General features: G+C 20.8%; 57 protein-coding genes and 3 pseudogenes across 57 annotated transcripts, besides 3 other annotated features; 50 read left to right on the top strand and 10 right to left on the bottom strand.

Annotated features, from left to right (window-relative positions):
• Positions 1-1,462: 1,462 nt before the first annotated feature.
• Positions 1,463-6,310, top strand: PY17X_1304300 (LCCL domain-containing protein; the record flags this gene model as incomplete). The annotated part of the gene is made up of 1 exon (XM_022956987.1): positions 1,463-6,310. One exon carries the CDS (start codon positions 1,463-1,465, stop codon positions 6,308-6,310), a length of 4,848 nt encoding a protein of 1,615 aa, XP_022813478.1.
• Positions 6,311-7,389: 1,079 nt separating this feature from the next.
• Positions 7,390-9,273, bottom strand: PY17X_1304200 (uncharacterized protein; the record flags this gene model as incomplete). The annotated part of the gene is made up of 1 exon (XM_720932.1): positions 7,390-9,273. The coding sequence occupies one exon, from the start codon at positions 9,271-9,273 to the stop codon at positions 7,390-7,392; it is 1,884 nt and encodes a 627-aa protein (XP_726025.1).
• A 2,944-nt stretch (positions 9,274-12,217) lies between these two features.
• PY17X_1304100 (tubulin subunit beta) lies at positions 12,218-13,720 on the top strand (the record flags this gene model as incomplete). Its single annotated transcript, XM_721194.1, has 1 exon — positions 12,218-13,720. The coding sequence occupies one exon, from the start codon at positions 12,218-12,220 to the stop codon at positions 13,718-13,720; it is 1,503 nt and encodes a 500-aa protein (XP_726287.1).
• A 1,368-nt stretch (positions 13,721-15,088) lies between these two features.
• On the bottom strand, positions 15,089-16,877 carry PY17X_1304000 (fam-a protein; the record flags this gene model as incomplete). Its single annotated transcript, XM_022956986.1, has 6 exons — positions 15,089-15,145; positions 15,332-15,565; positions 15,667-15,776; positions 15,927-15,996; positions 16,091-16,325; positions 16,522-16,877. The coding sequence occupies 6 exons, from the start codon at positions 16,875-16,877 to the stop codon at positions 15,089-15,091; spliced, it is 1,062 nt and encodes a 353-aa protein (XP_022813477.1).
• Positions 16,878-20,566: 3,689 nt separating this feature from the next.
• Positions 20,567-21,622, top strand: PY17X_1303900 (fam-b protein; the record flags this gene model as incomplete). Its single annotated transcript, XM_022956985.1, has 2 exons — positions 20,567-20,635; positions 20,747-21,622. 2 exons carry the CDS (start codon positions 20,567-20,569, stop codon positions 21,620-21,622), a joined length of 945 nt encoding a protein of 314 aa, XP_022813476.1.
• Positions 21,623-24,585: 2,963 nt separating this feature from the next.
• Positions 24,586-26,061, top strand: PY17X_1303800 (annotated as a pseudogene).
• Positions 24,586-26,061: a sequence feature (YIR protein, pseudogene;~PIR protein, pseudogene).
• Positions 26,062-26,866: 805 nt separating this feature from the next.
• Positions 26,867-28,363, bottom strand: PY17X_1303700 (fam-a protein; the record flags this gene model as incomplete). The annotated part of the gene is made up of 6 exons (XM_022956983.1): positions 26,867-26,956; positions 27,112-27,342; positions 27,437-27,540; positions 27,710-27,779; positions 27,873-28,107; positions 28,236-28,363. 6 exons carry the CDS (start codon positions 28,361-28,363, stop codon positions 26,867-26,869), a joined length of 858 nt encoding a protein of 285 aa, XP_022813475.1.
• Positions 28,364-32,205: 3,842 nt separating this feature from the next.
• On the top strand, positions 32,206-33,417 carry PY17X_1303600 (uncharacterized protein; the record flags this gene model as incomplete). Its single annotated transcript, XM_723816.1, has 3 exons — positions 32,206-32,220; positions 32,358-33,251; positions 33,355-33,417. The coding sequence occupies 3 exons, from the start codon at positions 32,206-32,208 to the stop codon at positions 33,415-33,417; spliced, it is 972 nt and encodes a 323-aa protein (XP_728909.1).
• A 2,479-nt stretch (positions 33,418-35,896) lies between these two features.
• Positions 35,897-44,222, bottom strand: PY17X_1303500 (reticulocyte binding protein, putative; the record flags this gene model as incomplete). Its single annotated transcript, XM_022956982.1, has 2 exons — positions 35,897-44,037; positions 44,165-44,222. 2 exons carry the CDS (start codon positions 44,220-44,222, stop codon positions 35,897-35,899), a joined length of 8,199 nt encoding a protein of 2,732 aa, XP_022813474.1.
• A 1,616-nt stretch (positions 44,223-45,838) lies between these two features.
• Positions 45,839-46,370, top strand: PY17X_1303400 (annotated as a pseudogene).
• Positions 45,839-46,370: a sequence feature (PIR protein, pseudogene;~YIR protein, pseudogene).
• Positions 46,371-47,282: 912 nt separating this feature from the next.
• On the bottom strand, positions 47,283-48,872 carry PY17X_1303300 (fam-a protein; the record flags this gene model as incomplete). The annotated part of the gene is made up of 6 exons (XM_723819.2): positions 47,283-47,387; positions 47,586-47,819; positions 47,920-48,029; positions 48,190-48,256; positions 48,356-48,608; positions 48,742-48,872. The coding sequence occupies 6 exons, from the start codon at positions 48,870-48,872 to the stop codon at positions 47,283-47,285; spliced, it is 900 nt and encodes a 299-aa protein (XP_728912.2).
• A 1,730-nt stretch (positions 48,873-50,602) lies between these two features.
• Positions 50,603-52,061, bottom strand: PY17X_1303200 (fam-a protein; the record flags this gene model as incomplete). Its single annotated transcript, XM_022956981.1, has 6 exons — positions 50,603-50,677; positions 50,832-51,062; positions 51,157-51,266; positions 51,386-51,455; positions 51,552-51,789; positions 51,931-52,061. 6 exons carry the CDS (start codon positions 52,059-52,061, stop codon positions 50,603-50,605), a joined length of 855 nt encoding a protein of 284 aa, XP_022813473.1.
• Positions 52,062-55,837: 3,776 nt separating this feature from the next.
• PY17X_1303100 lies at positions 55,838-57,006 on the top strand (annotated as a pseudogene).
• Positions 55,838-57,006: a sequence feature (YIR protein, pseudogene;~PIR protein, pseudogene).
• A 2,228-nt stretch (positions 57,007-59,234) lies between these two features.
• Positions 59,235-60,246, top strand: PY17X_1303000 (fam-b protein; the record flags this gene model as incomplete). Its single annotated transcript, XM_022956980.1, has 2 exons — positions 59,235-59,303; positions 59,476-60,246. The coding sequence occupies 2 exons, from the start codon at positions 59,235-59,237 to the stop codon at positions 60,244-60,246; spliced, it is 840 nt and encodes a 279-aa protein (XP_022813472.1).
• Positions 60,247-63,164: 2,918 nt separating this feature from the next.
• On the top strand, positions 63,165-64,379 carry PY17X_1302900 (PIR protein; the record flags this gene model as incomplete). The annotated part of the gene is made up of 3 exons (XM_022956979.1): positions 63,165-63,179; positions 63,315-64,226; positions 64,314-64,379. The coding sequence occupies 3 exons, from the start codon at positions 63,165-63,167 to the stop codon at positions 64,377-64,379; spliced, it is 993 nt and encodes a 330-aa protein (XP_022813471.1).
• Positions 64,380-66,802: 2,423 nt separating this feature from the next.
• On the top strand, positions 66,803-67,431 carry PY17X_1302800 (fam-c protein; the record flags this gene model as incomplete). Its single annotated transcript, XM_022956978.1, has 2 exons — positions 66,803-66,883; positions 67,012-67,431. The coding sequence occupies 2 exons, from the start codon at positions 66,803-66,805 to the stop codon at positions 67,429-67,431; spliced, it is 501 nt and encodes a 166-aa protein (XP_022813470.1).
• Positions 67,432-70,706: 3,275 nt separating this feature from the next.
• On the bottom strand, positions 70,707-79,156 carry PY17X_1302700 (rhoptry protein; the record flags this gene model as incomplete). Its single annotated transcript, XM_719644.2, has 2 exons — positions 70,707-78,967; positions 79,105-79,156. The coding sequence occupies 2 exons, from the start codon at positions 79,154-79,156 to the stop codon at positions 70,707-70,709; spliced, it is 8,313 nt and encodes a 2,770-aa protein (XP_724737.2).
• A 5,495-nt stretch (positions 79,157-84,651) lies between these two features.
• Positions 84,652-85,759, top strand: PY17X_1302600 (PIR protein; the record flags this gene model as incomplete). Its single annotated transcript, XM_022956976.1, has 3 exons — positions 84,652-84,666; positions 84,775-85,587; positions 85,673-85,759. The coding sequence occupies 3 exons, from the start codon at positions 84,652-84,654 to the stop codon at positions 85,757-85,759; spliced, it is 915 nt and encodes a 304-aa protein (XP_022813469.1).
• A 2,648-nt stretch (positions 85,760-88,407) lies between these two features.
• Positions 88,408-89,506, top strand: PY17X_1302500 (PIR protein; the record flags this gene model as incomplete). The annotated part of the gene is made up of 3 exons (XM_022956975.1): positions 88,408-88,422; positions 88,560-89,330; positions 89,420-89,506. The coding sequence occupies 3 exons, from the start codon at positions 88,408-88,410 to the stop codon at positions 89,504-89,506; spliced, it is 873 nt and encodes a 290-aa protein (XP_022813468.1).
• A 2,127-nt stretch (positions 89,507-91,633) lies between these two features.
• PY17X_1302400 (fam-c protein) lies at positions 91,634-92,374 on the top strand (the record flags this gene model as incomplete). The annotated part of the gene is made up of 2 exons (XM_022956974.1): positions 91,634-91,714; positions 91,766-92,374. 2 exons carry the CDS (start codon positions 91,634-91,636, stop codon positions 92,372-92,374), a joined length of 690 nt encoding a protein of 229 aa, XP_022813467.1.
• Positions 92,375-95,390: 3,016 nt separating this feature from the next.
• On the top strand, positions 95,391-96,568 carry PY17X_1302300 (PIR protein; the record flags this gene model as incomplete). The annotated part of the gene is made up of 3 exons (XM_022956973.1): positions 95,391-95,405; positions 95,534-96,403; positions 96,506-96,568. The coding sequence occupies 3 exons, from the start codon at positions 95,391-95,393 to the stop codon at positions 96,566-96,568; spliced, it is 948 nt and encodes a 315-aa protein (XP_022813466.1).
• Positions 96,569-99,189: 2,621 nt separating this feature from the next.
• On the top strand, positions 99,190-100,321 carry PY17X_1302200 (PIR protein; the record flags this gene model as incomplete). Its single annotated transcript, XM_022956972.1, has 3 exons — positions 99,190-99,204; positions 99,330-100,148; positions 100,235-100,321. The coding sequence occupies 3 exons, from the start codon at positions 99,190-99,192 to the stop codon at positions 100,319-100,321; spliced, it is 921 nt and encodes a 306-aa protein (XP_022813465.1).
• A 2,334-nt stretch (positions 100,322-102,655) lies between these two features.
• PY17X_1302100 (PIR protein) lies at positions 102,656-103,817 on the top strand (the record flags this gene model as incomplete). The annotated part of the gene is made up of 3 exons (XM_022956971.1): positions 102,656-102,673; positions 102,799-103,668; positions 103,755-103,817. 3 exons carry the CDS (start codon positions 102,656-102,658, stop codon positions 103,815-103,817), a joined length of 951 nt encoding a protein of 316 aa, XP_022813464.1.
• Positions 103,818-106,270: 2,453 nt separating this feature from the next.
• On the top strand, positions 106,271-107,459 carry PY17X_1302000 (PIR protein; the record flags this gene model as incomplete). Its single annotated transcript, XM_022956970.1, has 3 exons — positions 106,271-106,285; positions 106,424-107,305; positions 107,394-107,459. The coding sequence occupies 3 exons, from the start codon at positions 106,271-106,273 to the stop codon at positions 107,457-107,459; spliced, it is 963 nt and encodes a 320-aa protein (XP_022813463.1).
• A 2,875-nt stretch (positions 107,460-110,334) lies between these two features.
• PY17X_1301900 (PIR protein) lies at positions 110,335-112,503 on the top strand (the record flags this gene model as incomplete). Its single annotated transcript, XM_022956969.1, has 3 exons — positions 110,335-110,352; positions 110,499-112,301; positions 112,396-112,503. 3 exons carry the CDS (start codon positions 110,335-110,337, stop codon positions 112,501-112,503), a joined length of 1,929 nt encoding a protein of 642 aa, XP_022813462.1.
• A 1,223-nt stretch (positions 112,504-113,726) lies between these two features.
• On the bottom strand, positions 113,727-115,016 carry PY17X_1301800 (fam-a protein; the record flags this gene model as incomplete). The annotated part of the gene is made up of 5 exons (XM_724887.2): positions 113,727-113,990; positions 114,082-114,191; positions 114,313-114,382; positions 114,479-114,725; positions 114,865-115,016. 5 exons carry the CDS (start codon positions 115,014-115,016, stop codon positions 113,727-113,729), a joined length of 843 nt encoding a protein of 280 aa, XP_729980.2.
• Positions 115,017-118,520: 3,504 nt separating this feature from the next.
• On the top strand, positions 118,521-119,610 carry PY17X_1301700 (PIR protein; the record flags this gene model as incomplete). The annotated part of the gene is made up of 3 exons (XM_022956968.1): positions 118,521-118,535; positions 118,667-119,434; positions 119,524-119,610. 3 exons carry the CDS (start codon positions 118,521-118,523, stop codon positions 119,608-119,610), a joined length of 870 nt encoding a protein of 289 aa, XP_022813461.1.
• Positions 119,611-122,364: 2,754 nt separating this feature from the next.
• Positions 122,365-123,450, top strand: PY17X_1301600 (PIR protein; the record flags this gene model as incomplete). The annotated part of the gene is made up of 3 exons (XM_022956965.1): positions 122,365-122,379; positions 122,484-123,260; positions 123,364-123,450. 3 exons carry the CDS (start codon positions 122,365-122,367, stop codon positions 123,448-123,450), a joined length of 879 nt encoding a protein of 292 aa, XP_022813460.1.
• A 2,275-nt stretch (positions 123,451-125,725) lies between these two features.
• Positions 125,726-126,786, top strand: PY17X_1301500 (PIR protein; the record flags this gene model as incomplete). Its single annotated transcript, XM_022956964.1, has 3 exons — positions 125,726-125,740; positions 125,849-126,616; positions 126,706-126,786. The coding sequence occupies 3 exons, from the start codon at positions 125,726-125,728 to the stop codon at positions 126,784-126,786; spliced, it is 864 nt and encodes a 287-aa protein (XP_022813459.1).
• Positions 126,787-129,284: 2,498 nt separating this feature from the next.
• PY17X_1301400 (PIR protein) lies at positions 129,285-130,387 on the top strand (the record flags this gene model as incomplete). Its single annotated transcript, XM_022956963.1, has 3 exons — positions 129,285-129,299; positions 129,436-130,215; positions 130,301-130,387. 3 exons carry the CDS (start codon positions 129,285-129,287, stop codon positions 130,385-130,387), a joined length of 882 nt encoding a protein of 293 aa, XP_022813458.1.
• Positions 130,388-132,477: 2,090 nt separating this feature from the next.
• Positions 132,478-133,525, top strand: PY17X_1301300 (fam-b protein; the record flags this gene model as incomplete). Its single annotated transcript, XM_022956962.1, has 2 exons — positions 132,478-132,546; positions 132,719-133,525. The coding sequence occupies 2 exons, from the start codon at positions 132,478-132,480 to the stop codon at positions 133,523-133,525; spliced, it is 876 nt and encodes a 291-aa protein (XP_022813457.1).
• A 3,148-nt stretch (positions 133,526-136,673) lies between these two features.
• PY17X_1301200 (PIR protein) lies at positions 136,674-137,738 on the top strand (the record flags this gene model as incomplete). The annotated part of the gene is made up of 3 exons (XM_022956961.1): positions 136,674-136,688; positions 136,796-137,569; positions 137,652-137,738. The coding sequence occupies 3 exons, from the start codon at positions 136,674-136,676 to the stop codon at positions 137,736-137,738; spliced, it is 876 nt and encodes a 291-aa protein (XP_022813456.1).
• Positions 137,739-140,247: 2,509 nt separating this feature from the next.
• PY17X_1301100 (PIR protein) lies at positions 140,248-141,365 on the top strand (the record flags this gene model as incomplete). The annotated part of the gene is made up of 3 exons (XM_022956960.1): positions 140,248-140,262; positions 140,406-141,191; positions 141,282-141,365. 3 exons carry the CDS (start codon positions 140,248-140,250, stop codon positions 141,363-141,365), a joined length of 885 nt encoding a protein of 294 aa, XP_022813455.1.
• Positions 141,366-143,494: 2,129 nt separating this feature from the next.
• Positions 143,495-144,215, top strand: PY17X_1301000 (fam-c protein; the record flags this gene model as incomplete). Its single annotated transcript, XM_022956959.1, has 2 exons — positions 143,495-143,575; positions 143,700-144,215. 2 exons carry the CDS (start codon positions 143,495-143,497, stop codon positions 144,213-144,215), a joined length of 597 nt encoding a protein of 198 aa, XP_022813454.1.
• Positions 144,216-148,118: 3,903 nt separating this feature from the next.
• PY17X_1300900 (PIR protein) lies at positions 148,119-149,284 on the top strand (the record flags this gene model as incomplete). The annotated part of the gene is made up of 3 exons (XM_022956958.1): positions 148,119-148,133; positions 148,262-149,131; positions 149,219-149,284. The coding sequence occupies 3 exons, from the start codon at positions 148,119-148,121 to the stop codon at positions 149,282-149,284; spliced, it is 951 nt and encodes a 316-aa protein (XP_022813453.1).
• A 511-nt stretch (positions 149,285-149,795) lies between these two features.
• Positions 149,796-151,311, bottom strand: PY17X_1300800 (fam-a protein; the record flags this gene model as incomplete). The annotated part of the gene is made up of 6 exons (XM_022956957.1): positions 149,796-149,870; positions 150,026-150,259; positions 150,340-150,449; positions 150,619-150,688; positions 150,779-151,016; positions 151,157-151,311. 6 exons carry the CDS (start codon positions 151,309-151,311, stop codon positions 149,796-149,798), a joined length of 882 nt encoding a protein of 293 aa, XP_022813452.1.
• Positions 151,312-155,089: 3,778 nt separating this feature from the next.
• On the top strand, positions 155,090-156,168 carry PY17X_1300700 (PIR protein; the record flags this gene model as incomplete). Its single annotated transcript, XM_022956956.1, has 3 exons — positions 155,090-155,104; positions 155,213-155,995; positions 156,082-156,168. 3 exons carry the CDS (start codon positions 155,090-155,092, stop codon positions 156,166-156,168), a joined length of 885 nt encoding a protein of 294 aa, XP_022813451.1.
• A 1,905-nt stretch (positions 156,169-158,073) lies between these two features.
• Positions 158,074-158,975, top strand: PY17X_1300600 (fam-b protein; the record flags this gene model as incomplete). The annotated part of the gene is made up of 2 exons (XM_022956954.1): positions 158,074-158,139; positions 158,304-158,975. The coding sequence occupies 2 exons, from the start codon at positions 158,074-158,076 to the stop codon at positions 158,973-158,975; spliced, it is 738 nt and encodes a 245-aa protein (XP_022813450.1).
• Positions 158,976-161,454: 2,479 nt separating this feature from the next.
• PY17X_1300500 (PIR protein) lies at positions 161,455-162,550 on the top strand (the record flags this gene model as incomplete). The annotated part of the gene is made up of 3 exons (XM_022956953.1): positions 161,455-161,469; positions 161,601-162,371; positions 162,458-162,550. 3 exons carry the CDS (start codon positions 161,455-161,457, stop codon positions 162,548-162,550), a joined length of 879 nt encoding a protein of 292 aa, XP_022813449.1.
• A 2,884-nt stretch (positions 162,551-165,434) lies between these two features.
• On the top strand, positions 165,435-166,572 carry PY17X_1300491 (PIR protein; the record flags this gene model as incomplete). The annotated part of the gene is made up of 3 exons (XM_022956952.1): positions 165,435-165,449; positions 165,572-166,381; positions 166,486-166,572. 3 exons carry the CDS (start codon positions 165,435-165,437, stop codon positions 166,570-166,572), a joined length of 912 nt encoding a protein of 303 aa, XP_022813448.1.
• A 2,374-nt stretch (positions 166,573-168,946) lies between these two features.
• PY17X_1300481 (PIR protein) lies at positions 168,947-169,970 on the top strand (the record flags this gene model as incomplete). The annotated part of the gene is made up of 3 exons (XM_034637675.1): positions 168,947-168,961; positions 169,082-169,819; positions 169,905-169,970. The coding sequence occupies 3 exons, from the start codon at positions 168,947-168,949 to the stop codon at positions 169,968-169,970; spliced, it is 819 nt and encodes a 272-aa protein (XP_034493613.1).
• A 2,244-nt stretch (positions 169,971-172,214) lies between these two features.
• PY17X_1300471 (PIR protein) lies at positions 172,215-173,249 on the top strand (the record flags this gene model as incomplete). The annotated part of the gene is made up of 3 exons (XM_022956950.1): positions 172,215-172,229; positions 172,347-173,096; positions 173,184-173,249. 3 exons carry the CDS (start codon positions 172,215-172,217, stop codon positions 173,247-173,249), a joined length of 831 nt encoding a protein of 276 aa, XP_022813446.1.
• A 2,385-nt stretch (positions 173,250-175,634) lies between these two features.
• On the top strand, positions 175,635-176,639 carry PY17X_1300461 (PIR protein; the record flags this gene model as incomplete). The annotated part of the gene is made up of 3 exons (XM_034637674.1): positions 175,635-175,649; positions 175,770-176,486; positions 176,574-176,639. 3 exons carry the CDS (start codon positions 175,635-175,637, stop codon positions 176,637-176,639), a joined length of 798 nt encoding a protein of 265 aa, XP_034493612.1.
• A 2,813-nt stretch (positions 176,640-179,452) lies between these two features.
• Positions 179,453-180,546, top strand: PY17X_1300451 (PIR protein; the record flags this gene model as incomplete). Its single annotated transcript, XM_034637673.1, has 3 exons — positions 179,453-179,467; positions 179,576-180,355; positions 180,460-180,546. 3 exons carry the CDS (start codon positions 179,453-179,455, stop codon positions 180,544-180,546), a joined length of 882 nt encoding a protein of 293 aa, XP_034493611.1.
• A 2,412-nt stretch (positions 180,547-182,958) lies between these two features.
• On the top strand, positions 182,959-184,065 carry PY17X_1300441 (PIR protein; the record flags this gene model as incomplete). The annotated part of the gene is made up of 3 exons (XM_022957519.1): positions 182,959-182,973; positions 183,077-183,892; positions 183,979-184,065. 3 exons carry the CDS (start codon positions 182,959-182,961, stop codon positions 184,063-184,065), a joined length of 918 nt encoding a protein of 305 aa, XP_022810793.1.
• A 2,362-nt stretch (positions 184,066-186,427) lies between these two features.
• PY17X_1300431 (PIR protein) lies at positions 186,428-187,499 on the top strand (the record flags this gene model as incomplete). Its single annotated transcript, XM_034637672.1, has 3 exons — positions 186,428-186,442; positions 186,558-187,310; positions 187,401-187,499. 3 exons carry the CDS (start codon positions 186,428-186,430, stop codon positions 187,497-187,499), a joined length of 867 nt encoding a protein of 288 aa, XP_034493610.1.
• A 2,421-nt stretch (positions 187,500-189,920) lies between these two features.
• On the top strand, positions 189,921-191,040 carry PY17X_1300421 (PIR protein; the record flags this gene model as incomplete). Its single annotated transcript, XM_034637671.1, has 3 exons — positions 189,921-189,935; positions 190,057-190,887; positions 190,975-191,040. 3 exons carry the CDS (start codon positions 189,921-189,923, stop codon positions 191,038-191,040), a joined length of 912 nt encoding a protein of 303 aa, XP_034493609.1.
• Positions 191,041-194,120: 3,080 nt separating this feature from the next.
• On the top strand, positions 194,121-195,288 carry PY17X_1300413 (PIR protein; the record flags this gene model as incomplete). The annotated part of the gene is made up of 3 exons (XM_034637670.1): positions 194,121-194,135; positions 194,257-195,138; positions 195,226-195,288. The coding sequence occupies 3 exons, from the start codon at positions 194,121-194,123 to the stop codon at positions 195,286-195,288; spliced, it is 960 nt and encodes a 319-aa protein (XP_034493608.1).
• A 2,870-nt stretch (positions 195,289-198,158) lies between these two features.
• PY17X_1300405 (PIR protein) lies at positions 198,159-199,247 on the top strand (the record flags this gene model as incomplete). Its single annotated transcript, XM_022957246.1, has 3 exons — positions 198,159-198,173; positions 198,282-199,070; positions 199,161-199,247. The coding sequence occupies 3 exons, from the start codon at positions 198,159-198,161 to the stop codon at positions 199,245-199,247; spliced, it is 891 nt and encodes a 296-aa protein (XP_022811079.1).
• Positions 199,248-201,636: 2,389 nt separating this feature from the next.
• On the top strand, positions 201,637-202,782 carry PY17X_1300399 (PIR protein; the record flags this gene model as incomplete). The annotated part of the gene is made up of 3 exons (XM_022957240.2): positions 201,637-201,651; positions 201,788-202,591; positions 202,696-202,782. The coding sequence occupies 3 exons, from the start codon at positions 201,637-201,639 to the stop codon at positions 202,780-202,782; spliced, it is 906 nt and encodes a 301-aa protein (XP_022811078.2).
• Positions 202,783-205,135: 2,353 nt separating this feature from the next.
• PY17X_1300391 (PIR protein) lies at positions 205,136-206,158 on the top strand (the record flags this gene model as incomplete). Its single annotated transcript, XM_034637668.1, has 3 exons — positions 205,136-205,150; positions 205,271-206,008; positions 206,093-206,158. 3 exons carry the CDS (start codon positions 205,136-205,138, stop codon positions 206,156-206,158), a joined length of 819 nt encoding a protein of 272 aa, XP_034493607.1.
• Positions 206,159-208,438: 2,280 nt separating this feature from the next.
• PY17X_1300385 (PIR protein) lies at positions 208,439-209,550 on the top strand (the record flags this gene model as incomplete). Its single annotated transcript, XM_034637667.1, has 3 exons — positions 208,439-208,453; positions 208,591-209,361; positions 209,452-209,550. 3 exons carry the CDS (start codon positions 208,439-208,441, stop codon positions 209,548-209,550), a joined length of 885 nt encoding a protein of 294 aa, XP_034493606.1.
• A 2,289-nt stretch (positions 209,551-211,839) lies between these two features.
• Positions 211,840-212,956, top strand: PY17X_1300377 (PIR protein; the record flags this gene model as incomplete). The annotated part of the gene is made up of 3 exons (XM_034637666.1): positions 211,840-211,854; positions 211,990-212,760; positions 212,849-212,956. 3 exons carry the CDS (start codon positions 211,840-211,842, stop codon positions 212,954-212,956), a joined length of 894 nt encoding a protein of 297 aa, XP_034493605.1.
• A 2,111-nt stretch (positions 212,957-215,067) lies between these two features.
• Positions 215,068-215,913, top strand: PY17X_1300371 (fam-c protein; the record flags this gene model as incomplete). Its single annotated transcript, XM_034637665.1, has 2 exons — positions 215,068-215,148; positions 215,278-215,913. The coding sequence occupies 2 exons, from the start codon at positions 215,068-215,070 to the stop codon at positions 215,911-215,913; spliced, it is 717 nt and encodes a 238-aa protein (XP_034493604.1).
• Positions 215,914-219,249: 3,336 nt separating this feature from the next.
• On the top strand, positions 219,250-220,348 carry PY17X_1300363 (PIR protein; the record flags this gene model as incomplete). The annotated part of the gene is made up of 3 exons (XM_034637664.1): positions 219,250-219,264; positions 219,373-220,173; positions 220,262-220,348. 3 exons carry the CDS (start codon positions 219,250-219,252, stop codon positions 220,346-220,348), a joined length of 903 nt encoding a protein of 300 aa, XP_034493603.1.
• Positions 220,349-222,740: 2,392 nt separating this feature from the next.
• Positions 222,741-223,780, top strand: PY17X_1300357 (PIR protein; the record flags this gene model as incomplete). The annotated part of the gene is made up of 3 exons (XM_022957483.1): positions 222,741-222,755; positions 222,884-223,606; positions 223,694-223,780. 3 exons carry the CDS (start codon positions 222,741-222,743, stop codon positions 223,778-223,780), a joined length of 825 nt encoding a protein of 274 aa, XP_022811107.1.
• A 2,444-nt stretch (positions 223,781-226,224) lies between these two features.
• On the top strand, positions 226,225-227,248 carry PY17X_1300350 (PIR protein; the record flags this gene model as incomplete). Its single annotated transcript, XM_022957488.1, has 3 exons — positions 226,225-226,239; positions 226,360-227,094; positions 227,183-227,248. 3 exons carry the CDS (start codon positions 226,225-226,227, stop codon positions 227,246-227,248), a joined length of 816 nt encoding a protein of 271 aa, XP_022811108.1.
• Positions 227,249-229,794: 2,546 nt separating this feature from the next.
• PY17X_1300343 (PIR protein) lies at positions 229,795-230,860 on the top strand (the record flags this gene model as incomplete). The annotated part of the gene is made up of 3 exons (XM_022957493.1): positions 229,795-229,809; positions 229,918-230,685; positions 230,774-230,860. The coding sequence occupies 3 exons, from the start codon at positions 229,795-229,797 to the stop codon at positions 230,858-230,860; spliced, it is 870 nt and encodes a 289-aa protein (XP_022811109.1).
• Positions 230,861-233,129: 2,269 nt separating this feature from the next.
• PY17X_1300335 (PIR protein) lies at positions 233,130-234,271 on the top strand (the record flags this gene model as incomplete). The annotated part of the gene is made up of 3 exons (XM_022957500.1): positions 233,130-233,144; positions 233,250-234,095; positions 234,185-234,271. The coding sequence occupies 3 exons, from the start codon at positions 233,130-233,132 to the stop codon at positions 234,269-234,271; spliced, it is 948 nt and encodes a 315-aa protein (XP_022811110.1).
• A 955-nt stretch (positions 234,272-235,226) lies between these two features.
• PY17X_1300329 (fam-a protein) lies at positions 235,227-236,622 on the bottom strand (the record flags this gene model as incomplete). The annotated part of the gene is made up of 6 exons (XM_022957509.1): positions 235,227-235,250; positions 235,386-235,619; positions 235,698-235,807; positions 235,929-235,998; positions 236,087-236,333; positions 236,468-236,622. The coding sequence occupies 6 exons, from the start codon at positions 236,620-236,622 to the stop codon at positions 235,227-235,229; spliced, it is 840 nt and encodes a 279-aa protein (XP_022811111.1).
• Between the last annotated feature and the right edge of the window lie 664 nt (positions 236,623-237,286).

Here is a 237,286-nt window from a genome sequence, read left to right as displayed (position 1 = left end):
ATATATACAATAATTGTTAAAAATACATAATTATTTTTAAGCATTTTACAAACACAAATAATTTTTTCAAAATAAAATAAATTGTTACGTATCTCGAAAATAGTATATTTAATATTATACAAATGTAAGGGCAATATACATATATATATTATATATTTATTTAAAAGACAATTTATAAATGCATATTATTCATAAATTTTTATAATATTCTCGATAATTTTGTTCAAAATTTGAAGGGGATCCTTTTTATATTTGAATTTGTTTTAAAAACATTAAAAAGGGAAACATTATTTTTTGTTATATATAGAATAATGCTTGATTATTTTATTTCTGAATTTAATTTATCCTCACGTATTTATTTATAGTAATACGACGTGAAGTTAAAACAACAGTTGCATTGATCAATTTAAAATTTTGATAAAAAATATTTAAAAATAAAAGGTTTTATAAGTAGGGGCTTATTCATTTATATTTCTTTTTATTATATTTTCTTTATATTTTTCAACAAATATTTATAATTTGTAATTTTTTCGTCAATTTAATATACTTGCCTTTCAGTTTTTCGTAAATCACACTTCAATAATAATAATAAAGGTACATTTAAGAGTATGCATTGTTAAGCATATAATCGATAGGAATTTTAATATATATTATTTTGTTTTTACACAAAATAGGAAGAATGACTCTACATTTTTTCCGTTAAAAATGAAATCCCAATAATATTAAATTGTGTGTAATTTTTTTTTTGATGTACACAAATATGACGTGTATATACGCAAAGGTGTTTGTAAAACAAATGGTATTAAGACGTGTGATCACATTTGTAGTTACATAACAATTAAATATATCTCCTTTATAAGTTTAATTCAATTTAATTACTGTATTAACTATGTATATAATATAAACATATTATTATTATTATCTTGCCTATCATAATAGATTTTGTGTCTATATAGAAATATATTATATATTTTTTAGCGAAGTAGTATAAGTATTATTTATATTCAAAGAAATAAATAAAGGTATTAAAATTAATACGAACATAACAATTAAAGGATGGTGGGATTATTAGTTTTTTTTAATTACCATCATTAGTCTTATATGTATATATTTGGGTTAGTGATATTTTTATGAATACGAAAAATATAGAAAATTGCAAAGGAGTTGATTTATTCTCTCTGTTGTATAAGAATGTACATAGTTAAAGTTAGTATATATGTGTATCTTTTTTAGTCAATATAAATATACTTTTGTTTGTTCATTGGTATGTTCAATTTTTTATATTATTGTACGTGTCGATGGATACAATTTAGTATTTTTTTAATTTTGTATTTTTGAATTATATTAATCTAGATTATTCATATATATTTTCATATGCGGATAGAAAAGGGTTTCATAAGTTAGTTTATCGTACAAATTGAATATTCATACATACACATATTTATATTTTTTATTAATAGAAATGAATTATTTATTCTATCTAGTATTATCCGTGATTTTAAATTGTTTTGTAAAGGGACAAGAATCTGCTACAAATTTTTATAAGTTTATTGATTCTTTTGCGTCATCTACATATATTTCAGAGGAATCAGGAAGTTCGCTTTACGATGCTAAAAGAGCGATCCAGAACAACCCAAGTTATTGGTGTAGCGCTGGGAATCACTTAAAGGATGAAGAAATAACATGGACGGGATATTTAAATACAAAGGGATTTGTAAAAGGTGTAAAAATATCATGGGAATATAGCCCAGAATTAGTTAGTATATTCGTGTCTTCTGATGGAGAGCATTATAAAAATGTGATTCCATATAAAAAAATATCGAGTACTGAATCATCTTTTGATGAAATATATTTTTTTAAAAAACTAGAAGAGGTTATATCAATTAAAATAGGGTTAAAAAATGCCATTCACAAATATTTTGGAATAAGAGAAGTGAAGATTATTGGTGGAGGGAATCCTTACTTTTTATTATTATCTGGAATTACAAGTGAACAAGAAATGTGTTTACAAGTAGAAGAAGGGTTAATAAATAATGATAATACATCTGTAATTTTAGACTCATGTATTAATGCTTTAGCAAGTGGAGATGGTAGAGAACTATGGAAAACAAATTCTAACAATCAAATTATTAGCGCATTAAGTGATCCTCCTAAATGTTTAGCTGTTATAAATGTAGATAACTTAGAAAATAACAAATTGGTTTTATATGATTGTTTAAGAGCTTTAGAAGACGGTGATGGTAAATCGAATTGGGTATTTGAATCAAACTCTCAGATTCGATTGCAAAGAAGCGGTGAGCCTTTATGTATTTCTCAAAAAAATGTTCATGGGAATATACCAGGAATTCATGATATTCTTCTTAATATAGATGCATCTGTTGATGCTACTTCCATCTTAGATGATGATCACAATGCTGATAACACAATAGATGGGAACCTGAATAGTTTTTGGGCATCATCTATATTTGGAGATAGCTATGAGCACTTAGTTTATTTTATTATAGACTTAAATAAATTTGTAGAAATATCCAGAATAAAAGTATTTTGGGAGTATCCACCTTTACATTATATTATATCTTTTAGTACAGAAAAGGATAATTATAAAATTGTTGCTGAAAATTTAGCTAACCCAAGTTTTATAACAATAGATTCATTAAAAAACATTGAAACAAGATACATTAAAATATCAATGATTAAGCCTCATCCCAAACATGGAGAAATGGATGGCCAATTTTTATATGGAATAAGATCAATAGAAGTTCAAGCCAACAATTTAGAAAGTGTGTTAAATTTTTGTAGAGATGCAGCAAATTCAGATGATGCTCGAGACAAGTATTTTATTGAATATATTAGTGAATTCGATAAAAATTTAAGCAACAAATTAATAAATCTTGAAGATGATGTTTCAAAAAATGTGAGTTCTATTAGCGATAAATTATCAAAATTAGAAGAAGTATTACCTAATATTGAAACATGTTTAAATGAAAAGAAAGAATATGAAACAAAGTTAAAAGTATCAATGGAACAAGTTATTGAACTAAATGATAAAATTACCACCTTAGAATCAGTAGATTTAATTCATAGCAATGATTTATTACGATTAGGGATATCTCCTGGTGATTCGTCGTCGTATCCTGCGAATGATTGTTCAGTAATTAAAAATTCTCAAGAAGTCCCTATGTCGGGATTTTATTGGATAAAACCTAAATGTTCACCTGAACCTCTAAGAGTATATTGTGATATGGATTCAAGTACATCTTTATATGTTTGGAATGGTCACTCTCCTAAATCTCCAGATCATTTGATAACAAATATTATAAATTCAGTAGATGACATTAGAAAGCACTGTGCTGAAGTAGGCTTAGAACCATTAGTACTAAAATCAACTGATCAATTAAATAGTTTAATTTTTGCATTGAAAAAAATGGGTTTTATATTAAATGGTAAAATTAATATACCATTAGCTTATGATTATTCATGCAATTATGGTAGTTGTAGTGGAAAGTTTCATGATTTATTAAATGGTAACGTCGATTTAACAACATTAATTTATTTTAAAGGAGCAGAATCCCCTAATAGCACTAGTATTAGACAAACAGCGGGTATATCATATGATGATGGATCTTTTAAATTTTTTAACTTAGAAACATCAGATATATCTGCAATAGTTTGTTCAACAAATTCGTCGGAAAATGATTTTTCAATGCAATATTTAAGTATAGAGTGTGATACCACAGCATTAGACGATGATTTTAATGGAATTGTAAATACAAATATAGTAGCTTTATGCCCTTTAGGATGTGATAATGAGAGATTTAAGGAATTTAATGTATATGGTAGCAATGGAGTCTATTCTGATAGTAGCTCTATTTGTAGAGCATCTATACATGCAGGTGTAATAGATAAACAAGGTGGTTTGGTTAATGTAACTATTGAATCTGGATTAGATTATTATAAAGGTTCAATAAGTAATAATATCGAATCCATATCGTTAAATAAGGGAGGAAATGAGTCATTATTAGACATAATTACAAATGAAAAAAAAGAAGATATTAAAGAAGAAACTAGTATTATTAATCATAGAACTATAAGAATAAGTAATTTATCTCAAGATTGTCCAATCGATTTATTTGAATACAAGCAACTATCATTTATTGAAAAGGGTAATTTAAAAAAAAACGAACAAAACGAGGAAAAAATAGCGGAATATAATGAAAGTAACGAAAGTTACAAAACACACGAAATAATTAATGATTTGTTAAAAAATATTGATGCTATTCATGGAGTTGATCCATCAGTAATTTCCATTATTCAAGATGAAACTGTAAGAGTTATAGAAAAAGCAAAAAAGGAATTTGCCCCAGCCGACATTTTATCAAAAAAGCAAATTGATGATACAATAAATTTATACAATTTGACTGAAAATTTAGCATTGTATTTATATGATTTATCAGGAAAATATATAAATGATTTAGAAAAGGTAAAAGAACGTTTGGAAGAATTAAAAAAAATTCAAAGGATTGTGCATAATTTCGGTACATTTAAATTAAACTATGAAAGTATGAATTTTTCTTCCTATTTCTATGTATTTGATTCTAAATTAATTAAGAATAAACCTAGTGTTTGGGGATATGTTGATACAGAAATTTTAGGACATAAAAATAGTATTGGACAAATGAGTAGTATATCAAATAGAGAAATAGGGGAAGGTTATTTTGCAAAATTAAAAGGGTTAAATTTTTACGATTTTGAAATAAGGGTAAGTGTGCTAAGTAAAGGTACTGGATGTGCTGGAATAGCATTTAGAGCTAAAGATGACTTCAATTTTTATTTATTTGATATTTGTGATCAAGATGGAGTAAGAAGATTATCAAAAATAGAAAATGGACATGCAGATATTTTAAAAGAAAAGTATGGTGAATTTTCAATAAATAATAAATGGAGCACATATAAAATAACAACAAGCCATGCTAATATTGATATATATGAAATCGATGATAAATTAAATGAGATGAAAATATTAAGTTCATTAGATGAAAAATTTTTATCGGGTACTGTGGGGTTATATTCTCAAATAAATGGCCAAGGAACATTTTTTGATGGGCTGGAAATTATAGCAAAACCCTGTTCAGAACTATCTAAAAATGGAAAACACGAAAAAAAACAGAATTATAACTGTCCTTATTATAAAGAAAATTATGATAACGATTTATTTCCATATACCATAATTAATGATGTAGAATATAAATGGGGTTTTGCAAATGAAGATGATAGTGATTATTTATTTTGTAAAAAAATAGAAAATATAGATAATGAAAGCAATGAAAATTACAAAAGTGACAAATTATATGATACTATAGCACTTTTAAAACAAAGAAAATGCTCTGATGGAATCTTAAATTTTGATATGAATTATTCTCTATCCAAAGAAAATAAAAATTTAGATAGGAATAAGCCACATATATATATCCTATTCAATTTTGTGAATGAAAATAATTTTAATGCCCTTGAAATTAGACAAGATTCTCTGAAGTTAACATCCTATAAGGATAGCAAAACAGTAACATTATCAGAATTCAACGATCATGATAAAATTACAAAGACATTAGAGCAAGATGAATGGTTCCATGTTAATGTAAAATTTGATAAATTAAAATTCAAAGCTGTAGTAAGCAATAATAATGGTTATGAAATTGAATTAGATGCAAACAATATTGATACAGATTCTATTGATTTAGGAAATGTAGGTTTCAGTGTTAATAATTTTGATGAAGTAAAATTTGATTCTATAACTTTATCATCTAATGTATTAAATTCAAATGAAAGTTTCATTGAATCCAAAACTAAAACATGGGGAACATGCGAAAAAAGCATACACGTATTAAACAGAAGATCTTCATGTGAAACTGATATACATCCAAATCAAAAAAAAGAAAAACATATCAATTGCATTAAAAATTTTTGTGAAGAATGTTGTTTACATCATACCAAAATGCTGGATAGTAACGAAAGGAAACAATGTGAAAAACATTGTAAAAGAAATGATGGTTTAGCTGAAAAAATGCAAAAACTATTTGAAAAGTTTATAAACAAATGTGTTTCTTTAGAAGAAAACAAGGATTATGAAAATTGCGATGATAATGATTTAAATTGTAGAAGCAAAACGTGTATACTTTGCTGTGAACAAAATGATGTGGTAGATTCTGATGATATTGAAGAGATATCTTTTCATAAATCAAAAGATATCCAAAAAGAGGAAACAATTGAATGTCAATTTCAGTGCAAAATAACTCATGGAATTACTGAATAATGAAAATCAAATAAAAATATAAATAAAAAATCATAATAATAGAAGATATTAGTCCAATGTGAAGTAAAATGATTATTTTTGAAGGAAAATTATTTATTTGTTCATTTGAACATATGCTTATGTGATGTTTTTTCTTATTTAGACTGATTGGTTCACCAATCATGATAATTTTTTTTATTGATGAAACGTGAATATACAATAAATTAAATTTAAAGTATATGTAAAGCAATTTATTTATATTACACATATACATGCATTATTATATGCTTTGTTTTCTCCTAAATGAGAAACTGTTTAAAAACAAATATAAGAAAAATCTATATATATACACATATGTTTAGTAAACGGTAGAATTATATAAATATAATAATGTCTGTATATGAATTGGATATTTCATTTTACGTATAAATCAATAGATTGTGGTCGTTTTTTGGGTCATTTTTTATCATGTAAAAAATATGAGTTATAGTTCTCCAAACCAATTTTTCTAAATATAATAAAATCATATTAAGGGAACGCTTTAGTTAATCGTGAGTAACAAACTAAATGCATATATAATATAATGTTGATAAGATTATTTATAATTTTTTTAGAACCATGCTTCATTTTGCTAATTTTATGAAATTTTCTTTGAGGTGTTTATATATGAACTTATTTAAATATTTGTATATAGCAATGAAATATATATTCCATCTATATAAAAAAATAAATAGTTTATTCTATAAAATTGGAAAGTCTTATATATATAATAAATATCATTTTTATTAAATGTTATTATAAAAAAAGTTCAATTTCTTTATGAAAGTTTAAAATTTATAGTAAAAAAGTACAAATAATTTTTATTTTGCAATAAGGAGCTGCATAAAGAAAAAACATAGATATCCAAAATGTGTAATAAAAGATATGTTTAGTGTGTATAATATACATACATTATCTGTACTACAAAAAAATAATAAATTAAAATTTTTTTTAAAAACTTGATAAAACAAACGTATTTTGATGAAAAAACAAAAAATATACGATTTATTTATCTTAAATAAATCTACAACAAAAGATGTTTGTGTTATTAATTAAAATTATTATAATTTATTTTTTGATCTAACGTTTTTAATACATTCCTTGTGGAAATAATTATATGTGCTTAGAAAGTTTCTTAAGTTCAAATTTTCATCATTTGAAGATGAATCGCTAGAAAAACTTTCTATATCAGACTGTGTATTCAAAATATAATTTGCATTTTTACGATCCACATTCAAAGGATCATAATCATCATTCAATTTTTCTGTATTTTCATTACTATCGTGATTATTGCCATGTTTATTAGAAATATATTTTTTACGTTTTTTATTATTTGATAAATATTCATTTAATTTTTCACAAAATTCAGTTTTATTATTTTTGCTTTGTAATACGTGTACTAAATTTTTATCTAAAGTTAAAATGTTATTTATGTGATGTCTACCAATACCTAGCAAGTAATCTTCATTGTATACGATTTTATTGTTAAACTCATCAAAATCTGGTACATCTATTCCAAATAGTCTTAAATCATTAAAAGCATAATAATATAAGTCTTTTGAATCTGTATTATCTAATATATTATCAATATTTGGAAATATATCAATGAATGCAGATAAATTTTCTTTTCCGATGAATTTTTTTACACTTTCTTTATAATTTAAAAAATTCATTGTTAACTCTTGGTTTTCAATATTGCATGTTATAACTTTATTTGAATTCTGATTTGCATAATTATAGTAGCTTTCTTCGGCTTTATTTAAATCAAAATTAAAACATTGTTGATTATTATATTTTTCATTTTGGGTTTTAGTGTTTAAATTACTTTCATAATGGCCGTTAATATTATGTTTTTGGTTTAATAATTTTGATTTTTTATTGTCAATTTGATGATCATCATTCGTATTGCATCGTTCTCTTTTTTTATTATTTTCACCTACATGAATATTAATATTATCATTGCTATTTGTTAATAATCGATCTATATTTTTGTTTCGCAGTTTTGATATAACTGAATCGTCAAAGTATATTTTATGCAATGTTTTAGGTATATTTACATAGTTGCATGAAGCAACACAATTTTCATCCTTATTTTTTAATAATTTGATCAATATATTAAAAATATCTTTTGATTTTTCATTGCTATTTACGATTGTATCAATAATATTGTCAAAATTTTCTTCATCTATCATATTTTCCAAATTATACACCATTTGATCATATCCATGCATATTATTAGCGTTATAATTATTATTGTTATCGTTCATAAAATTGTTATTATATGATCCATTATTGTTATAAAATGAATTATCGCCCATGTATTCGTTTGATTTTATAGAATTTTTAATAGTGTTTTTCTTTCTTTTGCTCATATTAGCATTATTTATATTTGTATCATTAATTTGGCTGTTTCTAAAATCCATATTTGCTTTGCTTGGTCTTCCAACTTTTCCATGTTTTTTTGGCTTAATACCTTTTTTATTATCTTTGATTGTATTTATATTTTCATCTTTTATATTAGTATTGTATAAAAGCTTATTTACTAAGTTTTTATCTTCATTATGATAAAGAAGATGTATGTTCATATATTTTCTATACATTTTAACACTCAGTTTTCTATAATAAGCTTCTAAGCTCTCTGCAATTTTATGATAGATAGTAGTTTTGTCATTATATGTGTAGCAATTATTGATTATTAAAAATATATCTCTTTCAAACTCTTCATAAGTATTATATTTAAAATTTTGAATTTTTTGTTTCATCGTTGTAAAATCCATTGGCTCTTTTATTATATTAAGATAATCTGGAACATATTGCACGTTTACTGGATATAAAAATATTCTCTTCTTATCAAAAACTATCAGCTTATTTACAATATTCGCTAATATCTCATTTTTGCGTCTGAATTCTTCGAGTTGATCGTATTTCATCTTGGTCCCGCTCATTGTAAACAACTATATAATGAATAAAAATTAAACTAAATTATGTATATTATGCGAATGCAAAATTATTTCCTTATATGTCATATGTTGCACAAAAATATGAATAAATATAACACCCTTTACATATTAAAAGATGCATTCTTTTTTCTTTTATTTTTGGTTGGGAACGGAAAAAATATATTCTTTATGAATTTATAAAAAAATACAATAATACTATCATAAATTTTGATATGTAAATTTTTAACATATAGTTATTCTTTTATTGATATTTACAATATAATATGCACATAAAGTAATTCAATAATTTGATGTATATATATATACTTAAAAGTGTTAATGATTTATACCCATAAAAATTTATTATCTTAGAAAATTGTTATTTATGAATCTAAAATTTATGGCAATAACATAAATGGATATGTAAAATACAACTACAACAATGTATGCATAAAATAAATTTTCTCTGTAAAGTATTTAACAAAAATGGAAAAGCATCAAATTCAACTAAATTGTTCTATTATTTTTATATGTATATATTGTAATAATTTTGTTTGGTCTTCTTTTTAAATAAATATGTAATATTTTTTAAAGTAAATATATAATTTATTTAGAGGATTGTTTATAAATATAAATATATATAAAAAAAATGCAGAAACTTTTTTATGAAAATTTCGCTTATCTGGTATAATATATGAAAATTAGGAAGATGTTGCCGCGCATCAAGGGAAAAATAAATTATTAGTGAAGGGAATGAAAAAAAAACGTAAATAATATAAGCAAATATAAATAAAATAACGTGTAATTTTTAATTTAAAAGTGTTAACTTCATTTATTTCAATATATATATAATAATGCAAAAATAAAATAATTAAGAGAAACATTAATTATTATAAAGCAAAAAAAAATTAATTAGCAATGAAAGTTGTTTGCTTGATGGTTTAGTAGCTTAAAATAAATATCATACAACTATATGCAATATAAATAATTTTTCAATACAATTAAAAATGAATTTCTTTTATGGAGATTCGAAATAATATCTGCAATGTATTTTTCATGTAATTTTATACATGTCGCTGATAAAATTAATACAAGGAAAATATTTTATAATATTTAATTGTATTATAAATGTAAAAGTATGCATTTTTTTAGGTTTTTATGAACGATTCGAACAATTTTTATGTGTGCATACATTTTTATTGTATATTATAATTTGATTTTGTTATATATAAAGACGGTACAATGAACTTTTTATGTTATTAAGTGCTTTTAGTAATTTTCGAATAATCCCCAAAAGATGGAATGAGCAAAAACAGCATAACACGCGTAAGACAACTGTTGATAAATTTAATTAATGCATAAAAGAATTTTAATTCATATAGATATAAGAATGCTCTTATTTGGAGAAATATAAATCATTTGGAAATATCATATTTTAAAAATAATAATTATGCTAAATTAGTAGAATGCCTTCTCAAAAATATTTCGCTTAATATGTTATTGAAAGATATTTATGGCTTATGTTATAGAATGTAATTTATTATTACTAATTAGTTCTTTATTATAATTTTTTAATACATTTTTTGTTATTTTTATTATTTTTAATATTGATTTTCTATTTTCATAATTTTTGGAGGCGTGAGGATTCTTTAGAAACTATTGAAAGCTTAAACATTATGAATGTTTCAATCTTAATGAGCGTATAAAATTATGACCATTACCTTTTTTATGAGGATCAGATGAAACTGTAATACACAATATAAGGCTGGAGTTATTATACTCTTGCGTATTTTTAAAAGTGAAATAGAAAATTATAATTATTTACGAAAAACTGATTTTATATAAAAGATGTTTGAAATCATAGAACACATGTATTTTTAATTTCTTATTATTGTATATAATTATTAAATAATAAGGTATATACGTATAAATAATTATTATTAAATAAGGGATGTTTACATATATTTGACATTTCTTCACCATGCAATTAATATGTATCAGGTATTCTGCATATAACATTTTTATTTGCATACACACGTATTTATGAAATGGAATGGACGAATATATACATTAATTAGTTCGCTTTAATGGAATTTGTATGCATATACAATATTTAGGCATCTTTCGTAGGTATATATTTGTTTAAATTGTATAATTTAATGAAAAAAGGTGTTAAGACTTGCAATATATTTTTATGCTAATTATTTTTGGGAATTTTTAAAATTTCTCGTAAGATAATTTTTAATAGTTTGACTGTGGTTTGTGCATCGTTATATGTCTAAAGCGTATATTAATTAATGATAAGCTGGTTTAATTTGTTTAAAATTGGAATTAATTACATGATTATATAAAGAATATTTATAAACTAAAGAATTAATTATAGAAGCAAATATAAAGAATTCATTAAATATATATTTTTTTAGTTATAATTTCCCCCTAAAATGGGAAATGATACATTTATTTAATTATAAATAATATACACTCCTCTTATAGACATAAAAATTGATAAATGCCTTTTTAGAAATTCTATATTATTTTGTTTAAGAAACATAATACATATATATATTGGACGCTACGATTAAAACGATGTTATTTTCTAATGATTGCATTAAGTTAATTTTTTTAAAACAAAATAATATTTAATTTGAAATTCGCATGTGAATTTAGTAAAATTCCTTTTATGCTTATAAACGGAAGCACATTTAGCATAACTAATAAAGACTTATAATATATGATAGAAAATATAATTAATGATTTTTTGTAAAAAATAAACAATGCTTTATAAGGCGCAAAAGGAGGGCATAATAAAAATACCGAAATAAAATAGCAATAAAAATAGCAACAATCGAAATACAATCTCCTTTGAAAATAGCTAAAAGGGAGATGATCATTTTGACAATATTAATGTAAAAAAAAAAAATATAATAAGTTTATTTTTTTCTTCAAACGGATGGTGCGTGAAATTATATTTTTACATGTTGGACAATGCGGAAATCAGCTAGGACACGAATTTTGGTCAGTAGCAATTAAAGAATACTTAAATAATAAAAAGATAAATGAAAAAAAAGAAGTATTAGGTAAATACAGTTCTATGAACGATTCTGAATCATCATTTTTTGAAAACGTATGTGATGATTTGAACTCAAATCATAACGAACATTTAAAAGCTAGAGCTATATTAATAGACACTGAAACTGGAGTTACAAATGAAGTATTTAAAAGCTCTATTTCGGAATATTTTGACAAAAATAATATATTTACTCAGCAATCTGGTGCAGGCAATAATTGGTCTCAAGGATATATGTATTATGGAAGAATGTATGAAAATATGATTGATAATATAATTAGAAAAAATGTAGAAAAATGTGATTCATTGCAATCTTTTTACATTACATCATCGTTAGGAGGTGGGACCGGTTCAGGCTTAGGTTCGTACGTTTTAGAAATGTTGTCTGATAACTATAAGCAAATAAAATTTAGTAATTGTGTATTCCCATCAGCATGTGATGATGTAATTACATCTCCATATAATAGTTTTTTTGCCTTAACAAAAATACATGAGTTTTCAAACTGTGTTTTACCAGTATCAAATGATGCGTTACTAAATATTTTAAATAGTAAAAAGTTGAAAGAAAAGGAACATAATAACAAAAATGATTATTCAAAAATGAATAATATAGTAGCTAACCTTATTGTAAATTTAACAAGTTCAATGCGATTTGAAGGTTCATTAAATGTAGATATAAATGAAATATGCACTAATTTAGTCCCATATCCATTTTTTAATTTTATGTTATCATCATTAAGTCCGTGTTTAGAAACAGAGAATATAAGAAATTTTGATAATTTGTTTAAAAATGTTTTAAATCACAATAACCAAATGTTAATAGCTAGCCCCAAAGATGGCCTATGCTTATCTATGGCATTTTTATGTAGAGGTAACATAAGTATTTCAGACATTACCAAAAACATTTTATTAACAAAAAATAATTTAAATATTTTAAAGTATAATAAAGACGCTACAAAAATAGGGTTATGCAATGTGCCTCCGTTAAATCAGCCTTATAGTTTATTGTGCCTAATTAACTCATGTGAAATAAGAAATAGTTTTTTACAAATATTAGAACGATTTAATAAACTATTCAAAAGAAAAGCTCATTTGCATCATTATTTGGAATATTTAACCATGGATGATATATTTGAGTTTAAAGAGAAAATCCAAAATTTAATTTTTGAGTATAGTTATATACAAAAAAATTCATTTTGTTCATCTAAATTTTTAAATAAAGATACAATTGAGATGTTAGGATATGATATATGTGACGAAAGTTATATAACTGTTAACAATGGAAGTGATGATACTAATACTTGTCCAAATTATTTAAAACAAAAAATAAAAATAAATGACAAAAATACAAATTGGTTTGATTTTAAAAATAAGCCAATTATATAATAAGCCATGTAATTGGCTTTATTTTTTTAAGTGAAAATTTTTATATATCATTATTTAAATTGTAATAGTTGATATGTTTCCTCCTTTATATAATGCTCATCTGCTTATCACTAATTTATTTCATTCTATTATCCTGGGTTATTAATTTTATTATCATTATTATTTTGTTAATTTACTATATATAATTTTTTTAAAACAGTTATCATAATTTTTTAAGCCTATTATTATTTTTTTGTATATTTATATATGTTAATATGTTTAGAGCCCATTGTTTATTCCTCTGAACTTAAAGCCTATATAAAATTAAATATTACTAAATAAGACATTTTTCGTTTATTATTATAAATAATTAGAGTTTTAGCGCATGGGATCCGAGTTGAGGCTCTATTGTTTCACTTTTATAAAAAAACATGAAGTGAATTTTCTACATAAGGGAATATTCAATTCGATATGGTTTACTATATTATGGTTCTTTAATCAATATTATAAAAATGATGATTATATAATGCTTAATTATTAAAAATGGTGTAACATGCCTTTAATGGGTACAGTGAAAATATAAAGTAGCATTATGATATTACGCTTTAATGTTAGTAATAATGGTAAATCGGCCATGTCTTAGAATTCGTTTGAATTTGATGCTATAATGGGATGTTTATTTTGGATGTGTTTGCTGATATTAATATATTATATGGTTTAAACATAAATAATGTATTTCATAATTCATATCCGAGATATATAGATAAAATTGCTTTCAAATATTTTTGAAAAAATAATTTTAATTAAGACAATAGAATAAATCATAAGACTCTCTTAGTAATATTTAAAATGATAAAAAATAATAATAAATAGGGAATAAAATGATAATCCATTTAATTGGAAATATCAACGATGCTTTGTTCCGTTTTCACTATATTTTGGCATTTATTCAATTATTATTTGTACTTCATATTTTATTATTAGTAATTATATATGAATTTGTTTGCGGTGTAAAAAAAAAAATATATCTTATAGAGTATTAAAACAGTTTAATATATTAATATTTAAATTGTTTAAAATATTTATATAAAAATTCGAAAAATATATGTTCGATCGAAATTATTGCATTCAGATATTTTAATAACTCAAATTACACACATTTGGTTTATTACAAAATTAGATGCATTTAATGCATTCTCATATAAAAAAGGTTTGAATATGTTATATGGAAAACAAACTTTACTAAGAAGGAAAACGGTATCAATCACAAGCATACCTTGGTTTTATTAAAATATTTATCACAATATTAAAGTGGTAAAAAGTTACTATTCGGAATATACATTTAATTTTTAGATAATATTTCTATTAAACATATAGAAATTCAATTATTTATGATCGAAGTGTTTTGGTAGGTAAACTTTTGTCATTGGGAACATTACCATCGATCTACAAAAAAAGGATAAATATATAAAATATTTCATTTTTTTGTGAATGGATATATATATTATAAATATGCACATTTGTACATACACAGCACATTCTTGATAAATTATAAAATTGGTATAAGGCAATAATAACATATAAAAAATTAGGAATAAAAATGTTATCTATTAAAATAATTATAATTCTTACCGATCTGATATAGGTAATATCAACATAATTGTGTTCTTTTTTAATGAGATATCCGGATAAGTTGACAAACATTTTTTTTAATTCCCCCCTTCTAATATCCGGTTCAGAATCAACTTCAGTTTCAAATGAATTTGCGCTTTCTAAAATTAGGTTTGTATAGTTTTTCTGTTCGGTATGGTTGTGATCATTTATATTTGCTGAAGACATGACAATTACTGCTGTATCTTCAGATACCTATCAAATGAATATAAAATATATATGTTGTATAAATTATGTTATAATAATATGAAAATTTTTATTTATAAATGGAGGGAGGGGAAAATATATTTCCTTACTTTATATTTTGCGGCTAAAGCATAAAAATATCTTTGGAATGATTCATTATTATTTTTATAACGATATTGTACCATTATTAAATTTGGGGTATATACACGGACAACTTTTCCTAAACAAGTTATAATTTTGCATACATATAAATTAAAATATATGAAGTTCAAAAAAATAGCACCACAAGTATTGGCAATAATGAAGCGCGAAACACAGAATAAAGAATGTTAATCGTGTATTAAATTGATTAATCAATTAATTTTAATACCGTTATTCAGAGTTTTATCGAGTTTATTGGGACAATAGGGATTCCATAGCATAGTTATTAAGTCAGTATACTAATGATAAAAAATATATGCATATATATATAATTATTTTTTATTATTTTAACTTAATTTTATAATTTAAAAATTTATGTTCGTTAATTCATACCATATTGGGATTTGGGAATTTATGATTCATTTTTCCAATGTATGTATCACCTCCATGTTTCGCCATATTTAATTTTCCATTATTTTTTGATTGACAAGATTTATCACAACTGTTTCCATTTGTAGCATGATGTATCAAAAGTGGCATAGCGTCTTTCATAACTTTTTCTGCGTTTTTAATTTCTTCACGATTGGTGCATAATAAGTGTTTGTGATTCTCGTACAATTCATCCGATCTATCATTGACCATAGTGAAGTTGTTTGTAAATTGTAAAAAAAAAATTAATGAATTTATAAAATGGTATTTGAGATATCAAACGTTACACAGGTGTATATTTACGTAATATTATATAATATTCCCGTATATGGGAAGTATATATTCATAGTTACATCATGCATTGATATATATTTCATTTTTTCATATTTTCTTACTCGTAACTGCCTGAACTAGCATTACTTGGACCTGCTACATTTGAACTAACATTACTTGGACCTGTGACATTTGAACTAGCATTACTTGGACCTGCTATATTTGAACTGGCATTACTTGGACCTGCTACATTTGAACGGGCATTACTTGGACCTGCTACATTTGAACTGGCATTACTTGGACCTGCTATATTTGAACTAGGACTACTTGTAACAACTCTCCTCCTAACAATCGTCCTTGAAGTAAATCTGCCTGTAGAAGTTTCTCTTGGAAATCGTTCGCTTGCAAGGGCTTTATTGGTCACATATACGAATAAGCTTAAAAGAAAAAAAACGGTTTTAATGTATCCTTTATTCATTTTCGTATTCTACAAGTAAAATTTTATAACATATACTGCATTTAAAAAAAAATTTAACTAAAATATAAATAATTCGTAAAGTTGTATAAATATAATTAAAATCGTAACAAAAAAAATTTATAAAAAAAATTCAAATCAAATATTTATTAAAAAAAGCACAAATTATTATTTAATTTATATAGTTTCATATTTTATTAATTAAATATGTTTTTTAATTAAATTATTTTCAGTACAAGGATATAACCGAATCTTTCATGAATAATGAATGTACAAAAATAAATAATCTAATTTTAATTAATAATCATATATATTTCTAATACATTATATTATGAATATTCATATTTTTTGAATTTTATGATTTATTAAACTACTAAAATAAAAACTACAATTTATAAAATACACGATTATGCGTGGACTTATATAAATATATATTTTTTATTCACATACATCGAAAAAAACGATATTTTTCACCTAGAAATAAATTAATAATATAAAAAATATATTTTAGACTTAATATAATTTATATAATATATGATTTGAACATAGCTATAATTACAGTACATATATTAATAAATAAACGATTATGGTAAGATACATATTATAATAATTATTATATAAAAATAATAGTTTTACTACGTCTTCCTTTTATTTTGAGATAAAACAAGCTACTTATTTTTATTTATTAAAAAATATGAAATTAAGCTGAAAATCACAATACGTATATATATATATTCCTTTGCTATTACAACAGTTGCATTATAATATTTTCTATATATCATAAAATTTATATTATGGTGAATCGTTCTGTCTTTAATTTTTTTTATTACTTTTAATTGAAATTTTACTAAATATACTTTTCTAATACAATTCGTAAGATGATATAAATTATATATTGTTAGTAATATTGATACACATGTATTCTTGAAAATTAACGCGGGTTCTAAAATATGCTATATATAAAAAATAAACAGTATATATATACAAATTAAAATTTAAAAAAGTACAAATAAAAAAAGATAAAAATAAGTTAAACTGCAAAATAAAACGCTAAATATATATACGTAAAAATATATTATTTTTTATTTATAGCTTTTTCGATGTCAAATGATGCGATGGTCAGGTTTTATGGATTGTGGTTCTGTATTATGAAATACATTTCGATATTATGAGTTGTATTTTATTTTCTAGAGCATGTGGTTTGAGCTGAAAATTCTTGGCTATATTTTGATTTAATCTTCTATAATTTGATAATATTTATTTGTTTGTCATTCTTATTAAATATATATAAGTAATAACTTATAAACAAAAAAATATATGTATTATAACATCCAATTTTTAACCTTTAGATGAATTATAAATATGAAATACAAAAAAGAGGATAAATATTAGTATGAAAGGAATCAATAAAATTTTTTTTTTCATAAAATATGATATTTACATTTTATCTGTTTAAATGAATTAAATATCAAATATAGCTATCCATGTATTATAAATCATAGTATGTTATATTATAAATGCCTGTTATATAAAAAGTGCTAACGAGGGTATATTGAGCTATACATACCATGATATAAAGGATACTTTCTTTATTAATGTCACAAAATTTTTAATTTAATATTATAACCTTTTACCTTAAATTGAGTAATAATTTTATATATGAGGTTATAAAATCGTAATAAGACCTATTTTGAATGATTGTTTACATTACAATATATGTATATCGATGTATCTGTTTTATAAAAATAATTAAATGTATTATAAGTGTTTATAAAACATAAATGCATACGATACCGATCAAAGTTCAACAAAACGTTATCTATATAATGAAATAAAGTTTTATGCTTTAAACATTCTTTATGTTGCTTAAAAAATATATATTAATAAAAATAGCTAACTCTATCATATTATATTAATACTCAAATATACTATTAGTATATATATAGGAATTTATTTAATTTTCCATTAAAATTATACCGATTTTACATTTAATTTATATTTCTGCTAGAATTTTAATCTATATTTTTAGGATTAATTTTAACGACCGTGTTTAGTATTAAGTTATAGTATTCGATTGTTATATGTTAATTTTTAAGCTTCATAATTTTGAGATTATGTAAATAATTAAATATATAAAATATATTATATTTTAAAATGGGTAAAATGAAAAAATATAATTATATTAATAAAACTTCATGATATATTTTTTTCTAATTACTTTTCTATTAATTATAAAAAATTAGGTATATAAAAATACCATTAGTATTCTGTTATATATGAATATAAACGAATTAATTATTGTATCAATGGCTAAAAAATGGAATAATGCTTAACTCTGAAAGCGTCATATAATTATATATTAATTTAAATCCTATAGAAAATGCATGCTCCGATTAATTGTTTGATTTTTCTAATATATTTTGTTATTATACGCATATAAATAAATAAATAAATATTATAAATACACCGTTTTACGGAAAATTATATATATGCTCTAAAATAATTTACTTTATAATAATGAAAAAATGGAAATTATTAATTGGTTTAAAGTATTTTTATTAAGTGCATTAACTACTACGGTGTAGTATGCATTACATAGGGTATCGATAAAAATTGTAGCGACAAAATATTAATATGTTATGGATATTTAATATGCTAATATGAGAATAAGTTCATTATATATATTCTTAAATTTGTGATAAAATTAAAAATATAATTTATAAAAGTCAGAATATTGTATATTTAAATACAAAAAGTGTCTTAACATCTGTTAAATGAATATGATGAAAATAAGTTAATAGGACTAAGTATATTTCATTTTTCAACTTGAGATCGAAATAAATTAGCACCTCTTTCAATATATTGGTTCTATGTGTATTATTTTTTGTGATTTAATATTGTAATTTGATTATTTGTTTGGATTACATTTGAAAATATTAATATTTATATTATTTTAATATAAATAGTATATTTGATGTTGTATATTCTGAGATATATTTATAAATAAAATGGTTACATACTAATATATAAAAAATAATATTTTTACACCAAATTGGTAAATAACGTGGAGAATATCATTAAGAAATATTAAAAATTTGGGAAATATGATAATAAAATTAAAATTAGAAGCGATTTAAATGTAAATATCAAGGTGCTTTGTTAATGTTTTCATTATGTTTGTATTTATTCATATAAAAAAAATATTTCTAATATTTTATTATTTTAATATATATTTATTAATTTATTCATATGTAAGCAATAATAGAAAAATATAAGTTTATAAAATATAAAAACCGTGCCACTAAACACACCAATTTATTATAAATTATATTAAAAAACTATTTATATAACAATTTTCCAAAAAAATAATTTTTAGGGGAAATTATTATATACATATATTATTTTTATAATTAAATATTAAAAATTGTGTATTCTTTAGAGAAGAATTAATATTTATTTGAAAACAAATATAATATTTATATCCATAAATAATTTTAATGAATATAACGAAAATTATTACAACAATACATTTATAAATTCTATAGAAAATACAAAAAAATAATAAATATCGTAGATTCTTTTATAGATATATTAATTTATTCATACATTTTAGAACAAAAAACTAATAAATATAAATTATTAATATTATTTCACACTACGTATATTAGTTCATTTATTTAATAAAGTTAAAAATGAAAAGCAGTATTTTTAAATTTGTTTTTTTTTCAATTATTATTTCTTCTTTTGAATATGCCCAAAATGTAAGTTACACACCATTTTCTTTTATTATTAATAATATTCCATTATAGTTTTCGTATCTATTGTTTTACATTAACCTTATATTTTTGTTTCATGTATTGGCAAACACTTAGGTTAAACCAACAATAAAAAATAGTTATATATGTGTTAATAAATATTTCATTTCTTTGCAGGAATTATACTTTGTAAACGAGAGAAGCATAAACCTTGAAAGGAATATAACAAATTTTAGAAATAATAGGATATTAGCAGATACAGACAACCGATTCGATTTAAATAATTTTTATGAATCAACTTTGAGTCTTATAAATAAAATTAATGACGACAATGATGATGACGAAGAAATAACAAAGCTTAAAAGTATTATGAATTTACAATTAATGAAGAGTAAAGAAAGTAATACATTAAAAGATTTAAATAATGTAGATAAGAAAACTAAAAAGTACGTTTTAAAACTTCAAAAAGAATTAGAAGGATTAAAAAAAGAGCTTGATGATACAAATAATGATGATAAAAAGGTTGATGATAAAAATAATGATAATAAAAATAATGATGATGAAAATAATGATGATAAAAATAATGATGATAAAAATAATGATAATAAAAATAATTATGATGAATTAGCAATAAAGCGGGAACATGGTAAACACTTAATAGAAAAAAATGGACATTTTTATCTATCAGATGTACCAGAATTTAAACCAATGAGCAATGAAGGTATTTTGGTGGCGAAAGAACATCAAGAGATCATTTCATATATTAATAATGAACGAAGTACTACTAGAAAGTTAAGAAAAGAAAGAACCAAATTAATAAAGAAGGTGATCTTGTTGATTGGAGTTTGTGTGACGGGATTGATGACAGGAATGGCCCTACCATTTTTAATTTTTATTTCAATAATTTCATTTGAAACTGCTAAGAAAATGTGGAAAATCTTTAGATTATCCATGAAAACATGGAGAACAAAAAATCACAGCATATCAGAGTAACCACTCTTTATTATTATATTTTATTATACTTGCTTAAATGATTAAGAATAATATATTTAATATTTGATGGCATAAAGGTTACACCTTTTGCATTCTATAGAATAATGGAATTTTACTCAATTGTATGTTTATTTGTTAATGTTATTATTACATATATTTTAATTAATATTTATAATTATATTTTGTAATTCTTTTATAAAATATTCATTTAAATACACTTATTAATAAAATTATAAACAATAATTAAGCTGTTTATATAGGTTTGTGTTTGTGTTTGTGATTGTGAATTTTGTTCTGATTTAAATATTTTATAATTTGATAATATTTGTTTGTGCGTATTAATTTGATAAATACATTATAAAGAAATTTAAAATTCAATAAACATATTAAAATTTGTTATTAAAAAAAACATATATGAATAAAAGGAGGAAATATAAACAAAATTGAACAATGTAGAGTAAATATGGCATATATATACAGTCTTGCATCTTAAAACACACCTTTTTGATATCTCTTCTTCAAAGGAAAACCTCATAGCCCAGTCACACATAATATATTATTACATCATAAAAAATATTTCTTATTAATATATTAAGTAATTAATGTAAAAAGAATGAGTTAAGTGTTATATCTTTATTTATTTTTTATAAATTGAACAATAATTAAATATATATATCATCTCCGTATGTTTTATCTTGATATAAAGTCCAAATGGATACTTCCATTAATAAGAAAGGGGTTGTATAACATTTTTTCATAAGTTATAAAATATACAATTGAGTGTTAGCATAGATATTGACTATATATGAATTCATATTATGAAATATCACAATTGTCTATTATATAAAACTTGTTAATCTGTGATTATATTGTATTATGCATAACTCAATATGTTTCTTTATTTGATTAAAGGTTTTATTTAGTAAAACTTATAATTTGTGTCACAATTGATTTAATTTAAATTGTATTTTGATAACCGAACTATATAATATTATTATATATCAGGGTATAAATTGTAATTAGATTCATTTGGAATATTCATCTACAATACAATATATATTCATATTAATAGAAACTGTTATACGTTTTTATTAGTTTACTTGCCATAAAGGTATAAAATTATATTATCAATATTAATTTTGATAGTTTATATATTACGAAATGACAAAATATATTATAAAATAGTTAAAATGTAGATATATTAATAAAATGACAAATATATTTTGTTCTTAGTATATTTTCTAATAATTCAAAAATTATATATTTAAATTAGAATTCGTATTTTAAAATCTATAGATATAAATGAGCAAAATATTGTATCAATCACTAAGCATTGAAATATGTAAAATTTAGGAAACATATAATTATATATTAATATAGATTATGTAGAAAAAATATATAATAATTAATTTATTTTGAACTAATAATATTTTTTGTTATTACACATATATAAATTAATAAATATGTAATATAAATATTTTGTTTTACAGAGAATCATATATACGTTTTAAAATATTTTATTCTAAAACAATGAAATAAGGAAACTTTTTACATTAATTTATGGTATTTTCATTAAGTGTAATAGTAAGTTTTTTGCAACATACAATGATGTAGAAGTAGTAAGAATAATAATATATCAATCTGTTTATAAAAGTAAACAAATATATTATGTTTATTTAATTCTATAACATGAATATACGGTAGTTATATATATTATTAAAATTGTAATAATATAGACAACTAGATAAAAATATAAATGAATATTATAACCTTTAGGTAATTATGTCTTTAATGTGAAAATATTAGAATTAACATTACCAAGCAAAATAATATTAATAATTCTATAGTTTTCTTAAAGATATAGTTTTAGATTGTAGAACTAAATATAGTTTATTATAAAATATGTAGTATATGATATGTTTAGGTTCTAAGTGAAAATCCGACTAGAATGGTAAATCCACTTATATTGTTTCTAAAAGTTTATTATTACTACTAAATAAAAAGCAAATGTTAGAATTATAAACCTATAAAATTTAATTAAATCATAGGAAAATAATTTGATTGAATTAGTCTTTATATTATTAGAATTATAAAAAGATGTATCTAAAATTATTTAATATAGCACATTTAGATATAAATAAAACTATATATAATTTATTTAGAGAAATAATAGTGTTAACCTATTCTATAAATATTATAATTTAAATAAGTAATTTCCTTTATATTATTAGATATAATATTAAAAAATGTAACATCCAATATAGAATAATAGCATATATAAATATTTGGCGTTTAAATAATAAAATAAAATAAAATAAATTTTTAACAGTTATAGTAATCATATATTTCTAATTCTTTATATATTTATAGTAACATGAGTCTTGAAACTCCTTTATTAAAAAAGTAGTGAATATATATTTAGTTTCATGTGCAAACCTATAACATAAATATATTATATGAAACAAATTTAATATATTTTTGTTATGGTATTCCATGAATTTGTGTAATCTAGTTATTCAAGGTATTATTTTAAAAAGTTGTATCATGTATAAAATGTATCATATAGAGATACGATAAAAATGTTAAACAAATAACCGCCTAAGGTAATTTAGTGGTTCTTGTAAATGAAAATAAAATACCTTTTTAACACCATTATTATGTTGTAATTGCATACTAATTTAGTATTAAGACTAATAGAACCTCTTTAAATATGTATATTAATTATATAGAAACCATTAATCGAATAACATATTTTATTACAATACATTCCTTATGTACAAAATATTGTAATAACAAATTGTTTACAGATTAAAAATAAAATTTAGAATCCCCCTCAATGTGGTATATACATTTTTTAATAAAATAAATTTTATTTTATTGTTTTTGAATTGTTTATAAATTAACCTAAATTTCATAATATTTCATTAATACAGATTTCATTAATTATTATAATATTTTTTTAGTGTAAAGCATTTAAAGACATTGAGCATTATTTGTCTGATAATTTTTCTTTAGAAAACAATAATATCTCTACTGAAATATACGATGATTATTGTCCTATTAGAAATGAAACAGGGGAAATAAGATGTAAACCTATCGGCCAAACAGTTAGCGCTGTTACTGTATTATTATTTAATTATTTATTCATTGGGAATGAAGATTTAGAATATGAAAATAAAAATAACGAATATATCATGTATATTATGCTATGGTTAAGTAATAAAATGTAACTAATTAAAAAAGGGAGCTACCGAGCCGTGTCAGATTTTTATGTCACGTTTATAAAAGATAGTGAACATTATAAAGAATATTTTGATAAAATCAATAATAAAGAAACATAATGGGAATTAAAATTGATGAAATGCGTAAACTTTATGAGCTACTTAATGAGCTGTGTAATGCAATTACTAATTATACCAACGATTCTTCAAATTGTCCAGATTTTTTAAAATTTGCTAATAATTGGGAAGAACAATTCAATCAACTTGTTAATAAAAAACCTAAGGTTTTTGAAGATGATTAGTATTGTGATGTGTTGTTGACTTTAAAAAATACTTATGAGAAATTAAAAAATGATAATAATAACCCAAGTGAACTTCCAAAACTTAAAGAGATAGAAGAAATAAATGATTATAAGAAATTATGTAAAGAAGCAACAAACTCATGTAAAGTTATAAGTGTGGATTTCCAATAAATAGTGAATGGAAAAACATATTTAGAGAAAGGCGAAGATACCTTGGGATATATAGATGTTGTTAAAAATACATTTGAAACGTATAGTTCATTTTTTAGTATTATTTTTACTAATATTGGCAATAACTTATATGAAAAGACGTTGTCAACCATAAAAAACTTTTACTGTAAATTTATAAATTTTGCTGGTATCATAATTAGTTATGTGAATGAGCAACTTAAAAAAGGAATAGGAAATTCTATATTAGATAAAGGTATACCTGAGCAAAAAGGCCCAGGAGGTGAACCATTATCAGGTCAAGAAAATTCATCTGAAAAAGGAAGTTACAATCAAAAAAACGATCAAGGAGAACCTCAAAAAAACGTCCCAAAACACGTAGTTAGACCAAGAAATCCTGAAACCGAAGTAACAGGAAATGGAACAACAGAAATAGGTGATAATGTACTCAAAAAAATACAAAGAAATTGGGATTTCAATTATAGTTTTTCTAATTCCCATTACTTTAGCTATTATGTACAAGGTAAATAAAACGACAAAAACAGTTATAAACTCAACTGATGGAAAAAAACAAATTCAAATAATTATAAATTCATCTGGTCAAATAAAACAAACTAAAAAATCAATAAATTCCGTTTATGGGGAAAAATCTCCATTATTAAATATATACAGACTTGTGCAGGCCAATCCTGTACCATTTATTAATTTATTTTTTTTGTTAATTTTTTTTGTTAATTTTTTTTGTTGATTTTTTTTGTTTATAAAAGAAAAAACGACGCTTTAGAATAATAAATATAATTAATAGTTTTTGTTTGGGGTTCAGATTCTTTGGATATGACTTTAAAATTCAATATAAGTATTAAAAATAATTAGTAAACTTATTAATATAAGCAATTTGGTTTATAAAGACAATTAAAAAATGTATTATGTGTAATATTTAATATAAATATATGGATTTTAATAATCTATATAAAATGGTGTTGTATAATCGATTCATTTGATTTTCAATTATAATTTCCTTTTTTATAATTCTAAAAATATATTAGTATTCATTATTTGGAATTCGAAAACAGTTCCAAAGAGAAAGTTTAAGAGAGAAAGAAAGACAAAATAAACCATTAATAGATGATTTAGAAGATTGTGATTGATGTATTTTAAGACATTCATATATTTGGAAATAACTAATTTTTAATTTAAATTTTGAGTTTTATAAGAAAAATGAAAACAATAAAAACAATAAATAAATGTAAATTATAGATATTTAATAGAAAAAAAGTGACAAACATTAAATGAAAGGAATATCGTAAATGATAACAGTTATATTTACACTATTCACAAAATTAATACATATAGATGGATCCTAATATTAAAAGACATAAAAAAGTAATATACAATACAAAAACATTCTTAAAACGAAAAAACATTCTTAAAACACAAAAAAAATTCTTAAAACACAAAAAAATTCTTAAAACACAAAAACACTCTATGATGGTAATTTAAATCAACCATTACGGGTGGAAATAAATCGTTTTATTAACACAAATCTTCTAATATTACGATGCTGAAAAACATATATGAAGGAAAAAATATTCTAAAGCTTTTTTAATAATGCGTCTTGGGTAACTGAGAACATGTCCATCAATCTAAGAAAAAAAAACAAATGGATGGATATATAAAATGCTTATTTTTTTTGAAAAATATAGTATATATTATAAATATTTACATTTATTTAAAACAATATTTTTTTAACAGTTGTTGAAATAAATTATTATGTTATTGAAATTTTGATATCGCTTACAGATTCGACATAGGTGATATCAATAAATTTGTCGTTATTTTTAATGAGGTATCCAGCTATATTAACATACGTTTTTTTTAATCTTCCATTTCTAATATCATCTTCAGAATCAATGTCAGTTTTGAATAAATTTGCGTTTTCTATTATTGTGTTTTTATATTTTTTATTGGAAGGGTGATGATCATTTATATCTGCCGAAGTTATGACAATTATAGTTTTGTCTTCTGATATCTGCAAAATTAATAAAAGCGTATTTGAATAAATTACGTATCGTAATATGAGGAATACGATTTATAACGAAATAGAAGAGGAAAATTTTCCTTACTTCAGTCTTTGCAGCTAAAGCATAAAAATATTTCTGACGAGTACTAGAATCATTTTCGTAACGTTGTTGTATCATTACTAAATTTGGATTGTACACGCGGGCAACTTTAAAAAAAAATAATAATGTTGCATTATGTAAATTAAAATATTATGAATTTGAAGATATGGGAAACAATAAATAGCATCATATAATGATAGAAATAATAAATCACGAAATGGCGAATAAATAGTAACAATAATATGTTAATTAACTAATTATTTATGTTTTGTATACTTTTAACAGAGCCAGTATTGAAAAAATTGGGATGATCTGGATCCCATAACCTGTTTATTATATCATTATACTAATGGAAACAAAGAGAAATATATATATAAATTATAATCATTTTTTAATTTTAATTTGGTTTATAAATTTAATATTGTTCGTTAATTAATACCATGTCGGAATTATAAATTTTAAAATGGATTTTTTCAACATTTGTATTGTCTTCATATTTTTTTTTATAAAAAAGTGTATTATTATTAGGATATTTTAAACATAATTTATAATCTTTACTTGTAGCATGATATTCTAAATGTGTTACAGCTTCGTTCATAAGTTCGACTGCTTCTGTAATTTCTTCTGGTTTGGTACATAATAAGTGCTTGTTTTTTTCATATATTTCTTTTGAACTATCATTGATAAGAATGAACATATTTTTTATGTGTATAAAAATAAAGTTATTGTATTTATAACATTGATGTACAAGACATATTTAATATTTGCATAATGAAATATATGTATTGTTGTATTTTCTTACGTAGAATAATGTAATGGTTTGGATGGTGTATCTTTTTTTGGAACTGGTTCAGTTGCAAGGGTTTTATTATTCACATATACAGAAATTCTTAAAAGAAAAAAACCAATTTTAATATAAAATTTATTCATTTTTGAAGTTTACAAAAAAAATATAAAATATATATTCATATTTTTAAATAAAAATTAACAACTCGGAAATTTGGGCAAGCATAGTTAAAATTGAAGCTAATAATTTTCTTCAATAAAGTATAAAAACTATTATTTAAACAGTAAAATGTATGCTTTTATCGGATTTATAAGTTTAATGTATTTTTAATTTAAATAATTCAACCACAAAACGATGTCAATAACAGAAGCTTTCATAAATAATGAATATCGAAAATATTATGATTCATATTTTCATTAATATTATAATATCTAAAAATAAATCATTTTAATTATATAAGTGATATTTTTAATATATAGAATTATGAATACACAGATTTTATATTTTTATAATTGATTAAGCTCAGTCTAAAATTTATAAAACATCCTATTACGTATGGAATACATATATGCTTAATTAATAAATAATCGACCATAGTAATATAAATATTATATTAAAATAATTGTTTTCCTATTTTTTTTTATTTTTTTTTATTTTTTTACAAATTTTATTTGATAATGCATAGTGTTTAATATATAACGCGATTATATTTTTAAATACGAAAATAATTTAATCTGAGAAATGCAATTAATTTTATATATTATTAATACTACTATAATAACAATATTTTTTACTTCATAATAATAGTATGCTACGATTTATATTATGAGAATCATAGATTCTGTGATTTGTTTGTCGCTTTAATACAAATTTTACTAAAAATTTTTCTGCAAAATTGTTAATTTTATAAAAATTATTTATTGGTAGAAATATTGACGTCCATGATTTTTTATAAATTAATATAAATTATAAATTCCCTTTTAATAGTAAAATATAGTATATATAAAATTAAAAAAATACAAATAAATAAAATATAAAATAAAATATAAAATAAAATAATGAAACATAATGTTGTAAAATAAAAAAAAAAAATATATATATATATATATATATAATTAATTTTTTTTTAATTATAATATTCTTAATGCCGATGTGTTCATGATTTATGGATCAAGGTTATGTTTATGGGCCAAGCTTATATACTATGAGTCATTGTTTTATTCACTGAATCTTTGTTTTGAGTTAGAATTCGGGATATATTGTAATTTAATTTTTTATAATTTGATAATATTTTGGGCCTGTAAATGTTGATTAAATATATGTACTATCCCAGTATGTTTAATCTCGAAATAATGTCTAAATATGCACTCCCCCCAAGACATAGCCATTAATATGAAAGGGGTCGCATAACATTTTTCTATAAGTTATAATACTTCTGTCTAATTTGCTCATATATATTAAATGTGATAATATTATAACTTCACATTTTATATTTTATTGCTAATTGTTGGCTAACTATATATAAAACTCTTATTATCTACTATATAAGACATGTTAACCCATAGACATATTGAATTATGCATAACAAAATATGTTTCTTTATTTGATAAAACATGTTATTTAGTAAACTTATTTGTATCATATATTTTTTAATTTAAATTGTATTTTGATAACCGAAATGTATAATATTATTATATATCAAGGTATAAATTGTAAGATGACACATTTGAAGCAATTGTCTACATTATAATATACCTTCAGGTTAATGGGTATATTTTTAAGATTAATTAAACATATTATCAATATATAATAGGTATTCATAAAACATAGATTCATAAAACATAGATTCATAAAATACAGATTCATAAAATATAGATTCATAAAATATAGATTCATAAAATATAGATTCATAAAATATAGACTCATAAAATATAGATTCATAAAATATCGATCGAGAATCGACAATATAACGTAGTCTATAAAATATGATTATGCTTCTAACATTTTTTGTAATACATAAAAAATTGAACTATATACAATATTTTTTAAGTTTTAATTGTAGTTACTATTATCTTTTGTATTTCCTTTACATTTTTATTAAAATTAACTAGTATTAATAGAAGATACTTTATATGTTTTAATTTATCATAAAGGTATAATATTAGATCAATCACTATTAATTTTTAAGGTTTATAGTTTTGAGGCATAAATAAATTGGAAATATATTATATTTTAAAATAGTTAATATAATTTCATATAAGAATGTTAATAAAATTTAATATAATATTTTGTCCTAATCATTATAAATAATATGATAGATAGAATATCATTATTATTATATACCTATACATATAAACCAGTAAAATATTATACCAATAACTAATATTGAAATATTGCTATATTGTGAAAACTTCATATAATTATATATTAATATAAATTATATAGAAAAAGTATATAATAATTAATTTATTTGAACTAATAATATTTATATTAGATTATTATAAATATACAATTTAAATATAATGTTATTACGAAAAAATATGTTCTAAAATGTTATACTTTAAAACAATGAAACAAGGAAAATTACTAATTGGATTAAAGCATTTTTATTAAGCGCATTAATTATCTCATTATAGTGTACAGTGGTATATTATTATTAACGGCAATAATAATAATAATATATTATTTTATTTGATTCAGATACATGGATATATAGTAGTCATGTTTATTCTTAAAGTTATGATTAGATTAAAATTGTATGCGAAAAACATAAGATGAAATATTACAATATTGACTTAGTATTTTTTAATGTGTTAATATTATAATTAACGTTACCAATCAAAATAATATTAACAATTCTACAGTTTCCTTAAAATATAGTTTATTATAAAATATATAGTATAATATTATTTATTAAAATATAAAAGCAAACTATATATTTAGAAAATAACTCGAAGTGATTTTTAATATATATACGAATTAAAAGCTTTAATGGTAAAAACATATAAGATATAATTAAACTATGTAGAATATGTATATCTTATATGGCTACAGACTTGTCTTAAAAAACATACTTCCCTTATCTCTCTTATCTAAAATGTAAATATACCAACCTAATTACGCATAGTTTTCTATTATACTTTAAATTTGCAATAATACTTATTAATTTGTTAATATCTACTAAGTATTATTTTAAAACAATCTACGTTTAAAGACTTATTTAAGCTTATAAATAGCATAATAAGTATGGGTTCATTACTAATTGTCGTTTTAAAGAATGGAAAATATAGTATAAAATTACCCAATAAGGTATATTTTTAAATTGAAGTATATTGGAATAAAAATAAAGTTATCAGACTTATTAAATGGACTATGAATTTATCTATATTAAATAAAAATAATATTAAAATTATGTAATTTGGATAGAGAATGTAGCATGCAACTTAATTTGAAATACTATAATTTTAATAAAACAGTGGTATATAATATTAGAAACAAGTATATAAATATTTAATATATTTTAAAAAATTACTATTTATATACTTTTAAGGATTATAGTAATAATGGGTTTCTTAATTGTTTCGAGTTTTGCAGTATATTAAAACAAAAGATATGATGTTGGTTATTTTCTATATTAAAGCATATGTATAAGAAGATATATTATAAACTCGTTACTATGTCACTTTAATTTTTATAATAATGGTCATATGAGTGTTATTAATTATTCCAATTTTATGTATAAATTTATATACATATAACCTATAATGCATCAAATAACCCTAATTTATGGAAATTTAACTAAGTTCCATAAAATTATTATATTGTTCCATATTATCTTTAAATTAATATTAAAAATGATAATAGCATATTTAACCACATACAATTTTATATTAAATTTCAATCATTTTGTCATTTATTAAGCGTAAAATATATAAAATAATATGATGTTACATAATCCACATATTATAAACAAAATAATATTACAATGGATTATAAGCTGGTATATAATATTTTTAAGAAAATTTGCTTTTCCTTATATTTTTTGATTTTATACTACCTATAAATATTATAAAACTTTATTTTATAAGAGTTTCATTAACATATATTTTTACTATACTTTTTTAAATGTTTTCTTAGTGTGGAAGGTTTGATACATTGAAAAAATATTTACCTGATGAATTAAATAAATCTTTAAGTTATGATTTTCATGGTTTAGGGAGTATTCGGAATTATTGCCCTAATGGAGATTCAAAGGAAAAAGAATGTAAGAATGAGGTCGATAAAATAAATGCTGCATGTCTATGGTTGTTCGAGCAAAATATTGTTAATAGGATTAGTGATTTTAATGGTTCTAATGATGAAAAACATAAAGTGTTTATTATATACATTATGATATGGTTAAGTTATATGTTAAAACTAAAGAACGTTAATGACTTCAAAAGCCTAAAAGATTTTTATGAAGACCATATAAAGAATAACAGTCATTATACTAATTGTAAAAAAAGAAATAATAATAATTATGATGATTGTAGTAGTTCATTAAATGCTAAAACGGGATATAATAATTTTATGGAGTTCATAAAAGGAAACGAATGTTTTATGAGTATTAATATTACAGAAATGTCTAAATTTTATGATGCATTTAAATTATTATGTGAAATGTATATTGGAGGTAATATAGACAAGTCAAGTTGCATAAAACATTTGGACGATGGTAAAGAATTTGTTAAAAAATATGAAAAACTTAATGAAGATTCGAGTATTAATGAAAACAGTTCATGTAGTCAAATATTGACTACTTTATCAAATGATTATAATAATTTTAAAACAAAATGTAATGAAGCTGGATGTAACGATTATCCACTCCTTCAAGAGAAAAAAAGAGCACAAGATTCTGGAGAAGTTTCTGAAGTTTCTGAAGCTTCTGAAGCTTCTGAAGCTACATTATCAAGTTCGTCGATAGCAAACAAATTAATCCCAGTTTTATTGATATTTGTTGCAATACCAATTTGTTTAGGAATTGCTTATAAGGTAAATAATAAGGAATTAAAAATATTACATTTAAATATTATTTTCATTAAATATATACAAACATTAACAAAAAAATCGTGCATTTCTTAACATTTTATATTAGTATTCATTATTTGGATTTCGGAAACAATCTAAAAAACATTTAAGAGAAAAACTAAAAAAATAAAGAAGATAATGAATCATTAATATATGATTCGAAGAGTAATGATTATTCCAGGAATCATAATAATGATTGATATATGTTAAGAAATTGTCTATTTGGAAGTAATTTTTGGTTACAATTTTTTCATAATTTTTATGTTGTTTTTCTGTTGTGGGTCAAGATTCAGGGTTTTTTGTTCGAGTATGTACCCTGATTTTGTTTTGGCCAATTGTTTAGTATTAATAATTTGATTGTATATGTAATATTATTATATGCATATATAATAAAATAATGGTTGTGATCTATTCTTATAAAAATATGTTTTTTTTTTTACAAATTAATTTAGTATCAATGAATATTTATCACTTACACCAAAAATACAAAAGATGCTGGTAATATAATTATTATTTTCATTACGTACACATCATTTTTTTTTATTTTTATAAATATGGAATTATATAAGTGTTCACATTAAATAATGAATATTTGAAAATAGCGAATAATTGCTTGCAATTTATTAGACAACACAAATATTTTTAACGATATATTGTTTTACATACACCTTATTTAGTTTAAAAAAACTATAATGTTGATTGGTGTGGAACGTAAAAACAATGAGAATGTATACTTATTTGAATTTTTTATATTTTTTATGAAAATATAACACAAATAGATATGCTTTATGTTATCGTTGTTGGTTATTCCGAGAATAGTTTTAAAATAAAATAGAAAGTTTGGACAATATATATGTATATATTGTTGTATTTTTTGTTTACTTTTATATTATGTTGTTTTCCGCGTATTTGTATGAATTCCTATATTTTTATCTTTTTTATTTTTTTAAGGAAACAATTATGGAATTATTAAAATTTTAAATAGTCCTAAAGTGTCTTGAATTTTTTTAATAATCGAATTTAATAACAAATTTAATGTTTTGATAGGAAGGTTTTTTAAGTTTTAGAAAATAAACTTTTAAAACTATTAAAAATAAGAAACGAAATGATTATTTTTTATTATGGGATTTATTTTATAGGAAATGCTTCGTCGTTTCATGCTTTTTTTACGTGTCTTTCCGATTTAAACATAATATAAAAAACAATATGTATGGAAAAGGAAATATAAACTTAAAATTGAAAAAGTATATATATTTGTTATGACAGTTACACATTTTTAAATGTGTTATATACTAATATGATTGATGCATAAACAAGTTTATATATTTTATGGGTGGATAACTGCGACATTGTTTTTTTTTTAATTATTATTTTGTATTGTGTTATATGCATTATTTATACGATAATAAAAAGAGGAATAACTTGAAATGGACGAAAATTCTAAAATATAACATTAGTATGCGAACTTATAGACTTATTAAAATATAAGGAATATTTTTGTATATGTATTTTGTATAATAACCAGGATTAAATACCCCATTAAAAACATAAAAAATGTTACTACTGAGGATATGATCAAATTTTGTTATACATGATTTTTTTCTTAATTTAATTTTGGGGTGTTTATTCGAAGAGGATGTTCAAAGGTATATTATAGTGTCTATTTATGATGAAATTGTTGCATTTGGTTAAATTATTCAAAGCAAATGCAAAGGATACAATTATAATAACGATGGATGTTATGTGATATACGATTCCTTTTACAAATGACAAATGTGCTATTGTACACCCCCGTTAATATTGGAATTACCATTTTAACGAGCAAAACAATAGTTGAGATTGGTTTATTAAATAAGCTTCCCATCTTTTATGATTTATATATGTTTAGGGAACTTGTTATAATAGTTTTATCATAAAAATTGTCTATTATTTTAAATAAAAAGGATATACTAAAAATTTGTTTTTTTTTGTATGAAATTTTTTTTATTTTTCTCAGGGATTAAAAGACATCCGTTATTTTCATTTTTACACAGGTTGTTGTAATAGTGTAATACACTAAGTATTTTCTATAAATTATTGGAAGTAAATAATTCTTTAACTCTGAATCCTCAGAATATTTTAATATACCAATTAAATCTTAGAATCATTAAAACCATAAATTGTTAATAGTATTGATAAACATATTTTTGCATATTAATGCAAGATATAAAATTGTTTTTTATATATAAGAATAAAATTTATATATACAAATAATAATAATCAAACACGAAAAAAAAATAAAAATTAAAAAAAAAAAAATTAAAATAAAAATTAAAAAAATAAAAATTTGCAAATATTTTAATAAACATGAGACAATTTTGTTTAATGATTTTATTTTGTATGTATATAATGGCCATTTAAGTGTTAATTTATCATTATAAAATTACAATTTATAAATGCGTGTCCACATGTAAAATTCGGCAACTAGCATTTATATATGTAAATAAAAAAATTATTTTTAATATAAAAACTGTTGCATTAATATGATAAATATCCATATAGAATATTCTTTGTTATTTATCGTTGTAAATTCCCTATAATATTAACTTTTATAAACAAATGGTTTTTAATTAAAATAAATCTTCATTTATATTTATTTCTATAATTTCGTCTTCTCTTTGAAAAAATATATTTTCCGATTCACCATAATTTTTTTCATCATTATCTAAATCCATTTCATTTTTTTCATCTTGTTTTTTGAAAATTGAAATTGCATAGCATACTACTAAACCCAATGCAATTGCTCCTGCATATCTAATAGAATCTCCTGCATTTGTTGTTTTGGAGTAACCTTTTCTACCTGAATTTGAGTGATGCTGATTTTTATATTGTTCATTATTAATATTATTATAGTGTGTATTACTAGGATATTTTATTTCTGATATTTCTTGTTGATTATTAATATTATGCAAACTATTGTAATTGTGATTTCCCTGTTTTTTATATCCTAAATATTCTATATTCTTTTTATTTTGATTTATTGATTGGTTAAGGATATTTTGACTTTTATTTAAATCATTAAGTATTTTTTGGGCATCCTCTTCATGTTTGATGGCAGCCTTATATGTGATATTATTATTATTATTATCATACTTGGGTTTAATTAAAGCAATGAGGTTAGTAATATCTGTGATTATCGATGCAACTTGGTTTTTGTAATTTGAAATTTGTTGTAATTTTACTTCGGATTCTTTATTATAATTTTGTATATTTTCCATTGTATTGTCTATTTCATTTTTATTTGGATTATTCTCAATTTTGTTAAATTGCTGTTCAACATAATTGTGCATAGTATTAATGTATGCGTCTATTTGTTCGCTTCTGCTTTCACGAGTAGCATTTTTAATATCTTTTAAACGATTTTGTATTTGGATGAGTTCGTTTTCTATAGTTAAATCCATAGAAAACAGTGATTTTACATCATTTACATGTTGTGATATGGTAGATATAATATTATTTATATTGTTATTATCATAAAATTGGGTTTTAATTTCATATATTTTATTTTTAATTTGTTGAAATGATTGTATTGTGCTTTTTAAAATTTCTATAATTTTTGATACATGTTTTTCATCAATGTCTTGAATATGCTGTTTGATTGTATTATTATCATTTTCATTAGTTGTAACAAAATTTAAGATATTTTGTATTTTTTCGGTTAATTGGGTAATTGTGTCTATATATAAGGTTATATTTTGGTTTTCTTTATTACTAATATTTTCTATTTCATGTACCTGACTTTCACGATTAACAATATCATGATATATCTCTTTAACCGTATTCAAATCGGGAGTTGTTTCACTTATTGCATGAAGGAATTTATTTTTTTTATCAGAAATATATTGATCAATTTGATTTAAATTATTTAAACTTTCTGTTAATTTATTTTTCTGTAGCTGTAAAATATTATCAAATTGTTTGGATATATCTAAATATTTTTCATTAATAAGATATATATTTGATAATTTAAAGGCACGTATTTTTCTATATAATTGTTTTATGGATTCAATTGACTTTTGAAGTTGGGAATAGAAATAAGTCATTTGTAGTTTATTGTTGTGTAATGTATTGACATCGATATTGTTTGAATCTATTGTAAATAGTTTGGTCAAATTGTTGATTATCTGAGTTGCTTCCTCTTCTTTTTCTATTAAGTTATTATTATCGTTCGTAATATGGGTAATATTACTTGTCATATGTTTGTTTGTTTTATTCAAATTATATTTTGTTTGTAATGTATCGATGTCATCATTTAAAGAATCGGTACTATTTTTAATATATTCTAAATATGCTTTTGAAACTTTAGTTACAGACGTTATGAATTCCGAGTAATTAATTGTTTTACTTTTAAGAGTCTCGACTAATGTTGTATATGTAAAAAGTAGGCAATCCTTTCTCATTTCTATTAATTTATCAATTAATTTATTTTTTTCTATTATTTTATCCTCAATGGTTTTTATTTCAGCATTAAATACTTTAGTCATGTCGTTTAATTTCTCGTTGGATTGGGTATTAGAACCTTTTCCCTCTGAAGAATCGTGGTTATTTTCGAATTGTTCTAAAGTTTTAATGATATTATTCAGTTTTTCTTCCATAATCGTTACATTAAAATCCATTTCAAGCTTTTTTTTTTCTTGTTCATAATTGTCAACTTTTGATTTTATTTGATTCTGCTTTGATAATTCTAAAATAATATCATCATTTTGAAAATCACATGTTAATTGGTTTAATTCATTAAATTTATGTAAAACTAGTTTAATATCGTTTGATATTTTTTCTTTTTTATATTTTGTATCACTTAATGCGCCTTTTAATTCATTGGATGCATGTATTTTTTCATATAGATGTCGGTTTTCTTCCATTAGATTTAAAGTATATTGTTCCTTTTTATGCGTATCTTGACTTTTTTTAAATATATCGAGAAGAGTATCATAAGAATTGCGTATTTTTTTATATATTTCCGATTCATTTTGTGGAGATGGAATAAATTTTAATGTGTCTTTTGTTTCTGAATCTAAGCTAGATAATATAGCTATATTAATATTGTCAAGTAAATATATTCCTGAATTATTTTGTATTTGAATATTTAAAGAATATGCTAATTTAACCATATTTTTAAATATATTTTCTGCTTCATGTTTATAATTATAATATGATTTACCAATCATGCCCATATACGTATTTTTGGTTTGGTTTAGTGTATCTAATAATGAATTTTCATCGGTTGAGTTTTTAACATTTTCAATATACTTTGAAATATCGTCTAAACCTTTGTTTATATTTGAATATTCGTTTGTAAATTTATCATTAACATTATCTAATTTGGCTTTAAAATGGGTAATTATTCTATCAAATTCTTTTATTTTTACATCATCTAAGTAGGACTTAGATTTCTTTTCGCTTTCTATATTTTTTAAGAGTGCATTTTGTGCGGTGATACGTGTATTTTTAATTTCACCATATGTTATGGATTCTTTTGAAACCGTTTTTAAATAATCTGCTATTAGATTGTATGATTCCATAAACTCATTATATGTTTTATTCATTTCTATGTTATATTTTTCCAAGTTTTCATTAGTGTTAATACCTTCTAAATCATTAGTGTTAAAAGAAGATATTAGATTTTCTATTGTTGGTTTTATTAATTCTTTTGTTGATTCAATTTGGTTTTTATTTGTATCGGCATTTTCTTTTATTTTTTCGATAATTCCCATTTCGTAATTTTTTTTATTCTGGCTTACATCGCTTTCTATATTTTCAATTTCAGAATCAAAATTATCTAATTCTGTTTTTTGGTCTTCAATGTTTTTTTTTTGGTCTTTAAGAGATTCGAAAAATTTTTGAAGGGTATTTAATATGTCTTCGTTATCTTTTAGTTTTATTTCTTGACTATTTATAGATAAATTTGATATTTGTTTCTCTATGTTTTCGGTTTCTTTTAAAAAATTATTTGATTTTGTTCTTATATCATTTATTTTTAAGAATTTTGTTTCGAATTTATCCAACGATGCCTGAATGCCTATAATTGCTTTATTAGATTTATCATTGCTAGTAGTGTCATCTTTGATTTGAATTTGTTCATTTTTTATTGTGTTTATTTTTTGCTCAGATTTGTCTGCTTGCAGGATACTTTCTTTATGCATTTTTTTTATTTCATTTATTATAATTTCTAAATCTTTTTTTGTTTGGATGATTTTATTTTTTAGCATAAACTCAGAAAATTTATTTAAAAGATTAATGGCTTCGTTTTTATACTTTTCAAGCTCTTTCTTATTATTTTCAATTGTTTTTGTATTTTTGTTCACCTCATCTTTATACCCTTTAGATTTATCAATGTATCCCTTCAACTCTTCTGAATTATAAACATTATTATTAGTGTCAGAATCACTTTTGTTTGTCATCATGTATTGCGCTTTCTCATATGCTGCTTCTATATTTTTAAAATTCAATAATAAGTTTTCATTATACTCCTCAGCTTTTTTAAAATAATCGTTGATATTGGATTCGTCGTTTAAAATATAATTTTTGGATTCTGTAATATCCTTTATGCATTCAACAGCGTCTTTATCATTTGTAGTTGATTCGATTTTTGATTTACACTTTTCTAATTGCAATTTACCTTTAAGAGTTTTAATTAATGTTTCTGATTTATCTAATTCCGATTTTACATTTTGATTATATTCTTCAATTTGTTTAGCATAGTTTTTTATATCATCAATCATATTTTTAATATTATTTGATTTTAAGATATTATATAAATTGGTAATTTCGCTTAAATAACGATTAATGTCGCTATTACGCTTTTGGGCGTCTAAAAGATACCCCTGTAACGTTTTTTTAATATCATTTATATTTGATTTCTCAGAATCTTCTTTTATTAGTTTTAAAGATTTTTCACTAATATCGGAAAAGTATTTGTCATTATCCTCAATAGTAATGTTAAATTCTTTGTATTCGGAATATTGCATATTAGCCGTTTGTGTGTCCGCTATGCGTTGTTTATTTTTTATATCATCAAATTCTGTTTTGCATTTTTCTATTGATTTTATCATATTTTCAGAATTTGTCTTTTCTTTATTAATTTGATCCAAAAATAATTTATTTAAACTTTTTTCGTATGATAAATTTATATTCTGTATGTTTTTTAATGAAAGTGTATTATTTTTTATTTCTGTTATTTCACTTACTAATTTGTTCATATTCTCGTATATATTTTTGTGTTTGTCTATTTTTGATACTATAATTTCTTGTTTGTTTTCAATTTTCTTAGAATCATCGTTAGATTTGGTTTTATTTATTACATCTTCTAAATGACCTATTTGTGCTTTTATTTCAGCAACATAGTTTTCTGATTTTTTTTTTATATCCTCTAATTTATCTATGTTTTGACTTATATTTGTGTTTAAGACCGTAATTTCATTTTGAATTTTGGTAACTTCATCGTCATTCTTTATATTTATATCTTTCCCCAAATCATTAAAATTATAATTTTTTAATTTATCCTTTATTTCATTCAAATTAGTTATACTGATTTGTGCTTCCTTAAATATTTCTTTATTTAGGAGTTCTGCATTATTTCCAATCAATTTTTCTATCTCGTCACTAATATTATAAATTGATGTATGAATTACTATTTCGATATTTGAAACATTTTTATTTGCATCAACATTTTTTTGCTCAATATCATTAATAGTCTTTTCTTTTTCAGAGAGTTGTTGATATAAGATGTCTCCTTCAAAATTTCCTAAATTTTTTTTTAAATTATTAAAATATGTTATCAATTCATCGTTATTCGCTTCGTAATTATTTAAAGACAATTCTGTGAATGTTTTTTCTAATTCTTTCTTTTTATCTGTTAATGCATTATTAAATTGATCTGTATATGATTTTTCTATTAAATTACAATTTTTTATAGTTTCAATATTTTTATTTAATATTTCATTTAATTCATTTTGCTTATTACTTAATTTTTTTATTGATTCTTTCGTATTTTTACATATTTTTAAATACCCATTTATCTTCTTAAGAGTATCAATATTTTTATATTCCACTTCAATGGATTTATTTGTTTCAATAATTAAAGACTTAGTAACATTAAATTTACTTTCATAATTATTCAATTGGTCATATGAAATTTCACTTTTTATTTTATTTACCAATTCAATAAATGATTCTTGCTCTGAGTTAACCTTTTCTTTATGATTATTTTCTAAATCAGTAAATACATTTACTTTATTTAAGATGTCATCTTTCATACGTTTCATTTCATTTATGGTCTTGTCTATTTCGTCTTCTTTGATAGATATTGTCTTGGTGTATTCTTTGTATTGGTCATAGTTTTGTTTTGCTTCTTCATCATTTATATTGTCTATATTACTTTGATCATTATAATTATTTTTGATTTCTGAAATTTTAGATTTATATTTATTTAATTCTTCATTGTATTTAGAATATTCATTTATATTACTTGACAACTGGTTTTCTTTATTTTTAAAATCTTCTACTATTTTATTTATCTCATTGTTAAGTTCTTCATATATATATTTTTTTATTTTCACAGTAGTGGTCAAAAGTTCATTTTTGCTATTTTCGATGGTACTTAATTTTAATTCAACTGTTTTAGTTTCCATGTTTTGAATTTTATTATATTCTTTATATATTTTCGATTTTAAATCTTCAAGTTTCGTTTTGTCTTCTGCATTATCAATGTCATTTTCTTTAACTATAGAAGATAATTCATTGTAAAGTTCATCAATGTCACCTTCATAAATTTTAGATAACTCTGATTCTATTGTACTATATATTTTATCTTTGTTATTTACATATTCCGTAACTTTATATGGCGAGGCTTTAGCTAATTCATCAATGTATGCATTGTTATTTTTTATTATTTTCTTTAAGTCAATTGCTTTTTTAACATATTCATTTTTGTCAGATATATTTTTAATTTTTTCTTTTAATTCAATTTTTAACTTGCTTAGATATATCTTTGCATTATTTATTTCCAAATATTCGTCAAATAAATCGTTAATTTCTTTTTCCAATTTAATAGAATCTTCATTGTATCCTTCTAATTCTGTTCTTATTTTGCGTTTTAATCTTTTCCAATCTTTTGCTAATATATAAGACTCCTTCAATCCATTTTCTATTTCTTTATAAGTTTGTTTATTTAATTTTTGATCGATTTCAGAAAGAATTTTATTTTTTGAAACAACGCTCCTTTTGTAAAGTTTCATAGAATCAATTATGTCTTTGAATTCTGTCATGCGTTGTAAAATTAATTTCATATTATCATATTGGTTACCATTTTTGTCAAGAGTTTTTTTAATATCATAAGAATCCCATTTCTCTTTAAATATTTCAAAAAATTTTGTTTCTAATTCTGTTAATTTCGATTTGGGTGTCGAAATATCAAATTCATCAATATCATCTTTAAGGATTTGATTGTTATCTGGATCAGGTTTCTCTATTAATAGTTTTCCTAGCGTTTTAATAAAACGGTTTAATACTTCTTTTTGATAATTATATACTTTTTCCATAGATTGTAGATTATCTGAATTATAAATGAAAAGAGCTTTACTTGCTGCTATTTTTTTAAGTTCTTTCAAGTAGTTATAGTAATATTGCGTATATGTTTCATTTAATACATAGTCTTGCATGTATTGATAAGAATTTACACAATGGGTCCGACACTTATAAGATTTGGATATAATATCTTCAAATTGCTTTTCTAAAAAAAATAGTTTCTTTTTAAGACTTGCTTGTTCATTCTCAGACTCTAAAATTTTAATTAGCGATTTTATATATGGAACAGTTTCGTTATCACTGAACATCGGATATTTTTTTATAATTTCCATTTGAAATACCATATAATCTTTTGTAGTAGTAGAATAATTTTTATAAATGGCATCTACATTCCAATATTCATAATAACATAAATAATCATATTCGGGCATCATCGATGAAAAAGCTTTTTCTACAACAGGTTCTAATTTTTTGAATTGTGGAACCATGCAATTCGCATAGTAAAATTGGGAATATGCATATGGATCATAATAACCATGCACGGGCTCCTTATAAAATTCATAAAGAGGACTTTGAAAGTTGAACATTTCATTTATTACTTTTTTTTTTAGAGGTTCACATTCTTTTATTGCCTTTTGTATATCATTATGTGCGTGATAGTGTTTACTCCGTGGAATATTTATTACACTTGTTGCATTAGAATATATTTTATGGAGGATGTCTCGAATTTCTTGATAAACCCGTAGTCTCACATAAAAAAAACTTAAGCTATTTGTTGGAATTGATACACCATATACAATATCTATTATATTATATAGAGAATGATCGAATGGGGGTGCAACGAAGTTTTGGATAAAAGAACTCTTAACTATAGTTTCTTTTCTATTTGTTTGTTCATTTTCATTATTAAAACTTTTAAAAGTATCGAAGTCGTTTTTATTTGTGTAGTCATTGTATAATGTTATTTTATCATTCGCAGTGTCTTTTTGATTTTCTAAGTAAGTAATTGAATGTGGTTGTATAAATTTATCATTAATGACATTATTTTGATTATTACATTGTTCTTCATTTGAAGAGTTTGAATTATTAAAATCGACTCCTTTTGAATTGTGGTACGAATAAAAATTGTTTAACTGTGCATCATGATTCCTTTTTTCCGCTTCAATTTTTTTCCCATAAATTACTCCTAGATATAAAAGTTGAAAAAGATTAAGCATGTTAATATATAAGTGCATAAATTTATATGAATATATGTTAAATAAATTTGTGTATTATAAAAATTGTAACTATTAGTTAAATATCTCTATTATTACCTAATGAAGTAAAAAGAACAATATATGTAATTGTAATATAAATAAATTTGTTCATCATTAAAATATAATATATATTTTAGTAAATAAAATTATTTGTATTATGCTTGTTTATTTCTCTTTTAATGACAATGTTTTTTATTTTAATTTTTTTATTTATAATTTTTCTTTTAATGTTTCTCCTTATATATAGTTACGTCGTTTTGTTTTGTAAAACTAAAAAAAAATGTCTATAGAGAACAAATAATTATTAAGTAAAAAAAATATAGTCATAGTAAATAATTACTAATGAACAAATAAATAATTGATGATGTGGAGACAAAAAAAATAAAATAATTGTTATATCATACACCTTTAAGAAATTTCTACAAATAAAAAAAATTGGTAACGACCAAATTTTTTTTTTTAAATAAAATTATGCTGCAACTCAAATAATAAAAAAAATTATAAGAATTAATTAACAAAAATGGAAATAACCAATAAGATAATTATCTCTTTAGTGAACACATAATTAATTTACGCAAAATATAATTATAGGTAAATAAAGAAAGTTAGACATTTGTAATAGGGTCTTTTTGTTTTTTTATTCATGAATAAATGTTTTTTCGTTTATAATTTAAAACAAGATCCATATTTTAAATAATAATAACTCATGCATCGTTTTATAATAAATAATTAGTGTTATAGTATATAAAACTTAATTTAAGGTTACAGACATGTCCTGCACGTGAATTTTGTTTTAATTTAATTTTTATAATATTTATCGAATCAATTTTATCAAGAATTACATAAAAATAAAGAACTGCTTAAATATATAAGTAAAAATTATAAAAAAAAAAATGCGCAATAAGCCCAATATGTTAGCCTCTAGATTAAATCTAAGCTTGTAACACAAAAAAATTATAAGCATTAATATTAAAAGAAAACCGTAAATAATTTTTTTTTTATAAATTTAAACTTACATTTAACGGTTTAATATAAACTATACATTATTAATGTACAATATTGACATATTATATATTAATGTTAAGTTTTGATTAACCATATATAATACCCTTATAAATTATATAATAAGTAGTAATCATTATATTTGAAATTACAACCAATCATATATATTAATAAAAAAATTACAATATAAATATATGCATAATAAATAATGTAAATGTTAATTATATTAATGGAATTTTTGAATTTCATTATTTTAAATTTCTGTTAAAATTTAAATTCGTGAAATAGGAATATTTACACGATTTAATTTTTTCCATAATATATAACATTATATTATCAACATTAGTTTGCCTTATTAATCGTTTTTATATGTGTATATTGGGGAATTTTAATATACATAAAATAAATACATTTAAAATAGCTAAAATGAAAAAAAAAAAATTTATAATATATTTTGGTTGCAACTATTTTATAATGATTAATAAAAAATAGGGATATAAAATTTGCGACATTTATTCTTCTATATATTTTTTTTAACAGTTATATTAACGATTAAATACTGAAATATTTTTAATTCAGTCAATGTCATATTTATGTGTGATGTAAATTTTGTAAGGAAATTATATAAAAATTAATTTTTTTTTAATTATAATTTATTGTTATTATAGATATGCAAACTCATATATTTTAAACATGGGATTCATTACCGCCTCAAGAAGGTCCACCTAAAAAAATTCACCTCAAAAAAATCCACTTCAAACATCACCGCCAGCAAGTTCTAATGAACAAATTAAAACACAGCAACCGTCTCAGGATTCATCTGAAAAAGGAAATTTTGATAAAAAAAACAATCACGAACCTCGAAAAGAAGTACCCAAATCAGTGACCAAAATAAAAAGAAATGAAACAAAAGGAATAGATGATAATGTACTCAAAACATACAAACCAATTGGAGTTTCAATTATAATTCTTTTAATTCCCATTACTTTATTAATTATGTACAAGGTAAATAAAAGAAAATTATGAAGTATACAATTTTTAAAATATTTCCCCACTAAAATATTATATATTTTTCATAATTTTCTGTTAGATTTTTCATTGGATGGAGAAAGGAATTGAAGAAAAAAAAATGAAAAAAGTTATAAATTTGTTTGGTGTAAATAAAACGACAAAAACATTTATAAACTCAACTTATGGAAAAAATCGAATGCAAATAATTATAAATTCGTCTAGTCAAAAAAAAAGACTAAAAAATCAATAAATTCCGTTTATGGGGAAAAATCTCCATTATTAAATATATACAGATTTGTGCAGGCCAATCCTGTACCATTTATTAATTTATTTTTTTTGTTGATTTTTTTTGTTGATTTTTTTTGTTGATTTTTTTTGTTGATTTTTTTTGTTGATTTTTTTTGTTTATAAAAGAAAAAACGACGCTTTAGAATAATAAATGTAATTAATAGTTTTTATTTAGGGTTCAGATACTTATGGCTCTGATTTAAAAATTCAATATAAGCATTAAAAATAATAAGTAAACTGCTTATTAATATAAGTAATTTGGTTTATAAAGACAATTGAAAAATGTATTTTGTGTAATATTATGATATAAATATATGGATTTTAATAATCTATATATAAGAATGTTGTTTACCCAGTTCATTAGGTTTCCAATTATAATTCCCTTTTCTATAATTCTAAAAATAAATTAGTATTCATTATTTGGAATTCGAAAAAACTTCCAAATAGAAAAAAAGAAAGACAAAATAAATCACTAATAGATGATTTAGAGGATTGTGATTGATATAGTTAATGATTTCTAAGCTTGATAATAACAATGGGGAGTTGTATAAGAATAATGCAAATAAGAGAAATTGTACCAGAAATATACTAATTTATATATTTTTACATATAAAAAGGTTATAAATATTAATATAAAAAGGAAGAATAAAGAAATTGTTTTCAAAAATTATAATGGTTATATTTATGGCATTCACCAAAATAAATATATCCATCTTAATATTAAAAATGTGTAAAGAAATTATACAGAAACAAACTATTAAAAAATGTGGTTAGGCAATAATTTAAAATAAACATCATATGTAAAAGCATATTTAATTTATTAATAATGTATTACAACATTAAAATGATAAAAAAAATTATGAGGAATGCACATTTATTTCATGGCAATTATGGTGGTTAACCTCAGAATATTTAGTATTTGTGATGAATGAACTATTCCAATTAATAATTCTTCAAACATAGGCTTATTAATATTAATCTGTGAACAAAAAACAAAAATGGATAAATATATAAAAGAAAATATTATATTTATGTGTGGGTGAACATCATATATTATAAATATTTACATTTATATAAATGGTATGTATTTTTTATAAATGTTAAAATAGGATAACGAAATAACAAATTAAATTGTGGAATAAAATGATTAAATTATTAAAATTTATAGATTCCTTACAGAGTCGAGATAGGTAATATCAACGTAATCCTTTTTTTTCTGAATTATATATCCAGATAAGTTAACAAACATTTTTGTCAATTCTCCATTTCTAATATCCTTTTCTGAATAAATTTTTGGTTTGAATAAGTTTGCACTTTCTACAATAGTGTTTGTATATTTTTTTTTATCGACACTGTTATGGTCATCTATATCAGATGATGTATATACAATTATAGTTGTGTCGTCTGAAACCTAAAATGAATCAAAATGTATATGTTTTGCATAAATTGCACTATATAATGTGGAAATGTTCATTTTTAGAGAGATGAGCGAAAAAAAAATGTTTCCTTACTTTAATTTTTTTGGCTAAAGCATAGTAATATCCATGGAGAAATATATAATCATTTTTGTAACGGTGTTGGATCATCATTAAATTTGGAGAATATTCACATACAACTTTTTCTAAAAAAAAAATATATTTTTACATATATGTAAATTAGGATATTACGAAAATTAACGACTAACATATAAAAAACAATATTATAGAATATGTAAATAATAAAACATGAAACATTGGATATTGGAAATCGTATATTAAATTGATCGATTATTTGGTTAATACCTTTAATATTTTTATCATCAGCATATTTGACATTTGGATTCCATAGCATGTCTATTATATCATTATACTAATGAACAGAAAAAAAGTATGTATGTATGTATATATATGTGTGTAATAATTATTTTTTAATTTTATGGCTTAAAAATGTTTCTTCGTTAATTCATACCTTATCGGGATATTTAATTTTATGATTAAATTTATAAATGATTGTATTTCCATGTTTCTTAGAATATTGAATTGAATCCTCATCGTGTTTGTGATGCAATTTGTAATCATTCGTACTTACAGCATGGTGTTGTAACAACTGTTTAGCTTCATCCATAAGCTTTTCTGCTGTTTTAGTTTCTCCAGGATCCATACATAAGTCGAAGGGACCTTGTTCATTTGTTCCTTCTGGATAATCATTGCCCAAATTAGGCCTTTTAATTTGTAAAGAAAAAAGATAAATGCATTTATAGACTGGTATTTTACTATTCAATCTTATATAGGTATACAATTCCATAAATACGTATTATATTCGACGTGAATATGTACACTTTCATATGTTCTTACGTGTTAGGGGATTGAGGAAATCCTCGTAAATCTTTAATATCTGAGTTATCCCCACTTGCAAGAGCTTTATTGCTCATATATGTAGATGAGATTAAAAGAGAAAAAATGATTTTAATATATCCTTTACTCATTTTCGATTTTAATAAACAAAATATTAATAAGTTTATTTATATTTTTTTAAATTAAAAACTATAAATCAGGAATTCGAAAAGTTGTGTAAATAAAATTAAAATCGAAGCAACTATAAAAATAAAATTTATTTAAAAAATAAAAAATATATATTTAAATGTCAATTTTGTATAACTTTATTATATTTATAAATTCAAAACATTTTATATTTAATTAGTTTAGTTGTAAGCAACGGATAGCCAAAGCTTTCATAAATAACGAATATGCATAATATTATGAGTTTGAGGCTATCAAATGTTACAACAGATAAAAATAAATAAATTTAATTATGTAATATCTTAATGTTGCATTATTAATATACAATTTTTTTGAGTTGTATAACTCATTCAACTAAAACACATTTTAAAATAAAATTTATAAAATATACCATTATGTATGGAATTATATATATACCTTATACATGTTACAAATCTTTATAATTTTAGCTACCACAACACCGACAATTTAAAATATAAAGAAAATAACATAAGAAATATATTTAGTTTAATGAATATTTAATATATGTGATTTTAATGTAATTATACATATAACATATTGGTAATTATATAAAAAAAATAGTTATTTCTTTTCATTTATTTTGAACGTAAAACATATTTTTTATGTTTTTATGTATTAACAGAGCTTAATCTAAGGTAATAATTACATTAGTTTGTGTATTGCTGTGTTACTACAACTGCAACAGTAATATTATTTCCTTACTATCATAACAACACATAATAAAATTTATATTAAATCGCATATTTTTATTATACCTAATTGTGATTTCTGTAATTTTTTTATTATTAATTTTAATCAAATTTTTATAATATTTTGCTGATAGATTTTAAAGAGATAAAAATTGTGCATTGCTAGTAGTATTGATACATATTTTTGCAAATTTATGTGAGTTATAAACATTTTTTATTCAGAAAGATATATAACATAAAATAAAAAGCTTAAAATAAAAAAAATATCTTTATTTTTTAGTTACAGTTTTCTCGGTGTTGAGGTGTTTATGGTTCTATTTATGGATTCAAGTTGATTTAATTTGTTCATATTTAATAATATTTGATTTTTTGAAAATTTATTAAATAAATAAATATATATATAAGATAGTGACAATGTGTAATTTTATGAGGTATATTTAAATAACCATAAACACATTGTTTTTTAGAAGGTATGAATAATATATTTATGTTAAGAGTTTCAAAGAGTTATTATGTATGAGTAAAAGAAGAAATGATTGATGGTATTAATAATAGGATTTTGTAGAGGTGTATGTGCTTCGTTTGATTTAATTTTGAAACACTTATTAGTTTAACATGCTTCTTAAATAGTATACATAAATAAAAAAACGTTTAAATATATGCCATATCACCCCAAATTTTAGCCTATAGATGATGTTTATATTTGTAAACAAAAAAAGGGTGATAAGTATTAAATGAAAGGAATGTAATAAATAACAGATCTTCATAAGTTATAACAGTTCTATTTCTAGTATTCAAAAAATTAATACATATAGATGCATTATAATATTAAAAGTCATAATCAAATAATATACAAAAAAAAATATTAAAACAAAAGAACATTTTATGATGATAATTTAAAGCAATCATTATGCATGGAAATAAATCATTTTATTAACATAAATTTTCTAATATTAGGGTGATGAATAATATATATGAATATAGGTTTAAAAATATAAAAAAAGAATACGTAAAGCTTTTATAATAATGCGTGTTAGGGCATTGTGAATATGGGGAACCATCTAAGAAAAAAACCATAAATGGATGAATATATAAAATGTTTAAATTTTTTGAAAATTGAAATATATTATAAATAAGTACATTTATTTAAAATAATATTTTTTTAACAATTGTTGAAATAAATTATTATGTTATTGAAATTTTGATATCGCTTACAGATTTGACATGGGTGATATTAACACGCCATTTGCCTTTTTCAATAATGTATCCAGCTATGTTAATCATTTTTTTTTTTAATTTTCCATTTCTAATATCTTCTTCAGAATCAATGTCAGTTTTGAATAAATTTGCGTTAGGTACAATTTCATTTTTACATTCTTTATTGGAAATGTTGTGATCATTTATATTTGCTGACGCATAGGCAATTATAGTTATGTTTTCTGATATCTACAAAATTGATAAAAGTGTATTTTAATAAATTATTGTGAATAATACGAAAAATATGATTTATAACGAAATATACGAGGAAAATTTTCCTTACTTCAACCTTTGTAGCTAAAGCATAAAAATATCTCCGACGGTATCTATTTTTTTTTTTATAACGTTGTTGTATCAATACTAAATTTGGATTGTACACACGGACAATTTTTCCTAAAAAGCAATATTATAAAATTAAATAGATAGAATTAAAATATCATGAATTTTAAGGTATGGGAAACAATAAATAGTAACAATAATATGTTAATTTGACTAATTTATGTTTTGTATACTTTCAAAAGAGACATTATTGAAAGGATTGATATTATTGGTATCCCATAACTCGTTTATTACTTCATTATACTAATGGAAACAAAGAGAAATATATGTATATAAATTATAATAATTTTTTAATTTCAATTTGGTTTATAAATTTTAATATTGTTCGTTAATTGATACCTTATTCGAATCAAAAACTTTATATTCATTTTTTTCAACCTTGGTTTTCCCTTCATGTTTTTTTAGATATGTATACAAATGATGAGTATGATATACTCCCCATAATTTATAATCATTTATACTTGTAGCATGCTGTTCTAAATGTGTTACAACTTCGTCCATAAGTTTGACTGCTTCTGCAGTTTCTTTTGGATTGGTACATAATAGGTCCTTGTTTTTTTCATATATTTCTTCTGAACTATTATTGATAAAAATGGACATTTTTTATGCGCATAAAAATAAAGGTATTGTATTTATAACATTGTTGCAATTATGTACATTTATTATGTTCATAATGAAATATGTAATATATATTATATATATTGTTGTATTTTCTTACGTAAGATAATGCTCTTTTGATTCAGGTGTTGCATCTTCTACTGGAGCAGGTTCAGTTGCAAGAGTTTTATTATTCACATATAGGGAGATGGTTAAAAGAAATAAAACAATTTGAATATAAAACTTATTCATTTTGTAACATTACAAACAAAATATTAAAATATATATTAGTATTTTTTAATAAAAATTAACAAATCGAGAGTCTGGACATGTATAATTAAAATTGAAGCCAATAATTTTCTCAAATAAAGTATAAAAAATTATTATTTAAACGACAAATTTGGATACTTTTATCAGATTGATAAGTTTAATATATTTTTTATTTAATTAATTCAATCACAAAACAACGTCAATAATAGAATCTTTCATAAATAATGAATATCAAAAATATTATTATTCACAATATCATAATATTTAAAAATAAATAATTTTAATTATATTATATAAATGATATTTTTAAAATATAGCATTATGAATATACAAGTTTTATATTTTTATAATTGATTAAACTAAATTTAAAATTTATAAAACAACCCATTACGTACGGAACTACATATATACTATATATATAATAGGAAAAAACTATGCTGTTTTTATCTAATAGAAAATCAGTAACCATTTAAAATAAAAATATAAAAGTAAGAAAATAATATAAAAATATATATTTGTTTCAATATAATTATATTAAAATAATTGTTTTTCTATTTTTATCATTTGTTTTACAAAATTTCTTTGATAATGCATAGTTTTTAATATAAAACATATCTATTATATTTTTAAATATTAAAATAATTAATTTAATCTGAGAAATGCAATTAATTTTATATAATACTAATACTACTATAATAACAATATTTATTACCTCATCATAATAATAGTATGCTAAAATTTATATTATGAGAATCATAGATTCTGTAATTTGTTTGTCGTTTTTAATACAAATTTTACTAAACAATTTTCTAGAAAAATTGTTAATTTTATAAAAATTATTTATTGGTAGTAATATTGACGCCCATGATTTTTTATAAATGAATACAAATTATAAATTCCCTCTTAATAGTAAAAAAAAGTATATATAAAATTTAAAAGAATATAAATAAATAAAATATAAAATAATGAAACACAAAGTTGTAAAATCATGAAATATATATAATTAATTTTTTTTTAATCATAATATTCTTAATGCCGAGGTGTTTATGTTTTATGGGTTAAGGCTATGTATTAAGGTTATAGTTTGGTTCACTAAATCTGCGTTTTGAGTTAGGTTTCGGGGATATTGTAATTTAATTTTTTATAATTTGATAATATTTTGGATTTTTAAATGGTGATTAAATATATGTACCATTCTGTATGTTTAATCTCGAGATGATGTCTAAATATGCAACCAAAAAAGGGGCATAGTCATTAATATGAAAGGGGTCGCATAGTATTTTTTCATAAATTATAATATATCAAAATGAATGTTAATATAGATGTAATATGATTAAAATAAAATGTTTATATCGCATATATTAATATAGATATTGGGTATATATATATGAAATTGTATTATGCAATATCATAATTGTCTATTTATAAAACCTGTTAATCAGGGACTATATTGAATTATGGATATCAAAATATAAAATATATTTCTTTATTTGATGAAAATTTTATTTAGCAAAACTAATTGTTTGTATCATATTTATTTTAATATAAATCAGGTTATCCAATTGAACTATATAGTAATATTATATATCGGGGTAAAATTATAAATCGATTAATTTTGAATAATTGTCTACATTCTAATATACCTTCAGGTTAATATGTATATTTTTAAGATTAATTAAGCATATTACCAATATATAATAGATAATCATAAAATATAGATGCATGAAATATCGATCAAGATTCGACAATATAACGTTGTCTATAGATATTATTATGCTTCTAACGTTTTTAGTAACACATAAAAAATTGAACTATATATACAATATTTTTTAAGTTTGTAGTTATTGTTCTATTTTTGCATTTCCTTTACATTTGTATTCAAACTAATTAGTATTAATAAAAGTTTATACGCTTTAATTTATTTATCATAAGGTATAAAATTAGATTAATCACTATTAATTTTTAAACTTCATAGTTTTGAGGTATAAATATATTACATTTAAAATAGTTAAAAATCAAATATAAGTATATTAACAAAGTTTAATATTATATTTTGTTCTAATTATTATAAATAATATGGTAGATAAAATGCGTTATTATATGACTATACATATAATCTAATAAAATACAAATAACTAATATTGAAATGTTGTTTTGTTGTGAAAACTTCATATTATTAAATATTAATATTAACTTTGTCGAGAAGGAAAATAATAATTAATTTTCTTTGAATTAATAATATTTTTATAAATTATTATATATACACAAACTTATAAATTTATATTTTAAATATAGTGTTATTACGAAACAATATATATGTTTTAAATGTTATACTTTAAAACAACAAAACAAAAAAATATAATAATTGGTTTAAAGTATTCCTCTTGAATGTATTAATTATCTCATTTTAGTATACAGTGATATAGCAGCAACAATAATATTATTAGGTTAATATATTATTAAATAAGAACAAATATATTATGTTTATTTGATACATTATATGGGTATGAATTCATTATATATATTATTAAACTTGTAATAAGACTAAAATTGTATACATATAAAATCAAATGAAATATTACAATATTTATTTAAGTTTCAATGTGGTAATATTAGAATTAACACTACCAAACAAAATAATATCAATAATTCTATAGTTTCCTTAAAAATGTAGTTTATTATAAATATAAAAACAAACTATATATTTATAAAATTAATAATTCTAAGTTATTTTTAATGTATACATTAATTGAAAGTTATAATGGTAAAAAATATAAGGTATAATTAAACTATGTAGAATAGGTATATCTTATATAACTGCAGCTTTGTCTTAAAAAAGCACAATTCCCTTATCTCTCCTATCTCAAATGTAAATATAGCAACCTAATTCCGCATAATTTGCTATTATACTTTAAAATGTACATCAATACTTATTTATGTATTAATATTTAATGTTTTCTAAGTATGATTTTAAAAACTATTTACATTCAAAGGCTTATTTAAGCTTATAAATAGCATACTAAGTATGGGTTAAGTGCTAATTGTTGTTTTAAAGAATGGAAAAGATGGAAAAATATATTATAAAATTACCAAATAAGTTATAGGACTCATTAAAATGAATTATGAATTTATCTATATTAAATAATAATATAAATTTATGTAATTTTCATAAGGATATAAGAAACACAACTCAATTTCCAAGTATTATAATTTTATAAAAATCAAAGTTATGTAATATTAGAAACAAGTATCTAAATATTTAATATATTTAATAAAATGACTATTTATATACTTTTAGTGGTTATAATAATAATGTATTTCTTAGTTGTTTCGATTTGTTCAGTATATTAGTTTTGGGGTACCATTTATTAAAACACAAGATACGACGTTGTTTATTTTCTATATTAAATCACATGTATACGTAGATATATTCTAAATTCATTACAATGTTACTTTAATTTTTATAATAATGCTCATATGAATGTTATTAAGGATAACAATTTATGCAAAATTATATTATATATACATATGATAAAAAATGTATTAAATACCCCTAAAATATGGCAATTTACCTAACTATAATAAAAGTATATAATGTTCCATATTATCTTTAAATTGATATTAAGAATAATAATAACCTGTTTAATCACAGACAATTTCATATTATGATTCAATTATTTTGTCATTTATTAACCGTAAAATATATAAAGAAATATGATGTTACATAATCTACATATTATAAACAAATTAAAATTACAATGGATCATCTCATGGTATATAATTTTTTTAATAAAATTTGCTTTTTCTTATATTTTTCGATATTATATTACCTATAAATTTCATTAAATTTGATTTTATAAAAGTTTCATTAACATATATTTTTATTATAATTTAAAAATGTTTTCTTAGTGTATAAAATTTGGTACATTAAGGGGATTTTATCCCGATGAATTAGATAATTCTAAAGGACGCGATTTTCATGATAATGGAAGAATTAGGAATTATTGCCCTAATGATGGCTCGGAAAAAAATTAATGTAAGACAGATCTCGATAAAATAAAGGCTGGATTTTTATGGTTATTTGAACAAAATATTGTAAATAGGGTTAGTGATTTAACTAAAGAACATATTGAAATATTTATTATATACATTATTATATGGTTCAATTATATGTTAAGACTCAAAACAGATAATAACAGAAATAACATAACTGATTTTTATACTAAATATACAGAAAATATCACGGATTATAATTATTGTAAAAACTATTATGATGATTGTACTATTACATTAAAAAGTAATCTGGGATATAATAGTTTTAAGGAAATCATAGATGAAAAAAAGGATTTGTTGAATATTAATTTTGAAGATATGCCTAAATTTTATTATGCATTTAAATTGTTATGTAAATTGTATACTGAATCTGATGAGGATAACCCAGATTGCACGAAACATTTGAAAGATGCAAATGAGTTTGCTGTAAAATACGAAGAACTTAACAAAGATTCTAATATTACTAAAGATAGTTCATATAGTAAATTATTGTTCACATTATCAACTGATTATGATCGTTTAAAAAATAAATGTGAAGATTTTCCACTCCTTCAAGAGATAAAAACAGCACAAGATCATATGCAAAGTTCTAAAGATGACTCTGAACAAATTTATGTACACGGCTTTGAAGCTACATCATCAAATTCGTCGATAACAAATAAATTAATTCCAGTCTTATCGATATTAGTTGCAATAGTAATTTGTTTAGGAATTTCTTATAAGGTAAATAATAAGGAATTAAAAAAAAATTATTATATATATGCAAACATTAACAAAAAACCGTACGTTTCTTAACATTTTATATTAGTATTCATTATTTGAATTTCGAAAACGATCTCAAAAACAACATTTAAGAGAAAAACTAAAAAAATAAAGAAGAGAATGGATCATTAATATGATTCGAAGAGTAGTGACTATTTCAGGAATAATAATAATGATTGATATATTTAAGAAATTGTCTATTTGGAAATAAGTAATTTTTGACCACATATTTTGGGTTTATAAGAATAATTAAATAATACAACCAATAAAATATAAAGTTATATTGTATATTTATTGTAGTCTTTTACAGTTTTATGTTGTGGGTCAGGGTTAACTATTGTTTTGTATTTAATTTTGAATAATTTGATAATATTTATTAGTTTAAGAAATTGTTTTATATATTTATAAGGAATATGTTATTTAAAATGTGTATAGGATAAGTTGTAGTTTTTAAGGTTTATATTAAGTCTGAATATGTAAGAGAACATATGAGGGTGAACATTACTATGAAAAGGAACGAATAAAGAAATATATTTTGATAAATTATAAGAATTGAATTTCGTATTAACATAATTTAATGGCAAATGTGTTGAACTATACTATGCATTTTTGTGTTTTATTGGTAATTTGGGGTTAATGGTTTATAGGGAAATTGATCAAATATTGGAATTGACTTGGTCCTAGAAGAGAATGTTTATTTAAATGATTATAATGTTTAATATGAGAAACTAGGGGAGAATGGGAATTGCAAGAAATAATATATTACGATTTCTTCCCTCTACCACCTGAACCGAATGATAAATGGAGTGATGGAGGAATGTATTTGATTGGAATAAATTATAAAGTGCTATTTGGAGGAAATATATATGGGAGAGAAGATAAGTTACGTTAATGGTATATTTATTTTAATACACATTATTTTAGGAATTAGTATAATATTTAAAAAATATTTATCCACTGGGAAATATTATATATTTTGGCGATTTTTACATTAGTGTTTATGTTAATATTTATTATTTGGTGGAAGAAGTGGAAGTAAGGAAAAAACATGAAAAATGTTGTAAATTGAGTTGATGAGAAAATGGGATTATTAAATATATACAAACTTATACAGGTAGATCCTGCACCATTTATTAGTTTATTTTTTTTGTTTATAAAAAAAAAGACGATTCTTTGGAATAATAAATTTAATTAACTTATATTTGAAGTCAAATTTAAAAAATGTATAAATTTGAAGAATATTAAATAAACTGCATTTCAGTTATTAATATAAATAATTATGGGTTTAATATATGTGAGGCATATTAAGGCTCATTTACTCTATTTTTATAAAAAAATATAGAATATATTTTTTATATGAGGAAATGTACTATATTTATGTTATATTTAAATAGTATTTATAAAAATGAAGACATTATAATGTTTAAATATTAAAGGTACTATGATATATGTATAATGAATATGGAAAATATAGCGTTTGATTATTAATTGTATTTGATTTTCTGGTTTCATATAATAATAAATTGGTAATTTGTTACAAATTTTTGTGATTCAATATTATAATTGGCTGTTTTTTGAATTACATTTAAAAATATGAATATTTTATATTATTTTAATAGAAATAATATATTTCATGTTGTGTGAAATTACTATTACAAATAAAACTATTACAGATCAATTTATGAAAAAAATATTTTTACAAAAAAGTTATAAATAAAAGGAGAATATTATTAAATAATATTTAAATTGGAAAAGTATAACAAATAAGAAACCATTTAAATGGAAATGCAACGATGCTTTGTTAATGTTTTCATTATATGGCTATATTTATTCATATAAAAAAAATACATGTATCTAACATTTTATTATTTTAATTTATATTTATTAATTTTTTCGTATTAAACAATAATATAAAAATATAAGTTTATAAAATATTACAAGTGTATCATTAAATATATCAATACATTATATTGAAAACATATTTATATTACAAATTTCCAAAAAATAAATTTTAGAGCAAATTATTATATACATATATTTTTTCATAATTAAAATACTAAAAATGATGTATTTTTGGAGAAAATTTAATATTTATTTGTAAAAAAAAAACATAGTACTATATCCATAAATACTTTTAATGGATATAACGAAGTTTATTACAGCAGTTACATAATAAGTTAATTCTAAGAAAATGGAAAAAATTAATAAATGAAATAAATTTCGTTTTTTTATAGATATATTCATTTATTCATAAATTTTAGAACAAAAAACTAGTAAATATTACTATTTTGTGAATAAATATGAAGTTGCCATCATTTCATTTATTTAATAAAGTTAAAAATGAGAATCGGCATTTTAAAATTTGTTTTTTTTTCAATTGTTATTTGTTTTTTTGAATATGCCAAAAATGTAAGTTACCTATTATTTTCTTTTATTATTAATAATATTCCATTATAATTTTCGTATTTATTGTTTTACATTAACCTTATATTATTGTTTAATGTATTACTAAAACACTTAATTTAAAGAAACAATTAAAATTAATTACACACATGATAATAAATATTTCATTTCTTTGCAGGAATTATACTTTGTAAACGAGAGAGACATATACCTTGAAAGGAATATAAACAATTTTAGAAATAATAGGATATTAGCAGATGTAGACAATCAATTCAACATAAATGATTTTTATCAATCAACTTTGAGTCTTGCAAATCAATTTAATGACTACAATGATGGTGATGATGACGAAGAAATGATATTTCTTCGAAATATTATAGATTCACAAATAAAGAAGCATAAAGAAAATAATACATTACCCGATTTAAATAATGTAGATAAGAAAACTAAAAAGTTAATTAATGGACTTCGAACAGAATTAGAAGAAATAAAAAAAGAATTTGATAATAAAAGGAATGATGAATTAGCAATACAACCAATACAAGATAAAATAATAACAAAAAAAGATGAAAATAATTCTGTATCAGAACATGAAAATTTTAGACAATTGGAAAATTATGAAAATAATTCTGTATCAGAACATGAAAGTTTTAGACAATTGGAAAATTATGAAAATAATTTGGAGAGTGAAAATTATAATTTTGATAGTGAATATATTGATGTTACATTAAGTAGTAATTATAAGAAATTAAAAATTAAAGAAAAAATAAAAAGAGAAAGGAAAAAAATACTTAAGAAGGGGTTGGTGTACAGTGCAATTTCTGTGGTGATATTTATATCAGGATGGAAGTTTATGGCATTAATAATTTTACCATGTATGGTTTCCTTATTTAAGAAATATTGGAAAGGCTTTAATTTGCTCGCTAAATTCCAAAAGAAATCAAAATAACAATTCTTCATTATTATGCTTTATTATACTTGTTTAAATGAATAAAAATAATATATTTAATACTTTATGGCATAAAAGTTACACTTTTTACATTCTATATAATAATGGAATTTTGGTTGATTATTTGTTCCATTATTATATATATTCGATTTAATTTATAATTAATTTATCTTTGTTTACTGTTTTTCAAAAACTCATTTATCCTTATTTTCATGGATATATATTTTGTATTAATGTATTTTGAATTTATTAATTTTTAGTTAGTATTTGTAATCACTTTAAATAAACAAATTTAAGTACACTTATTAATAAAATTATAAGCTATATTGATGGTTCAAATTTAGGTTTAGAGTTGCGTTTTGGAGAACTCGTATTATGGGTTAGGGTTATGTATTATATTGTATTTAATTTTTTATAATTTGACACTAATTAAATATATACACCATCCCGTGTGTTTAATCTCGAGATGATGTCTAAATATACAACCAAAAAAGGGCATAGCCATTAATATGAAAGGGGTTGCATAACAAATTTCCCATACGTTATAATACTTCCATATAATTTGTTGATATATATTAAATGTGACCATATTATCAATTCGCATTTTATATTTTATTGCTAATTTTTGGGTAACTATATATAAGAACCCTTATTATCTATTATATAAGACTTTCTAGTCTAGAACTATATTGAATTATGCATATAATAATATATTTCTTTATTTGATGAAACATTTTATTTAGCAAAACTTATAGCTTGTATCGTATTTATTTTGATTTAAATCATGTTATATAACTGAAATGTAATAATAGATATTCATAAAATATCGATCGAGAATCGGCAATATAACATTGTCTATAAAATATTATTATGCTTCTAACATTTTTAGAACGCATAAAAAATACATTATATATATATATATATATGTATATAATCCTTTTATTTTTCGATTATATATAGCATCATTTTTTGTTAGTGTCTTAATTAATATTGATAAAAATAGTTCTATATACATTAATTTATTTATCATAAGATATAACAATAGATTAATCACTATTAACTTTCAAAATTTAAAGCTATGATGTATATATAAGTTGGAAATATATTATATTATAAGTACTTAATTGAAAAAATATAAGTATATAAATAAAATTTCATGTAATATTGTTCTAATAATTACAAATAATATGATAGGTTGAATATCGTTATTATTCTAATATGTATATAATATTGTATCCATGAATAAGTACCGAAATATGTTAAATTTGGGAAACATATACAATTATATATTAATGCAAATTATATAGAAAAGGAATGTAATAATTAGTTTAATTTGAATTAATAATATTTTTATTAGATTATATATATACAAATTCACAAATATATAATTTAAATATAACGTTTTTACGAGATAGTACATATGTTCTAAAATACTTAATTTAAAAACTATGAAACAAGGAAATATACTAATTGGTTTAAAGCATTCATCTTGAGTGCATTAATTATCTCGTTGTAGTATACAGTGATATAGCAGCAACAATAATAATATTAGATTAATATATTATTAAATACGAACAAATATATTATGTTTATTGATACGCTATGTGGGTATAAATTCATTATATTATTAAAATTGTAATAAGACTAAAATTGTATACATGTAAGATCAAATGAAATATTATAATATTTATTTAAGTTTCAATGTGGTAATATTAGAATTAACACTACCAAACAAAATAATATTAATAATTCTATAGTTTCCTTAAAATATAGTTTTCCATTATAGAACTAAATATAGTTTATTATAAAACAAAAAGCAAACAATATATTTATAAAAGTAATAATTCTAAGTTATTTTTAATGAAGAATTTTAATATATATACATGGATTGAAAGATTTAATGGTAGAAAATATAAAACATAATTAAACTATGTAGAATAAGTAAATCTTATATGGCAACATACTTGTCTTAAAAAATATATTTCCCTTATCTCTCCTATCTAAAATGCAAATATACCAACCTAATTAAACATAGTTTTCTATTATACTTTAAATTTGCATAAATACTTATTTATATGTTAATATTTAATATGCACTAAGTATTATTTTAAAAACAATATACATTTAAAGACTTATTTAAGCTTATAAATACGGGTCCAATGCTAATTCTCGTTTTAAAGAATGGAAAATATGCGTAAAATATATTACAAAATTACGCAATAAAGAGTACTTCTAAATTGGAATATGTAGGAATAAAAATAAAGTTAAATAACGCATTAATATTATTTTTTAATTTATCTACATTCATTAAAAAGAATATACATTTATGTATATGCAATTAAAAAAGGAACATTACAACTTAATTTAAAAATACTATAATTTTAATAAAAAAGTATTATATATTATAAGAAACAAGCATATAAAAATTTAATATATTTAAAAAAAATGATTATTTATATACTTTTAAGGATTAGAGTAATAATATTATTTTTTATATTTATACAGTATTTAAGTTTTAGGACGTTGTTTATGTTCTATACTAAATCATATGCATAAGAAAATATATTTTTAATTCATTACAATTTATTTTAATTTTATTATAGAATTATATGGAATCGTATTCAAAATAACAATTTATGCAAAATTGTATTATATATACATATTATAAAAAATGTATTAAACAACCCTCGATTTAAGGTAATTCAGCTAATTGTTATAAAATAAGTATAATATGATTTTAGTAATAGTACTGTGTTATTATCTTATATTAATTTAATTATTGAAAAACTTATAATATATTTAACTACAAACAGTTGTTATATATAGGGTTAAAGTATTTGCGTCACATGTTGGGGTGAGTCTATATAAAACAGAATGATTTTACTCAATTTACAAATCAAAAATAAAATTCCATTATAATGGATGACAAACTAGTATATGCATTTTTTAATAATAATAATTTCCTTTACATTTTTTGATATTGTATTATATATAAATATCATTAAACTTTATTTTATAATAGTTTCATTAACGTATATTTTTATATACTTTTTTAAATGTTTTCTTAGTGTGGGAGGTTTCGTCTTTTGATAAGATATTTACCTGATGAATTAAACACATCTACAGAACACGATTTTCATGATAATGGGAAAATTAGTAATTATTGCCCTATTGAAGATTCAGGAAACAAAAAAAAATGTAAGACTGATTTTGATAAAATTAAGGCTGGATGTTTATGGTTGTTTGAGCAATTGTTTGTGAAAAATAATAATAGTAATACCAATAATGTCGAATATATTATGGTATGGTTAAGTTATATGTTAACCTTAAATAAAAATCACAAAATCAACAATCTAAAAGAATTTTATGATGCGCATATAAAGAATAATACGTATTATATTAATTGTGATAATAATGGTAAACCTTGTAGTGATTCATTAAAAAAAATAACGGGATATACAAATTATAAGGAAATCATAGATAATAAAATACATTTTATGACTATTGGTATTAATGATTTGTCTAAATTTTATGATGCATTTAAATTATTATGTAATCTGTATAATGAAATTACTAAAAAAAATCCAAATTGCGATAAATATTTGGAATATGCTGATAAATTTGTTAAAAAATATGACGATCTTATCAAAGATCCTAATATTACTAAAGATAATTCCTATAATAAACTATTTTCTACTTTATTAAGTGATTATAATAATTTAAAAAATGAACATAATATTCCTCAAAGTTGCAAATCTGTATCCCTTCCAGAGATAAATACAAAAAATTCTAAACAACTTTCTGAACTTTCTGAAAATTCTGGACATTCTGGACATTCTGGACATTCTGGACATTCTGGACATTCTGAGCATTCTGAACTTTCTGAAGTTACATCATCAAGTTTGTCGATATCAAACAAAATATTTATAGTTTTATCGATATTTGGTGCAATAGCATTTTTTTTAGGAATTTCTTACAAGGTAAGTAATAAGAAATTTAAAAATAATTTTCATTATATATATGCAATTATAAAAAAATATATAATGGGTTTACCATTTTTATATTAGTATTCGTTATTTGGATTTCGGAAACGGGACCAAAAACAATATTTAAGAGAAAAGCTAAAAAAATAAAGAAAGTGAATCATTAATATATGATTCGAAGAAAGTAACTATTTCAGGAATAGTAATAATGATTAATATATTTTAAGAAACTGTCTATTGGGAAGTAATTTTTGCGTAATTTTTATATAGTTTTTATGTTGTGGAACCCATATTGAGGTTAGGGTTAAATATTATATCTTTATTTATTTTTTTATAATTTGATACTATTTATTAGTTTAAGGGATTTTTTTAAATATATATTGGAAATAAGTTATTAAAAATATGTATAATATAAGTTTCAGTATTTAATATTTACATTAAGTCTAAATATGTAACAAAAGATGAGGATGAAGATTACTATGAAAAGGAACGAATAAAGAAATATATTTTGATAAATTATGAGAATTGAATTTCGTATTAACATAACTTAATGGTAAATGTGTTGTACTATGTATTTTTGTATTTTATTATTAATTAGGGGTTAAAGGTTTATATGGAAATTGATCGAATATTGGAATCGATTTGGTCCTAGAGGTGAACATTGATTTAAATAATTACAATACATAATATGAGAAACTGGGGGAGAATGGGAATTGCAAGAAATAATATATTACGATTTTCCCCTATACCACCTGAACTGAATGATAAATGGAGTGATGGAAGAATGGATATGATTGGAATAAATTATAAAGTGCTATTTGGAGGAAATATATATGGGAGAGAAGATAAGTTACGTTAATGGTATATTTATTTTAATACACATTATTTTAAGAATTGGTATAACATTTTAAAAATATTTGTCCACTGGGAAATATTATATATTTTGGTGATTTTTACGTTAGTGTTTATGTTAGTATTTATGAGTTGGGGTAGGTGTGGAAGCAAGGAAAAAAAATGAAAAAAGTTATAAATTTAGTTGATGAGGAAATGGGATTATTAAATATATACAAACTTATGCAGGTCGATCCTGCACCATTTATTAATTTATTTTTTTTGTTTATAAAAAAAAAGACGATTCTTTGGAATAATAAATTTAATTAACTTATATTTGAATTCAAATTAAAAAAATGTATAAATTTAAATAATACTAAATATTAAATTTGTCTATTCATATAAAGTATTGTGTATATATGATAGCTGCCAAGAGTTTGTTTATTTTATAATAAAACATAAAATAAATTTTTTATACGATTGAATTTTATATTATAACTGAATTATAACATTTATTTATCTTTAATTATTATTTATAAAAGTCAAAATATTGTATTGTTTAAATACAAAGGTGCCTTAACATTTGTTAAATAAATATGATAAAGATAAAAATTAATAGCATTAAGATATTTCATTTTTCGACTTGAGATAAAAATATATTGGTTCTATATGTATTATTTTTATGATTTAATATTATAATTTGATTATTTGTTTGAATTACAATTGAAAATATGAATATTTTATATTATTTTAATAGAAATAGCATATTTGATGTTGCATATTTTGAGATATATTTATAAATAAAATTATTACATACTAATATATAAAAAAATATATTTTTACAAAAAAGAGGTAAATAAAATATAGAATATTATTAAATAATATTAAACATTTGAGAAGTATAACAAAAAAATAATGCATTTAGATGAAAACGACAACTGTTGTTAATTGTTTGGGATACATTTGCATATATTGATTTACAATATATATGTATCTAATATTTTATTACCATAATTAATATATATTAATTTGCATGTAGATAAATACCAATAGAAAAATATAAGCTTATAAATTATCAAATATGTTATTGAGCCTTTAAATTATACTAAAGACTTATTTATACAAAAATATGAAGAAATATATTTTAGGTTGAATTTGTTACATAAACGTATTTGTATATAATTAAAATAATGCAATCTTTTCGAAAATTGGTTATTTGAAAAAAAAAATAAATATAAAAATTTTACCAATTACATGTTTATATTTCTGGTGATAACAGTTGTTATGTATTTATATGGTGGTATATTCATATAAATTAGTGCATTCGTCTATTTATATTTTAAGTATTAAAAATAACTATGTTATATTAAATATAATGGTTCAAATAAACAAAAAGTGTTCAGAACAAATTTATATAAATATTTTTATGTATTTAAAATAAATTATATTATTTATTTTTATTATTTATATTAAAGTAAAAATAAAATATTAAAATTTTCTAACTTATAATTACAGGATTATAAATTTGTTGATGCTTTAAACAGCAACATACAATTTTATTATAATATACTTTCATAAATATAAAATAAATTATTTATATAAATTAAAATTAAACAAATTGCAATATTAAATAATAGAATTATTGTTTTACAATAATAGATAAAAAGGAAACTGAAAAGGAATAAAACCTATATATTATTTAAAGCGTACTGCTTCAGTAAACACTTTTTATTAATAAGAAAATGAATAAAAGGATATTTAGTTTAGTTTGTATGGCCTTGTATGCCCTTTTGGCTGTACCAACACATTGCTCCGAACAGAAAGTAAGTTGTCAAAACAAAATATAAACTAATATATAGAAAATTATATAATGTGGTTATTTACATGTTGTGACGTATATATTAACGCATATATATATTGTATGATTATTCACTTGTATTACCAATCTAAGATATATGATGTAAGAAATAAAAGTATTCGTGGCACTAAAGACAGAAGCAAAAATAACGAAACACAATTAAAGAATAACAATCCTAAAGATGATGAAGATGATATAGGATCTAATTGTTTTGGTATATGTAAAAAAAATAAAAAAATAAAGCATATAGCTAGTAATGTACCCGTAACTCTTCCATATAATAAAATAGTTGTAACATATTCAAATAATGAATCTCTTCCTACGGCAACAATGCGGATGGGACAAATTCAGCGTGAGTTTGTTCCAAGAGATCAAAAACATTTAGAGGATATATTAAAATTACAAAAAATGTTCGAAGAACTATATTCAAATAACAATGAATCTCTTCCTAAGGAACCATTGAATATATCAAAGGGTATGAACGACGTTTTTGCAAAAACCTATATATTTTAAAGTTATTTTTACCTTTAAAAAGAAAAATTAGAAAAAAAAACTTCAAAATCAAAAATGAGTAATGTTCATATAATAATTGAATTCAAATGATATTGAATTAAAAAACGAACAAAAGAATTATTTCGAATTATCACTTAAACTACAATGCTTAACACGTGATACCTCTAGACGAATTAATTATGATGTGTTTTTCTGCATTTACGAGCCCGTATTTTAAGTTTATAATTTTATTATGTAATTATTAAAGTAAATGTAATATAATTTGATTATATATTTATATGAATTTTTCCGTTTATACTTATTTATAGTATATAATTTGTGAAAGAATGTTCCGAAAATAATTAATAGTTGAAATAGATTGATCCATTTTCTATAATCATAGTATTTATTATTTGTATATGTATAATTTTTATTATATACATATGTTTATATTTTATATGCATATTTATAAAATATATAATTGTGCATTTTAACGTATTATGTCATATAACTTATTTTTGTGTTTTTTTTATTATTGATCATTGTATAAAATATATTTGTATCAAACACAGTAAATGAAATAATATTTACACAACCAAAATAACCTAAATACATTATAAATGAATCTATATTACATATACAAAATAGTAATATTATTAATTTTAAAAATATTCTATTGTTAATTTAAGAAACCAACTGTCTATTTTCCTTATGGGATAGATACATTCAATAAGCAATATTATTATATAAAAATATATATATACACATCTAAATAATGTTTTTCCACAAATTAACGTAATAATAGTAATCCATTTTTTCTATATATTATTTAATGGTTATGTTACAAATTAAATAAAATCATAGGGCAAATTCACTAAAATATACGATTTTTATACTAAACATGTAAATGGTAGTAATAAATATAAAAAATTTATAAATGATTCCAATAAATATACAAATATTAAGGAAGTCTTAAATAAAAAAGTGATTTTTTGAGTATTAATATTGAAGACATGTCTAAATTTTATAATGCATTTAAACTATTATGTAGTATGTATGACAATGATGTAGTGAATAAAAATGGAAACAAACTGTTAAATAATGCTACTATGATTGTTAACAAATATAAAAAGCTGAACAATGACTATAATACTTAAGATATCGCATATAATCAAATATTATCTACTTTATCAACTGATTATAATAATTTAAAAAATTATTGTAATATCAAAGGTGCTAATTGTAAAGATTTTCCATCCATTCCAGAGATAACACCAAACATTTCTGTACAAATTTCTGAAGTTACATCATCAAGTTCGTCGTTAGGAAACAAATTATTTCTATTTTATCGATATTTGGTGCAATACCAATATTCTTGGGAATTTTTTATAAGGTAAGTAATAAGGAATTAAAAAATAATTTTCATTATATATATGCAAGCATTAACAAATAAAACGTATACTTCTTAACATTTTATATTAGTATTCGTTATTTGGATTTCAGAAACGAGCTCAAAAACAATATTTAAGAGAAAAAATAAAAAACATAAAGAAGAAAATTAATCGTTAATATATGATTCGAAGAGAGTGGCAATTTCAGGAATAGTAATAATTATTTATATATTTTAAGAAACTGTATTGGGAAGTAATTTTTGCATAATTTTTATATAGTTTTTATGTTGTGGGGCCCATATTCGGGTTAGGGCTAAGCATTATATTGTATTTAATTTTTTATAATTTGAACACTAATTAAATATATGTACTATATCCGTATGTTTAATCACGAGATGATTTTCAAAATATGTATCCCCCAAATGGGTACTGTCATTAATATGAAAGGGGTTACATAACATTTTGTTCATAAATTATAATATATATAATTGATTGCTCATGCCGATTTTATATGATTAAAGTAAAATGTCTAGATTGCATATATTAATATAGATATTGATTATATATAAAGTCGTATTATGCTATACCATAATTACCTATAATATAAGTCTTGATAACCCAGGTTATATTGAATTATGCATATTATAATATGTTTCATTATTTTATGAAAAATTTATTTAGTAAAACTTATAACTTGTATCATATTTATTTTGATTTAAATCATGTTATATAACTGAACTGTAATAATATATATTCATAAAATATCGACCGAGAATCGACAATACAACGTTATCTATAAAAGACATTTTATGCATCTAGCATTTTTAGTAATACATAAAAAGTACACTATAAATATATGCATACTATCCTTTTAAATTTCGATTATATATAGTATAATTTTCTTTATATTTCTATTAAAGTTTTAAATTCAAATAATAGAAATAGTTATATATATTTTAATTTATTTACCATAAAGGTATAATATTATATCAATAACTATTAATTTAAAAATTTTATAATTTTGAGGTATAAATAAATTATATTTTAAAATAGTTAAAAGAAAAAATATAAGTATATTAATAAAATTTCATGCCATAATTTGTCTAATATTTTTTCTAACAATTTGTCTAATATTTTTCTAATAAAATACCTAATAAATTGTTTAATAATTTTTTTAAAAATTATAAATAATATTATAGATAGAATAGCATTATTATTATATACCTATGCATCTAATCTAATAAAATATTATACTAATAATTAATATTGTAATATTGTTTTATTGTGTAAATTTCATATAATTAAATAATAATATTACAAATTCATCATAAAACTTATATTATAATAAATCCTGTTTTATGGGATATTTTTTATTTTTTTTAATCTCAAATTTGCTAAATAAAATGTTTGTAATTTAATTCTTAAGTTGATAAAAATGATGTATCCTTAATAGTATTGATACACATTTTGTTATGTAAATTAGTGTGAATTATAAAATATTTTTTATATGAAAAACAAATATTATATATAATAAGAAATTAAATAAAAAAAAACATAAAACAAAAAAAACATAAACAAAAAAAACATAAAACAAAAAAAAACACAAAACAAAAAAAAAGCATTAAATTGCAAATATTTAAAACATAATGGCAATTTTTTTAAGTTATGTGATTTTATTTTGTATGTAATTATAATACTCGACGTATTAATTTGGTATTATAAATTACAATTTTATAGATATGTTTACATATATAACATTCGACAATTAACATTTATATGTGCAACACAAAAAAATTTTTAAACATAAAATTGTTGCATTAATATGGTAAATATCCTTATAAAATAGTTTTTGTTATCTGTAGTTGTAAATTTCCTATAATATTAACTTTTATAAACAAATGGTTTTTAATTAAATGATAAATCCTCGTTCATATCTATTTCTATAACTTCATCTTCTCTTTCAAAAAGCGTACTTTCACCGTCATCATAAAAACCTTTAGATTTATCGAATTCCATTTCATCTTTATCCCTTTTTTCTTTTATTCTTATAATTATATAACATCCTACTAAGGCAAATGCAATTGCTCCGGCATATCTAATCGAATCTCCTGTATTTCTTGTTTTGGAATACTCTTTTTTATCTGAGCTTGAGTATTGGTGATTTTGATTTATATCGTTTGTTTCATTAATATCATTAATGTCATTAATATCATGGTGATATGTATTGTTAACATGTTCTGTTTGCGTTATTTCTTGTTCCCTATTAATAGTATGTAAATTATTACTATTTTCTATCTCCTGTTTTTTATTTTTTAAATCGTCTATAATTTTTAAATTTTGCTGTATTAAATCTTTAAGCATGTTTTGACTCTTGTCTAAATCAAGAATTATGCTATTTGCATCTTCTTCAAGTTTTTTGGCAACATTATATGATACATTATCATTGTTATTATATTCTAATTTGATTAAATTAATCACTTTGTTAATACGAGAGATTATTGATGTAACATTATTTTTATTACCTGTAATGGTGGGTAATTTTGTTTCTGATTCTTTGTTATAATTGACGATTTTTTGTATTAGATCGTCTATTTCGTCTTTATTTGGATTATTTTGAATTTTTTTAGTTTGTTGCTCAACATAATCATGTATAGTATTGACATATTTGGTTATTTGTTCGCTTCTGATCTCATAAGTAGATTTTTTAATATCTTCTAAACTCTTTTGTATTTCGATAAGTTCGTTTTCTATAGTTAAATCTTTAGAAATATGTTTTTTAACATCAATTACATCTTGTGATATGGTAGATATAACATTATTTATATTGTTATTATCATAAAATTGAGCTTTGATTCCATTTATTTTATTTAGAATTTCCTGAAATGATTGAATTGTGGTTTCTAAAGATTCTTTAATTTTTGATACATCACTTTCATTAGTATCTTGAATATGTTGTTTGATTATATTATTATCATTTTCATATGTTGTAACAAAATTTAAAATGCTTTGGACTTTTTCCTTTAATTTGATAATTGTTTCTATATATAAGATTATATTTTCGTTTTCTTCGTTAGTAATATTTTCTATTTCATCTATCTGTCTTTTATACTTAATAATATCATGATATATCTCTTTAAGTGTATTGAAGTTGGGAATTGGAGTTTCACTTAGTGCATTAAGGAATTGCTTTTTTTTATCAGAAATCTTTTGACCAATTTTCTTTAAATCATTTAAATTTGCTGTTAATTCATTTTCCTGCAGCTGTAAAATATTATCAAATTCTTTGGATATATCAAAATATTTTTTATTGATGTGATCTATATTTAACAATTTAAAGACATGTATTTTTTTATAAAGTTGTTTTATGGATTCGATTGATTTATGAAGTTCAGAATCGAAATAAACCATTTTTAGTTTATTATTATGTAATGTATCGGCATCGATATTATTTGAATCTATTGTAAATAGTTTGGTCAAATTGTTGATTATCTGAGTTGCTTCCTTTCCCTTTTCTATTAAATCATTATTATCATTAGTTGCATCTGAAAGTTTACTTGTTACATATTTGTTTATTTGATGTAAATCATATTTTAGTTGCAATGTGGAGATGTCATCATTTAAAGAATTGGAAGTATCACCAATGTATTTTAAAAATTCTTTTGAAAATTTAGTTGCAGACGTTATGAATCCCGAGTAATCAGTTATTTTGATTTTAAGAGTCTCGACTAATGTTGTATGTGTAAAAAGCATGCAGTCCTTTCTAATTTCTATTAATTTATTAATTAAACCATTTTTTTCTATTATTTTATCCTCATTTTTTTTTATTTCAGTATTAAATTTGTTAGTTAGTTCTTTTAGTTTTTTTTTAGATTGTAAAATATTATTATTTTCCTCTGAAAAATTGTAATTATTTTTCTCTGAATGTTTGTAATTATTTTCTAATTCTTCTATAACTTTAATATCATTATTAAATTGTTCTTCCATAGCTTTTACATTAAAATTTATTCCTAGTTGTTCTTTTTCTTGTTTATAATTATTGCTTTTATCTTTGATTTTATCATACTTTGACGATTCTAAAATGGTATCATAATTTTGAGAGTTGCATGATAATTTGTTTAATTCATTAGATTTATGTAATAGTAGTTTAACTTTATTTAATATTTGTTCTTTTTTATTTTTTAAATCACTTAATGTGTCTTTTAATTCGTTGGTTGCTTGGACTTTGTCATGTAAAAGTCGGTTTTCGAATATAAGATTTAATGCTTGTTGTTCTTTTTTCTGCAATTCTTGACTTCTTTTTAATATATCAAGAAGAGTATTGTAAGAATCGCTTATTTTTGTATATGTTTCTGATGTTTTTTGTGGAGATGGAATAAAGGTTAGAGTATCTTCTGTTTGGGAGTCCAAGTAAGATAATATAGCTATTTTAATGTCTTTAAATAAATCTATTCCTGAGCTGTTTTTTATTTGAATATTTAAAGTATTTGCTAATTTCGGAATATTTATAAATATGTTTTCTGCCTCATATTTATAACTATAATATTTTTTACTGACAATATTTGCATATATCTGTTTTGTTTGGTTTAGTATATTTAATAATAAATTTTCATCAGTTGAATTTTTAACAGTATTAATAGAGTTTGAAATATTATCAAACCCTTCTTTAACTTTTGAATGTTCGTTTGTAAATTTAGCATTCACATTATCTAATTTTTTTTTAAAATGTGTGACTATTCTATCAAATTCTTTTATTTTTACATCATTTAAGTAGGACTTAGATTTCTTTTCGCTTTCTATATTTTTTAAGAGTTCACTTTGTGCGGTGATTCGTATACTTTTAATTTGATTATATGTTATGGATTCTTTTGAAACCGTTTTTAAATAATCTGCTATTCGATTGTATGATTTCATAAACTCATTATATATGACACCCATTTCTGTATTATATGTTCCCAGGTTTGCATTAGTGTCAATACCTTCTAAATCACTAGTGTTAAAAGGAGATATTAACTTTTCTATTGTTGGTATTATTAATTCTTTTGTTGATTCAATTTGGTCTTTATTTGCTTTGGCGATTTCATTTATTTTTTCTACAATTCCAATCTCGTAATCTTTTTTATGCTGGTTTACATTGCTTTCTATATTTTCAATTTTGGAATTAACTCCATCTAATTCTTTTTTTTGGTCTTCAATATTTTTTTTTTGTTTTTTGAGAGATTCTAAAAGTTTCTCAAGGGTATTTAATATGTCCCCGTTTTCTTTTAGTCTTGTTTCTTGAGTATCTATAGATAAGGTTGATATTTCTTTCTCCATATTTTCGGTTTCTTTTAAACATTCATCTGATTTTTTTTTTATACCATTTATTTTTAAGAATTTTGTATCGAATGGCTCTACGGATATTTTAATACCTGTTATTGCTTTATTAGATTTATCATTGTTAGCGACTTCATCTTCAATATGAATTTTTTCGTTTTTTATTTCATTCATTTTTTGTTCAGATTTGCCTGATTGGGATATACAATTGGTGTGTGCCTCTTTTATTTCTTTTATGATTTGTTCTGAATCATTTTTTGCTTTATCAAATTTATTTTTTAATTCTACTGCATAATATTTATTTAAAAGTACAGTTACATCTTGTTTATATTTTTCAAATGATTCCTTATTTTGTTTGGTTGCTTTTGTATTTTTATCAGCCTCTTCTTTATAACCATTAGACTTCTTCTTATGTTCTTTCAATTCGTTGATATTATAATCATTGCTATTAGTGCCTTTATTTTTTTTAATGTTTAATATATATTGTGATTTAGTATCACCCATTTCTATATTATTAAAGTTTAATAATACATTTTCATTATACTTTTCGGCATTTTTAAAATAAGTGTTGATGTTATTTTCTTCGTTTAAAATATAAGTTTTTAAATCTGTAATATTCTTTATACATTTACTAACATAATTATCATCTATAGTTGATTTTATTTTTGATTGACATTCTGTTAAACTTGAATTTTCTTTTATTTTTGTAATTATTTTTTCTGAATTACTTAATTCAGTATTTATGTTATTATTATTCTTTTCGATTTCATCAGTATATTCTTTTACTTTATCAATAATCTTTTTAATTTTATTTAATTTTAAGATATTATATATGTTCTCAACTTTGCTTAAATATTGATTAATATCAGTATTATTATTTTTGGATTCTAAAACATTTTCCTGTAACTCCTTTTTAATATCATTTATATCTGATTCCTCAGAAAAATCTTCTATTATTTTTGAAGATTTATCACGAATATCAGAAATAATTTTTTCATGATTCTTACTAATAGTGTGATAATTTTTGTCGTCATCATGTGATATTTTAAGCACTTCCATTTCCTTATTTATGTCCATTTTTATCTTCATGTCCTTTTCTATTTCTTCTGATTTTTTTTTTATATTATCAAGGTCTTCCATATATTCTTCCATTGCTTTTATCGTATGTTTAGCCTTTTCCTTTTCTTCATCAATTTGTTCCAAAAACATATTACCTAAACTTTTTCCATATGACAAATTTATATATTTTAATTTTTCTAACGAAGTTTTATCTTTTTCTATTTCTGATATGTCATTTAATAATTTATTCATTTCCTTATATATATGTTTTTTTTTGTCTATTTTTGTCACAATTTTTTCTATTTTTTTTTCAATTTCCTTGGGATCCTCGTTAAATGTGTTTTTATCTGTTAATTTTTCTAATTTATCTGTTTGTCCTTTTATTTCGTCAATATGGCTTTCTGATTTTTTTTTTATTTCCTCTAATTCATTTATATGTCGATCGATTTGTTGGTTTACATTATTAATGTCATCATTAATTTTTTTAATTTTATCAGCATATTTTATATTTCCTTCTTTCCCAAAATCGAGAAAATTATAACGTTTTAATTTTTCCTTTATTCCATTCAAATTGGTTACGTTTTCATTTACCTTATTAATTACTTGAGTATTTAGTAATTTTATATTTTTTCCGATCTCATCTTCTATTTCTTCACTAATATTATAAATGGACGTATAAATTTCTATTTCGATATTTGAAATATTTTTATTTATGTCTGCGATTGTTTGTATAATATTATTAACGGCTTTTTCTTTTTCATCGAATTCGTGATATAACGTTTTTTCTTGATTTTTTCCTAAATTTGCCTTTAAATTATTGAAATATTCCATTAATCCATTGTTATTTGATTCGTGATCATTTAAAGAGGCATCTTTAAATTTTTTATCTAACTCATTAATTTTATTGATCAACCTATTTTCAAACTGGTCTTTATAAGATTTTTCTATTGAATCAGTTTCTTTTATGGTATTAATATTTTGATTTAATTTCTCTTTCAATGTAGTTTGTTTACTAAGAAAATTTGTTATTGACTCTTTAGTCCTTTTACATACTTTTATATACTCATCTACCTTTTTAAGGGTATTAATGTTTTGGTATTCATCTTCAATGGATTTTTTTGTTTCATTAATTAAAGATTTACTATCATTAAAACTTTTTTCATGTTTGCTTAATTTTTCATCCGAAACTTCTGCTTTTATTTTATCTATTAATTTGGTAAATTGGGTGTGCTCTAAATTAACATTTTCTTTATAAGTATTGTCAAAATTAATATATTTATCTACTTTACTTAAGATTTCGTCTTTCATACGTTTTATCTCATTGATGGCTTTTGATATTTCATCTTCGTTAGTTGATATTGTTTTCATATGTTCTTCGAATTGTCCATAGTTTTGTTTTGCCTCTTCTTCCTTTGTATTGTCTACATTAATTTGATCATTATAATGTTTTCTGATTTCTAACATTTTAGATTTATATACATTTAATTGGTCATTTTCCTTAGTGTAGTCATCTATTTTATTTGATAGTTCTTTTTCTTTATTTTTAAAGTCATCTAACGTTTTATTTAGATCTTTGTCAATCTCTCCATATATATATTTTTTTATATCTAAAATTGTTTCTGATAGTTTATTTTTGTTAGTTTCTACATTCTTTATATGTGGTTCAACTACTTCAATTTTCATGTTTTGGATTTTATTATATACATTATCTATTTTCGTTTTTAAAGTTACAAGTTCTGCTTTATTTTCTATATTATCAATGGTATTTTCTTGAAGTACAGAAGACATTTCATTGTAAAGTTGGTCAATATCATCTACATAAATTTGTTTGATATCTGATTTTATTGTATCATATATTGTATTTTTTTTTTCTATATATTCCGTAATTTGATATGGTGGTTGCTTAGCTAATTCATCAATATATACGATGTCTTTTTCAATTTCTTTCTTTAAGTCAACTGCTTTTTTAACAAATTTAATTTTCTCAGTTATGTCTTTTATTTTGTTATTTAATTCTAATTTTAAGTCTTCTACATATTTCTTTTCAGCCACCTCATCTAAATATTTTTTAAATAAGTCTCTAATTTCTTTTTCCAATTGAACAGTTTCTTCTATTCCTTCGGTTAATTTCTTTATTATTTCCTGCTTTTCTTTTTCCCAACTTTTTGCTAATTCTATGGAAGATAAAAAACCTTCCTCTCTTTCGGGATAAGTTGATACATTTAATTTATTTTTGATTTGAGTACTAATTGTATATTTTTTAAAAATTCCATTATTTTTTAATTGTACCATAGACTTATTTAAATTTGTAAATTTATCCATAAGTGGTAAAATTAATGGTATTGTATTTTTCATTATATCTTTGGATTTATCAAGATTTTGTTTATTTTTATAAAAATCCCATTTTTTTTCAAATATTTGAAGAAATTCATCTTCTAATGATTTGAATGTAGTTTGTGGTTTCGACAAATTAAAATTATAAATTTCATCTTCTTCTATTATAGTTCCATCTGGATCGACTTTGTTTATTAATAATTTCCCTAGTGAATTAAAAAAGTATACTAAGGACTCCTTATATGTAATATTTACTGATTCTAAATTTTCTATAATTGTATAATTATAATCTAAAATACTATATGACTCGGATATTTTTTTAATTTCATTAAAATGTTTATCACAATTATTATTATCAATAATGGTGTTGGTACATTTTTTCACAATATCCTCTTCTTTTTTACATATTTTTATGTGTTTATCGTGTTTATTTTTAATATCCTCGATTTGTTTTTTCATAAATTCTAGTTTTGTTACAAGAGTATTTAAATTATTGTTTTTTTTTAATTCGGTTATTAGAAAATCTATAAATGGAATTATTTCTTTATCTTGGGGAACGTCCCAATTTTTATTACGTGATGAATTGAGATGCATCACATTTTTACAAAATTCAGAATTGTTCTGAGTATTATTCTTGAGTATTTTACTATTTTTACATTTCTCTTTATACATCTTTTCTTCATCTGAAATAATATCATTTGGTTTATTTTGTATTTTTTCAAATCCATTTTTTAAACAATTTACAAATTTTGTTTTTGATGATATATATAAATTATACTCATCCTTCGAAGGGTCATTATAAAAATTATAAAAAGGATTGTGTATATTGCTCAATTTATTTATTAATTCAGTTTTTTCAGAATAACATGACGCGTTTGTTTGTGTGACGTCATTAAGAACAATATCATAACTTTTCTTTATTTTAGCTTGATCATTGGTTTGAACTATATTTAACTTATTTAACATTTTTTTAATATATTCAACAGAATATAGAGGTTTATAAAAAAACAATACGCTTTCATTATCATTTACACCATATATAATATCGACCGTATCTAACGTGTCTTTATTTATTTCAGATATAGCGGTTATTTGTAAAAAGGAATTATTAATTTCAATTAATCTGTTATTTGTTTTTTCATGTTCATGATTAAAATTTCTAAAATTATCAATATTATTTGTCTTATTATATTCATTATACAATGTGAGTTTTGTATTGTTTATATCTTTTTTATTTTGAAGGAAATTGTTATTTATTGAATGTGGCTGTATATATTTTTCATTATTAATGGAATTGTTTTCATTATTAATGGAATTATTTTCATTATCATATTGTTTTTCATTTGAAAGATTTGAATTATCAAAATCACTTTCTTTTAAATTATGGTATGGATTATAATTGTTTAACTTTGGGGCATTTTTATTTTTATTTTCCTCAATTTTGATTGCACAAATTATATCTGCATATTAATGGTGAAAAAAATTAAGTAATATTAGTATAAGAATATACACATTTGCATAATTAATACATACATATATTAAATAAAATGTGTAAATCCACGAATTGAAATAATTTGCTAAAGATCTCTATTATTACCGAAGGAAATAAAAATTGCAGCCAAACTAATAATATAAATATATTTTTTCATGATTAAATATAATATATATTTTTGAGTTTAAAAAATTATATTATATATATGTTTATTTTATATTTATGATGTTTTTATTTGGTTTTATTTCTTAATATGAATTCTGTTCTACATTAATCATTTTAATTTTCTACTTGTCGATCTTTTTATTTAAAGATAATATTGATCATGTTTATATATAAATAAAAAATATTTAAGTATATAAAACAAATAATTTTCCATTAAATAAAATTTTTAAATTAAAAATTAATAAGTTATTATTTGTTGGTGTGTAGATAAAAAAAGGGAATTAAATAATTATGCTCTCATTTTTTTTTAATTTATATAAATAAAAAATTTAACAATTGCATTATAACTTTTTTTTAAGATAAATGTGTGCTGACAAAAATTGGAAAATCCAAAAACATTTACACGAATTAATTAAAAAAAATTATAATGATATGCAAATAAAAGGGAATAGCGATTCGAAATAAAGAGCTTTTTATTTTACTTTTTATGCATGCAGAAAATCAATATAAATTTTAATTAAAAACTCTCCATGTTTCGGTTTTAGAATAAATAGTTAGTGCCATGTATATAGAACCAAAATTAAGGTGCTACTTAGGTTCCGTGTGTAGAGTTTTATAATATTTATTAAACAATGCATATAAATAATAAATTTTTTAAGTATATAAGTAAAAATTATAAAAAAAATGTCTACAACCTGAAATTTTAACCTCTAGATAAAGACAAGATTTTGGACACAGAAGATATGTATAAGAATTAACATAAAAATAACATCGTAAATAAAAAATTTATAATCAAATTTAATATTAAAATTTGATGAGCTCATATAAATTAAACATTATTAATGTATAATATTGGTATATTATATTTTAATGGTAAGTTTTGGTTAATTATATATAACAACTTTTATAAATTATCCCCAAATTGCTAATTATTATATTTTGGGCTACAATTAATTATATATCTTAATAATAAAAATGTATTATAAATATATGAATAATAAATAATGGAAATTTGTATTATATTAACACATTTTTTTGAATTTAATTATTAAAATTTTTTTGTTAATTTTCGAATAATAAAGTAGAAATGTTTTATATGGTTTAATTTATTTTTCATAAATGTTAACACTATATTATTAAAATTATTTTTTTAATTTTAATAGCTACACATATAGTTTGGGAAGTGTAAATTTGTATAAAATTAATATATTTATATGTGAATGTAAATTTTATAGAAAATTTGCATAGCAAATAATTTGTTTTTACTATATTTTATGGTATTATAGATATAAAATTCCGTAAATATATGTTTTAATATATTGTTTTTATTAAAATATATATATTATAAATATATAATTTTAAAAAAATTATAAATGGAATGTTATAGATTGGTTTAAAGTATTATATTACATTCATTAATTAGACCGTTGTAGTATAAATAATAAAATAGTAGTAATAATAAGTAAATAAATAAACATAATTTTCATGCATGTGTAATTGGCGAATAAACTACTACTTGATCGGTGTGCATATTATTACATTTATATATTTTTTTTTCTCCAAAGTTTGCGTATATTTTCAATTAAAAATGGAAACATTGGAAATATTAGAAAATTTACATACATTTCCATGATGACTACACTAGAAAATATTTTTATTTTATGATTTATTATATTTTTCCATTTTGTTTTTTTGTGGTTTATCAAAAATTGTTAAATAAAATTATAAAAACACCAAGATCAAATCGTTTTTTGTTAGTTTTAAGTTACCGCATTTTAAAAGCTATAGCATTTATTATATCCATTTACGCACAGTAAATAATAAATATTTTTGATTTTTTTCGTATGATTAGTGCATTATTTCTTTTTTTCGGTCTATAGAAAAATAAATATAAATGATTAACTTAATTTTGAAACATGTCCTTATAACTAAAATAATACTTAATATTATTAAAAAACAAACGTGGATACATATAATGTATTTATTATTTTCATATTCAAATAATGTTCAATTATACTTTCTAAATTGAGGAGATAGATATAATCGCCGTCAATTATTAAAGTTTTTTTTAATTCATAAAATAAAGGTTAAAAATGAAAAATAATGTGTAAGCTATTTGGTCTGTGCCCATTTGAAGCTGCTACTATTGGAAAATCGTGATGCAATAGTGAAAGCGAAAATACAAAATACAATGTTTAAGAAGTGTGAATATAGAAGCCTAGGAACAAGCGACGATGATATTTTAAAAATAAATATATTATAGTTGGAAATTTTAGTTCCACTATAAGAGAAAACGTTGATTTGCAAAAATAAAAAGACATAAAGGAGAACATTCATAAGTAAAAGGTAAAGTACAACAAAAATATAGACAATTAACTAAAGAATATAAAAAGCAAATATTTAGTAAAAATGCATTAAATTAAGCTAAAAAATAGTTGATATTATTAATAATGTAAAACAATTTTTAGAATATGATATAACCCTTTTTATGCGAATATGTGTGTGTGACAATTTTCCATTATTTAAATTTATTTCACTTGTTAAAAAGTTTTAATATGAATTCTGATAAGAAATCGCAATAAAATGGATAAATTGCACCATTATTTTTTTGAAAATTTTTTATATTCATGGAACGGAAAAATAGAACTAATGTTAAGGGATAGTAATGGGATGCAAATAAATAAAAAGGTTAATGTTTTGAGAACCATTTTTTCAACACGGTTGTCGTAATTGTATCATATTATGAAGTATTAACTTAAATGGTTGTTGTAAAAATAGGAGTTAGATATTTTTGTAGTAATTTTCCTAAATTATAAACTCAATTAAATGATGAATTAAATTATATATTATAAACTTGTATGATATGTTTAAACATATATTTTATTATTATATATAGGGGGTAGGAGTTTGTACCACGAGTTATAGTTTTGTTATATGGAATCTATGTTTTTGGTTATGGTTATTAATTGTATCTTTATTTAATTTTTTATAATCTGATAATATTTATTGGTCTGTAAATGTTGATTAAATATATGTACCATTTACATATGTTTAATCTCGAGATGATTTATAAATATGCAACTAAAAAAGGTACATAACCATTAATATGAAAGGGGGTGGATAACATTTTTTCATAAGCTATAATACTTCCACATATTTGCTTATATATATTAAATGTGACAATATTATCAATTCGCATTTTATATTTTATTGGTAATTTTTGGGTAACTATATATAAGAACCCTTATTATCTATTATATAAGACTTGCTAGCCTAGAATTATATTGAATTATGCATATCATATTTTTCTTTATTTGCTGAAACATTTTATTCAGTAAAACTTATTATTTGTATCATATTTATTTTAATTTAAATCATGCTATCAAACTGAGCTTTAATAATATATATTCATAAAATATAGATACATGAAATACCGACCGAGAATCGACAATACAACGTTATCTATAAAAGGCATTTTATGCATCTAACATTTTTAATAATCAATAAAAATATCCATATTAATAAAAAATTACATTATAGATATAGGCATACTATACTTTTAACTTTCGATTATATATAGTATAATTTTATCCTAATATTTTAAATTCAAATTATAGACATATTTTTATATACATTAATTTATTTCGCATAAAGGTATAACATTAGATTAATTAATATTAAATTTTAAGCTTTGTAGTTTTGAAGCATAAATAAATTATATTCTAAAATGGTTAAAAAATAAAATATAAGTATATTAATAAAATTTAATGTTATAGTTTGTTCTAATAATTATAAATAATACGATAGATAAAATAGCGTTATTATTATATGCCTATAAATATAAAACTAGTAAATTACCAATAGTTAATATTGTTTTATTGTGAAAAATTCATATAATTATATATAAAAAATATATATAATTAATTTCTTTGAACAAATAATATTTTTATTAGGTTATTAATATATAAAAACTCTAAATATATATTATAAATATATCTTTTTGCGAAATAGTATATACGTTTTAAAATGGTATACTTTAAAAAAATGAAAAAAATAAAATTACTAATTGGTTTAAAGTATTCCTCTTGAATGCATTAATTATCGCATTGTAGTATACAGTGATATACCATTAGTAACAACAATAATAATATTATATTATATATTATTTTATTTGACTCGAATACATAAATATAAAGTAGTTATATATATTATTAAAGACATGATAAAATTAAAATTGTATGCATACAATATCAAATGAAATATTATAACATATATTTAAGTAGCCTTTAATGCGATAACATTAGACTATCATTACCAAGCAAAATAATATTAATAATTCTATAGTTTTTCATCATAGAACTAAATATAGTTTATTATAAAATATAAAATCAAACTATATATTAAGAAAAGTAATAATTCTAAGTTATTTTTAATGTATACATTAATTGAAAGTTATAATGGTAAAAAATATAAGGTATAATTAAACTATGTAGAATAAGTATATCTTATATAACTGCAGCTTTGTCTTAAAAAAACGTACTTCCCTTATCTCTCCTATCTAAAATGTGAATATACCAATATAATTACGCATAGTTTTCTATTATACTTTAAATTTGCATTAATACTTATATATGTGTTATATATTTAATATTTACTAAGTATGATTTTAAAACTATTTACATTAAAGAATTATTTAATCTTATAAATAACATAATAAATACGGGTCAGTGCTAATTCTCGTTTTAAACCGTGGAAAAGATGTGCAAAATATATTATAAAATTACCTAATAAGGTATATTTCTAAATTTAATTATATAGGAATAAAAATAAAGTTATTGAAAATGTTAAAATATAATTGGAATTCATATATATTAATTAAAAGTAATATAAATTTATGTATATGCAATTAAAAAAGGGAATAATGCAACTTATTTTATAAATGTTATAATTTTAATAAAATATTTATATATATTATAAGAAGCAAATATATAAAAATTTAATATATTTAAAAAAATAACTATTTATACACTTTTAAGGATTATACTAATAATAGATTTATTAATTATTTCAATTTTTTCAGTATATTAGTTTTAGTGCGCCATTTATTATAACAAAAGAAATAACGTTTATTTTCTATATTAAAGCAAATGTATAAGAAGATATATTCTAAATTCATTACAATGTTACTTTAATTTTATTATATAATTATACGGAAAGGTATTAAGGATAACAATTTATACAAAATTGTATTATATATACAATGATAAAGCATGTATTAAACAACCCCCAAAACAAAGTAATTTATCTAACTACCATAAAAGTATATATTGTTCCATATTATCTTTAAATTGAAATTAATAATAATAAAAATATTTTTATCTACAGATAATTACTGTATATAGGGTTAAATAAGCGTATTACCTATTTTAGTATATAAATAATATGATATCCCCTTAACCTAGAGATTATAAATTATATTTCATCATAATGAATGACACTCTAGTATGTACACTTTTTGATATTATATTTCCTATAAATTTCATTAAGTTTTATTTTAATAACATTTTCTTAATACATATTTTTATCAATTTTTTTTGAATGTTTTTTTAGTGTGGACAATTTGATTTTGTGAGGAAATATTTCCCCGATAATTCAAGCGATATTGCAACACTCGATTTTGATGATAATTCGGATTTGATGAAATACTGCACTAATAAAGATTCAGGAGTAAATAAATGCGATACTGATCTCGATAAAATTACGGCTGGATTTTTATGGTTACTTGCACAATATTATTCTATGTCCAAAGATAGAACTTATAGTGAAAATAATACTAATCCATTTTTTCTATATATGATTTCATGGTTTAGTTACAAAATAAAGCAAAAATCAAATCACGAAAACACCCCACTATACGATTATTATAATAAAAATGTAAAAAATAATAATAAATATAGTAGTTTTACAAACCCTGCCTATACAATTACAGATATTGAGGATGTCTTAGATAAAAAAAGTGAATTTTTGAATATTAATATTGAAGATCTGTCTAATTTTTATGATGCATTCAAATTATTATGTAATATACATAGTAATATTGCACAGAATAAAACAGACGTCCTACTGCCAAATAGTGCTACTAATTTTGTTAAAAAATATGCAGAATTAACCAATAAATATAATATTAAAAATACCGCATGTAGTAAAATATTATCTGCTTTATCAACTGATTATAATAATTTAAAAAATAATTGTAATAGCAAAGGTGTTCGTTGTAAAGATTTTCCATCCATTCCAGAAACACCCGAAAGCATTTCTGCACTATTATCTGGAGATACATCAAGTTCGTCGATAGGAAAGAGATTATTTACAGTTTTATCGATATTTGGTGCAATAGCATTTTTTTTAGGGATTTCTTATAAGGTAAATAATAAGGAATTAAAAAAAAATTATTATATAAATGCAAACATTAACAAACAACCGTACGTTTCTTAACATTTTATATTAGTATTCGTTATTTGGATTTCGGAAACGATTTAAAAAACAACATATAAGAGAAAAAATAAAAAATATAAAGAAGAAAATGAATCGTTAATATATGATTCGAAGATTAATGATTATTCCAGGAATAGTAATCATGATTAACATATTTTAAGAAACTATTTATTGGGAAGTAATTTTTGCATAATTTTTATATAGTTTTTATGCTGTGGACCCCATATTCGGGTTAGGGATAAGCATTATATTGTATTTAATTTTTTATAATTTGAACACTAATTTAATATATGTACCATCCATGTATGTTTAATCTCAAGCTGAAGTATAAATATGCAACCAAAAAAGGGGTACTGCCATTAATATGAAAAGGGTCCTATAACATTTTTCCAATAAAGTATAATATATATAATTGAGTGTTCATGCCGATTTAATATGATTAAAATGTCTATATTGCATATATTAATATAGATATTTTCTATATAATAATGTCATTATATAAAAATTGTTATTCAGAGACTATATTGAATTATGCATATCATAATGTTTCTTTATTTGATGAAAATTTTATTTAGTAAAACTTATGATTTGTATCATATTTATTTTGATTCAAATCGTATTTTTATAATCGAACAGTATACTAATTTTATATATCAGAGTATAATTCGATTCATTTGAAACAATTGCCTACATTATAATATACCTTCATGTAACTATTATATTTTTAATGTTAATTAAACACACTGGTAATATATAATAGATAATCATAAAATATGGGTTCATAAATATTGATCGAGAATCGACAATATAACATAGTCTATAAAATATTATTATTCTTCTACCATTTTTTGAAGTTGTAATTGTAGTTACTATTATCTTCTTGTATTAATAGAAGTTGATTTGTAAGTTTTAACTTATCATAAAGGTAGAATATTATATTAATCACTATTAATTTTTAAAATTTGTAGTTTTTAGGTATATATAAATTGGAAATATATTATAAGTAGTTATTTGAAAAAATATAAATATGCTAATAAAATTTCGTATCATATTTTGCTCTAATAATTATAAATAATATGATAGATATAATAGCGTTATTATTATACGCCTATTATACAATCTAATAAAATGTTCTAATAATAACTAATATTGGAATATTGTTTTATTGTGGAAACTTCATATAATTAAATATTAATTTTATTGAAAAAGCAAATAATAATTAATTTCATTCGAACTAATATTACTTTTATTAGGTTATAGTATATAAATTAATAAATATGTATTATAAATATATTATACTTTAAAACAATGAAATACGGAAAATTTAACATAGATTTAAAGTATTTCTATTGAGTGCAATAATTAGTTTTTTGTAGCAAAAAATGGTGCATCAGGAGTAACAATAATAGTATATTAGTATGTTACTAAGTACGAACAAACATATTATGTTTATCTGATACACTGCATGAGTATAAAATCATTATATATATTATTAAACGGGTGATAAAATTAAAATTGTATGTATACAATATCAAATCAAATATTATAATATTTAAATAAGCTTCAATGTGGTTATATTAGAATTAATGCTATCAAGCAAAATAATATCAATAATTCTATAGTTTCCTTAAAAATATAGTTTATTATAAATATAAAGGCAAACTATATATTTATAAAATTAATAATTCTAAGTTATTTTTAATGTATACATTAATTGAAAGTTATAATGGTAAAAAATATAAGGTATAATTAAACTATGTAGAATAAGTAAATATTATATGGTTACATCCTTGTCTTAAAAAAGCATACTTCCCTTATCTCTCCTCTCAAAGTGCAATATATGAACCTAATACACATAGTTTTCTATTATACTTTAAATTTTGCATCAATAGTTATTTATGTGTTATATATTTAATATTTTCTAAGTGTGATTTTAAAAACAATATGCATTAAAATAGTTATATAAGCTTATAAATATGGGGTAAGTGCTAATTGTTGTTTTAAACCGTGGGAAATATGTGCAAAATATATTATAAAATTACCCAATAAGGTATATTTCTAAATAGAATTATATAGAAATAAAAATAAAGTTATTGGATTCATTAAAATATATTATGATTTTTTTTATATCAAATAAAAACAATATAAATTTATTTATATGCATTTAAAAAAGGAACAGTACGACTTATTTTGTAAATGTTATAATTTAAAAAAAAAACTATATTATAAGAAACAAGTATATATATATTTAAAATATATTTATATACTTTTATGGATTATAGTAATAATAAAATTAAAATTTTTTTAGATTTATACAGTATTTAATTTTTAGAAAAAGTTATACTAAAAAAGTAGATGTTATAGGAGTTTTATGATCAAAAATAAATACAAAGGAATATATTTTAAATTCATTATAAAATTATATCCATTTTATAATAAAGTTATACCAGATATTAGTAATAATATCATTTTTTGTATAAAATGTATCATATATATATTTAATCAAAAATGCATTAAGAAATCCTCTATTTAAGGTAATTTAGCTAATTGTCATAAACAAAAATATAGCGTTTCTTTAGTAATAATATTATTTTATTATTCTATATTAATTATTAAAAAAATTATAATATATTTAACTACAGACTGTTATATATAGGGTTAACGTATTTGCGTCACATATTGGGGGAAGTGTATATAAAACTGCATGATTTTACTCGATTTACAAATCAAAAATAAAATTATATCACAATGAATAAGGAAGTGGTATATGAATTTTTTAATACTAATAAGTTAATTTACATTTTTTGATATTGTATTATATATAAATATCATTAAACTTTATTTTAAAAAACTGTTCAATAATGTACGTTTTTATTAATTGTTTTTAAATGTTTTCTTAGTGTAAAAGGTTCAAGAATGTAAAGGAATGGTTTCCCGATAAATTGGACAGCAAGGGAGAGTATCAAATTAATAATAAAGAACATCTCAATAAATATTGTAATAGTGGCTGTGATAATTCTCTCGATAAAATTAGTGCTGGATGTTTATATTTTTTTAATGAATTCTTTAAGGATTCTTCTGCGTTTAAGGATCTTGCAAAAAGTAACATTAATATTGTTGATTACATTATTATATGGTTAAGTTATATGTTAAACCTAAAGGAAAATACTAATAGCAACGTCACCCATCTACAACATTTTTATGATACAACTATAAATAATGATAAGTACAAACATCCTATAGCTAATGTTTCGGAGTATACAAATTATAAGAATCTCATAGATAAAAAACATGATTTGAAGAATATGGATATAAATAAAAATAATATATCTAAATTATATGATGCATTTAATATATTATGTAATATGTATACTGAATTTGATGAAGGCAAATCAGATTGTACAAACTTTTCGGAAAAAGCTAATCAATTTATTGGAAAATATAAAGAACTTGATGAAAATTGCAATATTACTGGAAACAATTCATGTAGTAAAATATTGTTTACTTTATTATCTGATTATATTAATTTTAAAAATAAATGTAACGATATTCCATCTCTTCCAGGGATAGCATCAGAATTTTTTGCTCCAAGTTCGTCGATAGCAACAAAATTATTTATAGTTTTATCGATATTTGGTGCAATAGGAATTTTTTTTGGAATTTCGTATAAGGTAAATAATAAGGAATTAAAAATATATTTTCATTATATATATGCAAACGTTAACAAAAAAATCGTACATTTCTTAACATTTTATATTAGTATTCATTATTTGGATTTCGAAAACGATTTAAAAAACAACAAATAAGAGAAAAAATAAAAAATATAAAGAAGAGAATGAATTATTAATATATGATTCGAAGAGAATGATTATTTCAGGAATAGTAATAATGATTTATATATTTTAAGAAACTGTCTATTGTGAAGTAATTTTTGCATAATTTTTATATAGTTTTTATGTTGTGGAACCCATATTTGGGTTAGGGCTAAGTGTTATATTGTATTAAATTTTGTATAATTTGATAATATTTATTAGTTTAATAAATTGTTATATATATAAGAAATAAGTAATTTAAATATATGTATAGGATAAGTTGTAGTTTTTAAGGTTTACATTAAGTCTAAATATGTAGGAAAAAATGAGGATGAAAAGGAACGAATAAAATAATATATTTTGACAAAATATAAGAATTGCATTTCTTGTTAATATAACTTAATGGTAAATGTGTTGAGCTATACTTTTTGTATTTTATTGCTAATTTGTGGTTAATGGTTTATAGAGAAATTGAACAAATATTGGAATTGACTTGGTCCTAGAAGAGAGCGTTGATTTAAATAATTACAATCTTTAATATGAAAAACTGGGGGGAGAAGAAGTAGCATTAAGGAAAAAACATGAAAACAGTTATAAATTGAAGAAATGGTAAAGTTGTAAATTGCATCGATATGGAAATGGGATTATTAAATATATGCAAGCCGACCTTGTACCATTTATTAATTAATTTTTTTTGTTTATAAAAGAAAAAGCGGTTATTTATATGATAAATTTAATTAACTTATATTTAAAATCGAATTTAAAAAATGTATAATTTAAAGAATACTAAATAGTAAATTTGTCTATTAATATAAAGAAGTATTGTATATATATGATACATATCAAAAGTTTGTTTCTTATTTTATAATAAAACATAAAATAAATTTTTTATTATACTGAATTATAACATTTATTTATCTTTAATTATTATTTATAAAAGTCAAAATATTGCATTGTTTAAATACAAAGGTGTCTTAACATTTTTTAAATAAATATGATGAATATAAAAGTTAATAGTATTAAGTTTATTTCATTTTTCGACTTGGGATAAAAATAAATTGGTATCTCATTCAATATATAGGTTCCATATGTATTATTTTTTGCGATTTAATATTGTAATTGATTGTTTTTTGAATTACATTTAAAAATATGAATATTTTATATTATTTTAATAGAAATAATATATTTGATGTTGCATATTTTGAGATATATTTATAAATAAAATTATTATATACCAATTTATGAAAAAAAATATTTTTACAAAAAAGTGGTAAATAAAATGTAGAATATTATTAAATAATATTAAACATTTGAGAAGTATAACAAACATGAAAGTATTTAGATGAAAACAACAACTGTTGTTAATTGTTCTGTATACGTTTGCATATATTAATTTACAATATATATGTATCTAATATTTTATTACCATAATTAATATATATTAATTTGTTTGTAGACAAGCAATAGACAAATATAAGCTTATAAAATATCAAGAATGTTATTAAGTGAGCCTTTAAATTATACTAAAGACTTATTTATACAAAAATATGAAAAAAATATTTTAGGTTGAATTTGTTACATAAACGTATTTGTATATAATTAAAATAATACAATTTTTTCGAAAATTGGTTGTTATTTGAAAAAAAAACTAAATATAAAAATTTTAGCAATTGTATGATTATATATTTATATAATATATTCATATAAATTAGTGCATTAATCTATTTATATTTTAAGTATTAAAAATAATTTTGTTATATTAAATATAATGGTTCAAATAAACAAAAAATGTTCAGAACAAATTGTTATATACATTTTTATGCATTTAAAATAAATTATATTGTTTATTGTTATTATTTATATTAAAGTAAAAATAAAGTATTAAATTTTAGTAAAATATAATTGAAGGATTATAAATTTGTGGATGCTTTAAAATAGCAGCAAGATATAATTTTATTATAATATACTTTCATAAATATCAAATAATTTATTTATATAGATTAAAATTAAAATTAAACAAATTGTAATATTAAATAATAGAATTATTGTTTTACAATAATAATAATAATAATAATAGATAAAAAAAAACTGAAAAAGAATAATATATATATATATTATTTAAAGCGTACTGATTCGAGGAAATACTTTTTATTAATAAGAAAATGAATAAAAGGATATATAGTTTAGTTTGTATTGCCTTATATACCCTTTTGGTTGTGTCAATACACTGCTCCGAACAGAAAGTAAGCTGTCAAAACAAAATATAAACTAATATATAGAAAATTATATAATAGTGGTTATTTACATGTTTTAATGTAAATATTAATGCATATATATATTGTATGTTTATTCATTTGTATTACCAATCTAAGGTATCTGATGTAGGATATACAAGTGGTCTAGGTACTAAAGAAATAAACAAAAACAACGAAACAGATGGTATAGAATATAAAAACGAAACACAATTAAAGAATAACAATCCTAAGGATGATACATATGATGAAGACGATAAAGACAATAAAGGATTTAGTTTTTTTAATATATTTAAAAGAAATAAAAAAAATAAAAAAATAAAAACATCATCATATAGTAAAGTATCCTTAACTCATCCAGATAAAAAAATAATCGAAGAACTTTTAAATAAAAATGAATATCTTTATAAGGTACTATTGTTGATGAGAAAATTTATGCGTGACTTACTTGTAAAAAATTCAGACCCTTTAAATTTTTTATCAGATAATAAAATAACTGAAACATATTTAAAGAACAATGAATATCTTTCTAATGAATTATTACAGCTGCAAAAAAATGTGCAAGACATTCTTGAAAAAAATCCAAGACTTTTAAAGTCATTATTACAATTAACTGAAAAATTAGAAAACACTTTTCAAATAATAAACTAAGTGAATAATCTTCATATAATAATTATAATAAAGTGATATCGAATTAAAAAACGAACAACATAATTCTTTCTAATTATCACTTAAACTACAATGTTTGACATGTGGTACCTATAGACAAATGAATTATGCTGTTTTTTTCTACATTTACGAGCTCGTATTTTAAATTTATAATTTTATTATGTAATTATTAAAATTAATGTAATATATTTGAATAAAATACTAGCATGTATGTTTATATGAATTTTTTCGTTATTTATACGTATTTTAAGTTTATAATTTTATTATGTAATTATTAAAATAAATGTAATAGATTTTGATTATATATTTGAATAAAATACTAGCATGTATGTTTATATGAATTTTTTCGTTATTTATACTTATTTATAGTATATAATTTGTGAAAGAATGTTTCGAAATTAATTAACAATTGAAATAAGATTTATCCATTTTCTATAATCATAGTATTTATTATTTGTATGCATATAATTTTATATTGCATACATATGTTTATATTTTATATAATTAAAATAAAATTTGATGAAATTTCATCTTTTGAAGCTTATTAATAGAATAATACTATAAACAATTTCATAGATGCATTACATTTATTTGAGTCAATAATATTATGATGATATATATGTATATGAAAGGGTTCAGGGTTTCATTTTGGGGAACTCGTATTTTGGGTCATTATTCTGTACTGTGTCATAGTTTTGTTCTATGGAATCTATGTTTGGGGTTTGGTTATATTTTTATTAATTTGTTTATAATTTGATCATATTTATTGGTCTATAAATATTGATTAGATATATGTACCATTTTCGTATGTTTAATCTCGAGATGAAGTTCAAAAGTCCAAATATACAACCAAAAAGGGGCATAAGCTAATATGGAAGGGGTTACATAACATATTTTATAAATTATAATATATATAATTGAGTGTTCATACCGATTTAATATGATTAAAATAAAATGTCTATGTTGCATATATTAATTCATATTATGATATATCATAATTATTTATTATATAAAGCTTGATAATCATAACTATAATGAATTATGCATAACACAATATGTTTCTTTATTTGATGAACATTTTATTTAGTAAAACTTATAATTTGTATCATGTTTGTTTTAATTTAAATTATATTATACAACCGAATTGTAATAATAGCATTATATATGAGGTTGGTTATGAATTATAAGATTATTCATTTTGAATATCCTTCTACATCATAATATACCTTCAGGTTAATGAGTATATTTTTAAGATTAATTAAACAAACTACTAATATATAATAGGTATTAATAAAATATAGATGTACGTAATATCGATTGATAATCGATAGTACAACATTGTCTATAAAATATTGTTATGCTTCTAACATTTTTTGAAGTTTTAATTGTAGTTACTATTCTCTTTTTGTATTAATAGAAGTTGATTTATACGCTTTAATTTATTTATCATAAGGTATACTAATATATTATTCGCTATTAATTTTTAAATTTTATATTTTGAGGTATAAATAAATTAAATTTTAAAATAGTTAAATGAAAAAATATAAGTATATAATAAAATTTTATGTTACAGTTTGTTTTGATAATTATAAAAAACTTGGCATATAAAATCAACGTTATTATTATATGCCTATACATATAATATAATAAAATACTCTACCAATAACTAATATTGAAATATTGTTATATTGTGAAATCTTCATATAATTAAACATTAATATTATCGGAAAGACAAATAATAATCCATTATAAAGGTATCAATGTTATATATTTGTAAAAAATCCAATTTGGGATATATGGTTTTATATTCTAAAAAACTGGATAAATAAAGAAAAGGATAAAGATAAAATTGGTGTTAAATATTATTTTATTATTCCATATTATATTATCATTGTTTAGTGAATCATCATTTTTTAATCCATAACGACATTACTTTATCATAGAATTAATAAAATGTAGAATTTTTAATAAATTATTTGAATGTATATACATTGATAACTATAGCAGTATAATATATAAGATGAAATTAACTATGTAGAACAGTTAGCGAATATTTATCTAAATTTATATAATAAATGAAGAAATATATCTTATCTATCTCCTCTTAAAGGGCAATATAACAACATAATTAAACATAGTTTTCTATTATATTTTAAAATATCATCAGTAGGTATATATGTTTAATATTTACTAAGTATTATTTTAAAAATAATATGCATTCAAAGACTTATTTAAGCTTATAAATAGGATTTCAGTGCTAATTGTTTTAAAGAATGGAAATTATGCGTAAAATAAAACATAAATTTCCCAATAAGGAATACTTTTAAATTGAAGTATATACGAATAAAAATAAGGTTATTGGATTTATTAAAATGGATTATGAATTTATCTATATTCATTAAAAAGAATATAAATTTATGTATATCCAATTAGAAAGGGAAAAATGCAACTTAATTTGGAAATACTATAATCTTAATAAAACTATATTATATATTATAAGAAACACGTATATAAACATTTAATATATCTTATTAAATAATATTTATATGCTTTTAAGGATTATAGTAATAACCGATTTGTTAATTTTTGCATATTTATAGGTTCATGGGTATAAATCTATTTATTAAAGTATGAGAAACAAATTTGTATTTTTCTATATTGAGACATAATGGAATGTATTTTAAACTCATTACAAAATTCCTTAAATTTTTATAATGGATATTATTAATAATCATGACTTTGTGCGCAAATTATGTTATATATATGAACAAAATAATATCTCCAATTTATGGCATTTTAGCTAATTTCAATAAATTATATATAAACTTACTATTTTGTTATTACTTTCATTAATTTTAAATTAATACTAAAAATAAAATGCGGTTAACTACAGATAATTTTCATATAAAGAATCCAATTTTACGTCCCCTAGTTTGATGCAGTATATATGAAATTAATATGATGTACTTAATTTATAGTTCAAAAATAATTTTCCAATATGACAATTAATGCAGTGGTACATATAATTTATTGAATATAAATGTTTGTTATTACACATTTTTGATGTTTTATTATATATAAATTAATAATACGGTCATTTTAATAGACATTTTTATTTGATTTTTTAAAATGGTTTCTTAGTGTAATGAGTTTAGAAAATTGTGGAATTATTTCCACGATGAACCGAACAGTTCTGGAGAATATAATTTTAAAGATCTAGTATTCAAGCAATACTGCCCTGATGAGAACTGTAGTAACGATATCGATAAGTTTAATGCTGGTTGTTTATGGATACTTAATGCATTTTTTGGTAATTTTGGTATTTCACTTAATAATGACAATTATAAGGATGCGGTTGTATGCATTATGTTATGGTTAAGTTATAAATTAAGTCTAAAGTCACATGACGGAATCAACACATTAAAGGAATTTTATTCTAAGCATATAGAAACAAACGAGAAGTACATTGTGAGTAAAGTTTATAATAATAAATTTAAAGGTTACAAGAATATCATAGATCAAATAAAGGAATATTTGGATATTGATATTAGTTTTGCGTCTAAATTTTATGAATTACTTAAATTATTATGCAGTATGGATACTGCTTATACGGAAAAAAATAGTGACAAAATTTCAGAAAATGCTAATAAATTTATTGAGAAATATCAAAAACTACTTGATAATGATAATAATACTGAAGGTAGTCCATACAATAAAATATTATTTGTTTTATCTAATTATTATAATAATTTTGATAAATACAGAATTGAGAATGGTACATCAACAGATCGTCCTCAATTACCAACAAAAAAAAGAGACGAACATGTTGAAGTAGTAGGTTCTAAAGAAATTAAAATATCTGAATCCTCGAAAGAAACAGGTACTTCAAATATTGTAACGACAGACCCGAGTTATGATACTACGTTTTCAGACTCATCACTAGTAAGTAAATTAATTCCAGCTTTATCGATATTTGTTGCAATAGGAATTTTTTTAGGAATTGCTTATAAGGTAAATAATAAGAAATTTAAAAATATAATATTTAAAAATTATTTTCATTAAATATATACAAACGTTAACAAAAAAATCATACGTTTATCAATTTTATATTAGTATTCGTTATTTGGATTTCGGAAACGATCTCAAAAACATTTAAGAAAAAAGCTAAAAAAATAAAGAAGAGAATGGATCATTAAAATGATTCGAAGAGTAGTGACTATTTCAGGAATAGTAATAATGATTGATATATTTTAAGAAGCTGTCTATTGTGAAGTAATTTTTGCATAATTTTTATATAGTTTTTATGTTGTGGAACCCACATTCGGGTTAGGGTTAAGTATTATATTGCATTTAATTTTGTATAATTTGAACACTAATTGAATATATGTCCCATCTCGTATATTTAATCACGAGAAGTCCAAATATGCAACAAAAGTGGCATAAGCTAATAAGAAAGGGGTTGTATAACATTTTTTCATAAGTTATAAAATATACAATTGATTGTTAATATATATATTGGCTATATATGAATTCATGTTATACTATATCATAATTGTCTATTATATAAAATTTTTTAATCTGCGGTTATATCGAATAATGCATAACGCAGTGTTTCTTTATTCGATGAAAAATTTATTTAGTAAAACTTATAATTTGTATCATATTTGTTTTAATTTAAATTATATTACACCAAATAACTGTAATAATAGGTATTCATAAATATAGATTCATAAAATACTGATCGAGGTTCAACAACACAACAATATCTATAAAAGATGTTTTATGCATCTAACATTTTTAATAATAAAATAAAAATCGCACTATATATATAATATTTTTTAAATTTTAATTGTAGTTACTATTCTCTTGTATTTTACATTTGTATTAAAATTAATTAGTATTAATAGAGTTTCTTTATATGCTTTAATTTATCATAAAGGTAAAACATTATATTAATCACTATTAATTTTTAAACTTTATAATTTTGAGGTATAAATAAATTGGAAATATATATTTAAAATAGTTAAAAAATAAAATATAAGTATATAATAAAATTTAATGTTATAGTTTGCTATAATACTTATAAACAACTAGGTATATAAAATTAACGTTATTATTCTAATATATATAATATTGTATCAATGACTAAAACTGAAATATGTTAAATTTGGAAATATATACAATTATATATTAATGCAAAATATATGGAAAAAGTATGTAATAATTAATTTAATTTGAATTAATAATATTTTTATTAGGTTATTATATATATAAAATTCACAAATATATTGTTATTGCTAAATAATATACGTTATAAAGTACTTAATTTAAAAACTATGAAACTAGGAAATATTATACAATGATTTAAAGTATTTATATTAATCGGATTAAATGTTTCGTTGTACTATATAGTGATATAGCAATAACAATAATAATAGTAATAACATTATATAAAGTATTAGATACGAACAAATCATTAAATTCATTTGATTCGAATATGTTGATATATATTAATTATATATATTATTAAACTTATAATAAGACTAAAATTGTATACATGCAAGATCAAATGAAATATTATAATTTTTATTTAACTATGCTTTAATGCGATAACACTAGACTAGTATTACCAAGCAAAATAATATTAATAATTTTATAGTTTTTCATCATAGAACTAAATATAGTTTATTATAAAATATAAAAGAAAATTATATATTTAGAAAATAATTCTAAGTTATTTTTAATGTATACATGAATTGAAAGTTTTAATGGTAAAAAATATAAGGAATAATTAAACTATGTGGAATATCTAAATCTTATATAACTACATCCTTGTCTTAAAAAACATACTTCCCTTATCTCTCCTCTCAAAGTGCAATATACCAACCTAATACACATAGTTTTCTATTATACTTTAAAATTTGCATCAATATTTTATATTTCTAAGTATGATTTAAAAAAAAAATGCATTTATTGTTTTATTTAAGCTTATAAATAACATAATAAATATGATTTATGTGCTAGTTGTCGTTTTAAACCGTGGAAAAGATGTGCAAAATATATTATTAAATTGCCCAATAATGTATATTTCTAAATTGAAGTATGTAGGAATAAAAATAAAGTTATTGAAAATGTTAAAATGTAATTGAAATGGATATATATTAAGTAAAAACAATATTAAATTTATATAATTTGCATAAAAAGTGGAGCATATAATTTAATTTGCAAATGTTATAATTTTAGAAAAAACTATATTATATATTATAAGAAACAAGCATATAAAAATTTAATATATTTAAAAAAACTATTATTTATATACTTTTAAGGATTATAGTAATAATAGAACTTTTTATTTTTTAGATATATACAGTATTTAAGTTTTAGAAGGGCAATCATTAAAACATAATATATAAATATATTCATTTTCTATGTTCAAACATACTTTAAATTCATTATAAGAATTGATATATTTTTATCATAAACTTATACCATATTTTATTAATAATAGCCTTTTTGTATAAAATGCATCATATCTATATTTAATCAAAATTTTATCAAACAACCCTCTGTTTAAGGTAATTTAGCTAATTATGATAAACCGGAATAAATCATTTATTTAGTAATAATATTATTTTATTATTCTATATTAATTTAATTATTGAAAAACTTATAATATATTTAACTACATATAGTTCTATATATAGGATTAAAGTATTTGCGTCACATATTGGGGGCAGTGTATATAAAAACAACATGATTATACTCAATTTACAAATCAAAAATAAAATCTCATTATAATGAATGACAGTGTGGTATATGCATTTTTTAATAATAATAGTTTCCTTTACATTTTTTTATATTGTATTGCATATAAATATCATTAAACTTTATTTTAATAATTCGCGTTTTTATTAATTGTTTTTAACTGTTTTCTTAGTGTAGAACGTTCCTTGGTTTAAGGAACTCGTTTTCCAATAATTTGGACGGGAAGGGAGACTATCAATTTATTATGAATAAAGAAATTTTAAATGGGTATTGTACTAATAAAAACTGTAGTAGTAACCTCGACAAGATTAATGCTGGAAGTTTATATTTGTTTGATGCATTCTTTAAGGATTCTACTGTGTTTAAGAATCATAATAGCATACATATTGTTGAATACATTTTGTTATGGTTAAGTTATATGTTAAACCTAAAGGAACAAGTAGGAATGACCAATCTACAATATTTTTATAATATGTATGTACTGCATCATGAAAAGTATAAAAATTCTATAATAGGTGTTGATGGGTATACTAGTTATAAGGATCTTATAGATCAAAAAAAATATTTGTTGGGTATGGATAAACAAATTATTTCCAATTTTTATGAAGTATTTAAATTATTATGTGATATGTATACTAATTTTGATGCAAAAACATCACATTGCTCAAACTGTTCACAAAATGCTAATACATTTGTCAAGAAATATAATCAAATGAATAAAAATTCTGTTATTACTAGTAATAGTTCCTATAATAAACTATTGTCTACTTTATCAAATGAATATAATAATTTTAAAAATTATTATACTAGTAAAGGTGGTAATTCTAACGATATTCCATCCCTTACATCGATAGAAAACATGCAAGCTTCTACACATATTTCTGGACAAGATTCTGAAGATACACCATCAAGTTCGTCGATACCAGCCAAATTATTTACAGTTTTATCGATATTTGGTGCAATAGCATTTTTTTTAGGAATTTCTTATAAGGTAAATAATAAGGAATTAAAAAAAAAATTATTATATATATGAAAAAATTAACAAACAACCGTACGCTTCTTATCATTTTATATTAGTATTCGTTATTTGGGGTTCGGAAACGATTTAAAAAACAACAAATAAGAGAAAAAATAAAAAATATAAAGAAGAAAATGAATCAATAATATATGATTCGATGAAAGTGACTATTTCAGGAATATTAATAATGATTGATATATTTTCAGAATCTGTCTATTTCGCAGTAATTTTTGCGTAATTTTTATATAGTTTTATGTTGTGGGCCAGGGTTAAGTATTATATTGCATTTAATTTTTTATAATTTGAACGATAATTAAATATATGTACTATATCCGTATATTTAATCATGAGATGAAGTTCAAAAGTCAAAATATGCAACCAAAAAGGGGTACTCCCATTAATATGAAAAGGACAGCATACCATTTTTTCATAAGTTATAATATTTATGTTTAATTCGTTCATATATAATAAATGTGGCAATATTATAACTTCAATTATATATTTTATTTCTAATGTGGGATAACTATACATAAGAACCCTTATTATCTATTATATAAGGCATTTTAACCCATATGTATGTTTAATTATGCAGATCATAATATACGATGTATTCCTATGTTTGGTGAAAATATATATTTAGTAAAACTTATTATTTATACCATATTTATTTTAATTTAAATCATGTTACCCAATTGAACTATATAGTAATCTTATATACCAGGGGATAAATTATAATAAAATTCATTTTGAATATTCCTCTGCATTATAATATGCCTTCAGATTATTGCATATATTCTTAAGATTAATTAAGCACGCTAATAATATATAGTAGGTAATCATAAAATATAGATGCATGGAATATCGATCGAGAATCGACAATATAACATTGTCTATATATATTATTATGCTTCTAAGATTTTTTGAAGTTTTAATTGTCGTTGCTATTATCTTTTTGTATTTTACATTTGTATTAATAGAAATAGCTTTATACGCTTTAATTTACTTATAATAAGGCATAATAATAGGTTAATCGCTATTAATTTTTAAATTATATATTTTGAGGTATAAATAAATTATATTTTAAAAAAATAAATATAGTATATTAATAAAATGTCATATCATATTTTGTTCAAATAATTATAAATAATATGATAGATAGAATTCGTTATTATTATATGATTATACATATAATCTAATAAAATACCAATAACTAATATTGAAATATTGTTATATTGTGAAACCTTCATATAATTAAACATTAATATTATCGGAAAGACAAATAATAATACATTATAAAGGTATCAATGTTATATATTTATTAAAGATCCAATTTGGGATATGTGGTTTTATATTATAAAAAACTGGATAAATAGAGAAAAGGATAAAGACTCAATTCATGTTAAATGTCATTTTATTATTCCATATTAACGCATATTATATTATTATTATTTTACCATAGAATTAATAAAATGTAGAATTTTTAACAAATTATTTGAATGTATATACATTGATAACTATAGCAGTAGAATATATAAGATAAAATTAACTATTTAGAACAGCGAATATTTATCTAAATATATATATTAAAAAAATATATCTTATCTCTCTCCTCTTAAAAGGCAATATAACAACTTAATTACGCATAGTTTTATATTATACTTTAAAATTTGCATAATAATTATTTATTTGTTAATATTTACTAAGCATTATTTTAAAAATAATATGCATTCAAAGACTTATTTAAGCTTATAAATACGGGTTCAGTGCTAATTGTTGTTTTAAAGAATAAAAATTATGCGTAAAACATATTATAAAATTACCCAATAAAATATATTTTTAAATTGACCCATTAAAATGGATTATGAATTTATCTACATCCATTAAAAAGAATATAAATATATGTATATTCAATTAAAAAAGGAAGATTATAACTTAATTTGAAAATACTATTATTTTAATAAAAAAATGGTATATAGTATTAGAAACAACTATATAAGTATTTAATATATTTAAAAAATTACTATTTATACGCTTTAAACGATTCTAATAATAACAATTTTCTTAATTTTTATATTTGTGCAGTATTTAAGTTTCAGGACGTTGTTTATGTTCTATATTAAAGCATTTGTATAAGTATATATTTTTTAAATTCATTATAAAATTTAAGGAATTTTATAATAAAAATATAATAGATATTATTAACAATCATGAAATTAAGTATAAATTGTGTTATACATATGAACAAAATAAATATCTTCAATTTAAGGTAGTTTAGCTAATTTCAATAAATAATATATAAACTTGTTATGGTGTTTCTATTTTTTTAATACTTTATATCCATTTAAATGAATACTAAAAACAAAATGAGTTTAACTACAGATAATTGTTATATATAGAATACAAGTTTGCATCCCTTATTTGCAATGTATGTGAAGTTAATATGATGTACTTAATTTATAGTTCAAAAATAAAATTCCAATATGGCAATTAGTAAAGTGGTACATACAATTTCTTGAATAAAAATATTTGTTACTATTCATTTTTGATATTGTACTATCTATTAATTAATAGTCAGTTCATTTTAATAGACATTTTTATTTGATTTCTTAAAATTGTTTCTTAGTGTGGAAAGTTTGACACTTTCAGGAGGACTTTTCGCGATGGATTGGATGAGTCTAACCAATATCGTTTTACAAATAATTTATTTAAGAAATATTGTCCTAATGGAAAATGTGATAAAGATCTTGATAAGATTAATGCTGGATGTTTATCGTTATTTTATGAATTTTTCGGTAAATATGGTTCTTCATTTGACACTCGTATTTATAAGGATGAAGCTTTAAGTATAATGATTTGGTTAGGCTATATATTAAGCCTAAAGTCACATGAGGGAATCAACACATTAAACGATTTTTATTCTATGTATATAGAAAATGACACGAAGTACACTGAGAATAATATTATTGAACAAAAACATAAAAATTATAAGGAAATCATAGATGCAATAAAGGAATATATGGATATTGATATTAGTTATATGTCTAAATTTTATGAATTACTTAAATTATTATGTGAAATGAATACTGCTTATACGACAAATAAAAGTACCGAGTTTTCACAACATGCTAATAAATTTGTTTGTGAATATGGAATACTCCTTAATGATGATAAAAATATTGACAACAGTACATACAGTAAAGTATTACGTGTTGTGTCCAATTATTATAATAATTTTGAAAATGGCAGAAATTTTAATAATACAGAAATGAAATTTCCTACATTACCAACAAAAAAAGCAACCAAAAAAGTTGAACTAGAAAGTTCTGAAGAAATTAAAACAGCTGAGCCCTCGAATGAAACAGATAAATCAAATATTATAATGACGCCCCCGATTTCTATTACTACAATATCAGGCTCATCACTAGTAAACAAAATAATTCCAGTATTATCGATATTTGGTGCAATAGCATTTTTTATAGGAATTTCTTATAAGGTAAATAATAAGTAATAAAAAAAAATATTATTATATATATGCAAACATTAACAAACAACCGTACGATTCTTAACATTTTATATTAGTATTCGTTGTTTGGATTTCGGAAACGATCTCAAAAACATTTAAGAAAAAAGCTAAAAAAATAAAGAAGAAAACTGATCATTAATATGTGATTCAAAGAGTAGTGACTATTTCAGGAATAGTAATAATGATTAATATATTTTAAGAAACTGTCTATTTGGAAATAAGTATTTTTTCATAATTTTTCTGTTGTTTTTATGTTGTGGGTCAGGGATAAGTATTATATTGTATTTAATTTTTTATAATTTGAACACAATTAAATATATGTACTATAACCGTATGTTTAATATTGAGATAAAGTACAAATATGTAACCAAAAAAGGTGTACTGCCGTTAATATGAAAATGGTCACATAACATTTTTTCATAAGTTATAATGCATATAATTGAGTGTTCATGCCGATTTTATATGATTAAAATAAAATGTCTATATTGTATATATTAATATAGATATTTGCTATATCATAATTATTTATTATATAAAATTTGTTAATATGTGGTTACATCGAATTATATATAACGCAATGTTTCTTTATTTGATGAAGCATTTTATTTAGTAAAACTTATTATTTGTATCATATTGTTTTAAATTAAATTATATTATGCCAATTAAACTGTAACAATAACATTATATATGAAGCTGGGTATGAATTATAAGATGTCTCATTTTGAATATTCATCTACATTATAATGTACCTTCAGGTTAATGAGTACATTTTTAATGTTAATTAAGAATATTACCAATATGTAATATATAATCATAAAATATTGATTCATAAATATCGATCGAGGTTCGACAATATAACATTGTCTATAAAATATTATTATGCTTCTAACATTTTTAGTAATACATAAAAAATTGAACTATATATACAATATTTTAAGTTTTAGTTGTAGTTACTATTCTCTTTTTTTATTTCCTTTACATGTATATTAAAGTTAATTAGTAATAATAGAAGTTGTTTTATACGCTTTAATGTATTTATCATAAGATATAATAATGGATTAATCACTATTAATTTTAAACTTTATAGTTTTGAGGTATAAATGAATTATATTTTAAAATAGTTAATATATTTGAATATATGAATATTAATAAATTTTCATATTATATTGCGTTCTAATAATTATAAATAATATGATAGATCGAATATCGTTATTATTATATATCTATACATATAAATTGGTAAAATACTCTACTAATAACTAATATTGAAGTATTTTTTTTGTGGAAACACCATATAATTAAATATTAATATTATCGAAAAGACATAATAATACATTATAAAGGCATAATTTTTATATATTTTGTTAAAGATCCAATTTGGGATTTGTAGTTTTATATTATAAAAATATGGGCAATGGAGAAAAGGTTAAAGATTCAATTAATGTTAAATGTATTTTTATTATTATATATTATCATGTATTATATTATCATTATTTTACCATATAACTAATAAAATATAGAATTTTTAATAAATTATTTGAATGTATATACATTGATAACTATGCAACATAATATATAAGATATGAATGAACAATGCAGAATATTTAGCGAATATTTATATAAATTTATATATTAAAGAGCAAATATATCTTATCTCTCTCCTCTTTAATGACAATATAACAATCTAATAAATATAGTTTTATATTATACTTTAAAATTTGCATCAATAGTTATTTATATGTTAATATTTAATATTTACTAAGTATTATTTTAAAATAAATCTACATCCAAAGACTTATATAAGCTTATAAATATGGGTCCAGTGCTAATTTCCGTTTTGACAGTGGAAAAGTATGCAAAATATATTATAAAATTGCATAATAAGGTATATTTCTAAATTGAAGTATATAGGAATAGAAATAAAGTTATTTAACAATTAAAATTATTTTTAAATTAATCTATATTAATTACAAATATTATAAATTTATGTAATTTGCAAAGATAATGGGACATGCAACATAATTTGAAAATACTATAATTTTAGAAAAAACTATACTATATATTATAAGAAACAAGCATGTAAATATTTAATATATTTTAAAAAATGACTATTTATATACTTTTAAGATTATAGTAACAATGAATTTTTTAATTGTTTCGATTTTTGCAGTATATTAGTTTTTGGACACCACTTATTAAAACAAAAGATATGATATTTATTTTCTATATTAAGGAATATGCATAAGATATGTTTTTAATTTATTATAATATTATTTTTATTTTATTATATAATTATACGGAAAGGTATTAAGAATAACAATTTATGCAAAATTGTATTTATATACATATGGTAAAAATGCATTAAACACCCACAAATAAGGCAATTTATATAACTACCATAAAATTATATATTGTTCCATATTATCTTTAAATTGGTATTAAGAATAATAACATGTTTAACCATAGACAATTTTATGCTATGGTTCGATTATTTTGTCATTTATTAAGCGTAAAATATGTAAAATAATATGACGTTACATAATCTACATATTATAAACAAAATAAAATTGCAATGTATCATCGCCTGGTATATAATTATTTTTAATAAAATTTGCTTTCCCTTATATTTTCCGATGTTATATTACCTATAAAATTCATTAAATTTGATTTTATAAAAGTTTCATTAACATATATTTTTATTATATTTTTTAAAATGTTTTCTTAGTGTACAAGGTTAGAGAAATTGAGAGGCTATTTACCCGATGACTTAAACAGCAATGAAATTAATGATATTAATCAATTAGGGAATGCTAAGGATTATTGCTCTAATGGAGGTTCAGGGGAAACAGAATGTAAGACTGATCTCGATAAGATAAATGCTGGATGTCTATGGTTGTTCGATCAAACTGTTATTAATAATTTTGGAAGTTTAAGTAATGATGAGACTAAAAGGTTTATTATTTACATTATGATATGGTTAAATTTTAAATTAAATCAAAAATCACATGAAGGAATCACCAAATTTAAAGATTTTTATACTAAACATATAGAAAAAAATATGTATTATAATAATTGTAAAAAAAAAAAAAATAATAATTATGATGATTGTAGTAATACATTAAAAGAAAAAACGGGATATAAGAGTTTTAAGGAGTTCATAGAAGAAAACGGATATTTGATGAATATTAATACTATGTCTAAATTTTATGATGCATTTAAATCATTATGTAACATGTATGATGAAGTTGATGCAAGCAATCCAAATTCCAAGAATTACTTAGAAAAAGCTCAAGAATTTGTTAGAAAATATAATGAGGTTAATAGAATTTCTGAACATACTGAAGGAAGTTCCTATTATCAAGTATTGTCTACATTATCAACTGAATATAATAATTTTAAAGATTATTGTAAAGAAAATGAAGTTGATTGTAATGACATTCCAGACCTTCCATCGATAAAAATAAAAGAAACTTCTGTACAAAGTTCTGAAGATCATTCTGAACAAGTTTCTGATGTTACACCATCAAGTTCGTCGATAAAAAACAAATTAATTATAGTTTTATCGATATTTTCTGCAATATCAATTTGTTTGGGAATTTCTTATAAGGTAAATAATAAGGAATTTATAAATTATTTTCATTAAATATACGAAATGTTAACAAAAAAATAATACGTTTCTTAACATTTTATATTAGTATTCGTTATTTGGATTTCGGAAACGAGCTCAAAAACAAGATTTAAGAGAAAAGCTAAAAAAATAAAGAAGAAAATGAATCATTAATATATGATTCGAAGAGAAGTGATTATTCCAGGAATAGTAATAATGATTGATATATGTTAAGAAGCTGTCTATTTGGAAGTAATTTTTGGTCACAATTTTTGCATAATTTTTATGTTGTTTTTCTGTTGTGGGTCAAGGTTGTGTCTATGGAACCCATATTCGGGTTAGGATTAAGTATTATATTGTATTTAATTTTTTATAATTAGATAATGTTTATTGGTCTGTAAATGTTGATCAAATATATTTACAATTCCCAGATGTTTAATCTCTAGCTGATGTCTAAATATACAAGAAAATCGGTGCTGCCATTAATATGAAAAGGGTCACATCACATTTTTTCATAAGTTATAATATATATAATTGAATATTCATGCTGATTTTATATGATTAAAATAAAATGTCTATATTGTATATATTGATATAGATGTTGGCTATATATGAAGTCGCATTATTCAATATCATAATTGTCTATTATATAAAATTTGTTAATTTTCGGTTATATCGAATTATGCATAACATAATGTTTCTTATTTGATGAAGCATTTTATTTAGTAAAACTTATTATTTGTATCATATTGTTTTAAATTAAATTATATTATGCCAAATGGCCTATAATAATAGCATTATATATGAAGCTTGGTATGAATTATAATTAGATTCATTTTGAATATTCATCTACATTATAATATATATTCGTATAATACGTTGTTTTTTAAGATTAATTAAAGACACTACTAATACATAATATATATTCATAAAATATAGATGTATGGTATATCGATCTAGATTCGACAGTGCAACGGTATCTATAAAATATGTTTTATGCATCTAACATATTTAATAATATAATATAATATAATAAAAAATTACATTATAGATATATATACTATCCTTTTAACTTTCGATTATATATAGTTTCATTTTATGCTAAAGTTTTAAATTCAAATAATAGGGATAGTTCTTTATACATTAATTTATTTATCATAAAGGTATAATAATAGATTAATCTCTATTAATTTTTAAATTTTATATTTTGAGGTATAAATAAATTATATTTTAAAATAGTTAAAATAAAATATAAGAATATTAATAAATTTTTATATTATATTACGTTATAATAATTATAAATAATATGACAAATATAACTATAATTATTATTGTATATCTATGCATATAAACTAGTAAAATGTTCTAATAATAACTAATATTGGAATATTGTTTTATTGTGAAAACTTTATATAATTAAATATTAATATTAATTTTGTTGAAAAGGCAAATAATAATTAATTTAATTTTAACTAATATTATTTTTATTAGGTTATAATATATAAATTAATAAATATGTATTATAAATATATCGTTTTACGAGATAGTATATATGTTCTAAAATGTTATACTTTAAACAATGAAACATGGAAATATTATACTTGATTCAAAATATTTATATTGATCGGGTTAATTATTCCGTTGCATTATACAGTAATATATTAGAAAAATCATAATAGTAATAACAATATATAAAGTATTAAATACGAAAAAATCATTAAATTCATTAGATTCGAATACGTTGCTATATATTATTAAACTTGTAATAAGATTAAAATTATATGCAAAAAACATCAAATGAAATATTATAATTTTGGCTTAGTGTTTTTTTAATGTGCTAATATTAGAATTAATACTATCACGAAAAATAATATTAATAATTCTATAGTTTCCTTAAAATATAGTTTCCATTATAGAACTAAATATAGTTTATTATAAAATCAAATTATATATTTAGAAAAGTAATAATTCTAAGTTATTTTTAATATATACATTAATTGAAAGTTTTAGTGGTAGAAAATATAAGGAATAATTAAACTATGTATAATAGGTGAGTCTTATATGGGTAGAGTTTTGTCTTAAAAAATGATACTTCCCTTATCTCTCTTCTCTCAAAGTGCAATAAACAACCTAATTACGTAGTTTCCTATTATACTTTAAAATTTGCATAATAGTTATTTATATATTAATATTTAATATTTACTAAGTATTATTTTAAAAAACATTTACATTTTAAGGCTTATTTAAACTTATAAATAGCTTAATAAATATGGGTTCAATGTTAACTGTCGTTTTAAACCAAGGGAAAGATGTGCAAAATATATTATAAAATTATCCAATAAAGAATAATTTTAAATTGGAATATATAGGAATAAAAATGAATTTATTTAATGCATTAAAATTATTTTTTAATTTATCTATTTTAAATAAAAATAATATTAAAACTGTGTAAGTTGGATAGAAACTGGAGCATGCAACTTAATTTGAAAATATTATAATTTTAGAAAAAACTATATTATATATTATAAGAAACAAGTATATAAAAATTTAATATATTTTAAAAAATGACAATTTATATATTTTTAAGGATTTTAATAACAACTTTCTTAATTTGTTGATTTATACATTATTTAAGTTTTAGGTTGTTTATGTTCTATATTAAAATATATGTTTAAGTATATATTTTTAAATTCATTATAAAATTCCTTAAAATTTATAATAAAAATATAATAGATATTATTAATAATCATAAATTTAAGCATAAATTATGTTATACATATGACCAAAATAAATATCTCCAATTTAAGGCAATTTAGCAAATGTCAATAATAGTAAATATAATATTCCTTTATTAATATTATTGTATTATTATTCCATATTAATTTTAAATTATTATTAAAATTTTCAATGTATTTAATACGATAAATGTGATATATGAGGCTCATTTACGTATATATTTTGTCAGTATATATATTTATATAAAAACAATATGATACCAATATACAGATTAAGAACAAAATTCGATTACAATGGATGACAAAGGAATGGTAAGTAATTTTATTTTAAAATAAAACCTGGCTTTCCTTTTCCTTTATTTTATTGTGTTTTATTTGTTTACAAATCACATTAAATTTTATTCAATAAATTTTGTATTAATACATACTTTTATTAATTTAAATATACCTTTTCTCAGTGTGAGTTTTTCCTTGAAGCTGATTCTTTTTTTAATGGTAATGACATACATACGAAAATTAGCAAATCCTCAACATACCGTGATTATTGTACTACTAATAAAAAATGCTCAAATAAGATTGAAAGTATTGGTGCTTTGAGCGAGGGTTTATCTATGAAGGTTTACACTAATGATAACAAGTATTCTGATCATATTATGCTGTGGTTAGCTCATAAATTATTTGATGTAGCCAAAGAGAAAGACAAAAACAATGCTAATAAAATTACTTTAAATTCGGCTTATGACGAACATTTAAAGACATATATGAGTCGATTTAAATATTGGAATGGTTTATATAATGCACATGGTTTGAAAGATGGTAATCTTAGCCAATTGCATGACTTGTATTTGTTACTTAAGGAAATATGTAATACAATTGTAGATCATAAAAAAAACGGTCCCAACAGTAAGAATCTTTCTCAAAATTCGGTCAATTGTTTTAATAAATATATATCCCTTTACAATACTCTTCCTAAATGTGATTCATATCAATATCTATTGGCCAAATTAAAAAAAATATATGAAGACTTTAGAACTTCTGCTATTCAGAAGGATACTGGTAATAATCAATTAGATAAAATCCTTAAACAACTTACAACAGCTGATGGAAAAGATTCATATTCTATGGGCAAATTTAAAAAATTTAACTTCAGTGGTTCAGATTGTAAACCAAAAAATATAGATAGTATCCCGAGTGTTCAAGATAAAGAAGAAAAAAAACCAACCGCATCAAATAGTAAAGGTCAAGGGGGGGATAAAAGTAATCCAAAGAGTCCCCATAAAGATAAAGGTCATAATTTAAAAGGTCCAGATTCTAAATCTCAAAGCCAGGAAGGGCTTAAATTGAAAAAAGCTGAAGGTCATTCACCAAAAGGTGGGGCCCAAACCTTAAAGCTTACCAGTAGTGGTACAGATCCTCAAAAAGGTACAGATCCTCAAAAAGTTACAGATTCTCAAAAAGTTACAGATTCTCAAACAGGTACAGGTACTCTAAATGGTACAGATCATCTAAAAGGTCAAAATGGTCAAGTAAATCCAAATGGTCAAATAAATTCAAGCAAAGAATCAGAAACTAATCAAGAAAAAACAGGTATGTCCCAAACACCAAAAGATAATCACGATATGTTTGATTTGTCAGCTTTAAAAGAATATGGGGATTTAGTTAAAAAGCATATTGAAGAATACAAAGAATATGTTAATAATTCACTTAAGGATATTCAAGAACATTTATACGAGGATATATGGCTTCCTTTATATGAGACTTATAATACTTATGCAGATTATTATGAAAATTTTGATATAATGGAATATCTTAAAGAAGTAATGCAAGCAAATGAAGGACAGCAAACCGAACCATTAGAGGATGAACCACCAAGTAAAGAGAATGGACTAGAAACTAATCCTTTATCAGATAGCGAACAACCAGAAACACAAGATACCAAAACACAAGATTTCCCAACACAAATATCAGATGGTCAAGGAAATTATCATTCACAAGAGTCATCTTCTACACAAAAACTTGCCTCAACAAATAGTGATCACGAACAAATTTTAGATATTTCCTCTAAGGAACAACCTCAATCACTAGACGGTTCGACCAATATAATTCCTAGTCTAGGAATTAAAACAGAAGCCATTAAAGCCGATGTACAAAATGAGATATCTGAAATCGGGTTTCTAGGAAATTTATTTAAAGAATACAAATTAGTTGCATATCCAGTTATGATTATTGCAATACTCGTTATTTTAGCATTTATGTATAAGGTAATAGAAAGAAAATTAAAAAAAATATATTACTATATATTTTGTGGATGCATAAAAATCAAATAACTATATATTTTTACTATTTTTATGTTAGTATTTACCATTTGGATGGAGAAAAAAGTTGAAGAAAAAAAAAAATATGGAAAAGATTAAAAAATTGTGTAATGAAAATAATACCGAAAAGAAGTTGCAAATACATTAATCGAAAAAAATCAATGGAATAATTATAAATTGAGTTGATAATAAAATGATATTATTAAGTATATAGAAACATATAAAGGAAGATTATATGGCAGGGTCCTGAGTTATATTTTTATTTAATTTTTTATAATTTGATAATATTTATTTGTCTATGAAAGTTTACTAAATGTTATTATAATAGAAAAAATAATTTAAATATATATAGTAATACATTATAAAAAATAAAAGTATATACATATCATATTCCAAAATTTCAAGGGTTCAGGGTTAGGGTTGGGTTATATTGAATTGTATATATCATAATATGTTCATTTTATGAATATTTTTATTTAACGAAATTGTCTATTTTTATTCTAAATTTATGTTTTATTTAATACTATAATTTCCGAACGTGATGTTACAATTGTATGAAAATAAATAAATTGTTACCTTATATTGTTTATATTTATGTTATATTTTATTTTTTCTATGAATAAATATGAAATTGTTTTTTAAAGCAAACAATGTTTTAGTTAGTTTATTGTAATGTGTATATATATGTGCATAAAATACATTGGTATTATATGCTTTAAATCAGAATATAAAAAATTATTACATATAATGTAACATTTGTATTGAATCATTATGATCACTTCATTAATTCCATTACAATAATGGTATTAAGATCAAATACCACTTACAAATAAAAATAAATGTCATGATAGTATACATAAATAAAAAATCGTTTAAATATATGGGATATCCCCCAAATTTTAGCATATAGATGATGTCCATATTTGTAAACAAAAAAGGATGATAAGTATTATATGAAAGATCTTCATAAGTTATAACAGTTATATTTGTAGTATTAAAAAAATTAATACATATAGATACATCCTAATATTAAAAGGGGTAAACAAATTATATACAAAGAAAAAGACATTCTTAAATCAAAAGATCATTTTATGATGGTAATTTAAAGCGGTTATTATGCATGGAAATAAATTATTTTATTAACAAAAATTCTCTAATATACGGTGCTGGAAAATATATGCTTATTTATGGGGGAACAAGTAATATAAAGCTTTTCCAATAATACTTTTTTGTTAAATGGAACCATGTTCATCATTCTAAGAAAAAAAGCATAAATGGATGATTATATAAAATGTTTAAATTTTTTGGAAATTATAAATATCTACATTTATTAAAAACAACATTTTTTTTAACAATTGTTGAAATAAATTATTATATTATTAAAATCTGTATACCGCTTATAGATTCGAAATAGGTGACATAAATATGGTCTTTTTTTTTTTCAACAATGTATCCACTTAAGTTAACAAACATTTTTTTTAATTTTCCATTTCTAATATCATTTTCAGAATCAATGTTAACTTTGAATAAATTTGCATTTTTTATTATTGTGTTTTGAAAGAATTTCGTATTTTTACTGTTGTGGTCATTTATATTTGGTGAAGCCATGACAAATATAGTTTTGTTTTCTGATATCTACAAAATTAATAAAAATATATTGCATAAATTATTGTGAATAATGTGAGAATTATGATTTATAACGAAATAGAAAGAATGTTTTCCTTACTTTAAATTTTGCAGCTATGGCATAAAAATATTTCTGACGAGACCATAGCCATCTTCTGGAACGTTGTTGTATTATTACTAAATTTGGAGTGTACACACGGGCAATTTTTCCTAATAAACATATTATAAAATTGCATAGATGTAATTAAAATATCATGATTTTGAAGATATTGGAAAGAATAAATAGTAACAATAATATGTTAATTTGGGTAATTATTTATGTTTTGTATACTTTTAACCGAGCCTGCATAGAAAAAATTGCTACTATCGGGATCCCATAACTTGTTTATTATTTTATTATACTAATGGAAGCAAAGAGAAATATATGTATATAAATTATATTCATTTTTTAATTTCAATTTGGTTTATAAATTTTAATGTTGTTCGTTAATTGATACCTTATTCAAATCAAAAACCACATATTCAGCTTTTACAATTTTTGTATCACCTTGCTGTTTTTTTTTATAAGAAAGTATATGATAAGCAGAATTGGTACCAATTAATCTATAACCATCTTTATTTGTAGCATGATACTCTAATTGTTTTAAAGCAGTTTTCATAAATTTGCACGCACTTATAGTTTCTTTGGTATCGGTATATAATAAGTGCTTGTTTTTTTCATATATTTCTTCTGTATTGTCATTACTAAAAATGAACATATTTTTAATGTGTACAAAAATAAAGTTATTGTATTTATAACATTGTTGCAAAGACATACATTTAATATTTTCATAATGGAATATGTAATATATAGTATATTATATATATTGTAGTATTTTCTTACGCATGATAACATTTTTTTGATTTGAATATTGTAAATTTTCTTGATTTGGGTTTTGTATTTTTTTTTGGAAGCTCAGTTGCAATGGTTTTATTATTCAAATATAGTGAGATGCTTAAAAGAAAAAAAAAAATTTTAATATAAAACTTATTCATTTTTGAACTTTACAAACAAAATATATATTAGTATTTTTTTAATTAAAAATTAACAACTCGGAAATCTGTACAAGTATAATTAAAATTGAAGCTAATCATTTTTCCAATCAAGTATAAAAAACAAATATTTATTTTAAAAAATACAAATTATTATTTAAACAACAAATTTGGATACTTTTATTAAATTCATAAGTTTAATATATTTTTTATTTGAATAATTCAACCACAAAACAACATCAATAACAGAATCTTTCATAAATAATGAATATCAAAAATGTTATGTTCCATAATTTCCTTATATTATAATATTTAAAAACGAATAATTTTAATTATATTATATAAATGATATTTTTAATATATAGCATTATGAACACACAAGTTTTATATTTTTATAATTGATTAAACTCAATTTAAAATTACAAAACATCTCATTACGTATGTAATCACATATTGCTTACACTAATAAATAAAAAACCATAGTAATATAAATATTATATTAAAATAATTAATTTAATCTGAGGAATGCAGTTAATTCTCTATATTACTAATACTACTATAATAACAATATTTTTTACTTCATAATAATTATATTATGATAATTACACATTTTTGATTTTGTATCACTTTTAATACAAATTTTACTAAATAACAATTTTCTAGCAAAATTTTTAATTTTATTAAAATTATTTATTGGTAATAATGTTGACATCCCGCCTTTTTATAAATGAATACAAATTATAATTTTCCTTTTAATGATAAAACAAAGTATATATTAAATTAGAAAAAATACAAATAAAATATGAAGTAAAATATGAAGTAAAATATGAAATAAAATATGAAATAAAATATGAAATAAAACGTGAAATAAAATATGAAATAAAACGTGAAATAAAATATGAAATAAAATAATGAAACATAAAGTTGTAAATTCATGAAATATATATAATTAATTTTTTTTTTAATTATAATATTCTTAATGCCAAGGTGTTAATTTTTATGGGTCAGAGTTTTGTCTATGGATTATAGTTCGTTCACTGAATCTGTGTTTTGAATTATGGTTCGGGTTATATTGTATTTAATTTTGAATAATTTGAACAATAATTAAATATATGTACCATCCAGTATGTTTGATCTCGAGATGAAGTCTAAATATGCAACCAAAAAAGGTATTGCCATTAATATGAAATGGGTCACATAACATTTTTTCATAAAATATAATATTGCATATATTAATATAAATATTGGTTATATATGAATTCATATTATGCTATGTCATAATTCCTATTATATAAAATTTGTTAATATGTGGTTACATCGAATTATGCATAACGCAATATGTTTCTTTATTTGATGAAAATTTTATTTAGTAAAACTTACGATTTGTATCATATTTATTTTTATTCAAATCTTATTTTTATAACCGAACAGTATACTAATTTTATATATCAGAATATAATTATAATTCGATTCATTTTGAATATTCATATACATTACAATATATATTCATATCAACATTTGTGTTTTAAGATTAATTAAACATAGCAAATGTGTGTTTTAAGATTAATTAAACATATCAACATTTGTGTTTTAAGATTAATTAAACATAGCAAATGTGTGTTTTAAGATTAATTAAACATATCAAATGTGTGTTTTAAGATTAATTAAACATATCAAATGTGTGTTTTAAGATTAATTAAACATATCAAATGTGTGTTTTGAGATTAATTAAGTATATCAAATGTGTGTTTTGAGATTAATTAAACATATCAACAATATATAATATATAGTCATAAGATATCGATCGAGATTTGACAATGTAGCATAGTCTATAAATTATTGTTATGCTTCTAACATATTTTGAAGTTTTAATTTTAGTTGCTATTCTCTTTTTGTATTTTACATTTGTATTCAAATTAGTATTAATAGAAGTTTGTTTATACGCTTTAATTTATTTATCACAAAGGTATAATAATAGATTAATCACTATTAATTTAAAAATTTTATATTTTAAGGTATAAATAAATTATATTTTAAAAGATTTAAAAAATTAAATATAGTATATTAATAAATTTTCATATCATATTTTGTTCTATTAATTATAAATGATATGATAGATATAATGCGTTATTATTATATGCCTTATACACATAAAATAGTAAATTATTTTACCAATAATTAATATTGAAATATTGTTTTATTGTGTAAACTTTATATAATTAAATATTAATTTTATCGTAAAGGCACATAACAATACATTATAAAGGTATAATTTTTATATATTTGTTAAAGGTCCAATTTGGGATATGTAGTTTTATAAAAATTTGAACCATTGGAGAATGAGTTAAAGAGTCAATTAATGTTAAATTCCATTTTATGATTCCATATTAACGCATATTATATTATCATTATTTACAATAGAATTAATAAATATATAATTTTTAACAAATTATTTGAATGTGTATACATTGATAGCTATGACAATAAAATATATGTGATAAAAATGAACAATGAGAACATTTAACGAATATTCAACTTACTTTATATATTACAAATGAAAATATATCTTATCCCTTTCCTCTTAAAGGGCAATATAACAACTTAATTATGCATAGTTTTCTATTATACTTTAAAATTTTCATTAATACTTATTTATGTATTATATATTTACTAAGTATTATTTTAAAAACAATCTACATATAAAAACTTATTTAAGCTTATAAATAGATTAATAAACACGGGTACAGTGCTAATTGTTTTAAAGAATGGAAATTATGCGTAAAATAAAATATAAATTTCCCAATATTGTATACACATAAATTGAAGTATATACGAGTAAAAAAAGGCTATTTAACGCATTAATTTTTTTTATTTTTTCTCTATATTAAATAAAAACAATATCGATTTGTATAATTTGCATATAAATTGGAACAATGCAACCTATTTTGTAAATGTTATAATTTTAGAAAAGATTGTATTATATATTATAAGAAGCAAGTATATAAATATTAAGTATATCTTATTAAATAATTATTTATATACTTTAAGGATTATAATAATAATAACTTTTTTAACTTTTTGTATTTGTGAAGTATTTAAATTTCAGGATGTTGTTTATGTTCTATATTAAAGCACATGTATAAGTATATCTTTTTTAAATTCATTATAAAATTATATTCATTTTTATAATATAGTTATACAAAATGTTATTAAGAATGCATTTCTTGTATAAAATGCATCATATATATATTTAATCAAAAATGTATTAAGCAACCCTCTATTTAAGGTAATTTAGCTAATTATCATAAAAAGGAATAAAACGTTTCTTTATTGATAATATTATTATATTATTCTATATTAATTTAATCATTAAAAAATTATAATGTATTTAACTACAGGAAGTTGTTATATATAGTGTTAATGTATTTGCGTCACATATTGGGAGGAGTGTATATCAAACAGCATTATTCTATTCAATTTACAAATCAAAAATAAAATTCCATTATAATGAATGGCGATGTGGTATATGCATTTTTTAATAATAATATTTTCCTTTACATTTTTTGATATTGTATTATATATAAATATCATTAAACTTTAATAAAAATTTCAATAATACTCATTTATAATCATGTTTTTAAATGTTTTTTTAGTGTGGTAAGTTCCATATTGTAAGGAGTTTGTTTCCCGATAAATTGATTGATGGAAAGTATTACTTGAAAGAAGGATATGCCGATTTTTTTACAAATTTAAAATATGATACTGATCTCGATAAAATTAATGCCGGATGCTTATTTTTGTTTAAACATTTGTTTGGGAATTCTTATTTGTTTAAAGAATATACAAAAAATATCAAGGTGGTTGAATACATCATGATATGGTTAAGTTATATGTTAAACCTAAAGTCACATGACGGAATCAACACATTAAATGATTTTTATAAAACGTATATAGAGGGTAATACGGATTATACTAAACCTATAATTGGAGTTGAAGCTTATAAGAATTATAAGGATATTATAGATAAAAATAATTACCTTTTAAGTATGGATATGAGCATTATATCTAAATTTTATGATTCATTTATGTTATTATGTGACATGAGTACTGAAATTTATGCAAACGTTTTAAATTGCAAAGATTATTTAGGAAAAGCTCAAGAATTTGTTAAAAAATATGATTATCTTAATGAAAAATATTTTGATTTTAATGAAAAACATAATATTACTAAAGGCAGTTCATATAATCAAATATTGTCTACACTATCAAATGATTATAATAATTTAAAAAATATATGTAAATCTCGTCAATCTATCAATTACCCATCTCTTCCAACATATTCACAAAGATCAGTAATAAGGAGCATACTAATTCCATTTATATTTGTTGTAACAGCAATTTGTTTGAGAATTGCTTATAAGGTAAATAATAAGGAATTTAAAAAATATATACATCACTGAATAATTTGTAAATATAAATAAATTATAATTTTTTTTAATTTTTATATTAGTATTCGTTATTTGGATTTCGGCAAAAATTTCAAAAACAATATTTAAGAAAAAAAATTAAAAAAATAATAAAGAAAATGAATTATTAATATATGATTCGAAGAGTAGTGATTATATCAGGAATAGTAATAATGGTTGATATATGTTAAGAATCTGTCTATTTGGAAATATATAATTTTTGATCATAATTTTTATGTTGTGGAACCCATATTGGGGTTAGGGCTAAGTATTATATTGTATTTAATTTTTTGTAATTTGAACACTAATTAAATATATGTACTATCCCTATATGTTTAATCTCGGGATTATGTCTAAATATGTAACCAAAAAAGGTGTACTGCCATTAATATGAAAAGGGTCACATAACATTTATTCATAAGTTATAATACATATAATTGAGTGTTCATGCTGATTTTATATGATTAAAAAAAATGTCTATATTGCATATATTAATATAGATATTTGCTATATCATAATTTCTTTATATAAAATTTGTTAATATGTGGTTACATCGAATTATGCATAATACAATATGTTTCTTTATTTGATAAAACATTTTATTTAGTAAAACTTATTATTTGTATCATTTGTTTTAATTTAAATCGCAGTTTGATAACCAAACAGTATAATAATATTATATATCATAGTATAAATTATAATTAGATTCATTTGGAACAATTGTCTACATTATAACATACCTTTAGGTTAATGCGTATATTTTTATTGTTAATTAAACATATTACCAATATATAATAGGTATTCATAAATTATAGATTCATAAATATCGGTTGAGAATCGACAATACAACGTTATCTATAAAAGGCATTTTATGCATCTAACATTTTTAATAACAAAATAAAAATCGCACTATATATACAATATTTTATTAATTTTTAATCGTGTACTATTCCTTTTTTGCGATTCCTTTGTATTTGTATTAAAATTAATTAGTAATAATAAAAGTTATTTTACACGCTTTAATTTATTTGCTATAAAGATACAATAATAGATTAATCATTATTAATTTATAAATTTTATAATTTTGAGGCATGAATAAATTATATTTTAAAATGGTTAAAAAATAAAATATAAGTATATTAATAAAATTTAATATTATAGTTTGTTTTGATAACTATAAATAATATGATAGATTGAATAACGTTATTGTTCTAATATATAATATTGTATAAATGACTAAAACTGAAATATGTTAAATTTGTGAAATATATACAATTATATATTAATGCAAAGTATAATGGTATGTAATAATTAATTTAATTTGAACTAATAATATATTTATTAGGTTATTACATATATACAAATTCACAAATATATTGTTATTGCTAAATAATATATGTACTAAAATAATTTAAAAACTATGAAACGAGGAAATATCATACACCGATTTAAAGTATTTTTATTAAGCATATTAATTATTTCGTTGTACTATACAGTGATATAGCAGTAACAATAATAATAGTAATAACAATAGATAAAGTATTAAATACGAAAAAAAATATTATCTTTATTTGATTCAAATACGTTGATATATATTATTAAAGATATGATCAGATTAAAATTGTACGTATAAAAGATCATATGAAATATTATAGCATTTATTTAAGTATGCTTAATGCGATAACATTAGATTAACTGTACCAAGCAAAATAATATTAATAATTTTGTAGTCTTCTTAAAAATATTGGTTTTCATCATAGAACAAATATAGTTTATTATAAAAAATGTAGCATAATATTATTTATTAAAATCTAAAAGCAAACTATATATTTAGAAATGTAACAATTCTAAGCCATTTTTAATGTATACATTAATTTAAAGGTTTAATGGTAGAAAATATAAGGTATAATTAAACTATGCAAAGTAGGTAAATTTTATATAACTACATCCTTGTCTTAAAAAAGTATAATTCCCTTATCTCTCCTATCTAAAATGTGAATATACCAATATAATTACCATAGTTTTCTATTATACTTTAAATTTGCATCAATACTTATTTATATTTTAATATTTACTAAGTATTATTTTAAAAACAATATACATTTAAAGACTTATTTAAGCTTATAAATACGGGGTCAGTGCTAATTGTCGTTTTAAACCGTGGGGAATATGTGCAAAATATATTATAAAATTATCTAATAAGATATATTTATAAATTGAATTATATAGGAATAAAAATAAAGTTATTGATTCATTAAAATAAATTATTAATTATCTACATTAAATAAAAATAATATTAAAATTATGTATATTCAATCAAAAAAAGGAACAATGCAACATATTTTGTAAATGTTATAATTTAAAAAAAAACTATATTATATATTATAAGAAAAACTATATAAAAATTTAATATATTTTAAAAAATAACTATTTATATTCTTTTAAGGAATATAGTAATAATAGGATTTTGTATTTTTTAGATTTATAAAGTATTTAAGTTTTAGAATTGAAATCATTAAAACAGAAGATATAAATATATTCCTTTCCTATGTTCAAACATACTTTAAATTCATTATAAAAGTATATTAATTTTTACAATAACTTATGCAAAATTGTATTATTTATACATATGATAATACATGTATTAAACACCCCCCAAAATAAGGCAATTGATCTAACTAACATAAACAAAAATATAATATTCTTTTAGTAATAATATTATATTATTATTCCATATTAATTTTAAATTGAAATTAATAATAATAAAAATATTTTTATCTACAGATAATTGCTGTATATAGGGTTAAATAATTGCATTACCTATTTTAGTATATATATAATATGATACCCCTTAATCTAGAAATTATAAATTATATTCCATCATAATGGATGATGATCTAGTATATACACTTTTTGATATTATATTTCCTATAAACTTAAGTTTCATTTTAATAGCATTTTCATAATACATATTTTTATAAATTTTTTTTAAATGTTTTTTTAGTGTGGAAAATTTGGTTCTTTGATGCAGTATTTACCTGATAACTCGGATAAGCCTACAATACTCGATTTTTATGGAAATAAGAATTTCAAAAATTACTGCCCTAATGCAAATTGCAATACTGAACTCGAAAAAATTACGATTGGATTTTTGTGGTTACTTGAACAATATGTTACTATATACCGAGATAAAGGTTATGGAGATAATACTAATCCATTTTTTCTATATATGATTTCATGGTTTAGTTACAAATTAAAGCAAAACTCCGAAAATGATTCCACCACAATAAACGATTTTTATAATAAACATGTAATTAATAGTGGCAAATATAATAATTTTACAAGTGCTGCCTATACATATACAGATCTTGAGGAAATCTTAAAAAAAAAAAATGATTTGTTGAATATTAATATTAAAAATTTGTCTAAATTTTATGATGCATTTAAATTATTATGTAGTATGTATGGTGATATTGTAACGAGTAAAAATAGCGAAACATTGTCAGATAATGCGAATAAATTTGTTAAAAAATATCAAGAACTTAAAAGAGATTCTAATCATACTGATGACAGTTCATATAATCAAATATTGTCTACTTTATCAACTGATTATGATAAATTAAAAACTAAATGTAACAGTATTACACTTCCAGATATAACAACACATATTTCTGCACTAACATCTGAAGATACATCATCAAGTTCGTCGATAGGAAACAGATTATTTGCAGTTTTATCGATATTTGGTGCAATAGCATTTTTTTTAGGAATTTCTTATAAGGTAATAATAAGGAACTAATAAATATAATATTTAAATAATATTTTCATTATATATATGTAAACGTTAACAAAAAAAACGTATGTTTCTTAACATTTTATATTAGTATTCGTTATTTGGATTTCGGAAACGAGCTAAAAAACAATATTTAAGAGAAAAAATAAAAAATATAAAGAAGAGAATGAATCGTTAATATGTGATTCAAAGAGAGTGCCTATTTCAGGAATAGTAATAATGATTAATATATTTTAAGAAGCTGTCTATTGAGGAGTAATTTTTATATAGTTTTATGTTATGGGGTAGGCTAAGTATTATATATTTAATTTTTTATAATTTGAACACTAATTAAATATATGTTTCATTCCGTATGTTTAATCGCAAGATGAAATAAAAAGTCCAAATATGCAACCAAAAGGGATACTGCAATTAATATGAAAAAAGCCACATAACAGTTTTTCCATAAAGTATAATATATACAATTGCGTATTAATATAGATTTAAATGATTAAAATAAAATATTTATATTGCAAATATTAATATAGATATTGATTATATATGAATTCATATTATGTTATGTCATAATTTCCTATTATATAAGCCTTGTTAATCAGGGGCTATATTAAATTATGCATATCATAATATACAATGTATTCCTTTGTTTGGTGAACACATTTATTTAGTAAAACTTATTATTTGTGTCATTATTTTTATTTAAATTGTATTTTAACAACCGAACTGTAATAATAGATATTCATAAAATATCGATCGAGAATCGATAATACAACGTTATCTATAAAAAGCATTTTATGCATCTAACATTTTTAATAATCAATAAAAATATGGATATTAATAAAAAATTAAATTATAGATATATGCATACTATCCTTTTAATTTCTGATTATATATAGTTTTATTTTATGCTAAAGTTTTAAATTCAAATAATAGAAATAGTTATGTATATTTTAATTTATTTACCATAAAGGTATAATATTAGATTAATCACTATTAATTTTTAAGCTTTATATTTTTGAGGTATAAATAAATTATATTTTAAAATTGTTAAAAAATAAAAAGTATATTAATAAAATTTCATATCATAGCTTGTTATAATACTTATAACAACTTGATATATAAAATTAACGTTATTATTATATGCAAAATAGTAAAATATTATAGTAATAACTAATATTGAAATGTTGTTTTATTGTGAGCCTTCATATAATTAAATATTAATTTTGTCGAAAAGACATAATAATACATTATATATTTGTTAATGATCCAATTGGGGATTTGTAGTTTTATATTCTAAAAAACTGGATAAATAAAGAAAATGTTAAAGACTCAATTCATGTTAAATTTCTTTTTATTATTCCATATTAATGCGTATTATATTATCATTATTTTACCATAGAACTAATAAAATATAGAATTTTTAACAAGTTATTTGAATGCGTATACATTGATAACTATAACAATAAAATATATAAGATAAAAATGAACAATATAGAAAAATTAGCGAATATTTATATAAATTTATATATTAAAAGAGTAAATATATCTTATCTCTCTCCTATCAAAGGGAAATATACCAATATAATTACGCATAGTTTTCTATTATACTTTAAAATTTGTATCATAGTTATTTATGCGTTAACATTTAATATATATTAATTATTATTTTAAAAACTATTTACATCCAAAGCCTTATTTATGATTATAAATAACATAATAAGTGTAAGCTCAGTGTTAATTGTTATTTTAATAGAGGGGAATGCACGTAAAATATATTATAAAATTACCCAATAAGGAATACTTATAAATTATAATATGTAGGAATAAAAATAAAGTTATTGAGCACATTAAAATGAATTTTGAATTTATATACGTTCATTAAAAACAATATAAATTTATATAATTGCATAGAAAGGAAACAATGCAACTTAATTTGAAAATACTATAATTTTAATAAAACATGGTATATAGTATTAGAAACAAGTGTATAATTATTTAATATGTTTTAAGAAATGACTATTTATATACTTTTAAGGATTATAGTAATAATATAATTTTTTATTTTTTAGATTTATACAGTATTTAAGTTTTAGTAAGTTGTTTTTATTCTATATTAAAGCATATCTATAAGTATATATTTTTTAAATTCATTATAAAATTCCTTAATATTTTATAATAAAATTATGTAGAATGTTATTAGTAATAATTATTTTATGAATAAATTGCATTATATATACAATGATAAAAAATGTATTAAACACCCCCAAAATAAGGCAATTGATCTAACTACCATAAAATTATATATTGTTCCATATTAACTTTAAATTGAAATTAATAACAATAAAAATATTTTTATCTCAGATAATTGCTGTATATAGGGTTAAATAATTGTATTACCTATTTTAGTATATATGATACCCCCTTAACCCAGGGATTATAAATTATATTCCATCATAATGGATGATAGTCTAGTATGTATACTTTTTGATATTATATTTCCTATAAACTTCATTAAGTTTTATTTTAATAACATTTTCATAATACGTATTTTTATAAATTTTTTTTAAATGTTTTTTTAGTGTGGACAAATTGATTTTTTGGGGAAATATTTACCTGATAATTCGGATAAGACTACAATACTCGATTTTTATGGAAATGATAGTTTCAAAAATTACTGCCCTAGTGCAAACTGCGATAGTGAACTCGAAAAAATTACGATTGGATTTTTATGGTTACTTGAGAAATATTGTTCTATATCTAAAAGTAAAAATTGTAATGAAAATAATAATAATCCATTTTTTCTATATATGATTTCATGGTTAAGTTACAAATTAAATAAAAATTCAAAACACAATTTCACCAAAATAAGCGATTTTTATAATAAACATGTAAATGATAACAATTTTATAAATGATGCCAGTAAATTTAAAAATCTTAAGGAAACTATCAATAAAAAAAAGGATTTTTTGGATATTAATATTGACGATATGTCTAAATTTTATGATGCATTCAAATTTTTATGTAGTATGTATGGTAATCTTGCAATGGGTAAATATGACGAATTGTCAAATAATGCTATTCATTTTCTCAACAAATATACAGATCTCAACGATTATTATAATGTTAAAGGTACCACACATAGTCAAATATTGTCTGCTTTATTAACTGATTATAATAAATTAAAAACTGATTATGCTAAAAAAAATACTAATCCTAAAGAATTACCAATTCTTCCAACAGGAATAGCAACAAAATCATTTTTACGAAATTCGTCTATACAAATTTCAGTGATCCCAATGACATTTATTTTTTGTGCATTACTTATATATTTAGGAATTGTATATAAGGTAAATAACAATCCAAATAAAAATATAATATTTAAAATATATATCATCACTACAAAACCAACATTTATTTTTTACTATTTTTATATTAGCGTTCATCATTTGACTTTCGAAAAAGGCTTCAAAAACTCAATTTAAGAATCAAAAAAATAAAGAGGAAAATAAATCATTAATATGTGATTCGAAGAGCAGTGACTATTTCAGGAATAGTAATAATGATTGATATATTTAAGAAACTGTTTATTTGAAAGTAATTTGTGATCATAATGTTTGTGTTTATAAGAATATTTAAATAATGAATTAATAAAATATAAAGTTATATATGTATATTTATTGTATTTTTGTATGTTTTTGCATAATTTTTATATAGTTTTTGTATTGTGTATCAGAATTGAAATTATGTTTGTCGAATCCATATTCGTGTTCGAGTTAAGTATTATATCTTTATTTATTTTTTTATAATTTGAACACTGATTAAATATATATACCACCCTCGTTTGTTTAATCATTATCTGAAATTCAAAAGTCCAAATATGCAACCAAAAAGGTGGATAAGCTAATATGAAAGAGTTCGTATAACATATTTTATAAGTTATAATACTTATGTCTAATTCGTTTATATATATTAAATGTGGAAATATTATAACTTCGTATTATATATTTTATTACTATTTTTTGTTTATCTATATATAAGAACCCTTATTATCTATATATAAAGTTTGTTAATCAAGGGGTTTATCTTGAATTATGTATGACATAATATATTTATTTGGTGAAACATTTTATTTAGTAAAACTTATTATTTGTATCATATTTATTTTGCTTTAAATCATGTTATCCAACTGAACTGTAATAATATGTATTTATAAAATATCGACCGAGAATCGAAAATACAACGTTATCTATAAAAGGTATTTTATGCATCTAACATTTTAGTAATACATAAAAAATGTACTATAGATATATGTATAATAAATTTATAAATTATAAATATATATAGTAATAATTTTTTTCATTTCAAAACTTTCATTTATGTTAATGTTATAATTTATAATGATATAAATAGTTCTCTATATATTAATTTATTTACTATAAAGGTATAACATTAGATTAACCACTATTAATTTTTAAGCTTTATAGTTTTGTGGTATAAATAAATTATATTTTAAAATAGTTAAAAAATAAAATATAAATATATTAATAAATTTTCAAATCATATTTTGTTCAAATAATTATAAATAATATCATAGATATAATACGTTATTATTATATACCTATACATATAAACTAGTAAAATGTTATACCAATAAATAATACTGAAATATTGTTATATTGTGAAACCTTCATATAATTAAATATTAATATTAATTTTATCGAAAAGACGCATAATAATATATTATAAATGTATCATTTTTGTATATTTATTAAAGATACAATTTGGAATATCTGGTTTTATATTATAAAAAACTGGATAAAGAAAGAAAAGGCGAAATACTCAATTAACGTTAAATATTTTATTATTATTCCATATTATATTATCATTGTTTAATGAATCATCTTTAATCATAAACAACATCGTTTTGTCATAGAATTAATAAAATATAGAATTTTTAATAAATTATTTGAATATATATACATTGATAACTATAGCAGTAGAATATATAAGATGAAATTTACTATGTAGAACATTTAGCGGATATTTATCTAAATTTGTATATTAAAAGAGCAAATATATCTTATCTCTCTCCTATCAAAGGGGAATATACCAATATAATTACGCATAGTTTTCTATTATACTTTAAAATTTGCATCATAGTTATTTATGCATTAACATTTAATATATACTAAGTATTATTTTTAAAACTATTTACATATAAAAACTTATTTAAACTTATAAATACGGATTCAGTGATAATTGTTTTAAAGAACGGAAATTATGCATAAGATAAAATATAAATTTCCCAATAAGGTATACATATAGATTGAAGTATATATGAATAAAAAAAATGTTATTTAATGCGTTAAATTTTTTTTTAATTTCTATATATTAAATAAAAACAATATCAATTTATATAATTTGCATATAAAATGGAACAATGCAACCTATTTTGTAAATGTTATAATTTTATAATAGATTGTGTTATATATTATAAGAAACAAGTATATAAGTATTAAGTCTATCTTATTAAATAATTATTTATATACTTTTAAGGATTATAGTAATAATATAATTTTTTATTTTTTAAATTTATACAGTATTTAAGTTTTAGAATTTAAATCATTAAAACATAAAATATAAATATATTCCTTTTCTATGTTCAAACATACTTCAAATTCATTATAATTGTATATTAATTTTTATAATATAGTTATACAAGATGTTAGTAAGAATGCATTTCTTGTATAAAATGCATCATATATCTATTTAATCAAAAATGTATTAAACAACCCTCTATTTAAGGTAATTATCATAAACTGAAATAGAGCGTTTTTTTTAATAATATTATTATATTATTCTATATTAATTTAATTATTGAAAATCTTATAATATATTTAACTACAGACAGTTGTTATATATAGGGTTAAAGTATTTCATCACATATTTGATGCAGTGCATATAAAACAGCATGATTCTACTCAATTTACAAATCAAAAATAAAATATCATCACAATGGATAAGGACGTGGTATATGCATTTTTTAATAATAATAATTTCCTTTACATTTCTTGATATTGTATTATATATAAATATCATTAAATTTTATTTTATAAGAGTTTCATTAACGTATACTTTTATTAATTGTTTAAAATTTTTTTTTTAGTGTAATAACTTCATTTATGTAATGAAGAATTTAGAATATGATTCGGATAATAAAAGTTATCAATTTAAAGAAGATACACATTTCAAAAAGTATTGTACTGGTGATATTTGTAATAATGATCTCGACAAAATTAATGCTGGATGTTTATATTTGTTTGATACATTTTTTAAGGATGTTTATGCATTTGAGAAGGCTGCAAAAAGTAACATAAATACTGTTGAATACATTTTGATATGGTTAATTTATATGTTAAACCTTATCAAAACTGAAGAAAACAACAGTATAGACATTTTTTATAATACATACATAAAGGGTGGTGGTAAGTATACTAATAATGTAAAATATATTAGTGGTTATAATGATTATAAGGATCTTATAGATAGAAGTTATAATTTGTTAAGTATGGATATGAGCATTATACCTAAATTATATGATGCATTTAATACATTATGTGAAATTTATAATGAGCTTGATACAAACAACTCAAATTGCGCGAAATGTTCGGAAAAAGCTCATCAATTTGTTGAAAAATATAAAGAATTTAACATAGATTATAACAATGCTGAAGATAACCCCCATTTTCGTATATTTATTACTTTATTAATTGATTATGATAATTTAAGAATTAAATGTAGAAATTTCCCATCCATTCCAGGGACGCCAACCCCAAATTATGAAGATATTTCTGGAGTTACATCAAGTTCGTCGATAGCAAGCAAATTAATTCCAATTTTATCGATATTAGTTGCAATAGCAATTTTTTTAGGAATTTCTTATAAGGTAAATAATAAGGAATTAAAAAAAATTCATTATATATATGTAAACGTTAACAAAAAAACGTATGTTTCTTAACATTTTATATTAGTATTCGTTATTTGGATTTCGGAAAAGAGCTCAAAAACAATATTTAAGAGAAAAAATAAAAAATATAAAGAAGAGAATGAATCGTTAATATATGATTCAAAGAGAGTGACTACTTCAAGAATAGTAATAATGATTTATATATGTTAACAAACTGTCTATTTCGAAGTAATTTTTGGTCACAATTTTTGCATAATTTTTATATAGTTTCTGTGTTGTGGGTCAGGGTTGTGTTTGTGAGACTCACATTCGGGTTAGGGTTAAGTGTTATACTGCATTTAATTTTTTATAATTTTGTATTTTACTGTTAATTTTGAGTTAATGGTTTATGGGGCAATTTATCGAATCTTGGAATCGATATAGAAAGATGATTCCAAAGTGTTGATTTGGCCCTAGAAGAAAACGTTGATTTAAATAATCACAATGTTTAATATGAGAAACTGGGGGAGAAGAATGGGAATTGCATGAAAATGAATTATGATTTCAACCAAAAAGATATTTAAAATGACTTCAACCCTCAGTACCCCCTGAACCAAATGATAAATGAAGTGACAAATGAAGAATGTGATGAAGGAATGTTTTTGAATGGAATAGAAGTACAAAGTACTATTTGGAGGAAATTTATTTAAAGGAGAGAAGTTACATTAAAGGTATATTTATTTTAATACACATTATTTTATGAATTAATATAATATTTTAAAAATATTTTTCCACTGGAAAATATTATATATTTTGATGATTTTTACGTTAGTGCTTATGTTAGTATTTATGAGTTTGAAAAAATGAAAGTAAAGAAAAAATAAGAAAAATGTTATAAATTGAAGAAATGGTAAAGTCGTAAATTGAGTTGATGAGAAAATGGAATTATTAAATATATACAAACTTATGCAAGCCGACCCTGCACCATTTATTAATTTATTTTTTTTTGTTTATAAAAGAAAAATCAATTATTTATATGATAAATTTAATTAACTTATATTTGAATTCGAATTTAAAAAATGTATAAATTTAAATAGTACTAAATAAACAGGATTTTATTTATTAATATAAATAATTAGGGCTTTAATGTGTGGGAGCCATTAATAAGGGTCATTTACTCTATTTTTATGAAAAAATATATAATACATTTTTTATATGAAGAAATGTTCTATGATAAATAATGTGCTATATTTATGTTTTATTTAAACAGTATTTATAAAAATAAAGACAATATAATGTTTAAATATTAAAGGTACTATAATACGTGTTTAATGAATACGACAAAATAAAGTGTTTGTTATTAAGTGTATTTCATTTTCTGGTTTATATAATAATAAATTGATAATTTGTTACAAATTTTTGATTTTACATGTATTTTTCGTTGTAATTTATAAGAGATATAGTTGAAAATATGAATATTTTATATTATTTTAATATAAATAATATATTTGATATTGTATATTCTGAGAATATTTTTAAATGAAATTATTACATGCTAATATATAAAAAAAAATATTTTTACACAAAATCGGTAAATAAAGTGGAGAATAGCATTAAGTAATATTTAAAAGTGGAGAAATATTATAATAAAATATAATAAATTATAAACCATTTAAATGTAAATAGCAACGATGCTTATTAATTATTTTCCATATGGTTCCATATATTGATTTACAATATATATGTATCTAGCATTTTATTATTTTAATTGACATTTATTAATTTGTTCGTATGTAAACAATAATAGGAAAATATAAGTTTATAAAATATTAGAACCGTGTCATTAAATATATCAATATATTATAAATTATATTAAAGCCTATTTGCGTAACAATTTTCCAAAAAATATATTTTAGTGGAAATTATTATATACATATATATTTTTTATAATTAAAATATTAAAAATGGTGTATTTTTTAGAGAAAAATCATTATTTATTTGAAAAAAATATAATATTTATATCCATAAATACTTTTAATGAATATAACGAAAATTATTACAACATTACATTAATTAATCCTATAGAAAGTGCAAAAAGTTAATAAATAAAATAGGTTCTGTTTTTTTTAGATATATTCATTTATTCATAAATTTTAGAACACAAAACTAATAAATATTACTATTTTTGGAATAAATATCAATTTATCAACATTATTTCAAATTACACATATTATTTCATTTATTTAATAAATAAAGTTAAAAATGAGAGTCAGTATTTTAAAATTTGTTTTTTTTTCAATTATTATTTATTCTTTTGAATATGCCAAAAATGTAAGTTACATATAATTTCTTTTATTATTAATATTATTTCATTATAGTTTTTGTATATATTTATTTTACATTACCCTTATGTTATTGTTTAATGTATTACTAAAACACTTAATTTAAAGAAACAATTAAAATTAATTACACACATGTTAATAAATATTTCATTTCTTTGCAGGAATTATACTTTGTAAACGAGAGAGACACATGCCTTGAAAGGAATATAACAAATTTTAGAAATAATAGGATATTAGCAGATGTAAACAATCAATTCAATATAAATGATTTTCATCAATCAACTTTGAGACGTGTAAGTCAATTTAATGACTACAATGATGATGATGATGACGAAGAAATGATATTTCTTCGAAATATTATAGATTCACAAATAAAGAAGCATAAAGAAAATAATACATTACCCAATTTAAATAATGTAGATAAGAAAACTAAAAAGTTAATTAATGGACTTCTAACAGAAATAGAAGAAGTAAAAAAAGAGCTTGATAATAAAAGGAATAGTGAAATGGCAATACAACCGATACAAGACAAAAGAATAACAAAAAAAGATGAAAATAATTATGTATCAGAACATGAAAATTTTAAACAATTGGAAAATTATGAAAATAATTATGTATCAGAACATGAAAATTTTAAACAATTGGAAAATTATGAAAATAATTCTGTATCAGAACATGAAAATTTTAGACAATTGGAAAATTTTGAAAAAAATATGGAGAATAAAGATTATAAATTTTATGGTAAATTTGTTAAAGTTATATCAAATAATTATAAGAAATTAAAAGTTAATAAAAATATAAAAAAAAATGACGAAAAAACACTTAAGAGGTTGATGATGGCGGCTGGTGCAATTTTGTTTGTGGCAATAGCATCAGGAACAGTCCAATTCCTATTACTACTTGTACCGTTTGGATTTTTAATATCTAAAAAGTGGTGGAAAATCGTGAAAAATAGATTTAACGAATGAAAAATATAAATATAATCCCTCTTTATTATTGTGTTTTATTATACTTGCTTAATTGATTAAAAATAATATATTTAATATTTTATGGCATAAAAGTTACACTTTTTTATGTTCTATAGAATAATGAAATTTGATTTAATTGTTTGTTTGATTATTATATATTTTTTAATTTAATATATAATCACGTTATGTAATTAATTTATCTTTGTTTATCGTTTGTCAAAAACTCATTTGTCCTTATTTCCATGCATATATATTTGTATTAATGAATTTTGAACGTACTAATTTAAACGCACTTATTAATAAAATTATAAACAATGCTGAGGTTTAGAGTTGCATTTTGGGAAATTCACATTTTGGGTTAGGGTTTTGTACTGTGGGTTATAATTTTGTTCTATGGAATCGATGTTTTGGGTTAGGGTTATATTCTTATCATTTTTTTATAATTTGATAATATTTATTGGTCTGTAAAAGCTGATCAAATATATTTACCATTTCCGTACCTTTAATTTAGAGCTGAAGTCTAAATATGCAACCAAAAATGGGGTTTGTCATTAATATGAAAGGGATACATAACGTATTTTCATATGTTATAATATATACAATTTCGTGCTAATATAGATTTAATATGATTAAAATAAAATGTATATATTGCATGTATTAATATAGACATTGGCTATATATGAAGTCGTATTATGCAATATCATAATTGTCTATTATATAAAGCTTGTTAATCAGAGACTATATTGAATCATGAATAACACAATATATTTCTTTATTTGATGAAACATTTTATTTACTAAAACTTATTATTTGTATGATATTTATTTTAATCTAAATTGGATTTTGATAACCGAACTGTATAATATTATTATATATAAGGGTATACATTATAATAAAATTCATTTTGAATATTCATCTACATTACAATATATATTCATATTAATATGTGTGCTTTTAAGATTAATTCAGCACACTACTAATATATAATAGATGGTCATAAAATATAGGTTCATAGATATCGATCGAGAATCGACAATGTAACATTATCTATAAAATATGATTATGTTTCTAACATCTTTAGTAATACATAAAAAATTGAACTATATATATAATATTTTTTGAAGTTTTAATTGTAGTGCTATTCTCTTGTTGTATTTCCTTTATATTTGTATTAAAACTAATTAGTATTAATACAAATTGCTTTATATGCCATAATTTATATATCATAAGATATAATAATAGATAAATCACTATTAATTTGTAAATTTTATATTTTTAGGCATAAATAAATTATATTTAAAATAGTTAAAAAAATAAAACATAAGTATATTAATAAAATTTAATATTATAGTTTGTTCTAATAGTATGTTATAATAATTTTTCTAATAATTATAAATAATATGATATATAGAATAGCGTTATTGTTCTAATATATATATAATATTGTATAAATGACTAAAACTGAAATATGTTAAATTTGGAAATATATACAATTATGTATTAATGCAAAATATACAGAAAAAGTATGTAATAATTAATTTGAACCAATAATATTTTTATTAGGTTATTGTATATATACAAATTCACAAATATATTGCTATTTCGAAATAATATATGCTCTAAAATGTTATACTTTAAACAACGAATCACGGACATATTATACATTGATTTAAAGTATTTTTATTATGCCCATTAATTATTCCGTTGTACTATACATTGATATAACAGTAACAATAATAATAGTAATAACAATAGATAAACGTATTAAATACGAACAAATATATTATGTTAATTTGATACATTACATAGGTATAAATCCATTATACATATTTTTAAACATTTGATAATATTATAATATACGTATAAAAAATAATATGAAATATTATAACATTTATTTAATCATGTTCTAATGCGATAATATTAGAATTAACACTACCAAGCAAAATAATATTAATAATTCTAGAGTTTACTTAAAGATATAGTTTTTCATTATGAGTCTGAGTTAATTATTATAAAATATTTAGTATAATATTATTTGTTAAAATTTTAAAGCAAAGTATATATTTAGAAAAGTAATAATTCTAAGTTATTTTTAATGTATACATGGATTGAAATATTTAATGGTAGAAAACATAAAACATAATTAAACTATGTAGAATAAGTAAATATTATCTGGCTATATTCTTGTCTTAAAAAAGGATACTTCCCTTATCTCTCCTATCTAAAATGTAAATATACCAACCTAATTACACATAGTTTTTTATTATACTTTAAAATTTGCATCAATAGCTATTTATATGTTATATATTTAATATTTACTAATTATTATTTTAAAACTATTTACATTAAAGAATTATTTAATCTTATAAATACGGAGTCAGTGCTAATTGTCGTTTTAAACCGTGGAAAAGATGTGCAAAATATATTCTATAATTACATAATACGGAATATTTATAAATTAAATTATATAGGAATAAAAATAATGCTATTTATTTATTTATTAAAATGGATTATGAATTTATCCATATTAAATAAAAATAATATTAAAATCGTGTATATGCAATTAAAAAAAAGAACAATGCAACTTATTTTGTAAATATTATAATTTTAGAAAAAACTACATTATATATTATAAGAAACAAGTATATAAATAATTATTTAATAAAATTAATTAAATATTTATATAATTTTAAGTATTATAGTAATAATATAATTTGTAATTTTTTAAATTTATACAGTATTTAATTTTTAGAAGGGCAATCATTAAAACAAAAGATATGACGTTTATTTTCTATATTAAATCACATGTATAAGGAGATATATTCTAAATTCATTACAATGTTACTTTAATTTTTATAATAATACTCATATGAGTGTTATTAAGGATAACAATTTATACAAAATTGTATTATATATACAATGATAAAGCATGTATTAAACAACCCCCAAAACAAAGTAATTTATCTAACTACCATAAAAGTATATATTGTTCCATATTATCTTTAAATTGAAATTAATAATAATAAAAATATTTTTATCTACAGATAATTACTGTATATAGGGTTAAATAATTGTATTACCTATTTTAGTATATACATATAATATGATACCCCCTTAACCTAGAGATTATAAATTATATTACATCATAATGAATGATACTCTAGTATGTATACTTTTTGATATTATATTTCTTATAAATTTCATTAAGTTTTATTTTAATAACATTTTCTTAATACATATTTTTATTAATTTTTTTAAATGGTTTCTTAGTGTTCAAACTTTGATTATTTGAGGAATTATTTACCTGATGAATTAAGCGATAATCCAAAACTTGAACTTAAAAGTATTAAAAATTACAATAACTACTGCCCTAATGATAACTGCAATACTGACCTAGATAAAATTACGGTTGGATTTTTATGGTTACTTGGAGAATGTTATTCTGCATTAAAAAATAAAGTTCATGAAAATAGTATTAATGCATTTTTTATATATTTGATTTCATGGCTAAGTTACAAATTAAATCAAAACTTAGGGCACGGTTTCATTAAAATAAACGATTTTTATACTAATAGTGTAATGAATAGTGGTAAATATAGTAAATTTACAACTGAAGCCTATAGATTTTCAGGTATTGACGAATTTATAGATAAACAAAGTGATTTTCTGAATATTAATATTGAAGATATGTCTAAATTTTATGATGTATTTAAGTTATTATGTAGTATGCATGGTAATTTAGCAACGAATAAAAATGACGATGCACTGTTTAATGCGAATGATTTTGTTAAAAATTATGCAAGGCTTAAAAATGATCATAATATTGAAGGTGCCGCAGGTAGTAAAATATTACCTGTTTTATCAACTGGTTATAATAATTTAAAAGCTAAATGTAAAAATTGCCCATCCCTTCCAGAGACAGAAGCAGAAATTTCCGCACTAGCATCTGAATATATATCATCAAGTTCGTCGATAGGAAGCAAGTTCTTTACAGTTTTATCTATATTTGGTGCAATAGCATTTTTTTTAGGAATTTCTTATAAGGTAAATAATAAGGAATTAAAAAAAAATTATTATATATATGCAAACATTAACAAACAACCGTACACTTAACATTTTATATTAGTATTCGTTATTTGGATTTCGGAAACGAGCTCAAAAACAATATTTAAGAGAAAAAATAAAAAATATAAAGAAGAAAATGAATCATTAATATATGATTCGAAGATTAATAATGATTAATATATGTTAAGAATCTGTCTATTTGGAAATAAATAATTTTTGCATGATTATTATATAATTTTTATGTTGTGGGTCATGGTTGTGCTTGTGAAACCCATATTCGGGTTAGGGATATGTATTATATTGGATTTATTTTTTTATAAATTTAACACTAATTTAATATATGTACCATCCATGTATGTTTAATCTCAAGCTGAAGTATAAATATGCAACCAAAAAAGGGGTACTGCCATTAATATGAAAAGGGTCCTATAACATTTTTCCCATAAAGTATAATATATATAATTAAGTGTTCATGCCGATTTAATATGATTAAGATAAAATGTCTATGTTGCATATATTAATTCATATTATGATATATCATAAGTGGCTATTATATAGGTCTTGATAACCCAAAGCTATATTGAATTACCCACATAACACCATATGTTTCTTTATATCATGGAGTATTTTATTTAGTAAAACTTATTATTTGTATCATATTTATTTTGATTCAAATCGTATTTTTATAATTGAACAGTATAATAATTTTATATATCGGAGTATAATTATAATTTGATTCACTTGGAACAGTTTCCTACAGTATAATATACCTTCAGGTTAATGGGTATATTTTTATTGTTAATTAAACATATTACCAATATATAATAGGTATTCATAAAATGTCGATCGAGAATCGACAATACAACATTATCTATAAAATGCATTTTATGCATCTAACATTTTTAATAATCAATAAAAATATGCATATTAATAAAAAATTAAATTATAAATATATGTATAATGTCCTTTAAAATAACAATTATATATAGTACCATTTTATACTAATGTTTTAAATTCAAATAATAGAAATAGTTCTATATACTTTAATTTATTTCCCATATTGGTATAATATTAGATTAATCACTATTAATTTTTAAGCTTTATAGTTTTGAGGTATAAATATATTACATTTAAAATTGTTAAAAAATAGAACATAAGTATATTAATAAAATATAATGTTATAGTTTGTTATAATAAATGTAAATAATTTAATAGGTATAATATCGTTATCATTATATACATACAAAATAGTAAAATATTATATAATAACTAATATTGAAATATTATTTTATTGTGAAACATTCATATAATTAAACATTAGTATTAATATTATCGAAAAGACATATAATAATACTTTATAAAGGTATCATTTTATATATTTGTTAAAGATCCAATTTGGGATATGTGATTTTACATTCTAAATAAATTGATTAATAGAGAAAGTGTTAAATATATTGTTATTATTTCATATTAACTCATATTATATTATCATTGTTTAATAAATAATCTTTAATTACAAATAGCATTGTTTTATCATAAAATTAATATAATATAGATTTTTTAATAGATTATTTGAATGTATATACATTGATAATTATAAAAATAAAATATATAAGATAAAAATGAACTATGCAGAACATTTAGCAAATATTTATCTAAATTTATATATTAAAAGATAAAATATATCTTATCCCTCTCCTACCAAAGGGCAATATAACAACCTAATACACATAGTTTTCTATTATACTTTAAAATTTACGTCAATAGTTATTTATGTGTCATATATTTAATATTTACTAAGTATGATTTTAAAAACTATTTACATTCAAAGGTTTATTTATGATTATAAATGGCATAATAAGTATGGGTCCAGTGATAATTGTTATTTTAACAGAGGAAAAGATACGCAAAATATATTATAAAATTACCCAATATGGTATATTTCTAAAGAAGTATATAGGAATAAAAATAAAGTTATTTAAAGCACTAAATTTCTTTTTAAATTTATCTATATTCATTAAAAACAATATAAATTACGTGATTTGTATAGAAAGTGGAGCACGTAACTTAATTGAAAATACTATAATTTTAGAAAAAAATATATTATATATTATAAGAAACAAGTATATAAATATTTAATATATTTTAAAAAAATAACAATTTATACTTTAAGGATTATAGCAATAATAGTATTTTTTATTTTTTTTTAGATTTATACAGTATTTAATTTTTAGAAAAAGTTATACTAAAAAAGTAGATGTTATAGGATTTTTATGATCAAAAATAAATACAAGGGAATATATTTTAAATTCATTATAAAAGTATATCCATTTTATAATAAAGTTATACCAGATATTAGTAATAATATCATTTTTTGTATAAAATGCATCATATCTATATTTAATCAAAAATTTATTAAGAAACCTTCTATTTAAGGTAATTTAGCTAATTTTTATAAAATAAGTATAATATTATTTTAGTAATACTACTATATTATTATTGTATACTAATTTAATTATTGAAAAAGTTATAATATATTTAACTACAGACAGTTGTTATATATAGGGTTAAAGTATTTGCGTCACATATTTGGTACATCATATATAAAACAGCATGATTCTGCTCAATTTACCAATTAAAAATAAAATTCCATCACAATGAATAAGGAAGTGGTATATACATTTTTTAATAATAATAATAATAATTTCCTTTACATTTTTTTATATTGTATTATATATAAATATCATTAAACTTTATTTTAATAAAATTTTCAATAATTCACATTTATAATAATTGTTTTTAAATGTTTTCTTAGTGTAGAAGGTTCAAGAATGTATGGACAAATTTTACATATGATTCGAGTAAAAAAAATTATCAAATTAAAAATGATAAAGATTTCAAAAAGTACTGTAATAATCAAAATTGTGACAATGAGCTCGAAAAAATTAATGCTGGATGTTTATATTTGCTTAATGAATTCTTTCTTGATTCTTCTTCACTTAAGAATCATGCAAAAAGTAACCTCAATATTGTTGAATACATTATGATATGGTTAAGTTATATATTAAGCCTAAAGGAAAATACTAGCACCATCAGCCACCTGCAACATTTTTATGGTACATATATAAATGGTAGTGGAAGTTATAAACAGTCTATAAATGGCATTGAAGATCATAGCAGTTATATGGATCTTTTAAATAAAAAAAAATATTTTTTGGATATAGATATTAAAAATATATCTAAATTTTATGAAGCATTTAAATTATTATGTGAAATGTATACTGGATTTGATGAAAACAAGAAATATTGCGCAGAATGTTCAGAAAAAGCTAGTCAATTTGCTAAAAAATATGAAGAACTTAACAAAGGTTCTAATATTACTGAAGATAGTCCCTATTATCCACTATTGTCTACTTTATCAAATGATTATAATAATTTAAAAAATAAATGTAACGATACTTTATCCTTTCCAGAAATAGAAACAAACATTCTTGCACACACATCTGGAGCTACATCATCAAGTTCTTCGATAGCAAACAAATTATTTTTAGTTTTATCGATATTTGGTGCAATAGCAATTTTTTTAGGAATTTCTTATAAGGTAATAATAATGAATTAAAAAATTATTTTCATTATATATATGCAAACATTAACAAAAAAAAAACGTGTGATTCTTAACATTTTACATTAGTATTCGTTATTTGGATTTCGGAAACGAGCTCAAAAACAATATTTAAGAGAAAAAATAAAAAATATAAAGAGAATGAATCAATAATATATGATTCGAAGAGAGTGACTATTTCGGGAATAATAATAATGATTTATATATTTTAGGAAACTGTCTATTAGGAAGTAATTTTTGCATAATTTTTATATAGTTTTTATGTTGTGGATCAGGGTTATATTAGTGGAACCCATATTCAGGTTAGGGTTATGTATTATATTGTATATCATTTGGGATAATTTGATAATATTTATTAGTTTAAGAAATTTTTTTATATATTTATAAGAAATTAGTTATTAAAAATATCTATAAGATAAGTTGGAGTTTTAATATTTATATTAAGTCTAAATATGTGAGAAAGCATGAGGATGAAGATTACTATGAAAAGGAACGAATAAAGAAATATATCTTGATAAATTATATGAATTTGATTTAATGTTAATATAAATTAATGTTAAACGTGTTGAACTATGTACTTTTTATATTTTATCGTTAATTTGTGGTTAATGGTTTATGGGGAAATTGAACAAATATTGTAATCGACTTGGTCCTAGAAGAGAACACCGATTTAAATAATTATAATTCATAATATGAGAAACTGGGGGAGAAGGAAGGAAAGTAAAGAAAAAATATGAAAAATGTTGGAAATTGAAGAAATGGTAAAGTCGTAAATTGAGTCGATGAGAAAATGGAATTATTAAATATATACAAACTTATGCAGGTCGATCATATACCATTTATTAATTTATTATTTTTGTTTGTAAAGAAAAGATGATTCTTTGGAATGATAAATTTAATTAACTTGTATTTTATGTCTAATTTAAAAAATATATAAATTTAAAGAATACAAATAGTAAAATTGCCTATTAACATAAAGAAGTATTGTGTATATATGATAGGTGTCAAGAGTTTATTTATTTTATAATAAAACATAAAATAAATTTTTTATTATACTGAATTATAACATTTATTTATCTTTAATTATTATTTTTAAGTGTCAAAATATTGTATTGTTTAAATACAAAAGTGTCTTAACATATGTTAAATGAATATGATGAAAATAAAAGTTAATAGCATTAAGCATATTTCATTTTTCGACTTGAGATAAAAATAAATTGGTTCTATATGTATTATTTTTATGATTTTATATTGTAATTGATTGTTTTTTGAATTGCATTTGAAAATATGAATATTTTATATTATTTTAATAGAAATAGCATATTTGATGTTGCATATTTTGAGACATATTTATAAATAAAATTATTACACACTAATATATAAAAAAATATATTTTTACACAAAATCGGTAAATAAAGTGGAGAATATTATTAAATAATATTAAGTATTTGAGAAGTATAACAAACATGAAAGTATTTAGATGAAAACAACTGTTGTTAATTGTTTTTCATATGTTTGCATATATTGATTTACAATATATATGTATCTAATATTTTATTACCATAATTAATATATATTAATTTACATGTAGATAAATGCCAATGGAAAAATATAAGCTTATAAATTATCAAGCATATTATTAAATGAGCCTTTAAATTATACTAAAGACTTATTTATACAAAAATATGAAGAAATATATTTTAGGTTGAGTTTGTTACATATACGTATTTGTGTATAATTAAAATAATGCAATTTTTTCGAAAATTTGTTATTTGAAAAAAAAATTAAATATAAAAATTTTAGCAATTGTATGATTATATATTTATATGATATATTCATATAAATTACTGCATTCATTTATTTATATTTTAAGTATTAAAAATAATTGTTATATTTAATATAGCGGCTCAAACAAACAAAAAATATTCAGAATACATATACATTTTTAGTATTTAGAGCAAATTGCTATATCTATTTTATGCATTTAAAATGAATTTTATTATTTATATTAAATTAAAAATAAAATATTAAATTTTGTTAACTTATAATTGCAGAATTATAAGTTTGTTGACGCTTTAAATGGGAACATACAATTTTATTATAATAAACTTTCATAAATATCAAATAATTTGCTTATATAAATTAAAATTATACAAATTGTAATTTTAAATAACAGAATTATTGTTTTACAATAATAATATATAAAAAAAAACTGAAAAAGAAGAATATATATATTATTTAAAGCGTACTGATTTGAGGAACCACTTTTTATTAATAAGAAAATGAATAAAAGGGTATATAGTTTAGTTTGTATTGCCTTGTATGCCTTTTTGGCTGGATCAATACATTGCTTCGACCCGAAAGTAAGTTGTCAAAACAAAATATAAACTAATATATGGAAAATTATATAATAGTGGTTATTTACATGTTGTGATGTATATATTAACACATATATATTAGCATATTCCCTTGTATTATCGATCTAAGGTATCTGTTGCAGGATATACAAGTGATATAGATACTAAAAAAATAAACGGAAACAACGAAGCAGATGATATAGAGTATAAACACGAAACACAATTAAAGAATAACAACCCTAAGGATGGTGCATATGATGAAGATGATAAAGACAATAAAGAATTTAATTGTTTTAATATATTTAAAAGAGATAAAAAAAAGAAAAAAAAACCTATAATTAATGATGTACCCGTAACTCTTCCATATAATAAAATAGTTTTAACATATTCAAATAATGAATCTCTTCCTACGGTAACAATGCGGATGGGGCAAATTCAGCGTAGGTTTATTCCAAAAGATCAAAAACATTTAGAGGATGTATTAAAATTACAAAAAATATTCGAAGAACTATATTCAAATAATGATGAATCTCTTTCTAAGGCCCCATTGAAAGTATCAAAGGAACTGCAAGACATGTTTGGAAAAATCCCGAAATTTTATAGTTATTATTACCTTTTAAAAGAAAAATTAGAAAAAAAAAATTAAAAATTAAAAACAAGTGAGTAATCTTCATATAATAATTGAATTCAAATGATATTGAATTAAAAAACTACCAAAACAATTATTTCTAATTATCACTTAAACTACAATGTTTGACATGTGATACCTCTAGACGAATGAATTATACTGTTTTTTTCTACATTTACGAGCTCGTATTTTAAGTTTATAATTTTATTATGTAATTATTAAGGTAAATGTAATATAATTTGATTATATATTTATATGAATTTCGTTATATATACTTATTTATAGTATATAATTTGTGAAAGAATGTTCCGAAAATAATTAATAGTTGAAATAAGATTGATCCATTTTCTATAATAATAATATTTATTATTTGTGTATGTATAATTTTATATTATATACATATGTTTATATTTTATATGCATATTTATAAAATACATAATTGTCATTTTAATGTATTATGTCATATAACTTATTTTTGTGTTTTTTTTATTATTGATCATTTTACAAAATATATTTGTATCAAACACAGTAAATGTTATTCCATTTACACAACCAAAATAACCTAAATACATTATAAATGAATCTATATTATATATACAAAATAGTAATATTATTAATTTTAAAAATATTCTATTGTTAATTAAGAAACCGGTTGTCTATTTTTCTTATGGGATACATACATTCAATAAGCAATATTATTATATAAAAAAACATATATACACACCTAAATAATTTTTTTCAAAAATTAACGTAATAATATTAATATATTTTTTCTATATATTATTTTATGGTTAAGTTACAAATTAAATCAAATCATAGGGCAAATTCACTAAAATATACGATTTTTATACTAAACATGTAAATGGTAATAATAAATATAAAAAAATTATAAATGGTTCCAATAAATATATAAATATTAAATCTTAATAAAAAAGTGATTTTTTGAATATTAATATTGAAGATATGTCTAAATTTTATGATACATTTAAACTATTATGTAGTATGTATGATAATGATGCAACAAAATGTTAAATAATGCTACTATGTTTGTTAACAAATATACAGAGCTCAAAAATGACTATAATACTGAAGGTACCGCATATAGTCAAATATTGTCTACTTTATCAACCGATTATGATAATTTAAAAAATAAATGTAGCAATATCCCATCTCTTCTAGAGATAACATCAAACATTTATGCACAAAGATTTGAAGTCACATCAAGTTCGTCGATAACAAATAAATTAATTATAATTTTATTGATATTTGCTGCAATAGCATTTTTTAGGAATTTTTTACAAGGTAAATAATAAGGAATTAAAAAATGATTTTCATTACATATATGCAAGCGTTAACAATAAATGTACGTTTCTTACATTTTATATTAGTATTTTTTATTTTAATTTCGGAAATGAGCTCAAAAACAATATTTAAGAGAAAAAATAAAAAATATAAATAGAATGAATTATTAATATATGATTCGAAGAGAGTGGTTATTTTAGGAATAGCAATAATGATTTATATATTTTAAGAAACTATCTATTGGGAAGTAATTTTTGCATAATTTTTATATAATTTTTATGTTGTGGGATCCGTATTCGGGTTAGGGCTAAGTATTATATCTTTATTTAATTTTTTATAACTTGAACACTAATTAAATATATGTACTATACTTGTATGTTTAATATCGAGATGAAGTTCAAAAGTCAAAATATGCAACCAAAAAAGGGTCACATAACATTTTGTTCATAAATTATAATATATATATTGGGTGTTCATATCGATTTAATATGATTAAAAAAAAATGTCTATATTGCATATATTAATTCATATTATGATATGTCATAATTATTTATTACATAAGACTTGTTAACCAAGAGTTATGTTGAATTATGCATATCATAATATGTTTCTTTATTTGATAAAAATTTTATTCAGTAAAATTTATAACTTGTATCATATGTATTTTGCTTTAAATCATGTTATCCAACTGAACTGTAATAATAACATTATATATGAAGATGGATATGAATTATAAGATGATTCATTTTGAATATTCATTTACATTACAATATATATTCATATTAATACGTTGGTTTTTAGGGTTAATTAAACACACTATTAATATATAATAGGTAGTCATAAAATATAGATGCATGGTATATCGATCGAGATTCTACAACACAATGTTATCTATAAAAGATGTTTTATGCATCTAACATATTTATTAATACAATAAAAATATACATATTAATAAAAAATTACATTATAAATATATGTATACTATCCTTTTAACTTTCGATTATATATAGTATAATTTTATGTTAAAGTTTTAAATTCAAATAGTAAAAATAGTTCTATATACATTAATTTATTTACTATAAAGGTATAATCTTATATTAGTCATTTTAATTTTTAAACTTTATAGTTTTGAAGTATATATAAATTGGAAATATATATTTAAAATTGTTAAAAAATAAAATATAAATATATTAATAAAATTTCATATAATATTTTGTTCTAACAATTATAAATAATATGATAGATATAATGCATTATTATTATATTCCTATACATATAATCTAATAAATTACCAACAACTAATATTGAAATATTATTTTATTGTGAAACCTTCATATAAGTAAACATTAATATTATCGAAAAGGCACATAATAATATATTATAAAGGTATCAATATTATATATTTATTAAAGATCCATTTTGGGATATGTAGTTTTATATTTTAAAAACTTAATCAGTGAAGAAAGTGTTAAATGACTTTTTATTATTAAATATTATATTATCATTGTTTAATGAATCGTCTTTAATCACAAACAACATTGCTTTATCATAGAATAATAAAATATATAATTTTTAATAAATTATTTGAATGTATATACATTGATAACTAGATCGTAGAATATATATGATAAAAATGAAGAATGTAGAACATTTAATGAATATTTATCAAATTTATATAGTAAAAGAACAAATATATCTTATCTCTCTCCTACTAAAGGGTAATATAACAACCTAATTACGCATAGTTTTATATTATACTTTAAAATTTACATAATAGTTATTTATATGTTAATATTTAACATCTACTAAGTATTATTTTAAAAACAATATGAACTTAAAGACTTATTTAAGCTTATAAATACGGGTTCAGTGCTAATTGTCGTTTTAAGTCGTGGAAATTATGCGTAAAATATATTGTAAAATTACCCAATAAGGCATACTTACAAATTGAAGTATATGGGAATAAAAATAAAGTTATTGAATTTATTAAAATATATTATGAATTTATCTATATTCATTAAAACAAATATATATATTTATGTAATTTGATAGAAAATGGAACAATTCAACTTATTTTGTAAGTGTTATTTTAGAAAAGACTGTATTACATATTATAAGAAACAAATATATAAATATTAAACATATTTTAAAAAATGATTATTTATATACTTATAAGGATATAGTAATATAGATTTACTAATTTTTACATATTTGCAGGTTCAAATACATAAATATATTTATTAAAACATGAGAAACAAATTTGAATTTTTCTATATTGAGACATAACATAATGGGATGTATTTTAAACTCATTACAAAATTCCTTAAATTTTTATAATGGATATTATTAATAATCATAAATTTAAGCATAAATTATGTTATACGTATGACCAAAATGTATTAAATATCTCCAATTTAAGGCAGTTTAGCTAATTTCAATAAATTATATATAAACTTACTATTGTATTATTACTTTAATTTTAAATTGATATAAAATAAAATGTGGTTAACTACAGATAATTGTTATATATATAATCAAATTTTATGCCCCCACTTTGATGCAATATATATGAAATTAATATGATGTACTTAATTTATAGTTCAAAAATAATTTTCCAATATGTCAATTAACAATGTGGTACATACAATTTCTTGAATATAAATGTTTATTATTATACATTTTTGATATTTTATTATCTATAAATTAATAATACGTTCATTTTAATAGACATTTTTATTTGATTTTTTAAAATGGTTTCTTAGTGTAGTGGGTTTGATATTTTGTGGAAGCATTTTCCCGATGGATCGAACAATTCTGGAAATTCTAGTTTTAGAGAACTAATTTTCATGAACTACTGCCCTAATAAAAAATGCGATACTGATATCAATAAGATTAATGCTGGGTGTTTATGGTTATTTAATTACTTTTTTGTTACAAGTGGTATTCCATTTCACCGTGATTTTTATAAGCATGTGGTTGTATGTATTATGATATGGTTAAGTTATAAGTTAAATCAAAAAACAGAAAATGGAACCAGCAAATTAAACGATTTTTATTTAAATAATATAGCAAATAAGACGGAGTACACTGAGCATAAGATTTATGGTAAAACATTTAAAAGTTATAAGGAAATCATAGATCAAATAAATGAATATATGGATATTGATATTAATAAGATATCTAAATTTTATGAATTACTTAAATTATTATGCAATATGATTGCTGATAATAAGGATAAAAATAGTAGCAATTTTTCAGATCATGCTAATAAATTTGTTGTTGAATATGAACAGCTCTTAAATGATGATAATAATATTGACGACAGCTCATACGATAAAATATTACGTCTTTTATCTAATTATTATACTAATTTTGAACAAAACATAGTTTTTCATAATATAGAAATGAATCGTCGTCAATTACCAACAAAAAAAACAGCCGAAAATGATGGAGTAGAAGATTCTAATGAAATTAAAACAGATGAACCCTCTAGTGAAACAGGAAACCAAGATATTGCAACGATAGCTCTGAGTCCAAATACTACATTATCAGGATCGTCACTAGTAAACAAAATAATTTCAGTTTTATCGATATTTGGTGCAATAGCAATTTTTTTTGGAATTTCCTATAAGGTAAATAATAAGGAATTTAAAAATTATTTTCATTTATATATGAAATGTTAACAAAAAAATCATACATTTCTTAACATTTTATATTAGTATTCGTTATTTGGATTTCGGAAACGAGCTCAAAAACAAAATTTAAGAGAAAAGCTAAAAAAATAAAGAAGAAAATGTATCATTAATATATGACCCTGAAAATAGTGATCAATATACTTTAATATATTTTTATGTTTGGAAATAACAAACTTTTATCAAAAATTTTGCATAATTTTTCTGTTGTTTTTATGTTGTGGGTCAGGGATAAGTATTATATTGTATTTAATTTTTTATAATTTGAACACAATTAAATATATGTACTATAACCGTATGTTTAATATCGAGATAAAGTACAAATATGCAACCCGAAAGGGTGACAAGCATTAAATGAAAGGAATATCATAATAAAATATCTTCATAAGTTATAACAGTTATATTTGTAGTATTTACAAAATTAATATCTATAGATAGCCTAATATTAAAAGATATAAACAAATAATATACGAAAAAACATTCTTAAAACAAAAGAACATTTTATGATGATAATTTAAAGCAATTATTATGCATATAAACAAATCGTTTTATTAACATAAATTTTCTAATATTAGGTGGTGAAAAATATATATGAAGTATATGTTTATTTATGAGGGGGAAGACATTTTGGAACTCCTAAAATAATGCGGTTTAGGAAATTGGGAACAAAGCGATCAATCTAAGAAAAAAAACATAAATGGATGAATATATAAAATGTTAAATTTTTTGCAAGTTATAGTATATATTATAAATGTGTACATTTATTTAAAATAATGTTTTTTTAGCAATTGTTGAAATAAACTATTATGTTTCTAAAATTTGTATATTGATTACAGATTCGACATGGGTGACATCAAGACATTTGTCTTCTTTTTTAATGATGTATCCAGCTATGTTAACAATTGCTTTTTTTAATTTCCCTTTTCTAATATCATCTTCAGAATCAATGTCAATTTTAAATAAATTTGCGCTTTTTATTAATGTGTTTTCAAAGGGTTTCTTATTTTTACTGTTGTGATCATTTATATTTGCTGAAGTCATGACAATTATAGTTTTGTCTTCTGATATCTACAAAATTAATAAAAGTGTATTTGAATAATACGAAAAATATGATTTATAACGAAATGGAAGAAGAAAGTTTTGCTTACTTTAATTTCTGCAGCTAAAGCATAAAAATATTTCTCACGAGACCACGGCCGTTTTTTGAAACGTTGCTGTATTATTACTAAATTTGGAGTGTACACACGGGCAATTTTTCCTAAGAAACATATTATAAAATTCCATAGATATAATTAAAATATCATGAATTTGAAGATATGGGAAAGAATAAATAGTATAATATAACAATGGCAATAATAAATCACGAAATGTCGAATATATAGTAACAATATTATGTTAATTTGCCTAATTATTTATGTTTTGTATACTTTTAACCGAGCCTCTATATAAAAAATATTTACCATCGGGATTCCATAACTTGCTTATTACTTTATTATACTAATGGAAGCAAAGAGAAATATATAAATTATAATCATTTTTTAATTTAAATTTGGTTTATAAATTTTAATGTTGTTCGTTAATTGATACCTTATTCGGATCATTAATTGTATATTCAACTTTTTCAACACATGTAAAATCGTGATATAATTTTTTATAAGAAATCGTGTTATAATGATAATTTGCTCCAAAGAAATTATAACCATATTTATTTGTAGCATGATATTTTAAACCTTCTAAAGCATCGTTCATAAGTTTTTCTGCATTTTTAATTTCTTTGGGATTGGTACATAATAAGTGCTTGTTTTTTTCATATATTTCTTCTGGTCTATCATTGATCAAAATGGACATATTTTTTATGCGTACAAAAATAAAGTTATTGTATTTATATTATAACATTGTTGCAAAGACGCACATTTAATATGCTCATAATGAAATATGTAATATATATATGTTGTATTTTCTTACGTAGGATAATGTTTTTTTGGTTTGGGTTTTCTAAATTTTTTTAATATGGATTTTGTATTTTTTTTTGGAGCAGGTTCAGTTGCAAGGGTTTCAGTATTCACGCATACGGATATGCTTAAAAGAAATAAAACAATTTGAATACCAAGTTTATTCATTTTTGAAGTTTACAAACAAAATATTAAAATATATATCAATATTTTTTAGTTAAAAATTAACAACTCGAAAACCTGGACAAGTATAATTAAAATTGAAGCAAATAACTTTCTCCAATCAAGTATAAAAAACAAATATTTATTTTAAAAAAAATACAAATTATTATTTAAACGACAAAATGAATATTTTATCAGATTTATAGGTTTAATATATTTTTATTTAATTAATTAAATCACAAAACGAAGTCAACAACAGAAGCATTCATAAATAATGAATATAACAAATATTATTATTAATAATTTGATTATTATTATTATAATATATAAAAATAACTAACTTTAATTATATTTTTAATATATAAGATTATGAATACGATAGTTTATATTTTTATAATTGACTAAACTCAAATTAAAATTTATAAAACATCCCGTTACGTATGGAACTACACATATACTTATATTTATATATAATAGAAAAAAACAATGTTGTTTTTACCTAATAGAAAATAAATTATTTAAATATAAATACAAATATAAAAGTAAGAACATAATAAAAATATATATATTTGTTTCAATATAATTATATATACTTACGTTAATAATTATATTAAAATAATTATTTTCCTATTATTTTCTTATTATTTTCCATTTGTTTTACAAAATTTCTTTGATAATGCACCGTTTTTAATATAAAATATGTATATTATATTTTTAAATATTAAAATAATTAATTTAATATGAGAAATACAATTAATTTTATATATTACTAATACTACTATAATGACAATATTTTTTATATCATATAATAATAGTACGCTAAAATTTATATTATGAGAATTGCATAATCTGTTTTTTTTTTATTACTTTTAATACAAATTTCACTAAATTATATTTTTCTAGCAAAATTCTTAATTTTATAAAAATTATTTTGGGTAGTAATATTGTCGCCCGTGCCTTTTTATAAATGAATACAAATTATAAATTCTCCCTTTTAATAGTAAAACAGAGTATATATGAAATTTAAAAAAATCCAAATAAATAAAATATAAAATAAAATAATGAAACACAAAATTGCAAATTCAATAAATATATATAATTAATTTAGTTTTTAATTCTAATATCCTTGATGTAGAGGTGTTCATGTATTATGGGTCAAAGTCATGCTTATGGGTTATCGTTTTGTTCACTGAATTTGCGTTTTGGGTTCGAGCTTGGGGATGTTATAATTTGATAATATTTCTGGTCTGTAAATGTTGATTAAATATATATACAATCCCCGTATGTTTAATCTCGAGATGAAATATAAATATGCACCCAAAGGACATAGCCATTAATATGAAAGGGGTCGAATAACATATTTTCCATAAGTTATAATTCTCTATATAATTCGCTCATATATATTAAATGTGGCAATATTGTAACTTCGAATTATATATTTTATTGCTAATGTGGGATAATTATACATAAGAACCCTTATTAACTATTATGTAAGCCATGTTGATCCAGAGTTATATTGAATTATGCACATCATAGCATATAATCCATTTCTATATTTTGTGAAAATATTTATTTAATAAAGGTTATTATTTGTGCCGCTATTATTTTGGTTTAAATTATAAATTTCCAACCAGACAATATAGTAATATTATATATGAGGCTATAACATATAATTAGACTCATTGTAATGATTGTCTACAATACAATATAATATACATTCAGGTTAATATGTATATAATTAATATTAATTAAGCATAATACTAATATATAATAGGTAGTCATAAAATATAGATTCATAAAACATCGATCGAAATTCGACAATACAACGATATCTATAAAAGGCATTTATGCATATACCATTTTTAATAATCAATAAAAATGTGCATATTAATAAAAAATTAAATTATAGATATATGTATACTATCCTTTAAAATAACAATTATGTATAGTATCATTTTATCCTAATGTTTTAAATTCAAATAATAGAGATATTAATATATACATTAATTTATTTACTATAAAGGCATACTATTAGATTAATCACTATTAATTTTTAAGCTTTATAGTTTTGAGGATATATGAATTATGAAATGTATAAAATATATTACATTTAAAACAGTTAATATAATTACATATAAGAATGTTAATAAAATTTAATGTTATTGTTTGTTTTGGTAATTATAAATAATATGATAGATTGAATAGCTTTATTGTTCTAATATATATAATATTTTAGCAATGACTAAGTATTAAAATATGTTAAATTTAGGAAACATACAATTATATATTAATGTAAAGTATGCAGGAATGTAATAATTAATTTAATTTGAACTAATAATATTTTTATTAGGTTATTATATATATAAAAACTCTAAATTCATAATTTAAATATATTGTTATTACGAAATAATATGTTCTAAAAAGTTATACTTTAAAACTATGAAACGAGGAAATATTATACACTGATTTAAAGTATTTTTATTAAGCGCATTAATTATTTCGTTGTACTATACTGTGATATAGCAGTAACAATAATAATAGTAATAACAATAGATAAACGTATTAAATACGAACAAATATATTATGTTAATTTGATACATTACATGGGTATAAATTCATTATACATATTCTTAAACATTTGTTAATATTATAATATACGTATAAAAGATCATATGAAATATTACAATTTTGACTTAATATTTTTAATGTGGTAATATTAGAATTAACATTACCAATAAAATTAATATTAATAATTCTAAGTTATTTATAATGAATAATTTTAATATATATACATAATTTAAATCTTTAATGCCAAAGAAATACTAGACATAATTAGTTATATAGAATAGGTAAATTTTATATGGCTACATATTTGTCTTAAAAAAGCATACTTCCCTTATCTCTCCTATCTAAAATGCAAATATACCAACCTAATTACACATATTTTTCTATTATACTTTAAAATTTGCATCAATAGCTATTTATATGTTAATAATTAATATCTACTAAGTATTATTTTAAAAACAATATGCATTCGAAGACTTATTTAAGCTTATAAATACGGGGTCAGTGCTAATTGTCGTTTTAAACCGTGGGGAATATGTGCAAAATATATTATAAAATTACCTAATAAGATATATTTCTAAATTGAAGTATATAGGAATAAAAATAAATTTATTGATTCATTAAAATAAATTATTAATTTATCTAAATTAAATAAAAATAATATTAAAATTATGTATATTCAATCAAAAAAAGGAACAATGCAACATATTTTGTAAATGTTATAATTTAAAAAAAAACTATATTATATATTATAAGAAAAAGTATATAAAAAATTAATATATTTAAAAAAATAACTATTTATATACTTTTAAGGATTATAGTAATAATAGAATTTTGTATTTTTTAGATTTATAAAGTATTTAAGTTTTAGAATTGAAATCATTAAAACAGAAGATATAAATATATTCCTTTCCTATGTTCAAACATACTTTAAATTCATTATAAAAGTATATTAATTTTTACAATAACTTATGCAAAATTGTATTATTTATACATATGATAATACATGTATTAAACAACCCCTAAAACAGGGTAATTTATCTAACTACCATAAAAGTATATATTGTTCCATATTATATTTAAATTGAAATTAATAATAATATTTTTATCTACAGATAATTGTTGTACATAGGGTTAAATAATTGTATTACCTATTTTAGAATATATATATAATATGATACCCCCTTAACCTAGAAATTATAAATTATATTCCATCATAATGGAAGATGATATAGTATATACATTTTTTGATATTATATTTTCTATAAACTTCATTAAGTTTTATTTTAATAACATTTTCTTAATAAATATTTTTATCATTTTTTTTTAAATGGTTTTTTAGTGTGGAAAATTTGATTATTTGAGGATGCATTTATCCGATGAATTAGATGTAAACGCAAAATTTGACCTAGAAGAAATTAGTAATTACAGTAATTATTGCCCTGGTAAAGACTGCAATACTGAACTCGAAAAAATTACGATTGGATTTTTATGGTTACTTGGACAATATTTTGATAAATATCCAAATAAAGGTAATACTATAAATAATGCTAAACCATTTTTTCTATATATTATTTTATGGTTAAGTTACAAATTAAATCAAAATTCAGACCATAAACCCGACAAAATATACGATTTTTATACTGAAAATGTAATTAGTAATAATAAATATAGTAAATTTATAAATCATTCCAGTACATTTACAAATCTTGATGGATTCATAGATAAACAAAAAGATTTTATGAATATTAATATTAAAGATTTGTCTAAACTTTATGATGCATTTAAACTTTTATGTAGTATGCATGATAATGTTGTAATTAGTAAAGATAGCAACATACTGTTAAATAGTGCTAATGAATTTGTTAGCAAATATCAAGAACTTAGTAGAGATTCTAATAATACTGATGGTAGTTCGTATAAACAAATATTGACTGCTTTATCAACTGATTATAAAAATTTAAAAAACAAACGTAGTAGTGTTACACCTCTTCCAGACATAACAACAGACATGTCTGCATACATATCTAGAGTTACATCATCAAGTTCATCGATAGGAAATAAATTATTTACAGTTTTATCGATATTTGGTGCAATAGCATTTTTTTTAGGAATTTCTTATAAGGTAAACAATAAGGAATTTAAAAATTATTTTCATTATATATGCAAATTTTAACAAACAAACGTACGTTTCTTAACATTTTATATTAGTATTCGTTATTTGGATTTCGGAAACGAGCTCAAAAACAACATTTAAGAGAAAAAATAAAAAAAATAAAGAAGAAAATGAATCATTAATATATTATTCGAAGATTAATAATGATTTATATATTTTAAGAAACTGTCTATTGGGAAGTAATTTTTGGTCACAATTTTTGCATAATTTTTATATAATTTTTATGTTGTGGAACCCACGTTGGGTTAGGGCTAAGCATTATATTGCATTTATTTTTTTATAATTTGATAACATTTATTAGTTTAAAGAATTGTTTTAAATATATATAGGAAATAAATTATTAAAAATATGTAAAGGATAAGTTGGAGTTTTTAATATTTATATTAAGTCTAAATATGTAAGAAAAAATGAGGATGAAAAGGAACGAATAAAGTAATACATTTTGACAAACTATAAGAATTGTATTTCGTGTTAATATTACTTAATGGTAAATGTGTTTAACTATGTCTTTTTGTATTTTATTGTTAATTTGGATTAATGCTTTATTGGGCAATTGATCGAATATTGGAATCGGTATAGAAAGATGATTTCAAAGTGTCGATTTGGCCCTAGAAGATAACGTTGATTTAGATAATTAGAATGTTTAATATGAGAAAATGGGGGAGAAGGAAGGGAAATAAGGAAAAAACATGAAAAATGTTGTAAATTGCGTCGATGAAAAAATGGAATTATTAAATATATAGAAAGTTATGCAGATCGATCCTGCACAATTTATTTATTTTTTTTGTTTATAAAGAAAGCACAATTCTTTAGAATTATAAATTTAATTAACTTATATTTGAAGTCGAATTTAAAAAATGTATAAATTTAAATAGCATTAAATAAACAGGATTTCATTTATTAATATAAATAATTAGAGCTTTAACGTATGGGAGCCATGTTAAGGGTCATTTACTCTATTTTTATGAAAAAATATATAATATATTTTATATATGAGGAAATGTACTATATTTATGTTATATTTAAATAGTATTTATAAAAATAAAGACAATATAATGTTTAACTATTAAAGGTACTATAATACGTGTTTAATGAATACGGTAAAATCAATCATTTGGTTATTAATTGTATTTCATTTTCTGGTTTCATATAATAATAAATTTATAATTTGTTAAAAAAATTTTATTTTACATGTATTTTTCGGTGTAATTTATACGAGGCATAGTTGAAAATATGAATATTTTATATTATTTTAATATAAATAATATATTTGATGGTTGTATATTCTGAGATATATTTTTAAATAAAATCATTACATACCAATTTATGGAGAGATCATATATTTTAAAAAACGAAGAAAAATAAAATGTAGAATATTATTAAATAATATTAAACATTTGAGAAATATAACAATAAAATATAATAAATTATAAAACATTTAAATGTAAATATCAACGGTGCTTAATGGGTTCATTATATGTTTGTATTTTTTCATATAAAAAAATATATGTATCTAATATTTTATTTTTTAATTGATGTTTATTAATTTGTTCGTATGTAAAAAATAATAGGAAAATACAAGTTTATAAAATATTAGAACCATGTCATTAAATATATCAATATATTATAAATTATATTAAAAGTCTATTTGCGTAACAATTTTCCAAAAAATATATTTTAGTGGAAATTATTATATACATATATATTTTTATAATAAAAATATTAAAAATGGTGTATTTTTTAGAGAAGAATTAATATTTATTTGAAAACAAATATAATATTTATATCCATAAATACTTTTAATGAATATAACGAATTTTATTACAACATTACATTAATTAATTCTATAGAAAGTGCAAAAAGTTAATAAATGAAATAAGTTCCGTTTTTTTATAGATATATTCATTTACTCATAAAATTTAGAACAAAAAGTAATAAATATTACCATTTTGGGAACAAATATCAATTTATCAAGATTATTTCAAATTACACATATTATTTAATTTATTTAATAAATAAAGTTAAACATGAGAATCAGTATTTTGAAATATGTTCTTTCAATTGTTATTTGTTCTTTTGAATATGCAAAAAATGTAAGTTACACATTATTTTATTATTAATATTTCATTATAGTTTTCGTATCTATTGTTTCACATTAACCTTATATTATTGTTTCATGTATTGGTAAAACACTTAAGTTAAAGAAACATTTTAAATTAGTTATACATATGTTAATAAATATTTCATTTCTTTGCAGGAATTATACCTTGAAAGGAATATAACAAACTTTAGAAATAATAGGATATTAGCAGATGTAGATAACCGTTTCGATTTAAATGATTTTTATCAATCAACTTTGAGTCTTGAAAATCAACTTAATGACTATAATGATGATAACGAAGAAATTATATATATTCGAAGTGCTATAGATTCACATATAAAGAAGCATAACGAAAGTAATACATTACCCGATTTAAATAATGTAGATAAGAAAACTAAAAAGTTAGTTAATGAACTTCGAACAGAATTAGAAGAAGTAAAAAAGGAGCTTGATAATATCGGGGATAGTGAAATAACAATAAAACATATACGAGATAAAAGAATAACTAAAACATATGAAAATAATTCTGTATCAGAAGGTGAATATTATAACCAATTGAAAAATGAAGTAAATTCCTTGGAGACAGAATATAAACAGTTCGATTTTAGTAATAATCATTTTGAAAATAAACAAAAGCTAAACAAAATGCTCAAAGGATTAATAATGAGGGGACTGTTGATGATGTTTCTTTCTTTGGCGATACTACTATCAGGGTGGATTCAAATTCCATTTGTTATTATAGGTATAACGGTTTCTATTGAAACATTTATTAGATGTTATCAATACGTTACATTATTCTTTAAAGTATATAAAATACCCAATATATAAAAAAAATCAAGATAACCACTCTTTATTATTATGTTTTATTATTATATAGATTTTAATTTAATATATAATCACGTTATATAATTAATTCATCCTTTTTTATTGTTTGTTAAAAATCCATTTATTCTTATTTCCATGCATATATATGATATATTAATGGAATTTTAATTTATTCATTTTTAATTAGTATTTATAATTATTTTAAATAAACTTAATTTAAACATATTTATAAAATTATAAGCTATATTGAGGGTTTAGGGTTCTTTACTATGGTTTATAGTTTTGTTCTATGGATCTATGTTTTGGGTTAGGGTTATTTCTTTATTTAATTATTTATAATTCGATAATATTTATTTGTCTTTGAATACTAATTAAATATATGTACCATTCCGCATGTTTAATCACGAAATGAAGTTCAAAATTCCAAGTATGCAACAAAAAATGGGATACATAATATATTTTATAAGTTATAATACTTATGTCTAATTTGTTCATATATATTAAATGTGGTAATATTATAACTTCGAATTATATATTTATTGGTAATTTGGGGCTGATAATATATATGAACACTTACTATCTTTTATATAAGACATGCTAACCCATAGTTATATTGAATCATGAATAACACAATGCATTTCTTTATTTGGTGAAATATTTTAGTAAAACTTATTGTTTGTAGCATATTGATTTTAATTCAAATAATGTTATTCAACTGAACTGTAATAATATATATTCATAAAATATCATCAAGATTCGATAATACAACGTTATCTATAAAATATCATTATGCTTCTAACATTTTTAGTAATACATAAAAAATACACTACAGATATATGTATACAATCCTTTTATTTTTCGATTATATATAGTATCATTTTATGTTAAAGTTTTAATTAATATTGATAGAAATAGTTACATATACATTAATTTATTTACTATAAAGGTATAATAATAGATTAATCACTATTAATTTTTAAACTTTATATTTTGAGGTATATATAAATTGGGAATATATTATAAGTAGTTATTTGAAAAATCATAAGTATATTAATAAAATTACGTACCATATTTTGCTTTAATAATTATAAATAATGTGATAGATAAAATGTGTTATTATATGACTATACATATAATCCAGCAAAATACCAATAATTAATATTGAAATATTGTTTTATTGTGGAAACTCCATATAATTAAATACTAATTTTATCGAAAAGACGCATAATAATATATTACAAAGATATCGATGTTGTATATTTTGTTAAAGATCCAATTTGGGATATGTGATTTTATATTATAAAAAACTGGATAAATAAAGAAAGGGTTAAATACTCAATTCATGTTAAATTCCATTTTATGATTCCACATTAACACGTGTTATATTATCATTATTTTACCATATAATTAATAAAATATAGAACTTTTAACAAATTATTTGAATGTGTATACACTGATAGATATAACAACAAAATATATAAGATAAAAATGAACAATGGAGAAAATTTAACGAATATTTATATAAATTTATATATTAAAAGAGGAAATATATCTTATCTCTCTCCTCTTAAAGGGCAACATAACAACCTATTTACAAATATTTTTTATTATACTTTAAAATATCATCAGTAGGTATATATGTTTAATATTTACTAAGTATTATTTTAAAAACAATCTACATATAAAAACTTATTTAAGCTTATAAATAGGGCTTCAGTGCTGATTGTTTTAAAGAACGGAAATTATGCATAAAATAAAATATAAATTTCCCAATAAGGTATACATATAGATTGAAGTATATACGAATTAAAAAAGGTTATTTAATGCGTTAAATTTTTTTTTAATTTATCTCTATTCATTAAAAATAATATCAATTTATATAATTTGGATAGAGAAGTAACATAACTTAATTTGAAAATACTATAATTTTTGAAAAACTATATTATATGTTATAAGAAACAAGTACATAAAAATTTAATCGATCTTATTAAATAATATTTATATGCTTTTAAGGATTATAGCAATAACATATTTCTCAATTGTTTCGATTTGTGCAGTATATTAGTTTTTGGGTGTCATTTATTAAAACAAAAGATCTGGTATTGTTTATTTTCTTTATTAAGGCATATGTATAAGAAAATAGATTTTAAACTCATTACAATGCCACTATAAGTTTGTGATAGGATTATACCGAAAGGTATTAAGAATAATAATTTTATGTGTAAATTTATATACATATTATAAAAAATGTATTAAACAACCCTACATTTAAGGTGAATTAGCTAATTATCATAAACCAGGAATGCAGGATTTCATTAGTAATAATATTATTTTATATTAATTATTGAAAAACTTTTAATATATTTAACTACAGACAGTTGTTATATATAAGGTTAAATTATTTCGTCACATATTTGATGCAGTGTATATAAAACATCATGCTTTTACTCAATTTACAAATCAAAAATAAAATATCATCACAATGACTGGGTATATGGTATATGGATTTTTTAATAATAATGTTTTCCTTTACATTTTTTGATATTGTATTATATATAAATATCATTAAACTTTAATAAAATTTTCAATAACACACATTTCTAATCATGTTTTTAAATGTTTTCTTAGTGTAATAACTTCCGTTATGTAACGACGAATTTTGAATATGATTCGAATGATGGAAAATATAAATTTAAAGATGATACAAATTTCAAAATGTATTGTACTGATGGAAAATGTGATAAGGATACCGATAAAATTAATGCTGCATGTTTATTTTTTTTTAATGAATTATTTAAGAATTCTGATTATTTTGTGTCTGTTGCAAAAAGTAATATCAATATTGTTGAATACATTATGATATGGTTAAGTTATACGTTAAACAAAACCACAAATGGAGAAAAAAATATAAATGAATTTTATACTAAAATTATAGAAAATGGCGAAAGTTATAAAAAGGAAATAAAAGGTGTTACTGGTTATAAAAATTATAGGAATCTTATTGATAGAAATTATTATTTTTTAAGTATGGATAAGAACATTATATCTAAATTATATGATGCATTAACATCATTATGTAATATGTATAGTAACTCTGATGAACACAAGCTAGATTTCACAGAAGATGCAAATAAGTTTGTTGAAAAATATGAAGAAGCTATCAAAGATCCTAATATTACTAAAAATCGTTTATATATTAAAGTATTATATACTTTATCAACTGATTATGATAATTTTAAAAAGAAATATGACGATAGTTCATCTCTTCCAGCGATAAAAACAAAGATTTATACACAAAAATATGGATTTACATCATTAACTTCGTTGATAATAAACTATTTTTTTATATTTTTATTGATGTTTGGTGCAATAACATTTTTTATAGGAATTTATTATAAGGTAATTAAGGAATTAAAATTTTTTTTTCATTATATATATGGAAACAATAATAAACAAATCATACGTTTCTTAACATTTTATATTAGTATTCGTTATTTGGATTTCGGAAAAGATCTAAAAAACAATATTTAAGGAAAAAGCTAAAAAAAATAAAGAAGGAATGGACCATTAATATATGATTCGAAGAGAAGTGGCTATTTCAGAAATAGCAATAATGGTTGATATATTTTAAGAAATTGTCTATTTTGAAATAAGTAATTTTGACCATAATTTTGTGGTTTATAAGAATAATTAAATAATATAACCAGTTAAATATAATGTTATATGTTTGTACAGTTTTTGCATAATTTTTATATAGTTTTTATGTTGTGAATCAGGATTGAAGTTGTGTTTGTGAAACCCATATTCGGGTTAGGGTTAAGTATTACATGTATTTAATTTTTTATAATTTGAACAATAATTAAATATATGTACTATACCCATATGTTTAATATCGAGATGAAGTCCAAATATGTACCCCCAAAAGGAGTACTTCCATTAATCTGAAAGGGGTTACATAACATATTTTATAAGTTATAATATATATAATTGAGTGTTCATGCCGATTTAATATGGTTAAAAAAAATATCTATATTGCATATATTAATATAGATATTTGCTATATCATAATTCCCATTATATAAAATTTGTTAATATGTGGTTACATCGAACTATGCATAACATAATATGTTTCTTTATTTGATAAAACATTTTATTTAGTAAAACTTATTATTTGTATCATTTGTTTTAATTTAAATTGTATTTTGATAGCCGAAAAGTATAATAATATTATATATTATAGTATAAATTATAATTAGATTCATTTGGAACAATTTCCTACATTATAAAATACCTTCATATTAATATGTGTGCTTTTAAGATTAATTAACCATATTACCAATATATAATAGATAATCATAAAATATAGATTCATAAAACATCGATCGGGATTCGACAATACAACGATATCTATAAAAGATGTTTTATGCATCTAACATTTTTAATAATCAATAAGAATATGCATATTAATAAAAAATAAAATTATAGATATATGCATATTATCCTTTTAACTTTCGATTATATATAGTATAATTTTATCCTAATATTTTAAATTCAAATTATAGACATATTTTTATATACATTAATTTATTTTCTATAAAGGTATAATATTAAATTATTAACTATTAATTTTTAAACTTTATAGTTTTGAGGTATAAATATATTTAAAATAGTTAAAAGAAAAAATATAAGTATATTAATAAAATTTAATATTATAGCTTGTTCTAATAATTATAAATAATATGATATATAGAATAGCGTTATATTATATGCCTATACATATAAACTAGTAAAATGTTATACCAATAAATAATATTGAAATATGTTAAATTTAGGAAGCATACAATTATATATTAATGAAAAGTATATATAAAAAGTATGTAATAATTAATTTGAACTAATAATATTTTTATTAGGTTATTATGTATATAAAAACTATAAATTTATAATTTAAATATATTGTTATTGCGAAATAATATATGTTCTAAAATACTTAATTTAAAAACTATGAAACGAGGAAATATTATACACTGATTTAAAGTATTTTTATTAAGCGCATTAATTATTTCGTTGTACTATACAGTGATATATCAGCATCACAATAGTAATAACAATAGATAAAATATTAAATACGAGCAAATGTATTATGTTAATTTGATACATTACATGGGTATAAATTCATTATACATATTCTTAAACATTTGATAATATTATAATATACGTATAAAATATCATATGAAATATTATAACACTTATTTAAGTAAGATTTAATGCTATAATATTAGAATTAACGCTACCAAGCAAAGTAATATTAATAATTATATAGTTTTCTTAAAAATATAGTTTATTATAAAATATAAAAGCAAACTGTATATTTAGAAAATAATTATAAGGCATTTTTAATGTATACACGAATTGAAAGCTTTAATGTTAAAGGAATACAATACATAATTAGCTATATAGAATAGGTAAATTTAATATGGCTATATCCTTGTCTTAAAAAAGTATAATTCCCTTATCTCTCCTATCTAAAATGTAAATGTAACAATTTAATTACGCATAGTTTTATATTATACTTAAAAATTTGCATCAATAGTTATTTATATGTTAATAATTAATATCTACTAAGTATCATTTTAAAAGCAATATGCATTAAAAGTTTTATTTAAGCATATAAATACGGGACCAGTGCTAGTTGTCGTTTTAAACCGTGAGAAATATGTGCAAAATATATTATAAAATTATCTAATAAGGTATATTTCTAAATTTAATTATATAAGAATAAAAATAAAGTTATTGGACTCATTAACATAGATTGTAAAGTTATCTATATTAAATAAAATAATATTAAAATTATTTATATTCAATTAAAAAAGGGAACAATGCAACTTAATTCGAAAATAATATAATTTTAATTAAACATGGTATATAGTATTTGAAATAACTATATAAATATTTATTATATTTTAAAAAATTACTATTTATATACTTTTAGGGATTATAGTAATAATATAATTTTTTATTTTTTAGATTTATACAGTATTTAAGTTTTAGAATTGAAATCATTAAAATAGAAGATATAAATATATTCTTTTCCTATGTTCAAACATACTTTAAATTATTTATAAAAGTATATCCATTTTTATAATAAAGTTGTACCAGATTCTAGTAAGAACAGCATTTTTTGTATAAAATTCATTATATATATATTTAACTAAAATGTATTAAGCAACTCTCTATTTAAGGTAATTTAGGTAATTATGATAAACATAAATGTAAATTCTCTTTAGTAATAATATTATTTTATTATGTATAATAATTTAATTATTAAAAAGTTATAATATATTTAACTACAGACAGTTGTTATATATAGGGTTAAAGTATTAGCATCACATATTTGAGGCAGCTTATATAAAATAGCATGATTCTACTCAATTTACAAATATAAAATGAAATTTAATCACAATGGATAAAGAAGTGGTATATGCATTTTTTAATAATAATTTCCTTTACATTTTTTGATATTGTATTATATATAAATATCATTAAACTTTATTTTAATAACTCGCGTTTTTGTTAATTGTTTTTAAATACTTTCTTAGTGTGGAATACTCCTTTCTGTAAGGAACTCGTTTTCCGATAGATTAGACAGTAGTAGAAACTATCAATTTACTATGAATGAAGAACATTTTAAAAGGTATTGTAATAGTAACGAATGTGATAATAATCTCAACAAAATTAATGCTGGATGTTTATATTTGCTTGATGCATTCTTTGAGAATTCTTCTGTGTTTAATTCTGTTGCAAAAAGTAACGTCAATATTGTTGAATACATTATGATATGGTTAAGTAAAATGTTAAGCCGAATCGAAAATACAGAAAACCAGAGTCTACAATTTTTTTATGATATATATACAAATGGTGATAATAATTATAAAAAGCCTATAGCGAATGTTATAGGGTGTAGTAATTATAAGGAACTTATAGATAAAACAAATATGATGAATATGAAAATTAAAGATATATCTAAATTATATGATGCATTTACTACATTATGTACAATGCATTATGAATTTGATAAACAGGAGCCAAAATGCACGAAATATTTGAATTCTGCCAAAAATTTTGTTGAACAATATAAAAAACTTAAGGGAGATTCTAGTATTACTGAAAAGAGTTCATATGATAAACTATTATATACACTATCAAAGGATTATGATAATTTTAAAAATAAATGTACTGTTAATTGTCCCAATTCATCCTTCCCAACGATAGAAAAAGCAGAAACTTCTGTAGGAAGTATTGGACAAATTTCTGAAGTTGCATCATCAAGTTCGTCGATAACAAACAAATTATTTATAGTTTTATCAATATTTGGTGCAATAGGATTCTTTATTGGAATTTCTTACAAGGTAAATAATAAGGAATTAAAAAATATTACATTTAAATATTATTTTCATTAAATATATGCAAATGTTAACAAAAAAATAATACGATTCTTAACGTTTTATATTAGTATTCGTTATTTGGATTTCGGAAACGATTTCAAAAACAAAAATTAAGAGAAAAACTAAAAAATATAAAGAAGAGAATGAATCATTAATATATGATTCGAAGAGTAATGATTATTTCAGGAATAATAATAATGATTGGTATACGATAATAAACTGTCTATTGAGGAGTAATTTTTATATAATTTTTATGTTGTGGGTCAGAGTTGTGTTTATGTAACCCATATTAGGGTTGGGGCTAAGTATTATATCTTTATTTAATTTTTATAATTAAACACTAATTTAATATATGTTTCATTCCGTATTTTTAATCACAAGATGAAATTAAAAGTCCAAATATGCAACCAAGAAGGGGTATAAGCTAATATTTAATGAATTTCGTAACATGTTTTATAAGTTATAATATATATAATTGAGTGTTCATGCCGATTTAATATGATTAAAACAAAATGTCTATATTGTATATATTAATATAAATGTTGAATATATATGAAGTTGTATTATGCAATGTCATAATTTTCATTATATAAAACTTGATAACCCAGAGCTATATTGAATTATGCATATCATAATATGTTTTTTTATTTAGTGAAAATTTTATTTAATAAAACTTATAACTTGTATCATGTTTATTTTGATTTAAATCATGTTATCGAACTGAACTGTAATAATGGATATTCATAAAATATAGATGCATGAAATACCAATCGAGAATCGAAAATACAACGTTATCTATAAAAGGCATTTTATGCATTTAACATTTTTAGTAATACATAAAAAATGTACTATAGATATATTATAATAAATTTATAAATTATAAATATATATAATAATCAGTTTTTTTATTTCAATAATTTGCATTTATATTAATGTTCTAATCTATATTGATAGGAATAGTTATATATATATTAATTTAATTATCATAAAGTATAATAATAGATTAATCACTATTAATTTTTAAATTTTATATTTTGAGGTATAAATATATTATATTTTAAAATAGTTAAAAAATATAATATAAGTATATTAATAAATTTTCGAATTATATTTTGTTATAATAATTATAAATAATATGATAGATATAATACATTATTATAATATGCTTATACATATAATTTAATAAAATTCTCTATCAATAATTATTATTGAAATATTGTTTTATTGTGGAACCTTCATATAATTAAACATTAATATTATCGAAAAGACAAATAATACATTATAAAGATATCAATGATTATATTTTTGTTAAAAATTTTTGGGAAATGTGGTTTTATATTATAAAAATTTGGATCCATGGAGAAAATTATAACGACTCAATTCATGTTAACTGTCATTTTATTATTCCATATTAACTCTTATTATATTATTAGTTTTTATTGAATAATCATTTTTTAATCTAAAACATTACGTTATCATATAATTAATAAAATATAGAATTTTTAATAAATTATTTGAATGTACATACATTGATAACTATAACAATAAATATAGAATATAAGAATGAGGAGTGCAAAACATTTAGCGAATATTCAACTTAATTTATATATTAAAATGACTAATATATCTTATCTCTCTTCTCTTAAAGGGGAATATAACAACCTAATTACGCATAGCTTTCTATTATACTTTAAAATTTGCATCAATACTTATTTATGTGTTAATATTTAATATTTACTATGTATTATTTTAAAATCAATATACATTCAAAGATTTATTTAATCTTATAAATATATTAATAAGTACGGGTTCAGTGCTAATTGTTGTTTTAGAGAGTGGAAATTACGCGTAAAAAATATTATAAAATTACCCAATAGAGAATACTTCTCAATTGGAATATGTAGGAATAAAAATCAAGTTATTTAACGCATTAAAATTATTTTTTAATTTATCTATATTAAATAAAAATAATATAAATTTATATAATTTGTATAGAAAATGGAGCATGTAACTAAATTTGAAAATGCTATTATTTTAGAAAAAACTATAATATATATTAAAAGAAATAAGTATATACTTTAAAGATTCTAATAATAACTTTCTTAATTTTTTATATTTGTGCAGTATTTGAGTTTTATGACGTTGTTTGTGTTTTATATTAAAGCATATCTATAAGTATGTATTTTTTAAATTCATTATAAAAGTATATTAATTTTTATAATAATGTTATACCAAATGTTAGTAAGAATAGTATTTTTTGTATAAAATGCATTATATATACATATGACAAATTGTATAAGCAACCCTATATTTAAGATAATTTAGCTAAATTGCACAAAATAAGTATAATATGACTTTAGTAATACTAATGTATTATTATTTTATATGAAGTTAAAATTAAGAATAATATGTCTAACAAAAGATAACTGCTATGTAAATGTCTTGAGTAAATATACCATATATTTTATACAATATATATAAATAACATCACCCCGCATAATCTCTAAATTATAACAGAATTTTATTATAATGTCTTATAAAGTGGTATATATATTTTTTCTTATATTATTCGTATGTTACATTCCTATAAATTATATTAATTTTAATTTTAGTAACATTTATATTAATACATTCTTTTGTTTAATTCGCAAAATATATTCGTAGTGGGAATCAATTAATACGATTGATGAATTTTTTGTTGATGATCCGAACAACACGGGAAAAGATGCTTCTGGGGGTTATTTAAGTATGTATTGCCCTGGTAATAACTGTAGTAGTGATGAACAAAAGATTATCGCTGGTTTTATAATGTTACTAAATATGCTTGATGATGAAAATATAGATGGTGAAAAACTTGTTGAATACGCTATTTTATGGTTAAGTTATAAACTAAATCAAAAAAAACAAAATGAAACGACCATATTAAACGATTTTTATACTGATAATATAGAAACAAATAGTTGTTATGATGAGCATATAACTTCTGATACTAGTAAAAATATTAATAAGGGTGTTATAGAAAAAAAAATGAAATCGATGAATATGGATATTAAAGATATATCTAATTTTTATGATCCATTTAAATCATTATTTAACATGTATAGTGAACTTGGTCCAGAAAAAAATACTCAATGCAAAACATGTTTAGAAAATGCTGGAGAATTGTTTGAAAAATATGAAAAACTTAAAAATTCTTTTGAAATTACTAAAGGATATTTATATTCTCAACTGTGGTCTAGTTTATCAATAGATTATCACATTTTTGAAAGTAAATATAATGCTGAATGTAATAATGTCTCACCACTTGTAGCTTGTCCACGAAGTTCAGTAACAAAAAATACACTAATTACAATTGCAATTATATTTGTTGCAGCATCAATTTTATTGGGAGTTTCTTATAAGGTAAATAATAAGGAATTAAAAAAAAAATATTGTATATATCTAAACATTAACGAACAACCGTACGCTTCTTAACATTTTATATTAGTATTCGTTATTTGGATTTCGGAAGCGATCTCAAAAACAACATTTAAGAGAAATGCTAAAAAAATAAAGAAGAAAACTGATCATTAATAAATTATTCTGAATATGACGATTGATTTATTTTAAGAAATTGTCTATTTCGAAGTAATTTTTGCATAATTTTTATATAGTTTTTATGTTGCGGAACCCATATTCGGGTTAGAGCTAAGTATTATATTTCATTTAATTTTTTATAATTCGAACGCTAATTAAATATACGTATCATTCCGTATGTTTAATCACAAGATGATGTTCAAAATATGTACCCCCCAAATGGGTACTGCCATTAATATGAAAGGGGTTACATAACATATTTATAAGTTATAATATATATAATTGAGTGTTCGTGTCGATTTAATATGATTAAAATAAAATGTCTATATTGCATATATTAATTCATATTATGATATATCATAATTGCCTATATAAAAGTTAATATTTGGTTATATTGAATTATGCATATCATAATATGTTTCTTTATTTTATGAAAATTTTATTTAGTAAAACTTATAACTTGTATTATATTTATTTTTATTTAAATTATATTACACCAATTGAACTGTAATAATAAATATTCATAAATAAATATTGGTCGAGAATCGACAATACAACATTATCTATAAAATATTATTATGCTTCTAACATTTTTTAAGCTTTAATTGTAGTTTATATTCTCTCTTTGCATTTTACGTTTGTATTAAAATTAATTAGTAATAATAGAAGTTGTTTTATACGTTTCAATTTATTTATCATAAGGCATAATATTAGATTAATCACTATTTATTTTTAAACTTCGTAGTTTTGAAGTATATATAAATTATATTATAAGTAGTTATTTGAAAAAATATAAGTATATTAGTAAAATTACGAATCATATTTCTTTCTAATAATTATAAATAATATGAAAGATAGAATATCGTTATTATTATACGCCTATATATATAATATAACAAAATACTCTACGAATAACTTATATTAAATATTATTTTATTGTGGAAAATTCATATAATTAAATATTAATTTGATCGAAAAGACACATAATAATACATTATAAAGGTATCGGTGTTATATATTTTGTTAAAAATCCAATTAGGGACATGTGATTTTATATTCTAAAAATATGAATCAATAGTGAAATGGTTAAAGACTCAATTCATGTTAAATACCATTTGATTATTCATGTTAACTCGTATTATATTATAATTGTTTTTTGTAGAATTAATATAATATAGAATTTTTAATAAATTATTTGAATGATATACATTAACTATAACAGTATAATATATAAGATAAAATTATGTATAATATTTAGCGAATCTTTATATAAATATATATATTAAAGAGCTAATATATCTTATCTCTCTCCTATTAAAGGGTAAAATAATGACACAATCAAACATAGTTTTCTATTATACTTTAAAATTTATATAATAGTTATTTATATGTTAATATTTAATATCTACTAAGTATATTTTAAAAACAATATGAACTTAAAGACTTATTTAAGCTTATAAATAGATTAATAAATACAGGTTCAGTGCTAATTGTTTTAAACCGTGGAAATTATGCGTAAAATATATTATAAAATTATCCAATAAGGCATACTTACAGATTGAAGTATATTGGAATAAAAATAAAGTTATTTAACGCATTAAAATTAATTTTTAATTTATCTACATTCATTAAAAACAATATAAATTTGTGTGATTTGCATAGAAAATGGAACAATACAACTTTGTAAATACAATAATTTTAATAAAACATGGTATATAGTATTAGAAACAAGTGTATAAGTATTTAGTCTATCTTATTAAATAATTATTTATATACATTAAGGATTGTAATAATAATTTTCTTAAATTTATATATTTGTGCATTATTTAAGTTTTATAACGTTTGTGTTCTATATTAAAGCATATGTTATATTTTTTAAATTCATTATAAAAGTATATTAATTTTTATAATAAAGTTATACCAAATGTTAATAAGAATAGTATTTTTTGTATAAAATACATCATATATACATATGTCAAAGTGTGTAAGCAATTCTCTATTTAAGATAGATAGTTTAGCTAAATGTCATAAAATAAGTATAATATGATTTTAGTAATACTAATGTATTATTATTTTATATGAAGTTAAAATTAAGAATAATATGTCTAACGAAATATACTGCTATGTAAAGAGCTTAAGTAAATATACCATATATTTTATACAATATATATAAATAACATCACCCCGCATAATCTCCAAATAATAACAGAATCTCATTATAATGTCTAAGGATTTGGTATTATCATGTTCTTATATTATTCGTATGTTGCATTCCTATAAATTATATTAATTTTAATTTTAGTAACATTTATATTAATACATTTTTTGTTTAATTCGTAAAATATATTCGTAGTGTGAATCAATTAATTTGATCGATCAATCTTTTGATGATGATCCGAAAACCGGGGGAGAAAAATTTTATGGGGGTTTATTAAATGCAATTTTACCTAGTAATAACTGTAGTAGTGATGTCCCAAAACTTATCTCTGATTTTATAGCATTACTAAAATTATTTGAGGGTATTAATGATGACGATTTAGAGAGTGATAAACTTGCTGAATATGCTATTTTATGGTTAAGTTATAAACTAAATCAAAAAAAACAAAATGGAACCACCAAATTATACGATTTTTATACTGAAAATATAGAAAAAAATAGTTGTTATAAGGATAATATAGATACTGATAGTGATAGTAAGATTAAAAAGGATGTTATATGTAAAAAAATAAAATCGATGAATATTGATATTAAAGATATATCTAATTTTTATGATGCATTTAAATCATTATGTAACATGTATATTGAACTTGATCCAGAAAAAAATACTGAATGCAAAACATGTTTAGAAAATGCTGAAGAATTTTTTGAAAAATATGAAAAACTTAAAAATGCTTTAAATATTAATAAAGGAAGTTCTTATTTTCAACTATTGTCGAGTTTATCAAATGATTATAAAAATTTAGAAAATAAATATGAGAATGTTGGATGTAATAATGTCTCACCATTTGTAGCTTGCCCACGAAGTTCAGTAACAAAAAATATACTAATTACAATTGCAATTATATTTGTTGCAGCATCAATTTTATTGGGAGTTTCTTATAAGGTAAATAATAAGGAAATTAAAAATTATTTTCATTATATATGCAAATTTTAGCAAATAAATCGTATACTTCTTAACATTTTATATTAGTATTCGTTATTTGGTTTTCGGAAACGATCTCAAAAACAACATTTAAGAGAAATGTTAAAAAAATAAAGAAGAAACTGATAATTAATATATTATTCAAATATTAATAATGATTAATTTTTTTAAGAAACTGTCTATTTCGAAGTAATTTTTGCATAATTTTTATATAGTTTTTATGTTGTGGAACCCATATTGGGGTTAGGGCTAAATATTATATCTTATTTAATTTTTTATAATTCGAACACTAATTAAATATATGTATCATTCCGTATGTTTAATCACAAAATTATTTTCAAAATATGTACCCCCCAAATGGGTATTGTCATTAATATGAAAGGGGTTACATAACATATTTATAAGTTATAATATATATAATTGGGTGTTCATGCCGATTTTATATGATTAAAATAAAATGTCTATATTGCATATATTAATATAGATATCTGCTATATATGAATTCATATTATATATATCATAATTGCCTATTATATAAGTCTTGATAACCCAGAGCTATATTGAATTATGCATATAATAATATGTTTTTTTATTTAATGAAAATCTTATTTAGTAAAACTTATAACTTGTATCATATTTATTTTAATTTAAATCATGTTATCCAACTGAACTGTAATAATAGATATTCATAAAATATAGATGCATGAAATATCGATCGAAAATCGAAAATACAACGTTATCTATAAAAGGCATTTTATGGATCTAACATTTTTAGTAATACATAAAAAATGTACTATAGATATATTATAATAAATTTATAAATTATAAATATATATAATACTCATTTTTTTCATTTCAAAAATTTGAATTTATGCTAATGTTCTAATTTATATTGGTAGGAATAGTTATATATATATATTAATTTAATTATCATAAGGTATAATAATAGATTAATCACTATTAATTTTTAAATTTTATATTTTGAGATATAAATAAATAATATTTTAAAATATTTAAAAAATAAAATATAATTATATTAATAAAATTTAATGTTATAGTTCTAGTAATTATAAATAATATGATAAATATAATACGTTATTATTATATGCTTATACATATAATTTAATAAAATACTCTATTAATAACTAATATTGAAATATTATTTTATTGTGAAACCTTCATGTAATAACATTAATATTATCGAAAAGACAAATAATAATACATTATAAAGATATCAATGTTATATATATTGTTAAAGATCCACTTTGGGATATGTGGTTTTATATTATAAAAATTTGGATCCATGGAGAAAATTATAAAGACTCAATTCATGTTAAAAGCCTTTTTATTTTTCCATATTAACTCTTATTATATTATTAGTTTTTATTGAATAATCATTTTTAATCTAAAACATTACGTTACCATATAATTAATAAAATATAGAACTTTTAATAAATTATTTGAATGTATATCCATTGATAACTATAACAATAAAATATATAAGATAAGAATGAACAATGCAGAGCATTTAAAGAATATTTATATAAATTTATATATTAAAATAGCTAATATATCTTATCTCTCTCCTCTTAAAGGGCAATTTAACAACTTAATTACGCATAGGTTTCTATTATGCTTTAAATTGTGCATCAATACTTATTTATATGTTAATATTTAATATTTACTATGTATTATTTTAAAATCAATCTACATTCAAAGATTTATTTAATCTTATAAATATATTAATAAGTATGGGTTCAGTGCTAATTGTTGTTTTAGAGAGTGGAAATTATGCGTAAAAAATATTATAAAATTACCCAATAGAGAATACTTCGCAATTGGAATATGTAGGAATAAAAATAAAGTTATTTAAAGCATTAAAATTATTTTTTAATTTATCTATATTAAATAAAAATAATATAAATTTATATATTTTGCATAGAAAGTGGAGCATGTAACTAAATTTTAAAATGCTATTATTTTAGAAAAAACTATAATATATATTATAAGAAACAAGTATATACAAATTTAATATATTTAAAAAATTACTATTTATATACTTTAAGGATTGTAATAATAATAACTTTCTTAATTTTTTATATTCGTGCAGTATTTGAGTTTTATGACGTTGTGTTCTATATTAAAGCATATGTATATATTTTTTAAATTAATTATAAAATTATATCCATTTTTATAATAAAGTTATACCAAATGTTAGTAAGAATAGTATTTTTTGTATAAAATGCATCATATATACATATGGAAAAGTGTATAAGCAACTCTCTATTTAAGATAATTTAGCTAAATGTCATAAAATAAGTATAATATTTTAGTAATACTAATGTATTATTATTTTATATGAAATTAAAATTAAGAATATGTCTAACGAAAGATAACTGCTATGTAAAGATCTTGAGTAAATATACCATATATTCTATGCAATATATATAAACAACATCACCCCCCATAATCTCCAAATTATAACAAAATTTCATTATAATGAATTCTAAAGTGGTATATATCCTTTTTCTTATATTATTCGTATGTTGTATTACTACAAATTATATTAATTTTAATTATAGTACCATTTATGTTAATACATTTTTTTGTTTAATTCGTAAAATATATTCGTAGTGTGAATCAATTAATTCGATCGATAAATATTTTGATGGTGATCTGAACAACTCGGGAAACGATGCTTCTGGGAGGTTATTAAGTTTGTATTGCCCTGATAATACATGTAGTAGTGATGAAGAAAAGATTATCTCTGGTTTTATAATGTTACTAAATACACTTGAAAATTTAGAAAATGATAAAATTATTGAATACGCTATTTTATGGTTAAGTTACAAACTAAATCAAAAAAAAGAAAATGAAATCACCAAATTATACGATTTTTATACTGAAAATATAGAAAAAAATAGTTGTTATAAGGGGAATATACCTAATGATATTAATATGGATGATATAGGAAATAAAATAAAATCGATGGATATTGATATTAAAGATATATCTAATTTTTATGATGCATTTAAATCATTATGTAACATGTATAGTGAAATTGATGAAATCAGCGAATGCAAGACATGTTTAGAAAATGCTGGAGAATTTTTTGAAAAATGTGAAAAAGTTAAAAATACTTTGGATATTACTAAAGGAAGTTCTTATTTACAACTATGGTCTAGTTTATCAAATGATTATAAAAATTTTGATAGTAATTATAATAGTAATTGGTGTAATAATGCCCCATCAGTTGTAGCTTGTCCACGAAATTCAGTAACAAAAAATACACTAATTACAATTGCAATTATATTTGTTGCATCATCAATTTTATTGGGAGTTTCTTATAAGGTAAATAATAAGGAAATTAAAAATTATTTTCATTATATATGCAGATTTTAACAAATAAATCGTATACTTCTTAACATTTTATATTAGTATTCGTTATTTGGATTTCGGAAACGATCTCAAAAACAACATTTAAGAGAAATGTTAAAAAAATAAAGAAGAAACTGATAATTAATATATTATTCAAATATTAATAATGATTAATTTTGTTAAGAAATTGTCTATTTCGAAGTAATTTTTGCATAATTTTTATATAGTTTTTATGTTGTGGGATCCATATTCGGGTTAGGGCTAAGTATTATATTGCATTTAATTTTTTATTATTTGAACGCTAATTAAATATATGTGTCATTCCGTATGTTTAATCACGAGGTGAAATTCAAAAGCCAAATATGCAACAAAAAAGGGGGCACAAGTTAATATGAAAAGGACCATATAACTTTTTTTCATAAGTTATAATATATATAATTGAGTGTTAACATATATTTAATATGATTAAAATAAAATGTATATATTGCTTATATTAATTCATATTATGATATATCATAATTATTTATTATATAAAGGTTGTTAATCATAATTATAATGAATTATGCATATCATAATATATTTCTTTATTTGACGAAACATTTTATTTAGTAAAACGTATTATTTGTATCATATTTATTTTAATTTAAATCGTATTTTTATAACCGAACAGTATGATAATTTTATATATCAGAGTATAATTATAATTAGATTTATTTTGAATATGCATCTAAATTACAATATATATTTATATTAACATGTGTATTTTTAAGATTAATTAAACATATCAAAAATATATAATAGATAGTCATAAAATATGGATTCATAAATATCGATCGAGAATCGACAATATAACAATATCTATAAAAGATGTTTTATGCATCTAACATTTTTTATAATATAATAAAAATATACATATTAATAAAAAATTATATTTTAGATATAGACTTACTATCCTTTTAACTTTCGATTATATATAGTTTCATTTTATGCTAAAGTTTTAAATTCAAATAATAGGGATAGTTCTATATACATTAATTTATTTATCATAAAGGTATTATAATATATTAATCACTATTAATTTTTAAACTTTATTGTTTTGAAGTATTAATAAATTATATTTTTAAATAGTTAAAAAATAAAATATATGTATATAATAAAATTTTATGTTATAGTTTGTTATAATACTTATAAAAAACATGTTATATAAAATTAACGTTATTATTATATGCCTATGTACATAATCTAATAAAATACCAATAATTAATATTGAAATATTGTTTTATTGTGGAAACTTCATATAATTAAATACTAATATTAATTTTTTCGAAAAGGCAAATAATATTAATTTAATTTGAACTAATATTATTTTTATTAGGTTATAATATATAAATTAATAAATATGTATTATAAATATATCGTTTTACGAGGTAGTATATATGTTACAAAATGTTATACTTTAAACAATGAATCACGGACATATCATACATTGATTTAAAGTATTTATATTAAGGGCATTAATTATTCCGTTATACTATACAGTGATCTAACAGTAACAATAATAATAGTAATAACAATAGATAAAGTATTAAATACGAACAAATTATTAAATTCATTTGATTTGAATACGTTGATATATATTAATTATATATATTATTAAAGGTATGATAAAATTAAAATTGTATGGACAAAACATCAAATGAAATAATACAATTCCGACTTAGTATTTTGTTAATGTGCTGATATTAGAATTAACAATACCAAGAAAAATAATATTAATAATTTTATAGTTTTTCATCATAGAAGTAAATATAGTTTATTATAAAATATAAAAGCAAACTATATATTTAGAAAAGTAATAATTCTAAGTTATTTTTAATGAATAATTTTAATATATACATACATAAGTTAAAAGGTTTAATGGTAAAAAATATAATTAAACTATGTAGAATAAGTAAATCTTATATGACTACATCCTTGTCTTAAAAAAGCATACTTCCCTTATCTCTCTCCTCTCAAAGGGTAAGATAACAACTTAATTACATTTAGTTTTTATTATACTTTAAAATTTCATCAGAAGGTATTTATATGGTAATATTTAATATTTCTAAGTATGATTTAAAAAAAAATGCTTTAAAGTATTATTTAAGCTTATAAATAACATAATAAATACGTGTCAGTGCTAATTCTCGTTTTAAACCGTGGGAAAGATGTGCAAAATATATTATAAAATTACTCAATAAGGTATATTTATAAATTGGAATATGTAGGAATAAAAATAAAGTTATTGAAAATGTTAAAATATAATTGGAATGTATATATATTAATTAAAACTAATATTAAAATTATGTAATTTGCATAGAAAATGGAGCATTAAACTTAATTTGTAAATGTTATAATTTTAATAAAATGTTGGTATATATTATAAGAAACAAGTATATAAATATTTAATATATTTTAAAAAATTACTATTTATATACTTTTAAGGATTATAGTAATAATAAATTTCTTAACAGTTTCGATTTTTTCAGTATATTAGTTTTGGGGTACCATTTATTAAAACAAAAGAAATGACGTTTATTTTCTATATTAAAGCAAATGTATAAGAATATATATTTTAAACCCATTACAATGTTACTTTAATTTTTATAATAATGCTCATATAAGTGTTATTAAGGATAACAATTCATGCAGAATTGTATTATCTATACATATGGTAAAAAATGTATTAAACAATCCTAATTTATGGGAATTTAAGTTCCATAAAAGTATATATTGTTCTATATTATCTTTAAATTGAAATTAAGAATAATAAAAATATTTTTATTTACAGATAATTGCTATATATAGGGTTAAATAATTGTATTACCTATTTTAGTATATATATATATATATAATATGATACCCTTTAACCTAGAGATTATAAATTACATTCCATCATAATGAATAATACTCTAGTATGTACACTTTTTGATATTATAGTTCCTATAAACTTCATTAAGTTTTATTTTAATAACATTTTCTTAATACATATTTTTATCAATTTTTTTTAAATGTTTTTTTAGTGTGGAAAATTAGATCTTTTGAGGAAGCATTTACCCGATGAATTAAATGGAAAAGCAAATGTTGAACTAACAAAAATTAGTGATTTCAAAAATTACTGCCCTAAAGAAAACTGCAATTCTGAACTTGAAAAGATTACGATTGGATTTTTATGGTTACTTGGACAATATTTTACTATATCCCACGATAAAAGTTATGATAAAAATAATACTAATGCATTTTTTCTATATATTATTTCATGGCTTAGTAATCAATTAAATCAAAGCACAACGCATAGTACCACCAAAATAAACGATTTTTATACTAATCATGTAAAAAATAATAATAAATATGAAAAATTTATAAATGATTCCAGTAAATTTACAGAACTTAATGAAGTCTTAAATACAAAAAATGATTTGTTGAATACTAATATTGAAGATCTGTCTAAATTTTATGATGCATCCAAATTAATATGTAATATGTATGGTAATATTGAAACGAATTCAAATGACAAACTGTCAGATAATGCGAATGATTTTGTTAAAAAATATCAAGAACTTAATGGACATTATAATAATGCTGATGGCAATTCATATAAACAAATATTGTCTGCTTTATCAACTGATTATGCTAATATAAAAGATAAATGTAAAAATACTAAATCCCTTCCAGAGATAACATCAAACATTTCTGCACTAAGATCTGGAGATACATCATCAAGTTCGTCGATAGGAAGCAAGTTCTTTACAGTTTTATCGATATTTGGTGCAATAGCATTTTTTTTAGGAATTTCTTATAAGGTAAATAATAATGAGTTAAAAAATATAGCGTTTAAAAATATTATTTTCATTATATATATCCAAACGTTAACAAAAAAATAATATGTTTACCATTTTTATATTAGTATTCACTATTTGGATTTCGGAAACGATTTCAAAAACAAAAATTAAGAGAAAAGGTAAAAAATATAAAGAAGAGAATGAATCATTAGCATATGATTCGAAGAGAGTGGCAATTTAGGAATAATAATAATGATTAACATATTTTAAGAAACTGTCTATTGGGGAATAATTTTTGCATAATTTTTATATAGTTTTTATGTTGTGGACCCCACATTCGGGTTAGGGCTAAGTATTATATCTTTATTTAATTTTTTATAATTTGAACACTAATTTAATATATTTATAATTCCGTATATTTAATCACATGATTAAATTCAAAAGTAAAATATGCCCCCAAAAAGGAACATATACATTAATATGAAATGTGTCACATAAAATTTTTTCATATATTATAATACAATAAATTGAGTGTTCATGTCAATTTAATATGATTAAAATAAAATGTCTATATTGTATATATTAATATAGATATTGATTATATATGAATTCATATTATGCTATATCATAATTGTCTATTATATAAAATTTGTTAATCAGGGGCTATATTGAATTATGTATAAAATAAAATGTTTATTTGGTTATGAAACATTTTATTTAGTAAAACTTATAACTTTTGTCATATTTATTTTGATTTAAATCATGTTATCCAACTGAACTGTAATAATATAGATTCATAAAATATCGATATAGAATCGATAATACAGCGTTATCTATAAAAGGCATTTTATGCATCTAACATTTTTAATAATCAATAAAAATATTCATATTAATAATAAATTAAATTATAGATAGATGTATACTATCCTTTTAATTTTCGATCATATATAGTTTCATTTATCCTAGAGTTTAAAATTCAAATTATAGAAATAGTTATATATATTTTAATTTATTTACCATAAAGGTATAATATTAGATTAATCACTATTAATTTTGAACTTTATAGTTTTTAAGTATAAATATATTACATTTAGAATTGTTAAAAAATAAAATATAAGTATATTAATAATTTTTTTTATCATATTTTGTTCTAATAATTATAAATAATATGATAGATAGAATAACGTTAATGTTATATACCTATACATATAAACTGGTAAAATATTATTCAATAACTAATATTGAAATATTATTTTATTGTGAAACCTTCATATAATTAAATATTAATATTATCGAAAAGACACATAATAATACATTATAATGATATAATTTTTATATATTTTGTTAAAGATACAATTTGGGATTTGTAGTTTTATATTCTAAAAAACTGGATAAATAAAGAAAAGGTTAAAAACTCAATTAACATCAATAGTCTTTTTATTATTTCATATTAACACGTATTATATTATAATTGTTTAATAAATAATCTTTAATTACAAATAGCATTGTTTTATCATAAAATTAATATAATATAGATCTTTTAATAAACTATTTGAATGTATATACATTGATAACTATAACAATAAAATATATAAGATAAAATTAACTATACAGAACATATAGCGAATATTTATCTAAATTTATATATTAAAAGAGCAAAGATATCTATCTCTCTCCTCTCAAAGTGCAATATACCAACCTAATACATATAATTTTCTATTATACTTAAAATTTTCATCAATACTTATTTATATGCTAATATTTAATATTTACTAAGTATTATTTTTAAAACAATCTATATTCAAAGACTTATTTAAGCTTATAAATAGCATAAGTACTGATTCAGTACTAATTGGCGTTTTAAACTATGGAAATGATACGAGAAACATATTCTATAATTATCTAATACGGAATATTTATAAATTGAAGTATATAGAAATAAAAATAATGTTATAAGACTCATTAAAATAAATTACGAATTTATTTATATTAAATAAAAAAAATATAAATTATGTAATTTGCATAGAAACTGAAGCATGTAACTTAATTTGAAAATATTATAATTTTAAAAAAAACTATATTATATATAATAAGAAACAGGTATATATAAATTTAATATATTTTAAAAAGCGACTATTTATATACTTTTAAGGATTATAGTAATAATATAATTTTTTATTTTTTAGATATATACAGTATTTAAGTTTTAGAAGGGTGACCATTAAAACATAAGATATAAATATATTTCTTTTCTATGTTCAAACATACTTTAAATTCATTATAAATGTATATTCATTTTTATAATAAAGCTATACCACATTTTATTAATAATAGTCTTTTTTGTATAAAATCCATAATATCTATATTTAATCAAAAATGTATTAAGCAACCCTCTATTTAAGGTAATTTAAATAATTATAATAAACAGAAATAAAACCTTTCTTTAGTAATAATATTATTTTATTATTCTATATTAATTTAATTATTGAAAAACATATAATATACTTAACTACAGACATTTTTTATATATAGGGTTAAAGTATTTGCGTCACATATTGGGGACAGTGTATATAAAGCAGGATTATTTTACTCAATTTACAAATCAAAAACAAGATTCCATTATAATGAATAAGAAAGTGGTATATGCATTTTTGATATTGTATTATATATATCATTAAACTTTATTTTAACAAAATTTTCAATAATACACGTTTTATTAATTGTTTTTAAATGTTTTCTTAGTGCCAAAAATTCGAGAATGTATGGGAGAATTTTCCCGATACATTGACCAATGATAAATATAATGAATTTGGAAATAGTAATATTTTAAATAGTTATTGTGATAATAATCAATGTGATACTGATATCAAAAAAATTAGTGCTGGATTTTTTTATTTGCTTAGTGGATTTTTTGGGGATTCTAATTCGTTTAACTTTGACGAAAAAAGTAAAAACGATGTTTTTTATTACATTATAATATGGATAAGTTATATGTTAAACCTAAAAGAAAATGAATTAAACAACAGTCTACAATATTTTTATAATGTAGATATATCAAGTCAACATAAATATACAAATCCTATAGCTGGTTTTAAGGAGTATAATAGTTATAAGGATCTTTTAGATAAAAAAAAAATTGTGAATATGGATATTAAATCTATATCTAAATTTTATGATGCATTTAAATCATTATGTAACATGTATACTAAATTTAATGATAGCACGTCAGATTGTACAAAATGTTTGAATGATGCTAAAGAATTTGCTAAAAAATATAAAGAACTTAATGATGATTCTAGTATTACTAATGATAGTTCCTATAATAAACTATTGTGTACTTTATCAAATGATTATGATAATTTTAAAAAGAAATGCAAAGACAATTCATCCTTTCCAGAGATAAACAAACCAAATATTACTCCAAAATGTCCTGAACAAAATTTAAGTTCTGCAGTAATTTCTGAAGATGTGGCATCAAGTTCATCGATAGCAAACAAATTATTTACAGTTTTATCGATATTTGGTGCAATAGCATTTTTTTTAGGAATTTCTTATAAGGTAATAATAAGGAATTAAAAAACTATTTGCATTAAATATATGCAAACGTTAAAAAAAAAATAATACCTTTACCAATTTTATATTAGTATTCGTTATTTGGATTTCGGAAACGATTTCAAAAACAAAAATTAAGAGAAAAAATAAAAAAAATAAAGAAGAAAATGAATCATTAATATGTAATTCGAAGAGTAGTGATAATCCCAGGAATAGTAATAATAGTTGATATATTTTAAGAAATTGTCTATTTGGAAATAAGTAATTTTTATAATAATTTTTGCATAATTTTTATATAGTTATTATGTTGTGGGACCCATATATGGTTTAGGGTTACATATTATATTGTAATTTAACTTTTTATAACTTGAAAAGTAATTAAATATATGTACCATCCCGTATGTTTAATCAAGAGATGATGCCCAAATATGCACCCCCAAATGGGGATAAGCTAATATGAATTGGGTTGTATATCATGTTTTCATAAGTTATAATATATATAATTAAGTGATCATATCGATTTAATATAGTTAAATTAAAATAACTATATTACATATATTAATATAGATATCGACTATATATGAATCCATATTATATATATCATAATTGCCTATTATATAAGTCTTGATAACCCAGAGCTATATTCAATTATGCATATAATAACATGTTTCTTTATTTCATGGAATATTTTATTTAGTAAAACTTATAACTTGTATCATATTTATTTTTATTTAAATCGTATTATCCAACTGAACTGTAATAATAGATATTCATAAAATATCGATCGAGAATCGACAATATAACATAGTCTATAAAAGATTGTTATGCTTCTAACATTTTTAGTAATACATAAAAAATTGAACTATATATAATATTTTTTAAGATTTAATTGTAATTACTATTACTTTTTGTATTTTACATTTGCATTAAAATTAATTAGTATTGATAGAAGTTACTTTATACGCTTTAATTTATTTATCATAAAGGCATAATAATAGATTGATCAGTATTAATTTTTAAATTTTATATTTTGAGGTATAAATTAAGTATATTTTAAAAGATTTAAAAAATAAAATATAAGTATATTAATAAAATTGAATGCTATAGTTTGTTCTAACAATTATAAATAATATGATAGATCGAATGCGTTATTATTATATACATATAAAATAGTAAAATATTATACCAATAACTAATATTGAAATGTTGTTATATTGTGAAAACTTCATATAATTAAATGTTAATATTATCGAAAAGGCACATAATAATACATTATAATGATATAATTTTATATATATTTGTTAAATTTCCAAATTGAGATATGTGGTTTTATATTCTAAAAAACTGGATAAATATAGAAAAGGATAAATACTCAATTTGTGTTAAATGTCATTTCATTATTCCATATTAACGCATATTATATTATTAGTTTTTATTGAATAATAATTTTTTAATCTAAAACAACATTACGTTATCATAGAATTAATAAAATATAGAATTTTAATAAATTATTTGAATGTATATGCATTGATAACTAGAACAATATAATATATAAGATAAAAATGAACAATGTTGAACATTTATCGAATATTCAACTTAATTTAAATATTAAAAGAGCAAATATATCTTATCTCTCTCCTCTTAAAGTGAAATATAATAACTTAATTAAACATAGTTTTCTATTATACTTTAAAATATAATCAGTAGGTATATATGTTTAATATTTACTGAGCATTATTTTAAAAATAACATGCATTCAAAGACTTATTTAAGCTTATAAGTACGGGTTCAGTGCAAATTGTTTTAAAGAATGGAAAATATGGCAAAATATATTATAAAATTATCCAATAAGGTATATTGGAATAAAGCTAAAGTTATTGAGCACATTAAAATGAATTTATCTACATTCATTAAAAACAATATAAATTTATATAATTTGCATATAGATGTAAGTAAAATAACTTAATTTGAAAATACTATAATTTTAATAAAACAGTGGTTTATTGTATTAGAAACAAGTATTTAAATATTTAATATATTTAAAAAAATGACTATTTATATACTTTAAGGATTATAGTAATAATATAATTTTTATTTTTTTAGATTCATACAGCATTAAATTTTTTGAAGGACAATCATCAAAACATAAGATATAAATATATTCCTTTTCTATGTTCAAACATACTTTAAATTCTTTATAGAAGGACATCTATTTTTATAATAAATATATACCAGATGCTAGTAATAATATAATTTTTTGTATAAAATTCATTACATATATATTTAATAAAAATTGTATTAAGTAACTCTCTATTTAAGGCAACTTAGCTAATTAGCATAAACACAAATATAACTTTTCTTTAGTAATAACATTATTATATTATTCTATATGAATTTAATTATTGAAAAACTTATAATATATTTAACTACAGACATCTGTTATATATTGGGTTAAAGTATTTATGTCACATATTGGGGGCATTGTATATAAAACAGCATGAGTTTATTCAATTTACAAATAAAAAATAAAATCCCATTATAATGAATGTTGAAGTGGTACATAATTTTTTAATAATAATAATTTCCTTTACATTTTATGATATTATATATATCATTAAACTTTATTTTAATAATTCGCGTTTTTATTAATTGTTTTTAAATGTTTTCTTAGTGTAAAAGGTTCGAGAATGTAAGGGAATGGTTATCTCATGAATTGATTGTAGGAAATAATGCAAATATTAATGAAAAATTGAAAAATTATTGTGATAATGGATCATGTGATGCTTCTTTCGGAAAAGTTAATGCTGGATGTTTATATTTGTTTGATGAGTTCTTTGCGGGTTATGAAAAATTTAATTCTGTTGCAAAAAGAAACATCAATATTGTTGATTACATTTTGATATGGTTAAGGTATATGTTAAACCTTATCAAAACTGGAGACAACGACATTATATACTCTTTTTATGAAACATATATAAATAATGGTGGTACAGATAATAAGTATAATAAGAGAATAGAAGGTGTTAGTGGTTATCATAATTATAAGGATCTTATCGATATAAAAAAAAATTTGATGAGTATTGGTATTAAAGCTATGTCTAAATTTTATGATGCATTTATATTATTATGTAACATTTGTACTGGGGTTAATGAAGAAAAGAAAAATTGCGATAATTATTTAGAAAAAGCTAATGAATTTGCTAAAAAATATGATGAGCTTAATGAAGATTATTATAATGGTAGAGACAGCCCTTATAATCAATTATTATCTACATTATCAGATGATTATTATAATTTACAAAGTATATGTTATGATTTTCCATTACTTCCAACATATTCACGAAAATTTGTAATAAAAAGCACACTAATTCCAATTGCATTTATATTTGTTGCCGTATCAATTTTATTAGGAATTGCATATAAGGTAAATAATAAGTCAATTAAACAATATATTCAGCACTGGTTAATTTGTGAATATAAATAAATTATACATTTTTTAAAATTTTTATATTAGTATTCGTTACTTGGATTTCGGAAACGATCTCAAAAGCAATGTTTAAAAGAAAGAATAAAAAATATAAAGAAGAAACTGATCATTAATAAATTATTCTGAATATGACGACTGATATATTTTAAGAAACTGCCTATTTGGAAATAATTTTTGTATAATTTTTATATAGTTTTTATATTGTGGAACCCATATTCGGATTAGGGCTAAGTATTATATCTCATTTAATTTTTTATAATTAGAACACTAATTAAATATATGTATCATCCCGTATGTTTAATTTCGAGATGAAGTTAAAAATATGTACTCCCAAAGGAGCATTGCCATTAATATGAAAAGGGTTATATAACATATTTATAAGTTATAATATATATAATTGAGTACTCATATCGATTTAATATTATTTAAAAAAATGTCTATATTGCATATATTAATATAGATATTTGCTATATCATAATTCCTATTATATAAAATTTGTTAATATGTGGTTACATCGAATTATGCATAATGCAACATATTTCTTTATTTGACGATAATTTTATTTAGTAAAACTTATAATTTGTATCATATTTGTTTTAAATTAAATTATATTATGCCAACATAACTTTAATAATAACATTATATATGAAGTTGGGTATGAATTATAATAAAATTCATTTTGATTATTCATCTACATTATAATATACCTTCAGGATAATGGGAATACTTTTATTTTTAATTAAACATATTACCAATATATAATAGGCAGTCATAAAATATAGATTCATAAATGTCGATCGAGGTTCGAAAACACAACGATATCTATAAAAGGCATTTTATGCATCTAACATTTTTAATAATACAATAAAAATATACATATTAATAAAAAATTAAATTATAAATATATGTATCTATTATTTTAACCTTCGATTATATATAGTATAATTTTATTATAAAGTTTTAAATTCAAATAATAGGAATAGTTCTATATATTTTAATGTATTTTCCATAATGGTATAATATTAGATTAATCATTAATTTTTAAACTTTATAGTTTTGAAGTATAAATATATTACATTTAAAATTTTTAAAAAATAAAATATAAGTATATAATAAAATTTTATGTTATAGTTTGTTATAATACTTTAAACAATTTGGTATATAAAATTGCGTTATCATTATATGCCTATAAATATAGACTAGTAAAATGGTATAATAATAACTAATATTGAAATAATGTTTTATTGTGAAACCTTCATATAATTAAACATTAATATTATCGAAAAGATAAATAATAATACATTATAAAGGTATCAATGTTATATATTTTGTTAAAGATCCAATTGGGGATTTGTAGTTTTATATTATAAAAATATGGGCAATGGAGAAAAGGTTAAAGACTCAATTAATGCCAAATGCCATTTCAATATTACATATTATATTATTATTGTTTAATGAATCATCATTTTTTAATCTTAAATAGCATTATTTTATCATATATTTAATAAAATATAGAACTTTTAATAAATTATTTGAATGTATATCCATTGATAACAATAACAATAAAATATATAAGATAATAATGAACAGTGCAGAACATTTAGCAAATATTTATTTAAATTTATACATTAAAAGAGAAAATATATCTTATCTCTCTCCTCTTAAAGGGCAATATACCAACCTAAGTAAACATAGTTTTCTATTATACTTTAAAATTTGCATCAGTAGTTATTTATGTATAATATTTAATATTTACTAAGTATTATTTTAAAAACAATCTACATTCAAAGGCTTATTTAAGCTTATAAATACGGGTTCAGTGCTAATTATTGTTTTAAAAAATGGAAAAGATGGGAAAATATATTATAAAATTACCCAATAAGGAATACTTATAAATTAGAATATGTAGGAATAAAAATAAAGTTATTTAAAATGTTAAAATTATTTTTTAATTTATCTATATTAATTAAAAGTAATATTAAAATTATATAATTTGCATAAAAAGTGGAGCATATAACTTAATTTGAAAATACTATAATTAAAAAAAAACTATATTATATATTATAAGAAACAAGTATATAAATATTTAACATATTTTAAAAAATTATTATTTATATGGTTTTAAGGATTATAATAATAATAAAACTTTTTTATTTTTAAATTTATACAATATTTAAGTTTTAGGGCGTTGTTTACGTTCTATATTAAAGCATATGTATAAGTATATATTTTTTAAATTCTTTATAAAATTATGTCCATTTTTATAATAAAGTTATACCAAATGATAGTAAGAATAGTATTTTTTGTATAAAATGTATTAAGAAACCCTTTATTTAAGGCAATTTAGCTAAATGTCATAAAATAAGTATAATATGATTTTACTAATACTACTATATTATTATTTTATATGAAGTTAAAATTAAGAATATATCTAACGAAAGATAATTGATATGTAAAGGGCTTAAGTAAATATAACATATATTTATGCAATATATATAAATAACATCATCCCACAGAATTTCCAAATTATAACGGAATTTCATTATAATGCCTACTAATCTGGTATATATCCTTTTTCTTACATTATTTGGATATTGCATTAACTATAAATTATATTAATTTTCATTTTAGTAACATTTATATTAATACATTCTTTTGTTTAATTCGTAAAATATATTCGTAGTGTGATGGAATTAAATTGATCGATCATGGTATTGCCTTCGATCAAAAATCTCAAAATTATACGTTAGAAGGAAGTGTAACCAATCAGCATTGTCCTAACCAAAACTGTGATAATGATGACAAAAAAATTAGTTCTGCTTTTATAGCATTACTAAAATTTTATAAGGAATATGTTGATATGAAAAATTTAGAGAGTGATAAAATTGCTGAATCCGCTATTTTATGGTTAGGTCACAAACTGAATCAAAAAAAAGAAAATGGAACCACTACATTAAACGATTTTTATACTGAACATATAAAAACAAATAGTGAATATGAGGAAAATATATCTAATCATAATAAGATTAAAAAGGATGATATAGAAAACAAAATAAAATCGATGAATATCGATATTAAAGATATATTTAATTTTTATGAAGTATTTAAATTATTATGTAGGATGGATGGTGAACTTGATAAAAAAGAAACCCAATGCAATACATGTTTAAAAAATGCTGGAGAATTTTATGAAAAATATGAAAAACTTAAAAATACTTTAGATATTAATAAAGGAAGTTCTTATTTTCAACTATGGTTAAGTTTATCAAAAGATTATGACAAATTTAAAGAGAAATATAGTGGTAAATGTAATGATATCAATTTCCCTGAAGCTTGTCCACGAAGTTCAGTGACAAATAGTCCAGTTACAGAATGTTCAGTGACAAAAATTCAAGTGACAAATAGTCCAGTGACAGAATGTTCAGTGACAGAATGTTCACTGACAAAAAGTACACTAATTCCAATTGCAATTATATTTGTTGTAGCATCGATTTTATTGGGAGTTTCTTATAAGGTAAATAATAAGGAATTTAAAAATTATTTTCATTATATATGCAAATTTTAACAAATAAATCGTATACTTCTTAACATTTTATATTAGTATTCGTTATTTGAATTTCGGAAAAAAACCCAAAAACAACATTTAAGAGAAAAGCTAAAAAAATAAAGAAGAAAATGGATAATGTAAGATTATAAGAGTAATGACCATCTCAGAAACAGTAATAATGATTGATATGTGTTAAGAAATTGTCTATTTGAAAATAAATAATTTTTCATCATAATTTTTGAACATAATTATTGGGTCTATAAGAATAATTAAATAATATAACCAATAATATATAATGTTATATATGTATAGTTATAATATTTTTATACTGTTTTTGTATAATTTTTAAATAGATTTTATGTTGTGGGCCAGAATTATGTTTTTGAACCCCATATTCGGATTAGGATTAAGTGTTATATTGCATTTAATTTTTTATAATTTGATAACATTTATTAGTTTAAAGAATTGTTTTAAATATATATAGGAAATAAATTATTAAAATATGTAAGGGATAAGTTGTAATTTTTAATATTTATATTAAGTCTAAATATGTAAGAAAAAATGAGAATAAAGATGAATATGAAAAGGAATGAATAAAATAATATATTTTGGCAAATAAGAATTTGATTTTTTGTTAATATAACTTAATGGTAAATGTGTTTAACTAAGTCTTTTTGTATTTTATTGTTAATTTGGGGTTATTGGTTTATGGGGGAATTTATCGAATATTGGAATCGATATAAAAAGATGATTCCAAAGCATCGATTTGGTCCTAGAAGAAAAGGTTGATTTAAATAATTACAGCATTTAATATGAGAAATTAAGGAGAGAGGGAATTGGAAGAAAATAATTATTATGATTTCCTCCCTCAGTGACAACTGAACAAAATGATAAATGAAGTAAGTGATATAGGAATGGATTTGAATGAAATAAAAGTATAAAATGGTATTTGGAGGAAATATATATAAGGGAAAGAAGTTACGTTAAAGGTATATTTATTTTACACACATTATTTTATGAATTATGTACAAGGTAAATAAAAAGAAAGTTATGAAGTATACAATTTTTAAAATATTTCTTCACTATCAAATATTATATATTTTTACTATTTTTATTTTAGTATTTGCCATTTGGATGGAGAAAGGGATTGAAGAAAAAAAAAACATGAAAGAGGTTATAAACTCAACTGATGGAAAAAAATAAAATGCAAATAATTATAAATTCATCTAATCAAAAAAAACAGACTAAAAAATCAATAAATTCCGTTTGTGGAAAAATCTCCATTGTTAAATATGTACCAACTTATGCAGGCCGATCCTGTATCATTTATTAATTTTTTTTTTTAATTTTTTTTGTTTATAAAGAAATCACAATTCTTTAGAATTATAAATTTAATTAATGTCTTATATTTTTTGTTAAATAACCAAATCTCAGATGTTTATGATTCTGACTTTAAAATTCAATATAAATATTAAAAATAACAAATAAGTAAATTCGTTTATTATTATTATAGGTAAATAAACTCATAAGTATCATCAAAAAATATATATGTGCAATATTATAATATAAATATATGTATTTTAATAATCTATATAAAACGGTGTTGTTTAATCAATTCATTTGACTTCCATTATAATATTTCTCTAAAATTATAAGAATAAAGTAATTAATAATATAATGAATGAATAAAAAAATATATTTTATAAAATAATTTATTATTGAAAAAATTCATAATAATATTTTTAAAAAATATAAACAGTGACCCTCTACGTCTCTATCATACATTGCAAAATATAATTGTTTTTTATGCATATTCAGTAAAAAAAATATAAAAGTGGATATTTCCTATAATTAAAAGTTGTGTTATTGAAATAAAAAATCAATGACATATAATAATGCATTATAAAGATATCAATTTTATATTATTGTTAAAGATCCAATTCGGAATATGTGGTTTTATATTATAAAAAACTGAATCAATGGAGAAAGTGTTAAAGGATCATTTAATGTTAAATTTCATTTTATTATTCCATATGAACGCATATTATATTATCATTATTTAATGAACCATCTTTAATAACAAACAACATTGTTTTATCACAGAATTAATAAAGTATATAATTTTTAATAAAATATTTGAATGTATATACATTGATAACTATAATAATAAAATATATAAGGTAAAAATGAACAATTCAGAACATTTAACAAATATTTATATAAATTTAAATATTAAAAGAGCAAATATATCTTATCTTTCTCTTCTTAAAGGGTAATATAACAACCCAATTAAACATATTTTTCTATTATACTTTAAAATTTGCATCAATATTTATTTATATGTTATATATTTAATATTTACTATGTATTATTTTAAAAACAATCTACATATAAAAACATATTTAAGCTTATAAATACGGGTTCAGCGCTAATTGTCGTTTTAACAGTGGAAAAATATGCAAAGTGTATTGTAAAATTACTCAATAAAGAATATTTCTAAATTGAAGTATATAGGAATAAAAATAAAGTTATAGAAATCATTAAAATGAATTTTAAATTTATCTACATTCATTAAAAACAATATAAATTTATATAATTTGCATAGAGATGTAAACAACATAACTTAATTTGAAAATACTATAATTTTAGAAAAAACTATATTATATATTATAAGAAACAAGTATATAAAAATTTAATTTATCTTATTAAATGACTATTTATATACTTTTAAGGATTATAGTAATAATATAATTTTATATTTTTTAAATTTATAAAGTATTTAAATTTTAGAATGGCAATCATTAAAACATAAGATATAAATATATTCCTTTTTGATGTTCAAACATACTTTAAATTCTTTATAAAGTATATTAATTTTTATAATAATGTTATACCAGTGTTACTAAGAATAGAATTTTTTGTATAAAATGCATCATATATACATATGGCAAAAGTGTACTAAGCACCTTCTATTTAAGGTAATTTAGCTAACTATTATAAACATAAATGTAACGTTTCTTTAGTAATAATATGATTTTGTTATTCAATATTAATTTAATTATTGAAAAACATATAATATATTTAACTATAGACGATTATTATATATAGGATTAAAGTATTTGCGTCACATATTGGGGGCAGTATATATAAAACATCATGATTTTACTCAATTTGCAAATCAAAAATAAAATTCCATTATAATGGATAACCAAATAGTATATGCATTTTTTAATAATTCCCTTTTTTTGAAATTGTATTATATATATCATTAAACTTTATTTTATAAGAGTTTAATTAAAATATATTTTTATTATACTTTTTTAAATGTTTTCTTAGTGTTTGAGGTTTGATAAACTGAGAAACTATTTACCCGATGACTTAAACATCTCTAAAAGTAGTGATATTCATACATTAGGGAGTGCTAAGAATTATTGTCCTATTTCAGATTCAGAAAATAAATGTGAAACTAATGCCGATAAAATAAATGCTGGATTTCTATGGTTGTTCGAGCAAAATATTATTAATAGGATTACTGCTTTTAAGGGTTCTAATGATAAAAAACATAAATCGTTTATTATATACATTATGATATGGTTAAGTTATATGTTAAGTCTAAAGAAAGTCAATAACATCAACAACCTAAATGATTTTTATGGAGTGCATATAAAGGATAATACGCATTATAATACTTGTATAAAAAAAGAACAAGATTGTAGTAATTCATTAAAAGACAGTACGGGATATATGAATTTTAAGGAGTTCATAGAAGCAAACAAATGTTTGATGGATATTAAATTTGAAGATGTGTCTAATTTGTATGATGCATTTAAACTATTATGTAAAATGTATACTGGACTTAGTGCAAACACAAAAACAGATAAGAGATATTTAGACAATGCTAATGAATTTGTTAAAAAATATGATGAACTTAACAAAAATCTTAATATTACTAAAGATAGTCCCTATTATCAAGTATTGTCTACATTATCAGATGATTATAATAATTTTAAAATTTATTGTAAAAGTAATAAAAATGATTGTAGCGATATTCAATCCCTTTCACCAATAAAAGTAAAAGAAAATAGTGTACAAAGTTCTGAACGAACTTCTTTACAAAATTATGAAGCTACATCACCAAGTTTGCCGATAACAAACAAATTAATTCCAGTTTTATCGATAATTGCTGCAATACCAATTTTCGTGGGAATTGCTTATAAGGTAAACAACAAGGAATTTAAAAATTATTTTCATTATATATGCAAATTTTAACAAAAAAATCGTACGTTTCTTAATATTTTATATTAGTATTCATTATTTGGATTTCGGAAACGATCTCAAAAACATTTAAGAGAAAAGCTAAAAAAATAAAGAAGAAAACTGATCATTAATAAATTATTCTGAATATGATGATTGATTTATTTTAAGAAACTGTCTATTTCGAAGTAATTTTTGATCATAGTTTTTATATTGTTTTTATATTGTTTTTATATTGTTTTTATGTTGTGGGTTAGGGTTGTGTTTGTGGGACCCATATTCGGGTTAGGATTAAGTATTATATCTTTATTTAATTTTTTATAATTTGAACACTAATTAATTATATGTACCATCCCTATATGTTTAATCGAAAATGAAGTTAAAAGTTCAAATATGCAACCAAAAAAGGGTCACATAACATTTTTTCATAAATTATAATATATATAATTTAGTGTTCATATCAATTTAATATGATTAAAACAAATGTTTATATCGCATATATTAATTCATATTATTATATATCATAATTATTTATTATATAAGACTTGTTAACAGAGAGTTATATTGAATTATGCATATCATAATACGCAATATATTTATTTATTTATTTGATGAAACATTTTATTTAATAAACTTATTATTTGTATCATATTTGTTTTAATTTAAATTATATTACGCCAACTGAACTGTAATAATAGCATTATATGATGATCATTTGGAACAATTACCTACATTACAATATATATTCGGATTAACATATGTGTTTTTAACATTAATTAAACATATTACCAATATATAATAGGTAGTCATAAAATATAGATGCATGGGATATCGATCGATATTCGAAAATATAACATTGTCTATAAAATATTGCTATGCTTCTAACTTTTTTATTAATACATAAAAAATACACTATATATATATGTATATAATAAATTTATAAATTATAAATATATATAATACTCACTTTTTTCATTTCAATACTTTGCATTTATGTTAATGTTCTAATTTATATTGATATAAATTGTTTTATATACATTAATTTATTTACTATAAAGGTATAACATTAGATTAATCAGTATTCATTTTTAAATTTTAAAGCTATGAGGTATATATAAATTATAAATATATTATATTATTAGTTAATTAAAAAAATATAATTATATTAATAAAATTTAATATAATATTTTGTTATAATAATTATAAATAATATGATATATAGAATAGCGTTATTATTATATATCTATGCATATAATTTAATAAAATGCTCTAGTAATAACTAATATTGAAATATTGTTTTATTGTGAAACTTCATATAATTAAATACTAATATTAATTTTATCGAAAAGGCAAATAATAATTAATTTAATTTGAACTAATATTATTTTTATTAGGTTATCATATATAAATTAATAAATATGTATTATAAATATATCGTTTTACGAGGTAGTATATATGTTACAAAATATTATACTTTAAACAATGAATCACGGACATATCATACATTGATTTAAAGTATTTATATTAAGGGCATTAATTATTCCGTTGTACTATACAGTGATCTAGCAGTAACATTAATAATAGTAATAACAATAGATAAAGTATTAAATACGAAAAATACATTATGTTAATTTGATACATTATATGGGTATAAATTCATTATATATATTATTAAATTTGTAATGAGAATAAAATTGCATGCACAAAACATCAAATGAAATATTATAACATTCATTTAAATATGCTTTAATGCGACAATATTAGAATTAACACTACCAAGAAAAATAATATTAATAATTTTATAGTTTTCTTAAAAATATAGTTTATTATAAAATATATAGTATAATATTATTTATTAAAATATAAAAGCAAACTATATATTTAGAAAAGTGATAATTCTAAGTTATTTTTAATGTATAAATTAATTGAAAGTTTTAAAGGTAGAAAATATAATTAAACTAGGTAGAATAAGTAAATCTTATATGGCTACATCCTTGTCTTAAAAAAGCATACTTCCCTTATCTCTCCTCTCAAAGTGCAATATACCAACCTAATACACATAGTTTTCTATTATACTTAAAAATTTTCATCAATACGTATTTATGTGTTATATATTTAATATTTACTAAGTATTATTTTTAAAACAATATGCATTAAAATAGTTATATAAGCTTATAAATACGGGTCCAATGCTAATTGTCGTTTTAAACCGTGGGAAATATGTGCAAAATATGTTATATAATTATCTAATAAGGTATATTTTTAATTTAATTATGTAGGAATAAAAATAAAGTTATTGAAAATGTTAAATATAATTGGAATGGATATATATTAAATAAAAATAATATTAAAATTATACAATTTGCATAAAAAGTGGAGCATGTAACTAAATTTGAAAATGCTATTATTTTAGAAAAAACTATAATATATATTATAAGAAACAAGTATATATAAATTTAATATATTTTAAAAAATTACTATTTATATACTTTTAAGAATTATAGTAATAATATAATTTTTTATTTTTTATATTTATACAGTATTTAATTTTTAGAAGGGCAATCATTAAAACAAAAGAAATGACATTTATTTTCTATATTAAAGTATATATATAAGAAGATATATTTTAAAATCATTACAATGTTACTTTAATTTTTATAATAATACTCATATGAGTGTTATTAAGGATAACAATTTATGCAAAATTGTATTATATATACATATGATAAAACATGTATTAAACACCCCCCCCAAACAAAGCAATTTATCTAATTACCATAAACAAAAATATAATATCCTTTTAGTAATAATATTATATTATTATTCCATATTAATTTTAAATTTATATTAAGAATAATAAAAATATTTTTATATACAAATAATTGCTATATATAGGGTTAAATAATTGTATTACCTATTTTAGTGCATACATATATAATATGATACCCCCTTAACCTAGAAATTATAAATTATATTCCATCATAATGGAAGATTCTATAGTATATATACTTTTTGATATTATATTTCCTATAAATTTCATTAAGTTTTATTTTAATAGCATTTTCTTAATACATTTTTTTACCATTTTTTTTTAAATGATTTTTTAGTGTGGAAAATTTGATCTTTTGAGGATGTATTTACCAGATGAATTAAAAGACAAGGGGAAATTTGAACTAGAAGATATCAGTAATTACAATAATTACTGCCCTAATAGAGATTGCAATAGTGAACTCGAAAAAATTACGATTGGATTTTTATGGTTACTTGGAGAATATTTTACTAAATACCCAAAGAAAGGTAAAAGTGAATATATGAATAAACCATTTTTTCTATATATTGTTTTATGGTTAAGTCACAAATTAAATCAAAACTCAGAGTACCGAACCACCCAAATAAGCGACTTTTATACTAAAAATGTAATTGGTAGTAATAAATATAGTATGTTTAAAAATGATTCCAACAGATTTACAGATTATAGGGAATTCATAGATAAACAAATTAATTTGTTGAATATTAATATTGAAGATTTGTCTAAATTTTATGATGCATTTAAACTATTATGTAGTATATATGATAATACTGAAATGGATACAGATAGGAATACACTGTTAAATAATGCGAGTAAATTTGTTATAAAATATCAAGAACTTAAAAGAGATTCTAGTAATTCTGATGACAGTCCATATAAAAAAATATTGTCTGTTTTATCAAATGATTATGATTATTTAAAAAATAAATGTAAACATGTTCAACCGATTCCAGATATAGAAGCAGACATTTCTGCATTAGCATTTACATTTGAAGATGCATCATCAAGTTCGCCGATGGGAAGCAAATTATTTACAGTTTTATCGATATTTGGTGCAATAGCATTTTTTTTAGGAATTTCTTATAAGGTAAATAATAAGGAATTTTAAAAATATATTCATCACTGAGTAATTTGTGAATATAAATAAATTATACATTTTTTTAAAATTTTATATTAGTATTCGTTATTTGGATTTCGGAAACGGGCTCAAAAACAATATTTAAGAGAAAAAATAAAAAAAATAAAGAAGAAAATGAATCATTAATATATGACTCAAAGAGAGTAATTATTTAGGAATAGTAATAGTGATTTATATATTTTAACAAACTATCTATTTGGAAGTAATTTATGATCATAGTTTTTGCATAATTTTTATGTTGTGGGTAAAGATTGAAGTTGTACCTGCGGAACCCATATTGGGGTTATGGCTAAGTATTATATCTTTATTTAATTTTTTATATTTTGAGCACTAATTTAATATATGTATCATTCTGTATGTTTAATCATAAGATGAAGTTCAAAAGTTCAAATATGCAGCCAAAAAGGGGGATAAGCTAATATGAAATGAGTGAATATCATATTTCCATAAAACACAATGTATATAATGAGTGTTCATGCCGATTTAATATGATTAAAATAAAATGTCTATATTGCATATATTAATATAGATGTTGACTATATATGAAGTTGCATTATGCAATATCATAATTGCCTATTATATAAGCCTTGATAACCCAGAGCCATATTGAATTATGCATATAATATGTTTCTTTATTTTATGAAAATTTTATTTAGTAAAACTTATTATTTGTGTCATTATTATTTTTATTTAAATTGTATTTTAACAACCGAACTGTAATATAGATATTCATAAAATATCGATCGAGTATCGATAATACAACGTTATCTATAAAAAGCATTTTATGCATCTAACATTTTTAATAATCAATAAAAATATGCATATTAATAAAAAATTAAATTATAGATATATGTATACTATACTTTTAACTTTCGATTATATATAGTATAATTTTATGCTAAAGTTTTAAATTCAAATTATGGAAATAGTTATATATACTTTAATTTATTTATCATAATGTATAACATTAGATTAATCACTATTAATTTTTAAACTTTATAGTTTTGACGTATAAATAAATTATATTTCAAAATAGTTAAAAAATATAAGTATATTAATAAAATTTCATATTATATTTTGTTATAATAATTATAAATAATATGATAGATAGAATAACGTTATTATTATATACCTATACATATAAACTGTTAAAATATTACGCTAATAACTAATATTGGAATATTATTTTATTGTGAAACCTTCATATAATTAAACATTAATCTTATCGAAAAGATACATAATAATATATTATAAAGGTATAATTTTTATATATTTGTTAAATATCCAATTTGGGGTTTGTAATTTTTCATTCTAAAAAACTGGATAAATATAGAAAAGGATAAAAACTCAATTAACGTTAAATGGCTTTCTGTTATTCCATATTATATTATCATTGTTTTGTCATAGAATTAATAAAATATAGAATTTTTAATAAATTATTTGATTGTATATACATTAATAACTATAACAATATAATATATATGATAAAAATTAACTATGTAGAAAATTTATGAGTATTTACCTAAATTTATATTTTAAAAAAGCAAATATATCTTATCTCTCTCCTCTTAAAGGACAATATAACAACCTATTTACGCATAGTTTTCTATTATACTTTAAAATTTCCATCAATAGTTATTTATTTATTCATATTTAATATTTATTAAGTATTATTTTAAAAATTATTTACATTCAAAGACTTATTTATGCTTATAAATAGAAAATAAGTATGGGCCCAGTACTAATTATTATTTTAACAGAGGGAAAGGTGCGTAAAATATATTATAAAACTACCCAATAAGGTATATTTCTAAATTGAAGTATATAGGAATAAAAATAAAGTTATTGGGCTCATTAAAATGGGTTATGAATTTATTTATATTAAATAAAAATAATATGAAAATTATGTATATGTAGTTAAAAAAGGGAATAATGATACTTATTTTGTAAATGCTATAATTTTATAAAAAACTATATTATATATTATAAGAAACAAGTATATAAATATTTAATATATTTAAATAAATGACCATTTATATACTTTTATGGATTATAGTAATAATATAATTTTTTATTTTTTAGATTTATACAGTATTAAGTTTTAGAAGGGCAATCATTAAAACATAAGATATAATTCTGTTCCTTTTCTATGTTCAAACATACTTTAAATTCATTATAAAATATATTAATTTTTATAATAAAGCTATTCTAGATGTTAGTAATAACATTTTTTGTATAAAATGCATCATATCTATGTTTAATCAAAATTTTATTAAACAGCTCTCTATTTAAGGGAATTTAGCTAATTATCATAAAATGGAATAGAATTTTTTTTTAGTAATAATATTATTTTGTTATTCTATATTAATTTAATTATTGAAAAACTTATAATATATTTAACTAGAGACAGTTATTATATAGAGAGTTAAAGTATTTGCGTCATATATTGGGTAAAGTGAATATAAAACAGCATGATTTTACTCAATTTACAAATCTAAAATGAAATTTCATCACAATGGATAAAAATCTAGTATATGCATTTTTTAATAATAATAATTCCCTTTGCATTTTTTGATATTGTATTATATATAAATATCATTAAACTTTATTTTAACAAAATTTTCAATAATTCATATTTCTAATAATTGTTTTTAAATGTTTCTTAGTGTAAAAAGTTCCAAGATGTAAGAAAATGGTTTCCCGATAGTTTGAGTAATGGAAAGTATCTATTTAAAGAAGATAAGCATTTCAATAAGTATTGTAATAATAATAATTGTGATGGTCCTTTCGATAAAATTAGTGCTGGATGTTTATATTTTTTTAATGAATTCTTTGGAAGTTCTGAGATGCTTTCGCAATATGCAAGCAACTATATCAATGTCGTTGATTACATTATGGTATGGTTAATTCATATGTTAAGCCTAACTGAAAATGAACATAAAAACAGTCTAAATCATTTTTATACTACATTTATAAATAGTGATGAAAAGTATAAAACATCTATAAAGAATGTTGAAGATTGTAGTAATTATAAGGATCTTATACTTAAAAAACACAATTTGACGAATAAGGACATGGATAATAATATTATATCTAAATTATATGGTGCATTTAATATATTATGTGAAATGTATACTGGATTTGATACAAATGATTCATATTGCACAAAATGTTCGGAAAAGGCTAAGCAATTTGTTGAAAAATATAATGAACTTAATACATATCACAGTATTACTGAAAACAGTTCAGGTATTCAAATATTGTGTACTTTATCAAATGATTATAATAATTTTAAAAAGAAATGTAACGATAGTCCATCGATTCCAACGATAGATAAAACAAAAATTACTATAAAATGCCCTGAACAAATTTCTGGAGTTATATCATCAAATTCGTCGGTAGCAAACAAATTATTTATATTTTTATCGATATTTAGTACAATAGCAATTTTTTTAGGAATTTCTTATAAGGTAAATAATAAGGAGTTAAAAAATATTACATTTAAATATTATTTTCATTATATATATGCAAACGTTAACAAACAAATCGTACATTTCTTAACATTTTATATTAGTATTCATTATTTGGATTTCGGAAGCGATTTAAAAAACAACAAATAAGAGAAAAAATAAAAAATATAAAGAAGAAAATGAATCAATAATATATGATTCGAAGATTAATAATGATTAATATATGTTAAGAAGTTGTCTATTGGGAAATAATTTTTGCATAATTTTTATATAATTTTTATACTGTGGGTCAGGGTTATGTTTATGGAACCCATATTCGGGTTAGGGATATGTATTATATCTTTATTTAATTATTTATAATTTGAACACTAATTATATATATGTAACATTCCTTATGTTTAATCACAAGATGAAATCCAAATATGCAATCCCCAAAGGGGTACTTTCATTAATATGAAAGGGGCTACATACAACATTTCCCATAAGTTATAATATATATAATTGTGTGTTCATGTCAATTTTATATGATTAAAATAAAATGTCTATATTGTATATATTAATATATATATTGACTATATATGATGTCGTATTATGGAATACCATAATTTCTATTATATAAACCTTGGTAACCCAGAGCTATATTGAATTATGCATATAATATTATGTTTCTTTATTTTATGAAAATTTTATTTAGTAAAACTTATAACTTGTATCATATTTATTTTAATTTAAATAATGTTATCCAATTGAACTACAATAATAGATAAACATAAAATATAGATTCATAAATATCGATCGAGAATCGACAATATAACATAGTCTATAAAATATTACTATGCTTCTACATTTTTAGTAATACATAAAAAATTGAACTATATATAATATTTTTTTAAGTTTTAATTGTAGTTACTATTATCTTTTTGTATTTTACATTTGATTAAAATTAGTAATAATAAAAGTTGTTTTATGCTCCTTAATTTATTGCCATAAGGTATAATAATAGATTGATCACTATTCATTTTTAAACTTTATATTTTGAGGTATAAATAAATAATATTTTAAAAGATTTAAAAAATAGAATATAAGTATATTAATAAAATTTCGAATTATATTTTGTTATAATAATTATAAATAATATGATAGATATAATACGTTATTATAATATGCCTATACATATAATTTAATAAAATACTCTATCAATAATTAATATTGAAATATTGTTTTATTGTGGAAACTTCATATAATTAAATATTAATATTATCGAAAAGACAAATAATAACACATTATAAAGGTATTAATGTTATATATTTGTTAAAGATCCAATTTGGGATTTGTAATTTTATATTCTAAAAAACTGGATAAATAGATAAAAGGATATAGACTTAATTAACGTTAAATGTCTTTCTATTATTCCATATTATCATTGTTTTGTCATAAAATTAATAAAATATAGAATTTTTAATAAATTATTTGATTGTTTATACATTGATAATTATAGCAGTAGAATATATAAGAAAAAAATGAACAATTCAGAACATGTACGGATATTTATCTAAATTTATATATTAAAAGAGTAAATATATCTTATCTCTCTCCTCTTAAAGGACAGTATGATAACTTAATTAAACATATTTTTCTATTATACTTTAAAATTTGCACCAACAGTTATTTATATCCTATATATTAATATTTATTAAGTATTATTTTTAAACAATATGCATTTAAAGGCTTATTTAAGCATATAAATAGCATAATAAATACGGGTTCAGTGCTAATTATTGTTTTAAGGAATGGAAAATATGCATAAAATAGTTTATAAAATTGCCCAATAATATATACTTCTAAATTGAAGTATATAGGAATAAAAATAAAGTTATCGGACTCATTAAAATGGATTATTAATTTATCTATATTAATTACAAATATTATTAATTTATGTAATTTGAAAAGATAATGGAACATACAACATAATTTGAAAATACTATAATTTTAGAAAAAACAATATTATATATTATAAGAAACAAATATATAGTATTTAATATATTTTAAAAAATAACTATTTATATACTTTTAAACATTATAGTAATAATGGATTTCTTAATTGTTTCGATTTTTTCAGTATATTAATTTTGAGACATCATTTATTAAAACAAAAGATATGACGTTGTTTATTTTATATATTAAAGCATGTGTATATATTTTTTAAATTCATTATAAAAGTATATTAATTTTTATAATAAAGTTATACCAAATGTTAGTAAGAATAGTATTTTTTGTATAAATGCATCATATATACATATGGCAAAGTGTGTAAGCAACCCTCTATTTAAGATAGTTTAGCTAAATGTCATAAAATAAGTATAATATGATTTTAGTAATACTAATGTATTATTATTTTATATGAAGTTAAAATTAAGAATAATATGTCTAACGAAAGATAACTGATACGTAAAGAGATTAAGTAAATATACCATATATTTTATAGAATATATATAAATAACATCACCCCGCATAACCTCCAAAATATAACGGAATTTCATTATAATGTCTTATAAAGAGGTATATATCCTTTTTCTTATATTATTCGTATGTTGTATTCCTACAAATTATATTAATTTTCATTTTAGTAACATTTATATTAATACATTTTTTTGTTTAATTTGGAAAATATATTCGTAGTGTGGTATAATTAATGAGATTGATAATTATTTTGATGATGATCCGAACAAATCGGGAGAATATTATTCTATGAATATATTAAATACGTATTGCCCTGGTAGTAACTGCAGTAGTGATAAAGAAAAGATTATCTCTGGTTTTATAATGTTACTAAATATGCTTAATGATGAATATTTAGAAAGTGATAAAATTGTTGAATACGCTAGTTTATGGTTAAGTCATAAACTAAATCAAAAAAAAGAAAATGGAATCACCAAATTATACGATTTTTATGCCAATAATATAGAAACAAATAGTCTTTATACGGGGAATATATCTAATAATAGTGATGATCATATTAATATTGGTGTTATAGATAAAAAAATAAAATCGATGGATATTGATATTAAAGATATATCTAATTTTTATGATGCATTAAAATCATTATGTAACATGCATAGTGAAATTAATGTAGATAACTATCAATGCAATAACTGTTTAGAAAATGCTGGAGAATTTTTTGAAAAATGTGAAAAAGTTAAAAATATTTTTGATATTACTAAAGGAAGTTCTTATTTACAACTATGGATAAGTTTATCAAATGATTATAAAAATTTTGAAAGTAATTATAATAGTCATTTTTGTACTAATGGCCCACCACTTGTAACTTGTTCACGAAGTTCAGTAACAAAAAATACACTAATTTCAATTGCAATTATATTTGTTGCAGCATCAATTTTATTGGGAGTTTCTTATAAGGTAAATAATAAGGAATTAAAAAAATATATTATATATATGCAAACATTAACGAACAACCGTACGCTTCTTAACATTTTATATTAGTATTCGTTATTTGGATTTCGAAAACGATCTCAAAAACAACAATTAAGAGAAATGCTAAAAAAATAAAGAAGAAACTGATCATTAATATATTATTCGAAGAGTAGTGATTATTCCAGGAATAGTAATAATGGTTGATATATTTTAAGAAATTGTCTATTTCGAAGTAATTTTTTCATAATTTTTATATAGTTTTTATGTTGTGGAACCCATATTGGGGTTAGGGATAAGTATTATATTGCATTTAATTTTTTATAATTCGAACACTAATTAAATATACGTATCATTCCGTATGTTTAATCACAAGATGATGTTCAAAATATGTACCCCCTAAATGGGTACTGCCATTAATATGAAAGGGGTTACATAACATATTTATAAGTTATAATATATATAATTGAGTGTTGATATATATTTAATATGATTAAAGTAAAATAACTATATTACATATATTAATTCATATTATGCTATATCATAATTGCCTATATAAAAGTTAATATGTGGTTATATTGAATTATGCATATCATAATATGTTTCTTTATTTGGTGAAATATTTTATTTAATAAAACTTATAACTTGTATCATATTTATTTTGATTTAAATCATGTTATCCAACTGAACTGTAATAATGGATAGTCATAAAATATAGATTCATAAATTATCGATCGAGAATCGACAATACAACGTTATCTATAAAAGGCATGTTATGCATCTAACATTTTTAGTAATACATAAAAAATTGAACTATATATCAATATTTTTGATGTTTTAATTGTAGTTACTATTCTCTTTTGTATTTCCTTTACATTTTTATTAAAATTAATTAGTAATAATAGAAGTTGATTTATATGCTTTAATTCATTTATCATAAGGTATAATAATAGATTAATCACTATTTATTTTTAAACTTCATAGTTTTCAGGTATAAATAAATTATATTTCAAAAAATTAAAAAAATAAAATATAAGTATATTAATAAAATTTAATGTTATAGTTTGTTCTGATAATTATAAATAATATGAAGGATAAAATAGCGTTATTATTATACGCCTATATATATAACATAACAAAATACTCTACCAATAACTAATATTGAAATATTGTTTTATTGTGAAACTTTCATATAATAAACATTAATATTATCGAAAAGACAAATAATAATGCATTATAATGATATAATTTTTATATATTTGTTAAAGATCCACTTTGGGATATGTGGTTTTATATTATAAAAATTTGGATCCATGGAGAAAATGATAAAGATTTAATTCATGTTAAATGTCATTTTATCAATGTTTAATGAATCGTATTTAATTAAAAACAACATTATGTTATCATAGAATTAATAAAATATAGAATTTTTAATAAATTATTTGAATGTATATGCATTAATAACTATAACAATAGATTATATAAGATAAAAAATAACTATGTAAAACATTTAACAAATATTTATCTAAATTTATATATTAAAAGAGAAAATATATCTTATCTCTCTCCTCTTAAAGTGAAATACAATAACTTAATTAAACATAGTTTTCTATTATACTTTAAAATTTCCATCAATAGTTATTTATATGTTAATATTTAGTATTTAATTAGTATTATTTTAAAAAGAATATACATATAAAAACGTATTTAAGCTTACAAATACAGGTCCAGTGCTAATTGTTTTAAACCGTGAAAATTATTCGTAAAATATATTGTAAAATTACTCAATAAGGTATATTTATAAATTGAAGTATATAGAAATGAAAATATAGTTATCGGAATCATTAAAATGGATTATGAATTTATCTATATTCATTAAAAACAATATAAATGTATATAATTTGCATAGAAAATAGAAAAATGGAACTTTGTAAATGTTATAATTTAAATAAAATATTGATATATATTATAAGAAACAAGTATATAAATATATATTTATATACTTTTAAAAATTATACTAATAATAGATTTATTAAAGCATGAGAAAAAGAATATTATTTTTCTATATTGAGACACACATATAAGAGGGAGTATTTTAAATTCATTACTAAACTAAAATTTTTATAATAAAATTATAATGGATGTTATTAATAATCATAAATTATATTATACATTTGACCAAAATGTATTAAATATCTCCAATTTAAGGCAGCTTATTAGTTATCAAAAAAAGGAATAGATCGTTTCTTTAGTAATAACATTATTCTATATTAATTTAATTATTGAAAAACTTATATATTTAACTACAGACCGTTGTTATATATAGGGTTAAAGTATTTGCGTCGCATATTTGGGGAATTGTATATAAAACAGCATGCTTTTACTCAATTTACAAATCAAAAATAAAATTCTATCACAATGAATAAAGAAGTGGTACATACATTTTTTAATAATAATAATTTTCTCTATGTGTTTTGATATTGTATTATATATAAATATCATTAAACTTTATTTTAATAAAATTTTCAATAATACACGTTTTTATTAATTGTTTTTAAATGATTTATTAGTGTAAAAAGTTCCAGGATGTATGGACAAATTTAGAATATGATTCGAGTAGTGAAATCTATAAATTTAAAGATAATAAAGATTTCAAAGAATACTGTACTAATGAAAATTGTGATAATGATCTCGATAATATTAGTGCTGGATGTTTATATTTGTTTAATGAAATTTTTGGAAATCCTACCTCGTTTAGTTTTATTGCAAAAGGAAACACCAATATTGTTGAATACATTTTGATATGGTTAAGTTATATGTTAAACTATAAAAGAATGAACGAAAACGACAGTATAGAGCCTTTTTATGAAATATTTATAAATAAATATACTGAATATAATAAATATAATAAAGATAATAAGTATAATGAGAAAATAGTTGGTGTTACTGATTATGAGAATTATAAGGATCTTATAGATAAAAAACAAAATTTGATGAGTATTAGTACTAAAGATATGTCTAAATTTTATGATGTATTTATATTATTATGTGACATGTATATTGAGTTTGAAACAAACTCAGATTGCAATAAATTTTCGGGACAAGCTAAAGAATTTGCTAAAAAATATGATGAACTTAATGAAGATTATAATAATGGTAAAGGCAGCCCCTATAATCAATTATTATCTACATTATCAAATGATTATAATAATTTAAAAAATAAATGTAATGATTTTCCATCACTTCCAACATATTCACGAAGATTAGTAATAAAAAGGACACTAATTCCAATTGCATTTATATTTGTTGCAGTATCAATTTTCTTGGGAATTGCATATAAGGTAAATAATAAGTCAATTAAACAATATATTCAGCACTGGTTAATTTGTGAATATAAATAAATTATACATTTTTTTAAATTTTTATATTAGTATTCGTTATTTGGATTTCGGAAACGATTTCAAAAGCAATGTTTAAGAGAAAGAATAAAAAATATAAAGAAGAAACTGATCATTAATAAATTATTCTGAATATGACGATTGATGTATTTTAAGAAACTGTCTATTTCGAAGTAATTTTTGCATAATTTTTATATAGTTTTTATGTTATGGAACCCATATTCGGGTTAGGGCTAAGTATTATATTTCATTTAATTTTTTATAATTTAAACACTAATTTAATATATGTATCATCCCGTATGTTTAATTTCGAGATGAAGTTAAAAATCTGTACTCCCAAAGGAGCATTACCATTAATATGAAAAAGGCTACATCACATTTGTTCATAAGTTATAATATATATAATTAAGTGTTAATATATATTTAATATGATTAAAGCAAAATAACTATATTACATATATTAATTCATATTATGTTACATCATAATTGCCTATATAAAAGTTAATATGTTGTTATATTGAATTATTCATGACACAATATGTTTCTTTATTTGGTGAAATATTTTATTTAGTAAAACTTATTATTTGCATCATATTTATTTTAATTTAAATCGTATTTTTATAACCGAACAGTATAATAATTTTATTATCAGAGTATAATTATAATTCGATTCATATTAATGATTATATTTTTAATGTTAATTAAGTACACTAATAATGCATAATAGATAATCATAAAATATAGATTCATAAATATTGATCGAGAATCGAGAATATAACATAATCTATAAATTATTGTTATGCTTCTAAGATTTTTTTAATTGTAGTTACTATTATCTTCTTGTATTAATAGAAGTTGATTTGTACGCTTTAATTTATTTATCATAAGGTATAATAATAGATTAATCACTATTAATTTTTAAATTTTATATTTTGAGGTATAAATATATTATATTTTAAAATAGTTAAAAAATAAAATATAAGCATATTAATAAAGTTTAATATTATAGATATGATGCATTATTATATGCCTATACATATAATCTAGAAATTAAAAATAGTTAATATTAAAATATTGTTTTATTGTGAAACCTTCATATAATTAAATATTAATTTTATCGAAAAGACATAATAATAATACATTATAAAGGTATCAATGTTATATATTTTGTTAAAGATCCAATTGGTGATTTGTAGTTTTATATTATAAAAATATGGGCAATGGAGAAAAGGTTAAAAACTCAATTCACGTTAAACGTATTTTTATTATTCCATATTATATTATCATTGTTTAATTAATCACCATTTTATAATCGGAATTATCATTGCTTTATCGTAGAATTAATAAAATATAGAATTTTTAACAGATTACTTGAATATATATACGTTGATAATTATAATAATAAAATATATGAGATAAAAATGAACTATGTAAAACATTTAGCAAATATTTAACTTAATTTATATATTAAAAGAGCAAATATATCTTATCTCTCCCCACCAAAGAGTAATATAACAACCTAATTAAACGCAGTTTTCTATTATACTTTAAAATATCATCAGTAGGTATATATGTTTAATATTTACTAAGTATTATTTTAAAAACAATCTATATATAAAAACTTATTTAAGCTTATAAATACGGGTTCAGTGCTAATTGTCGTTTTAAACCTTGGAAATTATGGGTAAAATATATTATAAAATTACACAATAAGGGATACTTACAAATTGAAGTATATGGAAATAAAAATAAAGTTATTTAACGCATTAAAATTATTTTTTAATTTATCTACATTCATTAAAAACAATATAAATTTATGTATTCTGCATAGAAAATGTAAAACTTCAACTTATTTTGTAAGTGTTATTTTAGAAAAGACTATATTATATATTATTAGGAACAAGTATATAGTATTTAATACATTTTTAAAAAAGACTATTTATATACTTTTAAGGATTATAGTAATAATATAATTTTTATTTTTTAAATTTATACAGTATTTAAATTTCTTAAGGGCATTCATTAAAGCATAAGATATAAATATATTTCTTTTCTATGTTCAAACATACTTTAGATTCATTATAAATGTATGTTAATTTTTATAACATATTTATACAAGATGCTAGTAAGAATGCATTTCTTGTATAAAATACATCATATAAATATTTAATAAAAAATGTATTAAACAACCCTCTATTTAAGGCAATTTAGCTAATTATCATAAAAAGGAATAAAATGTTTCTTTAGTGATAATATTATTATATTATTCTATATTAATTTAATTATTGAAAAACTTATAATATATTTAACTACAGACAGTTATATATAGGGTTAAAGTATTTGCGTCTCATATTTGATGCAGTGTATATAAAACAGCATGATTTTATTCAATTTACAAATCAAAAATAAAATTCCATTATAATGGATAAGGACGTGGTATATACATTTTTTAATAATAATAATTTTCTTTACATTTTTTGATATTGACCATATATAAATATCATTAAACTTTATTTTAATAAAATTTTCAATAATATACCTTTTATTAATTATTTTTAAATGTTTTCTTAGTGTAAAAAGTTCCAGGATGTAAGGAAATGGTTTCCTGATCAATTGGACAATAAGAAAATGTATCAATTTAAAGATGATACACATTTCAAAAGGTATTGTACTGGTGATAGTTGTGATACTGATCTCGACAAAATTAATGCTGGATGTTTATATTTTTTTGATACATTCTTTAAGGATGAGACTACGTTTCAAAATGATGCAAAAGGAAACATCTATATTGTTCAATACATTATGATATGGTTAATTTATATGTTAAACCTTACCAAAACTGAAGAAAACGACAGTATAGGCTCTTTTTATAAAACATATATAGAGCATGGTAATAAGTATACTAAAAATATAGATTATATTAGTAGTCATAATAGTTATAAGGATCTTATAGATATAAATGATTATTTTTTAAGTATGGATATGAGCATTGTATCTAAATTATATGATGCATTTAATACATTATGTGACATATATAATGAGCTTGATACAAACTACTCAAATTGCACGCAATGTTCGGGAAAAGCTAGTCAATTTGTTGAAACATATAAAACAATTATCATAGATCATAACAATGGTGAAAATACCCGCTATTTTTATGTATTGATTAATTTATTAACTGATTATGAAAATTTAAAAAAAAATTGTGATATTTTCCCACCCATTCCAAATATAGAAAACATAATTTCTGAAGCTACATCAAGTTCGTCGATAGCAAGCAAATTAATTCCAATTTTATCGATATTAGTTGCAATAGCAATTTTTTTAGGAATTTCTTATAAGGTAAATAATAAGGAATTAAAAAAAATAATTATTATATATATGCAAACATTAACAAAGAAAACGTATGCTTCTTAACATTTTATATTAGTATTCGCTATTTGGATTTCGGAAACGATTTCAAAAACAAAAATTAAGAGAAAAGCTAAAAAATATAAAGAAGAAAATGAATAATTCATATATGATTCAAAGAGAGTGACTATTTCATGAATAGTAATAATGGTTTATATATTTTAAGAAACTGTCTATTTGGAAGTAATTTTTATCATAATTTTTATGTTGTTTTATGTTGTGGGTCAGGGTTAAGATTATATTGTATTTAATTTTAATAATTTGATAATATTTATTAGTTTAAGGAATTGTTTTAAATATTTATAGGAAACTAATTATTAAAAATATGTATAGAATAAGTTGGAGATTTTAATATTTATATTAAGTCTGAATATGTAAGAAAAAATGAAAATGAAGATGACTATGAAAAGGAACGAATATTGTAATATATTTTGAAAAATTATAAGGATTGCATTTTGTGTTAATATAAATTAATGGTAAATATGTTAAACTATGTACTTTTTGTATTTTATTGTTAATTTGTGATTAATGGTTTATGTGTAAATTGATCAAACATTGGAATCGACTTGGTCCTAGAAGAGAACAACGATTTAAATAATTACGATGCATAATATGAAAAACTGGAAGAGAAGAATGGGAAATAAGGAAGAACGATGAAAAAAGTTGTAAATTACGTCGATGAGAAAATGGTATTATCAAATATATACAAACCTATGCAAGCCGATCCTTTAGCATTTATTAATCTATTTTTTTTTGTTAATTTTTTGTTTATAAAAGAAAAAGCGATTATTTGTATGATAAATTTAATTAACATGCATTTGAAGTCGAATTTAAAGAATAATAAATAGTAAATTTGTCTATTAACATAAAGAAGTACTGTGTATATATAGTACATGTCAAGAGTTTATTTCGTATTTTATAATAAAACATAAAATATATTTTCTATATGATTGAATTCTCTATTATAACTAAATTATAATATTTATTTGTCTTTAATTCTTATTTATAAAAGTCAAAATATCGTATTGTTTAAATACAAAAGTGTCTTAACATCGGTTAAATGAATATGATGAAAATAAAAGTTAGTAGCATTAAGTATATTTTATTTTCGATTTGAGATAAAAATATATTGGTATCACATTCAATATATTGGTTCTATATGTATTATTTTTGTGGTTTAATATTATAATTGATTGTTTTTTGAATTACATTTAAAAATTTGAATATTTTATATTATTTTAATATATTTGATGTTGTATATTCATAAATATATTTATAAATAATATTATTATATACCAATCTATGAAAAAAAAAACTTACAAAAGTGGTAAATAAAATGTAGAATATTATTAAATAATATTAAACATTTGAGAAGTATAACAAAGAAGAAAGTATTTAGATGCAAACAACAACTGTTGTTAATTATTTTGCATATGTTTGCATATATATGTATCTAATATTTTATTATCATAATTAATATATATTAATTTGGTTGTAGACAAACAATAGAAAAATATAAGTTTTATAAAGTATCAAACATATTATTAAATGAACCTTTAAATTATACTAAAGATTTATTTATATAAAAATATGAAAAAATATATTTTAGGTTGAATTTGTTACATAAACTTATTTGTATATAATTAAAATAATGCAATTTTTTCGAAAATTGGTTGTTATTTGAAAAAAAAACTAAATATAAAAATTTTAGCAATTGCATGTTTATATCTCTGATGATAACAGTTGTTATATATATGATGATATATTCATATAAATTAGTGCATTAATTTATTTATATTTTAAGTATTAAAAATAACTATGTTATATTAAATATAATGGTTCAACTAAATAAAAACATTCAGAACAAATATATATATTTTTATGTATTATAGAAAATTGTTATATATATTTTTATCCATTTAAAATAAATTATATTATATTATTTATTTTTATTATTTATATTAAAGTAAAAATAGAATATTAAATTTTGTTAACATATAATTTCAGAATTATAAGTTTGCGATGCTTTAAGATAGAAGCATTATATGATTTTATTATAATAAACTTTCATATATATCAAATAATTTGCTTATATAAATTAAATTAAACAAATTGTAACATTAAATAATATAATTATTGTTTTACAATAATAATAGATAAAAAAGACTGAAAAAGAATAAAACCTATATATTATTTAAATCGTACTGCTTCGAGGAAACACTTTTTATTAATAAGAAAATGAATAAAAGGATATTTAGTTTAGTTTGTATTGCCTTGTATTCCCTTTTGGCTGGGTCAGTACACTGCTCCGAACAGAAAGTAAGTTGTCAAAACAAAATATAAACTAATATATAGAAAATTATATAATAGTGGTTATTTACATGTTGTGACGTATACATTAACCCATATATATATTGTATGTTTATTCACTTGTATTACCAATATAAGGTATCTGATGTAAGAAATAAAAGTATTCGTGGCACTAAAGAAAGAAACAAAAGTAACGAAAAAAATGATATAGAATATAAACACAAAACACAATTAAAGAATAACAATCCTAAAGATGATGAAGATGATATAGGATCTAATTGTTTTGGTATATGTAAAAAAAATAAACAAATAAAATATATAATTAGGGATGTACCCGTAACTTTTCCATATAATCAAATAGTTGTAACATATTCAAGTAATGAATCTCTTCCTACGGTAAAAATGCGAATTGGACCAATTGAGAGTGAGTTTATTCCAAAAAATCAAAAACATTTAGAAGATATATTAAAATTACAAAAAACATTCGAAGAACTATATTCAAACAACGATGAATCTCTTCCTAATGTGGCAATGTGGATGAAAGTAATTAAGCCTGAGTTTATTCCAAAAAATCAAAAACATTTAGAGTATATATTACAATTAAAAGAATCAATCGGGAAACTATATTCAAATAGTGATCAATTTACTACTAAGGAAGTATCCCTGATGCAACAATACCTGGAAAAAATTCTTGAAAACAATCCAGAACTTTTTAAGATTTTATTAGAATCTAAAGAAGAAATAGAAAAATACCTTTCAAAAAAAAATAAGTAAATAATCTTCATATAATAATTATATTCAAGTGATATCGAACTAAAAAACGAACAAAATTATTCTTTTTAATTATCACTTAAACTACAATGTTTGGCATGTGATACCTATAGACAAATGAATTATGCTAGAAATTTATACATTTACGAGCTCGTATTTTAAGTTTATAATTTTATTATGTAATTATTAAAACAAATGTAATATATTTTGATTATATATTTATATGAATTTTTCCGTTTATACTTATTTATAGTATACAATTCGTGAAAGAATATTCCGAAAATAATTCATAATTGAAATAATATTGATCCATTTGTTATAATCATATTATTTATTATTTGTATGCATATATTTTTATATACATATGTTTATATTTTATATAATGAAAATAAAATTTGACGAAATATCATATTTTGAAATTTATTAATAGAATGATACTATAAACAATTTCATAGATATATTACAAGTATCTAATTGAATCAATAGTATTATGATGATATATATGTATATGAAAAGGTTCAAGGATGTGTTTTAGGGAATCTGTATTTTGGGTCATGATTATGTACTATGTGTTATAGTTTTGTTCTATGGAACCTATGTTTTGGGTTGAGGGTATTTTTTTATGAATTTGTTTATAATTTGATCATATTTATTTGTCTATAAATTGCTATTAAATATATATACTATACCTGTATATATAATATCGAAAATAAGTCCAAATATGTACACCCACAAAAGGAACATAGCCATTAATATGAAAGGGGATGCATAACATTTTTTAATAAATTACAATATGTATAATTGAGTGTTTATACCGACATAATATTGTTAAAGTAAAATATTTATATTGTATATATTAGTATAGATATTGGTTATATATGAAGTCGTATTGTGCTATATAATAATTGCCTATATAAAACTTGATTAGGAACCATATTAAATTGTGGATATCAAAATATGTTTCTTTATTTGACGAAAATTTTATTTAGAAAGCCTATAATTTGTGTTACAACTACTTTAATTTAAATTATATTATACAACCGAACTGTAATAATAGCATTATATGAGGATGGGTATTAATTATAAGATTATTCATTTTGAATATTCATCTACATTACAATATATATTCGGATTAATATATGGGTTTTTGATATTAATTAAACATATCACCAATATATAATAGATAATCATAAAATATAGATTCATAAATATCGATCGAGAATATAACATTGTCTATAAAATATTATTATGCTTCTAACATTTTTAGTAACACATAAAAAATTGAACTATATATACAATATATTTTTAAGTTGTAATAGTAGTTACTATTTTCTTTTGTAATTCCTTTACATATGTATTAAAATTAATTAGTATTAATAGAAATTGCTTTATATGCCATAATTTATTTATCATAAGATATAATAATAGATAAATCACTATTAATTTGTAAATTTTATATTTTAAGGTATAAATAAATTATATTTAAAATAGTTAAAACAATAAAACATAAGTATATTAATAAAATTTAATGTTATAGTTTGTTCTAATAATTTTTCTAATAATTATAAATAATATTATATATAGAATAGCGTTATTGTTCTAATATATATATAATATTGTATATGTGGCAAAAACTGAAATATGTTAAATTTGGAAATATATACAATTATATATTAATGCAAAATATACAGGAAAAGTATGTAATAATTAATTTGAACCAATAATATTTTTATTAGGTTATTATATATATACAAATTCACAAATATATAATTTAAATATATTGTTATTACGAAATAATATGATCTAAAATGTTATACTTTAAAACTATGAAACAAGGAAAAATACAAATTGGATTAAAATATTCCTCTTGAGTGAATTAATTATCTCATTGTACTATACAGTGATATGACAATAATAATAGTAATAGTAATAACAATAGATAAACATATTAAATACGAAAAAATCATTAAATCCATTTGATTCGAATACGTTGATATATATTAATTATACATATTATTAAAGGTATGATAAGGTTAAAATTGTATGCATACATATCAAATGAAATATTACAATTTTGACTTAATATTTTTTAATGTGGTAAGATTAGAATTAACGCTATCAAGCAAAATAATATTAATAATTCTATAGTTTACTTAAAAATATAGTTTTTCATTATGAGTCTGAGTTAATTATTATAAAAAATATAATATTATATTATTTATTAAAATTTAAAAGCAAACTATATATATAGAAATGTAATAATTCTAATTTATTTATAATGTATACATTAATTGAAAATTTTAATAGTAGAAATATAAAACATAATTAAACTATGTAGAATAAGTAAATCTTATATGACTACATCCTTGTCTTAAAAAAACATACTTCCCTTATCTCTCCTATCTAAAATGTAAATATACCAACCTAATTACACATGATTTTTTATTATACTTTAAATTTTGCATCAATAGTTATTTATATGTTAATATTTAATATTTACTAAGTATTATTTTAAAAACAATATGCATTAACAGTCTTATTTAAGCTTATAAATACTGGTCCAATGCTAACTCTCGTTTTAAACCGCGGAAAAAATGTGCAAAATATATTATAAAATTACCTAATAAGGTATAATTCTAAATTGAAATATATAGGAATAAAAATAAAGTTATTGAAAATGTTAACTATAATTGGAATGGATATATATTAAATAAAAATAATACTAAAATTATGTATATGCAATTAAAAAGGGAACAATGCAACTTATTTTATAAATGTTATAATTTTAATAAAATATTGGTATATATTATAAGAAACAAGTATATAAATATTTAATATATGTTTAAAAATCACTATTTATATATTTTTAAGGATTCTAGTAATAATATAATTTTATATTTTTTAGATTTATACAATATTAGTTTTAGGAGGGCAATCATTAAAACATAAAATATAAATATATACCTTTCCTATGTTCAAATATACACTTTAAATTCTTTATAGAAGTATATCCATTTTTATAATAAAATTATACCAAATGTTAGTAAGAATTGTATTTTTTTTATAAAATTCATCATATATACATATGGCAAAAGTGTATAAGCAACCCTCTATTTAAGGTAATTTAGCTAATTTTCATAAAATAAGTATAATATGATTTTAGTAATACTACTGTATTATTATTTTATATTAATTTAATTATTGAAAAACTTATAATATATTTAACTACAGATAGCTGTTATATATAGGGTAAAGTATTTGCGTCACATATTTGGTGCATCATATATAAAATAGCATGATTCTATTCAATTTACAAATCAAAAATAAAATTCCATTATAATGAATAAAGCAGTGGTATATGCATTTTTGATATTGTATTACATATAAATATCATTAAACTTTATTTTAATCAAATGTTCAATAATATATATTTCTAATAAATGTTTTTAAATGTTTTCCTAGTGTGAAAAGTTCGAGAATCTATGGGATAAATTTCCTGATAAATTGGATAAAGGAAAATATGAATTTAAAGAACAAAATTTTTTAGATGGTTATTGTTTTGATTATGAATGTAATAGTGATTACGGAAAAATTAATGCTGGATTTTATTATTTGTTTAATGGACTCTTTGGGGTTTCTGGTTTGTTTAATTCTAGCGAAACAAGTAACATCAATGTGGTTGAATACATTATGATATGGTTATGTTATATGTTAAACCTGAAGAGTACTCGAGATGACAACTTCACCAATCTAAATAATTTTTATAAAGCAAATATAAAAAATCACAACAACTATACTAGTTTCATTGAACTTATAAATGAAAAAAAAAAATTGATGAATATTTCTAAAGATAAAGTGTCTAAACTTTACGAGTTATTTAAAATTTTATGTGAAATGTATACTAAAATTGATGATGACAATAAAAAATGCAATAACTATTTGAAAGATGCTAATAAATTTGTTGATGAATATCAAAAACTCCTTAATGATAATGATACTGATAATGGAAACAATTCATATAATCAACTATTGTGTACTTTATCAACTGATTATGATAATTTAAAAAGTAAATGTAGCGATAGTTCATCCTTTCCAGAGATAAAAACACCAAAAAAATGTGTAAAAAGATCCGAACAAAATTCTCAACTAATTTCTGCACAAACTTCTGAAGCTATAGCACAAAGTCCGTCGATAGGAAACAAATTATTTATAGTTTTATCGATATTTGGTGCAATAGCATTTTTTTTAGGAATTTCTTATAAGGTAAATAATAAGGAATTAAAAAATTATTTTCATTATATATATTCTACGTTAACAAAAAAATCGTATACTTCTTTACATTTTATATTAGTATTCGTTATTTGGATTTCGGAAACGATTTCAAAAACAAAAATTAAGAGAAAAGCTAAAAAATATAAAGAAGAGAATAAATCATTAATATAAGATTCGACGAATAATGATTATTCCAGGAATAGTAATAATTATTGATATATTTTAAGAAACTGTCTATTGGGGAGTAATTTTTTTCCAATTTTTGCATAATTTTATATAGTTTTTATGTTAAGGGTCAGGGTTGTGCTTATGGAACCCATATTGGGGTTAGGGCTAAGTATTATATCTGTATTTAATTTTTATAATTAAACACTAATTTAATATATGTACTATATTCGTATGTTTAATCACAAGATGAAATCAAAAGTCCAAATATCTAACCAAGAAGGGTCATAAGCTAATATGTAATGAATTGCGCAACATGTTTTATAAGTTATAATATATATAATTGGGTGTTCATACCTATTTTATATGATTAAAATAAAATTTTTATATAGAATATATTAATATAGATGTTGACTATATATGAAGTCATATTATTCAATATCATAATTGCCTATTATATAAGTCTTGATAACCCAGAGCTATATTCAATTATGCATATAATAATATGTTTTTTTATTTAGTGAAAATTTTATTTAGTAAAACTTATAACTTGTATCATATTTATTTTGATTTAAATCATCTTATCCAACTGAACTGTAATAATAGATATTCATAAAATATAGATGCATGAAATACCGATCGAGAATCGAAAATACAACGTTATCTATAAAAGGAATTTTATGCATCTAACATTTTTAATAATCAATAAAAATATGCATATTAATAAAAAATTAGATTATAGATATATGTATACTATCCTTTTAATTTTTGATTATATATAGTTTCATTTTATGCTAAAGTTTTAAATTCAAATAATAGAGATACTTATATATACATTAGTTTATTTACTATAAAGATATAACATTAGATTAATCACTATTAATTTTTAAATTTCATATTTTCAAGTATAAATATATTACATTTAAAATTGCTAAAAAATAAAATATAAGTATATTAATAATATATAATGTTATAGTTTGTACTAATAATTATAAATAATTAGATATATAGAATAACGTTATTATTATACCCCTATAAATATAATATAATATAATATAATATAATAAATTACTCTACTAGTAACTAATATTGAAATATTGTTTTATTGTGGAAAGTTCATATAATTAAATATTATTATTATCGAAAAGACGCATAATAATATATTATAAAGGTATCAATGTTATATATTTGTTAAAGATTCAATTTGGGATTTGTAGTATTATATTTTAAAAAACTGGATAAATAAAGAAAATGATAAAGTCTCAATCAACGTTAAATTTCTTTTCATTATTCCATATTAACGCGTATTATATTATCATGATTTTACCATAGAATTAATAAAATATAGAATTTTTAATAAATTATTTAATTGTATATACATTGATAAATATAACAATAAAATATATAAGATAAAAATGAACTATGTAGAATATTTAGAAACTATTTATTTAAATTTATATATTAAAATAGCAATATATCTTATCTCTCTCCTCTTAAAGTGCAATATAACAACCTAATATATATAGTTTTCTATTATACTTTAAAATTTGCATCAATACTTATTTATTTGTTAATATTTAATAAGCATTATTTTAAAAATAATATGCATTCAAAGACTTATTTAAGCTTATAAATACGGGTTCAGTGCTAATTGTTGTTTTAAAGAATGGAAAAGATGGGAAAATATGTTATAAAATTACCCAATAAGGTATATTGGAATAATAATAAAGTTATTAAGCACATTAAAATGAATTTTGAATTTATCTACATTCATTAAAAACAATATAAATTTATTTAATTTTCATAGAAAATGTAGCATGTAACTTAATTCGAAAATACTTTAATTTTAATAAAACAGTAGTATGCAGCATTCGAAACAAGATTAAATATTTAAAATATATTAGAAAATATTTATTTATATACTTTTAAAAAATATACTAATAATAGATTTATTAATTTTTACATATTTACATGTTCATGGGTATAAATATATTTATTAAAACATGAGAAACAAATTTGTATTTTTCTATATTGAGACATAAGGGAATGTATTTTAAACTCATTATAAAATTCCTTAAATTTTTATAATAAAATTAGAATGGATATTATTAATAATCATAAATTTAAGCATAATTTATGTTATACATATGACCAAAACAAATATCTCCAATTTAAGGCAATTTAGCTAATTTCAATAATATATATATAAACTTACTATAGTATTACTATTGTATTATTACTTTACATTAATTTTAAATTAATACTAAAAATAAAATATGGTTAACTACAGATAATTTTTATATAGAGAATCCAATTGTATGTCCCCTATTCTGATGCAATATATGAAATTATTATGATATACTTAATTTATAGTTTAAAAATAAATCTCCAATATGTTAACTAGTAGAGTGGTACATAAAATTTCTTGAATAAAAATATTTGTTATTACACATTTTTGATATTGTACTATCTATAAATTAATAATACGTTCATTTTAATAGACATTTTTATTTGATTTTTTAAAATTGTTTCTTAGTGTGAACAGTTTGATTCTTTGAGGGGGGATTTTTCCGATGAATGGGATGATTCTGGAAATTATATTTTTACAGGTGGAACCCTCAAGCAGCACTGCCCTGATAAATCATGTAACAATTATACCAATCTAGTTAACGGTGGGTGCTTATGGTTATTAGATAGATTTTATGGTGGTAAAACAGTTTTTTCGTATTATGCAAATAAAAATACTGATATTGCTGTATATATTATGATATGGTTAGGCTATAAATTAAATAAAATGTTAAAAACTCAATTTTCCAATATAAATGAATTTTACGATAAACATATGAAAACTATCTATGACTATAAACAAAATAGAGATGGTGTTGAAGGATATAGTAGTTATAACGATCTTATAAATAAAAAAGAATATTTGCTAACTATGAGTATTAAAGATATATCTAAATTTTATGATGTATTTAAATCATTATGTAAATTGTATACTGAATGTGATAACAGCGATTCAGATTACAATAGTTATTTAGAAAATACTCAAGAATTTGTTAACAAATATGAACAACTTAAGAAAGAATTGGATATTTCTGAAGGTAGTCCTTATTATCAACTATTTTCTATATTATCAAAGGATTATGATAATTTTAAAAATAAATGTTATTATTTTCCACCTCTTCTAACTTATTCACTAATTTCAATTGCACTTATATTTGTTGCAATACCAATTTTTTTGGGAATTTCTTATAAGGTAAATAATAAGGAATTAAAAAATATTACATTTAAATATATGCAAACGTTAACAAAAAAATCGTACGTTTTTAACATTTTATATTAGTATTCATTATTTGGATTTCGTAAACGATTTCAAAAACAAAAATTAAGAGTAAAAATAAAAAATATAATGAAGAAAATGATTCATTAATATATTATTCGAAGAGTAGTGATTATTCCATGAATATTAATAATGATTAATATATTTTAAGAAATTGTCTATTTCGAAGTAATTTTTGCATAATTTTTATATAGTTTTTATGTTGTGGAACCCATATTGGGGTTAGGGCTAAGTATTATATCTTTATTTAATTTTTTATAATTTGAACACTAATTAAATATATGTGCTATACCCGTATGTTTAATCTTGAGCTGAAGTTAAATATGTACTTCCAAAGGAGCATTGCCATTAATATGAAAAGGGCCACATCCCATTTTTTCATAAGTTATAATATATATAATTGAGTGTTCATGTCGATTTTATATGATTAAAATAAAATGTCTATGTTGCATATATCAATTCATATTATTCTATATCATAATTATTTATTATATAAAACTTGTTAATATGTGGTTATATTGAATTATGTATAACATAATAGGTTTCTTCATTTGATTAAAATTTTATTTAGTGAAACTTATAATTTGTACTACAATTAAATTAAATTATATTACGCCAATACAACTTTAATAATAACATTATATATGAAGTTGGGTATTATTATAAGATGATTAATTTGGAACAATTGTCTACATTATAATATATCTTCATATTAATATGTGTGTTTTTAAGATTAATTAAACATATTACCAATATATAATAGGTAGTCATAAAATATCGATTCATAAAATGTCGATCGAGGTTCAACAACACAACAATATCTATAAAATATATTTTATGCATCTACCATTTTTAATAATACATAAAGATTACATTATAGATATATGTATACTATCCTTTTAACTTTCGATTATATATAGTATAATTTTATGTTAAAGTTTTAAATTCAAATAATATAAATCGTTCTATATACATTAATTTATTTACTATAAAGGTATAATAATAGATTAATCGCTATTCATTTTTAAATTTTATATTTTCAGGTATAAATATATTACATTTAAAATCGTTAAAAGACAAAATATAAGTATATTAATAAAATTTAATGTTATATTTTGTTTTAACAAATGTAAATAATATGAAAGATAGAATATCGTTATTATTATACGCCTATATATAATATATAACAAAATACTCTACGAATGACTTATATTAAATATTATTTTATTGTGGAAACTTCATATAATTAAATATTAATTTTATCGAAAAGACACATAATAATACATTATAAAGGTATCAATGCTATATATATGTTAAAGATTCAATTTGGGATATGTGGTTTATTATTATAAAAATATGAATCAATGGTGAAATGGTTAAAGACTCAATTCATGTTAAATGGTATTTTATTATTCACATTAGTATTTAGTGAATAATCATTTTATAATCCAAAACAACATTACTGTATAATAGAATTAATAAAATATAGAATTTTTAATAAATTATTTGAATGATATACATTAACTATAACAGTAGAATATATAAGATAAAATTATGTATAATATTTAGCGAATATTTATATAAATATATATATTAAAGAGCTAATATATCTTATCTCTCTCCTATTAAAGGGTAAAATAATGACACAATCAAACATAGTTTTCTATTATACTTTAAAATTTATATAATAGTTATTTATATGTTAATATTTAATATCTACTAAGTATATTTTAAAAACAATATGAACTTAAAGACTTATTTAAGCTTATAAATAGATTAATAAATACAGGTTCAGTGCTAATTGTTTTAAACCGTGAAAATTATGCGTAAAATATATTATAAAATTACACAATAAGGCATACTTACAAATTGAAGTATATGGGAATAAAAATAAAGTTATTTAACACATTAAAATGATTTTTAATTTATCTACATTCATTAAAAACAATATAAATTTATGTAATTTGCATAGAAAATGGAACAATACAACTTTGTAAATACTATAATTTTAATAAAACATGGTATATAGTATTAGAAACAAGTGTATAAGTATTTAGTCTATCTTATTAAATAATTATTTATATACTTTAAGGATTGTAATAATAATAACTTTCTTAAATTTATATATTTATGCATTATTTAAGTTTTAGGACGTCATTTATGTTCTATATTAAAGTATATGTATATATTTTTTAAATTCATTATAAAAGTATATTAATTTTTATAATAATGTTATACCAAATGTTATTAAGAATAGTATTTTTTGTATAAAATGAATCATATATACATATGGCAAAGTGTGTAAGCAACCCTCTATTTAAAATAGTTTAGCTAAATGTCATAAAATAAGTATAATATAATTTTAGTAATACTAATGTATTATTATTTTATATGAAGTTAAAATTAAGAATAATATGTCTAACGAAAGATAACTGCTATGTAAAGAGCTTAAATAAATACAACAAATATTTATGCATTATATATAAATAACATCACCCCGCATAATCTCCAAATTATAACAGAATTTCATTATAATGTTTAATGAAGTGGTATATATCCTTTTTCTTATATTATTCGTATGTTGCATTCCTATAAATTATATTAATTTTAATTTTAGTAATATTTATATTAATACATTCTTTTGTTTAATTCGCAAAATATATTCGTAGTGCAAATCAATTAATTTGGTCGATAAATCTTTTGATGATGATCTGAACAACTTGGGAGGAGATGTTTCTTGGAATATGTTAAATACGTATTGCAATGGTAGTAACTGTAGTAATTATGAAGAAAAGATTATCTCTGGTTTTATAATATTACTAAATACGCTTGATGGTGAACATTTAGAAAGTGATAAAATTGTTGAATACGCTATTTTATGGTTAAGTTATAAACTAAATCAAAAAAAAGAAAACAGAACCACCAAATTATACGATTTTTATAATAATAATATAAAAACAAATAGTTTTTATAATGAGCATATAGGTACTGATAGTAATCGTGAGATTAAAAAAGATGTTGTATGTAATAAAATAAAATCGATTAATATCGATATTAAAGATATATCTAATTTTTATGATGCATTTAAATCATTATGTAACATGTATAGTGAAATTGGTGCAGAAGACTACGAATGCATGCCATGTTTAGAAAATGCTGGAGAATTGTTTGAAAAATATGAAAAACTTAAAAATGCTTTATATATTAATAAAGGAAGTTCTTATTTACAACTATTGTCTAGTTTATCAAATGATTATAAAAATTTTGAAAATATATATAGTGCTGCATGTATTAATTCCTCATCACTTGTAGCTTGTCCACGAAGTTCAGTAACAAAAAATATACTAATTACAATTGCAATTATATTTGTTGCAGCATCAATTTTATTGGGAGTTTCTTATAAGGTAAATAATAAGGAATTAAAAAATATTTGCATTAAATATATGCAAACGTTAACAAATAAATCATACGTTTCTTAACATTTTATATTAGTATTCGTTATTTGGTTTTCGGAAACGATCTCAAAAACAACATTTAAGAGAAATGCTAAAAAAATAAAGAAGAAACTGATCATTAATATATGATTCGAAGATTAATAATGATTAATATATGTTAAGAAGCTGTCTATTGGGAAATAAATAATTTTTGCATAATTTTTATATAGTTTTATGTTGTGGAACCCATATTCGGGTTAGGGATAAATATTACATTGCATTTAACTTTTTATAACTTAAACACTAATTTAATATATGTATCATCCTGTATGTTTAATCACAAAGTGAAGTTCAAAATATGTACCCCCCAAATGGGTACTTCTATTAATATGAAAAGGGCTACATCGTATTTTTTCATAAGTTATAATATATATAATTGAGTGCTTATGCCGATTTAATATGATTAAAATAAAATTTCTATATTACATATATTAATTCATATTATGATATATCATAATTGCCTATTATATAAGTATTGATAACCCAGAGCTATATTGAATTATGAATGTCATAATATGTTTCTTTATTTTATGAAAATTTTATTTAGTAAAACTTATTATTTGTATCATATTTATTTTAATTTAAATCATGTTATCCAACTGAACAGTAATAGATAATCATAAAATATAAATGCATGGAATATCGACCGAGAATCGACAATATAACATTGTCTATAAAATATTATTACGCTTGACCATTTTTTAAGTTTTAATTGTAGTTACTATTCTCTTGTATTTTACATTTGTATTAATAGAAGTTTATTTATACGCTTCAATTTATCATAAAGGTATAACATTATATTAATCACTATTAATTTGTAAACTTTATAGTTTTGAGGTATAAATAATTATATTTTAAAATAGTTAAAAAATAAAATGTAAGTATATAATAAAATTTAATGTTATAGTTTGTTATACTTATAAACAACTTGGTATATAAAATTAACGTTATTGTTATAATATATATAATATTGTATAAATGACTAAAACTGAAATATGTTAAATTTGTGAAACATATACAATTACATATTAATGCAAAGTATAATGGTATGTAATAATTAATTTAATTTGAATTAATAATATTTTTATTAGGTTATTACATAAAATTCACAAATATATTGTTATTGCTAAATAATATGTTCTAAATACTATAATTTAAAACAATGAAACAAAAAAATTATTAATTGATATAAAGTATTTTGATTAAGCGCATTAATTATTCCGTTGTACTATACAGTGATATAGCAGTAATAAAAATAGTAATAACAATAGATAAAGTATTAAATACGAAAAATAATTAAATTAATTTGATTCGAATACGTTGATATATATTATTAAACTTGTAATAAGATTAAAATTATATGCACAAAACATCAAATGAAATATTATAACACTTATTTAAGTAGATTTAATGCTATAATATTAGAATTAACACTACCAAGAAAATTAATACTAATAATTTTATAGTTTTTCATCATAGAACGAAATATTGTTTATTATAAAATATAAAAGCAAACTATATATTTAGAAAATAATTCTGAGGCATTTTTAATGTATACACGAATTGAAATCTTTAATATTAAAGGAATACAATACATAATTAGCTATATAGAATAGGTAAATTTTATATGGCTATATCCTTGTCTTAAAAAAGTATAATTCCCTTATCTCTCCTATCTAAAATGTAAATATAACAATTCAATTACGCATAGTTTTCTATTATATTTTAAACTTGCATCAATAGTTATTTATGTGTTAATATTTACTAAGTAACATTTTAAAAACAATATGCATTAACAGTCTTATTTAAGCATATAAATACGGTTACAGTGTTAATTGTCGTTTTAAACCGTGAGAAAGATGTGCAAAATATATTATAAAATTATCTAATAAGGTATATTTCTAAATTTAATTATATAAGAATAAAAATAAAGTTATTGGACTCGTTAACGTAGATTGTAAAGTTATCTATATTAAATAAAATAATATTAAAATTATGTATATGCAATTAAAAAAGGGAACAATACGACTTATTTTATAAATGTTATAATTTTAGAAAAAACTGTATTATATATTATAAGAAACAAGTATATAAATATTTAATACATTTTAAAAAATTACTAGTTACATACTTTTAAGGATTATAGTAATAATATAATTTTTATTTTTTTAGATTTATACAGCATTTAATTTTTTGAAGGATAATCATTAAAACATAAAATATAAATATATACCTTTTATATATTCAAACATCTTTAAATTATTTATAAAGGTATATCCATTTTTATAATAAAGTTATACCATATTTTATTAATAATAATAATTTTTTGTATAAAATGCATCATATCTATATTTAACCAAAACTGTATTAAGCATCCCTCTATTTAAGGTAATTTAAATAATTGTCACAAAAAGAAATAAAACGTTCCTTTAGTAATAATATTATTTTATTATTCTATATTAATTTAATTATTGAAAAACTTATAATATATTTAACTACAGACAGTTTTTATATATAGGACTAAAGTATTTGCGTCACATATTGGGGACAGTGTATATAAAACAGAATGAGTTTATTCAATTTACAAATCAAAAATAAAATTCTATCACAATGAATAAGCAAGTGGTATATGCATTTTTGATATTGTATTATATTTAAATATCATTAAACTTTATTTTAATAAAATGTTCAATAATATACATTTCTAATAAATGTTTTTAAATTTTTTCCTAGTGTGAAAAGTTCGATAATTTATGGTATAAATTTCCTGATAAATTGACCAGTGATAATAAGTATGATTTTAAAAAAGAAAATTTCTTAGATAGTTATTGTTTTAAAGATCAATGTAGTAGTGATTTCGGAAAAATTAATGCTGGATTTTATTATTTGCTTAATCAATTCTGTGGGGTTTCTGGTTTGTTTAAATCTTGTGAAACAAGTAACATCAATGTTGTTGAATACATTATGATATGGTTATGTTATATGTTAAACCTAAAGAGTACTGAAGATGACAACATCACCAATCTAAATAGTTTTTATAAAATAAATATAGAAAATCACGAAAAGTATAATAGTTTCATTAAGCTTATAAATAAAAAAAAAGAATTGATGAAAATTTCTAAAGATAAAGTGTCTAAACTTTATAATTTATTTAAAATTTTATGTGAAATGTATACTAAAGTTGATGAAGACAATAAAAATTGCAATAACTATTTGAAAGATGATAATAAATTTTTTGTTGAATATCAAAAACTCCTTAATGATAGTGATACTGGTAATGGAAATAGTTCCTATAATCAACTATTGTCTACTTTATCAACTGATTATGATAAATTAAAAAATGAATGTAAACAGATTTTGTCCTCTCAACCGAAAGAAACAGAACAAATTATTGTACAAAGTTCTGTAGATACATCATCAAGTTCGTCGATAGGAAACAAATTAATTTCAGTTTTATCGATATTTGGTGCAATAGGATTTCTTTTGGGAATTTCTTATAAGGTATATAATAAAGAATTTAAAAATTATTTTCATTAAATATATGCAAACGTTAACAAACAAAACATACTTTATTAAAATTTTATATTAGTATTCATTATTTGGATTTCGGAAGCGATTTAAAAAACAACAAATAAAAGAAAAAATAAAAAATATAAAGAAGAAAATGAATCAATAATATATGATTAGAAGATTAATAATGATTAATATATTTAAGAAACTGTCTATTGGGAAATAATTTTTGCATAATTTTTATATAGTTTTTATGTTAGGGGGCAAAGTTGTGTTTGTGAAACCCATATTCGGGTTAGGGCTAAGTATTACATTGCATTTAATTTTTTATAATTTTAATACTAATTTAATATATGTATCATCACGTATATTTAATCAGAAGATGAAGTTAAAAAGTTAAAATATACAACCAAAAGGGGAATAATCTAACATGAAAGGGATCAATACCAAATTTCCCATAAAGTATAATATATACAATTGAGTGTTCATCACGATTTAATATGATTAAAATTAAATGTCTATATTGTATATATTAATATAGATATTGATTATATATGAATTTATATTATGCTTTATCACAATTTCCTATTATATAAGCCTTGATAACCCAAAGCTATATGGAATTATGCATATCATAATATGTTTCTTTATTTGATAAAAAATTTATTTAGCAAAAATTATGATTTGTATCATATTTATTTTTATTTAAATCGTGTTATCCAACTGAAATGTAATAATAGATATTCATAAAATATCGATCGAGAATCGACACTACAACGTTATCTATAAAAGGAATTTTATGCATCTAAGATTTTTAATAATCAATAAAAATATGTATATTAATAAAAAATTAAATTATAGATATATGTATACTATCCTTTAAAATAACAATTATATATAGTATCATTTTATATTAATATTTTAAATTCAAATAATAGGGGTACTTATATATACATTAATTTGTTTACTATAAAGGTATACTATTAGATTAATCACTATTAATTTTGAACTTTATAGTTTTGAGGTATAAATAAATTATATTTTAAAATAGTTAAAAAATAAAACATAAGTATATTAATAATTTTTTTATCATATTTTATTCTAATAATTATAAATAATATGATAGATAGAATAACGTTAATGTTATATATCTATACATATAAACTGGTAAAATATTATTCAATAACTAATACTGAAATATTGTTATATTGTGAAACCTTCATATAATTAAATGTTAATATTATCGAAAAGACATAATAATACATCATATATTTGTTAATGATCCAATTTGGAATTTGTAGTTTTACATTATAAAAATATGAATCAATGATGAAAGGATTAAAGAGTCAATTCATGTTAAATGTCATTTTATTATTCCATATTAACGCATATTATATTGTCGTTGTTTTACCATAGAATTCATAAAATATTGAATTTTTAATAAATTATTTGAACGATATACATTAACTATAACAGTAGAATATATAAGATAAAATTATGTATAATATTTAGCGAAATATATATATTAAAAGCTAATATATCTTATCTCTCTCCTATTAAAGTGCAATATAAGAACCTAATTAAACATAGTTTTATATTATACTTTAAAATATCATCAGTAGGTATATATGTTTAATATTTACTAAGCATTATTTTAAAAATAATATGCATTCAAAGACTTATTTAAGCTTATAAATATGGGTTCAGTGCTAATTGGTGTTTTAAAGAATGGAAAGGATGACAAAATATATTATAAAATTACCCAATAAAGTATATTTCTAAAACGGAATGTGTAAGAATAAAAATAAAGTTATTGAAAATGTTAACTATAATTGGAATGGATATATATTAAATAAAAACAATATAAATTTAAGTATATGCAATTAAAAAAGGGAAAAATGCAATTTATTTTGAAAATAATATAATTTTAGAAAGAGCTGTATTATATATTATAAGAAACAAGTATATAAAAATTTAATATATTTAAAAAAATTACTATTTATATACTTTAAGGATTATAGTAATAATGGGTTTCTTAATTGTTTCGATTTTTGCAGTATATTAAAACAAAAGATATGACGTTGGTTATTTTCCATATTAAAGGATGTGTATAAGAGATGTATTTTTAATTCGTTACATTGTTGCTTTAATTTTTATAATAATGCTCATATGAGTGTTATTAAGGATAACAATTAATGTAAAATTGTATCTATACACATAGTAAAACATGTATTAAACATCCTCAAAACACAATAAGTTATCTAACTACCGTAAAGTTATTATATTGTTCCATATTATCTTTAAATTAATATTAAAAATGATAATAAAATGTTTAACCATAGACAATTTTATGCTATGTTCAATTATTTTATCATTTATTAAGCATAAAATATGATGTTACATAATATACATATTATAAACAAAATAAAATTGCAATGGATAAAACCCTGGTATCTGCATTTTTTAATAAAATTTGCTTGTATTTGTCGATATTATATAATCTATAAATTTCATTAACATATATTTTTATTATACTTTTTTAAATGTTTTCTTAGTGTGAACAGTTTGATACATTGAGAAGCTCTTTTCCCGATGACTTAGACAAGTCTACAAATTTAAATTTTAAAAACTTAGGGAATTTTATGAATTATTGCTTTAATGGAGAATCAAAGGAAACAGAATGTAAGACTTATCTTGATAATATAAATGCTGGTTGTTTATGGTTGCTTGATCAATTGTTTGTGAAAAAAAAAAAAAAAAATATCAATACTTTTCAATACATTATCATATGGTTAAGTTATAAACTAAATCAAAAGAAGTATGACGGAATCAAGGATCTAAATGATTTTTACAATAAATATATAGAAAATAATACGCATTATACTAGTTGTAATAATGATAGTGAAGATTGTAGTAAGCAATTACAAGATAATACGGGATATCCAAATTATAAGGAAATCATAAATGGAAGAAAGAGATTGTTGAGTACTAATATTGAAAAGATGTCTAAAATTTATGATGCATTTAAACCATTATGTAAAATGTATACTGGACTTAATGCAAACGAAAAAACAAATAAGAATTATTTAGATTGTGCTAGTAAATTTGTTGAAAAATATAATGAACTTAATGTTTCTGATATTGATAATGATAGTCCTTATCATCAAGTATTGTCTACATTATTAAATGATTATAATAATTTTAAAAGTTATTGTGATACTAATGGCGTTGATTGTAATGATATTCCATCCCTCGTCCCGACAGAAAGAGAAGGGAATGATATGCAAAGTTCTGAAGAAATTTGTTATGTTACACCACCAAGTTTGTCGATAGTAAAAAAATTAATTCTAGCTTTATTAATATTCAGTACAATATCAATCTTTTTGGGAATTTTTTTTAAGGTAAATAATAAGAAATTTAAAAATTATTTTCATTAAATATATGCAAACGTTAACAAAAAAATCGTACACTTCTTAACATTTTATATTAGTGTTCGTTATTTGTATTACGGAAAAGAGCTCAAAAAGAATATTTAAGAGAAAAACTAAAAAATATAAAGAAGAGAATGAATCATTAATATATTATTCGAAGAGTATTAACTATTTCAGGAATAGTAACAATGATTGATATATTTAAGAAACTGCCTATTTGTAAGTAATTTTTGACCATAATTTTGGGGTTTATAAGAATAATTGAATAATATAACCAATTAAATATAAAGTTATATATTTATATTTATTACATTTTTGTATGGCTTTGCATCATTTTTATATAGTTTTTATGTTGTGAATTAGGGTTAAGTATTATATTGTATTTAATTTGAATAATTTTATAATATTTATTAGTTTAAGGAATTGTTTTAAAGGTTTAGGATTATATTGAATTATATATATCATAAAATGGTCATGTTATGAATATTTTTATTTAACGAAACTGCTTATTTTCATTCTACATTTATGTTATATTTTATTTTTTCTATGAATGTATATGAATTTTTTTTAAAGGAAAGAATGTTTTAGTTGGTTTATTATAATGTTCACATATGTGTGTATAAAAAATTATTACATCAACGTAACATTTATATTGAACCATTCTGTTCATCTTATTAATTTCATTACTATAAATAATATTAAAATCAAATATCACTTACAAATAAAAAATCGTTTAAATATATGGGATACCCCCCCAAATTTTAGCCTATAGATGATGTCCATGTTTGTAAACAAAAAAGGGTGATAATTATTAAATGAAATATCTTCATATGTTATAACAGTTTTATTTGTATTATTCAAAAAATTAATACATATAGATGCATTATAATATTAAAAGACATAAACAAATAACAGACAAGAACAAAACAATCATAAAGGATAAAAACATTTTATGATGGTAATTTAAATAAATACCATTCATGGAAATAAACATTTTTATTAACACAAATTCTCTAATATATGGTACTGAAAATATATTTAAATATATGTTTATTTATGAGGGGGAAAACAATCTAAAGGTTTTCCAATAATATTTTTTTGTTAAATGGAACCATGTTCATCATTCTAAGAAAAAAAAGATAAATGAATGATTATATAAAATGTTTATATTTTTTGCAAATTATAAATATGTACACTTATTTAAAACCATATTTTTTAACAATTGTTGAAATAAATTATTAAAATCTGTATACCGTTTACAGAGTTGACATAGGTGATTTCAATATATTTGTTTTTTTTTTCAACAATGTATCCATTTAAGTTAACAAACATTTTTATTAATTTTCCATTTCTAATATCATCTTCAGAATCAATTTCAGCTTGGAATAAATTTGCATTTTCTATTATTTTGTTTTCAAAATATTTTTTATTTTTACGGTTGTGATCAATTATATTTGTTGAAGCCATGGCAATCATAGTTTTGTTTTCTGATGTCTACAAAATTAATAAAAGTGTATTTGAATAATATGAGAATTACGATTTATAACGAAATAGAAAGAACCTTTTGCTTACTTTAAATTTTGCAGCTAAAGCATAAAAATATTTCTCACGAGACCACGGCCATTTTTTGCAACGTTGCTGTATCATTACTAAATTTCGACTGTACACACGGACAAATTTTCCTAAAAAACATATTATAAAATTGGATATATATAATTAAAATATGATGATTTTGAAGATGTTAGAAAGAATAAATAGTAAAAATAATATGTTAAATTGAATAATTATTTATGTTTTGTATACTTTTAACCGAGCCTGTATACAAAAAATTGCTACTGTCGGGATTCCAAAACCTGTTTATTAATCCATTATACTAATGGAAGTAAAGAGAAATAAATATTATAATAATTTTTTAATTTGAATTTGGTTTATAACTTTTAATGGTGTTCGTTAATTGATACCATATTCGGATCATCAACTATATATTCAATTTTTTTAACATTTGTATGACCTCGATGTTTTTTTTTATAAAAAAACATATAGTAAACAGAATTTCTACCATATAATACATAATCATCTTTACTTGTAGCATGATGTTCTAAATGTGTTAAAGCTTCTGTCATAAATCTGCACGCGTTTATAGTTTCTTCGGGATCGGTATATAATAGGTGCTTGTTTTTTTGATATATTTCTTCTGTGTTATCTTTGCTAAAAATGAACATATTTTTAATGTGTACAAAAATAAAGTTATTGTATTTATAACATTGTTGCAAAGACATACATTTAATATTTTCATAATGAAATATATAATATATGTTATATATATTGTTGTATTTTCTTACGCAGGATATGATTTTTTTGATTTGAATATTGTAAATTTTTTTGATTTGGGTTTTGTATATGTTTTTGGAGAAAGCTCCGTTGCAAGGGTTTTATTATTCACACATAGGGAGATGGTTAAAAGAAAAAAAAAAAAATTAATATAAAACGTACTCATTTTTGAAGTTTACAAACAAAATATATATTAGTATTTTTTTAATTAAAAATTAACAACTCGTAAATCTGTACAAGTATAATTAAAATCGAAGCTAATCATTTTTTCCAATAAAGTGTAAAAAACAAATATTTATTTTAAAAAATACAAATTATTATTTAAACAACAGATTTGGATACTTTTATCAGATTGATAAGTTGAATATATTTTTTATTTAAATAATTCAACCACAAAGCAACATTAATAATAGAATCTTTCATAAATAATGAATATCAAAAATGTAATGATCCACAATATCATAATATCTAAAAATAAATAACTTTATTTATATAAGTGATATTTTTAATATATAGCATTATTAATACACAAATTTTATATTTTTATAATTGATCAAACTCAATTTAAAATTTATAGAACAGTTCATTACGTATGGAAATATATATACTTACATTAATAAATAAAAGATCATAGTACTATAAATATTATATTAAACAATTAATTTAATATGATAAATGCAGTTAATTCTAATATTACTAATACTATTATAATAACAACATTTTTCACCTCTTCATAATAGTAGTATGATATAATTTATATTATGAGAATCAAACAATCTGTGATTTTTTTTATCACTTTTAATACAAATTTTACTAAACATTTTTCTAGC

Source organism: Plasmodium yoelii (genome assembly GCF_900002385.2).
Source record: "Plasmodium yoelii strain 17X genome assembly, chromosome: 13".
NCBI lineage: Eukaryota > Apicomplexa > Aconoidasida > Haemosporida > Plasmodiidae > Plasmodium > Plasmodium yoelii.
Note: the sequence above shows the minus strand (reverse complement) of the source record. Positions and strands in the feature narration are given on the sequence as shown.